This window comes from Actinia tenebrosa, unplaced genomic scaffold (assembly GCF_029948245.1).
Source record: "Actinia tenebrosa isolate PJP-AT-01 unplaced genomic scaffold, QUT_ActTen_1.0 PGA_scaffold10__47_contigs__length_13832649, whole genome shotgun sequence".
Taxonomy (NCBI): Eukaryota; Metazoa; Cnidaria; class Anthozoa; order Actiniaria; family Actiniidae; genus Actinia; species Actinia tenebrosa.
This window is the reverse complement of record NW_028292570.1, coordinates 3,662,193-3,893,827: the sequence shown is the minus strand read 5'-3', so window position 1 is coordinate 3,893,827 and position 231,635 is coordinate 3,662,193. Positions and strand designations below refer to the sequence as shown.

At 37.6% G+C, this 231,635-nt stretch overlaps 21 protein-coding genes and 1 pseudogene across 34 annotated transcripts; 13 read left to right on the top strand and 9 right to left on the bottom strand.

Annotated features, from left to right (window-relative positions):
• Positions 1–1,813: 1,813 nt before the first annotated feature.
• On the top strand, positions 1,814–10,030 carry LOC116307444 (tetraspanin-8). Its single transcript, XM_031717701.2, has 8 exons — positions 1,814–1,965; positions 2,701–2,779; positions 5,682–5,870; positions 6,040–6,114; positions 6,823–6,912; positions 7,526–7,663; positions 8,279–8,362; positions 8,776–10,030. Exons 2-8 carry the CDS (start codon positions 2,717–2,719, stop codon positions 8,824–8,826), a joined length of 690 nt encoding a protein of 229 aa, XP_031573561.1. The 5' UTR covers positions 1,814–1,965; positions 2,701–2,716; the 3' UTR covers positions 8,827–10,030.
• A 141-nt stretch (positions 10,031–10,171) lies between these two features.
• LOC116307442 (CD63 antigen) lies at positions 10,172–20,954 on the top strand. Its single transcript, XM_031717698.2, has 8 exons — positions 10,172–10,257; positions 12,404–12,491; positions 14,356–14,544; positions 15,599–15,673; positions 16,121–16,219; positions 16,938–17,099; positions 19,354–19,437; positions 20,452–20,954. Exons 2-8 carry the CDS (start codon positions 12,426–12,428, stop codon positions 20,512–20,514), a joined length of 738 nt encoding a protein of 245 aa, XP_031573558.2. The 5' UTR covers positions 10,172–10,257; positions 12,404–12,425; the 3' UTR covers positions 20,515–20,954.
• Positions 20,955–21,350: 396 nt separating this feature from the next.
• LOC116307443 (tetraspanin-9) lies at positions 21,351–33,306 on the top strand. Of its 2 annotated transcripts, none has more exons than XM_031717700.2 (8): positions 21,351–21,527; positions 24,440–24,520; positions 25,557–25,745; positions 26,168–26,242; positions 26,976–27,074; positions 29,607–29,756; positions 30,461–30,544; positions 31,380–33,306. In XM_031717700.2, the coding sequence occupies exons 2-8, from the start codon at positions 24,455–24,457 to the stop codon at positions 31,446–31,448; spliced, it is 732 nt and encodes a 243-aa protein (XP_031573560.1). In that variant the 5' UTR covers positions 21,351–21,527; positions 24,440–24,454; the 3' UTR covers positions 31,449–33,306. The 2 variants fall into 2 exon arrangements, with proteins under 2 accessions (XP_031573560.1, XP_031573559.1); XM_031717699.2 differs by lacking the exon at positions 21,351–21,527 and adding an exon at positions 21,550–21,666.
• Positions 33,307–35,836: 2,530 nt separating this feature from the next.
• Positions 35,837–46,710, top strand: LOC116307441 (CD63 antigen). Its single transcript, XM_089026297.1, has 8 exons — positions 35,837–35,988; positions 38,506–38,602; positions 39,347–39,535; positions 40,220–40,294; positions 40,551–40,652; positions 42,899–43,057; positions 43,716–43,799; positions 44,353–46,710. Exons 2-8 carry the CDS (start codon positions 38,537–38,539, stop codon positions 44,440–44,442), a joined length of 765 nt encoding a protein of 254 aa, XP_088882423.1. The 5' UTR covers positions 35,837–35,988; positions 38,506–38,536; the 3' UTR covers positions 44,443–46,710.
• A 2,162-nt stretch (positions 46,711–48,872) lies between these two features.
• LOC116307440 (circadian locomoter output cycles protein kaput-like) lies at positions 48,873–51,273 on the bottom strand. Its single transcript, XM_031717695.2, has one exon. The coding sequence runs from the start codon at positions 51,144–51,146 to the stop codon at positions 49,146–49,148; it is 2,001 nt and encodes a 666-aa protein (XP_031573555.2). The 5' UTR covers positions 51,147–51,273; the 3' UTR covers positions 48,873–49,145.
• An 8-nt stretch (positions 51,274–51,281) lies between these two features.
• Positions 51,282–53,826, top strand: LOC148912796 (uncharacterized). The gene is made up of 3 exons (XM_089026543.1): positions 51,282–51,737; positions 51,998–52,212; positions 52,503–53,826. Exons 1-3 carry the CDS (start codon positions 51,449–51,451, stop codon positions 53,670–53,672), a joined length of 1,674 nt encoding a protein of 557 aa, XP_088882669.1. The 5' UTR covers positions 51,282–51,448; the 3' UTR covers positions 53,673–53,826.
• Positions 53,241–56,053, bottom strand: LOC148912795 (uncharacterized). Its single transcript, XM_089026541.1, has one exon. It carries the CDS (start codon positions 55,850–55,852, stop codon positions 53,969–53,971), a length of 1,884 nt encoding a protein of 627 aa, XP_088882667.1. The 5' UTR covers positions 55,853–56,053; the 3' UTR covers positions 53,241–53,968.
• A 4,665-nt stretch (positions 56,054–60,718) lies between these two features.
• On the top strand, positions 60,719–66,950 carry LOC116307447 (uncharacterized). The gene is made up of 2 exons (XM_031717704.1): positions 60,719–60,845; positions 64,093–66,950. The coding sequence occupies exon 2, from the start codon at positions 64,167–64,169 to the stop codon at positions 65,805–65,807; it is 1,641 nt and encodes a 546-aa protein (XP_031573564.1). The 5' UTR covers positions 60,719–60,845; positions 64,093–64,166; the 3' UTR covers positions 65,808–66,950.
• Positions 66,951–73,797: 6,847 nt separating this feature from the next.
• On the top strand, positions 73,798–75,611 carry LOC116307446 (uncharacterized). The gene is made up of 2 exons (XM_089026735.1): positions 73,798–74,515; positions 75,191–75,611. Exons 1-2 carry the CDS (start codon positions 73,798–73,800, stop codon positions 75,394–75,396), a joined length of 924 nt encoding a protein of 307 aa, XP_088882861.1. The 3' UTR covers positions 75,397–75,611.
• Positions 75,612–76,777: 1,166 nt separating this feature from the next.
• Positions 76,778–82,035, bottom strand: LOC148912794 (uncharacterized; annotated as a pseudogene). Its single transcript, XR_016119160.1, has 7 exons — positions 81,821–82,035; positions 81,477–81,722; positions 80,646–80,964; positions 80,452–80,525; positions 79,156–79,526; positions 78,179–78,653; positions 76,778–77,719 (listed from the first exon to the last, which is right to left on the bottom strand). The product of XR_016119160.1 is annotated as an uncharacterized LOC148912794 (transcript).
• Positions 82,036–92,897: 10,862 nt separating this feature from the next.
• LOC116305417 (uncharacterized) lies at positions 92,898–132,915 on the top strand. 3 transcript variants are annotated; one of them, XR_016119133.1, is made up of 3 exons: positions 92,898–93,126; positions 94,660–94,774; positions 132,780–132,915. XR_016119133.1 is itself a non-coding variant. In XM_089026540.1 (3 exons), exon 3 carries the CDS (start codon positions 106,636–106,638, stop codon positions 107,884–107,886), a length of 1,251 nt encoding a protein of 416 aa, XP_088882666.1. In that variant the 5' UTR covers positions 92,914–93,126; positions 94,660–94,774; positions 106,631–106,635; the 3' UTR covers positions 107,887–108,415. The 3 variants fall into 3 exon arrangements, 2 of the variants coding, with proteins under 2 accessions (XP_088882666.1, XP_031571176.1); XM_089026540.1 differs by lacking the exon at positions 132,780–132,915 and adding an exon at positions 106,631–108,415 and having other exon boundaries at positions 92,914–93,126; XM_031715316.2 differs by lacking the exons at positions 92,898–93,126; positions 94,660–94,774; positions 132,780–132,915 and adding exons at positions 105,950–106,187; positions 106,631–108,415.
• LOC116293838 (protein fuzzy homolog) lies at positions 117,634–126,418 on the bottom strand. Of its 2 annotated transcripts, none has more exons than XM_031701321.2 (15): positions 126,228–126,418; positions 125,513–125,641; positions 125,305–125,426; positions 124,501–124,585; positions 123,618–123,686; positions 123,091–123,195; positions 122,360–122,448; positions 121,919–122,027; positions 121,731–121,757; positions 121,360–121,428; positions 120,587–120,693; positions 120,300–120,379; positions 119,831–119,935; positions 118,898–119,054; positions 117,634–118,106 (listed from the first exon to the last, which is right to left on the bottom strand). In XM_031701321.2, the coding sequence occupies exons 1-15, from the start codon at positions 126,234–126,236 to the stop codon at positions 118,055–118,057; spliced, it is 1,314 nt and encodes a 437-aa protein (XP_031557181.1). In that variant the 5' UTR covers positions 126,237–126,418; the 3' UTR covers positions 117,634–118,054. The 2 variants fall into 2 exon arrangements, with proteins under 2 accessions (XP_031557181.1, XP_031557182.1); XM_031701322.2 differs by having other exon boundaries at positions 119,831–119,932.
• Positions 125,609–131,351, top strand: LOC116293841 (mitochondrial inner membrane protease subunit 1). Its single transcript, XM_031701325.2, has 6 exons — positions 125,609–125,828; positions 127,234–127,331; positions 127,718–127,787; positions 128,129–128,176; positions 129,188–129,298; positions 129,563–131,351. Exons 1-6 carry the CDS (start codon positions 125,742–125,744, stop codon positions 129,629–129,631), a joined length of 483 nt encoding a protein of 160 aa, XP_031557185.1. The 5' UTR covers positions 125,609–125,741; the 3' UTR covers positions 129,632–131,351.
• LOC116293840 (protein lin-7 homolog C) lies at positions 130,178–139,332 on the bottom strand. 2 transcript variants are annotated; one of them, XM_031701324.2, is made up of 11 exons: positions 138,682–139,332; positions 138,214–138,255; positions 137,956–138,032; positions 137,234–137,305; positions 136,383–136,448; positions 135,290–135,384; positions 134,541–134,589; positions 133,982–134,036; positions 133,622–133,657; positions 132,977–133,039; positions 130,178–131,808 (listed from the first exon to the last, which is right to left on the bottom strand). In XM_031701324.2, the coding sequence occupies exons 1-11, from the start codon at positions 138,812–138,814 to the stop codon at positions 131,750–131,752; spliced, it is 747 nt and encodes a 248-aa protein (XP_031557184.2). In that variant the 5' UTR covers positions 138,815–139,332; the 3' UTR covers positions 130,178–131,749. The 2 variants fall into 2 exon arrangements, with proteins under 2 accessions (XP_031557184.2, XP_031557183.2); XM_031701323.2 differs by having other exon boundaries at positions 132,968–133,039; positions 138,682–139,319.
• A 169-nt stretch (positions 139,333–139,501) lies between these two features.
• On the bottom strand, positions 139,502–143,108 carry LOC148912793 (52 kDa repressor of the inhibitor of the protein kinase-like). 3 transcript variants are annotated; one of them, XM_089026536.1, is made up of 3 exons: positions 142,687–143,108; positions 140,267–142,014; positions 139,502–140,063 (listed from the first exon to the last, which is right to left on the bottom strand). In XM_089026536.1, the coding sequence occupies exons 1-2, from the start codon at positions 142,811–142,813 to the stop codon at positions 140,537–140,539; spliced, it is 1,605 nt and encodes a 534-aa protein (XP_088882662.1). In that variant the 5' UTR covers positions 142,814–143,108; the 3' UTR covers positions 139,502–140,063; positions 140,267–140,536. The 3 variants fall into 3 exon arrangements, with proteins under 3 accessions (XP_088882662.1, XP_088882663.1, XP_088882661.1); XM_089026537.1 differs by having other exon boundaries at positions 140,267–141,916; positions 142,687–142,827; XM_089026535.1 differs by having other exon boundaries at positions 140,267–143,108.
• Positions 143,109–143,247: 139 nt separating this feature from the next.
• LOC116293842 (uncharacterized) lies at positions 143,248–164,369 on the bottom strand. 2 transcript variants are annotated; one of them, XM_031701326.2, is made up of 23 exons: positions 164,344–164,369; positions 163,505–163,575; positions 162,099–162,140; positions 161,367–161,484; positions 156,252–156,323; positions 155,994–156,065; positions 155,612–155,683; positions 155,018–155,161; positions 154,335–154,406; positions 154,168–154,239; positions 153,955–154,026; positions 153,451–153,606; positions 152,859–153,028; positions 151,680–151,820; positions 151,133–151,298; positions 150,268–150,466; positions 149,591–149,800; positions 148,886–149,155; positions 148,293–148,454; positions 147,354–147,574; positions 145,928–146,271; positions 145,130–145,311; positions 143,248–144,324 (listed from the first exon to the last, which is right to left on the bottom strand). In XM_031701326.2, coding segments are annotated over exons 1-23 (3,456 nt in total). In that variant the 5' UTR covers positions 164,346–164,369; the 3' UTR covers positions 143,248–143,898. The 2 variants fall into 2 exon arrangements, with proteins under 2 accessions (XP_031557186.1, XP_088882660.1); XM_089026534.1 differs by lacking the exons at positions 161,367–161,484; positions 163,505–163,575; positions 164,344–164,369 and having other exon boundaries at positions 162,099–162,141.
• On the top strand, positions 155,522–171,476 carry LOC116293843 (arginine kinase). 2 transcript variants are annotated; one of them, XM_031701330.2, is made up of 7 exons: positions 159,152–159,241; positions 159,344–159,409; positions 166,247–166,298; positions 166,983–167,176; positions 168,278–169,148; positions 169,754–170,183; positions 170,594–171,476. In XM_031701330.2, exons 3-7 carry the CDS (start codon positions 166,273–166,275, stop codon positions 171,218–171,220), a joined length of 2,148 nt encoding a protein of 715 aa, XP_031557190.1. In that variant the 5' UTR covers positions 159,152–159,241; positions 159,344–159,409; positions 166,247–166,272; the 3' UTR covers positions 171,221–171,476. The 2 variants fall into 2 exon arrangements, with proteins under 2 accessions (XP_031557191.1, XP_031557190.1); XM_031701331.2 differs by lacking the exons at positions 159,152–159,241; positions 159,344–159,409 and adding an exon at positions 155,522–155,617.
• A 1,473-nt stretch (positions 171,477–172,949) lies between these two features.
• On the top strand, positions 172,950–185,628 carry LOC116293853 (hexosaminidase D). Of its 2 annotated transcripts, XM_031701345.2 has the most exons (18): positions 172,950–173,010; positions 173,859–173,942; positions 174,341–174,399; positions 175,786–175,960; positions 176,273–176,342; positions 176,735–176,844; positions 177,238–177,325; positions 178,237–178,315; positions 178,927–179,012; positions 179,691–179,856; positions 180,195–180,263; positions 180,982–181,041; positions 181,319–181,451; positions 182,929–183,011; positions 183,433–183,523; positions 184,352–184,450; positions 185,001–185,087; positions 185,341–185,628. In XM_031701345.2, the coding sequence occupies exons 2-18, from the start codon at positions 173,884–173,886 to the stop codon at positions 185,507–185,509; spliced, it is 1,683 nt and encodes a 560-aa protein (XP_031557205.2). In that variant the 5' UTR covers positions 172,950–173,010; positions 173,859–173,883; the 3' UTR covers positions 185,510–185,628. The 2 variants fall into 2 exon arrangements, with proteins under 2 accessions (XP_031557205.2, XP_031557204.2); XM_031701344.2 differs by lacking the exons at positions 172,950–173,010; positions 173,859–173,942; positions 174,341–174,399 and adding an exon at positions 174,819–175,054.
• Positions 185,629–187,720: 2,092 nt separating this feature from the next.
• Positions 187,721–201,005, bottom strand: LOC116293837 (arginine kinase). Of its 3 annotated transcripts, none has more exons than XM_089026605.1 (8): positions 200,875–201,005; positions 194,713–194,748; positions 194,057–194,495; positions 192,833–193,458; positions 192,089–192,518; positions 191,162–191,279; positions 190,224–190,731; positions 187,721–189,766 (listed from the first exon to the last, which is right to left on the bottom strand). In XM_089026605.1, the coding sequence occupies exons 1-8, from the start codon at positions 200,919–200,921 to the stop codon at positions 188,716–188,718; spliced, it is 3,255 nt and encodes a 1,084-aa protein (XP_088882731.1). In that variant the 5' UTR covers positions 200,922–201,005; the 3' UTR covers positions 187,721–188,715. The 3 variants fall into 3 exon arrangements, with proteins under 3 accessions (XP_088882731.1, XP_088882732.1, XP_088882733.1); XM_089026606.1 differs by lacking the exon at positions 200,875–201,005 and adding an exon at positions 199,192–199,361; XM_089026607.1 differs by lacking the exon at positions 200,875–201,005 and adding an exon at positions 196,243–196,363.
• Positions 201,006–205,246: 4,241 nt separating this feature from the next.
• On the top strand, positions 205,247–211,262 carry LOC116293852 (uncharacterized). Its single transcript, XM_031701343.2, has 7 exons — positions 205,247–205,435; positions 205,610–205,731; positions 206,589–206,667; positions 206,997–207,119; positions 207,553–207,741; positions 208,878–208,988; positions 209,427–211,262. The coding sequence occupies exons 1-7, from the start codon at positions 205,265–205,267 to the stop codon at positions 209,610–209,612; spliced, it is 981 nt and encodes a 326-aa protein (XP_031557203.2). The 5' UTR covers positions 205,247–205,264; the 3' UTR covers positions 209,613–211,262.
• Positions 211,263–213,953: 2,691 nt separating this feature from the next.
• LOC116293835 (uncharacterized) lies at positions 213,954–219,658 on the bottom strand. The gene is made up of 6 exons (XM_031701318.2): positions 219,452–219,658; positions 217,703–217,956; positions 217,193–217,310; positions 216,773–216,898; positions 215,437–215,580; positions 213,954–215,229 (listed from the first exon to the last, which is right to left on the bottom strand). The coding sequence occupies exons 1-6, from the start codon at positions 219,552–219,554 to the stop codon at positions 214,640–214,642; spliced, it is 1,335 nt and encodes a 444-aa protein (XP_031557178.2). The 5' UTR covers positions 219,555–219,658; the 3' UTR covers positions 213,954–214,639.
• A 2,510-nt stretch (positions 219,659–222,168) lies between these two features.
• LOC148912792 (uncharacterized) lies at positions 222,169–227,513 on the top strand. The gene is made up of 3 exons (XM_089026778.1): positions 222,169–222,266; positions 227,008–227,078; positions 227,217–227,513. Exons 2-3 carry the CDS (start codon positions 227,030–227,032, stop codon positions 227,453–227,455), a joined length of 288 nt encoding a protein of 95 aa, XP_088882904.1. The 5' UTR covers positions 222,169–222,266; positions 227,008–227,029; the 3' UTR covers positions 227,456–227,513.
• Positions 227,514–231,635: the final 4,122 nt, after the last annotated feature.

Genomic DNA, 231,635 nt, shown 5'->3' with positions numbered 1-231,635 from the left:
TATATCACGTAAGGCACTTGCATCTGCTTTTGATGGTCTGCGTATGAAAGCTCTTTGTTGGTGGGCATCTGGATCCGTTGCGCCACTTCTTCGACTCCGCGGCAGATCTCATCGTGTTTCTTTAGGGCATTTAAGGATGTAAATGACAGCAAGCAGCAGTCGCAGAAGTACTTTTTGCCTTTGTGCTTAGTATGTCTGTAGAATAGTCTGCTAATGTGTTTAACCCATGAGTAGTGTCCGCCGTGGTAGAATAAATGTACGCGCTCTCCTTTACTTTTTGACAGAACTAACGGTACTATCGTCTGCTCTCTGACTCCGTAAACGTTAATTGCTAGATCGTTTATTTCCTCAAATATGGGGATGTCTATCAACTGCATGGGAAATTCCACACCATCCCACTCTAAATCGTCTGTGGGATACTTACTTGTCCTACAGGGATCCTTCTCTGCTGGATACAGTGCAGACCTGATTGCCCACATAAAGCATCGATTGTCTTCATTCTTCACGTTTACAATAGCCTTCTTCCTTTCTACCCACGTTGGTAGCGGTACGTAACTCCCCCCTCGTATGGGTACGTACCTGGCTATACTTATCTCTATTCCTTCAACCTCCTCTACTGTCCAACCCGATCCTTCTTTCGTGTAGTTAGACAGCGACTCCATTATTGCTTCTAAGGCTTCACTGAGTGACCTATCCAGATTCGTGGATTCTAATATCACTAACGACTTTGATCGCAACATTGCTGTCGTCATTACCTCGTCTTTTGACAAACTTACTTCTACCATTATGCTCGCTTTCAGGGCTCCTAATTCTTCTATACCTTTTCGGAGAGTCCTTTTAACCTTCCTTTCTGACTGACGCCAAAACTGTCTAACGTCAATCTCACCGTTACCGGGTATTGACACCGTGCTGAAGTTGCTTTGGGATTCCATCTATATAATAGGAAATATTTTATACCTAATACCAAGCACTTTTTAAGTCGTCGTAGTCGTACTCACAGTCCTGACAATGCCAAAACAATTTAACCTTAGTCTCAAACTTCTTACCACATCCACAATCATAACTGCTCATACACTTCGTCTTCATTTTCAAATGCTTTTTCAAATCCGCTTCTTTCTTAAAAGTTCTCTTACATTCTTCGCACTCCATATATAGACTAACATATTTGCGCTGTTGCCCCCAACCACACTTGGAGTGGGTTGTTTCCGTAGGTGGATTTTTGACACGGGTCTTGCCCGTGTTGAGATTGCGCTGGAACCCCCATTCCCTATACTACTCTTCTCGATACTTAGCGTGTAGACCTCAAGCATGATGACGTTTCATACCTACACTTCCACAATCAATCCCTTTCGTTAGCTTTTTTTGTGGAATCTCAAAGGAGTTTTAACATTTGAATATAAACGAATTAACAAAGTGCGCATGCAATTCCCCAACTGCAGCACAGAAACCTACGGAAAGAAGTCTATCCGACATGAGGGTTCAAAGGTTTGGAACAATCTCATGTAGTGATGATATCAGAGTTACCACCAGTGAATCTGCATTCAATATCAAATTAAAAACTAAATAAATTATGATCACTATTTTGTTTATTTCAACTTTAACTCGTTTTACAAGTATTGCTCTTAGTGAAATTGCGGATACATTATATACCTAAACAATTCCCCGGTTAAATCAAGTCTTCTCTTCTCTTCTCTTCTCTGCTCTGCTCTGCTCTGCTCTGCTCTGTTCTGCTCTGCTGATTATATCCTTTGAATCCGCTTCATTTTCTCTATATATTCAAATTTGCTGCTTCACAGCCATTGTGTGGGCTTCCTGTGGACCAATTAAAATACGACGACCATATGCATATTTATACCATATCTTTCATTTGCTGTTTTGAATCTGTTGTACAGCGCGCTCCCGTTCTAAGTAAAAAAAACCGGTTCGAAAATATTTCTTCACTATCTTAACGACTACAAGTTAAAGGTACGTTTTATTTCTTCCATATTTGGCTTCAACTTCAGCTAAATAGGGGCTCGAATTTATGGAAAATTCTGCACATTTTTAGCCTGAGCGATGATAATCCCTAGTCTTGTAAATGATTTATAAGTAACGTGGACTACCGACTCAGGGCCCGGTTGTACGAAGCCTTGATAGTGCTATCCAGCGGATAAATCCTTATCCAGTGGATAAGTCGATGCTGTTTTCCGATAAATTTATCCACTGGATAAGATTTATCCGTCGGCTGATAGCGCTATCCAGGCTTCGTACAACCGGGCCCAGAAGATCAGTCTATTTGGCTGGGAATATGTGAGCTCAAACTCGAAGCGGTTTGCGAGAAAGGGCGTCAGAACTGGAGTAAATATACTCATCTTATTTTGCTTGAACAGATGCGATTAAATAATTTCAAAACGCACCACAAAGCGAGGAAAAGCACCAAAGTCAGTCAATTCAAAACGAATCGTTTCTGAAGATGGCAAACGTTTTGCCGAAACACGTTAAGTCGTAGTAAAAAACCTTATAGTTTACGTAGCTTCGTCTCATATTTTCGAATCGTAAAAAGTAATTTTCTTTTTAGTTTTAACAGATTTAAGAAATGACGTCTCACAAATATATAACTACGTATTTGAACACGGACTGATTCACAATGGGAAGGAAATGACAGAGTATTAAATAAATGTCTTGTTTTATAGATGTTTCAAGTTTTTAATTCATTTTCAGGGGAGCATTTTTCATCATGGTCGACGGCGGTACGAAGTGTGTCAAGTACTTGGTCTTCTTCTTTAATTTTCTCTTCTTCGTGAGTAATGCTAAGAATTATTAGGATTTTTAAGATGAATATTCATATTTTAGCTTTAATCTTATGGCCCAATGAGTTTCATCATTGGTATTAAAAAACAATACATAGTGTTAACATGACAATACGGTTCGCTCTTCCAAACAATTGATTATAAACAAAACGAGCCAAACCTAACAACAGTGGTGCTTTACTGTGGCAATCAAAAAGCAGGTTCCCAACAGTGAAGCCGTATATCACGCTATACTTTGTCTTTGTAGTTGGTATTCACTACATTTTTAATGTTCTTCCTTGAATATTACATGTAAATATATCCATAATATCACTTAACTCAAATGCGCGAAACCGTGAAAAGATTAAGTATAAGCAAGAGAAAATATTCTGTCGGTATAAGTACATAGCTTATTTTTAGATGTACAAATTCTTAGATTACACGTTACGGCATCACGTCTTCTTAGGAGCGTTGGTGCAATTTAACGAAATATTTGTAATCATCATCCATTGCCATCAACACTGCCATGTTTCTGTCTTGCAATAAGTAATAGTTCTATCGTTGGATACACAATTCTATTTCCGTTATAAAATAATCGGATTTAAAGTATTTTTCGTGGCGACAGATATGTTTGGTTATGACCAGGTGGACACTTCGCTTGGCACATAAAGTGAAACCGAGAATAACTAAATCAATTTATTTGGCATAAGCCATTTTTGAGTTGGTATTCGAGCAGTTTTCGAATGATTGTGAAAAGCTCACGGCACAAGCTTGGTCGTGACACGGCAAGGCATACTCCGGCTTAATAGACCGTTTCGAATTCCAAATTACCGCTGTGTTCCTTGATTACAGACTCATTCACTCAAGCTTAGCCTCGAATCTGTGTTTAAATATTCACAAATACCAACAGAAAAGTAAAGAATGCACAACTTCAACAATACGAACATTTTGAAACTTGACGGACCTTGACTGGAACACGTGAATATTCTGCACAAAATCGAAGCTAACCCTGAGCAAATGAGTAATTTGCGGTAATTTGGAATTCGGAAGGGATCTATCACCTTATTACACAAGGATTTACTCTCCATTCAATCAAATATCGAAACATGGCAGGAACAGAGGGCGTGGACACAGTGATGGCATTACCAGGCCAATCACATTACGCTAAAAAAAAAAAATCGTTCAATCAAAATTCTAGAAAACATCCCGATCGCTGCAAGGCACGCATGCGCCACTCACTTTATCACAGCCGTATCCAGAGCCCACCTTCCTCTTGGTCAGCACCAAGAAACGAGATCCTCTTTTCGGTGCTGATCGAGAGGAACGTTGGCTTTGTTAACGAGATCTATAATAGTTAATTTTGCAAACCCATAAATCATTATCTCGATCTTATTTAAAAAAAGCAATTTACCACAAAAACAATTAACGTTGTCCACCAAAAAAAGACATTTACACATTTACACATTTACACATTTACACATTTACACATTTACACATTTACACATTTACACATTTACACATTTACACATTTACACATTTACACATTTACACATTTACACATTTACACATTTACACATTTACACATTTACACATTTACACATTTACACATTTACACATTTACACATTTACACATTTACACATTTACACATTACACATTTACACATTTACACATTTACACATTTACACATTTACACATTTACACATTTACACATTTACACATTTACACATTTACACATTTACACATTTACACATTTACACATTTACACATTTACACATTTACACATTTACACATTTACACATTTACACATTTACACTAAAAGAAATATCACTTGCTTCCTCGAACGTCCTGGCATAAAACAAACGCTGAAATACCATTCTCCTTCTTAAATCGTTACTAAATGGTCGGGGCATTCTGGATTTTCGATTCACGAGTTGAATATTACATTTAAAGTTCAGGCTGACGCACACGAGGCAAAGAATACATAATGAAACACGTGATATTTCTTTTAGTCTAAAGGTGTAAATGTGTATGTGTGTAAATGTCTTTTTTCGGTGGACAACGTTAATGATATGGACTGTATGTGAATGTGAATCGGTTTGAGGGTGTTCCGTGTTGTCGTATGTAAATTCCGTGCTAGCACTTCAGAATTTTAAGAGCCTCACACAAAAAAGCGCTGAAAGTTTTCAATTATTGTACAGCAGCTGATCTGAAATAGTGGCGTAGGAATACAAACGTCTGCAAAACTGAGGGGGAGATGGTAGGGGGACGACCGCTAGCACTAGCTCTATCTATTGTTTTGAAAACACAAATCAACAACTATAACAACAAAACAAAAAACAAAAACAGGGGCGGCGGAACCGGGGGGGCCGGGGGGTTCTTAGCCATTGTTTTATGGCGCATGCGTCTGCAATCAAACAAAACATTGTCATTATCACATAGCGTTAAATATAATCTTCAGTGCCCCCCAAAGATTTTTGCAGTGCCCCCCAAAGATTTTTGCAGTGCCCCCCAAAGATTTTTAGCTTCCGGCCCCCCTGAAAAACAAACAACAAATATATATATATATATAACTCTCGTTGTGCCCCTCAAAATAAGGAACATATGGTAAAAAAAGAAAGTGTTTGACCAACATATTTGGAGCAGATAATGAGATTCAAAGACTTTTATCAGCTGATTGAAACCCAGCATTCGACACCTTTTCTAAGCTCGACAAACATATTGCATTGTGGTCTAGGTTGGGAACAAACAACACCACACAACGCATGATGACGAACAAAAGACGTATGTACCCAAGCTAGACCACAATGCAATATGTTTGTCGAGCTTAGAAAAGGTCGTGAACGCAGCTAAATCTCAAATCTCATAATTATATGATAAAGCTTATCATTATTAAACTTAATCTATTTATGTAGGTGTTCGGGATCGTGCTCCTTGGATTCGGAGCATATGCAGAGATCAGGTTTGGTCCTTATGTGATCTTCACGTCTACTAACTACGCCACTGGCTCGCATCTATTGATAGCTGTTGGTGTGATCATATCAGTTATCTCATTCTTTGGTTGCTGTGGCGCATGGAAGGAAAACAGATTTATGCTGATAATTGTAAGTTGGACATGGAGGAGTTCTTAGAAGATTTTGCACCCATTTTCATAATTGCGTACGCGACTTAGACAGCTACCAAAATTAGTCGAGTTGTCTGGGTTTTATACACCCATCAACTGAATTCAAAGCAAATTCATCATCATCATCATCATCATTAATATTATTTCAGTTCTTCGTGCTACTCTTCGTCCTGCTTGGCCTGGAGATTGCCGCTGCTGTTCTGGGATACAAGGACAGGGATGAGGTACGTGATCAATAGATATGGACACAGACTGGGATGAGTCGAAGAAATTGGGGCTCGGAGGAGAAGGAGGGGGAGAGGGGGGGGAGGGGGCTCTAAAATATTTTTCCAAGGAAACATTCCGACTTCGGTGGTTTGTTGAATCTCCGTTGGTCCGGTAATTTGATACTGATATTATTTAATACTGATATTATTCATATTGCGCGCTCGCAAAAATCAAATACAATGGTTTTGCATAGTCGAGGTGAAAACCCAAGAAAAGGTCGTTTGCAAACTCAGGAAGTTATGCAATTTTTTCTGGGAAGCAAGGAGACCAGAGATATCTGAGTAAAGTTCTTGTTTCGACATGACGAAGGCGGTTTGGTTCAGTTATTTAGGGCGCAGTTTCCATGAAGTCGAACCGATCGATTCAGGCGGCCAATTCTCAAATGGTGCACGCGCGCGCGTAAGTTCTTAGAACTGGATTAATGCGGCGCGGAGCAGTTCTAAGAACTGATGCGTACCATTTCAGAACTGGCTACTCGGACCGATCGGTTCGACTTCATGGAAACTGCGCCCTAATTAAATCGAAGGGAATGAAATGTTCAGCATCGGACCCCAGATCATGCTTGTGAAGGCGTAAAGACCGCTTTCAACTTGCTTCTAAGGATGCAGTAGGCTAGAGCTTTGCAGAGTTCAATAAACGTAACACGATTTTTTTATTTTCAACAGATTGAAGCGGACATCAAGAAGGACATCGAAAACAAAATCAAGGAGTATCCTACGAAATACGAGAAAGAAATCGATGACCTGCAAAAAGAGGTGCTGTGACTATCAACAAATCAATAACAACGGCAACACTAACAACAATAACAAGAGCAACAACAACAACGACAATAGCAACAATGAATGACAACAACAACAATGACAAAAACAGAAGCAACAAGAGCAAAAACAACAGCAGCAGCGACAGCAAAAACGACAGCAACAGCAGCAACAACAACAAACAACAATGACAGCAACAACAACAGTGACAGCGACAGCAGCAACAGCAAACAAATATCACAAATTATGTCGAGAAAACTTGTTATTTCTTTTGTATTTTCATGTTAGCCTCGCGTCCAAGTTCTTTTTGAGAAGGTTCCATTTTGCAAGGAATTAATCAGGAGTTAAAACAAGCTTGTAGAAGAGGATCATGAATAAGAATCCTTGCTTGAGTTGCATCCATATTTAACTTGTCTTCTCATGGGCACCCTCTAAACAAAGGAATTATATTCAAGGGAATGACACGTGGGCTGAATGGGAAGAAACCTTTCACCCAAGCTAACAGGGATTCCTGTTTAACGTTGCACGCGTAATAGAAATTCCTCAATGAGGTCATATTTTAATGTGTTGCAAGCGTTAAACTTGATATTATCACATCTATACTCCACAGTTCAAGTGTTGTGGAGCATCAGGACCAGAGGACTGGATATCAATTAAAAAACTACGATTTCCACCAGATTCCTGCAATTGTGAGGGTGTTAGCAAAGACCAGTGCAGCACTTTTACTCTAAACTACTACTACAAAGCGGTAAGAAAATGGCGTGCTTGTATGAGTTCTGTAAACAGTTGCATTGTGGTCTAGCTTGGGTACAAACTACACCATATAAGACATAATGAACAAAAAGATGCTTTTACTCACGGTAGACTATAATGCACCATGTTATCTACCTCACCAACAACACTTTTATTATTGCTTTTTACCTCGTGCAGTGCAGCTGAGTTGACAGCATTCCCCGAAAGGAATTATGGGTCAACCATTTTTGACTAACATTTTCCTAGCAGGGGCTGAGTACACTATAGATTTCTCTTGTCGATTAAAACGAAAATCCAAGCTCGTCTAGAGCATTTACGGATGAATTCAAAGTATGAAGAATTCGTATTTCATGGGTTTTCTTGGCGGAACATCGAGACGGAAATTTTTATCAATATACAATTTTTTAAGAATCCTCACTCATTGGTTGACCTTGAGTTCGTTCTGAAGGTCAACTTGGCTAGTTTTAGCGTTTTAGCTGCTCTTACAGGAATTTGGATTCAGTAGCCTGTGTTGTTTGGTGCTCTGCGATATCTCCCTATCAAACAGCGCATGCGCACAGGTTGCAGATTCCGAAGGCTAGTAACATATTCTCACAATGTATTTTGACAGGGTTGTGCCCCGGCGTTAAAGACGTACTTCTACGACAAGCTTTTGGTTATTGCTGCATTGGCTATCACTTTAATCGTTATTCAGGTACGTATATATGTATGTATGTATGTATGTATGGATTCACTCGGTCGCGGTGATCGATCAGCTACGGTGTCGTTCGGTCGATCTCTCGGGTCAACCGGATTGAAGCCGATTGAGCTATGCATTTTTATCCGTCGATATGTGGTCTTCAATTCTTTCTGGGCTGCCTTTGCTTTATTTTTTCGATATTAGAAAAACATTTCTTGTAAAAGTTTTACTGTCACTGTATATCCATTCTTCCATCAATCTAACTATTTCTCTTTCCGTCTGTCTGTTTGTTAGTCTTTGTGTGCATGGCTGTGTGGCTGTCTGTGTGTCTGTCTGTCTGTGTGTGTGTCCATATGTTAAACAATGAGTCAGTAGTCCGTCTATCCGCGTCGCCGTACTAACAGCACCCAACATATCATTTCTTGCAGATTCTTGGTATGGTGTTTGCTATGTTCCTGATCTGTAGAATCTCCTCCTAAAGGCTATCAAGTGGTCTTAATTAAACAGTAATTAGATATATTAGGCTTTAAACTGCTATAATTGAAAAGAATAAACTCTTTTCTTAATGTTAGTAAAACACAGGCTACCGAAAGAAATAGATATAGTAATAAAACTGAAACAACTCACTGACATATATTAAGTCGAAACAGTTAGGATACTTATGAATGATGTTTTGAAATTTGACAAATTGTTTCAAAATGCTTTTTTTTTTCGTTTGTATAAGACAACCTTTAGAAAAAATGTGATAAAAATAAAAACCATTTCTCGGCATTCAATGGTGTGATATATCCGTAAAATCGCACTAATGAGCTCTAGACTTTTACTCGTGGGCATCTTGCAGCACCGGGAACGCAGCTCAATCTGGTTAGCCTGCGTGCAGCCGGACCTTTTAATTCGTGTGACAGTTAATTAGGCCCCGTTCACACGTGTCCGCAAATTTTTGTATCCGTATCCGCAAATTTTAAGAAAACGGATACGTGTGGACGGTGAAAACGATTCGAATACGCTGCGTATGGACGCAAACATTTTCGTATCCGCAAAAAATAATTTGCGGATACAAAAATTTCCGGATACGTGTGGACGGGGCCTTAGTTCGGTTGCACGCAGGCTAAATCTGAATTCTTCTGTTTTGTCCCCCAGATTGAGCTGCTTTGGCGTCACATGCAAGGGGTCTATAATCAGAAAGGGCTTATATTCGTGGGAAGGGAGAAACGGGGAAGGGAGAAGGAAGAAGGAAGCCGAAGGATGTTATAAACAGCAAGAATTAAGAGTTTAGGAGGATTAAGAGAAAACTTGTATTTCTTTTCATCGTTATCTTTTCAGCTGTCAATCTTTTATGTGCATCAACGATCGAAATTTCTAACCCATCCTTTCAGTCCTTCATCCCTTGTAAAATACTAACTTTGGTCAGAAACGCTTTTAATATTAATAATACATATTGGACTACTATAAGCCATGGCGAGGTTGGGGGAAACCAGGTCGAGTTGCAGGGCATTATGGGATTATTTTAGGCGCGTTAAAAGTCCCACAATGCAATGCAATATCAACTTGATCCAATTTTCCCTCAACCTTAGAATGGCTAATAAGTGACGCATTTATGTGATTTTTCGAGTCACTCGATCATTTTCCGCCATATTGAATAAATACGGAATAAATACTGAATAAATATATGTGGTTTGTAAAGACAGTCGTGTGGTTTTTTTTCGAGATGATATAACGGCGGGAAAATTATTTCATATTGGGTTCCCTGTGTCAAATGTTATTTGCATACTATTGATAAGGACCTCCATTCGACCAATCACGAGCGAATAATACATATTTAGAATGTTTATAATAGGTCATTTATATTGACTGCGTACTCTTCTACTTGGGTGGTGGTTCAGGTTTAACGAAGCTGTTAGAAATTGAAGGTACAGTTAATTTATGACCTTTTATGATCTTTTTGTGGTTTAAACTTATCTTTTATGTGGCATCAATTGTTTGATGTACAATTTACAATTCATTAGGCTTACTTTCTGCTCCAAATGTCGTAAGTCTTAGAAATTTTCGTGCACGATGTTAAGCTCAAAAGTAAGGACGCGTAAATAATCAAAACTTCGAATCCCTTTTTATTGTTTATCCTTTTTTGGGGTAAAAACCTTGTAAAATCTTACGAAAGATCACCAACATTTTGCATAATTTAATCGACCAGTTCAGACCACCTGTTGGCGAGAAAACATCTCGAAAAACTGAAAGTTGTCTTCAAAAAATTTGAATAACTTTTGACGCAGATTCACAGCGCCATAGCAAAGATTAATGCAGAGTTAAGCCCTTGCAGTATCCGATGATTTATTTGAAAATTTTTACTTAACTAAGCGACGATGCAGTTGAAAATTAAGCATTTGGAGTGTTTTTATTTTGTAATATTCATGGCCCCCTATAAATAAAGCGTTCCGTCGTACGTCTTTTTTGACGTCTCAACGGAAGGTGCTGCCAAAAACATCATTAAAGTGAAAATACTTACCTAGTCTTTTTGTCACGTCTTGAGTCTTTTCGCTTTATTATAATATACTATGACTGTTATTTTAGTTGTAGACAAGCTAAGTGCAAGACCTCTCTGCTAGTATAGCTGGAGGGTATATATAGTCATTATAACAGTACATAAAAGGTTAACCAATATTAAGACGACAATTTTTAAGCTAAAAATTTTTTTACCGGTTTTCCAACACTTCCAAATGAAGCTTAAATTCAAATGAAACCAATTTTGTTATAGAAGATTATTGACACTTGACAGTGTAATTCAACTGAAAAACTTGTGGTCCACTTCAAATGAACGTCTCTAATAGTCAATTACCTGAAGGTCTAACCATTATTGCCAATGTAATTTCATAAGGCAGTACCTTCTCCTCAGTCAATTTAAGATCCGTAATAAGCTTCTGAGTGTTGGCCCAGCTGAGGTTGCCTTGAACCATGACTCTCTTGAGACCTGACTGCTGGGCAGCAGTTGAAATGTTGTCTCAAATTCAAAAATCAGCAAAGAAAATACAAAAAGTACGTTATTCATAATCAGATCATCAATTGTTGCTATTTATATAAATTATATATTATACTATATGGTGTTATAGAGTTGTGAACTAATATAAAAGCAAATATTACATTCCAATTAAATCTAATTTTCATGGCAACAAGCCAGCGTAACCCACTCTTATTGTGTTAATGGATTAGCACCTTTTTTTACTAGTGCATGCATTGCAAGAGCTTAAAGAAGTAATTATATTATATCTAATGAAAGTTTTTACCTATATTGTATAGCTAGCTATATACATATATAGCTTAAACAAAATTAACTGTACTCTATATAAGCTTGTATGAAACTATTAAATTAAGTATATACATTATTATATATTTCTAGATAATTTTTCTACATTTTCCAAAAAGTGTCACATATAAGCTGTAAATAGCGACCATATGTTGGTGTATATTTGTGTACTTTTTTTAAAACAACTTTGTTTTATTATATATATATACACCCTAATTGAAAAAATGTAGTCGGGTTCGAAGAAGGTCATAATCATCGAAGCTAAGACCGAAAAGGATTTTGGGTACGTCTGAGATGTGTATTATATTTGCATATAGACATGTAAAAATGCACTAGTAGAGCAAAGTCGGTCGACCATATATATAGATTAACAACATGCCTAAGCCATGATGCATAAAATGTGCACAGGAAGGGAAAACTGCAATATGCATAAAATTAGCATAATTGTTTGTCTTTCCATGCTGCTCCTTCGGTCTTAGCTTTGATGTCATAACCTTTTTTTGAACCCGACAAGGTTTTTTCAATTAAGTGTATGCCAATGAAGCTCAGGATAGTGCATGCATGTCAAGTATATGCATGTATATATATTAATATCATGAATTATAGCTATATAAGGTGTCATCCACTAACTAGCATGCATTCATGCATGCCGGATGCACACTTTTCTATAATATGAAATATATATGCACACATTGAATTTTTCATTTGATCTACAAATCTTTGTTTCACAGTTTTTTGTATCTCCATGCATTTTTCAGGTCTGCTAGCTAACGTATCAACATGGCTGTCGAAGGAGGAGGGAGAATTATCAAGTTTCTTGTCTTGTTTTTCAACTTTTTGTTCTTTGTGAGTATATATTAAAGTATACTAAAAAATCATGATAACAATTTAAGGCTCATACGGTGACTTGGCACACATACGGTTGGCTGTCCATAAGGTGTATACAGGGTCCATGCTACTCCTTAAACTCCTTGAAAACTCCTTGAATTTAATTCACGTTTTCAAGGGCACTTGAAAAGCTCTTAAATTTTATGATTTTAGCTAAACTCCTTGAAAACTCCTTGAATTTTTGCTTTGATCATTACTTGCATGGTTCTGAAATAGATCTAGTCAGAAAGATTGGAAAATCTTAAAGTCGGCCATGTGCAACCACCGTGTAAAACCTTGGCATAGTTAGCTGAACATACTCCTTGAAATTTCATATTTGGGTCCTTGTATACTCACCTTTGAATAGTCCTTGAATTTTAAGTGGTTACCTCAGCACGAACCTTGTGTATATGTACCCGGGGGTACTCTTGCCCGTTTAGGGTAGGGATGTGCCGCTGAGCCCACTGAACTCTGACCCTGTTCCAGAGTAAAATCTCTGAAATTCATACCCTGTTCTGGTATTCTGAAAATAGATACCCTGTTCCAGAGAGGAGAGAGCGTGATTTCATATACCCTGTCCCAGAGCAAGCGCAATTTCATTTACCCTGTTCCAGAGTAGAATCGCTGAAAACCATACCCATATGACGGCACGTACCCATATAGCAAATATAGGAGAGTATCCCCCCCCCCCCCCCGGTATATGTACCACATGTATACACACACTACTGGCTGAGAACCTGTGAGAATCCCGTGAAAAACCTGTGAAATTTCAAAAATACAGACATTTTTCACAGGATTTTCACAGGTTCTCAGCCAGTAGTGAAAGCTTACAAATTGGCACTCCAGAATAAACTCTTTCTTTGAAATCTTCGGATTTAAAATGGCAGAACGAATTTAATACTCAAGGAAAATATAATGACATGTGATCTAAAACATTTCAAAAGCTTCACACACAAATTTAAAATTATTTTATTAATCTATTGTATATTTTTTTACAGTCTCTATATGTTATATAGAAATTGTCAACCTCATTAATAATTCATGAGGAAAACACATCAACAGAAATCACGACCTGTGAAGAGTGTTGTAAATCTGATACAAAACTGTGTTCATTTGCATAAACTTTAAGTTGGATTTTCTTGGCCAGATTCACTTTAATTTTGAAAATTTTAGTGAAACACAATTAAGGAACTCATAGTACACTCAACAAAATTACTCGACTCTGATTGGTCAAGAGGAGTACAATTATAGCAGTTAATTGTACTCCATAGGAGTACCGAATTAAGTCGCTATGGCAAAACGGCCAAAACAATGTCAAAACATTATTTTCTATCATTTTGTACATAAAAAACATAAATAAAATTTTAAAGCCGTAAGAACTAATCTTTTTTATGCATTTCAGTTGCACGATGGACTGGAAATCGTCTGCCAAATAGACAAAGATGAACGGCGTCGGTTCGCATTTTTTACTGAAATTTTGTTGACTGAACTATAAACAAAAAATCACACGATCTTCTCGTACAATTTGGAATTAATAGACACTCGTAATGTTTTGAAAGTTCTTTAATTGTACTCGCCTAAAGGCTCATGCAATTACATGAACTTTCAAAACATTACTCGTGTCTATTAATTTCCAAATTGTACTCGAGATCGTGCGATTTCCTATACTAATTAACCTAGAGGTTTGACATAAGCAATCTACAGTATTCGTGTCGACTCCGTGTTGTATCAGATATACAAACTCTTAGCTAACGCCTCAAGTTTGTATTTCTGATACAACACGGCCACTCATACTGTATGTATTATGAATTTAAATTTTGAACAAGTTAATAATATTTCATAGGTATTTGGCATAGTGCTTCTTGGAGTTGGTGCATATGCTGAAGCAAAGTATGGCTCCTATTCCGGCATCTCTAGATCTGACTTTACATCTGGTTCACGCCTCGTTATTGCAGTTGGCGTAATCATTGCTGTCATTTCGTTTTTTGGATGTTGTGGGGCTTGGAAAGAGAACAAGTGCTTTCTGATCATTGTAAGTATATTCTAGTGCACCCACCTATTTTATAATTTCAAGAGTTATAATATAATATGGATGAAAAAGCCTCAATTTTTGAAGTTCCAAATAATTGTACGTATTCAAGGATAATATTAATAATATGACAAATTTATGATTACGAAAACCAGATTAGGGAATATTTTAGTCTGGAAGCCACTTGCAGTTGAGAAATTTTGGTTTACAAGTGGTTTGAACAATAGGGTTGAGTAAACGATGTCATTTACTCACAATTTAGATGCTGAATAAAATAGTCAATTTTTTCTGCCACTTTAGACTGTGAAGAAAATATGTTGCTTGGCTACTACTATACTGGGGCCATACAAAATTCAAAAAAAAAAGTTCAACTAAGTTTCAAATCATTTCCAATTTTCATTGATTTTCATCCAAGGGCCCCTCTAAGAAAAGCATAGCTAGGTGGCATAGTGCAGCTAATGTGTCCACCACCTCCTCGCCAACGTCTCCCCAGTTTGCACTTAGCTCTGTGTGTGAGCAGAGTTGTTTGTTAGTTAATTTTTTACCATAACAGGTACCAGGTACGCTCCAGAGTGCCTTTTGCTTTATTGAGAGATCTGCTTTACTCTGTCCCAGGGGTTCTAGAACAGTCAGACATTCAAGATCAAATGTATAAGAAACTGACTTTATGAACTCGATAATTGCTGCGGAAGATTTTGAATTTTAGGACTATTATTATCGTAATGTTTATACTCTATGTATTTTAGGGTTTTTTTTTATATGAATGTTATCTATTTAGTATCAATATTTGAAATTTTTTACAATTATAATCTACACTCTGATCAGTTCTTAACAAATTATGATCTTGTAAATATTTATTTCTTATTTTACTTCAATCACATATTTTAATATTATTATATATTATTATTATTATTATTACATTATTAATATAGTATCTAAGGAACAAAATTGAAATAATTTTTGGAGAAATAACCCCCCACCCCTTCACCTACCTGCCCCCCTCACTGTCTAAAGTATCCACCTGTTAATTATCTTGGTTGTATATTCCTTTTTTCAGTTCTTTGTTTTGTTGCTTGTTCTCCTGATCCTGGAGATTACTGCAGCTGCTCTTGCTTATCAGCATCGTGACGAGGTGAGTATTTAATCTTGACCAACAAGGGAGAGTATTGCATTTTTTGTTGCCATAATAGCAATGGGAAAGGGAATCGAGAGATCTAGAGAAAGGTAGAACTAGTAAACAATTAATGAAGGAAACCCTTCATTGATATAAAAACTGAAATAATTTTACAGCCAACATTCCTCATAACAAGCTCTTTTGTGAGGTTTGCTCCACACCTGGGATAAGGAACATGGTGAATTCTGGTCTAGCTGATACAAACTTCTTCTGTTCACAAGCCCTTATATGATGTTGATCATGCTAGACCTGGGATATATATAGGGAACAAGGTACATTGTGGTCTAGCTTGGGTACAAATATCTTTTGTTCATCATGCCTTATGCAGTGTTATTTACACCAAAGCTAGACCAGTATGCACCACCCTTTTTAACGCTGCTTGTATTTTGGTGGTATTTTTTCCAGATTGCCAACACTCTTGAGAAAGACATCAATGACACCATAGCTAACAAGTATGGCAAGGATGAAAGAACTACAGAACTTGTTGATATGCTGCAAGAAAAGGTAAAATGGACTTTTTCACTCCTGTAAGGTTATAGTTAGTGTAATCATATTCTTTTATCAGGAAAAGTGTTGTGGTGTACTGCTTTATTGTGATAGGATAGGCTGGGTCCCCTCTGGGTGTGTAGTCTTTGGGGGGCTGCATAGTGTAATCACAGGCATCCCAGACCTCCTATATATCCTATATTTCCTATCATTCGTATAGGATCCTATAAAGGGCCTATATTTAAAGAAAACCTCCTATATTTCCTTTTTTTTTTTTTTTTGGTTCTGTTTTTATTATGGCTTTTTAGTTCTGCAAATCATTGCCTGTGCACCCCAATACCTGGTTACGCCACCTGAAAAGCTATCTTAGCTACTATGAAGTGCATATATTTTTGGGAAAACATCCTATATTTTCCTATATTTAGAACTTGCACAGCCTATATTTCCTATCAAATTCGTCTAAAAAGTGGCTGGGATGCCTGTAATCAATCAATCAATAGTTTATTTAAACACGTGTCGTCCAAGAGGTTATAAAGCTCGTTCAAAATACGAACGTGTACATATTCATCCTCTTCTGTAAGGTCATAATATATAACCACATTCTTTTTAAAGAAAAAAGTGCATTGGTGTCATGTTGTAACATGATGGGATAGGCTGGTTCCCCTTTGGGTATTGCTTTTGGGTAGCCTATATAGAATACATTTGTTAGGTTATAATTACCACTTTCTGTTTACAGGAAAAGTGCTGCGGTGTCCTGTCCTACCGTGACTGGGTCCTTAACCCCAAGTACAACATCACCTCTGTACCCGACTCCTGCTGTGTGAAGAAAGAATCTGGTTGTGGAGCAACGTTTTATGATCCCAACAAGCCAAACGATTTGAGTAAAATACACCAGCAGGTACTATCATTATATTGTTAAGCCCCGTCCCCACACCCTTGACCCCCCCTACCCCCTACCTAGACACACATTGGATGAAAACATGAAAATCTGAAAAGAGTCTGGCTATGGAGCAAAGTTTTATGATCCCAAGAATCGAAAGGATTTGAGTAAAATACACAATAAGGTAATGATACAGCTTCAGGAAACGAAAATAACGCTCCCAAACTCGCCAACTTGGAAGGCCACAAGTTAATCAGTTAACAAAATTACTGTCACGTGTCACCCTCATTAATAATCTTCAATCAATCAATCAAAAATGCTGGTGAAATTTAGTGATAAGCGAGTGACAAAAAATTTAACTAGCTAAGTTTTTCGAGTATGACCACAGTCCAGAAATTGAAGGACTGAAAAGTTTAGAACCTGCATCAAGTGACGTTTGTTATTCACTGCGTCCGATCGCTAGTGACTTTGAAATTTTTGCTAAAGAGAACAAAACTTACTAGCAAGGTTTTGCTAGTGGGCTTAAATGTTAATTTCGTGCCTTACAGGTTTTTCATAAAGTTTCAAAATAATATAGTAGACGACTGTAGTAGTTTAAGCCGGAGAACCTTGCCCAGTTACATACTGGAGCATTCTTCGATCTTCGACCCTTAATGAAAATGGTATTGAGTAAAGTACTGTACCCTCTCCCTAGACCCTTGAACTACCACCTAGAAGACACCCCATAGGACAAACGCACGTAAAGGATGGGAATAAGATGAGATTATAGGCAAAAGATGTTCATTCGATTGATTCACTTCAGGTTCAGATTTCGCATGAATTTTTTTGTGTGCTTTCTATTCACTTTGGATTCATGTTTCATGTGAAATGTTCAAGTCTTTTTTGTGGAATGCACCTTTCGGAAAATTGTTTGTGAGGGCTTACATGAAAGTAGATAGAAAAGAAATGCAGAAAAAGTGTGATTTCTTGTGCATGGGTTTTTTTCTGTTAGCCACACATCCCACGTATCCATGATACAGTAATGATGAAAAGGTAAATTATACACCGTGAAAAGATGAAAAAACTTACTGACGTTTCGGACGCTAGTCCTTCGTCGGAGTAAAAGAGAAAGAAGTGATCCATGATACTTTTGAAAAGGTTTCATTGCAGGGGCGTATCCAGGATTTGTAATTCGGGGGGGCTTACATACCATTGTCACTATGACGTCATATGACGTCGATATGACGTCATAGCAATCTATTGTTTTGTGAGGTTTCGCGGGCTTTTTGCTTTTGGTAATGTGCATCGCCACATATAGAACGTCTTGATCAGGAAGCCCAATGGATAATTTCGATTTTATACGATTTTTATTTGAAACAAAACGAAAAGACGGCTCCGAGTAGCGAGAAAACTGATTTTCTTGACTGCTTAAGTTAAGTCTAAACAAATCTTCACACACTGCATCAACGTCCGGTTAGGTTTTTTTGGCTTTGAAAGGGGGAGTCACGGGCACCCTGTGACCCCCCTGAATACGCCCCTGCATTGGTAGAACATGTTGCAAGTGTTAGCCTAAGGAGAACCACGAGAAATAGCAGACTAGACCAATCCCAAGTGCTTTATAACTGCACACTACCTACACACCAAACAAGTATTTTATTCAAATAGTTCCTTGTTGGTTGTTGTTACATTCATGATAATTTGTCTTATCAACCATAGATTTAATACATATGTTCCGAGCTTTCGAAAGCTTTCCGAAAGCTCGGAACATATGTATTAAATCTATGGTTGATAAGACAAATTATCATGAAGTATTTTATTTCTTTTAAATAATAAGAATTAGAATACAAAAGCCATTATTCTAGACACAAACAAAGAAAATTAGAAAGTGTGCAAGTGCGAAGTATGTGTATACCCAGCCTATGGCCACAAAGGATTATTACAATTACTCGTTCTACCCAAGAACATTTTCTGAATGGAACCAACTCCCAAAGAAAGTAACACTAGCAACCTCACTTGTAGCATTTAAAAATGCAGTTGCAGACATTTATTAGCATGTTGGACAATTATTATTTATTACTATTTATTCTATTATCAATATGTTATTATTTAATTATTTTAATAACTATTACGCGTGGTCTAAATTGCTCAGTATTGAGCGAATGACCTAACTGGTAAATGTAAATGTAAATGACATGGTGTTTGCCGTCATAAATCACTTGCCACCAACCAATTAAAAAGAATGTTATTAATAGTTTTTTATAATAAATTTTGTTTCATGTTGTTTTGGTTTCAGGGGTGTTATAATACTCTCAAAGACACGATCATGAAAAACCTGAAATCTGTGGCTGGGGTAGCAGTGGCTATTCTCGTCATTCAGGTTAGTTGCTATGGAAACCCTTGCTGTTACTTTTCTTGAGTAGATCAGAATTGTCAAGGCGCGTTAGCAGAACTTGTATGTGGCTTGGTTGGTTAGTGCACTGCCTGCTAAGCAAGAGGTCCATAGTTTGATCCTCAGTGACCTCGCACACTTGTTTTAAGGAGCAAGTGTGGCTTGGTTGGTTAGTGTGCTGCCTGCTAAGCATGAGGTCCATAGTTTGATCCTCAGTGACCTCACACACTTGTTTTAAGAAGCAAGTGTGGCTTGGTTGGTTAGTGTGCTGCCTGTTAAGCAAGGGCTCTATCAAGTTTTTATTGGCGACGTAAAATTTAATCAGTTGCACAGTATGACCCCAAAATAATAACCTTTTTTCATGAAGAATCGATCGGCATGATACATGATTTTTCTTCCTAAATTAAAACTATTCACTCTTAGTTGCTTTTTACGACTTTTGTTTTTCTTTTCGTTTCCCTTTTTCTCTTCTTTCTTCTTCCTTTTTGAATTTTTCAAATTCTTTCTCTCGTTCTTTTTTCTTCTCTTCTTTTTTCACTTCCTTAGTCCTTCTCGCTTTCTTTTACTCTTTCTGTTATCTTTTCACATCAGCTTCATCTATTTTATCGTGATCTGCTGAATAGAGTGGTTTTCAAAAACCCGTGAAATACCCTTTAGCGTATTACACTTTAATAGACTTTATTGTCCGCATTTTCTTTTGATTTTCTTTTGTGTTTTTGGTGTATTACAATTTATTACACCTTAGTTATTACACTTTGTTTTGCGGGTTTTTGAAAACCAATATGATAGAACCCCTGCACTAATACGAAAATAGAACGTTAGTGATTTAGTGGGATAGGAATTATATTAAAAAACAAAAGAAGATCACTGAAGCTGAACGTTTTCTTTTGTCTTTTAATGTATTCCTTTCTCACTAAATTACGAATGTTCTATTTTCGTACTAGTGCAGGGGTTCTATCAAAGTGGTGTACATTCAATTTATGTATTCCTATTTTCCCCCAGATCCTTGGTATGATCTTTGCGATATGTCTAGTCCGGAGGATCGGAAAGGAAACTGCAGCGTAGACAGCATGGTCTGGCTGAAACCACTTCTCTTGCACTCACCAGTCACTCATCCACATCTAGTTTTCTAGACGTATTATAAACTAATATTCGATCCAATATCCCTTAGCGATGATAATTATTACATAAGCGTGTCAAGGGGGAAAGAGATTCAAACTTTCGTCCCAGTCCCCACGCACCCCTACCCCAGAGTAGCACAAAACCTAGACTTGATATAGCAAGCCCCCTCCCATCCCAATGCCCCCATGGATTTATCCACAAAGAAAAATTTGCGGGTTGAAAAAATATCTGCTTCACGTAAGCAAGGGACTTAACATGTACCTATCCCTCCCTCCCTCCCTCCCTCCCTCCCCCCCAGCCCTCTTAAACTATAAACCTTGCGTTGCTAAAACACTATACAGGTAAAACCTTGCGTTGCTAAATAAAATTGCATTTTATAGACATCAGTTGAGTTTTTCTGTAGTGATAGACGATGCAACACGAACAAACATGAATTAATTTTTTTTCATTAACATTTATTTTGGTTTCTATAATAACAAGGTTTTGTCTTTTTATCTTGATCCTTTTCGCCGAAATTCTATAGAGAGCATAAATATTGAGCGTTAAGACTCCACAAAGACAATTCTTTAAATTTATAAAGGCTGATAGACGATCAGGAGCCAAACAAATCCAGTGAGTTTCAATTGTTTTGAAGCAAACTCATAACGACTTCCAAAAGTAAAGAGTATTATTTTGCCTCATTTAAATTTGAAAAGGTTCGTCGCTCAAGCCGACTGTTTTTCATTGTAAACACAACACTTGCACTATCAATATTCATTATGATGACCTCATACTTTACTTCGACGTTAAAAAGTCTTGTCTGAGAGGTAACCTTGGTCGAAGACGGAAGGATTACGTCGTATCTAGCTCCCTTTATTGAATCTCCGTTGGATTTTTACCCCCAATTTGTTCGCATCATCTAGCGTGATATCTGTTTGGTTTATGGTTGACTGAACTGGAAAGGGAATTTCAAAAAGGTGACGTAGATATAGATAGATATATATATATGCATATCATGAGATATTAAAGCTCTTGGTGCGTATAGCTTAGCTGTCTGTCATTCAGTACATCCGTTATTGAGGACTTCAGAAGGGATATTTTAAGAGACGGATCCGGGTAAGGAACTAAAGTAATGTGTACTTTAAATTGCTAGAAAGAATGCATGGGCTCTGCCTCACTACTTGTAAACTTCCTTCAATCATTATGCGTCGAAGATCACTCAGCCATTCGCATAGTTTACCACATGAATTATTGACATCCTTATTATCAAACGCCTGTTCGCGTCTGTTCAATTCCCTTAGAAAACTTGAGCATCGATTTTAATTAGAGGCAGGTTCATTATTCAAACCATTTTCAAGTATGATTTCTCCCAGGTTTCAGTGTTCAAAATAGCGAGAAAAATTGATAACTGACTTTCGCATTTTCACAACTAATGTAAAATACTATAAATATAAATATATAATATTGTATCATTGAATTTAGCTTTCTGGATAAAACCATGGCAAGTTTTTAATGTCTATTTATTTCCTTTCAAAGTTTTAAGAAACTTGCGGTCTTTCGACAATGTCTTTTATTATATATTTATTAATTTTCATTTTGTCCAAAGCTAATCAAAAATAAGGGATGTATACTAATACATACATACAATCACTAGAATACAGAATTGCTCTTGAAAAGTGCGGAAATATTGTGAAGCACTCTTGAAATGATATGTTGATCTTCTTAAGTACTATTGAATTTGTATATTTTAAAAATCCATAGTGAAAATGTTTGGGCGATAAAACCAGAAAATAGCTTCAAATTTGCATTTTGAAACTGCACTCTTATCATGAAAAAACCCCTCGGGGTAATGGACTAAGATTTTTCATATTTCATTACGACGCACTTGACGAAAGCTTTCGAAACTTCCTTTTTGAGCGCGATGATGGATCATTTATTGTTGTTCGGACTATCAACACCATCATTTTAAAAAATCTTATTAAATCTGGGTGCAAAACCCTTCATCTTATTCCATAGAAATGTTTAGGAGTCAATCTTAGTGAACGCAACATGAGTTTGGAGTCTCGCATTTTTAATTTCATAAAATACAATTAACACACAGTTGTACTTCTTTTTTCAATCTGAGTACTATATATAAAATGTTAGATGGAATAAAGCCTAAAAAAATGCTGGCTTCGCCATTTATTATTATTATATTTTTGGATAACAATTTAGATGGATCAAAATATTAATTATGAAGATGGAATTATTTAATTGTAGTTCTAGAAGTATGCCAACTCGATAAAATGCATAGTTTCTAAACGTGAATCAGTTGACGTGAACGTATAGCGAAGCGAAACCAAAAAAGCCAAACTAAGTAGAACTTGGCAGGTGACGGGCTATGAAACTAGTTCCCTTTTTCATTCGTGTTGTTTGATAATTTGTTAGATGTTTATTAACTTTTTTTTTATTGCTAATAGCAGAATAAAAGGACTGATCGACTAATTTCAAGCTTCAACGACGAGCAAATCACGAATCTAGTTCTTTCTATAAAGAGCGAAGCGAACACTTTTCGCTAACAATCTTTCGCTTTTTAAGAAGTTATACATACAATATGCATGGCCGTGTTCAATATGAAATATAAACTCTGTCGTATTGGCCGGGATAAAAGGTTTTACATCGCATGTAGTTATTTCGTGTTTCACTATACTTTGCTTGCTAGCAGAGTCTCCATGGTTGACGATTCTTGAAAGAGCCTGGGAGACTCCTCTCCTATCTTCTCCTTGCCAAGAATCGCCAAAGAACGAGTGAGATTCTGTTAGCAGGGAGATTTTCAAAACTAAAGTGAATCTGACCAAGAAAGTAAAAGTTAAATCTTATAAAAATAAACATGATTTTTTATCAGAATTCTAAAACTCTTAATGGCCGCCAATTATTTCTATTGTGTTTTCCTCATCAAATTCTCAATAGTTTAATTTTCTTAATCCACTTTTTTGTTTCAGTAAAAGACTCTTAAGTTCCAAATGATATACTACTGACAAATTAAAGGTCTCAATAGCCTGTTATTCGTTGTACGTATTGATAGACAAAAGAATATTATGTTCCGCTAGAGATGCTAAAGAACAAAAAGGTCTCAGCGTACCATAACATACTTGAATAACATTTCTAATATATTAGGACAACCGGTTGCCGTTGGCAATGAAGTCGTTTCCGTTGTCGCTGGAAATTTTCTGAACATGTTGCAAATTTTCAGTAGATAAGAATCGAAGTGTACTTGGATGGTTGAATGTGGAAGGAAGTGTTTATATAATTTACGTGTCTAGTTGACGTGTTCGTGTACCGTTAACCAAATATTTCTCGTTAGCTTCTCTTGTTATGTACACCAACATGGCTGCCATGCCTCTATTCTTGGTTAGTATGTGACATCATCACCGTCATGTTGGTGTACCGTTAACCAAAGATTTCTCGTTATCTTCTCTTGTTATGTACACCAACATGGCTGCCATGCCTCTATTCTTGGTTAGCATGTGACATCATCACCACCATGTTGGTGTACCGTTCACCAAAGATTTCTCGTTAGCTTCTCTTGTTATGTACACCAACATGGCTGCCATGCCTCTATTCATTGTAAGCATGTGACATCATCACCGCCATGTTGGTGTACCGTTAACCAAAGATTTCTCGTTAGCTTCTCTTGTTATGTACACCAACATGGCTGCCATGCCTCTATTCTTGGTTAGCATGTGACATCATCACTGCCATGTTGGTGTACCGTTAACTAGAGATTTCTCGATAGCTTCTCTTGTTATGTACACCAACATGCCGGCTGCCATGCCTCTATTCTTGGTTAGCATGTTTTAAAGAATCATCTAAGCTAAAGACTAAAGATTATTTTGTGTTGTTTTAACAGGCATAAAAACTCAAAATGTCGCTGGAAGGCTCATCAAGAGCTCTCAAATACCTGGTCGTTTTCTTCAACTTTCTTTTCTTCGTGAGTATGATATTGAAAAGTTATTTTATATTTCTTTATTTGAAAAAAAACAAAAAACAACAACAACAACTTTAAAGCCAACTAAGATATCTAGAAAAAGAAACGAACTGTTGAATTTTATGTCGTAGAGATATTATGCAAGCATACACACGAAAATATATACTATGTAACGTTGCACATCACCACGCTATAAACCGTTTACTCAAGGTTGCGTGCGCATCCAACTTGACGGGCTACATAACTTGGAAAACGCAAATTCAGTAAAATTGAAAAGCCAGTTTTATATTTAAAGAGGAGAATAATCGGTCTTATGAATTCTTATAGAAAAATCTTATGGAAATGTTTGATATTTTTCAATATAAAGCTCCTGTTCTGGTATCGTGGCCCGTCAAGTTTTTCTTCAATTTTGATGGGCGCGCAACCTTGAGGAAAAGGTCCATTATATAGACCCTTGTTGCATCGTTTGTTTCCCTCGTTCGGTAGCAGGCTAGTAACGCGCAACGAGGTTTACAGTTTGAACACCCGAGCAACGTCTCTGTCTGGTAATGACGTCTTCTCAGCAATCTAATTTTTTTTCCTAATGATTGGCCGAAAAGACCTCTTAAGCTTGGGAGTAATTATGGTTCGACTCAGACACGATAACGTGTCAATCATGACCGTTGCAGTAGTTTCCTAATTGAATACCACTGCACCAAATGTCGGTGTCTTTTTATATAACACACGCCTAAAAAGCAATATAATTTGCTGATCAAAATATGCAAATCACCAAGACTTCAAATTATTTGAAAATGCAAACCCGCCGCATACCATAAATTGAAGATGTCGGCCATATCAGTAAGAAAGTCTATTGAACTGTGTGTCGATTTGCTACGACCTCGTTCTCAGGGTCCTCTCGGCCAACTCCAATTCAATATGGCGGTCGTCAAGGAGAAGACCGTCTCCTCCCCGGTGACCGCCATGATTTGAAGTCAGCCGAGAGGACCCTGGGGACTATGTTGATCTGCTAACCTTAAACTTGGTTTCCTTTCTCCAACAGGCAATAGGCATTATACTTATAGGAGTCGGTTCATGGGCAGAGGTCAGATATGGTGACTTTGTCGATATAACCAGCCTCAACTATGTGACCGCTTCACGGATAATCATCGCTGTTGGCGTCATCGTGGCAGTCGTATCGTTCCTTGGCTGTTGTGGGGCCTGGAAAGAGAGTAAGAACGTGCTGTATGTGGTGAGTTTTCAGGGATAGAATGGGATAGAGTATAGAATAAAACAAAGTAAAATTGTCTTTGAATCGTGGGTGATTTTAAATTTAAACATAACGACTACACCGACAAAGACTACCCAGATAAATTTTCATGCAATTAAATTAGCCAATCACGATTAAGCATTTAAACTCATTTTTCCCTTTAAAAGGCATATATTTTACGAGTGTGTATGATCAGGAGTGACAAGAATCAGTTTAAACTCCAAAATTCGACACCGTATTAAGCTTCAAAAACGTGATTTTTAAATTTGATTTAAAATTCTGTAGTCACACTGTAAGTATTCTTACTCATAATACTACCATTGATAATCGATTCATGTGATCGACGGATCTGAATCTTTATAAATAACCACCAATTAGATTTATGTAATATTCTTATTCCTTAGTTCTTCGCTATTCTTTTGATCCTGTTGATCTTGGAGATCGCAGGGGCTGTTCTGGGCTACGTTTATTCGGATAAGGTATAAGTCTATTATCACAATAATTCCCATGCACTCGCGAAATCTTACAGTTTGCCACCACAGGGGAAAGAAATAGGGTTTTGGTGTACGTCAATCAAAGCGTTTCCATGACATTGTCGGAAGACACAAAGCTTTCAAGGGCACGTGCCTATGGAATATTACCTAGTTGCTATGACGATTCCACGTGTGCTATTAGCCATATCAATGTTAAAGGGAGGGGGGGGGTGTTAGCATTGCAGTGCAATGAGGGACTGTTTTGGGGGACATATTTTCAAGATGGCGTCTATTTCGTTTCGTCCTTAAAATGCACAACGCACAATGCACTGCAATGAAACAGACCTCCTCGGCTCGGGCGTAATGTTTTCCCATTTCAGACCACCTGTCATTCCATAGAGTATCATTTCTTTGTTTAACTGATTGCGCATGAGAAGACACATGAATATGATACAACTCAAGCAAAGAATCTTATTCTCAAGACCATGTGTCATTACCTAGAGTATCATTTCTTTATTTAACGGTTGTGCATGAAAAAACACATGAATATGAATACAACTCAAACAAAGAATCTTACTCTCAAGGGAATGACAAAGTGCCTTAATTTAAACGGGAAAACCTTACGTCCAAGCTGAGGAGTGTCTATTTTTCTCTCCCAAGATAAAGCTTCAACTGTTTCTGGACCCGTTCAGTCTGCGTGACTCGAAATATGTCGAAATTTGTTTTCCTTTTTTCGTAGGTCAAGGAACAACTCAATAAAGATCTCAATAACGCTCTGCTTAATGATTATGGGAGTCAGGAAGGAACAACAAAAGCCATAGATGCTTTACAGGAAAAGGTATGTACAAATCCAAGTATACTAGATTCACATATTTAAATCCACTAAAATACGATTAATCTAGGAGAAGCCTTAAAGAGGAATGCTTAGTATAGCCAACCAAGATGGCGGCTATGACGTAACACGCACCCCCAAGAATTAACAGAGAAGATCTATAGACTTCATTCGTGATGTGACAATGTTTTCCCCATTCAGCGTGACAAACTTCCAGCGGATTCATGTTTACATTCGAGAGTATTCCAAAGGATACGAAAGGAATAACGATGATATCCCGACGAGTTTCAAAACAATAGCTCTTCATTCCCCTAGAGGTTTGTCATGTTCAATTGGGAAAACATCAGGAATAGGGTCGGTGTCCACTGGTAGAACGAAGCTTGGGATTGGACAAAATAACAAAAAACAAAGAAAGTATGGATTATGGTGGACAATGTGTATTGTTCTACATATGAGCTGCGTTCTTTGTTTCATCTCACCATTCATTGTTTGTTCATCCACTCCCAGGCTTCTAAGGTCTATTATCAACGAAGCTTGTTACTGGGTTGCCTGTGGAAGGCCAGTCTAAAAATGTGTTGCGTTTCTCCGTATTTTCCTGCGTCAGAAAATGCCAAAATTGTGCAATAGTACCCAGGGGTCTTCACGGCACTACCCAAGAGTCCTTTGCGGACATATGATACAGAGATCCCGTGTGAAGTCTGATTTATCAAAGTGATTGATTGGGGGTGGGGCTGTGAATCACTCGTCGGAATTTAATGTCTACGCCTTGCTACGCATATTCTTTTTTCGTCGTTGCTGAAATTCAAGGCCCAGTGCAGGATTAGGGATTACTCGTGTGTATAAACTGAACAAGAAAGTTCAAGATGCCGTGAAAAGATCTTTTAATTGTCTACTCAAATGTTTAATCTTAGCTTCTCAAAGCAATATCCTATACAGAAAGGGTTTAAGATTAATAGCTCTAACTTAAACTAGGAAAAATAAGGCTTCAAATCTTCCCGTGGGTGAAAAAATGTTTTATTAATAAAGTCGGCGACCTTCAATTCCCCGTTGTAGATCGTCTTCACCTTTGTTTTAAGTCATTTTTACTTGCCAGAATTTTTACTTGAAATTTATTTTTGCAGTTTCATTTATTTCCTTCGGGGACTTTCCTCTGCTAGATTTCGATTTGACCCATTTGGGCTTTACAGGAATAGGTTGCTCAAAAATAGAAAAGTTTCTATATTAGTAAATTCTATTGCTTCAAAAATCAAAAAAGAAAAAAGACAAAAAGAGGCAAAAGCGTGAGTAGGTATGATGTTTAGTTCACCCATCCAAGTGCTAACCCTCCCCAGACGAGCTTGACTAAGTATCTTGAACGACAACGATTTATCCACTGGACCACGGTTCCAGGTGAATCAGCATAACAATGGCCGTGAAAACAATGGACCAAATAGACTAGACTTTTTAACATATTTTCAACCGATTCCGTGCGTGGCAGAGATGCAAGGGATTAGCCGATATGGTCTGGGGGCCGGCTGGTCTCTCCCCTGATGCTTCGGCTAGAACATTTTCTTGCGTAATTCGTACACCCAAGGGCAGAAGGATTTAATCGCCGTCATGTCCGAAGTCCATACGACGCCTCAGCTCTGCGGATGTCTCGGGGGTATGGCACAGTGGAGTCGTATTTTTTGGATTCCACATAAGATTTTTCTTTTCTTAATTTTATTTTTTATTATATTAAATCTTCAGCAATAAGGCAATCGTTTAGTTAAAAAAAGATTCCTTCCTAGTTGGTTGCTTATAGGCCTGTATAAGTTCGATCAGATGGCATATAAGCAATATCGATCCGCGAAAAGATCTATGCTTCCTATCTTTTCCTGGCAAAGTTTGCTGACAAGAATATCTACTGCACTTGGATCTCTATATCATATGTCCCGCAAAGGACTAGTGGGGTGGGGTGGGGTGGGGTGCGGGGGGGGGGGGGGGGGTGCCGTGAAGACTTGTGAGTACCACTAAGCAATTTCTGCATTTTCTGTCAAGAAAAATAAACAGCCACCTCAGTAAATGATATGTTAATGAAGGATGGTAAAAAAAAAAAAAAAAAAAAAAAAAAAGAGAGAGAAAGAAAAGAAATTGGTGATTCTGACATTGGGATATTTGATCTTGTTGCGTCATGGCGCAAGAGAAATTCACAAGTAGTGTGATATGCATAACGCAAAACTGTTTATTTTATTGCCTAAAGAAGGGCAGCTGAACCTGCAATTATTTTAATGTAATGTAGAGAACTCCTTAAGGAAGAAGATCGTCTTAGACGAGTTAAACGAAATCATTCTTTTCCGTGAAACATTTCATTATCTTTTGGCTAACATTGCAAACTTTTTAAGCTGTACTAGGCCTCTGTGTGTGACACAGGCAACCCAGTGAACGCCTATAGGGCGTCTTGTTTGAATGAAACTGAAGCTGATCCTTCTCGCTTCTGATTGGTTCCAGTTCATACCTGTCTATGATTGGTCATTTACGTAAAAACATGTAAATAACGCATGTTTTATGTGTTTGCAGGAGAAGTGTTGCGGTGTTGCGAACTACACCAACTGGTTTCGCTCGAAGTACAGTGAAGGCAACCATACCAAGCTACCTGACAGTTGTTGTAAGACCAAAAAACCAAACTGCGCAAATCCCATGAAGAGCGTTGAAGATGTCTATCCAAAGGTACTTATTCTAAGGGTGTAACCACTTGACTAAAATCCCTTGAGATATATAAATAACGATGAAACAGTCTCCATGTTGGTTGATCTAACCATAATTAATAGAGGGGAATGGTTAGGAAGGCTGGCAAACTTCAAAGGACCAGCCTATTGTTTTGCATTTGATGTTGACCTTGCACACAATATATCAAAACAAATATGGTGGATGACACTGAAGAATTCGTATTTGGAGACGAGTTGGAAGTAATATTTGATATTTTAGAAAAATACCAGGAGAGCGGACGGGAATTTTTAGAAACTGTAGATAAGGAAAGCGCAAACATTCAATGATTCCGTTATTTTTTCAGAAACCGCTCGCAAATTTTTTTGCTCAAGTTCTACATTGTCTCCTACTATTAACTATGATCTAACAAGAGAAGTTAACGAGGAATTCTTTGTTATCGTCGACCAACATGGCGGCTATGACGTAACATGCACCATAGGTGGAATACACCTATTCAAAAAACGTTGTTACTCGGAGTTCTGAAATCTGAGACTGAGTAGCAAATTCAGTAATATATTCACAGCCGAAGAAAGTAGTTTCCTTTTCTTCCTTTTTATATAATGAAAGAAACAATTTCCCTTTGACGAAATGAATGCTATATGTTCTCATAATGCACGCACACGATGGCTATAGGTAATGCGTTGTTTATTCTCTTTATTTGATAGGGTTGCTATGAAAAACTGATGGAAAGTATTTATGATAAGCTATACCTGATTGGCTCCGTCTGTATCGCTATCATAATAGCCCAGGTACGTTATTGTATACATGCATACATGTGCTTTCTGTCAACACTATACCTGTACCTATCCTCCTTGCGCCTAAATGGCACATAGGCCACACTATACACCGAACGGCGAAATATGGCTAACAATATTGTAATAACTATTGTGAATGATGCTATAGGGAATGACACGTGATCATGATATGAAGTGGAAAAATATGATGCCTATATATAAAGTAGATTTGTTCCATTTAGCGCCAATATTGAAGAATCCTAGTCAACTACAATACATAACGCGCCGGAATCAAAACAGTTAGACATTTTCTGTGCCATGCAAAATGGCGGTTTCGTAGGTGAAGTTTGAAAATCCAGTTCCATCGGTCTTGTTATTCCTGCTAGACGTTTTAAGATAAAATAAAATAATGATACTTAGTCATTTTAAGCTTTCCATGAGATTTGTTAAATTTTGGCAACGAATCTAAGGTAAATTTCTAAATGTCTAATAGTTGGACGACCGAAAAGTCCTGTCTCAAAGAGAATCTCTCTAAAACCTTCCTCCCAGTTAAGCTGTGGAAAGGAAGGAAGGAAACTTTGGGAAATTGAAAACCTTGAAGCATAGCGAATTTGCAGAAATTTTGCTCCACCAGTGCATGGAAGAGCTTTGAAAACGATGTAGGCGAACGATGTAAACAGTAATATAGGGGTGCAATGCATTCTAGTTGACTAGGATTCTTTAACGCGCGGACTCGCACCTTTCCAATTCCAGAGATGCTCATTACATCACTGTCCTAATGCTAAATTTGGAAGGTTTTTCTTGTGAAAAATTTAACTCATGATTATGTTTTCTCGTAATTGTATTGTAGATTCTTGGGATGATCTTCGCTGCTGTTCTGATTCGAGGGATAACGAGGGATAAAGCAAATTTTGCTTAGAACATACTATCGTAGATACACTACAACTCTTATAACCATCTGGTTCACCTATAGTAGCTAGCTTACCTTCCGATCATACACCTAGGCTGTCCTAGACAAAGCAAAGCACCCAGTTTATATAGAACAATCAGTAGCATATCCAGGGGGATCGTGGGTTCCTTAGGTTCCTTTGTGAGTTTCGTGTAGCCCATATTGTGTTCTTTAGAGCAGTTTTCGTATGACTGTGAAAACCTCACGCCACGAACACAGTCCTGACAAGGCAAGGGATACACCAATCAAACTGCTCGAAAATTTACTCTTCATCCAATCAAATACCCGGAACACGGCATAAAACCGACGCAGACACGGTCACGCCAAGGTCTCAGAACTGCCATTGCGAACATTGCGAACATTGCGAACATTGCGAACATTGCGAACATTGCGAACATTGCGAACATTGCGAACATTGCGAACATTGCGCGAGAATTTACTCTCCATCCAATCAAATACCCGGAACACGGCATAAAACCGATGCAGACACGGTAACGCCAAGGTCTCAGAACTGCCATTGCGAACATTGCGAACATTGCGCGAGAATTTACTCTCCATCCAATCAAATACCAGGAACACGGCATAAAACCTGCGCAGATACGGTAACACCAATGTCACGGCACTGTCTGACCAATCACATTGCGCGAGAAAAATATCAGCCAATCAAAACTCTAGAAACCATCACGGTCACGGCAAGGCACGCATACGGCACAGAGCTTTTCACATTCATACGAAAACTGCTCTACGCTCAAAAACATTGAAATTGGAACCCCTCTTTGTGAAGCCGATCGCGCCAAAATTCCCTGTGTAGCGGCCATTTTGGAACCCCGCCCCCTTTAAAATCTTGGATCCACTGGCAATCAAGCAATCATTCGCATAACTGTCTAAGTCCAGTGAATGAAATATAAGTGTATAATCGATCCTATGGAGGCAGAAGCCTATAATGGTTTATGCATGCAGAACGATTTCTATCGAAGCTTCTATGACAAAAGGACAAAAATATTGAAGCTTAAATAGACATTTTAAATAAAATATATCCCCACACGTAATCAATTGGGAACAAATTTCGTGTGAACGCGAATGGCTATATGTACGGTGCCGTGTCGTGACAATTAGGCAGATTCGAGATTCCCGTTTTTCCTTCCCGCAAACGGCAAACGTGACCACGTTTTCATCGTTTCTCTACATTTCACTTTTAAAACTGTTTTAAAACTGTTAAAACCTTTTGCAAACCTTCTCGACAAAGAAAAGTATTCTTTTGTTTATCTACTACTTGGAGATGTTTGCGATTCCTATTCAATATTGTAAAGAACTTTTTAATTGTCAACTGACGTTTCACGTTTGCCGTAAACGGGAATCTTAAACTCTCTAGTGAGCGTGAGCGTGAACGTGAACGTGCCGTGTCGTGTCGTGTCGTGACCTTGAGAGTGCCGTTTTATGACAGTGACCGTGACAGTGAGTGTGCCCTGTCGTGACAGTGACCGTGACCGTGAGAGTGCCGTTCTGTGACCGTGACCGTAACAACTGCTAATGACCGTTTTTAAAGTCTTGGATCTTGTAATTTATAGAAAGCTTTATCTTATATTACAGTAATTCGATATTTCGGGCAAAATGGTCAGAAATACAAAGTAGACCAAAGTAAAATTTACACAATTCACTGGAAGCAGGAAAATTTGATTTTTTTAATTCTGTAAAGTTAATTGAAGCCACTCTGTCTTTTGTTAGTAAGACATGAGAGGAGAGAAGACAAAATAAATATAGTAAGCGGTCGCAGAGGTACTTAACTAAAGGCGCGAAAGAAAAAAACAAGCTAATATCTTGCACTTAATACTTGCTTGAATTTCTCCTTGACTCGTACTGTTTGGCACGCTAAAAATGAATGATAATACATATTTGATAGATATCCGATACTTCGGGTCTTTCTTGGTGTTGCAAGATAAGTTGTATTCTGTTCTGGGTGGCCGTTCTTTGTATTGCAGTTGTTTAGTTCCGAACTCGTAACGCAAGCGCAAACGCAAACGCAAGAAAACTACGTGTGAACTACAGTAACGCAAACGCAAACGCAAACGCAAACGCAAACGCAAACGCAAACGCAAACGCAAACGCAAACGCAAACGCAAACGCAAACGCAAACGCAAACGCAAACGCAAACGCAAACGCAAGGAATGGAAAATTTTCCATTTTCTTGTGCTTGCGTTTGCGTTTGCGTTTTTAACGTGTGAACCGGAGAAAACGCAGACGCAAGCACAAACGCAAGACGTGGTTCACACGAGCAACGCAAACGCAAACGCAAGGAAAATACGTGTGAACTATAAACAATCACTACTGCGCATGCGTATCTTAATTTACTTGCATTTGCGTTGTAGGTGTGAACATTGCTTGCGTTTGCGTTTGCGTTGCTCGTGTGAACCAGGCTTTACTACTTATTGGTACATGAAATGGCCCCGGGAGGGGGGGGGGGGGGGGGGATACTCCCCTATATTTGCTATACGGGCAATTAAATGTCCTCTATACTCCAAACTTAGAGAAGAATTTTTGATGCAAAATAACATAAGTAACTCCTTTACGGAGGACCAATTGTTCCTGAAGTTGATAGATCCTCCCCATATTTTACATTCAGCTGCAGCAAAATACGTTTACAATTGTTTTGCTCTGCGTAGTGAAAAAAAGCAACAACAACAAAACAAATAAAAATCAATACTTTTATAATATTGCATAAAGATGATTAGGATTATCGAAATAATCATATGAACATTTATATATACAGAATATATATGTACGTATGACGTGTATGTGTGGAATAGTTGAATATAGATATTATGCACATACATAAACATACGTATATATTCGTAACTTATTTGGATCTAAGTTGATGTGCAATTATGTACAAAACGCCAAATAAAATATGTCTGTATGTCTGTCTGTCTATGTGCCGCCCTATAGGGTATGATTTTAGTTCGGCTTTTGGGTCTGGGGTAGGGTATCATTTTTTGACATTTTGTATGGGATAGGGTATCATTTTAGTCTGGGATGGGGTTAACGATTTGGTCATTTTTGTCTGGCGAATAGGCTACGCTTTCTGCCGGCAAAAGCAATAAAAACGTTAGTAAATATTGATTGCAATCGATTGAATAACCGTATTTTCCCTCTATTAGTCTGGGATAGGGTGTACAATTCTTAGTTTTAGTCTGGGGTAGGGTATGTAAAATCAAAATTTTAGGTCTGGGATAGGGTCAGTGTTTTGAGGTCCTGGCGGCACGCCTCTACCCAAGTTGGGGTGGTAGTATCCTCCCCCCCCCCTCCCACTATTCCATAATTCTTGGTTTTCACCTACGTCATCATGAATTTCAAAAGCGTAAATTCGCATCATAATGAAATAAAAGTTTAATAATCTTGTAAAGCGGTCAAAACTACATATTCTGGCCAAATTTCGAGGCTGTAAAGCATTTCGTTGCGGAACTATAGGCGAGTAAATATGACGCAAGTTGGTACACCATCATGGCGGACGAAATTTCAAAGGCTTAAGATGATAGAATTTTAATATTTTTGACTATATTTCACTTAAATATACTTTAAATAGATATTTTAAACGTGTCTAAGGGGAAATCTTTTAACTTGAGTAAATTATTTACTAGGGGTCCATTACTAGGGGTGCAAGGGGTCCATTCCTGCCTATGTATCATTGAGCCCCCTTACTTTTGCCCACTCCCCTCCATAAAGCTCCCTACTGCAAGGGGTCCGTTTCTACCCTTTATCAAGAATGGTTCCTTATCGCGAGGGGTCCAGATCATATAACCATGAATTCCCAAGGAATCAAATAAATGATTAGTAATCCCTACATAAATCGCATTATAATGCATATTACCATGAATTCCCAAGGAATCAAATAAATGATTAGTAATCCCTATATAAATAGCATTATGACGCATATTGCATGACGGTCACGACATCGTGACGTACGCCGGTCCATGACAAATCCACCGAATAAGAAAATGATGTAATCTTACTACGTTCGCTCTAAAAAACCCTCTAAATTTCTTGGTAACTCAAATATCTTTTCCAAGAAAAAATTGCTTAATACTTTCATTTTTTCTGTGTATTGTACGCAGTCCAAGCAGAATAAAGAGTAACGGCTTGGTAATTGGATATTTACTTAACATTTCTTGGAAGACAGTTCAATCATCTGTAACCAAAACTTTACTAACCCTCCCTATAATTTTTAAACTTTCGACTTTTCTCTGCTGCTTCTTGTTTGACATGATTTTTACTTCATAATATGTCTTACAATTCTAAATTTATAATTCAAATGGTTAGCTTTGTTTAAAAAAAAAGGATTTGTAGAGAATTTTACGGTCTATCGCCTTTCCCTCCCCTCCCCCGTAATTATTCATTGACGTCGTCTTTATATTAATAAGGCAGGTGTGGAGTTTATGCATGATTTGCATGATTTGAAGGCGCTGTGTTTTTCTCGTCAATAGGGAACCAAAACTACCAAGACTTCGACTTCGAGGTAACTCAATAGCATCCTTTATAACTCTTTCCTACTTTAAGAATTAAATTTCGACGGTAAAGCTTCGTTTTGAAGCGAAAAATGAGTTGTCAAGTTGAATGTTTTGTAACTCGAGGTCGATGGAGTTATTCGCTTTCTAGGAAATTGTGCATGGCCGTTTGTCTTGTTAAGCCTTTCAACTCCTAAAATAAGCTTTCTTTTTGCAACAAAGGTGAAACAGTAAAAGCCGTTTCTCTTTAGCTTAGGTCAAAATTCAACATAGAATAAGGACTTGGCAAAGTTTATCAGTCAATGCTGAAGCGAAAGCAAGATAACGTTTGTTTCCCTCACAGAATTGGCGCCCAAAAGCACACATTTGAAAAACAATTGTCCGTGAGACGCCAACTTTTGCGTACAGAAGTCTTCAAAATACGTCGATAGGAATATTTAAAACCCGTTTTCAGCGGTGACAGAGCAGGTTTTTTATTTCATTTTTTATTTGCAGTAGTAGATAGCACAAAGCAGCCCATCCTAAGTGACTCACGCCCATCAATGTACCTTCCTCAATATCCCTTCTTCACAACCACTTTATCAAATTAAAATAATTTAGCATCTGTCAAAAAAGTTCTGATCAAAAAAATACAAAGTGTTTGTGATAAAGTTGTAATTTTTTGTATAGTTTCACTGACACATTTCTATTCTGGGTCATTTGTTTTTCTCAGCTTGTGCGCATACCATAAATTTAATAAGCTATATGTTTACAAATAATATTTAGATATTTAAACTTCATACTAATGAAGTCATGTATTCAAGAAGCTAAGAAAGTAATTTGACTTTTAAATTTCTTAAAAAAGTAAAAATGTGTGCAGTTAAAAGTTTTATTTTAAATTTATTCATATTTTTTAACAGTTGGTTTCACATTACTATGTGCCTTCAGGTTCAGAACAGAAATTCCTACATTGGCAACCAACTTCGGAACTTGAAAACAAAGTTCGTTATGAACTTCGGGACTTCCTGACCAAGTTCAGGAATTGGTTGGCTTATTTTGCAGCAAACGAACTTCATTTTCAACCGGGAGCTTCCTGATTTCCTTTCGGATATTCATTCGGGAACATCAAATTCTATACACTAACCAAGTTCCAGATTTCAACAGGAAGTTCTAAATTTCAAAACGAACTTAGTTTTGAATTCTGAAGTTGTTCACCAACTTTCCGAACGATATAGTTTGGAAACTGAAGGTGTAAAGTAGCGCAAAACGGACTGTAAATGTAGAAAATACATTTCAGTATAGTGGGAGGGGATGAGACAGCAACAGCACAAAGAAAATTGCAAAAAATTGTATTTTTTAAAGCTTAGAAAAGCAATTACATCCACCAAATATTGAGCTACATATTGTAGGATAGGCATGAGTTTACATAATGTTTTGAAAACAGACATATTAGAGTTATCAATCCAGATGCAGAGTAAAACTAGTCTAAATTCTTATCTCAGGTATATTTTGAGCAACAACTGTTCATTAACGAACAGAGACAGTGGTAGGAGTTTACCATCAAGTTATTTACCGCCACTAGAGTATGACCAAATTTTTTCTTTAATTATTTAGTAACATTGCACAGGCTGGGAAAAGATTCAAAGTCCACGCGAGCTCAGCCTGAGACAAGATACATGTACATATAAACTATATTTAAACAAAAATACATTAAAATATAAAATGAAAGTAAAGCTAAAATAATAAATATATACTAGAGGCGTCAGCGACAGCAAACAGCAGAGATATTAGTGGATCGGCATTTGGAACAAACCATTTTATAAGATCTGATACGATCAGGGTCAAAAGCAGAGAGCAAGAGAGAAGAATAGTGAGATCGCAGAAGTGTTTTAAAAGAGGAAACTAAATTAGAAGACTTAATCGTGGAGGGCAGCGAGTTCCACAAGAAAACAGTGAAATACAATTTTTGGTGGTCATGTTCGTCAAACTATAAATTTGACAGTCACATCAAAGTATCAAGAAATTAAGAATGCTAAACTCTATTTCATTATGCACATCCCCCAGTCCTCCCCCCATGAAATTAAACATACTTAACTCCTCCACTCCCCCCCGCCCCCCCCAATACATTAGACTAAGCAACTATTCCAGTGCAACTATTATAACTGGGGTCAATTCAACTGCAAGAACCAATCAAATTGTAGAATAAAAACAATACATTCCAACTTTGGGTAGTGGAGCCAATCAGAAACCTAGGTTGCACGAGGATTGTAATTTGACCCTGATGATACTTGTAAACAATGTAAACAAAATATGTGTCGAAAGGTTATTATTTTCTGCTGATTTCTGATTGGCTCCACTACCCAAACATGGAATGTATTGCTTTTATTCTACAATTTGATTGGTTCTCACCATCAAAATGGCCCCAGTTATAGTAGTTACACTGTAATAGTTGCATAGTCTTATGTACTGTTTCAGGATTTACCTTGATCGGGATAGATCTCTTAAACTCTAGTTAATTGGCTTATTAATATTTCTTTTTATATTTCCAGTAAATAGTAGCTAAATTATCAATCGCTGAAAATGGGTGTTGAAGGCGCAGCTCGGTGTATCAAGTTCCTTGTCTTCATCTTCAACTTTCTCTTCTTCGTAAGTAGACCAGTCTGGAACTTCTTTAAACTAAGGGGTTAGTGTTGAGATTATCATGGTCAGTATTTGTTAGTATAATGGTGGTGGTTGTGTTAGTATAATGGTGGTGGTTGTGTTAGTATAATGGTGGTGGTTGTGTTAGTATAATGGTGGTGGTTGTGTTAGTATAATGGTGGTGGTTGTGTTAGTATAATGGTGGTGGTTGTGTTAGTATAATGGTGGTGGTTGTGATAATGATGATGATTATTAATAATCATCTGTGCATGAGTGAGTGGTTGGTAAGGTGTCAGTGAGTGGTTGGTAAGGGGTCTGTGAGTGGTTGGTGAGGTGTCAGTGAGTGGTTGGTGAGGTGTCAGTGAGTGGTTGGTAAGGTGTCAGTGAGTGGTTGGTAAGGTGTCTAAGGGGTTGGGTAGGCGTCAGTGAGGGGTTGGTGAAGTGTCAGTGAGTGGTTGGTGAGGTGTCTAAGGGGCTGGGTAGGTGTCAGTGAGTGGTTAATGAGATGTCAGTGAGGGGTTGGTAAAGTGTCAGTGAATGGTTGGTGAGGTGTATAAGGGGTTGGGTAGGTGTCAGTGAGGGGTTGATGAGGTGTCAGCACTTGAGTGGTTAATGAGATGTCAATGAGTGGTTTGTAAGGTGTCAGTGAGTGGTTGGTGAGGTGTCTGAGGGGTTGGGTAGGTGTCAATGAGTAATTGTTGTTGCATGAAATTCACACATTATATATCATTGTACGTATCTTATTATCAGGCGTGTGGTATTGGTTTGATGGGCGTTGGAATCTTTGTCCAGCTCAAGATAGGAGACTTTGCAGAGCTCTCCACTGTCAAGTATGTCACTGGTTCCATTCTGATCATTATTGTTGGAGCTTTTATTGCCTTGGTCGCTTTCTTTGGTTGCTGTGGAGCTGTTAAGGAAAACACCTGTTTCCTGGGAATTGTGAGTATTGAAGAAATAAAAATCATGTGCGCAAGTGCTGTATGCAGTTATAAAGCATGCAGCGGTTTTCAGAATATGAGAGAAGCATAGCAGACACAGCAGAGTGCTTCTCAACACTTCTCGAGTGTTCTGTCAATCCTCAAGTGCTGCACACAGCACAGCAAGCACGTTTTTTTATTTCTTTTATGAAATACAAATTACAGTAACTGTAATTTTCAATAGGAACTATGCAACTGACAGTGCACATGCGTGCTCTGTGTCTTCATAAAGCACACACTCCCAACCAATCAGAGCGCAATATTTATAACAGTTATTTTATAAAGTACTTTATTTGACATTCTGCAATTACTGGAGAGTCCAAAAATGGCTCATTTGCAAAACATAGCCCAGAGATACATGTAGCACCTTGGTTGTGGTTGAAAATATATAAATATCAAAGTTTTTCTAGAAATTATGGGATACCATCTCTGATATTTTTTTCTGAAAGCCCTAGTGATAGGCAACCCGAAAAAAATATCAGCAATGATAATCTATAATTTCTGATATACTTTTGATATGCTTGTATATATGTACAAAAGGGTCGGAATTTCTGCATATCGCTGTGTATATATATAGTATAATTATATGAAATATATTACTGTTTAATTATCAAATAATAATGAAATTTTTGTGGTTTGATTTCAGTTCTTTGGCATTCTTCTACTCATTCTCTGTGCTGAAATTGCTGGAACAGTCCTCGGGTATATTTACCGTGGTAAGGTACGTATGTGTATCCTCGCTGTTAGTTTATTAAGATTGCATTGATCGTGCACACATAAGAGATTCACTGAGAAATAAAGATAAAGAAATAACCATTTCATTTTTGGCCTAAACTTTTTTCCATCTGGTTATAAGCTTAATCACCCTTATCCTAAATACAACCCCCTGTCCCCAGTTGTATACCAACCATCTAGATGACATGGGCTGGCATTTTTTGTACCCATTAATGATTTGCCCGGTTCATTGTTTGTTTTAGGTTGAAAAAAATCTGCGAACTGATCTCAATAATTCTATTGCGATGTATGGTGAGAAAGGACAGGACGGCATCACAAAGGCCTTCGATTCCCTCCAGCAAAAGGTGGATACTCTTGTGTTGTACTTGGTACTTCACTGAGTTTAATTGCTGTATTTGAATGCCAGTCATTTCGAGACACAGTCGTTTCGAGACAGGTCGTTTCGAGACACTAAGATACAAGTTCGAGACAGGCATATATCCGTTTCGATACACCTCATACACCGTTCAATATATATCATATGTGTAGGATATTACAGGTTCAAAACGATCTTATAAAGATAAGCATTTATTGCTATGTTGAGATACAAGGATACCAGACCAAACGTTACCAAGTTTTCCGTAAATTATTGACTTGAAAACTCGTCAATCGACAACAAGAATGATCGACTCGTCAAACTACCAGATCTTAGTCAGAAAACTATGATTTTTTCCAAAATCTTTATCAGAAATTTACATCTTCTAAACTTAATGAAGAATTTTTAGATAAACATGAAGGGGGATTCAAGTTTAGAGAGAAAGACGCAAACGACTAGCTCAAAAACTTTAGACGCGGACGAGATATTTTGACTCGACAACAAGAATGTTCGACTCGTCAAAACTCCCAGATCTTAGTCAGAACTCTGATCTTTTTCAAAATCATTATCAGAAACACTAATTAAAGTTAGAGAATATACTAGCATAACCTTTATTTTTATCAAGGTGAAAGCATATGAATTCGATCCACGTCAAAAAAAACTCCAATCACAGTAGATTCATCGAGCTTTGAGCTCCAAGCGGATCAAAATCTACCTATCACAGCACTTTATTGGCTTTTTTTAACTCCTAACCAGCAAAGACGCATAACCGACCAAATGCTTCAAAAGTCAATAATTCATATGCTTTTACCTTGATAATAATAATAAAGATTTTAGATGCACTATACACCAACGAAACCACACCAACATAAAGATTTTGGAAAAAATCAAAGAGTTCTGACTAAGATCTGGGAGTTTTGACGAATCGAACATTCTTGTTGTCGAGTCAAAATATCTCGTCCGCGTCTAAAGTTTTGAGCTAGTCGTTTGCGTGTTTCTCTCTAAACTTGAATCCCCTTTCATATTTATCTAAAAATTCTTCATAAAGTTTAGAAGATGTGAGTTTCTGATAAAGATTTTGGAAAAAATCATAGTTTTCTGACTAAGATCTGGTAGTTTGACGAGTCGATCATTCTTGTTGTCAATTGACGAGTTTTCAAGTCAATAATTTACGGAAAACTTGGTAACGTTTGGTCTGGTATCCTTGTATCTCAACATAGCAATAAATACTTATCTTTATAAGATCGTTTTGAACCTGTAATATCCTATATATATGACATATATTGAACGGTGTATGAGGTGTATCGAAACGGATATATGCCTGTCTCGAACTTGTATCTTAGTGTCTCGAAACGACCTGTCTCGAAATGACTGTGTCTCGAAATGACCGGATACCCTGTATTTACATGCATAAAAAAATCCCGGGCATTTGTATCGAACACTCTGTCTTGTGGACCCTGGTTGTATTTAATATTTGAACCAGTTTTACTTGACCTTTTGCAAAGCCCAACAACTGTCACCCAGTTGGCTCAGTTGAGCAGCAGACTTTGGTTTGGGACTAGCACGCAGGCAAAATCTCACAAAGATATATTACATAATGTTATGCCTATTTTGAGTTAGCTGCGCGGTGCCATGTCTAAGATCAGCCCTGAAGTGGCTTCATGGCTCAAAAAAAAAATGAAAACCTAAGTTGTTGATATAATTGCCATATTTCGCTATGACGTCACATCAAAACAATTTATTGTTTAAACACAAAGGATCATGGTTGTCGGAAGGGGGTTATATCAACGCAAATTCACCAGGAATTTGTTCTAAAACCCTGTATCAATCCACAAAGAGAAGTAGAATAGCCAGCAAATTTTCAGTTTATTTTTTAGTTCATATTAACACATATTATATCTGAAAACCAGGCCATTTTAGATTAAACTGTTTCGCAACTAGCAAATTTTGTTGAATTTTCTATTGGATTCGGCAATTTTATTCCCCATATAACAAGCAGTGATGTCATAGTGAAATAGGGCAATTGTTATAGTTGTTGTTATCATTTTTCATTGTTGTTGTTGTTGTTTGGGGGGACTAAATGCGTACCTATTAAACATCAATCAATGCTCAGGAGTTATCATACCTCTGATCAACTATTACTGAGAAACAAAAAATTGCATCATCATTTTTTCAAAACAAACAACTGTCAGCATTTTTTATTTATTTTATTGTTATTTAATAATTATTCTAAAGGAAAAGTGTTGTGGTGTCAACAACTATACAGACTGGCAAAGGAGTCCATTTTCCAATGGCAGCCATGATAAGGTGCCTGACAGTTGTTGTCATGATAAAAAACCTGGTTGTGGAGAAAAATGGAAAACAATTCCCCCAGAATCAGAGATTTATAAAGAGGTAAAGCTAAAGCTAATTTATTTCTATTTCATACTGTATGTTATAATCAACAGGAGGTAATTTTGTTGCACACATGTACCATGTTATGTGCCAGTATACAATGAAGCTTCGACTCATTCAAGTTCACTGAAGTTCTTAAAACTGTTTTATTGCTATGCACTTTCAAGGCTGACATTGGACTTATCTGCCACCAAAACTCATGTTACAACCATTACTCACCCTGAGGGGCTCCTCCATGTGAGGTTCGCTCCACACACACTAACACCACAAAATTCACTATTTAAGACACACAACACAGGTCAACTCCAGGGGGGGCGGGGGGACTCCAGGGGGGCAGGGAAACTGGAGTACCCAGAGAAAAAACTTGTGACAAGAAGAGAACATCACATGAGGTTGGCATGAGGTTGAGTTAAATATCTAACCTTGAGACCCAAGGCTTGAAATACTTAGCACTCAGAGACAGTGCGCCATTTCACTCACATGCCATTCAAGAAGCTGAGTACATGTTGGTTACTCCCCTGTGAAAAATTGCCTGTGTCATCTAGGTTTGTCTAAGTCTTACTGAGACAGGCTGCAAGCTGCAAGTGGAAAGACTTGCTATAAATTGATTGAGGATTTATTAACTGATATAATGATTTATTCTTTCATGACTTGTTAGGGATGCTATGGCAAGGTCGAGACCCTGGTAAAGGACAATTTGATGTTGATTTTTGGATTGGGGATTGGAGTGGCTGTTATACAGGTATGAATCCTTGTGTGTGTAATGGTTATGCAATGATGATGATGATGGTGATGATGGAAATGTTGATGGTGAAATGTTGATGGTAAATGGTGATGATGGTATGGTGAGGATGATGGTGATGATGATAATGATGGTGGTGATGATGATGGTGATGATGATAATGATGGTGGTGATGATGATGGTAATGGTGATAATGATAATGGTAATGGTAATGGTGATAATGATGGTGGTAATGGTGATGGTGATGGTGATAATAATGGTAGTGGTAATAGTGATGATGTTGGTGAAATGTTGATAGTGATGATGAAAATGATCATAGAAATGTTGATGATGAAATGTGTCAGGTTCCATACCCCACCATGGAGGAACATAGAAAAAAGGTCCCCCCACCCATCCTCTGGAATTTCCAATTTCCTCCATGGTGAGGTGGGGATATTTTCTGGAACCACACAATGTTGACGGTGATAATGATGATTTGGTGGTAGATGGTGATGATTTATTATTATTTATTAGACATACAGCTATCTTAAAGGCCTGATAATATCAATTATTTTATTATTTATTTATTCTTTTCAGATCACTTGCCATGATTTTTGCTATAATATTGATTTGCAAGATTCGAGAGCAAGGAAGCTATGCTTGATTCAACCTTTCACACCTTTAGTATCCTCGTATTACATACTGTTCCTTCACACTCAGCTCAAACTGATTGTCCTGTCCTATCTATATGGATACTACAGTACATGTACCAGTGTGTCGTTAAGCCTGAGTAAACGAGAAAACATGTTTTGTTATTTGTTCCCAAAGGTGGCTAAACTGTAAGGAAACATTCGCAAACAAGCGAACATTGTTCCCATTAAGCATGGAGTAAAATCAATCTGTTGTTTCCATTCAGATACTACATGTATATCCTCTGTTCTTAGTTTTGTATGCAGCATTCATATAGATAGGACTGTACAAATGCTTGGGCTGCCTGTGCTTTTTACTTCACCATTTGCCAGACTGCTTTTGAAAGGCTTTTATTGAGTTCAATAAACTGGATGCATCATGGTCTAGCTTTGGTACGAACAACACCATATAAGGCATCAATGATGAAAAAAGATGTTTGTACCCAAGCTAGCCCACAATGCACCATTTTTGCTATTCCAGAAAAGGTCAATCCAAGATGTATTCACACGTTATAATATATGATTGTATATCAATTTCACTTCATGTGTATTATGTCGTTTATAGAATTTGAGTTTCCATCTTATGTGTTAATGTCATATAATAAACACCAGCTAAAAACTACTCAGAATGATGTTAAATACCATTAACAACACAGTAGCAATATATGTTCAAATTTATTTGGAAACATTTCCATATTTTTTCCATGTCATTTATAGAATTTGAGTTGCCATCTTATAAGTTAATGTCATATACATAATCACCAGCTAAAAACTACTCAGAATGATATTAAATACCATTAACAACACAGTAGCAATATATGTTCAAATTTATTTGGAAACATTTCCATATTTTTTCGTCCCATTCACTGTCAATGCTATCATACACAGCACAAATACATTGGTTGGGCTGCCTATGGCAGGACTTGATTTTTTTCAGCATTATATAAGCTGATGTTGTAATTCTAGACTGAGTATTCCTACTCCACTCTGTATGTGGTTTGCTTTCATTTTTTGGAATGAGATTCATTTAGCTGATTGATATTAAACCAGCAGTAGAAATAACAATACTCTTTAGTTGGTACACAGGTAGCCCAAGCTTGGTTTCTGTGGTGTCCTGCTATAAGGAAATGTATGGAGATTCATCAAAAATTTCAATAGAATCATTGAAACGTGAAATAAGGCCTCGACATTTTACCCGATCATTGAGAAATAGCACCTCTTTTAAACTGCGTGGTTATTTTTTGAATTTAGCCCGTTTTTTGAATTTTTCCCCTCACCAGTCTTAGTGGTGGGAGGAAAAATCTTAAAACAGGCTAAATTCAAAATATAGCCACGCAGAGTGAAAGAAGTGCTATTTCTCAATGATGGGTAAAATTTCAAGGCTTTATTTCACGTTTCAATGATTTTATTGAAATTTTTGATGAATCTCCATACATTTCCTTATAACAGGACCCCACAGAAACCAAGCTTGGGCTACCTGTGGTTGGTAGCATATTATAGCCAGTGGGTTTGCCTGTTATTGTAGGCAGGTAATTCATTCTGCTGATTGAATTAGCATAATTTATTAGTGTGTGTACATTGTATTCGATATAAACTCGCAATGGATCTTTCTTGAAAGTATAGTGGAATGCAAAGCTAACATGAAAATATAAAATTTAATTTTTAATTTTTCATAATTCTTAACTACTTAAATTGTTGTATATTCAAACTAACATCATACTGAAGATGACTTTCACAGTCAAAAACGTTTTATTTTGAAAACCTTTTTTAGAGACATCTTTCTATTCCTTGTAAATACATATAAAATTTAAAGAAATCACACTTTTCACAATGAAATTTCTTTTGCACTACAAGCCAGCTCATCGTTTAAGAATCACTGCGCATGTGATTTTATCCCGAATTTCTCACCTTATTTTGTTTAACTAAGAACAAAAGAAGGTTAAAACAAAACAAGGTGTGAAATGCAGGATGAAATTGCATGCACACTGAAAACAATTCTTAAACCATGAACTGGCTTATTTCCATGCTAGCTTCACATTCAAGGTTATTTTAAGAAGGGTGCATATAAATAACAATACTCTTAAGTTCACAGCACACAACAGCCAGTGTTAGCCTGGTGAATCATTGCTGATTGGATTACCATAATCTTAGTATCAGTAGCAGTATTGGTGTGTTTACATTGTATACAAATCTTTTATGCCAATTTACAAAAACAACTTAATAAATGTATATGCCTAGTCTCATTATTGCTTACCATTTTTCACATTCTAGCTGGTCAATCACCAAGGACACGATCACGGCTACTGCTAAGAAGTTTCAAAGGATTTAGAAAAGTTGTACTTAGCAGCCTGATTTGATTACTTCTTTTATGACAAGTGAACTGATTTATGGAAAGTAGTGAGGTAGCTTTTGAGACATCCTGTTTGAAACAAAATCTTGAATAAAGCTTTCAATATTGACAAAGTAGTTTACTGGGATTTTCTGGAATATAAAGAATTTCTTTTCCTAAATACCACTGTTTTCATTGGTACATGCTGATCAATTAATAATAGTTTAATTTCCAGACAAAAACAATTACAGGGCTGTCAACTCTCCCGGATATACCAGGAGTTTCCAGATTTTGGACCGTGTCTCCCGGTCTCCAGATTAGAGTCTCAAATTTCCAGGATAATCCCGAAGCTGACCATTTCTTGTGAGACTTGACTTTCATTATAACCATAACATTACATAATATTTTGTGTTGTTTGTGTTTTTTTTACATCGCTAACAAAATCAAAACATTCCTCATAAACTGTTCTTGCAAACAGGCCATTGTAATATGAGCGATAGTCTGATTGGTCAGAAATAAACCAATCACATCAAATGTTACAAAGTGAATGACGCCTCACGCACGCTTTTTTCCGCTGTGACGTCATGTCCCTTCTCTTTCAATTCTCCAGATTTGAATATCTTGGGGGTTGACAGCCCTGCAATTAAGAAAAACTATCATATGCCTAGCCAAACAAAATAATTAACTAACCCTATTTTAGAGCACATGTAGTAAAACCATGGAATAAAAACAAAGTTTATAGTGACAAATGGTAGCTATAGACCAAATGCAAAACTTGCACTGATGTGAACCTTAAGTTGTGAACAAAGGGATCTGGCATGGTTCGTGACTTTTGAATCACGCCAGATTCCTTTGTTCACAACTTAAGCCTCACATCGGTGCGAGTTTTGCATTTGGTCTATTTAGGGACTAATTGATAGTTTTCAACCATTCCCAAGAGAATTAAATAACAAAAGACACAGCAGCCATGTTGGAGGATATAACAAAAGAATTCATTGACAACTCTTTTGTTAAGTTCCTCCAACATGGCCGCCGTGAAAACCATCAATAGTTGATACCACTCAAAAGACACAAATGGTCTCTTATGTATTTGTCTTCATGTGATGAATGTTTTGGTTAGAGTGATAGCAACTATTAGTCACTAATTAACTACTGTTTGTCAGTATCAACTTTGTTATTATTTCATGGTTTTACTGGATGCGCTCTAATGCGAACTTCACTGAAATCAATGCTATAAGCAGCAAACATTCCCCGCAAAGCCGTCCTAATCACATTTCATACCTAAACTACCCCAATCCTTTTCAAAGTATCTTTTCATATTCAAATGTTAAAACTCCTTTGAGAATACCGAGACAATAATTGTGAAAATTAGCTTAACAAAAAAAGTCAAGTGTAGGCATAAAACGTAATTACTTGATGTCTATGACACACACTGTGGAAAGATTAAAATTAATGTAAGATTGCTCTGGTAGCGGATGGCTTTCTAAACATTTCATTTCTGGTCCCATAATTTTTTACAGGAAATTATTTTGAAGGATCAGGTTCAGAAGTATCTACAGCACACCAATGATTTTATAGTCATAATTTTGATTAATTTATTTCTATTTTTTTGTTAATTTATTACATTTTATTGCTACTGTCTAATGAATGAATAGAATGATTGGTGAAAGAGAAAGAACTCAGAAAAAAACTGAGTTTCAAATGGGATTTGAACTCACGACCTTCTTGTAATCTACTAATTTTTAAAAAGCTAAATTAATTTGTTAGCTTAGCTAGGTTCGTTCAACTTATTCAATGTATATCATGTTCTAATGTGTAGTTCCAGAAATTATCCATACCCCCCTCCCCCCATGGAGGAATTTGGAATTTCCGAAGGGGTAGGGGGTAAGAGAAAAGAAAATCAAAATTTCTAGGGGTAGATGGGGGTCTGGAAATAATTCTTTGTGGGTGGGTGGTGGGGGGGGGGGGGGGGTATGGATAATTTTCGGAACTATTAAATATTGAAAAATGGTAATTTTATTGAAATATTTCAACATGGATTTTGCAGAAAAATATCACCTGCTTGTAATTTGGATGTTTTAACATCCGCTTTGATTTTCATTACTTTATGCATTTAGAATGAGGTCATACACGCAATCCTTGAACATTGAATTATAGTATAGTATATGCTATCCTAGGTCACGACTACTAGCCCAATGAATTTGCTATCGAAATTTGAATCTACTCCCAAAATTTGATCAAAATAAATCGATAAAAGCTGTTTAATCCCCCACCTCCCATGAAATAGACTATAAAATAATGGTTTGTTTTTAATCTGAGAAATAGCATTCCTAAAATAATGGATCTGCATTATCTACCTTGAGGCTGAAAGGGAAAATAAGAATAAGAAGCTTGGGTACTATTAGAAGGCATACTGTTAGAGAAAGGGGTAAAGGCATTAGTGTCGATTGCTGATGGGTCCATTTGTTCCATATCACAGAAATCGGGTGGATTACCAAGGTTAATCGGTGGTATATCTACATAGTAACTGACTGGAATTTCCACTGGGCAATATGGCATACTACTTGTCTGTACGAGGGATCTCTTGACAGATTCGTTGATATTATCCATACCTGATAAGCCCTCGCTTTCCAGCCCTCTTTTTGCTGGAGATGTAAGCAATCCCTCTACCCCTTTATCTATTTCTCCACTTTTCTTTTCTTGCAATTGTTTATTAAACTCCCAAAGTTGTTTGTTGATCTCGATTTGTTTCTTAATTCTCTCCAACTCATCAATCTGATGTTTGATGGATTTTTCTAGTAACCTGTGTTTCCCTCGGAGTTGAACATGGAGCTTCGACTGGGCTGGTGTAAGCCCTTCTGGGGCTTTCATTGTACTCAAGCTAAGATCACTGGATTCACTGGCAATAGACTCTATATCCATGCTTAAATCTTCATCAATTGGTTCCGCAACTAACTCTTTGGACTGCATTCTTGTGACAATATTAGGCTTTAAAATATTTATTTCTGGCAGGTTTTCAGCTGTTTTGGACCTGTCATTATCTAACTTAGCATTTCCCAAGGAGTTAGAACATGGTAGGTTATTGGAACTTTGCTCTTGGGAAAATTTCTGAGGCTTTGTAGATGTTGAAGTGATTCCTTGACTTGAAGAAGTTTTCGTGGAATTATTGATATTTCTGCTCTTCTTGAAAACATTTTGGAATTTTAATTTGTCTTCCTTCAAGAGGTTTTCCTGATTGGCACAAACCTCTTCATAGCTAACGGCAGTCGTGGTCGATGTGACATATTCTGGTTTAGAATTCCACTGATTGTAAGACACATAGCAACAACTTTGCAGCCACACCCAAGTTTGGCCCTTCGTCAGGAATCGATAGTAGCATGTAGTAACCCTACCCTTGCGAACCAACATTTCATGATATGATGTTATGTTGGATATGTCTTCTTCATGAATGAATAAATATGCAGACTTGTCAATAAATTCTGTTGGCAAATACCCAACTATAAGTAAGGCTTTGGGGTCTACCTGGGTATATTTCCAACCTAATGTCAACTTAGATGTGAATTCTTTAGCTTTGATATCTGCTAACGGCACCATCATATTTGGCTGGGGAAGTCGTAACGTACCAACTATGACAAGCTGGAGTTTGGCGTTTTGAGAGCTTCCATGGGGTAGCGTGACAGGTTGAAAGCTGGTGGTGTGTGACATAGCAAAAGCTTGGCAACGACAGTTCACTGTAACATAACCTTTCTTATCGATGTGTGGACCGTACAGCAAGTGCATTTGGAAGGCGAGCGCTTTGCCGAATGCTTTCGATTTAGATGTAAAATTCAATGCTGGAGGTGGGAAGGCTTCACCTTCGCGTTGAAGCAAACTTAAATGAACAAATATAGAAGACCGGTCGCTTTGGTCCAAAAATTCAGCAATAGAATTATCAATCATTTCGGTGGACCGATGACCAACGGCTGATAGAATTGAATCAGATACAAAAGTTATGATTCCTGAAGAGTCTAGGCTTAAAACAAATCCGTTCATGGCTTCTACGATTAGCTGGCTTAGTTCAGAACCACCAACCAGTGAAGTTTGCCAGTTGCTTTGAGTGATGCTCGGATGACTAGATTGGGACGTCTTTTGACTTCTCAAACAATCAATCGCTTCTTTCAAGACAGTGACTTTCTCAAATTTACCATTTCGGTTTCCAGGTGAAATAACAGCAGCAAGCTCGTTGATCAAGAGATTGAAGCGGTCTCTCCGTTTCTTTTCGTTCATGTTCCGACTGACTCTCTTAGTTTCGGTCAGCTGGGAGTCTTCGTTTTTCTTGTCACTCGCCATCTCTTCTTCTTGACCGTCCATTTTTGATTTCCTTTACGAGAATTAAGATTTTAACCTAGTTTTCTAACAGTACCGACGGTTAATAACCTGATAATATTGATAAATGAAGTCTCCCATTCTTGCTGCAAACATTCTTTCAGCCGGTATTGACAATACTCCCTTTGCTAGATCGCGTAAGACCGCTGGAAAAAGATATTGGGGCGCGCTTCGATAACTTGGAATCGAGGCTATCCCTGTATACGAACTCATCTCTCTGTGACAGATATAAGAGGTTTTTAGTATTAGTTGCTGTTAAGAAAGCTTTTTGATCGTTTCAACGACTTATGGAGGTAAATAATACTAACAAGAAAAGGCAAAGAAGCCGAGGAAAGCAATGTGCAGCAGCAGCTTGCAATAGCTTTGAATACTTGAACGATGGAAGCCGTTCAAACATTCGGTTTTTCCAGTTCCCAGCGAAGGTATCTTTGCGAACTCGCTGGTGCAACTTGATCAAGAGGCAGCATGGGAGAGATGGATTTTATGTTAAGCCATCTACAGTGGTCTGCGATAAACATTTTCAGCAAGAAGACATTTACAAACCTCCAGGAGGAACGCGACATAGGTTACGGCCAGGTACGTGAGCTAAGTGATTATCGATCAAGCTGGATTTACTTTGTTTGATTGTTTCATTCAAAATGCTTACTGCATGCATGGAGCCTATGTAATGGCTTATAACATGTTCTTTCAGTCAAATGATAAGTAAAAAGTCAGATACATTAAATTCTACTTTCCTTGTGCCCATTATAGACTAGCTCGAACCTAGTAGCTTACTCAAAACTCGTTTCACTGTTTAAAATTACCTATTTATCACTATCGTTTCACTGTTGTTGCAGGTGCAGAGCCATCGATTTTCGAGTGGTCACCTCAACCCAAGAAAAAGACAAGAAGAGTTTTGACAAGAAGAGTGTTAAAAAGTAAAGAAAATGTGTCACCAAAGCCTCAAGAACAAAGCGTTTACATTGACATTGAAGAGAAAAAGGACCTTGAAGAGAGCCCCAGTGAACCTGCAGTAAATGTATGCGAGACTGACGAAACTGATATGCCTCAGGTAGTTACATACAAACTATTATGAATGTTTTTTTTCTTTTGCCCAAAAAATATACCCTTGGTATTATGGGTTTACCTTGCGAGTATAAAACTAATAAGTCTCATTTTATGTTGCACTGATAGCAGCACAGAATGCCATCCAAGTGCTCAAATATAAATGTTTGTAAAACTTATAAATGTGTTGTGCTGTTTTAAATAACTACCCATAATGTTATTGTTGTTCATTGCTATATTTATTATTATATATTTATGAGAGTAAACTTGACAAAAAACTTTCTTGTTGTATTGCAGGTACAAGAAAAATCCACACAGACTGACTGGTCATTTGATTTTCCATCATCTTCAAAGAATAATGACCATGATTATGCCTTCACCTTTACTCAAACACCTAAGTACCCTTGCGAATACCAACAGACTATGCAGGAAAGGCTAGAAGTCAAGTCAGAGATGTTGAACAGTCTTAGGGTTAAAGTGGGAAATTTACAGAAAGAACTTGATGACTACAAAGAAAGGGAATTCAGCCTTCAGAAATTTAAAGATGATGACTCTGCCATTCAGTTTTACACTGGATTCCCCAACTATGATACACTTGTGCACTTTTTTAATTACATTGAACCAAAACTTGAAAAAATGCAGTATTGGGGCAGTGGTGATGTAAAAGATTCCCAGACATATCAAGAACAAGGCAAAAAGAAACCAGGTCCCAAAAGGAACATAACATTTATAAATGAGTTTTTTATGGTATTAGTTAGACTTAAAGTTGGTCTTTTTGTCAGGGATTTAGCTGATAGGTTTAACATCTCTATGGGTCATTTTTCCAAGATTTTTTGTACCTGGATAAATTTTTTATATTTTGAATTAGACCAGTTATTTCCATTTCCTTCTCAAAGTGCAGTGAGAAGAAATATGCCAGAGCAGTTTGCTCTGTATCCAACAACAAGGGTAATAATTGATTGTACAGAGATATTTGTGGAGGTTCCCTCTTCTATGACAGCGCAATCATTAACATGGTCGAATTACAAACACCACAACACTTTTAAAGCTTTAATTGGTATTTCTCCAAATGGTCAAGTAACCTTTGTTTCTAAACTGTGGGGTGGAAGGGTTTCAGATAAGTTTATAACTCAGCAATCAGGCTTAATCCAATTTCTTAATACTGGGGATAATGTCATGGCTGACAGGGGGTTTGATATTGGAGACATCTTACCTCAGGGAGTACATTTAAACATTCCTCCTTACAAAGGTAGTAGAAATCAGCTTACTGCTGAAGAAGTTCAAGAGACAGTGCATATTGCATCTGTACGCATTCATGTGGAGCGAGCAATAGGGAGAATAAAGGGATATCATATTCTTGATGGGACCCTGCCTTTAAGTCTATCTCATGTAGCTAATCAGATATTTACTGTTTGCTCCTATCTAACTAATTTTTTGCCACCTTTACTCCCACCAAAATGTATCTGATTAATAATGAGATTATTATTAAGATAATTACAAAAGTATTTTTCTACTATAAAAGTCTTCGAATGACTATTTAGCTATCAAGTAACCAAGAACTTTTTGTACATTTCATACAAATCATGTATGTAAGATTTAGTAATAAAAATACAGTGACTTGTTTTGTCCAAAAACGTTTTTCTTAAAAACAAACCATATGTTGATAAAAATTTGTGCAAAATTGTTAATAGCCTGCAGTCAGTATACCCACAAAATACATGTACATGTAACTACTGACTGCACTTTAACTATATTTTACAAGGCTAAACACTTCTTTTGGCCTTTTGTGTCTTCTTGAAACTTTTCCAACCACCATGCTTATAAAGTGGGATGCCATGCTGAACTCTTCTTGTAAACACTTCGGGGAGAAATGCCCTTCGATAGAAGTATTCGATCCTTGGTAGAACAAAACTAAACCACCACTGTCTATCAAAGTATACTCTTTCAATGTTCAAGTTTGCTGGACCAAACCAAACTACAAAATCAATCCATTGTAGCTCACAGACAAACATTTGTCCCTGGACTTGATAGTAGTATTGATGACCATGTTTTAGTTTAGGAACTTGACCGTCTCGTATTGATAAACAGAAGTTTTTGTCCTGGCATGCTTCTTCAACAGACATTCCTTTCTTCGAAAAAGGACATTTCACTTCTAATCCACCCTGCTTCTGCCCATTAGCATTCTGGTCGAAAACCATTCTGTCAAGGCTTGCCCCATATCCTGGCCTGACTTTTGAAATAATTGTTCCTACTTCCCAGACTTTCAAATTTGCATTCCCCTCTCTAGCTTTCACTGCAATGTAGTCTTCAACTGCAACAGATTCATGCAACTGTCCATATTCAAGTGCTGGAACAGGCTTTCTGACATCAGGGATATACATCATCCTCTTTAGCAGCTTATCAGGTTCTGACGTCCTGACTGCTGCAGATTTGAAATTTGAAGCAGTCAGTTTAATCCTCTTTAATTCCCGCCAAGATGCATTTGCACTCTGTCCTCTTGTCATCCTCTCAATTGTTTCTATTTCATTGTCATCAGCTTTCTCAGTATAAATGTCAATCATTGACTTAAAATTCATAGTTGAAATGTCATAAAAATCATTGAATGGCAACTCAATATCTTGTTCTATTTCAATATCTGGTGCACTTTCAGGAACTGACTCACAAACATTGTCAATAATCAAATTCTCATCATCAACTTGCAGAGGCTTGATATCATGAAACAAGAAAAATGAAGAGCTTTGCATAGATTGAGCAAGATTGGAACACAGTGTTTCAAGTCTTCCTGTGTTTATTTGTCTGTCATCTGGAGCCCTTGGATCATACAGGCTGTTTTTTGCTTTTTTTCTTGCTTCTTTTCCAAAGCTATACTTTGTAATTACGATGTCATCCACTGGCTTAGGCTGTATCCGAACATTTCGAGGTACATTCCAACTACATAGCCTTGATGTGCATGACACTGGCTCACAGCTTTCCTTCAAACCTCTATGGGAGAAGTCTTCCATGGCAAATAAGACCCCACCAACATGATTACAATGGCCACGACCATGTACACCCCTCCCTGCTGGGCACATACAAGCAGCTTTTAAAACATCTCCAAGATGAGTGAAAGAGATAATGGCCTTGTATTTCTCTTGCTTCATGGAAGCCAACACTTCTGCTTCGACATACGTAACTCTCGTAGAACAACCGACTCGAATGTCTTTGATATGTCCCTCTTTAAAAAACTGATACGCTTTGAGTTTTTTGTAAGCTGATGTCTGAATAGATGTGTGGTTATACTTGGATGTCTTGGTTACAAGGTAATCGTAAAGCTGCACAAGGTTAAACGTGGGTAGGTTTCGTAAGTCCTTGCTCCACTGGCAGTGTGAACATTCACGCGATAGCTTTTCGTAGGTTGTTTCTTCGTTGCTTTTAGTGTTTGATACGATATTTACTAATGCTTGCTCTCTGGCTTGCGGTTTTACATAATGATCCTTGGTCTCAGCATCTCCTTGTAATCTTAAATCTTTCCTTTGGAAAGTTGTGTGACATCGAATCACAAGGTCAGACTTGTTTCCACTCGACGTCTGATTTTCACGACGTAAAATCTCGCGTAATTCCTTGACAGTAAACTTTTTTAGCTCATCAAGCGATGGAATGGTTTCCATTGAATTAGTTCACTTAAAAATTTCAAATAAAATCACCGTATTACTGACTTTTGCTACTACTTGGAATAAAAAACACACTCGTTGATAAGGGATTGTTGTTGTTGTCACGCCAGCAATACAGGGATAGCCTCGTTTTCGCGTTAGAAGCGAACACGCGGCTTAGAGTCCAGCGGTCGCTAACCGAGAACTCGAAACTGGAGTATTATTTCAGAGGTTCACGTGAAGTACTAGTCACGTTGCCGGATATGGCTATTTGTTATATAACACGTTTCTCCAAGGCACGTTTTTGGGTCAAGTAAACACAAGAGGCCACTCATCTACTATTAATATATTCCATTAGCTATTAGTGGGATGGATCACTAGTCTTTTATTTCTCCTTCTTTTAAGACTATTTCCTGTGTAAGAAATATTATTAAGAAAACTATATTATTTGAGCTAGGGCGCATAGTTATAGTCTATCAAATTCTGCGCTCTGATTGGCTGAGTTTCTAATGTGGTCTATGAGATTCCCGTTTTTCCGACAAGAGTGAAAAACGTCTGTGCATGCGCGCTCTGAATCCTTTTGCAAAATAATCAAATCACATGTAAATTTGACTTTCAAACATGCCTGATAAATTGGACTTCACAAAATGCCAAAGCTTAGTATCCATGCTTGAAACTCAAGGTTAATTCTTTGATATTGTGTTTGTTAATACAGTATCTTGGTCTGACAAAAGTATACTCTCGAGCTTTTTTGTATACTTGGAGCCAAAAACAAACATTTATTTTCTCACTCGAACTCTTCAAGGGGGACTAGCACGAAAATCGTCCGAATTTACTGGGATAACCCTTAAAGGTTTAATAGTCATTGGTTAAAGTTTTTCTTGATATTTGGATAGCAAGTATTATATTTTTGCAAATTTCTAAAGGAGTATGTGACGTCATACACTCAATACTAAACATCGCTCCATACATTTCTTTGTATTTTGTAATCAAAATATCTTCTAGTTTTATACTCAGTATTGAATAAAAGGTACCATAAAATGATTCTAAACACAAGTTATGTACGTTAAGTCCCTCAGCGGATCTTTGGGCTTAATAGAAATGAAGTAAAACATGCGGGAGCTATTTACAAAGAAATCAATGGAGCGATGCATTAGTGTTGAGTATATAACTGCACAGACACCTATAGAAATTTGTAAAAATTTAATACTTCCCATTGGAATATAAAGGAAAAAAAATAACCAGTGATTATTAAATCCTTAAAGATTACTCCATTGAAGTTTCTTGCTACCTCCTGTTGTTAGTTATTTGATTCAAATGTGTCAATATATCTACTTAAATTATCTTTATGCACTAAGTTTCATTTAAGACATCATTTTGGGCCCGCAGTAATTGGCTTAAGGATACACGGAACACAATTTTCGCCAATTTTTTTTTTTGTTTTTTTTTTTTTTTTTTTTTTTTTTTGTTTTTGTTTTTTTTGTTTTTTTGTTTTTTTTTTGTTTTTGTTAAACCATGCTATATCAAATATAAAAGTAAAATCTTTAATTTTATATTTAAATTAAGTTAATTTTTTTAAATTAAATAAATAAATAAATTTATAATCCCATTAAACTAAACTTGTGTTTTTCTCAAAAGTAGTTTTTTGGTAAAATACACATTTTCAGAAGGTTTATTCTCCCTCGGTTTTTGATCAATTAATTACCGTGAAACTTGGCATGTGGATTCCTACTATGCTCGAGTTTAAAAATGTGTCTGCGTTTTTTCATTTTCCTTTTCTTTTGTCAGATATTTGCCATTTTCTCAAGAATGCCCTTAAAAACATGTAGTTATAACTTTGGAATTGAATAAAAGATTAAAGAAGCGCTAAAAGAAAAAACGCAGACACACTTTGGTAGAACAACATACGTGTAATAAGATGCAAAAAAAATTGATCCGTTTACGCTAACCAGAGGGAGAACAAACATCTCGCGTCGAACCATAGCGTTTGCAATCAATGCCCGATTTATCCAAAATGAATTATTTTTGTCCAAAAGTAAAATCGAATATGCAATATTTGAACTTTAAGCTGTTAGAAAATGTATACTTTATGGGGAAATTTATATAAACTAAACGCGCTATGAGCGTTCAAAAAACCCGACCCGATTGTGTTCCGTGTATCCTTAACGCTGTTGTGGTCACCCTGTCATATATATCACAGCATTTTTTTCAGTTATCATATTTCCAGTTTAATATATGGCAAAACAAATAAATAAAAAAATAAATAAATAACGTGCTGAAATGAACGCATGCGCAAACGTTTTTCTCTAGGGTCCGTTTTTCCTTTCCGCAAACGGCAAACGTGACCACGTTTTCATCGTTTCCCTACATTTCACTTAACCTTTTGCAAGAACCTTCTCGACACGAAGATTCTCGTTTACGGCAAACGTGAAACGTCAGTTGACCGCTGAAAAAATTCTTTTCTTTGTCGGGAAGGTTTTTGCAAAAGGTAAAGTGAAATGTAGGGAAACGATGAAAACGTGGTCACGTTTGCCGTTTGCGGGAAGAAAAAACGGGAATCTTAATCAGCCTATTGATAAATCACTCGTAGCGCGAAAAGTACTGATTACAACGCGAAAACAAACCCTATATTACACTCAACAAAATTACTCGATTTATATTGGATGAGAGGAGTACAATTTTCAAAATTGGACAGCCTAGTACGAGAGGATTGTGCGATTTTTTGTTTATAATACGCTCAAAAAAATTGAGCAGCTTAATTGAGAGTCCCAATTTTTAAATTCCAAATCCAATTAAGTTACTCAATTTTTTTTGAGTGTATTATTAAAAAAATCGCACAATCTTCTCGTACTAGGTTCGTCCATTTTGAAATCCAAAACACCACCACGTACCTGTAAATTCCGAATTGTACTCGAGATCGTGCGCCGATTTCCTATACGATCAGCTCAATTTGATAAATTTTAACATCCGGTTTGTATTCGTTCATTTGGCCTATCCGTAGGTTGGAGATAGGCTATTTGATCTCTTGGTTCTTTTGAGCTCTACTTGTTCGAACTAACCATTAATGGACTGGAGACTATCTAAAAAGCTCACGTCATTTTTTCCCCCGCACGAGCGATCGATTACATTGAATCCGAAATGAATAGCGAACTCACAAAAAAAAAAAAAAAAAAAGTGTCGGGAGCCACTCGGACCAATCGAACATTCGATTACATTCGATTGTAATTTAGGATCGATTCAGAAGTCAGTCGAACACAATCGAGCATTCGATTACTCCGGTGTAAAAGCATCGGGTTTTCTCGTCGTATCTCTTAGGGCTAAAAATCAGCGAATCTTTTAGGGTGTTAAAATTGAAATCTAGAATTTCGGAATTTCTTGTTATCTTTTAGGGTTTCTCTTAGGGGTAAAAAATCATCCAACGACGCCCTTAATTTTAAAAGGAATTTCGGTGTATCTTAGGTGTATGGGTATTTTGAAAGTTTTCGACTAGCATATAACCCAATACGTTTACCCCTGACTCCCCCACGGGCGCAGATAAAAATATAACGTAGCTAGGGGTGTACGTCGAAGAAAACGAGAAACTATATACATAATATATAGTAAACCGTAGGCCGAGTATTAAATGAGTAGAATCTTAAATTCGATCCGGGAATACGGTTTGTGGTAATTAGACGAGCAGCTGCATTTTGCGCAGTTTATTTGAGTTTGGAAATGAGATGATTTGGAAGACTTAAGGCAATTACATTGATCAATGGCTTGGACGTAACAAAAGCATGAGTCAGAGCTTCAGCAGTTTTAATTAACAGCACAGTAACTTCCTTATTTTAGCAGCATTGCGGAGATGGCCCGGTGGACAATGTTTTTTTGCATAAAGTGATCTACGTTTCTTTTGCCAGCTAAAGGTAACTGATAAGTATTTGTGAAAACTTATTTTCCTTTTGTAGTTTTTTCCTAGGTGATGACATTTTTTCTTTATTGACAACTTCGTTTCGTAAATTTTCGTATAAGAAATCGAATGAGCTTGAGTTCAGTTTTTAAGAAGATATTACGAGTGCAAAGTAGTACCTCTTTCTCCCTGTGTCAGGTTAGAGAGAGAATATCTTCATTCTTAACGATGGAGGAGAAATCCGGTTTAAAACTGACTGGCTTAATTCAAACTCTAACCACAGGGCGAATGATTTTTCGTATGATATGGTACGGTACCGTGACAGAAACCTAGCTTGGGCTACCTGTAATAATACGTGTGACTTGGAGTTGCCAAACGGCAGCCGGCAATGGAATAACGTACCTGATTAAGAGAGAAAGCTGTTGAATCGTATGGACAAATGATCAAGGGCCTTATTTGCATCAGTCAAGGATTATTCCAGAAGAGGAACAGGTTTAGCTTTCTCCGTAGGCTACCCCATATATTCCCCGTTGGGATCCCTGTGTTGAATGTTATAGCAGCTAGAGAAGAACTAGGAACGAGAAACGAGAGAGGAAGGAGGAGTGGGGACTAGGAAGTGAGAGAAAAAGCGTTAGGAGTAGCAACTCTTCTTCTTTCTCTCTCCCTTCCCCCTTCGAATTTTTTGTCCTCGCCACAGGAAGCCCAAGGAGCAAAAACAGCCGAAGGAGATGGCCGCGGAGTGGGCTAGGACAGGAGTTCACTAATTTAAAATTCAATATATTCACAATTTAAAATTGATTTCTACGTCTATGTGACTGATTAACCAAGCCGTGGAAACCCGAGGGGGGTACCTCGAGATCGTGCGATTTCCTATACTAATATGCATATTTAGCAGTGGTTCTAAAAATATCTCCTCGTCAGCCATGAAGTCACTATGGCAACCACCAACCAATCGTCCCGTTAATTTTTTCTTTCTTTTGAAGACAGATGTTAGTCAAGTTAACAAAAGAAGATCGTCATCAGACACAATACTAAAAGAATTTCTTCACTAACTTTGGCGTACTACACATCAGTGACTCTTAAATATTCTGTCTAACTTTGGTATATCAAGCAATTTAGTACGAGGTAAGCGAAGTTATGAAAATCATCATTTATACCATGCAAAAAATAGAACCAAAAAACATTATAGCAAAGTTTTTTTTAAGTAAATATATGACATACCTTAAAGCAAATCTAAGACTCAAACTTTCTTTGACACAGTTTTATAAAACGCTTTTTTAGCTTGAATATATTTTTTTTGCGATTAGTTTTAATTTCGTTCGAATTCACTGTCATTAAGAAAAGAAAAAATGTTGGTATATTTTTTTACAAGAATATGAAGGAATTTCTGTATATGGTTAACTGATTATAGGGCTTGAGTTATGTTTATCAGGGATATAAGATAGCTTATATGATTCGCCACTAGAGCCGTTAAACGTACCCCAATTTTTACCATCGGAGAATTATTCCTAGGTACCGAATAGTCGAATCGACTTAAACACCTTTATTGCTCTAATTCAGCCATTCCTAAGCCATAGCTTATAAAACTGTGCTAATGAATGATGAGCTGGTTGATGAAAGTTTAATTTTTAATGCCTTCAAAAGACGATGTAGATTTGCATACTTAGACAATTAGTGTACACCAATACTGTATGCGTTTACGAAATTTACTTAACGCTCTGAATTTTGACGAAAAATTTCGTATGATAAACATTCGTTTACTAGAAAGTACATCATATCCTGAAAACCATTTTAAAACCCAAATTCAGTTTTACTAAAAAGTTTTAAAAAGTGTTGTTTTTGCCGACGAATGTCAGTTTTTCCCCATTTCATTGTCAATGGGAACTCGACATTGTTTGCATGAAGTAACATAAATGATATCGCACGTATTTTCCTTTGCGAGCAGTTACAGGTGATGGTCTCACTTAATTGTAGAGTTTTTTTCTGCCTTCTTTTCGACTAACGCCCGACAGCCCGCCTCTCAGCACGGTATACTGAAAGGAGGGCCCGAAAACTAAACTTAGAGTGGTTTTTGTACTATGAATGAGAAATATTCGATTCATTTTCTCTAATTGGTATACTGACTTACAGCACGTTGTTTACGTTACGACGTGTCTTTACATTGAAATGGCTTGACATTGAATTGTACTCTTCCAGTTGCTCATTCAACTGATTTTCAATATTACTGGACTAAAACAGGAGACTTTAGTATGGCGGTAGCTACGTTTTGATAATAATGAAAATTAGAAAATTCTAGCACAAACTGGTACATGTTTTAAGTATCTGTATCCTAAGTCAGTTTCTTCTTCTTCTCCTCCTTCTTCTTCCTCCTCTTCTTCTTCTTCTTCTTCTTCTTCTTCTTCTTCTTCTTCTTCTTCTTCTTCTTCTTCTCCTCCTTCTTTTTCAAACGAACAAAACGTGACAAAAAAGTATAGAATGTAATAAATACGAAAAAAATATTATATTAATTTCTGTTGCGTTGAAAATTTCTCGTAGTACCACTCCGCGCACGGCAAATATTTTCATTGTTTCATTTGCATGTTGCGCAATATATAAAAAGTAGAAACTCCCCGAGTCATAGAAACCTCGATGATGAAACCGCCCTGAAATAACCTCTGGGCTGATCTAAGTCAGGGCATGAATAACATGCTCACAGATATTTGAACCCAGAAAAAAAATCTCTGGGCTGTTCTAAGTCAGCGCATGGCTAACTCACAGATCGAACCCTTAAACAACCTCTGGGCTGATCTAAGTCAGAGCATGACTAACTCACAGATAGAACCCTGAAACAACCTCTGGGCTGATCTAAGTCAGGGCATGGCTAACTCACAGATAGAACCCTGAAACAACCTCTGGGCTGATCTAAGTCAGGGCATGGCTAACTCACAGATTGAACCCTGAAACAACCTCTGGGCTGATCTAAGTCAGGGCATGGCTAACTCACAGATCGAACCCTGAAATAACCTCTGGGCTGATCTAAGTCAGGGCATGAATAACATGCTCACAGATATTTGAACCCAGAAAAAAAAATCTCTGGGCTGTTCTAAGTCAGCGCATGGCTAACTCACAGATCGAACCCTTAAACAACCTCTGGGCTGATCTAAGTCAGAGCATGACTAACTCACAGATAGAACCCTGAAACAACCTCTGGGCTGATCTAAGTCAGGGCATGGCTAACTCACAGATAGAACCCTGAAACAACCTCTGGGCTGATCTAAGTCAGGGCATGGCTAACTCACAGATTGAACCCTGAAACAACCTCTGGGCTGATCTAAGTCAGGGCATGGCTAACTCACAGATCGAACCCTGAAATAACCTCTGGGCTGATCTAAGTCAGGGCATGAATAACATGCTCACAGATATTTGAACCCAGAAAAAAAAATCTCTGGGCTGTTCTAAGTCAGCGCATGGCTAACTCACAGATCGAACCCTTAAACAACCTCTGGGCTGATCTAAGTCAGGGCATGACTAACTCACAGATAGAACCCTGAAACAACCTCTGGGCTGATCTAAGTCAGGGCATGGCTAACTCACAGATAGAACCCTGAAACAACCTCTGGGCTGATCTAAGTCAGGGCATGGCTAACTCACAGATTGAACCCTGAAACAACCTCTGGGCTGATCTAAGTCAGGGCATGGCTAACTCACAGATCGAACCCTGAGACAACCTCTGGGCTGATCTAAGTCAGGGCACGACTTTAACTCAATATAGAAATCGTTGATTGCATGCAAACGTGACAAATATTTGCATACAAAATTGAACGTAATTCATCTGATTGAAGCTGAGGTGATGACAATGTAGTTACTATTAAAGAGGTTAATAATCAATAATTAATAAGAAGTAATAAAGATTTTCAAGTGTACGTGCATGACGGGTGAACAGCAGTTAATTAACGTAACTCATTTCATTCCTCTGTCTTATGGATCTAAATGGATTAAAAGCTTAGTGATGTGATGCGGGTCACGTACAACCGAGACTCCGCTGGTACATCTAGTAGCAGTAGCAGCAGTAGTAGCAGCAGCAGTAGCAGCAGCAGTAGCAGCAGCAGCAGCAGCAGCAGCAGCAGCAGCAGCAGCAGTAGCAGCAGCAGTAGCAGCAGCAGTAGCAGTAGTGAGCAGCAGTAACAGCAGTAGCAGCATTAGCAGCATGAAGGAGTATACACCAGTAATAGGCTGGTACAACATCAGCTTCATTATATAGCATTCAATATTAAATTTCATCTAACTGAGCAAATTTACAATAATTGGGCCCAAAAATTAAGCATAATTGACAGCCCTATTAGCACACGTTAAAAATAGTCTCTGCTTAACTATTCCCTTATTGTTTTTTTAGAACGAACAAAGAGGCTATGCTAACTACAAGATAAGATCTCAGGAGTGTAATTAGCAGAAAGTTAAGCTCTCAGCATGGCGGAAAAACACGATGACCATAGCGGGCAGGTGAAAATTCATGAGAACGTAAACAGCGATTCTCCATCAGCTTCGAGCCCCACACAAACCAGCACGGACATAAGTGAGGACAGCAACCAAAATACAGACCTTGATATGAAAAGGGCTCTTTTATCGAGGGCATCAACGCTAGAATCGATCAAAGAAGAAGATAGTGAGCTAGAAGAGAGGTTACTGTTGGAGAGCTTTAAGAGCATTACTGATATTTTCGAGAATGGAGGTGAAGAAGAACAGGTGCCAATCGAAAAGTCTTCCCCTGCAGAAACGCCGCTAACCTCAAAGAGTGTAAGTTTGAGTATTTCGGAAGATACGGATAGCTTGGATGAAGAGGTGCGACAAATAATGTTGAAAAGCGAAGATAAACAGCGGCAAAGCCACGAGGCAACGAACCAAGTTGCCATTAACAGTTTGCGGGATAATGTCGCGGCTAATAACGCAACAAACTTTACAAAAGATGTGAAAGAAAACGATAAAGAAAAAGTAAAGGAAGTAGAAGAAGAAATAGAAGAAGTACCGGAAGAAGATTATAGTGATGCAGACGAAGAATCGGAGCCAGAGTCGTCGGTCGCGACGGATACCGAATCCTTATCGGAATCCGAGCCGGATTCGGAATTAGAATCACTGGACGACGACGACGTAAAAACTGGACATTGGTCTCCCCGCGATGATGGAAGCTCCGATGATGATGACTTTGATCTAGAAGAGCACATAAATAAGCTGTGCAGCCATACAATCGATTCTGGTTCGTCTTCCGAATCAGAATCGGAGGGTTCGGATTCCGAAGCTGAGAAGCAAAAAGCCGTTAATAAAGTTATGCGAAAGTATGCGAAAAAACATTCACAAGACGACGAGGCGGAATCTGAAGACGATAGTGACAACAGCGATGTTGAAGAAACAGATTTAGAAGACGAAGGTTCAGACGATGGGATTGAAGAGGTTGAAGTGAAAGACGACGATGACAGTGATTATTCTTCCACAGATGATGATGACACTGATAGCGATTTCCTAGACGAAGAATCAGCTTCAGTTTCAACCGCGTCATCAGGAGATTACGAGATAGAAGAGGGCGATGACGATAAGGAACCAGCACAAGGCGTCAACGAAGAAATCCCTTACTTATCTGACACAACTATGCCTTCACATGAAGTAGTCTACGATTATTACCTAGGTACTAGACCTGAAAGTTGTCCAGAAAAAATCGAAGTCCAAGATGGGGATTTAAACAACAACATCGCACTTGACAACACATTGGCAACCCGTAGCGTCATCAATCTTCGATGGCCTTTCACTAGTTATTATGTTAAGGAGTTCGACCTTGATAGTGAAGTTCCCACTTACGAGGAAGATGGCCTGCTACCTTGTTATAAGTCTATGAAGTCTTCGGCATCGTTTCCAGGGCGACGAAGAGATGTAATGCTTGGTAGAGTGTGGTGGGTTGAATGGTGGGCAAAGGATACCGTTAAAGACGACGACAAAGAAGAAGAAAGAAGAGACGGCGGTGGTAGCAATAATAAAGCAGTCGATAAGGAAGATAACTTTGAAGAAATTCCTGGAGAAATGGGACATTTTGAGAAAGAAAAGACTGATTCTCATTTGTAAAGACTTCTGAAGACTTGCATGAACTGAAGCACAAGGGAGGAGTGGGTAGGGGACAACTTGGTAAATATTGAACATTATTGGGACACTCAGGGGGGTAGGGTGGGGGAAGTTAATGCAAGATCTCATTCTCTACCTCGATAATTTTCTAACCCCTGGAACGTAGAAGGCAACTTTCTTTAACTTTTTGGATTTCCAGGCCATCGAATGAAAAGAAAAAAAATCAATAACCTTGCCGAATACGTGCTTTAAAACAATGACACCATAATTAATGATTTTGATATTTTTATTTCAATAGAGGGCAAGTTGTTTTTTTATTTTTCTGTGGTCAATTTTTGCTGGCTTCATGACCTCAGTTTTGCAGTGACGTCATTTAGACATCACTATTTCAGACCATCTGGCGGACTTCATATATATAAAACATGTATAACATGTGACTTCATAATATGTGTCATCATCTATTATTAGTCATTACTAGGCTTGATCGAATTGAATTTTACCGATCGTCGAGAAAATTAAAACGTACTTAAGGCGCTTAACTCCTTCTATTTATAAACACATACCACGCATAATTTTTAATATTTAAGGATACCAATGGGGGTGTACTCAATTGTTGGTTAGCTACTAATTTTTCCACTGAATGTCATTTAACTGTAATAATTTTACGAGCGTTGGCCATAATATTAACCACAATAATGAAATATCGATCAGTTAAACTACTAATGTTAGGTTATTTGTCAGTTAACTTCTGTTTTCTTTTTGGTCAAATGTCAGTTACCTAGTTACCCCATTCGGTGGCACCCTCATAATTGCTCGCTATATTTAATTCCACATTATTCTCTCAAGAATAATGAATACATTAAATAATTAAACAAACCACAAAAGTTAGGCGAGAAAGCTCGTACAATATCTTAATATACTATATGTCAAATTGAGCAATATACTATGCTGTAAACCAGCGCCAATTAATATTTTTTCAATGCTTTTTTCAGTATTTGTAAAGATGCATTGCTGGCACCAAATGATAAGCCAGTTTATAGTCGTTTTCAGTGCGCATGCGATTTTATCTCGAATTTCTTACCTTATTTTGTTTGAATTAAGAACGAAAGAAGGTTTATCTACAAAATAAAAAAATTGAAGAAAATACACTTAGTCGTGAGACAAACTGGTGAGAATATATAGATAGGACAGGGTATATGAGAGAACAGAGAACAGGTGGTATACATATAAAAGCACAGCATGGGGGGCATAATCATCAGTATAGGCATAGGTGTGGTAAATATATAAGAACAGACTCAAGCAAGGGTGCTATTCATCAGTATAGGCATTGGTATGGTATATGAGACAACAGATCACGGGTGCTATAACCATCAGTATAGGCATGGGTATGGTATATGAGACAACAGATCACGGGTGCTATAACCATCAGTATAGGCATGGGTATGGTATAAGAGACAACAGATCACGGGTGCTATAACCATCAGTATGGGCATGGGTATGGTATATGAGACAACAGATCACGGGTGCTATAACCATCAGTATAGGCATGGGTATGGTATATGAGACAACAGATCACGGATGCTATAACCATCAGTATAGGCATGGGTATGGTATATGAGACAACAGATCACGGGTGCTATAACCATCAGTATAGGCATGGGTATGGTATATGAGACAACAGAACACGGTTAGATATAACCATCATGGGTATGGTATATACAAGAGCAGAAGTCCTGTCATTGTACTGGTAACGACATTTATAAGATACATCCAGCTTATTTGCATACCAAGCAATGGAATACTCTCTGGTTGATAGCACATGACGGGCAATGTTTGCCTGGCATTGTAGGCTGGTAATGAGATTCATTCAGCTGATTGATACCAAGCAATAGAATACTCTCTGGTTGATAGCAGATGACGGGCAGTGCTTGCCTGTCACTTGTAGGCCGTTGTAATAATGATATTCATTCAGTCGCGGTCTGTTTGCCACGTGCCATAATAACACAGAATACAATATCACGCAGCTGAAATGTTATGTCTCTGATTATAATAATCAGCTCGCCAACTATCATTATCCAATATCTGCTTTGTGCGGTTTTTCTTTGAGGTACCTGCCACATTCAATCGGCTTGAACATTTCATTTTTTTCAAAACCACAGCAAAAAAGCCTCAGTTTTCTCAAATAAAAGTATATCTAAGCCGTGTTGATTTTTAAATTTTTCATGATCTCTGTCTGCAGTTTGAATGTCATGAGGAGTGATAATAACTCATTATGACGTCAACGATTCAATCATCGGCCACTATGAACTATTCACATCCCACACGTCATTTCTATTCAGAATCTAATAAGTACTAAAAATACTTCGAGACTGGAAATACGAAGCTATTTTTCTCATCATAATCTATCTTGTTAGCTTGATAGCTATGGATGGAAAATATTACAATTTTTTACGTTCCTCTCGCTCTATGTTACCCGTTGTCTAACGATGTAAAGAGATCACAAAAATGTGGTTAGTCTATCTCTAGATCTCGTGTATACTTTGACACTGGTACGTAGCAAGTGCTTTCTTCGTGACACAAGGAGTTAGATAAACAGAGGACAAATAAAACCTTAGTTTGTATTTCTTATCGTTATATTGCAGTTGTGATAACAGATAATCCCGTTTAATGTGTACGGTATAGCGTTGGATAGGCAACCTCTAGCTTGAATAGGCAGGTTGTTTTCGACACTTCCTCAGGCCGTACTGACGTACCAACATCTGTGGTCACAAAAACGTCATAATTAGGCCAGATGTCATCACACTGAGTAGGGAGTTTTGAGCGTAATTTCCGTAATATTCCAGTCCTACACAGGATATTAACCTTGTTACACCCAGTGACGTCATGAACATAAACGGTCATATAACTGTTTTAACCTTAAACTCTCACAATGCAAAGGCTTAGACAAGTATAGTTTATTCACGGCGTACTGCTCTGCGCTTGAGCGAGCTTGAAGTGGCTGTACAAAATTAATCAACCTTTTTTCAACCATGGAACACAGAGGAGAGAATGGTTTTTTTAATCTACGGAAAACATTTTTGCTATTTATAATAACTTTATTCGTGACGATCAATTGTGGAAATGCTTGTGACACTGATGGCGATCTTACGTCTCCTTGTCCTTCGGATCAGGCTTCACTTTGTAAAAATGGAAAATGTGACTCAAGACAACGACTTCCTCACACTCAAGCATCTTTGGCTGCAGTTATTTCTGTTTGTTCGATTCTAATGCTCTGTTTTTGGGGTCTTCTATGTTTTGCTTGTTATAAACAGTGTAAGGAATGTAATGGTGGCTATCCGAGCGAGTTTTCTAGCTCTTCAATCAATAGTATTACACTAGACTTCACATCGATTGATATCCCTGATGATTTCGTTCGTAACGCAAGGATACCTAGCGTAGAGGAATACGCCGGTCCCCCACCATATCTCTGCTTGTTTAACCCAATGCGTGACAAAAATAATGACTCTTACGAAAGATCTAAAACTCAAGAAAACAGAAACTGTGCTCAGAAGAAAAACAGCATTTCAGAAGACGTCCAACCACCAAATTATAAGGCTTTTCGCCAATGGACCACCAGATTACCACGAGGTTGCATGTATTCGTCAAACGACTGTTGCATAGCTCTGAGAGAGCCTTGGATACAACCTTATTAACTGTTCCTCGTGCGAAAATTAAGTAGAGCAATAGTTTCAAAATCGATCGCTTTTTGCTAAGTATTTCTTTTAATTTTAACTCAAGGTATTTATTAGTTATATTTATTTCCCTCGCAATGTTTGTTTGCATGGCAAAATTCATTTTATAGACATATTATTTATGATAACTAAAATTTATAGAATTCTAATTTTTATATTAATATGCGCTTGCTTACTTGACGTGACCCGTAAAGTAATAGAATTATAGATTATTTATAGAACGAGGGTTTGAAATAACATTAAAAATGATATAATAAGCCGTGCGATAGGAGATGCAGTTCGTTCGAAAATAAATTAAAGAAGAATTCAACTATAGTATTGTTTTTGTATTCGCTTATGAAACACGCATTTAGAAATCTTAGGTTTTTGTCTTATTTTATGCCTGGATGGGGAAAGGTAAAAAAGAAAGAACGAAGGAAGGAGAAAAGTAAATAAATAAAGAAAATAGAGACAAACGGAGAAACGAAAGAAGAAAGAGCCCAATGCGTTAGCAGGAATAGTTTCCTTATCACCAGGAGAATGATGGTAAGATGCTATGGTTAAGAAACGAGAAGAAAACGCCATGTAAGTTAAAAGCGGCTTTGATTTTGATCTATTGTAGACCAAAACAATGTCGATACTTTGTCAGCTTGCTTTGTCCACATTGTCCAATGATAGCCGTAACAAATAGAAAATTATCTTGACTGGCTATTGTTTCACCACTGGTGCAATTGAGGAAGGATGAAAAACGCCCCACTAAGGAACTCGGCGAAAAAACTCAAATCAGAGAACAAACATGACTCATCTCGCACACCACGTATGTAAAAGTATCACTGATATAAATAAAGAATTTAAGTCGTTTTAAGTCCGTTTTAAACCAAGTTGATATATCCAGATCACGTCCAATTTAAAAGGAAATGCTCAGCCAACGAACAGAATAAATGACAGTGATTCAACTTGGAAAAGATACTTGGAGGTAGCGATTGTACCTGGCGGCGGAAATGACCAATTTTATTGAATCAACAATGCATTCCTTTGGTATTCTCAGCCAGCTTATGGCAAACAAAGATAATAGAACCCCTAGATAGTTACGAAGAAATAATTCGACCTCAACTTCCGTTCTCAAATAATCAAGCAATCGAAAATCGAAAATTGCCTCGCCAATAGCAGTGAAAGCCATTTCAGTGTTCATGGTCGCATGCGAATCGGCGGTTCGGTTTTCATTCATAAACTCATAAAAGGTTTTTAGAAAAGAAAAAAGACAAAATAAACGCCTTCCTTTCCACGAGAACCAGTGTGAATTCTTTATTTTCCTCTTAGTATGATTTTCAGTTCAATTTTTTGAGGTCAGTTTTGCTGAGTTCCCAAACGGAAACGCCATGAGAGCCGCCCAAGCTTGACGGCTGTTGCCGTCTGTTGCACCATCTGTGAGAGATATTTGACTATCAAACACTTGACACTAACTGTTATCTTGATAGCAAAGTCTATGAGTGCTATACTGTTCCAATATTGCGAAAACAATTTTGCAGAATGGCTAGTGCAGCTGCTTGGACTTGGAATTTGCTCTAATTTAGGTTTTGTGGAGCAAGGACAACTGGAGAACCCGGGGAAAAATCCTGAAATCAAGAAAGAGGCCTAACAAACTCTGCTCACATCAAACTCGATACCCCAGAGGTGAGAGATGCAAGTGCCGCCTAAGCCACCGGAGCAAAGCATAGCTACACTAAACAGACTAAATCAGGCTGTTTTCTTGCGGTATTCTACCCTGGATACCATAGGTTCTATTTCGCTTCCTGTAAACGAAACAAAACAAAACAGCAAATGCCAGAGCGAGAATAAAGCTCTCAAGAAACGCGTTGTAACCAGATAGAGTAATTAATATATTGCCTTTGTCTGGAGCATCAGAAATCATTAGGGAACATACAAAAGACCAAGACCCATGAAGTTATGATCGACAGAGATGTCAGAGGACCAGGAACACAGAACAAAAGAAAGTGCTTATAAAATTATGCCTCGATATTGGTCGGGTATACGTACTTCCGTCATTTTGCTTGTAGACACGAGGGCATTTAATGGGGAATGAACGATTTAAGGGGGGTGGCTCTTACTTACATAGACATTGGTAGCTACTCAATATCCACGCTCAACGAACTCGAACTAGATCTAGACCACACGTGTCTGACACTGCAGGCCCGTAGCTAGGGGGGTGCAGGGGGTACGTTCGCACCCCCCCCCCCCCCCCCCCGCGCGAGCTAAAGGTCCGCTTTTTAAGCAAGTGAGATTTTGGCTGGTATGTTATTTTCACATAAAACTAAGTAAAAAAAATCAATTTTACTTTAATAATTTATCTATACCTATGCGTCCTATGGGACTTTAAAAAAATAAAGTATATGGTAGGTCCACTTTTTGTAAATTAGCACCCCCCCCCCCCCCCCCCAACAAAAATCCTAGCTACGGGCCTGCACTGCCAAAGCGGTATCTCCCCCAAGGGAACATTTTCCAGGTTTCGGGGCTTCCATATATCAGTTCTGCTGTTTCTAGGCTGTTGAGAATATCTTCATCTGACTCCTCGTTCAGCAAGGGGAAGGCATTCAATCCATGTTCCTTTAATTCGGTCACTTGGTCTTTCATGATGGACACGAGTGGAGTCACAACAATAACTGTGGCACGTTCGATCTGCCATGCTTCCTTCATAACGCGAGGAAGAAGCTGAAAGATTAAGCTCTTTCCAAATCCTGTCGGCAATATACCGAAGACATCTTTTTTATCCAGCACAGCTAAAATGCAATCCTCCTGTTCGGGTTTTAGTGCTGAAATATTTGGGAATGCTCTTAAATTTCGCTGCAAAATTTCTCTATATTTTTCTCTCTCACTCGCCATTTTGGTTTATCTAGTTTTATCTGATAGTATGCGTGTTGACATTTTATACCACGTGATGTAATCTGTCAATCAAATATCCGACTTGAGCGAATTGACCAATCAGAGCCTGATACTAGATTCTCGTATCATGGAACGGTTTTCTCCAGAGGATGCTTACAGGCTCTCCCCCTCCTTCCTCTCCCCAGGCCCCCTCCCCGGAGAGCCCCGTTCACAGGCTATAGTTGATCAAGAAAACGAGACAGATAAGTGATACGATGTTCGGAAGGTCGTGAATTGTAAGGTTTTCAGTCTGATTCGGACAAAAATAAGTCTTCGAGTGCGCGTAACTTGAATAAAAAGGCAAAGAAGGAATGTGATTATTGTTGTGCGGTGGCCGATTGGGACAAAACAATATTACAATGCATGTTACAAAAAAAAAAACACACATACATACAAGATTACATGTTTAAAGACAAAATTACAAATTTGAAAACAAAACTTCAAATCTCAAAACAAGTTTTCAAGTTGCAAAACAAGAATACAAGCTGCAAAACAGAAATCTACTTGTCTCAAAACAATATTACAAGTTTGAAAACGAAATAACAAATTTAAAAACAAAACTACGCGTCTCAAAACAAGATTACATGTTTCAAAACAAGATAACAATTCTCAAGACTACATAACAAGCTGCAAAACAAAACCTCAAGCTGCAAAACAAGATTACAAGTTTAAAAACAAAATCACAGATTTAAAAACAAAACTACACGTCTGAAAGCAAAATTACACTGTCACAGAACAAGATTACGAGTCTCAAAACAAGATAACGAGCAGGAAAACAAAATTTCAAGTTGCGAAACAAAACAAATATTAGGAGTTTCAAAACAGCGGGGTACACAAGAATGAAACCAACAAATCTTAAAACCGTTTTACAGAAGCTATAACAAAATAAACAATTCTATAATTTAGTGCTCGAAAACAAAATAAAAAGGATGGGAACTCGGCTACCAAGCTCCGAAACAGCAAGCGTCGCGTTGATCAGCAGAGTTTTGTTGTGCCGAGTGCTGTTTAATCCTGCCATCGTTTTCAGGAGGATGGTTTTCTTCCCTCATTGTTGCTTATTCCTTGTGGTCTTTTCAACGACCTGTTGTTCTCTGGACGCTTTACCGCCTTCTCCATTTTTAACCACCTTTACTCATCTTCAAGATTGTATTGTTTTTTTCTGGAACAGTGGCTACTCCTACGGAAGCATCATAAGGTTTCTTTCCGCTTGTTACGGAGTAAATATTACTCTCAGGCAAATCAAATATTTGATAAATCACAAGTACCACCTACGAAGAAGAGGAAATCGGAGCAATAGGAGGGATATAGAAAATGCGATAAACGCGGAACTTAATGGGCCTGGAAGGTTAATGGGTTATAGGGCGATGACTAGATGCCTTAGAACCAAATACAAACTTAGGGTTTCTCGAGACGCTGTCATGAATATTCTCAAAGAAATGGACCCTAGTGGAGTCAAAGAAAGAAAGAGAAGAAAACTTCGTAGGAGAGTTTACCGCTGCCCTGGCCCCAATAACACTTGGCATATAGATGGTTATGATAAGCTGTCTCCCTTTGGTTTTGGGATAAGTGGATGCATAGATGGTTATTCTAGAAGGATCATATTCTTGCGAGTGTCATATAGTAACCATGATCCCTCCATAATTGCTGGATATTATATGAGTGGAGTAAAGCAACTGAAAGGTTGTCCAAAAAGAGTGTGGTCAGACTGCGGTACTGAAAATGGCATTGTGGCAGCACTACAGCAAGTTTTTCATGAAAATTCGACTACCGGTGGCCAAAGTTATGGACACAGATATATTTCGTCTACTGCTAATCAAAGGATAGAGGCCTGGTGGTCTATTTTCAGGAAATCTCAGAGCAACTGGTGGTTGGAACTATTCAAAGATTTGAAAGAGTCTGGATCATTTTGCAATGGTAATATTATTCATGTTTACTGTTTGAGGTACTGCTTCATGAATATCATACAAAAGGAATTGGACTCTGTGGCAGCCAATTGGAACGAGCACAGAATTAGAAAAAATAGTACAGCTGAGTGTCCTAATGGTATTCCTGACGAACTATTTTTTCTTCCAGAAAACTCAGGTCAGTATATACGTATTGGGTATGAGGTATTGGGGCGAGGAACCCTGTTAGAGTCACTCCCCTTTTAAAACTTCTGGATAGATCCGCCCCTGATACAGATGAATTAATGAATGAATAAATATATAGATGTATGAATGAATTGAATGGTAGTAAATGAATGAATAAATACATAAGTACAGGTGAATGAATGAATAAATGAAGTGCAAAAATTGAATTGAAAGATTGCTAAATAAATAATATTAATAAGCACCCAACAGCAATTTATGAAACAATGGATTGAAAACATAGAAAATAATAAATAGCAAAGGTTGTTTGCAACACTCTAACTAGCTCTTGGGTTACCTGTGCATAATTAACATAACACATGATGGCGGACGAGTCGAGTGTTTACTGAATGTCGGAGGAAAATTTCAAAATTATAAAGAAAGTTTAGAAAGGTACAATTAACAATTTATCACTTTGAATTAGAAATATAATTTCATTAATCGTATTTAAAGCTGTCACTGCGAGTTTTTGCCAAGCCAAAAAGGCCTTTTCATCTGCGAAATGCCATCTTAATTGCATGTATTTTTAAAAGCTTAGAATAAAAAATAAGTTAAATAAGGTCAAACGTTTTAACTATTTCTGTGCATTTCATTTAAGTATTGTGCTTTCTCTGTTTGATATATTTTAAAGGTGGCACAGACATGTTAAATCAGCTATCCTCAGAACAGATTACCTGGGCAAAAACCAAGTGTATTCGTCCCTCCAGTCTGAGCGGTAACGATGATTTTGATAAATATGCTGATTACATTGTGCAAAGCCATGGATTTGCAGTACCAGTTTCTTGGCAGGGTGCTCTTAAACTTTACTTCTTTCTTAAGTCCGTTGCAGCACGATAAGAAAAGCAGGTATATATAGCTTAATTAAGTCGATGCAACTTAAATAAGGAACTTATGTGAGAGGATTCAAAACAAGGTGTTTGGCTTTGTTATTTATAGGCACAATATTGTGCCTTCAATAGGACATTATTTTACTATATAAAGAAATTTTTGTGTTTGTTTGAAGGTGTGTATTTTTTGTGCTGCTTGTTTAGAAAATAAACACTATGAAATCCCCCTTTGCTGTAATTTGTGTGTCTCTTTAACTCTAAAAGTTACATCTTTGACACTGCATCAAATAAGAACTTTTAATTTGTAAATTCAGGTTATACTGTAGCAGGGCTGTCAACTCTCCTGGATAAACCGGGAGTCTCCAGATTTTGGACCGTGTCTCCCGGTCTCCAGATTAGAGTATCAAATCTCCCGGATAATCCCCGAAGCTGGCCATTTTTTTGTCTTGTGAGACTAGACTTTCACAGCCATAAAATTCCAATTATTTCATGTTGTTTGTGTTATTTTACATCGCTAAAAAAATCAAAACGTTCCTCATAAACACTGTTCTTGCAAGTAGGCCATTGTAATATAAGCGATAATCTGATTGGTCAGAAATAAACCAATCACATCAAATGTTACAAAGCGAAAGACGCCTTTTCGCGCGCTTTTTGACGCGCTGTGACGTCATGTCCCTTCCCTATCAGTTGTCCAGATTTGAATATCTCGGGGGTTGACAGCCCTGCTGTAGGTATAAACATGTATACGTATTACATAATATATTTTTATCTTTGTACATGAAAAGTTGGAATAGAATAATAATTCACCACTTTCCAGGCCATAGTAGGCATATATTGGGTTCACTGGTCAAACACAAAGCAGGCAGGCATCCCTAGCATGCAAGGTAGTTTCAAAGGATTATTCAAATTTAAACCTTGCAACCTCGGATACATGTTTTGTGTTAAAACAATGTATTGTTTAAAATTTGTATCTAAAATCAGATTTTGTATAAACTCAAGATTGATTTTACTTGGCCTGTGAAAAAATAATAATAAACATAATATATTGTATAGTAGTACGAACACTAATTCCCTTGCTTTTGTTTTGTTTTACTTATGACTGTTATACTTGCTCATGAATAAAACACTTTGTTTTACAAGCCAAGTAAAATCACTACTATATCAATATAATTTAAATTGCAATAACGATTTGATGTAATACTAGCTCAAATAACAATACAATTTCAAACCATAGTAAAATCACTACTATATCAATATAATTTAAACTGCAATAATAATTTGATGTAATACTAGCTCAAATAACCATACAATTTCAAGGCATAGAAAAAAGAAGTGACTTCAAATTAACTCTAGAGTTCAAAGCTTAGTATTATATGCCTAGCTGTTATGTTGTTGAAAAATATTTTGAATACATAAGTTTTTTATATGAATCAAAAATGTGTCGGTAATAAAAGTTCATCAATGTTTTTATTGTAACTGTTTAGTGTTTATATAAACTTATTTTCTAAAAAAAGCACTTCCTTGTTTCAGTGATAGTGATGTCACAATGAAACATAATTATTAAGTAAAAATCCAAGCTCTCACATTCAACAAATGTATAACTTCACTAACACAATAAAAAATAAGTAGACCTGATGTTAATCAATTAGGTATCATAAAATCACTGTTATTAAGTTTTAGATGCAGCCAAATCCATAACTACCTTCTTTGATTGCTTGAACAATAAGATCATGAAATTCATCATATGACTGGATTCCTCTTGGCAAGTACAATGTCAAAGCACATGTAGATGCTGTTGGGAATCGCTTTACACCTGATTCATACTGGTAAAAGTAAATATCAATAGCCTTGTGAAAACCCAATATTGGGATTTTATCAGCTCCAGTGATAAAGATTAAGAGCTGAATCAAGAGACCCTCGGGATCAGAATTTTCAATATTGTCTAAAAACTCCTCCCACCACAACATAGTAGCTTCTTCTTCTTCTCTTGCTTTATTATCATCATTTGACCCTGGATTGGTCAAATGAGCATGAAGCAATGTCCTAAAAGCAGAAACCTTTAAAACATCAGAATTTGACACACAGAAAATTTCCTTAAGGGAATATGGATTTTCTTTGATGTATTTTAGAAAACCTGTTGATGCAAGACCTTCCAAAAACTGATCAATTGCAGCCTTAGCTTTGTATATGACATGACTTTTACACAAGAGAGTTGCTAGTTGATCCTTGTCTTCTAACTTCCAGTTTACTTTTGTGATCCCTGCCTCAAGAATAAAGTCTGCTTCTTCATTCAATGATTTTTGAAATGATTCCTCATCTCCTGCATAAATTATCTTTAAAAAAATGTAAAAAGTATAGTAATTGTTAAAACCCATAAGTCTATTTTAGAAAAGAGGGAAAAACATGCTTTGATCTTGTCTTATGACAAATAGTGCTTTGCAGCAGTTATCAGATTCAAGCGAATACTATACTGCAGCCTTCATGAGCTGGCCTTTTTATTCCATTAATATTAACAAAATTGATATAAAATACATGTTCATTACATTTCCATCTTACATTATTATCTGACCCAACAGTTTTTCTTGGTTTCTGTGTATGTATTTATTATGAAGTTCTATTTATCATTGATTGACTACAAATGTTTTCAGTTATTAATCAATTATGTATACAACTGTATTATGAATTAAGAAATAAAATAAAGGGATTTTAAAATAAAGTATGGGTTTTAACCTGAATTATCCACAATTCATCTTTCAGTCTTCAGCCTTAATTTGGTTGACTATATATGTTACCTTTCCTATCTTTGATCTGGCATCAACATCAGTGACGTCCAATATTGTTGGGATGCAACCACTAGTCCCACCATGGAAGTAATCATACACGGAGCCAGAAAGACAGCACATTGGTGGCCCCCCTTGTTGAAGGGAAGTTGACAAAATCACTCCAGCACAATAATAAGCTCTCTGTTGAATCAAAAGGGGATTGCTTGTGAAAACCTTCCTGTCATCTGCTCCCTCCAGAATACCTGAATGATCCACAATAGCCTTAAGTACCAGACGAAAAAACTCCCTAAGTGGTCCTCCCTCATCTTAAGCATCTTCGCCTATAAAGTGCACTTTCAGTTGTACATTTTTTCTAAAGGAATTTTTTGAAACAGCTCTCACACAATCTTCCCAAATATGCTTCCTTCTGACTCGTATTATTTGTTGATAGTCATCCCCCTCTTTTTCAGCCTGATATAGTCGCAACAGCGACTGGATTGACTCTCTAGAGAATAGAAAAGTGAATTGTTATTTAATAATTGATAACTTAAATTATTAATTAAAATGCATGCATGCATATATTCAAACTATAATTATGTGGTTCCAAATATTATATCCATACCCCTTCATGCATGGAGGAAATTGGAAATTCCTAAAGGGGAGGGGGGGGGGGGGTGGGTCAGAGGGGAAAAAATGAAGGCTCGTAGTGAAAAAAATTGGAAATTCAAGAGAGGTGGGAGGATATTTTTTCCACCACCATATGCTACATGGCTGGGTATATATACTGTTTGGATCACACATTTAAATCCACCCATAAAATAAACTATATAGTTTCTAGCAATATTGTAATTGCAAGCAATTTGACTTTTCTAAAAATTACCAAATTGAATAATAATATTTTATTAGAAGTGTAATCCTTTTTAAATGGGTTAATATTACCCTAATTGTGTAAATCACTGGAAATTCTAAACCATGCAATTAATAATTAGCTGTGAAAACTTACTTACCTTTCTTGGTTTTCATGAAACACTGACTGCATCAATACCTCTTCCAATAGTTCTGAATTATCATCTGCGTACATACTTTCTTCAAAGTCAGTCTCAGTGCTCAAATCAATCACATTACAGTACTGTGTGTATATACTGTTAGATGCACTAGGGTGTGTTGCAGCAGGTGTTTCATTCAGTACTTCACTTGTGGATTGTGGAGTCAACCTCGGTCCCAAGCCATCACAGGTATCATGTCTTGAACTTCTAGAACTATGAGAAACTTGGTTTGTGGTTTGCCTAACTCTACGGTGCACAGCTTTGTCATGATTATCAGACATTACAGCATTTTCTGGTATATTGAAAGAAATCTCACCCGAGGAAGACAGAAACTGAAAAAAAATAAAACATCATGAGTTTTTAATTTAAATATTAATGAAAATTAAAATAAGAAGAAAGTAATAAACTTCAAAAATAATAAACAAATTGCCGTGGCATTGCATTGACTGGCCCGAAAATTGCTGACTCCTGATGCTTCCCTTTGAATGATTTAATTCATTGTTATATGGAATTAAAAATCATGCAGCTTAACTAGACTTAATGTTAGTAAACTATAATGATGAAAAGGTAAATTATACACCGTGAAAAAGATGAAAAAACTTACTGACGTGTCGGACGCTAGTCCTTTGTCGGAGTAAAAGAGAAAGAGGTGGTAGAAAGGAGTGTATAGATAGATATAAGACAAAAGAAACCAATGAGAACAAGGTAGGCAAGGAAACAAAAACAAACAATTAAAAGACAAAAGAAAAGGTTAGTTGAAAGTAAAGCGTTCATTAATCCTGTTGGGACTAAGAGTGCCCAATAGGTGAATTAAGCCGCATTTCTTTGGTCTTGCAAAAATCATTGTTGCCGTTAATCAAAGAAAGACCGAAAACAATGAAGTCAGAAAGAGAATGGTTAGCTAGATTAAAATGGCGGGAAACTGGTTTGGTGGGATCGTTATTGCGAATATCATAAAGATGATTGCAAATGCGATCACCAAGACAGCGGCCAGTCTCGCCCACATACAAAAGATTACAGCGGGTACATTTAATACAATATACAACATTAGAAGTATGTACAAACAAATTGGTCAGTGATTTTAACAGTGGATTTAGGACCGACAACAGAAGTGTGAGAAGCTATGTGAGGACTAGTGTAACAACGTTTACGAGAACAGCGAAAAGTACCAGGTTCTTTGTTGATCTTTGGGTAATTATCATTATAACTTCATTAATAACTCAATTATCTGAGATCACAAAATTAATAAAGTTGTACCTCACTGGTTATTCCTTCACTAGAACCATCTTTTTCTTCTCCTTCTTGTTCTTGTTCATCAGAATTAAGAATTGCTGAATAAATTAACCATGAAAAATAAAGTTATCCAATGCATGTTATATAACTGTATATAGTGATGTAACATGTATCAGAAAACATAGGTGCCACAAAAGTACTGCAACTATTGCACTCACCATCATAGTGTTTTTGTTTGCATAAATACTGATTTATTCTGTTATATGGTTTACCAAGAGATTCCTTGTATTCTTCAACACAGAAAAGTTCTGTAGTTCCTGGAACATGTAAAACCACATCCATATCTGGGTATAACAGAATCCACTCAACATCTGGATTCCTTCTCAATGTTTGGTTATGAGCAAGTTGTTTCTCTACTGCAAGTTGTTTGGCTGTAAGAGCTGAATCTGATTTCTTGACTGAAACTGGTAGAGTTGATCCTCTTCTAATTTTAAGGTCCCTTGAGTTGTCCACAAGGTCAACAAGACCCACATTTATCTATTAAAATAATCATAATTAATATATATTAATAATAATAATAATTATTATTATTATTATAACAATATTTGGTTATATTACGAAATATATTTACCAAAGAAGAAATGTACTAGTCAGTTGTTTCCCCTGCCAACCCAAACCCCCACGCCACCCCCTCCATCATCCATCAACCGAGCGGGAGAATTTACTGGGCAATACCAAGTAACCATCACAAGCACCTTATTTTCACTCTAGCACCTTATTTTCACTTTGGCCCATGATGAGGATGGGGATCGGAGTTTACAGATGAGTTACCCATTGTCCCCTCGTGGGTGGTGGAAACGCGGGCCGTGGAAACAACTAACAACCAAGCGTAGCAAGTGCGGCGATATGCATAGGCCTTTTTATATAACCAGCTGGAGGAAAAGGAGAAGATTTATAGTGGTAACATAAGCTATGTTTCGGAATTCATCAAGTTTACGGAACCGTATGCAAAGTTAAACTGTCAAATGCAGACAACAAGTAGCCCTCACCTTAACTGGTTCTTTGCTTTTTTTATTTAGGTCGGCTTTTGTTTTAAAGTGGCCAGATCTTTCTTTTTCCTTTTCCTTCTTTGCTGCTTCAAATTGTCTTGATTTTAACTCCATGAATTGATCAAAGCTAGGCACAGCAGCAGCTTGACCGTCTACAGCTGACGATCCACATGAAGTGCAAAACTTATCATCGTTGCCTATTTTCTTGCCACACTTGCTACAAAACATTCTGCAGGTGTCATTAGGCTAAACATAAAAAGAAAAAGGATGAAAAAGATTAAAATATAACTTTTGTTGAGCCAAAAAATAACAAAAATTTGGAAATCGTTTCGAACGTTCCTTACCTTTCGCCGGGTTCTGCCAATGACTTATTAGTTCCTGGAATGTACGTGCTACACGTGAATATGTAGATTAGTAGAAGAGCCCGCGGTTCTCCTGCAGTATATACCAATATAATTTTTAATCGTTCAGAGTTTTTGTTTTAGTACTGGTATTATTTTGAAAATTGAGTTTTGTTTTTATAGTTTTGACTTTTGTAAATGCGTTTTCAGATCTGAGTATTTTTAGATTGTTTACTTATATTAGTGTTTTTTCATCGTTTAATTTTTGTATGTGTTTTTTGTTCTAAACTTTGTTAAAGTGTTTCGAAATTTACTGTTTTGCTTTGCTTTACTTGTTAACTTATTTTGATACTTGTTAACTTGTTTTGATACTTGTTAACTTGTTTTGATACTTGTTAACTTGTTTTGATACTTGCTAACTTGTTTTGATACTTGTTAACTTGTTTTGATACTTGTTAACTTGTTTTGATACTTGTTAACTTGTTTTGATACTTGCTAACTTGTTTTGATACATGCTAAATTGTTTTGAGACTTGTAATATCGTTTTGTCCTAATCGGCCACCGTAATTGTTGTCTTCATCCAAGTTTATTTCTAGTTTCTGAACTTAAAAAGCTGATTGATTCTCATGATAATCAAGTAAATATAGTTATGAATGCTGTAAATTTTTAAATTCATAATAAAAACTATAGATGAACATGCTTACCCCCGACGACACCAATCGATGAAAATCGATCATCGAAAACCAATCGATATGATCGATATTAATCGATAATCATCAGTTTATTAATATTGATTGTTGTTGATTATTATTCCCAGTTAAATTTCGTTAATTATATCGATTTTATCGATCTTATCAGTAATCGAATTAGTCGTGATTGATGGAACAACTTGTGTTTGTATAAACTTGAGGGGTACCGGCGGTACGATACACATGGTAGAATCACATTTCATCAAGGCAACAGTCACTGTCAGCTAGGTAAGAAAGCAGTCGTAAAGCACGATGTCAAAAGCAGATACAGAAGTTATGGTATGTTTAAAGATTAATTGTGTGGTGAAAGGTTACCACAAATGTCCTTTTGAAGTTTGGAGAAATGTAATAGGGAAGGTGAGTTTTTTTAACCCTCTTCAGCTGATAGTCTCATTGTGGCAATCCAATGATTAGAGACAACAAATGTAATTTTTTCGTTTTACTTATTCTATAAGGTATTTAGTAGAGGTGTATTTCCTTCTGCAATTCAAACCACATTGATCCGATACTTATATCTGAGAGATTGCTGTAGTAACTTAATCTAGCAGATATTGGCTCGATATATTTACGGTGTATCACATCACAAACCTTGTTCAAATAAACAATAAAGAGCATACAGTGATTTCCTGCGAGTCTGTCTGTGTATTTCATTAAAAAAATTACCGATAAAATCGATAGAATATTTCAATACAATCTATATAATCGATAGTCCCAGCTCAGTGGGTCATCTATTTTTATCGATTGTATCGATTAATCACTCAATTGATATCAATTTTATTGATTATTATAGATTTTTATCGATCTTCGGAATTATCGATTGGTGTCGTCGGGTTTACCCCGACTATGATGTAAAATATGTTCCGACAGTACGTGGCGCTATATAAATTCTGATACTTGCAAATTTGGATAACGTGACGTGAAACTGGCCTAAATAATCATTCTTCCTTTAGGGTTTTATGAGAGCGTAGGGAAAATTGAAATATATTCCTAATACGTATCATAAGTTGTTTCCTTGAAAAAATAACACCGAAATAACAAGCAATCAAACAAAAATGAAAAACAAAAAGCAAACAACGACAACAACTGTACAACCAGTTTCATGAATCCCAAGACATTTTTGAATTTTTTTATCATTATACTTTTATATCTGTGTCTACAAGAGAATCCCAGCAGTTATATTAGTTACTGCGATGTCATTTCAATACTGATTATTACTGATATCAATGGAAAAAATATATATTATTACAGTATTTGTCTGTAGTAAATGTAAATTCCTTTGATTTACTAAAATGCTGTCACTGTAAAGTAGTGGAAGTGAGGTTGTGTATAACTACTGGCTGTTGCACATGCAGTTTTCTTGAGATTTTCATTAAGACTTTTCCTCTTTAGTATTTTGAGATTTCAAAAGGATAATACCAAAATCAAAGTTTGTCATTTCAACAATGTCAAAAAAGATTTTTCTTCTGCACTTGTCAAGGCTCTGAGTTGTAACCCAAACCTGCCATAATAATGTACTCCTCTAGATCTAAGCACTTCCTACTGTATATATTAAAAAAAGAAAGGTCTTTAGTTTTCATTATTTTTGTAATAATTTAGGTTTTATTGTGACAGACAGTATAAAGAGTTTGCAAAAGCTAAGAACCAAATAAAATGGATTTTTCATCTATCAATCTTACAAAAATGTATAAATATATTCAAGGAGTGTACTTTAATTAATTAAATTGTTGAGATTAGTGCCTTAAATAGGAATTTGTTTGACCTTGGTTATGCAATTCTGAGGTTTTTCGTGAAAATTCTTACTTGAAATAATCCATTATATTCATGGTAGCAGATATTTATCCTTCACATTGCTTCATAAGTATACCCCATGTTCTAATTTTAGAATTTCATTGTTTTTATACACAAATTCAGTAGATGAGATTGTTGCTTAGTAGTTGAGTTTTATCCTAGTCACTCTGTTTTACTTATTTATAAGAATGAAAATCAGTGTGTGATATTCTAGGTCAATCTTTCTATTCAGCTCCAGGTTATATTTCTTGAAACAGCTCTAATAATATTATATTGGTAGCTCTTTTGTAAAATAATTCACAGTATCTGATTTGATTAAATACAGAAGGCAGATTTAACTGTTGTTGTTGTTTTTTTTTTTTTTGTTTGTTTTGTTGTTTTTTTTTTTTGTTTTTTTGTTTTCAATCATATTTTTATCAGAATTATGATATCATTTTGGATAAGAAGAAAAAAAGAGTTTCAGACCTTGTTTAGTCAGTTTTGTTTGCATATACTATAATTTCAGTTTACAATAGGCCAAGAAAAGTAGACTCTAATTTACTCAAAAAGTTTTAATCCCATTACAAAACAACAAAACACTAACCAAAAAAAGCAGAGAGCTTTAACTAGTCCTTGGCCTAAATAAAGCTAAAATGCTATTAATGAGTGATAAAATAAAGGAAGACAATTCCACTTTGTTTTAACTGAAATATTTTTAAAACATAAAAAGGAATTAGCGCGTTAGTTATGTCGTAAGTATTTATAAATGATAAACTTTTATCTGATGCTTGTTCTGATTTCTGTGATTTCATGACAGCATTGTAACCTTCCTTCTAGTGTAGTGGTCTTATTACACATTATGCAAAATAGATGATATTAAGCTATAGTAAATTCCCAAAACCCACTTGTAGCATGTTATAATTGATAATAATGTTAATAATTTTATTTATATAAGGCTTAAAAAACTCATTGATAATTCATGAAGGAAACACAATAGAAATCATGACCATATGACCATGAAGGAGGTTTTATATCTGATATAGATTCGTCTTCATTTGCATAAACTTTAACTTGGATTTTCTCTATCAAACTTGGTTCATTTCGTAAAGAATTCGGTACAGTATGAGAACATACATCAGAAGTTTCTTAAGCCGTTTAATAAACTCACAGATCGTGTTTTATCGGGTATAAAACCACTCGGCTGCGCCTCGTGTTTTATACCCGATAAAACACTCCTGCTCGTTTATTAAACAGTACTAAAAGTAAAAACTGTTTAATGATTGACCTGTTTTTAACTGAGTCCTATGATGAAAATAGGCAAGCTTAAAAGTTATTCACTAAATAAATAGGTTTTGGAAGCAAGCACTATATTTTTGGATGATTTACCATCTGACAATAAAAATCTATGTTGACTTTAATATATAAACTTTAACTTAAAAATAATGAGTTAGAATAAAGTCATTAACGAATATTTTCACAAAGCTTTTAAGAGGGGATGTCAGCAAAAATCGAACATTTTGTGGCAACGGTCGAAAAATCGATTTCGCTCATATTCTAACCTTAGAATGCGTGTACCTTATGGCCATTCGTCTTTTTAAAATAATTGAATTATCGATTTATTCAATTTGGCCCCAATTTTCGACATTTTTATCAATTAAAATTAAACTTTGAATTCCATTTTTTCAATTTTAGAGTTTTCGTTTAAATAGTTGAAAAAATTGACAGATACAGAGAGCAAAATCCCACACCTTATGGCCATTTAAGGTTTTAGCAAATTAAATTGTTAATTTTTTTGGTTTTTGAATTCATTTTTTCATTTTTTGCGTTAAAAAGACTATCGTTTCGATCATTCCCAATTTTAAAATCCCACATTTAAACAAAGTGAAATGAAGAGGAATGAAATACTATTTCCCACGTTAATCTTTGTTGGATGCAGACAATTGCCGATCATTAAAATGGCGCCAAGTAGAGTATACAGTTACTGTTTCATTTATTGACTTTCTAAAGGGGAGAATGCAAAAGGTTTGATGGAAATTCATCTTCTTTTCTTAGCACTTAGGGGAGTGCCACAGGGTACAATCTTAGGGCCTGTATTATTGTTCTCAGTAATGGTTAACGATATTAAGCCTATTGATCATCCTAGTTATTCTATACTTGCTAAGTATGCTGATGATTTGACCCTTAGTACTTTAGTTAACCAGGAGTATGATCATTCTTGTCAGGAAGTTAATACTATTTTGGAATGGGCAAATAATAATCACATGAAGATTAATCTGACTAAAACTAAAGAGATCATTGTTAAAGGCAAGGTAGACACACCTTTGCCTATTGCTATTTATGACATTGAACAAGTTAAATGTATTAAGTTGTTGGACCTTTATTTCCATGGTGATCCTACAAACTGGGATTCCCAATTTGATCATTTATTAACCAAGGCTGGTAAACGAATGTACATTTTGCGTATTTGCAAAAGTTACGTTTATTCTTCAGATCATCTTCATCATCTTTTTCATGTTTTGATCATCTGATTTCTGTGGCGGATTTAGGGGGGCTCATTGGGTGCAAATGAACCCCCCCACCGGCTGGTACCTTGGATTTTTTATATTTTTTTAAATAAATAAATAAAAGTATGGTAGGTCCGCTTTTTGATGGATAGGTTATCCTTATCAGGAACGCCCCTAGGCCAGTGATGTGCCTCATGGGAAAAATGATGATGCAAGAGAACGTTATTGTTGTGCCGAGATTTGTAAAAATGAACCCCTCCCCCCTCTTAAAGTCCTGGATCCGCCACTGGATTTATTTATTCTACCTCAATTTTTGATTTTGGTTATTTTGAAGTCGGTAAAATGGGAGGGGGATGATCGAAACGATAGTATTTTTAGCGCAAAAACTGTCAAATGAATTCAAAAACTAAAGATCAATTAATTTGCTAAAACCTTAAATGGCCATAAGGTGTGGGATTTTGATCTCTGTATCTGTCAATTTCTTCAACTATTTAAACGAAAATTCTAAAATTGAAAAAATGGAATCCAAGGTTTAATTTTAATTGATATAAATATCGAAAATTGGGGCCAAATTTAATAAATTGACAATTCAATTTTATCAAAAAGACAAATGGCCATTAGGTACACGCATTCTTAGGTAGGCCTTATTCTAACTAGAACCACTATGTAGTTTGTTTTTTAAAATATCGCTTATTTTACGAGAAAAACGAGAAAATTGATTTTTGCGGATTTCAGCCTTTTGAGGGCGGAAAGAAATCGACTACTTCAGAGCCTTCGCGTCGCAAAGAAAAGTAATTCAGACATATAAAACCATTATAATCTTATCAATTGGTATCTAAACTTGTTTTAGGAAAATGTTCAGCTATCTCAGTTTCCTTTTTCAAGACGAAAAATTTTTTTTTTTGACCCATACATTTTACAATACCAAGAGTATAGAAAGTTTAAAAAAATATTTTGGTATGTGCTATATAAAATAATGGGCTAAAATTTGGGCTAGTTAAAGTTAAGATGCTATATAATCTTATTCCACTGAAATTTGGTTGGGTAAATTATTTATCGCGTAAATAAAAAGCTTGAAATTCTTAAAAAATTCAGCGATTTCTCTGTCGGCAAAGATCAGTCGATTTCAATAGTTCTGCACAAACAACGCAATAAATCCGAGTTTGTTCGTTTTTCGAGCAATAATCTAAAGCAAAAATACTTTAAAAGGCCTAAGTTATTATTTTTAAGATAACGAAGAATCTTTTGAGGCTCAGATTCAAACACGCTTTGCTATTCGCGACTGAGAAGTGGACTGAGTATTGTAAGCAAACTTGAATAACTAACAAAGTGTCTAACGATTACAGTAGGGATTGCTCACCATATTTTCGGATTACTTCAGACTATTCTGCTTTAACCGTTGAATATTATTTATAGTTAGGTGAAGAATAAGTAGTCGTTCTATTTTTCTTGCTCCTACCATGATAAATTGGGAAAGGACGGTAATCTGAGATGTAAACATGTAATCCACAATGCATGCCGCTTAAAACAATACACGTCACCAGTGACACCAAACTGTTATGCATGTTGTTTTCCACTGCTAGATAAAATAGAAATACAATAAGAAAAATTCAGATGCGAGTTGGTGTTGTTGCTTAAGGTGCTTGTAAACATAAAATGGAAGCTAGTTGCTCTTTTAAATCTTTGGTTGGAGGAAGCTGTGGGTTCGATCCAAAGGACAGGAAACGAGATACTACCATAATCCCTTTATTGGCCTGCAGAAAGGAGATTTTCGACCACAAGACCGCCTTTGCGTTCTCTGGCCCCGAAAATGAAGTTGACTTGATCTTGAGTCGGGCAGCCATATTTGTTTGTCCAAATGATGTTGATACGTGGTCAATATGTCCATTTTCCATCGTTCAAAATTAGGATTGGGATGGACAAGAGGTTGCAATACAAGGTGCAGAGTACCTGTTGAAATATCTAAGCATCAAAAGACCAAAGGAAAATGGCCGAGATTTGAAAGAGGAATAGGAAAATCCGATTCGTCTATGATATTAAATAAGACTGGCGTATTCCTACAAGTAGGTTCAGGTCAGTAACAAGTTTGCATTCCTAATGATCCTCGAGGTTTGATTTGCGCATTTTTTCTTTCTATGAAATACTTTTATAGTAATAAAAATGTTTCTTTCATTTACTTGTAGGAATGTGCATAAATTGCAGAAAAACTCTTAAACAACTCGAAGACTCCGATCCACAGACTCCGGTCACCACCAGCGCCTCCCAAAAACAGGAACTGGATGAACAGAGGATTGTTGAGCAAATAAGTAATTTGTCGCTGGTAAATATCTTTTCTCCTTGAAAACTGAAGGAATGCTTTTATTACTAAAATAAATGATTTTTGTGCGTTAGTGCTGTTTTCAAAACCCTTGGTTATTTTATTTGTTGATTTGTTAGTCGGTTTGCTAATCAGATTAAATTAGTAAAGGCGGCGCGAGTGGCGGCGGATTGGTATAATATGAAAAAGTGTGGAGCGGGAAATGGGAAGGGAAGGGAGAGGAAGTGGGAAACTCTGAAAATCAACGAAACGTTAATGCGTATTTTACATGATTTTGTGGGTCGGGAATTTACGTATTCTACCGATAAATGAAATCAGAATTAGAAGTGCGTTCATTTTCTTATATTTTTTATAATTATTTTTTCTGTTAAATAATTTTAGGACGAAAAGGAGGAGGTGACGTTTAAAGTTCTCCACGCCTACAAGTCTGTATCAACCAAGCGAATCTTCTTACTTATCCGTCACTGTGGAAGAAACGGAGGTTGTTCCTTCCCCAAAAGAAAAATTGAATGCCTTCCTTTGTTCACGGGACATTAGCCCTATTCGTCATTCTCTTTCGTTGCCATGGGAACAAACATCAGAGCGCACAAAGCATTTTCATATCCAGAAAACGCAACAGGTTGTAGATGCATGCCTGAAGGAGATTGCTCCTGAAGATTCTGAAATGCTATTTTCTGCATTGAAAGAAACGAAGTCTAATAAATGTAGTGTTGATAACTCCCTTATGGAGGCTTTATCTGAATGCTACAATAACAGCAGTTCTTGGAGCACCCGCAGACAGATATAATCCATCATGGCGGACAAATTGAGTTTTAAAGAGCTTCGAGGTGGATACCTAGTTTGACAAGATATCGCTTCAATCTTGCAAGACACCACCTTTTACTCCACGGCAGAGGGGCAGTTTTACCTTCCACTAAGAACACGCGAATGTACGTTCAACCAGAAAAGCTTGAGCACTTCATTATATTCATTACCAGCTCACATATTGTACAAGATTTGCCATTTGGCGAGAAAACGCTTAAGTTATCGTCACAAACAGAAATCAGGATCCCAAATGTTATACGATCTTTGATACCTGAGCAAATTATTTGTCAGTACCAAAGCTATTGTCAAGAGACAGGTTTCAAACCAATGAGTCGTAGTTCGTTATGCAGAGTTCTCAGCGTATGTTCAGCTTCAATACGCAAATCTTTACAGGGCTTAGACAACTTTTCAGCATTTGGAGCAAAAGCCTTTGATGATCTTGAAGAGTTGGTTGAAAAGCTTGGAGACACTTACGGGAATGGGCTTACTTGGGCGAAGGAAATAAAGCAGAATCTCAAACTAGCAAAGCGTTACTTCAAAGGCGACTATAAGGTAAACTAAATGTTCACTTTCAGTTATTCTGCAACAATTCATTATTGAAAGCGCACGCTGCAGTAAAATCCCAAGCTCCAAACCAATGAGCATCATGAAATACATGCATAATATCGTTATAATGTTTTGTTGAAGGTTCACGTTACCAAAAGCTCAAAAGTTGCAGATCATTGCAGAACGCACGCCCTAAGTTATCCAAGTGAAGATGACCACATGGTTGACTGTGACCACGAGCATGACCTGAAATGCGATAGATGTAACTTATTTCCTGTAACTCTGAAAGAAATAAAATGCGTAGTAGAAAGCACTAGATGCACCTTGGAAGATAAAGGAGAAATGGAGTTCTTGATCTCCCAGTCCGCGCAGAACATCGAGGCCTGGAAGTCCCATCTTTTACGATCAATTAATCAAGATCAAGCAAGGCAAGAAATTATTAAAGATTTAAGAAAGGAGGCAGTGCTTTTAGTTTCCGACTGGGCAATGAAGTTTTTGCCAAGAAAGTTCCGAGAAAGCCAGCAAGACTGGTTTGGTAAGCGCGGGATCCCCTGGCACATAACTGTTGCCATGACCAAAACAGATGAAGGAGAAATGAAAATGTTGACGTTTGTACATATATTTGAAAGCTGCATTCAGGACAGTCCTGCTGTTCTGGCTATTTTTGACGACGTTCTACAGCAACTTAAGAGCATCACTTCTGACATTACCTCTCTTTACCTCAGACAAGATAATGCCGGATGTTATCATTCTGCATCGACAATCCTTGGCATTTATCAGGTTGCATCACAAAATGACTTTAATCTAGTGCGCATTGATTTCTCAGACCCGCAGGGCGGCAAAGGCGCACGCGATAGAAAGGCTGCAACTATCAAGAATCATATGAAGAAGTATTTAAACTCAGGACATGATATAGATACTGCTCAACAAATGAAGTGTGCTATGGAGTCATTTGGAGGAATCCCTGGGGTAAGAGTAACACTGTGCGGCGCTCAAGCTTCTCCAGACTTATCAGAAAAATGGGAAGGTGTGAGCTTTATTAACAACATCGCTTACAGCAATGAAGGAATTACAGTTTGGAGGGCTTATGAAATTGGTGCTGGCAAATTTATGCCTTGGAGTAGCTTTAACCTGCCCAACAAATTGCCAAAGCTCAACAAGATTCCAGATTATGAAGTATCAAAGGTTACCTTTCTTTCCATCAAAGCAAGAAAAATGCCGACAAAAAAACCCGCTCTTAAAGCTGAGTCACTGCAGAAGGTAAAAAAAGTTAAGGATAATGATGATGATGACGATGATGATGACGATGATGATAATGATGATGATGTCAACTTAACAGAAGATAACCAAGACGAAGATAGTGATGATGACGATGATGATAATGATGATGATGTCAACTTAACAGAAGATAACCAAGACGAAGATAGTGAGGGCGCGAAAATTGGTCGAGATGACGAAAATGCGTTATTCTTTTGCCCCGAAGAAGGCTGTATTATGTCTTTTCAGAGATATTCTTCTCTCGAAAAGCATATTGATTATGGAAGCCACAAATATGTTCTTGAGCATGAAACTCTGTATGACAGAGCTATGATTATGTACGCTACAAAGCTAGAGCATGGTGCTACTGACGTTCCTCAGATAGATGGGGACACTACCGTCAATCTAGATCATGATCAAGTGCTTCCTAAAGGATGGGCACTAAAATCAGCAGCAAAACGAAAAAGATTTAATGAAGCACAGAAAAACTATCTAACCGATATTTTTGAAAACGGAGAATCAACTGGAAGGAAGGCCAATCCTGCAGCTGTGGCCCAGACCATGAGAAGGGCCAAAAACAAAGATGGCTCAAGTATGTTCAATAAGAATGAATATCTTACGTCGCAACAAATTGCAGGCTTTTTCTCGCGTTTGGCAAGAAAAAAGAAGCTAGGCTCAGCTGATGACGAAGACAACGATGAAATGAAGAAAAATGAGGAAAACAAAGAAAAAGAATTGTTTCATGTAATGAATGAAGTAATGGAACTGGTTTCTGCACAACATCCAATCATGTTTGATCATTACAATATCTGCGAAATGGCATCCAAATCCAAGCTATCATCTTTTTCAATCCAAATGCTTCAGGAAATCTGTGCCTCCTTCGAGCTTGAGACGTCTCACATTAAGACAAGACGCAAGAAGCCATACTTACATCTCCTGCAAGAATTAGTCAACACCTGTATTTGCAGTGCGAGAACCTGAACATCTCTTATGGAAAATACAGCGATTTCCACGTTTATTTTGAAACGTTCGCTAATTAGCACGTTTGAAGTGTCAGACAGTCTGTCTCTCTTGAAGGTAAAGTTTGTTAGTTTATCCTCAGTTACCTAGGAAATCCATCTCAAAAATATGAAACACACGACGATATCTTATAATCAGATGTCACTGTCAGTTTGGTGTCACTGGTGACGTGTATTGTTTTAAGCGGCATGCATTGTGGATTACATGTTTACATCTCAGATTACCGTCCTTTCCCAATTTATCATGGTAGGAGCAAGAAAAATAGAACGACTACTTATTCTTCACCTAACTATAAATAATATTCAACGGTTAAAGCAGAATAGTCTGAAGTAATCCGAAAATATGGTGAGCAATCCCTACTGTAATCGTTAGACACTTTGTTAGTTATTCAAGTTTGCTTACAATACTCAGTCCACTTCTCAGTCGCGAATAGCAAAGCGTGTTTGAATCTGAGCCTCAAAAGATTCTTCGTTATCTTAAAAATAATAACTTAGGCCTTTTAAAGTATTTTTGCTTTAGATTATTGCTCGAAAAACGAACAAACTCGGATTTATTGCGTTGTTTGTGCAGAACTATTGAAATCGACTGATCTTTGCCGACAGAGAAATCGCTGAATTTTTTAAGAATTTCAAGCTTTTTATTTACGCGATAAATAATTTACCCAACCAAATTTCAGTGGAATAAGATTATATAGCATCTTAACTTTAACTAGCCCAAATTTTAGCCCATTATTTTATATAGCACATACCAAAATATTTTTTTAAACTTTCTATACTCTTGGTATTGTAAAATGTATGGGTCAAAAAAAAAAATTTTTCGTCTTGAAAAAGGAAACTGAGATAGCTGAACATTTTCCTAAAACAAGTTTAGATACCAATTGATAAGATTATAATGGTTTTATATGTCTGAATTACTTTTCTTTGCGACGCGAAGGCTCTGAAGTAGTCGATTTCTTTCCGCCCTCAAAAGGCTGAAATCCGCAAAAATCAATTTTCTCGTTTTTCTCGTAAAATAAGCGATATTTTAAAAAACAAACTACATAGTGGTTCTAGTTAGAATAAGGTCTACCTAAGGTTAGAATATGAGCGAAATCGATTTTTCGACCGTTGCCACAAAATTTCAAAATTGTTCGATTTTTGCTGACATCCCCTCTTAAAGTTCTTCGGTCTCACTTATATTCTAAGCAAAATATGGTAGAAAATATTATTAGGAGGCAATATGATAACAACTTGTTACTGCTGAAAACATTTTTTTTTGGAATAATTAAATTTGTATCATAAACCTGATCTAAATATAGTGAATCTTGTCACTTTTGAAAGGTCTGAACGGGCATATTGTTGTGAAGTGTAGTCGCTCCCCCACAGCCGCTTTCAGTGTCGTCACGCGAGATTGGAGAAAGCGTTGCGTGACGACACTGAAAGCGGCTGTGGCGAGACTATGTGGAGTGGTGATCGTAAAAACATTTTTCCCTCAAATGCCTCGGATACCTCGTTGGAAGATTTGCGTACAAGCTAAGAAAGCACGTTTAATGCAACTTAAACACCAAAATTCTTAAATGGCGCATATTCAGAAAAAAGAGCTCATTTGATATTTTATGTAATGACAAATAATGAACTCAAGCTTATATATGTTGTCCTGACCTTATTTAAATGCACAAAATACAAAGTTCATTTGTATCGATTTTACTACGACTATCAATATTGTTGCCCCAAAATAGCATCGTTTATCATGATGATTAATGAGTCAATTTTCTTCCAAAGGCCATGGACATTTAATAGATAGTGTTCTGAAGCACAGAACATCGCGTCATCTTGTTGTTTTTCGGAATTTTCGCACATGCGCAGCGGTTTTTTAAGCCGTGTCTATTTTCTATTGGAGGAAAAGTCAGAACCATTCTGCTGCTATGCTACATAGAGTGCAGGTGTCAAGCTACTAAGAGACGAGCGCTAAAGACTAGATTGGTGACTTGGAAAGCTAGTTTGTCTCTGTGCTGGTAAGTAAGAACTTTTCTACTATTATTTTCGGTTGTTATTTCGGTCATTGACATTTACCTTTAACTTCCAGTTTACGCCTTCGATTTTCTTTATATTTGCGTGACGTTTCGAGGATGATCCGCCATTTCTATTTCCGAAAAATAAGAGCGTAAAGAATTATTAACCCAGACTAGAAGGTTTGAAACGATTACGTTTTGTTGAGACGTATAAGTTTTCTACCTAAATCGATCTTGGAGTCAATTTATTTCAAAACAGTTATTTCAAGTGTGACCAAGTAAACAACACGTACGATTAGTATAGGGGATGGGGGTGCCAAAACTCTGACTACTGGAGGATTACCCGTCTAAAGTAACCTCCTCGATTCGTGCCGCGATTACCCGCATCCCGCCTAGATAGGCTTAAATATGTTAGTCTATATATGGAGTGCGAAGAATGTAAAGAGTTTGCTTATGACTTTTGTGTAAAGTGCTTGAAACCCAAGTTTGTACCTAGTAAACCAAATAAGTATATTTGTTGTGGTAAAAAAATGCAAATAGAAGATGACACGTCAGCACAGTGTTACGAGTGTGGTAAGAACATTCGCAATGCCGTACCAAATGCCACCAGGGAACAATATTACTCTAACGGAGGTCGTAAGTAGACCCCATACAAGAGAATAAAATACTTTAGAGACTGGATGAGTCACATCCAAGGTTTACGACCGGTATATCTTGACGAGCAAGTAAAGAAGAAATCATAGACCACTTAGAAGAGCCAACCCCGCAAAGTTTAAGGAAGACATTGAAAAAATTAAAGCTAGGGAAATATTACAAAGGTATTCCCTATCTTTTGTCTGAAATTACCGACAACTCTATTCCCGAGGGGGAGGCTTTTTTTCACTCACAGCTACCTGCTGTGAGCGAGGCTCGACCTCTGGGCCTCCCCAGATCCAAAGTCCAAGAACACAAGCGAACGCCAGACACACAGGACGCTTACGTATGTGAAAATTATTATATTTAATTTGCATATGACCCAGACAGCCGGCGTTCAATATGCAAATAAAATCCTGTCACGCTTTTTTCAAAGCAGATGTTTTCTGAGCGAGCTTTCTTTGAAGCTCCTCTTTTGCTTCGTGGTAGATCTTTTTGCGAGATTCCTCGGAAAGATCTTTTACGACTGTATTTTTATTCCTGATGTCCGTCTTTAGTTTCTCGTATTTGTCTTCTTCGGCTAAGATAAGCGAGAATTCTACGTCGTCTATCTTTCTGTCACGCAATGCCTTTGAAACAAGGTCGGTAATAGTATTTACTTTAGCCCTAGACAGAGCTATTGTCGTGTCGTGTTTTGATATTTTGCTAGACAACTGTTTCATAATGCCCGTAGCAACAGCCGAAATGATACCACAGGCTGCCCCAACGCCGGCTAAAGGAACCCCAACGATTACTCCGGGTCCAGTAAGCGAAATAGCAACGCCGGAGCCTGTTAACACTACGGATATGGATCCTGAAGTTATCGCAATCTTATGTAGCGCGCTACGGGCTCTAACGTATTTCTTCCTAACTTTTTCGTAGTGTTTTGTCTGCCCTTCCAAGTAAGCCAGGATTAAATTTGCTTTATTAAGCCTGAAGTTTTCAGCGTTTAATTCGTTAGGACCCTCCTTAGGTAGATCAGGATACAAATTAGGTGCCGATGGTATAACATCCATTATATATACTAATGTATGACGCTCTTGGGAATGATATTGAGGAGCGGCCACATCACGACAACAGGGACTACTGGAATTGGAGGGCCTTTAGGAAGATGTTTCCACATGCGGACCCTAGTAAGTTCGAAAGAAGGTCTGATGGGATTTATTACCAAGGCTCTAGGATGTACAGCAATGCGGACTTGGAGCCAAAACATCCTAAGATTGTACCGCCACCAATACATAAAAGAAAAGCTAGCGTGGTTGTAGGCAGAGTTATCGCAGCTTTAGCATTCACTGGAGCTAATTACGGTGGTCAGTATTTGGATAGGTTAGTCAGAGGCGATCAAAGCGGCGCTGCTGAAAGGAAGAGACACGACACGACAGGGACGTGGCAGCTTGGAATGAAAAAAGATAAGCTTACAGGGATTGGTTGGACAAGAACTACCAAGACAAGATGCAGGCAGACAAGAACTTTGAAAATACAAACTACGCCTTCAAGCTCTATGCGCAGGCGCATCCCGACTTTAGGATGAGAAAGCCTCAGTTTAAGAATTACTACCAGCCTTCTAAGAAACAAAAAGACAATGAGCTGGTATTCGTGGGAGTTGCAGGGCTGGCAGGAGGCGTAGCTTTGGCGTATTTAGTCTAAGCTTCGCTTAGCCTCCAGTGGCGCCTTTGGCGCCTAGAATATAATGATCGTCTTTTTGGAAAGCGACAAGAATAACTTTACCACTTAAATATTTGAATCCCCCCATTAAAGCCTATAAGGTTCGGCTCATAAGTTGCTCTTTGTACAATTCTTGGTATAATTTGATCAAAGGCTATGTCGTGACTACCGAAAGGAAATACTTACCAGATTCCCATTACACCCCTATAACACTGGCTAAGGAGCTAGCAAAGCATGGATATACTCTTACCACAGGATTACCCCATGAAATGACATTCAAGAAAAATAGTGGGAGTGCCAATCTAAAGGGCAGTCCATTGGTAGAACTCCTGGGTCTTACTAGTACCACGATAAATAGCGGCAATACATATGATGTGAAATGGAAAGTTCCCGCTAACTACGAAGTTTACTGCAGCCTAGTAAGCTCGTACTTTAATGAAGGACCCAGTAATCTAATGTCCAAGTTTCCGCCTAAGGGTAATCCATTTGACCTGGTAGAATACACCCCCATTTCTTTGAGCTATGACTTGCCTTGCGAATTGGTAGAAAGCATAAACATCACCATTAGAGTGGACGGAGAGACAGTGGACTTCAACGGGCGAAAGATCAATCTTGTTTTGGAATTCATATAATGGGTCGAACTGAGGACAAATTTAAGAGGATTTACTACGGGCCCGAAGGCTATTGGAGAGGAGCGTCAGCTATCAAGAAACTTGCAGCCGTGGCCGGGGTATCAGAAGAAACGGCCAAGAATTGGCTAAAAAGACAAGCCCTCTGGCAGGTCTATCTTCCCGTGCCCAAATACATTCCCAGGCCCAGCTTTACCGTAAATGCCCCCAATGAAGTTCATCAGGCGGATTTGCTTTTCTTACCGCACGACAAGGTGAGAAGAAAGACCTATAGATACGCTTTGACCGTAGTCGATATCGCAAGCAGATACAAGGACGCCGAACCCATAACCAGCAAGGATTCTGGGGAAGTCGCAGAAGCCCTAGGTAGGATTTATAAGCGCGTTTTGAAATGGCCCAAGCTGCTGCAAGTGGATGCGGGGACGGAGTTCATGGGCGTGGTTACCAAGACCCTGAAAGACCACAGCACCAAGATTAGAAGAGCCGAAGCTGAGTACCACAGGGGTCAGAGCATCGTCGAAAGATTCAATAAGACCCTGGCCGAGCGTCTCTTTGGGTACCAGTATTGGAAAGAGCTGGAAGATCCCTCCAAACGCAACAGGGAATGGACTCAGAGGCTCCCCCAGGTCATCGCGGCTTTGAACAACGAGGTGGCCAGGGCTGCGGGAATGAGACCTAAGGATGCCATAAAAAAGAAACACGTGGAACACAAGTCCTACGTCAGAAGCTCAAGGGTGGTCTTCCCTCAGGAAAAGAGAATAGGCGATGTCACGGTTCGATATCTCTATGAGCCAGGTGAATTAGAAGGAGGATCCAAAAGAGCTTCGGATCCTAATTGGTCTTTGGAAACTTACCAGATCCAAAGTGCAATAGCTAAGAAGGGTCGGTCCATCTTGTATTATCTTCATGATGGTCCCACGCGTGGGTTCGTCAAAGAAAAACTGCTTATGGTGTGATGTCCGAATGCTATTGTATGGATACCATCGTCACACATCCACCTCTTACCATCAAATGCAGACAGGGACACCTTCTCTTGCGTAACGTTGTGTATTTGATGACCGTAGCTGCGCAGGCTGTTCATCTTGTGACGCTACTCCTTACGCGTGCGCAGGACCTTCAAGTAGGACTCGTGGGTTATGTCCTTCTTAACCACGTATTTTTTTACGCCTTTAGCTTTCTTTTCTAAACCGTCCAGCTTCAGCACGCTGTACATTTTTGGTTTTAGCCCCACGTATTCCACAATGGGCTTCCCCAACATCTCGTCTTTCATCTTACCGATTACTTTCTTGTTTTTCGCGGAGTAAAGGAAGTGCTCTTTTGGGTAACCGCTGGTGTCGTACTCGTCTAAGTCAGGCAGGCAGTCTTCGTAAATGTCTTCCGTCTGCACCTCCAGGATTAGAGAGTCGGTGTCCGTGTAGAGAAGATGGCAGCGGTCTCCGTACTTTGGTTTCAGTTTGTCGTAGTAAAATTCGTACATTAGAAGCTTCGATAGGTCTAACACGGTAAACCCTGTGTAGACGGGTTTGTTCAGGAAGAGGTTCGCCTTCTTCATGTGAATCACGTAGAAGTTTAGCATCTTGATGTAGCGCACGAACCCCGGCTGCGACACGTACGCCTCGGCTTCCTCTTTGGTGCTGGCTATCTTTATGCTGACCCTCTTACGGATGTTCTCCATTGTCTTACCAAATACGCTATTGTTCATCAGCTTGAATAAATTCTTCTCGAAGTCGTTCTTAGCTGCGGTACGCTTTTGCGTGTTAAAGTCAATGTAACTACGCACCCAGGGTTCCTGCGTAAACTTCAAAACGCGGTGTATGTGCGTTACTCTCATTCCATGTCGCACGTAAAACTGCAGGTTTCGGTAATGCACCACGTACTTCTTTTTGTCCATTAGGTTCATAGTTAGCTTCCTGTAGGGTTTGTATCCGGGACACATTTCTTTCTGTAGGGGACTTAGCTGGGTAAAGGGTATCTCTATTGCCTCCGGTGCTAACGGGAACTCGTCATGTGCGTTGTGTAGGTGCGCTGGGTATTCCAAATCCACTTCTAAGACGTAACCTTTGTCGTCTTCTTTGCCTACCTGCATGTAGAAGTCTATCGGTTTCACTTTGTCCCATTCAAAGTCGCGTACGGGTAAGTATTGTGACATTGCCCAACCGTAGAGGTTGTTTGCGTCCAGATAGAAGATGTAAGTGGTTGGCTTCTCCGGGTCGTGCTCTATTAAGGGGTTGTTTGCGCGGGCGTAACGTCGGCTGGGTCCGCAGACGCCGCCACGAATACCGTCTTCCATGAACCGGTACATATCGTATTCCGTTAGGAGATCCAGTTGCGCGTTCGTCTTCTTTAACAGCGCACTCCAACTAAGCCCGGGAGCTGTGTAAAAGTTTGCTGGATCCAACCCGTAGTATTCCATTGCCATCTTTCGAAAGCTTTGGAAAACATCTGCGAGCAGCACTACGTCAGACCTTAAGTAAATGTCGTGGTAATCCCCCATCGTTTGGCAATCGTGCTTCTTCCACACGTCTAACGCATGCTGGTACTCCTCGTCCTTTATGCTGGACTCGTTTAGGGTGCTGTAGAATCTCTCTTTGGGTGGTAGGGGTTCTTTGAATCGATCCCGGGAGTCCATGTACTCGTATGGGTACACTCCTTTCCTTTCCGCGCCATATTGTTGGGAAATGGGAAACTCCGTGTCGTATTTAACCAAGTTTGCTAAGGAGTCCGCCATAAACTGCTGGGAATCTAAGAACTTTAGCTTACCCACGGTTACGGACATGTAACGCTCTTTGTTGTTTGGTATGCACTTTACCTCCGACCCGTCTGTTCCCTGTAGGAGCAGGTGGCTGTCATACCCGCGGAGGTTGTGAAAAAACACGGGAATCTCCATGTCGGGGTCCACGCGCGTGTTACATCTCCAGTGGGTGGCTCCTACGTATTTGCCTGTTACGTGGCAGTAGTTCAGCACTTTATCCATGTAGAAGTCTTCCACGAATTCTTTGTAACAATGAATGCAGTGCGTGGATGGCTTTCCCGCTTTCTCGCCCTTGCGGGCGTACCTGCCGCACTTGAAGTGGGCTTCTCCCAAATACTTACCATCCTCATCCCACGCTTTCTTTGCTTGTCGACCGTATTGTAGGAGGTTTTGCTGGCATACGTGGCATTTCTTAGCCTTTGCGTACGCTGCTTGGTTTTCTTCGTTGAACGCCATCTTCTTTGCGTGTCTTAGCTGCTTCCTTATCTCTTCTTCCTCTTCCCGCAGGGCTTCTAAGAATCTCTTAGATGCATTCTTACCTCTGTAGATGACTGGTCCGTCCGTTTGTCCGTCTAAGCGCACTACAATGTACCCGTAGGAGCAAATCTCATGCATTCCTAACTTCTTTGTTGCTCCGTTCTTTTGGTCTTCCTTGGTAATTATCGCTTCGAAGTCTGCATAAATCACGTACGGCACTCGGGCTTGCTTCTTGTGGTCTGCATATGAGAGGTCTTTGTCTGTTGGCATCTGTATTCTTTGTGCGACCTCTTCGACTCCTCGGCAAATCCGTCGTGATCCTTTAGAGCTTTAACGCTGGTAAAGGATAACAAGCAGCAATCGCAAAAGTACTTCTTACCTTTGTGCTTGGTGTGTCTGTAAAACAACCTGCCAACATGTTTAACCCACGAATAATGCCCACCATAGTAGAATAGGTGTATGCGCTCTCCTTTGCTCTTTGACAACACTAGCGGTACTATGGTTTGGTCTCTAGCTCCGTAAACGTTAATTGCTAAGTCGTTCTCCTCCTCGAATATGGGTATGTCTATCAATTGCATGGGGAATTCCACACCATCCCACTCCAAATCGTCTGTTGGATACTTACCTTGTTCGACATGGATTCTCCTTTACTGGGTACAGCGCGGATCGAATTGCCCACATGAAGCATTTGTTGTCTTCGTTCTTTACGTTTACGATTGCTTTTTTCCTCTCTATCCACGTGGGCAGCGGCACGTAACTTCCCCCTCGTATTGGTACATACCTGGCCATGCTAACATCCATTCCTATGACCTCTTCTACTATCCAACCAGATCCTTCTCTCGTGTAGTTGGCAAGCGTCTCCATGATTGCTTCTAAGGCTTCGCTAAGCGACTTGGACAAGTCCGTGGACTCTAGTATGACCAACGACTTTGACCGCAGCATTGCTGTCGTCGTTATCTCATCTTTTGATAGGGCTACTTCTACCATTATGCTAGCTTTTAGCGCCCCTAGGTCGTCTAGTCCTCTTGACAGGATCCTTTTTACCTTCCCTCTCGACTTTGACCAAAACTGTCTAACGTCAATCTCACCGTTACCGGGTATCGAAGTCGTTTTGAAGTTGGTTTGGGATTCCATATATAATAGGAAATATTATAAACCTAGTTCCAGGCACTTTTCAGGTCGTCGTAGTCATACTTACAATCCTGACAATGCCAAAATAACTTTACCTTAGTCACAAACGACTTACCACATTTACAATTATAGCTGCTCATACATTTTGTTTTCATCTTAAAATGCTTCTTTAAATCCGCTGTTCTCTTAAAAGTTCTTTTACATTCTTCGCACTCCATATATAGACTAACATATTTAAGCCTATCTAGGCGGGATGCGGGTAATCGCGGCACGAATCGAGGAGGTTACTTTAGACGGGTAATCCTCGGGTGGTCAGTGTTTTAGAACCCCCATCCCCTATACTACTCGTACGAATTTCGTCTTTAACTCAGTTTATTTCCACAACGAAACGGCGAGAACTACGATAAGTAATCAATGATAATAATAATAATAATAATAATAATGATGATAATAATGATAATAATAAATAATAATAATAATAATAATAATAATAATAAATAATAATAATAATAATAATAATATTAATAATATTAATAATAATAAATAATAATAATAATAATAATAAAAAATAATAATAATAAATTTATTACTGTCTCTATATCTTCTAGCCGGGTACAAGTGCCCTACGAATCGGGGGGACAAAAAATAAATAAATAAATAAATGATTAAATAAATAAATAAAATAAAATAAAATGAAATAAAATAAATAAAAAATAAAATGAATTAAAATAAAATAAAAATACTATATGACTATATATATAATTATAATTTATGACTATCTGAATATAATGTAACGTTATTATCGGAATGAAATATGACTATATATATAAATATAATATAAATATAATATACTAAAATTTATTTGTCAGCTCGGTCAGATAATCCAGCTTCCTAATACCTTTTTTGAAAGCCTTAAGGGATGATGATGACCTTAGTGATGTATTGAGCTTAGACCACAAGTATGGTCCAAAATAGCCTAGACTATTCCTCCCACGCTTAACTGTATTATAACTAGTAATAGAAAAATCTGAGTTCCTTAGATTATACTTATATGAGAGGGAGAATTCAATAAGCCTTTTCATAGTTTAAGAATCGATTCCACTGCGCATGCGATTTTATCCCGAATTTATTTTATTTACATTCATATTTTAACAGGAAACTTCTTCACTTATAAATGTGATTTTCAAGAAGGTCCTGATAAGTAAGATATTTTTACAATAATATGCAAAAAGAGAATTTGGAGGTTGAATATCGAAACCAAATTTCTCACCTTCCTTTGTCTAAACCTTCTTTTGTTCTTAATTAAACAAAAGAAGGTGAGAAATTCGGGATAAAATCGCATGCGCAGTGGAATCGATTCTTAAACTATGAAAAAGCTTATAGATAATAATAGAAATTAATAGAAATATTGATTAATTACACATCTACAATGTTGTTTTTCAAATGACTATAAGTATTTCTGCAATCTTACACTAAATACACTGCAACTAGGATTAGCTTAGACTGGTGTTTGGCCATCCTAAATTACCTATTTACAAACATAGCGACTTCGGCTATCTGGCAACTTACGATATAACTTATAAGACATTACTATTGAAGTCATTTTATATTTGAAACAACAACTAAACAATCTTGAAAACGGTTGCTTAAGGCAAACCTGAGATCAATTGTTTTTCTTACACTCTCTAGTTTTGCGTAAAGGAAATAGATGTTATGAGAGAGAAAATTAATGTTTTTACAGACTAAGCTAGACATCAGTTTTCTAATTACTATTTCTTATCGTATGAAAATAAGATAAAGAACGATCAATTAGTTATTGAAAATATCGATATAAGATTTCAGTAAGGCTGCCATCACGCACGAGTTTAGATGATGGTATGCTTTGAATTTACAAGTAAACCTCTTAGCTCCTCCCATTAGCATGTACACCTATGGTTACACCCTAAACACTCTTTACCCCTTTGCTTAGTTATTTTACCACTATTCTTTTAAATCTTATGATATAATTATTCCTCGTAGACCTTTCTATACATTTACCATATATTCACATATTATCTTTGGTTTAAGTTATGTTTACTTCTATGATTTTCACTCGTATTATTCTTAATAAGATATCACACTTAGGAATTTACTATTTCCATTAGCCAATCAAGGCACAGCGATAATATCATATTGATTGTAGAATGACACATGTCATGAAGTTATTATAAATAGAACTCATGTAATTAGTTTTAGTCAGAAGAAGAGTAGAGATAGAGTATAGAAGAAAAGAGAAGTAGAATAAAGATCCCGAGTAGCTCTACCGAGAGCGGTCCATCCCATAACATAGGCTTCTGTGCCTAAGTAATATATAATAATAATGTTTTACTTACCAGTTTCGATGATTTCTAGTCTTTTAACTAACTTAATTAACACAACTTTCCTTGACTCTCTTTGAATGAACGTTAAACACAACTGATGTGACAAAATGAAAAACTAACGACAAAAACCTCATCATACTTTTGGTTTTTTCATGCGCACTCTAAATTTCTAACGATGAGTGCGCGCGCTAAAAACGTTATGAAAACAACTGTAAATATTCAACTTGCCACACAAGTATCCTTTATGGGGTGGTTGTCTGGGCTTCTGGCTCAAACTTCAAGGAATTGGAGTTAATTCACGTTAGAGCTGCTAGACTAATACATAAGCTGCCAAAAGGCATGAAGGATGGGGATATCCTCACTAAGGTAAAGTGGATGCCACTTGAATATTTTTATACATTCCGCCTCTTTACTATCACTTGTATGGCATTTCATAACCTAAGTTTAGAGGAAATAAATTCCTTAGTTGTTAGAAGTTCCAATAGCTATAATTTTAGGAAATCTTGAAATATTAATGTAAATAAGCCCAGAACTGAATTAGGCCGTAGTTCCTTTTTACATAGAGCTGCAGTTACATGGAATTCCTTATCGGATAAAATTCGAAGCTTTTCCGATGCAACAGCTTTTAAAAACCAACTCAAACATTCAAAAAATGAAATTAGAAATATTAAGTTTAAGAAAGGTAGCTGTGTGTGTGTGTGTACAGTCCTTTGACTAAACGTTGTCGTTTTGATCGGCTTCATCCCTACGCGCCTAGACCGAAAAGGATTTGGTAATTAATCGCACTCCCTCGAACCAATCAGATTGCAGGGTTTGGCAGTGATTACAAAAAGGATATGATTAAGTTTTAAATTGCACGAGAAAACCATATCATTTCCTTTTAACAATAAACATGAAAAAAATAAAGAGGAAATTGGAGTAATTTTTAGAAGACAGAGCGAAAATCTCAAGAAAAACACTATGAGCATGTGCTCGGTGACGTGGCGTCAGTAGTGTGTGTTCTTCAACCAAAAATTTATGCAATTAAAAAACACAACAAAATCCTCATTTTTTGTTGTTGACATTTTGTTCATCATCACTGTTCTAGTTTTACCATCGAAAAATACAAAGTTTTGATACTTAGTAATGTTAACAAAAGCAAAATTAGCTATGGGAAAAGTTTTTACAAAAACCGCTTTTGACACGCTCACGCGCACTACCACTACATTTAATATTCTATGCACACAACGCTCAACTCACATGTTGATTTTTACGGAGGAAAGAAACAGGAGAACCCGGAGAAAACCCTTGTAGCATAGGAAATAACAACACATCAAACAAAGTCAATAGACCATTTCACGGATCCCGTTACTCAACCTCAGCCTCGTCAGCGTGTAATATATTTTTTAGACATTGCCTACAACCTGTGAAATGTTTAAGTGCTTCAATTGTTAGTTGATGTGTAAATTCTTTTCATTACTGTGTACTGTAGTCAAATTCTAGAAAAATAATTACACGCTGACGAGGCTGAGGTTGAGTAACGGTATCCGTGAAATGGTCTATTCACATGTGGCGACTGCAGAGCTCGAACCAGCGACCCGACCCGTTGGACTCGCAGCGGTGAAAGACGACGCGTTAGCCGAACGCCACCCATGCTACCCATAAGTTACAGTCAGAACGGCTGAAGCTTACAGTCAAACCAGTTCATGCGCACGGGGAAAATGTGATAACACGAATCAAGAGAATATGAAGTAAGCTTATATATGAAATACCGCCAAAATACCATATTTTTTCTCTTCTTAGCTAGTTATTTACAAACACCTACTTTAGATATCTACTAAGAATATATTTCTTGCAAGAAAAAGGGATTTTTATCGTTATTTAGTGCGCTAACTTACCTTTTATCACCGACAAAACTACCCGAATCCGCCATCTTTTTTTACATTCTCGCATAGCTAAAATTCTGTAGAATGCCAGCCACAATGGCCGATTTGATCACGTGACCTTTTAGTGCAAGTCGCCTATTCGTAGCTAATAATCAGTTTTCAAAACGGTTCTTTATATATGAGGCATTAAAACTAACACTCTATTACGGTTCTATAATGTCTTATATTGTTTGCACTCTACTATCTCATGTTTGCACACTAATTATTGACATGAATGTAATGGTATATTAACGTTTTGCTTTTTGTAGGAATCATGGCTGGATTTTTTGATGAAGATTCTCCTCATGGAAAAGTCAAACGAGTCATGTGGTTCAAATACCTTCAGGCTTTTATCGCAAAGACGCAACAATCGACAAGCGTAGACAAGACCATTATATGTGATGTGTTTGCAGGGACTGGAGTTTACGAGAATAATTGGAGCACAACCTTTACAGATTATGGTTCCCCACTGATTGCACTGCGAGCAGCAATTGGGTATTTTGTACACAGAAATAACTTGCCAAATACCTTCAAGCCAATTCTTGATGCCAATCCAGATTACACCGAAGACGAAACCTTAATCCTGAAGGAGTATAAAATCGATTTATATTTTGTGGAAAAAGATGGAAACAAATACGAATCTCTCGTCAATAACATAATATTATTTTTCAATTTTCATGGCATTAATGTCATTAAATTACCAGCCCCTAACCGAGCGTGTGTTTCAAGCATGGATGAGGATTTTCCTATTCGTTGTTACATATTTAACTGCGAGTTTGTAGAGTTTACTGCACCAGATGTACCCGACAACGCACGCATGGTAACCTTCATCGACCCGTTTGGATTTGCAATGATTCCATGGCAAAAAGTCTCTGATTTCGTTGGAGAACACAAGGAACTTTACATCACCCTAATGACATCCTTCATGCACAGGTTTTTCACCCAGAATCGCGATAGAATAGGCGAGGTTTTTGGGATGGAACCCGAGGTTCTAGAGATCTTAAGAATTGAAGACGAAAGTCATTTTGTGGATACATTGGCCGACTTGTACGTTGAAAAGCTCGGCGAAAGTAGCGACCATGCACTTACATTTGAAATGAGGGACATAAGGAATAGGAGACTGTACCATTTGATTTTTGCTACAAGCCACATCGAAGGGTTAAAGTCAATGAAAAAATCGTTCAACCGAGGTACCCAAGAGCAAAATACATTCTCTCTCTCTGACTTCAAGATCTTAAGGAAAAACATTCCTTTAAATCTTGGAAATCAACAAACTCCCGAAGAAGTTGCAAAAGTCATTTTTGATAAATTCAAAGGTGAACAGGTTAGAATCAGCAAGGTTGAAAGGTTTGTATGGCTTGATACACCATATGTGTACTTAAAGGAACCACTGGCCAACTTGGAGACGGAAGGAAAAATTGTGAAAGTCGTTGGCAAAAACTCTGAAAAACGAAATAGGCGAAATACATTTCCTGATCATACTGAATGGTTAATAACTTTTGCTTCCGTCCAACCTCGGGAATAGTTTAGAGCAATTTAGTGACAGGTGATTTTATTTTCATCTTTCACATTTATCTAAATTGAGCTCCCTCCGTGGCACCAGTAATAGTTTACGCATGCACACCCGGAGAGGTGGGGCACTCATTTACGAGCCAGAGGCATTCAACTCTAAAGTCCAAAGAAAATTAGAAAGATGTCCACGTTCTCGTATGAATCCATTAAGAGTTTCTCTGCACTGTCAGTAAATCAAATATTGCCAAGAATTTGTGAAAAACAGTCATTTGCACTGTTTTAGCCTCGTATAAAAGGAAAACGTTTACAAAACTCAACTCCAATGTAAAGAATGTGCATGCAAGTTGAACAATAGGACGTTTGCATGATGACGTCATTTTAAAAACTACTACTACCAAAATGCATTGCGAATTTTCTTTCTTATTCTAATTTTTATTTCCTAGCTCACGAGAATAATTAGTATGACTAACTATATAGTTGTAAAATAGTTTAGTTTTGAAATAAATGGAATAAAAATGTTGATAAATCTGTTATATAGAAGCTTTAGTTTTGGTGGTGAGAAAAACAAGTGACAATTTTGAAATTGTGGGATGGCAAGATTTACCCAATTATCATTTGCCCATGCACATTACTAGACAGCCGTGAGACCCAGAAGGTCCAGGAGAACGTTATTGTCACGAAATATCTCTCCTCACACACTATACCCCCAAGCGCTTCATTCTCACTCAATTAGTAAACTACATGTGACGTAATACCACCACCAGTAATTACGCTTTAAACGTCACTAGTTCTCACATCAGGGCTCACATAACCATCAACTAACTCCACATCATTATCTTCAAGCAACAGACCAGTGTTCTTTACCATGTACGTGTGTCCTGTGCATCGATAAGAGCTCGAGTCGTCTTCAACGCTTCAAACGTCACTAGTTCTCACATCAGGGCTCGCATAACCATCAACTAACTCCACATCAATATCTTCAAGCAACAGACCAGTGCTCTTAACAACGTACGTGTGTCCTGTGCATCGATAAGAGCTTGAATTGTCTTCAATGATTTCAATAGAGCTATTAGTGTCAAGTGTGATAGCAACGTCAGTCCTCAAGCTTGTGTTCCTGTTATCAGTCCGACTGAATTGGTCGTTGTCTTCTCTCTTTGGCCATAGCTTCACGCAAACGTGACCAACCAAAATAAATAGCAATAGCAGTAGAAATAACACGAAGCTTAATACAGCGTATTCTGCTGTTTCATTTACGGACTTCCACGTCGGTTCTACTGTATGGCTGCGTTGTACCACTGCTGTGAAGTTCCCAATGCTTCGAGTCATGATTTCTGCAGCAAAGTTATCAATTTATTTCTCTCGCTTTCGCGTGTCTTGACATTAAAACAGCGTGAAAACTTCGTAAGCCATCAAAAAATGGCAAGAAAATATACTCTATTTCTTGCACAAGACTTTTAAGCTCGGCTTCTGTGTTAGCACCTCCAAGACGTACACAGATACTAACAAATTATAGAATCTTCTTGTCTCCTTTAATCGTACTTTTTTTGGTTCTTTTTGAGTCTACACGTGTCTACATGTATATAATATCTCATTATCATTTACGTCATTTTCACCACGTGACACTCTCCCCTGCTTTGAAAGGTCACCATTTTTTAAAAGCTTAGTGAGTCCTAGCGATACCTCCTTGATAAATACCGGGGTGATCAGTCCCAGCGCCATATCACTCCTCGCTCTTTCCACTCACTTTCTTGCTCCTGTGTCTAATTATCATACATAATTAATTTTCTGGTGGTTACAACACCCTAACATTTGCTATCTTATGATGCGTTACAAGAGAATTCATGATTTTTTTTATTTTTATTTTTTTGATACTAAGTGTTCATAAGTGTTCCTATGTTTTTGTATATGACATGAGTATGTGAATATCTCTGCCGGCTATCCATAAGCCAAAGGTACAGTGTTCAACAGGTGCCAAGGAGGATTCACTGGGTGCCAAGGTAATCCGCAGTACTGCATCTGGTAAATGCCGTGGTTATACTGGAGTGGCAGGCTTGGGGGATATACCATTTGTTGGTATGGTGGTATTTGCACACTGTGAACCTGGTTGAACCCATACCGTTCAGGTGGAGCACGTGCTCTTCGTGGGTACTGGTTACCTGTTCTTCCTATTCCATGCTCTGGTTCAGGTGGCGCCGTGGTCTCTACCTGATTTGCTGAGTTCTCTTGAACTGCATCGTGTTCCCCTGCAGGACGTTCCACTTCAGATCTCTCCCCCTCCAGTTGTAGAGAATCACCTTGTTCATCATGAATATCCTCAATGTCACTATCTGACATGTTAGAAGAGTCATCAGGTGATTCTGGTTCCTGTTGTATGGGGCTTTGTCGTGCTGGCTGTTGTTGGACGTGCTGTGCGGGTTCTAGGTAGTCGCAGGGAAAGAGCAGGTTTCGATGCAGGAGTCTCGAGTTACCCTCGCGGTCTTCTCGCTTCACTTCATACACCGGGCCCGTCCCCTTTCGGTTTACTACCACGTATACAGTATCTTCCCAGTACGAACGAAGCTTGGCTGGTCCCCCTCGAGGCGTGAGGTTTCGAACCAGGACACGGTCTCCTGCTTGAAGCTCCGTGTAGTTAAGTCGACGATCATAGTAATCTTTGCTCCTCTCGTTACACTTTGCTACATGCTTCCGGGCTATGTCGTATGCTGATTGCATCGTTGACTTCCATTGTTTAACGAATTCTCTTTGGGGGAGAGATGCACCTTCAACCTCTCTACCGATGATTAGGTCGATAGGTAATCTTGGCGTTCGGCCATAGAGCAAATAGAACGGCGAAAAACCTGTACTAGCATGTGGGGTACAATTATAGGCGTGGACAACTTTGTTAACGGAATCCTTCCACTTGCTTTTCTTGTCCTCTGGCAAGGTCCGCAGCATTCCCAGCAACGTTTGGTTGAAACGCTCTGTTTGTCCATTTCCTTGTGGATGGTATGGTGTAGTCCTGGCGTGTTTGATACCGCTTAACTTTTCCAGTTGCGAGAAGAGGTGGTTTTCGAATTCTTTCCCCTGGTCATGAAGAATTTTCGCTGGAAACCCAAAGCGTGGGATGAGATCGTTAAAGATTTTGTCAGCGACAGTCCTGGCAGACTTATTCTTTGTGGAGTACGCTTGAGCAAATCTTGTAAAGTGGTCAACGACGACTAATATGTACTCGAAGCCGCCGGCGCTCTTCTCCAGGTGAACAAAGTCAACAGAAATAAGTTCGAAGGGCGACGATGACGTCAGGTGTTGCATCGGGGCACGAGTCGGAAGTTGAGGACGACGCTGTTTGAGGCAGTGACATACCTTAGTGACGAAATGAGTTATGTCATCTTGCATCCCGGGCCAAAAGAACCGTTCCCTTGCCAGGCAAATCACTCGGTCTGCACCCAGATGACCCATTTCTTGGTGGAGTTCTTTGTAGACTAAAGAGCGCTTACAGTGAGGCAGGACCAGTTGATTATAATTTGTTGTTCGTCGACGTAACAGACCGTCGTCGCTCACCTCCAGCTTCGTCCATTCTCTCAGTAAAGCTCTTGTCGACCGCGATTCAGTCATTAACTTACGACGTGATGGGCGTCGTCCCACACGTTTCAGCTCCAAGACTCTGCTAATGGAGAGATCACTTTGTTGTGCCATCTTCAAGTCGCTAATTGTTATTCGGCTGCCATCAACATCTATCAATGATGGCTGATCCATGACATCAACCCGGTTTGTAACTGAAGCTATCCACGTGGTGTCTCCAGTTCCTAATGCTGTTACTCCAACAAGAGTTGCGTTGACTTCGTCACGTGATGTGGTGTTATTATAGCACGTGTCGAGTTGTCCCATGTCCATTGGCATTCGGCTTAAGGTATCAGCGACGGTGTTCGAACTTCCAGGGTGGTATTTTATGGTGAAATTAAAGTCCGTAAGCTCCCCGATCCAGCGGTGACCTGTAGCATTCAGTTTTGCAGTAGTCTGGACATAGGTCAGAGGGTTGTTATCTGTGTATACAGTAAACTTGGGTGCGTAATATAAGTAATCTCGAAAATGTTCACACACCGCCCACTTTAACGCCAAAAATTCGAGTTTTCCTGAGTGCATGTGATAGTTGGATTCCGCGGGTGTTAGAGTACGTGATGCGAAACCAATCGGTTTCAATTTACCGTCCTGCTCCTGGTATAATGCAGCTCCCAGACCATCTTTGGACGCATCTGTAAACAAGACGAAAGGGATGTTCCAGTATGGGTAACTAAGGACCTGTGGTGACGTTAAAGAGTCAATAAGGCTGTTGAGAGCCTGTTGGTGTCGTTCTTCCCATTTAACTACAGTCGATGAGGCTGTACGGTCCTTTGTCTGTTTTGGCCCCTGCAAAAGCTCAAATAAACATTTCGCAGTTTGTGAGAAGTTAGGTATGTATTGCCGGTGATAACCTAACAGTCCTAACAGTTTTCTCACATCGGACACGGATGTTGGTTGACTCTTCTTTAGTGCGAGTACGGCTTTGATGTGAGTAGGATCAGGTCGATGCCCGTCCGCCGACACGATTCGACCGAGACACGTCACCTCTCTTTTGAACATTCTACACTTCCTAGGCTTTAGTTTCACGCCATGTTCGCGGAGACGGCGCAAAACGAGGCGAATATGCTCCACATGTTCCTCAAATGAGCTGCTAAAAACGATAACATCGTCAATATAGGGGATACAGATTTCATCCCTGAGTCCCGTTAAACAATGTTCCATAAATCTTTGATACTCGGCTGGGGCGTTTTTCAGGCCAAATGGGATTCGAACCCATTCGTACAAGCCCCAGGGGCTAACAAAAGCCGTAAGATGTCTTGACTCTTCTGAAATAAAGCCCTGGTGGTAAGCTTTTCCTTGGTCTAGCATGCTGAACCACTGGTTACCACCTAAGCTTTCCAGGATTTCTTGTACGCGTGGAAGTGGATGTCGATCTGAAAAAGTTTTCTTATTAAGCTCACGAAAGTCTACGCATAAGCGAAGATCACCGTCCTTCTTTCTGACGCAAACTACTGGCGAAGAAAATGATGACCTGGATTGACGAATCCATCCCTTATTTAACAAATCCTCAATATAGTTTTTGACTTCTGCGTACAATGGTCTTGGGATCCTAGAATATCCTCGATTCACTGGGTCGTTAGCCGTCAGGTGAAGATTCATTTGCAACTCTGGTATGCAGCCGATGTCTGCATCTTCTTTGGAAAATGATTCCTCCTCTTCAATTAGCATTTTTGTAGCTAACGTTTTTTGTTCTTCCGTGAGATCTCCGAGATCAATCTCCGATAGTGGGCCAGTTAAGATAGCTTGCTCGTCACAATTTGATTTCAAGATGTCCGACACTGAACTAGATTTAGCTGAACTGTTGTCCGCTCTAATACCATTAACACCGGACCGACGTACATTTTTCTCTTCTGCGAGTTTAACTTCAACGGGCGTTACCGAGCGTACAAGGTGTAGTTTGCCTAGTACAGTTCTGCTTTTCAGGAAGATATCATGTTTAGAGTTATTCTTTACTTCAACTTCTACTCGACAAGACTTCCCGCGTTTTAAGCTCACGATAGTCTCATTAATTTCAAGACCGGAATGGATTGTCCCGTCCACTTCCGGTTCAAACAAAGCTGGTGCATTGACATCAAGACTTCCGGTATTTGCACGACAGGTTACAAGTACTGTTTGATTCATCGGAATAATAATATCTTGTTTAACAGTTTTCAGGTTACACAGTTCCGTTTGGCTAGTAGATTGTATAAAGTCAATAAGTCCCGCAACATTTTTACTTGCATTTCCAATGAATGAAGAAGATAACACAGAATTCAAGATATTTACATCAGTTCCATTTTGACTAACAAAGTTATTAACGACTTCTTCGATTATATTAAATCCAATGATAGGCAAATCAAGAGGTTTTTGTGATACCAGAAATGGTGTAGCTACATGGCAGGAATCGTTCGAATCATTCAGTTCAAAATCAATCTCTACCCATCCCACAAATGGAAATTGGGTTCCGTTAGCGGCTTTTAAGTCTAGTTTTGAATCACCAATAAGTTCTGACAATGGACGTATTTCTGCTGTCGGATAATTGGTTATCACAAAATCTTTTGACACTACAGACACTTGGGCACCAGTATCCCACAGTGCGTTACAAGGTACATTATTCAAAGAGCAAGAAATTGTGCACTTACTTCCAACCAGTTTAATCAGTGATGTCCGTTGCTTTGGTGTTAGATGACTGACGAATATTCCACTTTCCCACTCGGCGTCTTCTTCATTACTCGCTATCGTAGAATATTGGGACACGTCAATATCTGCTACTCCCTGTCCCTCGGTGGCAGCAGATGTCCGTTTCCCTGGTTACGCTGTTTACATCCACGAGCCAAATGGTCGCTCGAACCACATTTGAAGCAATGGTTACATTGGCTGATGTTTCTTTGTTCGCAATCCTTACATGTTTTTCTTCTTCTTTGATGTTCTTTCGCTGGCTTATCATTGTTAGGCGACGCACTAGATTTTGACTGTTCTTGGACCTTGGCATTTAACTCGGCTATTTGCGCCTGCAACGCTTCAAGAGTTGACATAACCTTTGACATTTCTCTGGCTGATTTTTGGCTGTTGTCATTTATTGAAGACACAGTTACTTTGTTTCCCGTGCGACTTGTGTTGAACTTTAGTTGCCTCTCTCCCTCCACGGAAACTATTTTATTGAGTGTCTCCATGAGTTCCTCGTCGCTGGATTCGCCAGTTTTAAGAACAAATCTGAATTTGTTGCGAACAGTCTCGTCACGCAAGCCAATTTCAAGTGCATGAGTAAACAGAGATTGTACCAAAGTTGCATCGTATTTCAGTGAGTCGTCAGCTTTAGATGCGAAGATTATTCTTTCCCTCAGTGAAAGCGCTCGTAGCAGAAAGTCTTGTGGGCTTTCTTTTGTGTCTTGTACTAGATTTGTTAACTCCTGGTATAGTTCCGTTGACGATTTCTCCCGGTAGTGTACCCTGATGATCTGACGAAGCTTTTGTAATGTGATCTCTGTCATCATTTCTAAATAGTCTTTCAGCTTCGAATTCGGGCTTATTGCTCGAATGACTGCATCGACTATCTCGTTTTCCTTATGTCCCCTCATTAAAGCATTGTCTATTTGTCGCATTAGTCCAACAAACGATACTCTGTCCTTACTGTCCCCTCCAATCGTTCCGGCTATTTTAAAATCTCTCCTCAGGTTTAAATTGAGTAATTCTCTCATGGCATTGTTTACACTATCCTGAGTCATTGGCGTTGACGCATTAGCAACGTTGGAATTGGTGATTTCCTTCGCGCTGTCTCCAGCTGCTAGTGGCGTTTCTTTAGATACAGAATTGGTGTTTTCCTTCACGCTGTCTTCAGCTGCTAGTGGTGTTTCTTTAGATACAGACTGCTCATTTTGAATCTCAGCATGTGTATTTGATTCCTGAGTACTGCTCGCTGCAACATCCACGTTACTCACGTTTTCGGACACGATCCCCCACACATCGTTTAGGAATTTTTGCAGGTCGTCCCCTTCAAATTCCTCGGTGCCCAACTCGAATCGTTCCCTCAGCTTCTTAACTTTATATCGGCGACTCGGTTGGCCGCTGATATCCACTTTAAGAAACTCCCCAAGCGTTGCGAGTTGATCCGCGTTCAGTGTGTATAGCTTCTCCTCGATCTTAAGCTCTAATTCCTCCATAGTGAATGTGTCCGATGATCAATCCTTATATAAATGGTTTCCAATACGTCTGAGCCCCCAAAAATATGTTAGCACCTCCAAGACGTACACAGATACTAACAAATTATAGAATCTTCTTGTCTCCTTTAATCGTACTTTTTTTGGTTCTTTTTGAGTCTACACGTGTCTACATGTATATAATATCTCATTACCATTTACGTCATTTTCACCACGTGACATCTGCAAGCAGCGATCGATATCATCAGCAACTTCTTCAGATTTTTAGTTTCCAATCTCATTTTTGCCAACGCCTGGAGTTACAGACGGTGAAGAAGGAGGAAAATATGGTTTCTGTCTTTAATCTCAGCCACTCTAAGTCGTGGGGCATTCAATACTTCTTAAGATAGCTTTTAGATATCTAGAGTTTATGACCAAGCCGATGAGGAACAGTCTGCGTGCGAAGAATATACTATAGATCGTTTCTTTCTTCGGTTGGAAACCGCTAAATCAAAGAACGTGTTTTATAATACCAGGACGACTTTTGACATCCAGTATAATTGTGATAATGAGCTGTAGATAGCGAAGTATAATATAAGAAAATAATGAAAATCTAGCTATTTAGACCTCTCGTGTCAATCATTATCAATTCATCAAAGCGAAAAATCCGTACGACTTCATGGAAATATGAGTAATGAATCTTTGGCATGTCAAATAAATGTTTGGCCTTCAGCCGAAAAATTATATTTGAAGCTTATCAAGATATTGAGCAGATAAGAAGGCCGCAAGATGCTTCAGTGATTGTCTTTTTACTAGTGTCACTGAATCTGGTGAGGTCACTATACAGCTATCATTCTACAACAGATCGGATATGTCTCTCTTCGTATAATCCAGTACAAAGTGTATCTCATTATCCCAGATTGAGTAGAATACGCCTCAAGGTATTAGCCGTTAGAGAGAACTAAACTATACGTCAAGTTAGCATTGTAGTGCACGATGCGGCTGTTTTAGGGGGCATATTTCCAAGTGTATCTCATTATCCCAGATTGAGTAGAATACGCCTCAAGGTATTAGCCGTTGGAGGAAACTAAACTACCTCAAGTTAGCATTGTAGTGCACGATGCGGCTGTTTTAGGGGGCATATTTCCAAGTGTATCTCATTATCCCAGATTGAGTAGAATACGCCTAAAGGTATTTCTAGATATGAATGTCTGTGAAAATGTCTTGGAAAAGGTTCATCATTCTTCGGGCACTCGTTGCCGTAAACATCCTGATCGGGAACCCTGGTGTCACGGTAATGATGTCTCTCGTTTCCTGCTTTTTCTGGAAGCGACAGACGAGCGACATAATCTTACCTCTGGGTTCCCAAGGATGCGTACTAGTTTTCGAAATCGATGAAATTTGATGACAAATATTCGGCAACTGAACCTGCTCGTAAAGTGTTCATCTTTAACATCTTTCATCGGCGGCATTAGTGTATAATATTCAGAGCATCATTATCAACCAGTTTTATCATCAATGTATCATTACCATTATTATTAATATATTATCATAATCACATAATCATTAATATATCATCGTTTTCATCATCTTTGCATCAATCATCATCACCATTAGTCATTATCACCATCATCATCACCATCATCATCACCATCACCATCATCACCATCACCGTCATCACCATCATTACCATCATCACCATCATTACCATCATCACCATCATCATCATCATCATCATCATCACCATCATCATTATCATCATCATCACCATCATCATCGTTATCATCACCATCATCATCATCATCATTATCATCACCATCATCATCATCACCATCATCATTATCATTATCATCATCACCATCATCACCATCATCATTATCATCATCATCATCGTTATCATCACCATCATCATCATCACTAGCACCAGTCATCAACCAACATTATCTCCATCGATGATCAACATAACGTATCACTGTATTAATTAACTACTTATTAATGGCCACAATTAAGCGAAGGGTTCAGCCCAGACAACACGTATGAATATCTTCGATTCCGATAATTTATTTACATAATAAATACTTATGTACAATTTTAAAAGGAGAAATGTCTTCTTCGAGTCTTAGTTCGAATTGGCCAACCTCGTTCCCAGGGCCTTCTTAAAGATGGCGGCGCTCGAAGAGCAGGCCCTGGGAACGAGGGTTTAATTGCTGTCACAAGAGTCATGTGAGGCAACAGTCGAGTACTAACAATTTAAGTATAGATGTCATTTCCTTAACTTTCTCGTGCAGAATGTCGTCGAACAGCTGAATCACAAGTTTTCACTAGAATTCTTTGTGGCTGACAGCACATGGCGGGCGGTGTTTAATCACCGTTTATAGAATATCCGTTCTTGCTTTATTCGCTGCTGCATATTTCACTGGAGACCAAGACCCCGTCTACACCAGGCAGAGGTGCACAGGTACTCCGTTACACCAAGTGATCTTTCGTTAGAAGTTTTAACGTGGACGACGTGACGGGACTAACGGGAGACAAATTTTCCATATTATCGTTGCGCTTTGTAAATTACAATATAAATGGCTACAGAATACTGACTTGTGAATAATGCAGCTCGATTCCTCACGGTAAATTATAACAAGAGTCTTTTATTAGAAGCCCAAACCAGGCTAAACCAACATGTTTTACCTATTGTAGTCAATACAACTCTTTTTGTTGAAATAAAGAATACGTTTCTTTCATTTTAAGGTGATGCACTAGCGTTATAGAGGTTTGCACCATCACGTGCCCACGCCAATGATACAGATTGGGCTGCCTGTGGTTTAATGGCAGAACAATAAAATCCCTTTGCTCTTGGGAATTGAATTCTTTCTTATGTAAAACGATTGTATTGCTCTTGCTATCTAACTTGGCTGCCGTCAAGTGGTGGTGCAAAACGACATTTTTCCACGAAAAAGGGAGGAAAGAGAAAGGAGGTGGTTCATTGGTGCATATGCGTGGCTTTCAAGATTTCTTTATAGTATACTAATAGACCGTTTTCTCAAGGTTGCGTGCGCATCCAAATTTAAGGAACTTGGCGGGCCATGATACCAGAACACGAGCTTTATGACGAGTACTATCCTACATTACTATGAATTTTTTTTTCGATGAGAATTCATAAAATTGATTATTCTCCTATTTAAATATAAAATTTGCTTCTCAATTTTACTGAATTTGCTTTTTTCAGTTTTTTGGCCCGTCAAGTTGGATGCGCACGCAGTCTTGAGAAAACGGTCTATTACTTGAAGTGATAGAAATAGTAGAAAGTGTACATACCCCATGGCGTACATAGGTACGTCTTTCGAAAAGAGGGCAAACAATTGGTGCGTAGCGGTCCTGACAGCGTAACATTTGTACTCGTCTGTACAGGTATATGTTTCCATGGCTTCATGTGGCACGTTGGTATGTGGGTCACGTGATACTGGAGTATCATCTGCCAATCAAATCAAAGCTAGATGAACATGGTGCTAACAAGAGGTAATAACAGCAACAAAATCGTGGGGATTGTCACGCAATATTGTTGCGTTACGCAGTAATGTTGTTCGCATGATTCAGACAGTTGATTGTTGTTGTGAGTAAATTTCCCATGACTGCGAAAACAGCACGGTCATGGTACGGAATTGATTACATCTTTAAACCAATCACAGAGCACGAGATTACTCCTCATTTAATCGATCCTCACACGACAGGAGTCACGGTTATGGTCCGTGCGCCGTGAACGCGTTGGAGCTTTCTTATTGGCTAAACAGTGATCTCGCATATTATGATTGGTTCAACGGATGTCGTTACCAGACATCATGTCACGTAAGCAAAATCTCTATATAAAATACATGATTGAATTTAATTGCCCTATTTCACTATGACGTCACTGCTTGTTTATGTGGGGGATAGAATCGACAAATCCAATAGAAAATTCAACAAAATTTGCTCCTAGCGAAACAGTTTCATCTAAAATGGCCTGGTTTTCAGATATAATATGTGTTAATACGTACTAAGATAATATCCTGAGCGTATGCTGGCTATTCTACTTCTCTTCGTGGTCTTAGAACAATTTTCGGTGAATTTGCGTTGATTTGACCCCCTCCGACGACCATGATCCTTTGCGTTTAAACAATAGATTGTTTTGTTGTGACGTCATGATGAAATAGGGCAATGGCATTGAATCTATTTCGCCATACAGATTTGCAAGTCATGACCTGAATACAATACCTTTTTCATCGGTTAATTCTGTTACGGGAGGAAACAACGTCTCCACGATAGATTTGTAGAATGAGATCAATGCTGATTTTCGCTTGGCAGGAGTAACACCTTCTGCTGAGAAAAGTAACAAAGATCCTGTCATAGAATGCAAACATAGAAACACAAGATGTCTTGAGTTTTATCTCAAGGTTGTTCAAGCCGCGTGAATGGAGTTTTATTGATCTGTAGATTGCTCTCTTGCCACGAGGATTTTTCTCCTTGTTCTCAGGAAGGAAGGAAGGAAGGAAGGAAGGAAGAAAGGAAGAAAGGAAGGGAGGGAGGGAGGAAGGAAGGAAGGAAAGAAGAAAGGAAGGGAGGAAGGAAGGAAGGAAGGGAGGAAGGAGAAAAGCAAACAATCAATCAATCAATCAATTAATCAAGCAACCAAGCAAGTATAGGAAGGTTTACATATAACTATACAATAGCTACGACATCTTACCAGATTCAGAACCCGTCATTACCCCTGACGGGAAAACACTGGTCAAGCATTTTCTCTCCTCTGTATTCACCAAGATAAATCTAGAAAAGAAAAAGAAATGCAAAAACGAATAAAAAAGATTTAAAAACAAAAATATCCTGATTTTTTTAAGACTATGAAAATGGTTAGAATGAAATCTGTACCGTAAAATAACATGTGTTTACCCTTGTAAACTCATCCCAATTACTTGAATACGATGCTTTAAGGGCAAAAAAAATGATTGTTTCAGGCCAATGCTGAATACTCACGCTAGTATACCGCTGTCTATAGTAATCGCGGGTGGTAGATTACGTGGATGGGATCGCAAGCATGACTTGAGTATATCAATAACTGGTCTCCAGTACTGGTCTAGAAACTACAATCAAACATGAAATAATAAAATTAAAAGAAATCGCTGCACCAGGTAGTAGACCTATTTGCCTTGGGCGTAATGCTTTTCCATTTCATTTAGACCACGTGTCGTTCCCTTGAGAATAAGATTTGTTTGAGTTGTATCCATATTCTTATGTCTTCTCGTGCACAACCGTTAAACAAAGAAATGATACTCTAGGTAATGACACATATGGTTTTGAGAATAAGATTCTTTGTTTGAGTTGTATCCATATTCATATGTCTTTTCATGCACAACTGTTAAACAAAGAAGTGATACTCAAGAGAATGCAACGTGGTCTGAAATGAAAAAACTTTATGCCCAAAATAAATTATAATTGTTATGATAAGGTGAAATATATATATGGTGAGGTCAATAGCTGTAGTACAGTGTAACTGACGTGTTTAAGACACTAGGTCGTTTATGAATGATGCAGTAAGGTGCTGTTGTAAGGTAGATAGGTGTTGTTATACGTGAGTATCAGGTGGTGTAGTAAGGTATCATTGCTGTAGTAAGGTGCAATTGATGTGTTAAGGCACTATGTCACATGTAATTGATGCAGTAAGGTGCTGCTTTAAGCTGGATGAGTGTTGATGTATGTGAGTTTCAGATGGTGTAGAAAGGTATACAGGTTGTAGTAAGGTGTAATACCTTGTATTCAATGTCCTGTAGAGTTGGTGTTGGACCACATATAACACAGACCTCAATTCCCTCAAGAATCTGTCAGAAAAATTGAATTCTTTGATGTTTTGATGTCTAGGGAAAGATATTAACATGTTGTATAGTATTCAATTCAGTCTCTCCCCCATACAGGGCTCTTCCGTGAGGTTCCCTCCACACGCACCACCACTACATTCTATATTTACAACATATGACACTCAACTCACACGTTGCTTTTTACGGAGGGAGGAAACTGGAGATCCCGGAGAAAACCCTCATAGCAAAGGAGAGAACAACACATCAAACAAACTCAACCCACATATGATCCAGTCTGAGCGTTTTTTGTGTGAGCTTTTTTTTACCTGAAATGTGACCAATCTGTGAGGAACCTGCATAATAGAACAGTCACTACCGTTAGAGAGAAACCTTTGCTAAGAAAAAATCATGGGCAAAAGACCCAATTATGTAGTTTTAGTGCTTATAGGATTTGAAGAAGTGAAAAACGTTTTGCTTATAACCAGGATTTTATCCACTGTATAGAAAGCCTTACCTTGGGGCTGCCATATGGGAGGTAGACAGGAAGATCACGGGAAGAACAAGGAAGTTGAGTATGGATTAACATTGACAGTAAGACTGTCTCTATTCCTGTTAACTCCCACCTGAAAAAATAAAAAAGATTGCAAGAGAAATCCTTAAAATTAGAAATATTTATATTAAATAAATAAAAAATTAAACAAGGTCATCGAAAATTGAGGACTCAATCACTTCGCTTGTGTAGACAAGGGCTTGAAATAATTTTGATTTCTACCCACAACACAAAAGATTTTAAAAATCCTAGCAGTCCCAGGATATTTGTTAGATGATAAATTTATATATTTAGAAAATAATTATTACAAATTGCATAGGGACCCTGGGTCTTTTAAAGAATATTATTTCGTGGGGGTATTTTAGCTTTATTGGAAATGATATATTTTATGTTAAGCATTCTTACCATCTAACAGTAGCAACAGCTACTTTCCCCATCACCAGAAGGCACCCAAACTCACTTTCCAAAGCTGAGACAAAAGCATCTAGAGTTTCCTGAATTATGTTATTAAACATTAAAAGAAATTTTAGATAGTAGAAAATTTTAAATTTTTAAATTTTAATGGTAGAATCTGAAGTTGTTGAGAAGAGATTTTCATAAAAACGATTATTAAAAGGGGGTCTCCATAAGTCCTCAATATAGGTTTCTAGTTTCTCAATCTAAAGATATTTTTGACAAGAAAAATCAGGTCCTTGGACTAGGACTTTAAACTTTATTCAAAACTTCATGAATAATTAATGAAAATTTGGTCCAACAAAATAAAAAAAAATTCCTTCACATACATGCTATTTTATACCTCATAATAGCTCAACATGGATATCTTTATATTTATAAAGATTTTGAAATCTTTATAAAGGACCAAAAGAGTACGAGAGCATGTCATGAATAAGGCCCCTAAATGCTCTATAATTATTCATGAAGCTTTGAAGCCGTTCAATAAACTTGCAGATCGTGCTTTATCAGGTCTACATGTAAAACCTGATAAAACACTCCTGCTTATTTATTAAACTATACTTAAAACACTCCCCTCAGGGCTTTTCAGAGTCCATACTTGCTACAAGACATTTTCATAGAATCATGATGTCAAAAAATGAGGCATAAATTACATAGAGAGGTTCATGAAAAAAAAAACTTACTTGAAGGACTGAAACATCAGGGCAGAGGATAACATCAACAGCTTGTGTGATATCACCTACTAAATCTGTGCCTTCCAGGATATTGTCTATCAGACTATAACAACACTGAAGCAAGACAGACATAACAGATATATTAGTAAACTAGTGGTATGACCATGATACACATCATCCACTAAATCAGTGCCTTCCAGGATATTGTCTATCAGACTATAACAACACTGAAGCAAGACAGACATAACGGATATATTAGTAAACTAGTGGTATGGCTGTGATATACATCACCCACTAAATCAGCGCCCTCCAGGATATTGTTAATCAGACTATGACGACAGTCAGTCAGTCAGTATACAAGACCAGGGGCAGAAGTAGGAAATACTTCCCCCTCCTGCAGCCAATCAGAACGCATGATTTTCTAGGATACCAGTCAGACTGGAAAAAATAAAAACCCATCTTTCCAACGTCCTGGCAACAGGCCTGTTTATTGACATAATATTTTGAGTTTACATCATGTGAACTAAATGACTTACCCTCATTTCTCGTTTTATCAATTCAATATTTCTGGTGTTCGTTAGTTCATCTATTCCAAGCAACATCACCTAAACAAGAATGATAAAAAATGGGAATTCCTTAAACATGGACCCCCCTACTGTCACCATTGCACATCCTGACGTGTGGTGCCTCATCATGCGAGACATCTTGGTCAAGGCAGCAAGATGATGATAATGATCTTAAATTTTCCAAATTTTGTTTATGACTCATAACATATCTTTCACTTCTCCGAAGAGGAAGTTGTATTTTCCACTGGCTGAGGAACGAAATAAGTGGAAAATGATTTCTCACACCACTGGAGCCTGGGCCGAGGGATATTAGTCACGTGGTCAGTGTTTTCATCAGTTGCTTTTTCCCTGTCCGCCATGACTGTTAGTTAGCCCCACAGTGCCCCCCCCCCCCAACCCTAGGCCAGCATTGCTGGAAGGACTTTAGAGTAGTTTTTCATGGAAACCACGTTGTGATGATAAGAATGATGTATTACAGTAATGCATGTGTTGAGTTATTCAGAAGTCAGTTGGCGGCGGTCAGCTCAGTGGACAATAGCTCCCAGTGGTGTGTGAGAAATATGCCTTTATTTTTATTCAGTGGAAAATGATATGGCAAATTTGTAAACGTACTCCAACCACTGATTTAAATGTTGCCTTTGTTATACCATAAACTGATACCATATTTAATTTGAGAATTTGATATTTATTTACAAGCCCATAAATTAAACACACTAGGCATGTCTTGTGATTTGCTTCCTGGGCTACCTATGGTAAATTACCACAGGTAACCCAACAGGAGTGCAACCAAAAAGAGGGCAAATAGAGAGATACATTCAGAAGGTGTTGACTCAAGATGAACCAATTATTTTACCATAGCATTGAAGACAAGATTCAGGACTCTGTTCAAATGTGCATCACTGGAGTTGTCATCTGATGCCACTATTATCAGCGTTATACTAAAAGTAAAATGAATTAGTAAATATTCCGCGTAAGATCCATACTCCTTTATGCAATTCCCTTCAGTGACCAAGAATAATAGTTGAACATGTTAAGGTTAGAGTTGCTGAGTACAGCAAAACTATAGTTTATCATGCATGGCAACTCCAACCTCAACTTGGAGCTATTATTAGTGGTCACTGAATGGAACTATAAAAAGAAGTATTTCCTTTTCTCCCTAAGGGGAGGGGTATGGGTGAAGCGCATTTTGCATGAGTAGAAGATGATAGGGCAGAATCATAACGTAACTATGTTTTGTGATTGAATTTGCATCACTTGAAAACAATAAGAATTACAACACAATGTGCAAAAGTATGACCATAATAATTTGCATACTTTTATGCACTGGATTTTGTATGTTTGACCAACAAATTTCGATGCAAAGGTGAACAAAATTAAAGACATAGAAAAAGCAATATGCTTGTGTGCTGTACGTGCATGCAGATATGCAGCACTTGGAGATTGGCAGAACACATTAAATAATAAGAGTTAATTCAGAAGCACTAGCTCTTGAATGTGCTACTCCTAACACCTCTATTGTTCTTTGCCAAACACTGCATGTTTTATGACTGTACAAAGAATGAGTGAGTCTTTTAAGATAACTTTTTTATAGTTAAAACTATACGTCTTCATTAAAACATATTTAGCCATAATCTTGAACTCAGTTCAGCTTTAATACCTGTCATGAAAGACTTTCCACACCACTGTAGCATCATTTGTCATGGTCTTCAGTAAAGAGACATCCTGATTCTTCGCAAACATATGAACACCATTCAAAGAACCAACTACTGGGAATGGCAACTGTGTGATTACAAGAACAGAATAAAATTTGTGAAAACACTCCAACAAAGGATACGTGATATTTGTAGATATCTTTAGTGTTTTACCTGAGGTAAATCTCCTTTAGTTCGAGTAAAAAGAGGAATCCCTCCATCTGTTGTCAAACACAACAAGTAGGCCGCCATCTTGGATTGGCGCCACGCGCATGCGTCCAGGGACTTGATGAAACTTGACAACTAAAGTGAAGAATACAAAATGTCGACGAAAAACGGGCAAAAAATCATTGGAAAAATCCACCGTAGATTATTCTAATGGTCTGTAGAGGAGCCTTATGCAATGCTTATCCGTAGGGTGGCTTATGCTATCATTGCTGGAGCTAGTTGTGTCCATATTGTGCATGAATATTTGGGTGAACTAATTTTGGTAAGCTTAAAAAAGAGCAAAATAATGACCAAAATAATACTCTTTGAAGCTTATTAAACAAACTGCTGTTATCCTTATTACATAAGAATTAATTAATTTTGCTTGTGTTTAGAGATTTAAGATTTTCAATAGGCAAAAAATCTAAAGAGAAACACTTTGGATTCACAATAGACGCAGGAAATTTTACGCTTCCTGCGACTCGAGTGTACTTTTGTTTTGCAGGGGGGAAAAGGCAGTTTTTTCTTCGTTATTTCTCTTCCACCAGTATTATCATATCATGAATTATGTGGGAATTGAGGTATCTGAATTTGTATTTTCTTTCCATAGAGAAAGCATGTTTAAATGTTGGAAAAAACTCGCAGTAAAATGAAGCGCGCAAACTAAAAGTTTACTCCTTACCGCGTCCATTCTTCGTTGTCCTCGAAGATTTCTTTTCTTTCCTCACCCAAACTGAACTTCATTAAATCTTTACGGTAGAATTCAATATCATAAGGAACTAGATCAAATATTTTGACATTTCTGGCTTTCTAAATTGCGTGGCTAAACGTAGAAACTGCCAGCGCCTAGACATGAAAACCGAAATATGATCATGACGCTTCAAAGAGATAACAATCGTCTAGAAATTAGATCAGACTCTCAAGTTACGTTATTAATAAGTAGTGGAAAACCCGCCAGGATACCATTAAATGTCTGCCGGCTTATTGTGGTTATTTGTGATATTGAATTCTGAGTGAATTGAATATAGGACAATGCCCTCAGGGTGTGTTTTATTGGTAGACTTTTTCTTCTCCTATCGATTTATTCCTCCATTCATTCATTCATTTGTTTGCTCATTCATTATAATCCATACCATTCATTAATCATTTCTTTTATTTGTCCATTCATCCATTTATCAATCCATACATTCATTGGTTCATTTATCCATTTATCCATCTACCAATTCATTGATTTATCCATCCATCGATCCGTTAATATTAATCCATTCAATCGTTTATCCATCAATCCATTCATTTATCTATCTATCTATCCATCCATCTATCTATTCCTCCATCCATCCATCGGTCTATCTATTCCTACATCCATCCATCCATCTATCTATTCCTCCATCCACCCATCCATCCATCTATTCATCCATCCATCCATCCATCTATCTATTCCTCCATCCATCCATCCATCCATCTATTCATCCATTCATCCATCCATCTATTTATTTCTCCATCCATCCATCCATCTATCTATCTATTCCTCCATTTATCCATCCATTCGTACATGTTTTCACTCATGTCTAATCAACACATATAAAACAACATTACTGTTAGTATTTATAAACAATTTAGTTTGTGAAAAACCATTTTTACTTTTAGATTAACACTTTGATGTTACATTTTATACGATTGCCTCTCAGCTTGTAGGGCCATCAATGCTGCCAACTTTGAACAGCAATTCATCAGGTGATGTTGTAGTGATGGAGCGCATAACTAGACACCTTGGAACACTTCAGAGGTAATGATTTTGAACAAGTCTGTAATTCTTCATAATTTGAGTAACGAATAACAAAGCACTTTATGGCAGGCATGGCTTTAAATCGCTTGCCTTTAACCAATACGTGACTTGAAGTTGTGAAAGGCCCATTGGCATTCTTCTTCAGTGGTTTCATACAAGGCTCATGATTTACCTATTACACTTGTTCTCACCAATAAGATATCAACCAGGATGGATTTCCAAATTTGGTGTTGTATTTGAGTCTATTTGTTAAGACTACTAAGTCCTGATTAGCCTTATAAGAGTCATAGATAGATCTCTTATTCACATCATCTTAAATCCAAATAGTTTTGTTTTTCCTTTTAATTCCAAGTTGTTTTGACCATTCCTTTTCTCTTTTCTCAAAGAGGTGATATTACAATTGCAAGATCTCCACAAGATCCCAATTCTCTGATTTGTAAGAGGATAGCAGCCATGGTAAGTGAATAAGTTTCTAATTAGTCAACAAAATCTGAGATGAATCTGAAACTGAAATGGTACATGGGAAATATGTCAATTAGGGGGCTGTTCACTTTTTATAGGTACAACGACAAAACACCCAAGAATATCCACACATGCATACTTCTTTCATCTTTGTATCAATTATTCATAGTTTTCTAAAATTATAATTTGTAATTCTTCTATAATAGTTCTATATTTTTGTAAATTAATGAATGTGTGTAACTAAGTACTGTAAGTCTAAAGTCTTACTCTTCCATGTTTTATCCATCATAGCAGTGATTACTTTATTCCCTTTTGGTACACTACATTTTTCTTAGGCTGGTGATATTGTTGAAACTGGACCAGAAGAAGAAGACTATATCAAAGTTAGTAAGTTATTTTATTTTCATCATGACGGCATCATTAATTTTTTCTACCATTACCAGAATGATTTTTTCAAAATCAAATTTCATTTTACTTCAATTGTATCGTCAAACTCTTTTTCCATGTTTTTTAGTAAAAAAAGCATTTCTGATGGTTTAGCTTGGTATGGTATTATTTACTATTAAATTATACAGCTTCTCATTAATCCCATATACTAGGTAACTGTCCAATTATTTTCTAAATTGGACAGGTCTTGTTGATATGGGATTTATTAGGCAGCTATATAATTATAGGTAATGGGATTTTATGCTTCCCAATCAAGACTCGAAAAATTCCTCTGACTGCCAAATTGGACTAGGGCTACGGCCTCATCCAATTTTGTCAGTCCTCAGAATTTTCCTCGTCCAATTATTTCTTAATTGGACAGCATGGAGTCCTATTACATATACTTATGACGTCAAAGGTTGGTCAAAATTAGTTCTGTACCGATGATTTTTACCGACGAACTTTAATCAGCCTCGAGGTTGTTTTGAGGTATAAATAAAATTTCAAACACATTGAAGGTTGCAAAATATGTTTACCTCTCTCAAGGGGGCGGATGTCAATTGACCGTTTTCTCAAGGTTGCGTGCGCATCCAAATTTAAGAAATTTAAGGGCCACCATACCAGAACACGATTATTATCATGCATTGCTATGAATTTTTTTACAGTAAGAATTTATAAAATAGATTATTCTCCTCTTTAAATATAAAACTGACTTCTCAATATTTACTGAATTTGCATTTTTTAGTTTTGTGGCCCGTCAAGATTGGATGCGCATGCAACCTTGAGAATGATCTATTGGGACTCTGTCCTGTTACCGCCAATGCTACTCTCTTTTTTTTTCGTTCTTGTGCTGGGTTGATTTTTAATTTTTATTAGGCGTAATGTGTGTATTCATTTCTTTTTCTATTTGTTTACTTAGTTTTCTGGTGACGAAATCAATAAAATGAAATAAATGTTTACCTCTGCAGGTTCCAAAGGGACACTTATGGTTGCTAGGCGACAATGCTGAAGATTCAACAGACTCTAGAGACTATGGTTCTGTACCATACGGCCTTGTAAAAGGAAGGGTTTGTTTTAAGGTACAGTACATGTAAATGTTAATATGTGCCGCACCATGCTTAGAGAAGCACAGGTTACGTGCTGCTAATGGTTGACTCCACCTTGGTAAAATTTAACGAAAGGCTTGTCAATGAATTATTTTGTTATATCGACCAACATGGCCACCATTCTTTTGTTATTTTACCAAGGCATAATTTATATCAAAAGACAGAGATTTGAGCAAAAATATATAAAAAAATTTAAAGCATAAATATCTTATTTTATATACTTTTATTCATTTTCAGCTTTGGCCACTCTCAGAATTTGGAAGAATTGAAAGCCCTAAAAAAACCTCAGGAGTTCAGAATGGCTAATGTTAATGGTCCATTGCTCTCAGTAAAGAAACAAAGAGGAAAAGCTTCAAATTTGTAGAATTTATTGGAAATCCATGAAAAGGACAATAATGGAAAGACAGTCATTACACTTACTAGTCTTGTGTATCTAGGGTTGACCTTCTCAGTCGTGGGACCAACACAAGATGTGTAGGGTGACATGTCTACTAACATCCTACTGACAACCCATCATTATGCTACCAACATTCTACCGATTATGGGACCACATACTATAACGATATAGAACTTTGGACATTCCCTTACAAAATAATGATCAAGCTAGTAATAGAAAATTAAAGTTATTTTACAGGGCCTGGTTGTATGAAGGGTGGATAGTACTATCTGACAGATAAATCCATATCCAGTGTATAAGTCCATTCTGTTATCCAATAAATTTATCAACTGGGTAAGATTTATCCATTGGATAGTGCTTTCCACCCTTCCTACAACCAGGCCCAGTACTATATTCTTCACAAAGAGGGCACAGGTTATTATTTGGTAGTGATAAACCCAGAAGAAAAGATCAAATTACAAGTTAAAAACCTTTATTAGAATAACAAAAGTTACACTACTTCATGCAAGAGTTGCATACTGTCTGTTATTATATTATAATTAAAACAATAATTTTATTTATGATTATTAATCATAACATTATTACTGTGCGAATACACCAACCAAGGCCACCCAGACAAGTTTTCATACAATTATTAGCCAATCATGATTGAGTATTCAAACAATAGAATCTGTACAAATGTTCATCTTTCCTTTCAAAAGCATATATTTTACTTTATACAAGTGTGTGTATGATCAGGAGTGAACAAGAAACAGTCTAAAATCCAGAATCATCAATTCATTGGATTATTCGATATCAAGAATGTGATTTGTGAATTTGATTCAAAATTTGTTTGGGTGGCCTTGGTTGATGTAGTCGCACTGAAATGATAGTATGTCATAACAGGATCATAAAGGAAATGAAAATACTAGATAATAATTACTGAGACAACCGAACTGGGATTACTCCAGATGTAAGCCAATCATAAGTAGGTAGCGTAAAAATAAAGCATTCTAACGTAAACCAATCAGAAGCTAGCAATGGAGAAATTCTTATTAAATATCTCACAAATATTTTAGAAGTTATCAAGCATGTGAGGTGAAATAATTAATGCTAGTAATACTTCAGTTTTGAATTTTCTGTTGTACAGGGTCAGTCTCAATTTCCTATGGAATTAGTATAGGTAATAGGACTACATGCTGTCCAATTTGGAAATAATTGGATGAAAAAAATTCAGAGGACTGACAAAATTGGAAGAGGCCGATAGGCCAAGTCAAATTTCATGGCAGTCAGAAAAATTTTGAATTCAATTTTTTGAATTCAATTATTTCCAAATTGGACAGACATGTAGTCCTATTGCAGATTAATTATATCATCCCAAACTATACTAGGTTGATTCCATAAGTCATAGTTTTCCCTTGAAAGAATGCGAATGGAAACGAAAGAGAATTTGAAAATAACAAAATAGTTGCTTATATGGGATTATAAAGTGATGATACAATTATTTTGAATGTTCGAGTCAAGATCCATGTAACTTTGAAATGTTTGTATGGTTGAAGTTGTGCATTCTTTACTTTACCATTGGTATTTGTGAACGTTTAGACACTGATACAAGGATAGCCCTGAGTAAATGAGTCTGTAATCAAGGAACACAGTGGTATTTTACTAATTTGAATTATTGTGCTCTCCCCTGATTGGCTCCAGTTAGTTTTACATCCTGATTTGAATAAAGAATAGTCTCAGTTAAGTGCTGGCAAAATGAAATAAAAAGGATATAAACTGAAAATCCTACAACTGTAAAAAATACAGAATTAAAATTAACATATTAAAGGATTAGATGAGTCAGTTTCTTGAGACAGATGCCGCATTTATTTAAAATTTTCTATTAAAAGTAACCTATACATGAATAGGCCTTTTCTTAGATTGATAAACAGGATGCATTGTGGTCTATCTTGGGTACAAACAACACCATATAAGGTATGATAAACAAAAGATGTTTGTACCCAAGCCAGACCACAATGCACCATGTTCTCTATCTCAGAAAATGACTATGAATTTACTACATTTACAATAGGTGATGTCTTGTCAGTAAAGATGATCTTGACACCTGAAAATGTACAAAAGATTAGGTTAATATAAAACATTTCAGGGTTTGATCTGTGAGTTAGCCGTGACCTGACTTAGATCAGCCCAGAGGTTGTTTCAGGGTTTGATCTGTGAGTTAGCCCTGCCCTGACGTAGATCAACCCAGAGGTTGATTCAGGGTTCGATCTGTGAGTTAGCCGTGCCCTGACTTAGATCAACCCAGAGGTTGTTTCAGGGTTCAAACTGTGAGTTAGCCGTGCCATGACTGATCAGCCCAGAGGTTGTTTCAGGGTTCGATCTGTGAGTTAGCTGTGACCTGATGTAGATCAACTGAGAGGTTGTTTCAGGGTTTGATCTGTGAGTTAGCCATGGCATGACTTAGATCAGCCCAGAGATTGTTTCAGTGTTTGATCTGTGAGTTAGCCATGGCATGACTTAGATCAGCCCAGAGGTTGTTTCAGGGTTTGATCTGTGAGTTAGCCATGCCATGACTTAGATCAGCCCAGAGGTTGTTTCAGGGTTTGATCTGTTAGTTAGCCATGCCATGACTTAGATCAGCCCAGAGGTTGTTTCAGGGTTTGATCTGTTAGTTAGCCATGCCATGACTTAGCTCAGATAAGAGTTTGTTTCAGGGTTTGATCCCTGAGTTAGCCTTGCCATAGATCAGCCAAGAGGTTGATTCAGAGTTCATTCTGTGAGTTAGCCATGTCATGACTTTGATCAGTGCAGAGGTAGTTTCAGGGTTCGATCTGTGAGTTAGCCATGTTCTGACTTTGATCAGCCCAGAGGTTGTTTTATGGTTTATCGACTGAATTTGAAGTTTAAAGGAACAATATTCTTGCTTCCAGGCCACAGTTTTGGAAGAAATGCCCCCTTTCCCTGAGAGGGAGTCATCGATCCTTGCCAAACTCAAAATAGCCGTAACTGATAGTGCTTTTAGTGTTTGCACTCTAACACGATTGTAATGGTATATTAACGTTTTGCTTTTTGTAGGAATCATGGCTGGATTTTTTGATGAAGATTCTCCTCATGGAAAAGTCAAACGAGTCATGTGGTTCAAATACCTTTTTTTTTTCTTTTTCCTTTTTTTTTTAAATCAGTGCAGAGTTTACATATTTCAGGGCTTGAGTAAATTAATCCTAAGGGATAGACATAATGAAAAGACAACACTATCAAGTTACCATTCCTACTTGTATTTATCGCTTTTTTTGATCCACGCTGACTGTTAAATCTAGCTTCCATTTCTTCCAGTACTACACAAGTAAAACACAACAATTATTAGAGATAAAACTAACTTGATTTTTGAAATAATACTGGATGAATATTTTTCAGAAGGATAAATTTCTCATACTCAGAGGACAAGGCAGATTTTTTATCTTTTTGGCTTGACGAAGAAGAAGACAATGATGAAAAAATGTTGCCAAAAATATAAAGTCATGGAATTTTGGAAATTGAAAGTTACAGTACTGATGGTGATCTTAGAATGTTTGTGTGATTAATTTCGGAAGATAACAGACAGGTGACTTTCTTAATAAAAGAGACTGAGAAGAAGTAGAAAAAAGAGAGAGAACAAAACAAAAGGAGAAGAAGGAGGAGGAGGAGGAGAGAGAATGAAACAATGATACACAAGAAGAAGAAGAAGAAGAGAGAACAAAACAAAAGAGGAAGAGAGAATGAAACAGAATGATACAGAAGAAGAAGAAGAAGAAAGAGAATGAAACAGAGTGAAACAAAAGAAGAAGAAAAAAGAGAGAGAATGAAACAGAACGAAACAGAAGGAGGAGGAGGAGGAGATGAAGGAGAAGAAGAGGAATCAAGATAAACACTGGACTTACATTTTGGAGTATACTTGACAACCAACCGTACTTGGCCTAAAAGAAAAATATTATTAAATGTATTACTTCATGTACTAAATTTCATTATTTTATTATCTACATGTATAAGTATAATATACATGTACATCTTTCATTTTCATATTTCCAGGAACTACTTGTATACAATCTCACATTGCCATTATTATAAACATACATTAAAACTATCATGATCTTGGACATAGGGTTCTTGCTACATCTTCAACACAACTTTGCTATTTTCAAGGGCTTTTCAAGTGCACTTAAAAAAGGTTTTGAATTCCAGGGCTTTTCAAGTATTTCAAGAACTAGCACAAACCCTGTCGACATAATCATTTGGTGTACCTTGGGCTGCCTTCAGCAAATCAACAGCTCGTTCGTGGTTCTCACCCTCTACGCTCTAAAATCAGGAAAAAAAATCATTTTTATTTGTATAAGAAATCGCACGAACTCAAGTACAATTCGGAATTTATAGGTATGAGTGATGTTTTGAAATTTTTCAAAATTGGACGAGCCTTTAGGCCACTTCAATTTAAGGACTTTCAAAACATCACGAGTATCTATAAAGTCTGAATTTTATGAGAAGATTGTGTGATTTTTTGTGTATAATACACTCAATAAAATTGAGCAACTTAATTGGAACTCAACAGAGTACAATTTGGGATTTAATTGTACTCCTCTTGTCCAATCAGAATTGAGTAATTTTGTTGAGTGTATTATAATCTATGACAATTGATTAATAGCAAGATAATGTTGAAGCACAGATTATTACCATATCATTAATTATCTTTACTTTGGGGAGGGGTAAATAAGCTTCATTTCAGTTTCCCAATACAAATGGTAGCCTTTTGAACCATAATGGAAAAATTGGACAAGAATTGAAAAAATAAAATTATCAACTTACAACACCATTTACAGACAAAAGCTGATCTCCTCTCTTCAGACCACCATGCCTAAGTGGTAGAAAAAGGTACAAATTAACTCAATGTAAAGTTACTGTAGCGAAAAAACCAGGTAAGATACCTCATAATAATAGGAGGTTTGAAAACTATATTATGTTATAATCAAAGATGAGAGTATGTGGGCCGCGTGGCACTAATGAATAGAATATTTCATTAGTGCCACGCGGCCCACATACTCTCATCTTTGCATCATAATTACCGCGACCTAACATCTATTTCGCCCCGGCCTGCTCTCAGTCTGACCTCTAGCTCAGCTGGTAGAGCATCGGTAGTACAATTCCGAAGGTCATGGGTTCGAATCCCAGCGAGGTCGGAAATTAATTTTTCCGAATTTAATTCCAAGGGCTTTCGCCCGGAATAACCTCGTTCCCAAGCACTACAACTTACCTATATTATCTTCTACTATTTCATTAGTGCCACGCGGCCCACATACTCTCATCTTTGCATCATAATTACCGCGACCTAACATCTATTTCGCCCCGGCCTGCTCTCAGTCTGACCTCTAGCTCAGCTGGTAGAGCATCGGTAGTACAATTCCGAAGGTCGTGGGTTCGAATCCCAGCGAGGTCGGAAATTAATTTTTCCGAATTTAATTCCAAGGGCTTTCGCCCGGAATAACCTCGTTCCCAAGCACTACAACTTACCTATATTATCTTCTACTATGTTATAATCAAGGTAGTATTCCACTAACCTATCGGCAACGCCTCCAGGAATGATACGTGATATGTAGATTGGAGAATTCTGTTCTTTTCCACCCATTACATTAAAACCAAGTCCTTCATCAGTCTACGAGGAAAACAGAAACAACAAACATGTCAAGCGATGTAATAAAAAACTCAACTTTTTTAGACCTGATTTCTACCAACAAGAATATTACAAGTACTTTGAACAACAATATTCCCATTTCAATAGTATTGCTGAGGCTTTCATGTCCAGTCATGATATTAAATGTAAGATTATGGATAAAATGTGTAGATTTTTTAAGAACCCAACGTTTCAGCTATAACTACTAGCTGTAGTGATAACCTTCATCATCATTTCAAGTTTGCCTTTGCTCAGGATCAGCCTTGATTGTCTACAGAAGTGTACTTTTCTTAACAAGACTTGCCACACGACCATACATTTCTTTGTAATTTACACGTACATGTATAGTCTTCAAAAAAATTTTACTCCCAAAATATTGAACATATCATTCTCAAATCTTCAGTAGTTACTAAATAAAACAATTTCTCTATAGATTTCTGGAGTCAGTTTGCTTGTAGCTAGAATTTTTTTAATGCTAATGAGGAAAAAACGTAAACAAAGATCGGCCTATAGTTAGAAATAGAAGAAAATTGGGAATTCCAGAGTGGTGGTGGGACCTTTTCTTCAGATTTCCTTTATGGTGGTGTATGCAAATTTTTTGGAACCACACATTTAATATGTGAGTAAGCTGTGCCCTGATCTGGATCAAGTCTGGAGGATGTTTAAGGGTATCAATGAAGTTTATTGGTTTGACTGTCTGGTTTATTGTATGTTTTTCACCAGTGAGTAAAAAACATTAAACTCAAATATTGTTTAATGTCAAATAAATAATAACAATTTATTTTGTTTTTAGTGCATTCCACATCCAAAACAATATGGGCTACATATAGAGCAAATCGCTGTATATTTACTTTTCATTTCAAATCAATGAGACCCACAATGCATTTCAGTCTTGGAATGTGCTATTCATTATGTGGCATTTGGTTTTCAACATTTTTTGAAATAGCTGTATGTAAAAGTACTGTATCTAGATAACATACTTTTGGTAATTCTACGACTCTGGGATGTGCATGACCTTCACTTGCGGCAAATGCAGCAATAGTAGCCTGGACAAATAAATAGATAATATTAATTAATTACAAATGCAATACAGCAACTCCATGATCTTTGCGTAGCCAATATAGGGACAGAGGACTTGGATTCAAATTGGTATCTTAACAATGAGATGAAATTCTCGTTGTTTATAAGTGTAGTTGGCTGGCAGTACAATAAAATCCCATTGCTCTTGGAATTGAATTCTTTCTTATGTAAAACGATTGTATTGTTCCTGACATCTAACAGAAGCTTTCACATGGCTGCAGTCACATGATGGTGTAAAACCTTAATGGAACCTTAAAAATGCACTGTAGGTATTATGTAAGACCAAGATTGAAATTTTCATTAATGCAAGTTTCAAACTAAGAATGAAATCAAACTTCAAAAATAAGCTGAACCTTTGAACCTCAATGTAATGCACATCAAATTAGTTTGATTGTTTAGTGAATTTTTACTCATCATTTGTCATAACTAGCAGTCTCTTGTCCAAAACAACAATATATATTTTTACTTATGATGAAAATTAAAGCTAAAATCTGACGTTTCGGAGTCATCTTGACTCCAGTATCAAGGTTTAATAACAAAGTTTCGTCTCACTATTTAAATGTTTAACAAACAATGGGTATTGCCACGAATTCACAAATTAACAAAGTCAAACAAGAAAGACTTGATCTAATTGAGTCAGATTGTGAATTAAGTGTTGGATGGCGCCGGTCACGGATGAACAGCATCTCGTAAATTTTCCAAATAAATTTCACTTTAAGTAACTTTGTATTCAGATTTCTTCTTCGCATACCTTAGCTGTAGCTTGAGCCCTGAGTTCTGGACTACCTTGAATATCCACTGTCTCATAGACATGTTCATATACCTGTAGAAAATCGTAAATTAGCAAGCTTGAAGGTTTGTTTGAGCTGCACAATTCATGTTTGAAGATTGCATACCAGAATGAATCTTTAATAATTGATATTTGAGTTTATAGGTAAAATCAGTGAATGGATATCTAATCAATAAATCTATTTCAATTAATGTATATTGATCAATTTTTGTTCATCAATCTATGAACAGTCAATAGTCACAAAAGAGGCTGGACAGGAAGAGATAACTAGCTAAAAACTAGTGTGAGCTGCGTCGGTGTTTCTAACAAAACAGTAATGATAATGATAAATTATACACCATTATTCCTTCGTCCTTCTTTACTCCGACAAAGGACTAGCATCCGAAACGTCAGAAACGTTCATCTTTTCATGGTGTATTATTTACCCTTTTATCATTACTGTTTCATTAGAAACACCGACACAACTCACACTAGTTTTTAGCTACTTATCTCTTCTCTTTACCTTTATGTATGCTAATTGCCCATTTCAGACCACATGACATTCCCCTGAGAATTGTTCTTTTATGATGAACATTTTAAAATATTTACATATGAAAGAATCAACTCCCAACAGTGGCATCACATGGTCTGAAATGTGGACAACAAACAACCAAGCTAAAGAGGTTGGTTTTATGCAGTTTTACCTCTCTAATGGCCTGGCAAAATTCACTTTCAAGAACTTTCTTCAGGGCCTGTAACTTCTTAGGAGGAATGTCTCCAGCTGCAATAAAAAATTAGAGAAAATTATGAAATATCTCATAGAGGGTCAAACTACTGTATTTTTTATTTCTAGACTCTATATATTGGGTATACAATACTTTATAATCATCATAGGATACAACCATAAGAAAAAGAAACTACAGTACGTGGGAAGAGTTTTTTACAACGTAAAAGCTACTTACAGGTTTGAAGTTTCTGAAGAAGCTCAATAGCTCTGTTAACATCTGCAAGCCAACCCAAATACCATTATTAATTCAATAACAATATTTGATTTTCAACCATAATATCACTATCTGTCACAACCCTTAATCAGCAGCTCAGTCTCAACCAAAAACACTTTGGTATTAAAAAACTTTGCGGTGATAAAAAAGCGGTTTTTACACCAAGAACGTTATTTATATTAGTTTATTCCTGTCTGCATGTATTATTAAAAGCTAAACAAAAAAATCCTTAAAAAGTATTGATTAAAGTCATGTCAAGACGAGTCAAGAGCTAGGACAATGCTGCAAAATTACCGTCGCTTTCTGCCGTTTTTATGCAATAATTTCTAAATATTTTTGGTCCCGTTTGAAGGCAATGTATCGTTTTATATGTAAAGGTATAGGAGTTGGGTTAACTAGTACTATTTGGAGTGATAATAGCTTGTTTACCTCGGGCTAGAGTCAGTGGTTCGGTGGACGCCATTGTGAATAATATAGACGCTGCTTCCAGAAGGCGGGTCACGTGATACTGGATCTGGCGAGGGGTTTGGGAACGAGCCGAGATGAATGGGAAAGATATCATTCATTTCCTTACGGCGCATTCGGGGCCAAAAATCGAACTTAACATTTTACATTGTACTTTCTGGTTTTGTGGTAATAATATGTATTTGACCTGCAGCTTTGAACATATTTAAGTTTCGTTTTCATGTTTTACTTTCAACATTTCTTATTCTACATGCTACTTTTGCTATTCGGATACCTTTTCGATTTGACATGCAAGATTCCGTATTCTACATCCAACCGCAATCCAAGAGATAAATGATATCGCAAATAATATGTCATAACGCCATATTTCTACAGCCTTTCGTTTTCCCACTTTCATTTCTTCATTATTTTATTTTCTTATTAACAATTATTATAGATCCTGTCTTTGATCAAGCTGGAGAAGGATAGTTCATGTGATCCTGAATCATGCACTTGCGCCTATAAGACCGATGCTAGCCGGCGAGTGATAAACTAAGAAACGCATTTCATTTCTGTCTTTCGTTTTCCCATATTAACTTTTTTCTTGAATATTGCTTATTTCGTGCTATTTTCTAAGGTGATAATAACATAATCCTCTCCTCTTCTCTTTCGTTAAGAGTTAGAGGCTAAGAAAATAGATGGTTAGGTAAGACACAGAGTTCATCCGCTCCCCAACCCCCCTTCCCCCCTAAAAATGTACCAATTTATTACCCATCCCCACAAACAGTCATGGAACACTACGAAATGATAGTGATCAATTATGGTTTATTTGAGTAAATACCAGAAAAGCGATTATATTATACAAATTAAAAGCGTATGTGTATATATGGTAGCACCCAAAGGTGTTGTGATCTAAAAGTTGCGTTGTTTTAGACAGTCTAAATGTTGCGCGCACGACTAGATCTCGCTTTTTCGAAGTTCAAAAGAAAAGTAACGCTCATCGACGTGGTGCATCGTGGGGTTTAATCAAGGGCCGCGAGAAAACTTTTATATTCTAGCTTCAGTAAATGATTATGCAGACTAACTTCGAAGCTTACACATAAAGAACGCACTTATCAGTTCTATAAAGAGTAATAGTGAAAACTAGCTAATGAAGCCACTACAATAGTATTGTTATACAGGAAACCCATACTTGGAGCGTCCAAGTACCAGGGGTGGATCCAGGGTTTGGACATGAGTAGTTTACTCTGAATTTATACCCAACCCACCATACCCCTATTAGTTATAAACTGCCTAAAAGGATACATCTACCATAGCATGCTGTCTGCAGTCAAGATCCTTGTACAGATTTATCTCAGTTGAAGAATCTAGCACATCAAAGGACATCATGTGAAAAAAATGACATCAAAAGTATTAGTATGTAAAAGTACAATGCAAAATATATGCTATTAAAGGAAAAGTGGCATTGCAGCAAATTGAATACTTTATGAAAAATAGAGAACATACAGTCACAATATCAGTGTACTAGAATTTACATGTACTAGCAAATTATACAAAATGAATACATTACCTTATTTAGATTGAGGTGTTCCACTATAGATGAATTCATTGCTGAGTTCAGTTGAGAATATGTAAAGACCATTCAAGCTTAATTAAAACCCAGTGAACAATATTATAGATTTCAGAAAAGAATAAGTTTTTAAAAATTCCACCTTGTTCCTGTACTGTTCCCCATCAGTTTAAGGATTAAAAATCAGATAATTATTAATCCAGATGGAACATAACTCACAAGTACTCTAAGAACACTGGAGTGGTGGTCCAAAAAATATTATATAAAATATTACTGTAAGATATTCTCCATTCTCATTCGTGTAGGATTTAAAGTAGCAAATAAATCTATTATTTCCTCAAGATCTAAGTCCATGTCTCTGTGGGAATGCATCAGTGCCAGTCCATTCATTCTGTCTTGAGCCATAGTATTTCTTAAGTAGTTCTTAAGATTACGGAGGGTTGAAATGGACCTTTCACAAGAAGCAGATGACATAGGGATAGTTATAAGGATTTGAAGTATGGTATGTATATTAGCATAAGCAACATTGTCAATGTGCTCAAGTGTCCCTTCTAAACTATCAGGGATTTCCTCTCCTAGATCATCTTTCCTCATCCACATTCTCTCCCACAGAATAAGTTCTGCTTGTAAACCTGCATAATTAGGTATATCCTGCCTATAATGTTCACAAAAGGCTAATACATTATCCTTCCAAACAATACCAGTGGCCAGCATAATTGATGGAATAACTGAAAGTGCTCTGTAGCAAACAAACACATCATCTTGAAATCTGTTGTTCAGTTGTTGGACTATATGGTCTAGAAAAACTACAGTTAAATTTGTCCTATAATATTCTTCAGGGTTTTGGGCTGCAGCATTGGCTCTGTGAACTTGTCTCTGAGCTACTCTAGGCATGGTTGGTTGAACTGAAACTTGACCTGCTAAAGTGACAGCTTCCTGGTAGAGTGCATTGTGCCTGGCATCAATGTCAGTTCTCATCTCTGTTAAGACTGACTTTAAAAGTGCAAGTTCATCCTTTGCCTTGAGAAGATCCATTGCTTTCTTTTGTAATTTGACAGTGAGAGGTCGGGTTAAATCTAACATGTGTCTAACAATAACAATAGCAACAATAAATGAAAAAGTTATTGCATTCAGTAAGGTCTGTGCATCATTTCTACTAGGTCGATTCCAGTCCCCAGTTCCAAGATCATTGTTGTTCATTGATATGTCTTCAAGCGTAGCAACAACAGGACGAAGAAGTTCTACAACTCTGTCCATTCCTTCTATTCTTTCGATCCATCTTGTTTGGCATACATTTATCAGAACAGTATGGTTAGCTTGAGGCATTATCTCTTTAACCTTCATGACCAAATACTGCTGTCTCTTTGGTGAATTGTTAAAAAAATCAGAAATTCTTTTAACAGTATCCATCATGTTTCTAACAAGTGGTTGTTGGCATGTGTCAGCAACACACAAATTCAGCCTGTGGTTCATACAGTGAACATAAATTGCTTTGTCAAATTCATTTCTTATAAGTGTTGAAACTCCATTCAAGCAACCTGCCATATTTCCTGCCCCATCATAACACTGGCCTCTGCAGTCGTCCATAGAAAGTCCTAATTCTGCTACTGCTGTAAGTATTTTATCTTTGATGGCAGCTCCAGTTGTTCCCTCATCACAAAGAGAAAACCCAATAAATTCTTCTCTAATTATATTTCTTGAATCAAGAAATGAAAGATTTTCTTTGTTAGAAATGTCTGCAGCTTCATCTGCCATAACAGAGAAAAACTTACTGTCTCTGATTTCCTTTGACAAACTAGTTAAAATGTAAGAACCTACTGTTTCTATCATCTGATTCTGGATGGTTTTAGAAATGTAAGTTGCATTTCTGGGTGCAGTTTCCAGGTGATTCTGCAGTATTTGATCACCACTCTGCACTCGAAATTCTAGCAGAGCCTGAAAGTTTCCTGATAGACTAGCATTTGTTGGGTCATCATCGCGTTGACCCCGGAGAGCTATGTTGTTTCGCCCACAGAAAATTATCGTTTCAAACAAAGACTTAAGGACCGTCCTATTTCTATCGATTTGCTGTTGAATAATATTATTCAACTGCTGATCTACTGGGACCGCTTCTTGCTGCCTCATTGTTTTCAAAAAGTTATCCATGGCAATTACAGCAAAATTGTGCATCTCACATTTACCGCTGGCGTGTTTTGTAAGTCTCGAAGCCGCTGAAGTCCAACATGTGAGTGGGGACTTCAACAACTTGTCTAATTTATGAGCATTTCTACCAGATTCTACTCCAAACAAAACGCAGGGAAAACAAAATGCTCCATCGAGATATTTAGAGTATGCAAGCCAGGGATATCTTCTAAGCCATTCAAAGACAAACTTACGAGGCTTTCTATTTTCTATTGACAGTGGGAAATCAAAAATCTCACCTGGTTTCCACACACTCTCAATGAACCCCAGCTTATCTTGTGGTGATGAAGAGCCAATTTCTTTAAAATTCAAGCCAATGTCGAAAGGAGAACAGTCCTCCCTCCTGCAAATCGGGTCGCCACGCATTGTAGAATATTCCTTCGTTCAAAGCAAGTCTATGACTCTAATCATAAGAACGAAAGAGACCCAACGGGGGTAGGTCTAGCTTTTTATAGTTTTGCTGGTAGTTTATGAGGTAGTTTGCAAAGTAGATAGCCAATCAGAAAAGGGTTTGAGTGGTTTCCAAAACAATCAATGTGTTTCCAGCCAATCAGAGAATTCTTTGAGTAGTTTACGATCGTCACACCGGCCTAGCTCTACAACTACGCACGCTCACCCCCTGAGGTTCTATTTGACAAAGGCTGTTTTCCGATCGTTTTCCGATAGCATTCCGATGCGTACCGACGGAGATATCCGAAACCCGAAAATTTTTGCGGGAATCGGTAATAAATCGGCAGAAATGACGAGATTACTCATTTTTGTTTGACTTTTCCTTAATAATTAACTGAAAAACAACCAAGTGAGTTGTTTCTAGAAGTTTCTAGAATAATGTAATACACATATTTTGACATTATTTAGAAAGAAATGTGTAGCTTTGAAAAAAATTGAGTAGTTTACGGAAATCACGTAAACTACCCTGGATCCACCCTTGCAGTACTGTAGCAAGATAGTTTCTTTATCAAGTGACTCGGAAATCGTCTATTGACATGTACATATAGCCAAGGGGCAGCTAGGTCTGAGCTACACTTGTTCAACCCTACTGATTAAAATTCTTATAATACACGCACGACAAAATTACTCGATTCTGATTGGACAAGACGAGTACGATTAAATCGTTTATAATACACTCGCCAAATTACTCTGATTGGACAAGAGGAGTACAATTAAACCCAAAATTGTACTCTGTAGAGTCCAGTTGCTCAATTTTGTTGAGCGTATTATAAACAAAAAATCGCACAATCTTCTCGTACAATTCGGATTTTATAGATACTCGTGATGTTTTCAAAGTTCTCAAATTGGACTCCCATAAAGGCTCGTCCAATTTTGAAAACTTTCAAAACACCACTCGTACCTATAAATTACGAATTGTGCTCGAGATCGTGCGATTTCCTATACTACTTAAAATCCTTAAAGTTTTAAAAGATTATATATACCCGAATCCGTTAGATTAATTAAAATTTAGTTTCTTCGACACTCTCGTCTTCGATGGCGATGTTGACATGAGCCTGTTGTTCATCCCCTGCCATTTTCAACTCCACATCGTAAGGATCCAGCGTCTCTGGCCTCTCTCCTTCCATTCCTTCATTCACTATTCCTTCGTTAGGACTCTTTCTATCCCGGTCCCCCATATCCTGAGCTAGTGGGACGGATGGCTCCTTAAGCTGTTCTTCGCCTATAGGTTCTTGTCTCTCGCCAGGATTTTCTTCATACGAATCTTTGTCACTCTCGGCTCCTTCGGGAGACTTCTTGCCTCCCTCAGAGCTAGTGTAGGATTCGTTGTCGTAGATATTTTCTTTGGCTTTGACTTCTTCTTCTTCTTCTGCTCCCTTGTTGTCGATACCCATCTCCAATACGTCGACATCTTCAACACCATTACCCTAAAAGTATCATTAAAGAACACTTAGTATTTGTAGAGCAGAATCAGTGGCGTGGCGAGGAGGGGGGGAATTTTTGTTAATTAATTGTTAAACTAATATAAAAAACGCAAAATATTTGAAATTAGGTTGAACGGATAAAAATGTTTTTTTCTTTTCGGGATTGCTTTGTTGTCCTTTTTCTGGGTTTGCAGTATTGCAAAACCATAACTGAACCGGTTGGCTCAGTTGGTTGAGCATCGGACTTTCGTGCGGGAGGTCAGGGTCTTAAAATAGAAGATAGTGCTGCCTTTGTAATTACATCTGAAAATGGTTAGACTTTCAAGTGGCTCGGATGACCACTTTAAATGGCGGTCCCATCTCTCCACACTCATCATTACTAACCAACATAGGAGGGACGTAAAAGAACCACTGAGGACGTAAAGAAACCCTGGCATTGACCACCCTCAGTGCCTACACTTCATATTAACCATCTCTCATGCTTGTAAATTAAATAAAAGCAATTTTGTCATTCACAACTCAATGTAAAGCGCCTTTGATTATATTCTTATAGAAAGGGCGCTATATAAATAATAAATCATTATCATCATACCAGACTCCCTTGCACACTTTCTTTCGTTCCGTTAAATAGCACCAATTGTTTTACTATTCTCATGAGGAAATACAAATTTGAATAAGAAAGAAAATTCGCGAAGCATCTTGGTAATGGAAGTATAATGACGCCATCATGCAAACGTCATACTGAAAAAATTCAATTTACTAGAGAATATATTCACCCTAGTAGAAAATGACGTCAACCTACACTTACCATTGTGTCGGTGTGTTGCAAATCAACCTTGTAGTCATTGGTGGCAGCGGTTTCACCAATCTCACTTAGATCAGTGCCAGTCTCCTGGACAGAGAGAACGACTCCAATACAGCATTCCCACGTGCACTGGGGATTCTTAATGACTGATATTATGCTCTGACTAAGTGAGAACATATAGCGGGCTACACAAAAAATAATGTTTTAACTGATAAGTGATCCAATCTAAAATAGTTTATCATGTTATGTTGTGTTACTGACAAGATCAAGCCTTAGCTAGAGTTAACTATGAAATACAGGTAATTTACCATCGATAGTCTACCTTCCTCAGTAATGGTCTGAAACTCGATCTATCATTCTATCATTCCTATCGTTCGCTCACTTGTTAACTAACTAGGTTCGTTCGTTCGTTCGTTCTATCATTGGTTCCTTCCTTCCTTCCCTCCCTCCTTCCTTCCTTCCCTCCCTCCCTCCCACCCTCCCTCCTTCCTTCCTTCCTTCTTTCCTTCCTTCTTTCCTTCCTTCCTTTATTCTTCCTTCCTTCCTTCCTTCCTTCCTTCCTTCCTTCCTTTCTTCCTTCCTACCTTCCTTCCTGCATTCCTCTCTTTCTTACTCGTTCTCACCTTTCTTTCCTTCATCTCTCCCTTCTTTCTTTCGTCCATTTATTTTCTGGTTGCTTTCACCATTCTTTTTACCTCGCGTTTTTATTTCTATTTCGCCTTTCTTTCATTCACTTGTTCTTCCATTCGGTGTTTTGTTTAGTCGTCGCTTTTTAATAATATAAACAGCTGTATTTCTCACCAACAAGTAGTCCAGTGACCGTCACGTTCGCCATGACCAGGATCACAGTCACACCAACAGAATCCCTGTCCTCTTGAATAGAATAGTTCTCCATCACTTTTGGTATCCTCAGAAGAACTCCGACACTCAGATTAAAGAAGGTTGCGACCAACGACGCCAGCTGCAGAAGATGTTCAAAGTTATCAGGGATTGGACGAGCCTGGGCATGCGCAACAGCGTAGAACCCAGACCCCATGGCCGCCATCCCGATGTAGGTACGTCCTTCAGATCCAATGAGTGACAGACCAGAAGTGAGGATCAACTTGCGCAGCATCTCAACGATTTCCCAATACCAGCACTTTGGACTGAAGGAGAAGAATATAAAGCACTGAGTAACAACACCAGCTTTGTGAAATTTTCTTCGCGAGAAAATCTCAAGAAAAGTAGAACTGCGCTCTACTCTTGCAACAAAAACTTGTGTCGTGAAAGTTTCAGGACCGTGCGCCGTGTAATATTTCTCTCTTGAAACTTTCTTCGACATGTCCCAGTGACTTAACAATCAAAATTGTGTGCCAACATTACCAGCGAGCAGGCGACATCTACATGGCGGATGATAGTGTGTTGAAGAAAACATTACGCCATGTAACATTATATTATGTAATTTTATAGCGATTTTGTAAAGTGCCATTGAGCTTCTGGAAATGGCGCTATATAAATGTTTATTTTTATCATTATAATTATTATTATCATTATTATTATTATTATTATTATTATTATTATTGTTAACACCCCCGTAAACTTATTTCTTAATGCCGTTGCACACAATTTTTAGCTTAAAGTTTCGACGTGAAACAGGCCTTTAGTCTTAAGTGTATGCGGTGTATATATTTTGATACAGATATATATTTAGGGAATGGTCAATCTAGTTTGTTGAGTGCTTAAGCAGCTTCCCAAGTGCACCCAGAACTGGATATATGCACAACTAAGCACTGACCATTGCTTTTATAACATAGCATAACCGTGAAAAACATGCATTTGTTGATCAAAAAATTCAAATTCTCATTACTTAGCGCGCACTGCTCAATCGCGTCAGCGAGCACCATCCATTTCTGGATGCACGCTCTTAAGCAATCAAAGCGCGCGTTACATCGTGGCTATGTTATGATTAGGAATGGTCAATGCTTAGCGTGCGTATATGCAGTTTTGGATGCATGCGGAAGGCTGCTAAGCATGAAAGAAGCGTAAGAGTCGCACGAGGCGTTACCGAGTGCAACTCTAGCTACTTGATTCTTATTTCATACATGTTGGAACAGTTAAAAACGGTTTCAAGCAAGCGTTGTGAGCGAGGGAAGCATCACTCTTTGCGTCTATCCTCTTACTGCTCAAAGCTGTCAGCCAATCAGATTGCACGAATATACGCTCTGTCATTGTAAAATCTCTACTTTACCTGTAGTTCTCATAGACAAACTTCATGCCATCGACAATTGCCAAGTGTTTTTGTTCCTGCTGGGGAGGAGGAGCGCCTGGCTTGATGTATTTCCGGTAGTAAAACAGATAGAGAATCAAGATGGTAAACAACGGGAACAGGATTGGGTAGACGGATCCGAAGTACGCGTACTTTACGTATTTGTTGTATTGATCATCGAAGCAGTTTAGATTGTAGTCAGCCTGTAACGCAATAGGAATAGTCCTTTGAACAAAATATGTAAAAGCGGGGATTCTAGTAAAGTAATGTAACATGACGCCATAAACGCGTGAGTTTTATCAGGGCTTTATCAGGGGCGTAACGAGGGGCCGGGCGACGGAGGACGAACGCTGCCCCAAAAGTTTGACTAAGAAGACTACAGAATCGTACACTTTCTTTTTTTTCTTTCTTTTTCTTCTTTTTCTTTCTTTCTTTTCTTTCCCTTTTTTCTTATTTGTTTATTTATTTTCTTCTTCTTCTTTTGTGTAAAAGATAATAAATCTAAAGTCTGTTCATTTGGTAGTTTTTGCATTTTGCATTGAATAGGAATACAAGTTACAGCTCTGCACCTCCTATCTATACACCAGATTTCGTCAATTCATTCGGGATTCCTGTGGATGTGGCGGGAAATTCTTAACATGATACGCGCACGCGTGTGTTTTGGCGGGAAAATGGTACATTGTCCCCAGCCACCCCCTCCCCCTCCCCCTGTGGTCAGACCTTACAACATCACTGTGGCTTATTAATGGTTTTCACAGCCGCCATGTTGGATGAATTTAACAAAAGATTCTCCCTTAATCTCTTTAGTTATATCATCCAACATGGCAGCCATGTCTTTTGTTATTTTATTTTTTTGGGAATGTTTGAAAACCAGGGATCGATAAAGTAAACAGAGGTAAGCAGATGTAAGGCAGTGGCTACCTTAAGATAGGAAGTGCAGTTTTGCTCATTTCTGTCTTGGCAAAGCCTCATGCAGGCTGGTGGTAGAATGGCCAGGATTCGTGAACAAGTCTCGGGGAATGTCACAAACAGAAGAAGGAACGCGCTTCTGTAGCAGTTGGACTTGGAGTAGTGAATATCGTCCTATTTGTACATGAAAGAAAAAATTAAAATATCTAACAAGAGCCTTTGCACCATTACGTGGCGGCAGCCATGACAGGAGGCAGGAACAATTGAATGTGGTCTAATATAGTTTACATAAAAGCGAATTCAGTTTTCAGGGGTAAACGACTTTATTATTATGCCTCCTGTCACGTGATGCCGCAAAGCCTTTGAAATAGCGCAAAAGCAATCAAATGAACCTCGCATAATCCTTATGCCTCAAGACGGACTGTTCAAAAGCATCGTCGACCTTTAGCTTGGGGATACTGTTTTACCATTTCAGTTCACGAGTCATTCCCTAGATTATGATTTCTTTGTTTAACGGTTGAACATGTCGTTTGTTTGTTCGTTTGTTTGTTTGTTTGTTTGTTTGTTTGTTTGTTTGTTGTCCGAAGTGGTTATCCTTCACTTACCATTTTTTCCTCTTCACTCTTCTTACTTAAGAAAATGATACACAGCCGTTTGAGGTGGAAGTAGATGAAACAAATCAACACCACACCCACGTTCGTGCCGACAGACAAGGTGAGAGCACTGTAAGCATTCATTTTCAGGCTGTCAGTGAAGCAGTGCAAGGGAGCGATTTGAACCAAGTTGAGCTGAAGAAACTTGGCGTAATTACTGAGCTGGAGCATGGCGTCAGGCCACTCGACGTAAGAGAATGCATCCAGTGTTCCTGACGTTACCTTGGAAACGAAAACACGTCAAACCGGTTTGATTAGTATTGCCATTCCTAGGTTGTGGGGGAAAACGGGGTTGAGTTGGCTTTGCAGTGCATTGTGGGGCTGTTTTAGGGAATGAAATAGAAGCTATAAAAAAAAATAATAATAAAGTCCTTTTTTTATCTTGGAAATATCTAAATGTATCACGATCTTTTTTCTTGAAATATGGCTATGATGACTTCAAGCTTGCATATTTCGAAATTCGATCCTAACATGTTACCATGGCGATTTCGATCCAATGCCGTTGCCATAATGATTTCTATCATACCGATGAAACTTTATCTCGCTATTTTTTTAATTGCCATGGAGATTTTTTCCTACATACTGTCATGATAATTTCTGTTCTAACCTGTTGTCATGGTGATAATTATTCTATGGTGTTACCATGGTAACACATACCTGGTAGAAACCGATGACGATTTTAAGTCTGGCCAGCACCACATCAGTCAGCGTTCTCCTTTTGTTCTTCTCTTTTCGTTCATCTCTCAGTAGAATAAGGATGATGACGAGAATGATGACAGCAACGAACGATACTTGTACAATGAGCCACTTGAGGGTCGGACATTTGACGCACCGAGACATTGACTTATGAAACCCTCTCTCACAAACCTGGATAAATATTTTAAAAAAATATTGCTCTATTACGAATATCAGAAAGTAATAATAATAGATCTATTTAGCGTGGGCAAAATATTTTTCCATTTCAGACCACTTGTCATTCCCGAGAAGTATTATTTCTTTGTTTAACAGTTGTGCATGAGAAGACACATGAATATGGATACAAATCAAACAAGGAATCTTATTCTCAAGACCATGTGTCATTACCTAGAGTATCATTTCTTTGTTTAACAGTTGCGCACGATAAGACACATGAATATGTATACAACTCAAACAAGGAATCATATTCTCAAGAGAATAACAAAAGGATTTGTATCATCACGTGCCCATGCCCATAATATAGCTTGGGCCTGTGGTTCGACGGCAGAACACTACTTTCACGCTGTACTTCCCCTAATCTGCCACTCGAGACTCCCACTCGTCTTACCTCCCACCCCCCCTTCCCCCCCAAATCTTACCTCACACAGTGGTCCTCCATATCCAGACTCGCAAGGCTTTCGTACGGACTGCAGCAAACCAAGGCATGAAGCTGCCCTTGGACATGGGTAGGCTTTAGGGAAATCTCCTTCAAATCCAAGGTATCGATGATCGTAGTTCTCATACGGTTCCATGAGGGTGTCAAGAAAGAACTGGTATCGCCAGCTCTCGTTGTAAGATCTATTAAAATAGATTAACAAATAAAACGTGCAGCTTTTTATTTCTGAATACAGGAAGTGACGTAATACAAAAAGTGACGTAAGCGAGTGTTTTCGGCAATAGAACCTTGCAGCACGTCGGAATGCAGCTCAAGTTGAAGAACATATCAATTGATGGTTTTCACGGCGGCCATGTTGAAGGAACTTAACAAAAGAATTGTCAATGAATTCTTTTGCTATATCCTCCAACATGGCCGCCGTATCTTTTGTTATTAAATTCTCTTGGGAATGGTTGAAAACCATCAATAGCTTTCCAATTATCATGAGATTAGTGAATTCCTCTTATTTTGTCCTTCAAATGCTTTCACTTCTTTAAAAAGTTTGCTGCGCGCGCGGATTGCGTCATAAGCCGTGTTTGTTTCACTAATATAGCACAGCTATTAACCAATGGGAGAGCCTACGTAGTAAGCAGTAATGTATTGAAATAATAAAATAATAAAATACAATGAATCAAACCCAATATAACAGAACGACAATAAAATGCAATTGATTTGATGAATACATTACATCAACTGAGTGTATGTAGGTTATACCATTATAAAAACAATCAATTACTGATAAACAATCAAAAGATTCAGAAGTGTCAATAGCCTCTAGATTAGTTATGCCACATTTTTGGCTGACTCACTTGAACTGCCACCAATAGCCTTCTTTCACCATCTGGGTTTCATTGCACAGAACACCACGAATACCACCTTTCTTGCACGCTTCACATTCACCGAACCGATGCTTGCGATAGAAGTTTTGAATGCAAAAACATCCTCTGTAGTTAGACCAGTCGTCTGTCTTCGTGCCTTAAAATATAACCCCCAAAAAATTCAAATGTTTGGTCGGTTCTGTTGACTCCACTGCACTGCACTGCACTGCACTGCACTGCACTGCACTGCACTGCACTGCACTGCACTGCACTGCACTCCACTGCACTGCACTCCACTGCACTGCACTGCACTGCACTCCACTGCACTCCACTGCACTGCACTCCACTACACTCCACTGCACTGCACTCCACTGCACTCCACTGCACTCCACTGCACTCCACTGCACTCCACTGCACTCCACTGCATTCCACTGCACTCCACTACACTCCACTACACTCCACTGCACTTCACTCCAATGCACTGCGCTGCACTGCACTGCACTGCACTGCATTGCACTCTACTCCACTTTTTTCATACCTGCAGGACAGACTTTGCATGTAAACCGGATCAAAGCAGGAGCACTTGTAACATTGACGTAGGTTCCTCTTGCACAGTATTTACATCCTGTCAGTCCGGCAATCTTGCCATAATGACCTACTGCATTCTGGAAAAATCCACCTAAATAAAATAGAAATGAAGAGAAAACATACAGTTTTTTGGTGCATGCAGTCTTTAGATCTTTATAGTTGGTGTAGCAAGCTTTATTGTATCCTGGGTTAGCGGATTGCTTAGATTTATATTTATTATCCTTGGCTATTGCTTTATCATCTTCTTGCCTAAGGTGCCCTGCAACATCATACCGGTTTGATTCCATGTAATCCTTTAGGTGCATATGATGCTATGGCGGCCATATTACATATTACTTTGCAAAAATATTAGCTAAAGGTTTCTTAGTTATATCAACCAACTTGCGGCACGCCATGTCTATTGTCCATGGAACGCATGGAACCATATATAGCAACTGCATTTTGGATGATTTGAATGACAATTTTCTTTAGCTATATTTCAACTTAACCTAAATGACGGTCATTTTTTCCTTTTGCGTGCAGTGACGTAACAACCGTCATGTTGGTTGGCTTTAAGGAAATATTTTGGTCTTGGTTTCTTTTGTCATGTCAACCAACATGGCAGCCATGTCTTCTGTCCTTGTGCATGTGACGTCATAGCCGCCATGTTGGTTGACTTAAACAAATGATTTGGTCTTGGTTTCTTTTGTTATGTCAACCAACATGGCGGCCATGTCTTTTGTCCTTGTGCATGTGAGGTCATAGCCACCATGTTGTTTGACTTGAACAAAAGATTTGGTCTTGTTGTTTTTTGTAATGTCAACCAACATGGAGGCCATGTCTTTTTTCCTTGTGAATGTGACGTCATAGCCGCCATGTTGTTTGACTTGAACAAAAGTTTTGGTCTTGTTGTCTTTTGTTATGTCAACCAACAATTGCGGCCGTGTCTTTTGTCCTTGTGCATGTGACAACAAAGCTACCATATTGTATAACATGCTTTTGAACAACAAATTTTGTCAGGTTGGCAATTTCTTAGTCCTTTGACAAACTCATTGGAACAGCGGCCGCGGAGCAACCTAAAAAGTGGGGAGGGGTATGATTGAGACTTGCCCCCCAGCCGCGGCCCATGGGGAAGAGATGCACGCTTTACCTGGAGGGCACTTCCTGCAGATGTAAGACTCATTCACACGGTCCTGATACTCGCCAAAGTGACAAGGGCTGCAGATGGAGCCATTACAGATGAACCCATCTCGACCAAGACCGTACTGCAACCTCGTATCGTTCTGAGCAATCACCGGGAACGTGTCTTGTGTGGGCGCGCTGGTAAAAGAGAAAAACCATAGGTTGTGTTTGGTATTACTTTTTAACACCTTTCATTACTTATGGTTTGAGAATGGTATGTGAATTGCAAGGACCCTCCCGTCCCCCGCCTTGCCCTAACATTTTCGGGATCCCATGAAATTTTTAACAATATAAAATTAGACTTCTAGTAAAGGAAACGAGTATCTAAAAATTCAGAATTGTATGAGAAGATTGTGCAATTTTTTGTTTATAACACTCTCAAAAAAGTTGAGCAACTTAATTGGGACTCTACAGAGTACAATTTAAAATTAATTGTACTCCTCTTGTCCAATCAGAATCGAGTAAATTGATAAATTATTATGAAATAAAATGTCCTCCTCCCGCCTTCTCGCCCACCTCTCCCCATCTCCTACCTCTTCCACCTATAACTTATTACTTACATTACGACACCAACTTTAGAGTGTCCTTCAAATGTTTCCATCTTAATCTGCACCATCTGAGTGTTGAGCACGTACACCAATCGGAGTCGAGGAAAGTTTATATAGCCAAAAGTGCCCTTCGAAACTTCTCCGAATTTTTCGTTGTTTGACAATGAGCTGTTATTATAAAACAGAAAGAAATACAATGAAATCCGCATCAAGGGGAGATTATGAAATTACAGTTAAGCCCTAAGCACTTCATGTAAGTATATTTACATGAAAATATTATTTATTTGATATAAGTACTTTAAAAGGTGTCTAAAAAACAGACGTTTTGAGACGTATGTCTCTTCATCAGTCAAGGGGAGATATACGGAGGAAAGAAAACCAGAGAACCCGCCTACCAAAACGGGCTCGGCTCATCCCCCCTCACCACCACCCCCCCCCCCCCCCCCCAAACAATTCCAAAAATACTCGCTGCTCTCGCCACTCCCCACCCCCTCCCTCTCAGTGGCAAATACGTACATGATTTCCAGCGCTGATGCTCCTTTTAGCGTATATTGATTCATGCTGGTCAGTTTATTGTCGTCCAAAAACCTGTAAATATTAAACAAAATCAAAACATTCTGGAGGCTGGGATATCGATCGTGTATTTTAATTTATCGGCCCACTCATTAGATCACTCTATACCTTTTCCGTCTGATCGAACGTTCAACCTTTGAAACCTTAAGTACTTACAAATATCGAAGATGGCTGACGTTTGCAAAGGAGTTGTTTGCGATGGTTGTTAGCAAATTGTACTGGAATAGTCTGAGAGAGAAAGGTTGCAAAATATTGCAAAAATGTCAAAACCATGGAATTTCGGTGAAAAGAAAAGAAGAAGAATGTACGAGGAGTAAACTTACAAATATTCGAGAGAAACGGCGTCACGAAAAAGGAATTGGTCGATTTTCGTTACGTTGTTAGAGTTCAGTCCCCTGGAGTCAAAGTGAGAAAAATACTGTATTGATATTGAACCCCTGTGTGTAGTTTTAGAAAGACTGAATACCGTTGCGGCGTCAAATGACTATTTGGGTGAATGTAACGTTATAGTCGCCAGGTTGGTTGAAGTTATATATATCAAACGTTTTGATCTGGATTCCTTTTGTTTTGTCAAATATCCTGTATGTGACGCCATAGCCGCCATGTTGGGTGACTTTAATAAGGTATTTGGTTTTTATTCTCTGGTTCACTCATCCAACATGGCTTCTATATCTTTTGTTAGGTCAGCCAACATGGCGGCCATGTTTTCGTCCTTGTTCATGTGATGCCATAGCCGCTATGTTGGATGAATTTAATAAAATATGTTTCTTTCCTTTGTTCAGTCATCCAACATGGCGGCCATGTTTTTTGATCTTTTACATGTGACGTCATAGCTGCCATGTAGATTGTGGACTCACTCGAAAAAAGAATTAGGTTTTGGTTTCTTTCGTTATGTCAATCTGCACCTATCGATGTGTTTTGCAGCGTTTTTGACACAAATCCTCGCCGATATCGATGAATGACATATGGTCAGTCTCTAAATGGAAAACAAGAAATTTTGACTTACAGCACTTTGAGTTTTGTCATTCCCCACAGGAGCTTGCGAGGAAGATCGAGAATCTTATTAATATGAAGCCAAAGGTGCTGTAAATTCTTCAAGTCCTGGAAACTTCCACTCTCAATTTTTGTGATATTGTTCTCGTTGAGGTAACTATGAATAGATATTTATAGTGGATTATTAGTGGATTATTAGTGGTGTGTTTTCAAAGATGGGTTGAAGTGAAAGTATTGGTTCTGTGGATTGTTTGAAAATCTCTCTGTTCGCCCGCAGCCAGGCATTGTTGTTCGTGTGACCTTCAACTCTTTATCCCCCATATTTGATTACCTTAAGATTACCTTATTTGGAAGTTAACATATTTCTTTTTGGTGATTTTACCGCCATTTAAAGCTTTAAATGTCGAAAATATAAATCAAAACTTGCAGTTATTACAGCAAAGAAACACTTAAATTTGTCCACCATCTTGGATTTAGTTTATTGACCTGGCCTTTGACAAAGGAAGCCCAATTATAATACTGGATAAATAAGAGCTCAAAGCAGAGGCCATGAGCAACAGCTGCTCCATCTTCGAGAAATGGGATTGATTGAACAGTCTACACGTACAGGGAGGTGAGTTTGAAAAGTCCATCGAACGCTCCATTGTGTAGTGAGGTTATTTGATTTTCCGAGATATCCCTAAAAAAAAAAAAAAAGGATTAGAAGTTGATTATCGACAATTATTCAGGATGAAAAAACCTTTTAGTATTACTTCCGATTTGGAAAACTTTGGCAAACCGTCTTATGTTCAGAATCATCGGTCGCTCGACTCTGAATCACAGATTCAAGTCTTCAATTATACTAATCTTAACATTCAGTTTCCCTTTGGTGATTTTACTTTCGCTCGGAAAGTATCGCCTCTTAATCACTGGTCGCTTGACCAATCACAGCGAGTTAAACTCTGTATTCAAGTCTAAAATTATACTAATACATATTGCTATGTACTCACAAAATTTCAAGCTCATTCAAATCTTTGAAGGTTCCAGGTTCTATATAATCCATTTTGTTTCTTGCCAGATTCCTTTAATGAGATATACATTGTTTTATTTAGGGTTCAATAGGTTATTGTTTGGAAGATCGTTTACTTTCGCTCTATGACACGAGAGAAAGATTTCGGACTCAGAGTAAAAAAAGAAACTTTTATCAATGAATAATTTCTTCAAAAAAGAAAGAGAGAAAGAAAGAAAGAAACCGAGTATTGACTTACAGTTTGTACAAGTCTTTGAATGGAGAAAGGTACTTCCGTGTTATCGACACGATTCTGTTTCCCTGGAAGTCCCTAAAAATGCAGCAAATTAGACGAGTTGCTGCTAATAAGAAACGAGTTGCTGCATTTTAGGTAGCAAGTTATATTGATGCATGATAGATGATAAGCACTGCGCGCGCAACATGTTTGTCTTTCTTCAGCACTGACGAAGGACTCTTGTAATTTCGTAGTACATGGAAAAAATGCTCATGATTACAGATGGCTCGGGTATATGGCACAGTGGAGTCGCGGATTTTTTAAAATTTCTGTCGTTGGGTTCGAATCCCACCTTATCCAGATATTATTTTCTTTTTCATACATATCATCTCGAATTTAGCACTAATATTTTTGTTAGAAACAGTGACTACTTGATTCCTTTTTGCTTATAACTTTTGCATTATCAGTTAAGACTCTTTGTAAGAAAAATAAGAGTGCATTGTAGCCGATATTGTATATACAATCATTTTAAGTGGATATTTGATTAATTTCTGTAGAGAGATCCCTCTTTTTGTAGATTTTCCAATTTTTTAAATCTTTTTTTGTGCTTTGGGTATTACCAAGAGAATATTAAGTAAGAGAGCACATCTCCCATACATGGGTCTGTAACCATGAAAGTTTCTTGAAAATCTATTTTTAGCTGCGCGCGCAAGCCTGAGCTATTTTTAACATGCGATCCCTTATTATTGCTGCTCAGAGTTGTAGTGACTTCCATGCGAGCGAAATATGTTTAGTGACGAGAAGAATGCCTTCAAAATTAGTAAAAAGTTGAAATGATTAAAGTATCATGTGTTCTTCATGGACGAATTAAACATTAACTTAACAATTGATGTAAAAGAACATCGAAAAAGATCAAATCAGGATGGTTTTCAGTCACATACGAACAAGCGCTAAAAACAGCGAAGACGCCATGGGGAAAGAAACCGCAATAAAAAATACGATGAAAATAGCGAAAAACCTACAGTGAAGACAGCCAAAAAAGCATTTACCGTGGTGTTTTCTATAGTAAATAAAGTTTAAGTTAAAGTAATTAAGAAGACGATGAACAAGACCAGTATTTTGTTTCACACACGAATCAGAAAAACTATTCGCACCGAAATGTGCCGAAGAAAATTTTCTGTTCTCACAGAGGAAAAAACTACAAGAGGCACTGAAGTGATTTTTCACAATTATTAAATATGTTTAGCTTGCCAAAATACGGTGTGTCAGTTTATGCAAAAGACATTGGCCATTGAGAAAAGGCGAATTAATGAAAAAGTTTGACTATTAAAACTAGAACTTTCTTTCAAATTTTGCATCTTGAATTTTCGCTCCGCCTCAATGTTCAGGTATTTTTTTCATAACTTTTCAACTTTTAAAGTCCCAAACAGACAATAGAAATACAATCACAATATCGGCGAAGTACAAAAAGTGAATCAAACTTAGTATTTGAGGATTAAACTAATAAAAAAGAGATTATTTTTACCTGATTGAAGGGCGTTTTACTTGCGATTTTTTCTGCCAGATGCTCTCAGTTCGGCGTATTTGTGCATTTATGTTTAATTCTTCTATTCCGAGCAGCTTGACTGTTTTCAGCTATCTTAAAACCTCTTCTTTTTACTGGTAAACAACTGATTCCAACAGTAAATGCTAAATTTTCTCTCAAGTTTAAAGTTTTTTAAACTCTTGACTCAGTGAATTCAACAAGTTTGTTCATCGAAAATCCGGCTCTTTCGTAAACGAGTCCAATCTACCTTCATTTTAGATGTCCATTAGAATACTTGTCATTTTGAAAACACTGAAGTTCAGGTCAGAAGTACGTGTTCTTGGGATGCAGCAATATTAACTGTATTTCAGTTTAGGTGGAGAATTGTGGAATAACTTACAGTTTCATCTATAACTGCATGCAATCAACTCCAAAATGATTGAGTCTCAATCGAGCGACCATTGTTTTGATTTAAAAACAAGTTTGAATGATGTTGTCTTAGCTGAGTATTTTTTACATATGCTGCCAATGGATTCCTTCAAAATCCTTTACAACTCTGACCAATCAAGAATCGCATGCTAAAATAGCTCAGGCTTGCGCGCGGAGCTAAAAATAGATTTTCAAGAAACTTTCATGGGTCACAGGGATATGCTCTCTTACTTCATATTCTCTTGGTATTACCATATAGTGAAAATTAGTACCATCTTTTGGTATATCAAATTACTTGATTCCAAATCTGTTCTACTATCCCAGCAAACTGCTCAACAAAACCTTTATTTCCTAACTCTAACAGATAAAATAATCCTCAAGACCCAAGAAAACCCAGGAAAAAGCTATTATCATTATTATTAACATATATATATATATATTTTTTTTTTGATATACGTTTTTATCGAAGTAATGTTTTTTGCTGCAGAAATAGCCATCACGCGTCACGCAATTCTTTGTTTAGATCCCACGGAGTTCGTCTGTTTTCTATTCACTTACAATAGAAAGTGTAAACGGTGGTAGTTTAATAGTGGAGAGTGGTACTCAGGGCAAAAGAACTGTTTTAATCTCTTAATTCTTGGGATTTTCCTGCACACTTTAATAGCATGAAGATCAGAAAGAGAGGAACTATCATAATCGTGAAGATTAGGCAAGGATAAACTACTAGGATTTAACTCTATTAAACCTCTACACACATTTGTTTCCGAACTGTGCTATTTCTTCAAAACGAAAAGGAAAACTCTCTAGAAGGAAGAAAAATATCTTCATTTTTTGTGTCAAAATCTAAAAAAGAAATTTTTCTTAAGCTTGTTGATTCATGATTTGGAAAGCTTTTTTTTTCGATCAAGGTTCGCGCCAATCATCATCCCATATTTGGTCAAAGTGACGTATTTGAGACGAGAATTAAAATTCCTGGAAGTTCGACAACCTACTTCACTTTTACTTGACCCTTCGTTGTAGCCAGAAAGTATAAGTTTATGCTCTTCTTTGGGTGTGAAGTGTAAGTATAATTTTTGATAATATTCTTATATATTATATTACCATATCTAGCCTTGATTTATTGGGCGATAGAAGTAGGCAAAGGTTTGGATTTTTTTTCCAGAAGAAAAAGAGCTATCTAGAGACTGTGCAGCATTTTTCCAGCTCAGCTAATCTTTAAACAAAAAAGGTATGTAGAATTTTCTCTTTCCAACTCGATGACAACAGCTTGCATATATATCAATGCTCTTGGATTCATGCTGACTTGAACATCTTCTTGGTTATTGAATCTTAAACTTTAAACAAGCTTAAAACTCTTACAAAAAAGAACGACTTAATTAGTTTCCTTCAAGATCGAAACACAGCTGGGACTCATTTTCCAAGAATGCTAACTTAATTCGACAAAAAGAAAATAGAAATACTTAGTTTGATGCCTATTAACTGCAAAGTTGCCTTTTTGAGACCGATTTTTCGTTAACCAAAGCATAGTTTTTCAAGTACACTAGACTAACACTCTTTTAATTTTATTACATTCATAACACCACAGGCAATCCATTTTCACATCTGACATCTGCAGAATTCATCATTTCTGGCTTTACCCTTTATTAGCCTTATATATTAAGGTTATAAAAGTTTTAATGAATGCAAATACTCATCTTTGTATCGTTGTCTTGGACAATGTTTATTTTACGATGTAATTATTAGTGAAAAAATATTTTTTGGTTTGCTTGGACGAAAATCAGGCAAGTTAAATTTTACTAAGAAACGAACTGAAATAGTTGAAGAGCAAAAATAGCATCGAAATCAGTAAGTCGTCTTTTATTAAATTTATATATTGAGGTCATAGTAATCTTCTTATTGCTAAGTAATATTGTTGAACATATTAAACAGAATATTCAAGTTGAAAAGTTGTCGCGCGCCTTGGTTTTCTAGTATTTTTTTGTTTGTTTGTTTAGTCCTTTGCTCGTTCTAGACTCTAAAACAGGAATACTTTAAAACGGAAGTCGAAAAATCCAAGATATTTAATTGCCGAGCTTAATTACCATGCATTCGCTCCGCAAACCCCGTAAAAAAACATGATCTTTGAAACAAGAGGTGGTTATTCAGTTCGAAAATATCGCGTAAGGGCATAACTTGCAGTCATTGCAGAACTGCTGAGACATGTTATACGCGCTCACCACTCTCATTACCACTATGTACATACAGTCATTGAGAATTTAAAAACAGCACACATTTATTCTCTTTTGCAAGAGTTTATTCCACACTGCAACCCTATTGTCTGTCTATTTGTTGTCGGCGAAAAAAACCGAAATCTACTTAACTCTAGATTTTAAAATCTACTATGATTGACAAGTTTATTTTTCAAGTCAGACTTGATAATTTCTTTCTCGTCATGTTAGTAAATTCCTTTCTTTATTTAGATAGACATGTTAGCTCAGAGAGTGTTTTAAGCTGTCGCTGGTGAAAACAAAGCAAAATATTCTGATAATCGATCCCGACATGAACTTATATTTTATATGGTTGAAATTTTGAAGTCGACCAATTTTACTTGAATAATGTACGAATAATTTTTTGTAAAGTGAAGTAAAGTTGCAGAAATAAAGATTACACTACAAGCAGAGGTAACTTCAAGTTTCCCCTCTGTATTGGGCTGAGAGAGACAGGAAAGCCAATTGTAAAACGGAGGGCAGAAACTGAAAGACATCTGCAATTAGGCTAAAAAAAGACCTGGCAGTCGTAATGATTACTGGGAAAATGTAAAGTTATTTTATAAACGCCTCTATGAACAGGACAACGCGAGACGGCAGTGAGATGCATGGTAGCCACAGGCATTTAAACTGAAAAAGGTTGAGGTTCTTAGGAAAAATGAAGTATTGACTCCCACATGGTGTGGAAGGTGAAGCTTAAAGTACCTCTCTAGAGGTCGATATTATCGAGACTATACTACACTATGCTCGCTCATGCATGAGTTTTAACAGAGAAGAAGCAGCTGTCCACGGTTGCCTTACACTGTCGTAGTTTGTTGCGCATGCTTGGACGTTATGAATACCGACTGTTGTCTAGTATGTGCAGAACAGTGTTATAATCAATAGTTTTTTAATAATCCAACGGTAGTTTGTTGAAGCTACATTTATACACTTGCTTACAGATGTGTGGTTTGATGCGAGATTCCCTTAGGCGCCAGCCAGTAACCAATATTTCTACATTGTGTCTTGTACCACATTTTTACGGGGTCTTTAAAACACAGACATGCAGAAGGACATCCTACAACAGAAGTCGAGAGCTGTAACGGATGTGACATCAAGCGGACCAGACCATTTTTTAAAGATATTTTTGCTTTACTTTCTTCCGCAGAGTAAGATTCATAATTTATTTTTGAGATGTGATCCATTGAGATTAAAATTAATTTACTTCGGGTTTGAAGAAAATTTTGTGACTGTGGAAAACGTATCGTAGGTAGGGATGTTCTGTCCCAAGACTGCAACGGTGCTATGTCCGAGAATTTTGATTTGATAAGCAGTATTATATCGTGCAGACAACAGATAGAAAAACAAACGACAAATAAGCAAGAAAGCAAGCAAGCAAACAATCTTATAACGCACGCACGCACGCACACACGCACGAACTAACACTTGAACGAACGAACGAAGTGACGCGCGCACGAGGCACTCACGAACGAACGAAAGAGCAAAACATGAATAAAGCAAGTGAACGAACGAAGAATAAAACAAATAAACAAATAAACAACGACAAAAAGCAAACACACTAACAAACAGACAGGTAAGTAGGCAGGCATGCAGACAAGGGTATGGAGCGAGCGAGCGATCGATTAAGCAAACAAACATAGAACTTCGATTTTTAGACGTGTTTTGAATTACCTTTTGGATCTCCAGCTGCATCAAGCCACTGACCGCTATTTTCTGAAATTAATAACCATCCGATTTCATTAACGAAAACATCCATCTTGCATACGCAATTTTGGGTTTATTACAATTGACCCCTTGCAGTACACGTCGGATTATATGCACCTCAATTTGGAGGACATAACAATAGGTTTCCAATTCTCAGGAGATTGAAATTCTTTTGTTTTGTCCTCCAGATTGAGCTGCTTAGACGTCACATGCAAGGGATCTATAGTTCCTAAAGATTCATTTGTACAGGTTACCTCGTTTGAGAGCAAATCATTTGCAAAAGAAAACTGTATTGTAAAGAATGTGCAGCTTGCTTGAACAATACCAATGTTTTGAAATCCCACGAACATTCAATTACGGTATCTGTAAATAGCTGACTTATTAACAAAGTTTAACCTGCAGAACTTTGTTTGTGAATTATCTACTCAAGAAAACACGAAGTTTTTGCCAAATCTAAGGTATTGTATGAGGGTATTAGGAAGATACGTTTTTATTGTGGAAGGGGTGGCTTCGAGTATGGGGTCAAGAAATTCGTTTTGATACCGTCATACCATTCTCTTAAAGAAAAGACAACGAAGAAAAAACAAATAAAGAATTGAAAGAAAAGAGATTTATAAATAGTTTTTTTTTTCATGGAATGTTATAGTTTTTTGCTGATTTGCCTCCCCCACCACCCCACTAGATTGAAAAGTTTACATTAGGGTCATGTGACCTTACCCCACCTAAAGTTGGCAGTCATGATGAACACCAGAAATATGAAAAAGAAGTCATTATTTAATATTATCTATTTATATTAGTTAGAATTAGGGCGAAGTGTCATGTGAGTGACACATGACACATAACACAGGTCACATGACATAGGTCGCATGACACAGGTCACATGACACATGTCACAGGACACATGTCACAGGACAAATGACACATGTCACAGGACACAGGTCACATGACACAGGTCACATATCACAGGTCGCATGACACAGGTCACATGACACAGGTCACATGAAATACCACTTTTAAAAATAAAAACGATGCGAGCAGATGAACACCATAATTGAAAAGAGCAATTTGATATTAACTTGTAAGAAGATGAAACGTTTCAGCTTATACCAAGTGATTTTTAGTTCGTGCGAAGCAAAATGAATTAAACTGATCAAGATAATTTTTTCCTAAGAGAGAAAGCATCCTGAAATAAGTTTTCTCTTCCACTACAATCCAATTCCACTCAAACTTTAGATTGATTTTTTTGATAACTTGGTATAATTCTTTATTATATTTGATTACTTTGGACTGCTATATCAGTCATCCAATCAAGATCGACTACGTGTCGTCTTGAGCTTAATTTCAACTGCGCATGCGTACAATTGAACACTTACCAGATGGCAAGGTGATTGCGATGAAAAACAAGAAAACTGCCAACACTTGCATATTCGAGCCGCAAAACGACCTAAAAATAAATAAATAAATAAATCATATAATGCTCTCTTGATATAGCGACGAAACATACCCCACACGAGAAAAGGACTGACTTTCGGTTTTAATTTTTAACGGATTGCATGAGATCGTGACAAAGAACCTCGCCAGATGGCAGCAGTTATTTCTTCACAAACCATTCAATTTTATTCTTTTCCGTTTTCTAAAGATAGAAACAATGGTTGCCTTTATCATTATTATAAACAAGCAAAAAACCTCTTGCAAAAATTTGAAAAGAATATTTTAATTCGTCGGATCGAGCCGCAATGCAACCACGTACCAAGTATAAAAAAGATATAAGCAAAGCAAAAACCGAAAACTTTGATGATATTTTCTGAAAATCATACGTTTTATATTTTCTCAAAGTTAAAAATAAAAAGCTCCTATAGTGAGCTTTTTATAAGTAAAGTTAGGTAGATTTATAGATAAAGAAGATATATGCATTCATCATCTGTCACTTGATTTGAAGGATTTGTTTTTCCGCTCGACATTTTTTTCTGGTTTTTATTTATCTTATCTTGAGTTTTAAAAACACCTTTGGGAGATTTTAATATGAAACGTAATGAAGTTTGAGTTAAAATTACAAATAACAGAATCTGTGCTTTTAAGATGACAATGCTTGAACGTATAGAATCTTATTTCGAAACAAAAGTAAGTTTTATTCCTCGAAGAAAAATCAGAAAACTTCGAATTTAAAAAAAAAAAAAAAAAAAAAAAGAACAAATTCAGCAAAAATACTCACATAAGCTATAGATGTCCTTTGCTGACATGAATCTCTTGACAAATGCTGAAGCTCGCTTTTTTATTAAAAGAAAAACGTTTGGCGAATAACAGGAGAGCAGCTCTCTCATTGGCTTGTAAGTATATTAATATTTAAATGTCGAAAAGCAGATGTTAGCAGAAAATTGTTCGAGAAGCTATCAAGGTTGTGAAGTCACCTAATTTTTGAAGTTAATTGAAAAAATTTGAAGAGACTTTAGGTTGTTATTGGAAGGTTTGGTTTAAGTATCAAAGCATTTTTTTTTATTCATGTCAGGCTCATAAACATATTAAATTGCAGATTGGTTTTATTCTGGGTAAATAAGACGTTGTGCCTGAAAAACAAAATGTAGTCTTTCAAAGAGTTCATATTTTCGAAATTGGGGTATTTAATGAGTTTTTGTTCGCCATTAAATTATCTTATTACTAAGCAGGAAATATGAATTCGTAGCGAATATATTTGAAGTGTATTTCAAAATCACTTATATGTGAATAATGTAGTAGTATGTTTGCAGTATCTTTGTATGTAACATTTTCTTTTAGGAGATATAAACATTTGAAATATCAATATGCAAATGAGATGACGTAAATTCAAGACTAATTTATTATACAAAAATGCTGCTGTGGAAAGTACTGCTGTTTTTCCATTCGCAAATCATCCTTATAACTGAAATATATGGCTTTGTACACTTTTAGGTTATTTCACTTCAGAACACTTGTCGTAAATTACACTGTAAAATGTAACCTATTCTTGAATTTATGTCCTCTCATTTGCATATCGATATTTCAAATGTTTGTATCTCTGAAAAGAGAAGGCCACATACAAAAATACTGCAACCATAATACTGCACTGTTCACATATGAGTTAACATATGAAAATAAATTTTTTTCCTCGATATACAATTTAACCACATCAGTGAGTTTGGTCCATCTTGATTGCCTTGTCATCGGTTCTACAGATGTTTTTTTGTAGATAGATAAAAAAAGAAAAACGTCGATTTGCAGTTCCATTTGCAAAATCTACGACGGAAACGTCAACCGGAAGTATAAATAACTTAACTTTTGAGTATCACACTTTCAAAGTCTGTCTTCCCTGTGGAATAGTTGACTTTAGGGACCGGTCATTATTTACAAGGAGGGAGAGGGGGGGTTGGCTGGTGGAAATGAGGGGAAGACCAAATATTTTTGTGCACTAAAAAAGATGGGGACCAAAAAAAATTGTGTAATAGATACTTGTAACCTTGTGTTAGACACTAGTCAATTAATCTTTTTTTATTAATTGGGAGGGGACGGGGGATCATTAAAATTTGAGGGGGGACAAAACAAAATTAAGCATCACATTTCTCATTTCCACCAGCCTCTCTCTCCTCCCCCCCTCCACCCTCCCCCCTCCCTCCCCCCTCCCCCCTCCCCCCTCCCCCCTCCCCCCTCCCCCCTCCCCCCCTCCCCCCCTCCCCCCTCCCCCCCTCCCCCCTCCCCCTTCCTGTAAATAATGACCGGTCCGTTACTAAAAAAAAAACTAACCCCAAAGACCATTTTTTACCCGTTACGCGTCGTGACTTCGCCGTTGTAGATTTTTCAAGCCTAAAGTCCCTAATACCAATACCAACGGCATAGCACACTGACTGAGAAGAATAAAAGACTGTGAAATTATAGTCAGAGACCAAACATTTCAAGTAGAGTGCATACCATATATCAGTGAATAAGTTAACTAACAAAATTGTACAAATTATAGTTCAAAGTTTTATAGGTCTACGGTCTACTAAGGTCTTGTGAACTTACAAATTTGTGCAATTTCTTGCCAAGTTTTTGACGGATATATGGTATACACTCAAATAAATAGCAATGAGTTTGAATAATTAGTCATTTCTCTTCTGTTTTACAAGGTGCGGTACTCGTGAAGATCAAAGTCATGGCGAATCCAGAAGCAGCTGCAAAGTAAGGTCCCGTCCACATGCATCCGAATATTTTTGAACCGCAATTTTTCGTCGTGGATTCGAAAAACATAGTGTCCACAAGAAGCGTAATGGAATCGTATTAGCCCGTCCATACATATACTGATATCTTTGAATTACATATATACTTTTTCGTCTTTACCTCTCTTCCAAACATATCCGGTGAATTTGTTTGAAAGCGCCCTCGTGTGGAAAGGTCGCAATCGTATATTTTTGTAAACGAAGATGACGGCGTATTGAAAAAGCACTGATTCAGCATGCAAACGCAACTCAACGCGAAAGAAGACGGCGCGCACCAGGACAAATGGCTTTCAATACGTCCGTTGACGTCGCGACGTTCTGAACAGGACTTGAAACCAGGCGAAATGGGGTCCTGAATGTGGCGTCGCGACGTGGCGTCAACGGCCGTCCAACCGAGGCCTTACTCACTGCGCATTCAAAAACGAAATCCCGTCTGGAAAACGTATGTGAAATAAAAATTGCGAATTCATGAATCGCATTCATCGGCCCATGTAGCTGAATGGGAATCCAATCACGCAAAGAAAAAGTTGGGAATCCAAAAATATCAGAATACTTGTGGACGGGGCCTAAGACTTCATTTATGATTCCTCAGCCTACAGAGACACAACATTCTCCATCATTTTATTTACTTTCTTTATCATTCAAGACTGAAAGCAAAGAATACCTTCCCTACTCTCCTCAACGATCCCAAATGCAACCCCAAAAGTCTGCTCAAGAAGTACTTGACTCCCAAAGTCTTCGACTCACTCAAGAACAAGAAGACCAAGCTTGGTATTACCTTGTGGGATTGCATCAATTCAGGAGTGGCCAATCTCGACTCTGGAGTCGGTGTCTATGCAGGTATCGTTCCGTTTTGATATAATCTTCAATTCAATAATTCCAATTGTCAAATTAAAAAATGTTTTAACATCCTTAGCTCGTATTCTTTTTTTTTTTTTTTTTTTTTTTTTTTTTTTTTTATTACTCATCCTACTCGAATTACTAAGCATTCTGCTGCCTTGTAAATATATCCCTTAATTTTTTTTCGAAGACTTCTAAACGCCAGCTAAGCCACTGAACCGATTCAATAGTTCCCTTCACAGTTCCAGGCGCCATCTTGAAAGGTATACCCGTGCCTTTGCATCGAAGCGAGACGAACGGTGAGCTTTCAATGATAGAGACGTGTGAATAATTGTCCAAGGTGTTAAAAAAAGGTCTCTATCGTTGCAAGTTTACCATTCGTCTCGCTTCGATGCAAAGGCACGGCTACCTTTCAAGATGGCGCAGGGAACTGTGAAGGGGACTATTACAATGTAGGCTACACCTTCGTAGAAGTACTCTTGATCGATCTTTTAGCTGATATGGTCCTTGACAGCTCAGAAATGCCTTTTATTGCATTACAACTTCCTTAGAACGAATAAATGAGTGAGCACCCCACAGTCGAAAAGCGAAAGCACGACATCATAGCTGGTCATCAATAATGGCTAGAAAAAGCCAGGGCCCGAGCTTAGTCTCCTGTGGAACTCCGGCAGGCACAATTTGCATTTGCATCTTTGCAAACGATTACTTATTAAGAAATCGCCAATTCACCTGATTATATAAGGAATGATATCGTAAATTAAAAGCTAGTTTATAAATAAAGATTGGCAGTGATCTATTAGATCAAAAGATTACAAGCCTTCCTCTAATCCCCCTAGGTCCTTAGGTCACTGTTTGTGACAATTTAAGCTTTCCCTTTAGAGCAGTTTTCGTGTGACTGTAAAAAAAGTCGGTCCCGTGCACGTGCCATGCCGCGAACGTGATGTCTTCTAGAATTTTGATAAGGGGATTTTTTCTCGCGCAATGTGACTGGTCTGGCGTATGTCTTGCTATGCCACGACAGCGTTCATGCCGTGAGCTTTTCACAGTCCTACGGAAATTGTTCTAGTCCTACACTCCTAATGCTTGATATTTTTGTTCCAGGTGATGGGGAGTCATACACACTCTTTGCTCCCTTGTTCGACGCCATCATTGAAGACTACCATAGTCCTTACAAACTTGCAAATGGCCACAACTCAGATATGAACCCAGAGCGTGTCGAGGCCCCAGATCTGGACCCTGCCAACAGGTACATCCGATCAACAAGAATTCGCGTGGCTCGAAGCCTTAAAGGCTATGGCTTAGCTCCAGGCGTTACCAAGGCTCACCGCCTAGAAATCGAAAAGAAGGTTGTTGGAGTACTGACATCTTTGACTGAAGATTTGGCAGGGAAATACCACCCACTGTCTGGCATGGATGAGAAGACGAGGCAACAACTGGTAGACGACCATTTCTTGTTTAAGAAAGGTGATCGATTTTTAGAAGCTGCTGGAGTCAACAAGGAGTGGCCTGAAGGAAGAGGAATCTTCCACAACAATGACAAGACCTTCCTCGTATGGGTCAATGAAGAAGATCATTTGCGTATCATCAGCATGGAGAAAGGAAGCGATATTGGGTCAGTGTTCAGCAGACTTTGCCGTGCTGTCAATGAGATTGATAAAAAGTTGGGCTTCCAACATACCAAGAAGCATGGTTACCTGACATCATGCCCATCAAACCTTGGAACAGGAATGCGGGCTAGTGTCCATGTCAAGATTCCCCATGCTAAAGAGCACCCTGACTTCGAAAATATCCTAACAAAGTACCACATACAGGCCCGTGGTATTCATGGCGAGCACTCAGAGTCAACTGGCGAGGATGCTGGTGTTTATGACATTAGTAACCGTCGACGCTTGGGTCTTTCTGAGGTTCAGTGTGTTCAAGATATGTACGATGGTGTCAAGGCCTTAATGGAGTTGGAGAAGGAAGCAATTGAGTAAGTTGAGCCAAGGCATTTTTTTTCCTTTTTTTTGGAAATCGATCCTTCCTTCAGCCTAGCTAGGAAACAAAAACGTACCCTAGTTCCAGTTTTTATTTTGACTTTCATTGTTGTTCTTGCTGCGCCTCAAGGGCATAGCGAGGTCTCGGTCATAAGGAGGAAGGGGCAATGCGGCTGCAGCATTGTTTTTGATGCATCTATACAGTCAGTTTTTAAGCTGATAAAATGGTAATTGTTATTTGTTACTACGTACTGCACATACTACTCGGATAGCTGCTGCACTCGTATTTCAGTTCTGCTATTGATCCATACATTTGATGTTGTTGATGGCTGTTGCTTTTCATTGTGTTGCTGCTTCTATTTCTGTTGCTGTTGTGCTACTGCTGTTGCTTTTGTAGCTGATGCTGTTCATGTTGCTGTTGCTGCTTCTATGGCTGTTGTTGTCGATGCTGCTGCTGTTGTTTTTGATGCATTGTCGTTGCTACTACTGCTTGTGTTGTGGTCAATGAATACACTGTTTCTACTTTACTGAATCTGCGGAGCAGAGTTGATGTCATAGTTTTTTGCCCATCTAACAGGGAATTTCCTCAATTATTTTACAGAAAGAAACGTTCAGTGTTTCCTGAAGTTCTCAAGAACCCTGAGGTTAAATCGCTACTACGAAAGTACCTCACCCCTGAATTGTTCGATTCCTTGAAAGACAAGAAAACAGCCAAAGGAATTTCCATTTACGACTGCATCAACTCAGGCGTCGAGAACCTGGACTCATCCTGTGGTGTGTATGCTGGAGACGAAGAATGCTACACTCTCTTTGCTCCACTGTTCGACAAGATTGTCGAGGATTACCACTCGCCGTACAAACTTGCCAACAAACATACCTCTGATATGAATCCTGAGAAAGTGGACGCGCCAAATCTGGACCCCGAAGGAACGTATATTAGATCCACAAGGATCCGTGTTGCTCGTAACCTGAAAGGATATGCTCTAACACCAGGTCTCACAAGGAACGAAAGATTGGACATCGAGCGTAAGGTACGAAAATTTAAACAGCCTCAATAAGTAACATCAACTCCAAACTTTCCATCCCCTTTATAGAACGGTTTCATGGCAAACATGTTGAAGGACAGGAAAAAACAATTGTTTCTTATATCAGCGCTCTTTTTTATATAATTGTTTTTTAAATAAGTGACCTATTGACCCTGGAAGGTCTTTTATTCAGATTAAACATAAACAACATTTCCAATAGCTCTTGAACATGACTTGCTTTTGTCAAAGCTTTGCAATTTTCAGATAAAAACCTGTCTCATTTGACATTTGATTCTCAGCTGGTACATCCGGTTCTCATTGTCTAAATTTCAGCCTGGGGCGAGGTTCTTATTCCATTCGTTCTTTTATGCGTGTTTTTACTCTAGCTAAATAAACAATTTTTTGTCGATTTTTAGGTGGTTGGTGTGCTTTCCTCTTTGACTGGTGACTTGGGAGGCCACTACTACCCACTGACAGGAATGGATGAGGTTACCAGGCAGAAATTGGTGAACGACCATTTCCTGTTCAAGAAAGGCGATCGCTTCTTGGAAGCTGCTGGAGTAAATAAACTCTGGCCTGAAGGCAGAGGAATCTTCCACAACAATGACAAGACCTTCCTCGTATGGGTTAATGAAGAAGATCATTTGCGTATCATCAGCATGGAGAAAGGAAGCGATATTGGATCAGTATTTAGCAGACTCTGCCGTGCTGTCAACGAACTAGACAAACAATTAGGCTTTCAACACACTGATGCTCATGGCTATTTGTCTGGTTGTCCCACCAACCTTGGAACTGGAATGAGAGCAAGTGTTCACATCAAGATCCCTAAAGCCAGTGCCCACCCTGATTTCCAGAAGATCTGTAACGAATACCACATCCAAGCCCGTGGTATCCATGGTGAACACTCGGTATCTACTGGAGAAGATGCTGGTGTATTTGACATCAGTAACCGTCGACGTCTTGGTCTGTCTGAAGTACAATGTGTACAAGACATGTACAATGGAGTCAAGAAACTTTTGGAGATTGAGAAGTCATCCGAATAGAAACATTTTACATTTACAAACAAACTTCGACAAAAAGTATGACATGTTCTTTTTGAAATGAGTAAGAAGATGTAATTTTTTTGGCTTCTAGCAGGAGTGTGTTGACATGTGTGTGTGTGTGTGTGCTCTGGCGTGTTTTTTGATATATTTTTAAGACCGGAATTTGAAGAAGAGGAAAATATGGAGATTCGTTTAATTTGGAGCATCAGTAATTTGAAATTTTATGAATGCATTAAATATAAAACCATCTCTGATATTTCAGTTTTCTGTCTGAAAACTGTCGTATTGATTACAAGGTTCCTCACGCGGGCTGCTCTTTTCGCCGCCCTACTACACGGAGAACTTCAATTTTCTCGCAACTTATCACGCAATGACGTTGCGACACACCGTCATCATTATCCCCCATTTTCAAGAAGTCTGGGGTTTTGGTAGTCTCCTACTCCCCTAAGTAGGTACTTGGCTTCGGCCGCTAATCAAAATTTCAAAACGGGGAATCAATTCACTTCTGGGTCCTCGTGTTCGGTTCCTAGACTCGCCATTAATTATTAAGTAGAGTTTGTTAGGTTTCTTCCTTATGATTCGAAGGCTTTTCAATGGGTAGGTTCCTTCCCTTACAAGATTAAGCGAAATTGCTAAGCTATTGTTGTTGATTGTAGTTTCTTGTGATTGGCTCTAGTCCTCATTCTTCGTTATGATTGGTTAAGGGTTTAAGTGGTGATCACTAGCGATGCCGGGAATCGGAGTAGGAAGCAGCTGATGACAAATTAAATATCAGACACATTTTTAATTCCTCTTGCACCCAAGGTATACGTAGTGCTTTTTTACGCTTGTGGCGAGTGATTTTCACTTTCAATTTCATGTGAACTGCTGCTTCCGACTTTCCACACAACTAACAAGCCTTAACTGTGTAAATATGAGAGTTTTCTCCAATATACATGTAAGATCTCATAAAGCCTAACTTAGAACAAGGCGATTAGGGCCATTTCCCCGTTAATTGATTGTTATAACATGTTTTTTTGTTAGTTCTGCAGTGGTTGTTGACCAACACAAGACCAATGAACGTCTCTTGAATTGCTGGTGGTAACACCCAAAACAAATTATCCCCGTTTCAAGAAATTTCAAAATATAGCCTACTACTAAAACAGGGCCAGATAACTTGTTGATAATAAAATAAAGGCAAAAACGTCTTCAGAAGTTCTCGCTTTTCAACCAGTGTAAATCTGAATTGAAACCACTAGATTGAAAATCTATCCAGTTATTCCAGCGGTTCACTAGTACAAGATCAAAACTCATATATTTGGTCAGTAGTGTACATGCCACATGCTTCACTAGGTCTGACTATACAAATGTCAAACTCATCTTCGATCTTTTTTACTCCGACGAAGGACTAGCGTCCGAAACATCAGTAAGTTTTTTTCATCTTTTCACGGTGTAAAATTTACCCTTTTATCATTGCAGTTTCATTGGAAACACCGACGCACCTCACATTAGTTTTTTGCTAGTTATCTCTTGGATCTTTTTTAGTTTAGTTTTCGAATTCTTGTTCATTTTTCAAACCAGATACTCTGTGACCTGGCTTGTCGACAATAAGTAATGCCAGGATATTATTGGAATTCATCACGACTTCCCAACATTATTTTTTTGCATATGTGGATGCTTCACAGAACATTGTTATTTATTTATTAACACACCAACAGGTAACCAACTTATGAAATAACGATATAACATTTCCCGTTCCATGGATTTGTAAAAAAGCACAATACTATGAAATATCGCCATTGAAGTTCAAGGTAAGTCTTACATTATATTTCGTACCAGAGTCTTGGAAAAAGAACTAAAATTCATTGACGGTCAGCTTTGTTTAAACCAGTCCTATCATGAAGCGAGTCACATTCATCCAAACGATCTTTCCTTATTCAGATTTAACTACGTTGCCAATTAATTCCGTAATTTTCTAAAATAAATTACCATCTCTCAAGACACTATCACCTTCTCTCGTGCTAGTACGTACCTTCAAATTTTATCGCTCAGTACCCTCTGGGCTGATCGAAATCAGGGCGGGGTGCGGTTGACTCACAGATTAGATCTTAAATCAGATCAAATTGTAATTTAGACTTCTTAAGTTGGAGGGAGGAAAAACGGAGAATCAACTGAGAGAAACCGACTTAAATCATGGGAGAAACCTAATAAATTCTACTAAAATCTGATGCTAAGCCCAGAAATCAATCTCGAGACCCTAGAGGATCCAATACCCCAATCAAATACAATATTCTCTTTTCTCTTCCCAAGTCTTGATACCCCTACTATCAAACTCCTCTACTATGTTACTTACTCCAATTCAACTTCTTTGGGAGTCTCAAGTTTAATTGTGTTAATTAGGCTGAGCTAGAATGAGAACTACACGATAAGGATTTTGGTATCAAGATATGAAAATTAAGCCTCTTAACTCGCATTTATGAATCTGCAGCAACCAAATTAAACTGCATCAAACGATCTGAGCCGGTGACTTTTCCTAATACTAGGGCTGAAAGGACGTGCGCATATAATTCACCTGTAAAGCCGGTTGAATTTATTGAATTTGTAACGAGTTAAAACTACGTTTGGAAGTTAACTCGCTGCCTTACTCTCTTTATTTCAGCGGGGTTATGGAGTAAAATAACTGAATGATGAAGTCGACATGTTGGGCTTTTATAGTTGGTCTGGCTTGTCTTCATGTCGCCAGGTAAGAATTAATATTAACAAAACATGGGTTGGTCGATTATAAAAGAAAAAGAAATTAAAAAGGAAAGGAAAATAAAAGAATATAAATATGAAAAAAAAGACATACAGAGTTAACAAGAAAGAAAAAGGGTTAACTAGGATTTTCCTACAATATCATAACTGTTTAATCAGGGTAGTCCATGTTCGCAGCGAGGGTATGAGGGCATGCGCTTTGACTAAAAACCATAAATTTCCCTAATTTTTCCTGTTTTGTTGGGCTACCTGTGAATTTTTGGCGGGAATTTTCGCGCCAAAACGCGCGTGCTCTCCCCTCTTCTCCTCTCCTCCTCTCCTCCTCTCGCTACGTCATTAGTTTAGTGATCTATAAAACTCTTGTTCGACCTTGCTCTGTTTCAACAGAGGGTTGCTGGTGCATCAGGATAAGAAAATAGCCAGAAGGAAGGAGAAAAATGTCAAAGGTGAATATGATGTAGTCTGCGTGCGGCCGGACTTTTCTAGAGGCCGGCTGCACGCATGCTAATATCATGCAGCTTTTCCTCTTATGACTTTAAAAAGAGGGTCCTGAAAGGATCGGGGGGAGGGGGGGGGGTTCCTAATCCCATTTCCCAGCTCCCATTTTGACAAAATCATATAGTCCCAGCCTATGTTTAACTCAAATCTCAATCCCATTCCCAAGTTTTTTACTAGTGTTTTTTCTTTATTCGTAACTGAATCACCCAGCCCAAAAATTGGCGAATCCCAATCTTCAAAACCCTCTAAAGAGATCCTAGCAAATTTTTCTCGATTCTGATTGGCTAACGCTTTTTCTCAGATTAGCTCGCCTGTCATCTCTTCTCTGATATTTTGAGCTTTGAATTGGGCTTCCTGTGTTAGAAATGAAAAGCCCGCTGGTCGATGTCCCGCAGGCCAACAAATTGTTACTGTACAAGGACAACAATTGGGAACAATTTGAAAGCCTTAAAAAATTCCCGTTTCATTTCTGAATCCAAATGCGTGCAAACTGGAATAACATTGCTATTACAATTCTCTTCGTGTTAGTCGTCGTAGTTTTTTATAAATTAGCGAGTTATCCTCGAGTAAGTCCACTGAATAAGATGACTTCCAAGATGAAAGGTGAGCTCATAGGACACTAGCTCCACGTTCAGCTTATAAGCTTAATAGGCCCTTTTATCTGGCTTAACGTGTAAGGTAATAAGACCGTTCTAGGCCCGGGTGCTAAGATAACATTTAGCTTTTAAGCGGAAGGACGTGGCGATGTAGGATGATTGTATAGCTCTGAAGTGTTTAGCTACAGTACACAGTAGGCAGGTGTTTTGATAATACTTATATTGTTCAAATTTAAGGTTATTACATTTGTATGCAATGCATACGTGGAATTAGAACGAACATGAAGAATTGGATAGAGAAATGTGTATAGATCTATGATCTCATGATGGCATTCATGGTTTGCGAGCATTCCCAAGAGAGTCAAAATGACTTGTGGATGGACATGTAATTGGTGCTAAAAATAAAACAAAATAAAATAAAACACCACCAATGTATGTTACAATTATGTGACATGCAAACGAAGAATGGAAACAAATTTCAAGGGTGATTGTATTACAAAAAAAAAAAAAAAGGGAAAATATTTTTTTAAACTTTTGTTTAAAAAATTGCTTTCACAATGAACTATGCATTTATTTATTTTTCCAAACTTCAACTTTTTTTATCTATTTTTCTTAAACTCAATTTTATCAAACTCATAACAACATCTGGGCCAATTTAAGTCAGGGTTTAATGCCTGTTATATGCAGTACTTACTGTACATACTTTTGCCATTTACAAACAATGTCCTGTTTTAATAGAAACAGCAACAGCAACAGATGTTTCTTCGGAAAAGATGGATACTTCCAGTGATGAATCTTCAGTATTTAAAGCCAAGCTTATTCAGGCAGAGGCTAAGATCAAAGAACTTAAAACATTGTTATATCGGAATGACCGAAGCACACAAGAAAGGGAGATGAAACAGGCTATCAAAGGGTAGGTCTGAACATACTGTATAACATGATTTCATTTCTATTTCACTATTTCAGATCAGCTGGATGTTTTACAAAAGGTTTGAACCCAACAATCAATTTACAATAGATGATTTATTTAGATGCAAGACTGCTTTCATAAATATTGCAAGCACAGACATTAAAATGAGGCATTTTCAGGAGAAATACCAAACAAAAAACAAAAGAAAAACAATATCATGCAGCTTTACAATCTACATAACTAGTCCCAATAGATGTAACAAAAGACCAGCATCAGTTAATAAATATAACCTGAAATTGCTTATATAAATTTTAGATTTTCGGGTCACAAGCTGGTCCATCTGGATCTCAAGGGAGCTCCTCCAAAAATGTCTTATCTTCTTAAGGTATGTGATTATAGTTGATATTAGATTCTCAAAAAAGCCAATAAGGCAATACGCCATACTGCAGTAGGAGATAGGTCATTAAATACATTCAAGATCCAAGAATAGCTGGAATGACTTGTGTTTTTGCTAGTTCTTATTCTCGTCAAGAACATGGACCTTAGTGCTGAGACTGATTCGATCTTCTTTCTATCAACAAAAACATTTCCATGTGGAATGACCAATTGCCTGTCGCCTTAATGTTTGACAATGACAACGTTTATTGAAATACTTTAGGCGTAGTATATCTCTACTGTATTTGGCTGCACTTTTATTTGTTCTTAATAATAATAATAATTATTATTATTATTTATTACTATTATTTGTTATATTCTTTGCCTGTTGATTTTCTACAGTTGCTGCCATCTTTTAAAAAATGGGGAGCAACTGGCCTTCTGGTTGAATATGAAAACATGTTTCCTTACCATGGGGAACTAGAGATTATCAAGACATCTATTGCTTACAGGTGAACCACAGCTCCACCAATATACCTCTCCTTTGTAACATCTTCTCACTTCAGTTTATGTGTCATTTCCTTGAGCATAAGATTCTTTGTTTGAGTTGTATGCATTCCATATTGACATGTATCTTCTCATGTGCAATAGTTAAACAAAAAAATGACAAGTAGTCTGAAATCTAAAACATTAGACCCAAGGTAAAGAGGTCACAGGCCAGTCTTTTAATTTTTCCTGGGAGAAAGAGGAACATACAGTATGAAAGTATATATTTTCAGTCGTCTTTGTTTTGTTTTGCCCCCTGGCAAGATTTGCCACCTTATCATCAAAGTACTTAGTTAGTCCATTGCATACATTAAACATTACTGTATATAACAAAGTTTACTATATTTACTTTGATATAGTTCCCAAGAAGTAACCCATTTCTTGGAAGAATGTGAGCGTCTTGAATTGATGGTTGTTCCTCTGATTCAAACATTTGGTCATTTAGAGGTAATATTAGTATGATATTATTAAGGTGGCTTGCAATTATTTGCCAGGATCATACCATGTTTTTGCCAGGAACATTAACCAGAACACCCCAAAAACTGGATAAGATCCTGGCAATGTCCTCCAAAAATTCTTAAAGATTCTTAAAGATCCTTAACGATCCTAAAGGATCTCGTGCAAAAGCTTGCAGGATCTTTCAGTGTTTCCCAGGGAAAATCTTGGCAAAACCTTGCCTGATCCTGCCAGTTATTACCAGATCTTGCCAAAGGGAAAAGCTACCATAATTACTGCATGAGACAATTGACAAAATGAATTTAAAATAATTAAGTCGCATCTACACAAGCAAGTTTTCCTTGACAAGTATCCTTGACAATTTTCATTGCTGGTGTAGATGATCAGCAAGTTTTCTTTGACAATTTTTCCTTGACAAGGTTTTCACCTGACAAGTTTTTTGCAATGCCTTTTAATCAGCCGAGAATTAACAAAAAATTGGTTCCAGTCTCTTGTGCCACAAAAATCAAAAACAGCTTTTATTTATCACAATGTCCTTTATCACTGATTTATCACTTGAACTTACTTTTGCTTTAGCCGTCATTTTCTATTTTCATTTTTTATCTTACAGGAGCACACGGAAAGACTAGAACTAAACTCATTAATTTTCTTTGGCACATTTTCCTTGTTGTCCATCTATATACACAAGCTAATTTCAGCCTTGACAATTTTTCCTTAACAAGGAAAAGCTAGCATGACAGCTTTTCCTTTTCAAGTAAAAATTGTTCATTTTAGTCCATCAATCTACATGAGCAAGTTTTCCTTAACGAAAATTTGTCAAGGAAAACTTGCTCGTGTAGATGCAGCTTCAGCAATATTATTATCAAAATAACTAAAATTCATTTGTTTGTTTTTCTTATCAGTTTGTTTTGAAGCACAAAGCATTTGCTCATCTTAGAGAGACCAAGAAAGCACAAAATTCAATTTGTCCAAATAAAAACGGTAATAAGTTACAAAAACTTACTTTATTATTTTTGTTGTGTTTGTTTCTTTTCTTCATTTTCCATCTGCCATTCGTTCACTCATTTCTGTTTTCATCTTTTTCTGCATAACTATTTTTCCATTCATTGAACCCTAAAATCTAAAAACACCAATAAAAAATAGAGTGATGTTTTTCACTGTTGTCCAATTTCCTGATGCCACATGTCATTCCAGCAACAACTATAAGACCAACTTCGCAAGTAAATAATTATTGGTACTCTTCCAATGTTTATTTGTATAGGAAATCACATGATCTTGAGTACAATTCAGAATTTATAGGTGCGAGTGATGTTTTGAAAGCTTTCAAAATTGGACAAGCCTTTAGGCGAGATCAATTTGAGAACTTTCAAAACATCAGTCAAGTATCTATAAATTCCGAATTGTATGAAAAGATTGTGCAATTTTTTGTTTATGATACACTCAAAAAAAAAAAAAGAGCAAAAATTAGGGTTCTACAGAGTACAATTTGGGATTTAATTGGACTCCTCTTATCCAATCAGAATCGAGTAATTTTGTAGAGTGTATTATAAATAAAATAATTGATGAACATTTTCCATTATTAATTTTTCTAGGTTCAATACCCCTGCTAAAGAAAATAATTGATCAAGTCCTTGACCTTCATCCAAACATCAAATATTTCCATGTAGGTGGAGATGAGGTAAGCAGCCATGCACGCTACGTATACAACCTTTTTTCTACAAATCAAGCCAATGGAGCTTTTTTTTTTTAAATCATGCTGTACGGGCAGGCAGTTGTTTCAGCTGTACAAACTGACTGGAAAAACGGTAGACTTAGAAAATCAAGAATTCAAGAGCTGCTCAACAAGTTATGTATAATGCCTCCCAGTTTTCTCAATTGGTTGGCACCTGACTATACATGTATTCTTACTACAAATCTAGCCAAAGGAGTTTTTTTACTCATAATAGTTGTGCAGATAGTCATTTCAGCACAAAATGACTGTATAAACTAAAGGGAGGCTTGGAAAAACTTTCTGCTCATTAGTTCTAACTGCTTCTCAGTTGGTTCAGGTAGTTGGGCACTTGACCATCACGTAGGAAGTCATTCATTAAAGCCTTAGTCCGCGGACCGAAAAACAAAGGGTCTTAACTAAATAAAGATAACTGATTAGAAGGTGCTGCCTTTGCTCCAAAAATGCTAATGGTTGTTATAGACCTTTGCTGTGGCCTGCCATGAGATCATTACCACATAAAGTGCCACTTTGGTCTTGATCACTCAAAGATGTTGAACATAGAGGGCCAAAAGTTTTTCAGTAGCAAGTGTCACATGTAACCCTCTATTAATTAATACTATCAATTATTAATTTCCCTATATTTAGGTGTTCAACTTGAAGACTTGTCCAGTTTGTATGGCAGACTCAAGGAATAAGTCCCAACTTTTTGTTCATCACATGAAACCAGTATTGGAATATGTCAAAAGCAAAAAGCTTACTCCATTGATGTGGGACGATATGATGAGAGAATGGACTGTTGATGACATGAAGGGTAAGGAGGGGGGGTGTAAGGGTCAATGGTGATGTGGTATTCTTAACTTTGCCTTACTCCATTGATGTGGGATGATATGATGAGAGAATGGACCGTTGGTGACATGAATGGGTAAGGAGGCAGGTGAAGGGTTGATGCATGGTGATGCAGTATTTCCTTACCTTTGGGGAAGTTTTGAGTAGCTGACTTATTATTTTAACCTACAGTATCGTGGTTTTACATGTCTCGACTAAATGTATGCTGTTTGCTGTCATCAATCATCATCACACTTGCCATAACAAGTTCCTATATTAGTTGTTTACCAACTGAGTGCTCACTTTTAATGTTGTTTTCTATAGAGTTGAGTGAAGTCATGGAGCCTGTCGTCTGGGCTTATGGAGATAACCTGGAGAATCAGTTCCCTCCAGGTATAAAAGATGCATTGAACAGCACATAAATTATTTCCATCTGTTGTCCATCTATTTAACAAATCACTCATAGATTATCATTGACATCTTAGAATTTCAAAAAACAAGTGGAACCATGAGTGCAGCCAGTGGTTTCACTATGAGGTTTTGATCCTTTCTCAGACTAGTCCATCCCATCCCATCCCATCCCATCCCATCCCATCCCATCCATCCATCCCATTCATCCATCCATCCATCCATTCATCCCATCCATCCCATCCATCCATCCCATCCATCCATGCATCCATCCATTCATCCATCTCATCCATCCATTCATCCATCCATTCATTCATCCATCCATCCTATCCATCCATCCATCTATCCCATCCATCCATCCCATCCATCCATCCAACAATCCCATCCATCCATCCATCTATCCCATCCATCCATCCATCCATTCATCCCATCCATCCATCTATTCCATCCATCCATCTATCCCATCCATCCATCCCATCCATCCATCCAACAATCCCATCACTCCCATCACTTCCACCCAACCAATCCCATTAATCATATATTTATCAACCACTTAATTGTCAATACAGGTGTAGATCTCTTGTTTTAGCTATAGTAGTGCTGTTGTGAAGAGGTCAATCAATCAGTTAACATATATTAAAATCCACCTATATATTATACATATATCATAATATTAGCTAATATAATTTATTACTAATATTAGACATGTGGATCAGATATTCAGCTGCTTTTCCCAAGATCTGGGCTGCCAGTGCTTTTAAGGGTAAGTCTCTTGGTGCGTCTCATGCCCTTAACTTAGATCAGCCAAGAGGTTGTTTCAGGGTTTGATCTGTGAGTTAGCCATGCCCTGACTTAGATCAGTCCAGAGGTTGTTTCAGGGTTCAATCTGTGAGTTAGTCATGCCCTGACTTAGATCAGCCCAGAGGTTGTTTCAGGGTTCAATCTGTGAGTTAACCATGCATGCCCTGACTTTGAAATTACAGTAACATCACTGTTGCTAAAGATGCTTTTGATAGCTTTATTTATATCAACTCCCACAGGTGCTACCAAACCAAACAGTAACTTTGTGCCGATCCACTTCCACGTCAAGAATAACTTACAGTGGCTCAAGATTATATCGAACATCCCTGAGAGTAGTACTATTGAAGGCATTGCATTGACTGGATGGAGCAGGTATTGAATGAATGGAACTTACTCTGAATAAGTACTCAATAGAGGTTTGTCACCATCACCTGATGACAGCCATGTCAAATGGCAGGAGCAATGCAATCGTTTTACATAAGAAAGAATTCAATTCCCAAAAGCAAAGATTTTTTTATTATTCTGCTATCTAACCACAGGCACCCCAAGCTGTATTATAGTAGATGGCACGTGATGGTGCAAAACCTCTATAATTGCAAAATCTTTGCTGGGTTCAAAAGAAGTACAGGACATAGCACAGGGCTTGCACTGTTCCTGGTATTCCTGGAAAACTCCTGGAATTTCAAAAAAATTCTTCCAGGGTCCTGGAAAACCCCTTGAAAATATTGTTTGTAATACCAACTCCAGTATGTCTCTCGTTCTAAAGGAAAACTGTGTCACTATTTCTGACAGGAAATTTTGAAGTTAAGAGTCCTGGAATTCGTATATCTATACTCTGGAAAACTGCTGGAATTTTATGATCTCCTATTCGTACGAACCCTGATAGGAGCTGAGACCAAAATGGTACATGAGAAGTACTTTGATTAATTGTGTCTAGCGATACAACTCGTGGAATATTCATAGATTATTGCACTGTTTATATTGACTGTGTATCTCAAATGAATACATCAGAGGATGATTATGTCATTTCCCAGAATACCTTTCGGTCTCGTCTTCTTTGTTCTCTGTTTTGAATCCCACAATGATTTTGCAATTAAGTGTATAAATAGAGGCTATCAGTTAGCTAAGCATCTGGTACGGCTGTGTATTTCTACGAGTCATGGAGTATTTTGGCGAGCCTTTAGGCGACATAAGTTGTTAGACTGATAAGTTGTTTATCATTTCATTCTACAAAGAAATGCTCAAACTCCCTCTAAACTCTATCGTACTCGATCGCGAGCAGATGAGAAGTGCTGATACGGTCTCATATCAGGCATGGTCTTTTCCCATATCACGCACGTTCTTTGCAGGATTGAATAATAATGGTATTATGCTTTAGTAATGTTTGCTTGTTTGTTTATTTGTTGTTGTTGTTGTTTTTGCTTGCTTGTTTGTTCGTTTGTTTGTTTTTGTATTGTATGTAAATTCAAATGTTTGTTTGCTTTGCAATGGTCAGTAAGTATCATGACAACTTGTTTGTGTTTGTAGGTTTGATCACTATGCTGCTTGTTTGATTGTTTGTTTGTTTTGCAACGGATAAGTATCATGACAACTTGTTTGTGTTTGTAGGTTTGATCACTATGCTGCTTGTTTGTTGTTTGTTTGTTTTGCAACGGATAAGTATCATGACAACTTGTTTGTGTTTGTAGGTTTGATCACTATGCTGCTTGTTTGTTGTTTGTTTGTTTTGCAACGGATAAGTATCATGACAACTTGTTTGTGTTTGTAGGTTTGATCACTATGCTGCTTGTTTGATTGTTTGTTTGTTTTGCAACAGATAAGTATCATGTCAACTTGTTTGTGTTTGTAGGTTTGATCACTATGCTGCTTTGTGTGAGTTACTTCCAGCTGGTCTGCCATCTCTAGCTTTCTGTCTTGGAGCATTAAATAAAGGTAAGTGTGGATTTGCTTTGTGTGTGAAAGTCACGGCACGGAAATGACGACGACAACCGTTAACCAATCACAGTGCACGAGACCACTGGTCAGGCAATCATACAGTAATGCTTGTCATGTTTGGTAAAATTTTCATATCATACAAAACTTCTTGAAATAATTCCATAGACTTCATTTCCGATTTGATTTGATTCTCAAAATAAACCACTGAATGTCCAGGGGTGGGAAGGGTCAAACGGATATCCTGACAGGGGTAGGGGTCGGAAAGAAAAATGAACATCTTCATTCCTGAGGGGAGGGGGATGGGGAAAAAGATGTTAATTCCAGTGCCACAATGCAATCATATCCATGTTGGTTCCACCGATCTAATCAAGGGGAAATGTATAATTATATATTAGAAAGAATGGTTTTTTTTTTCAAGGTTATATGAATGAAGCAGCACAGCTTCCAATCAAGAGGGAACTTGGCCTTCGTGATAATTTTGAGATTGAAGTAACACGTTTCCCGAAGCGGTAAGCATCTGTCACGTGATTTTTTGGTTCGTTCCTTTGAACCCAGACCTGTCACACAACCGTACATTTCTTTGTAATTTATAGTGTTTTCAAAAAAAATGTACCCCCAAAATATCAAACATATTACTCTCAAATTTTCAGTAGTTACTAAATAAGACATTCTCTTTCGATTTCTGGAGTCGGGTTGCTTGTAGCTTGAAATTTTTTATGCTAATGGGGAAAAAACGTACGTACATAAGGATCGGCCTGTAACGCTCTGCCGCCACGCTACCCTTTCTACCAACCATCAGAAACGACCATCCTTATTATCATAACTGGTGCTAGAATTTTCCATTTCAAGTCCTTAGTACGCATTACAGTCAAAACTGCTCAAGCGTACCCTCCTAGATTCCATTAATGGTTTCATTATTCGAATATGTAAACCTATTAATTCTTATCGAGAATACGAAGACTCGGAATTAAAAAAAATAACCAATTCAAAACTCGAATTCTGATTGGAAGTGTTCTATTCTTGTTCAGGATAACAGGATAAGGGATATTTATCAAGTCATAATGGCGAGGATGTCTGATGTAAAAACCATGGGGCTTATCTGTAGAATCAGACTTCCTCCATTTCTAATACAAGGGCGGATACAGGGGGGGGGGGGGGGCAAAGGGGGGCTGAAGCCCCCCCTTCAGCAGAAAAAAACGATGCTTTTTTATATTGTTTTCAGTTGTGTTGACGGAAGAAACTCAATTAGCCCCCCCCCCCCCTTAACTCAATTAGCCCCCCCCCCCCCCTAAAATTTTGGCTAGATCCGCCCTTGTAATAATCATATTGTTCCACAGATACACGCCTCCCACAGCAGAGTTTCCTGGTCACATGATATTCACACTGGTCTTCAAACTGAAGAAAGCACTCTATCGATTGACAGGAATTGAGCACCTGTAAGTGAGCAAATCCCATGGAGTTTACTTCTGTTTGTCAGTGGTGCAGATAAAGCGGAGGAGGAGGGCGATAGAGGTGGATTTTGATTGGTGGGGTTGCACTTCGTACTAAAACTGAGGTGATAATTATTTGCTTTATTTTTGGCACAAAATGAAGTCGAACATTTGTCCATGGAGACGTAACAGTAGTAAAATAGTCTAAAATATTGAGTGTGGACCTTTTGGGAAAAAACATGGCTCAGTATTGTTCCAGCCTTGGCTAATGTCGACCAAGAAAGGTCTATATTTGTCAGAATAATACTTCATTGCTCATACTGGGAAAGGGGTTTTGGCGGGAACTTTCGCGCCTCGTGTCATTCGTAAGATGGTTTCGTTTATCCCTTCGTATGATATTATAAGGATAAAAGACGTGACCGCTATGTTGGATGACATAACAAAAGACACCAAGAGTAAAGGTTTTGTCAAAGTCAACCAATGCTATGACGTCACAATCACCCCACTAATGGGACTTCATGAATTTCTTCACACTTCGTTTTGACTCTTTTTTCAGAGAGGATGGCTGGCTTCTTAGTCGTCAGTTGAAGACACGTTTCTTGAGCTATCAGCATGTTAACACTGCATTTAACTATTCAGAACAGTAAGTATCGTCCTTTTTATTTCTGCGTCTGTCCATCTGTCTGTCTGTCCATCTGTCTGTCTGTCCATCTGTCTGTCTGTCCATCTGTCTGACTGTCTGTCTGTCTGTATGACTGTCTGTCTGTCTGTATGACTGTCTGTCTGTCTGTATGACTGTCTGTCTGTCTGTCTGACCGACTGACAGACTGACATTCCGAATGACGTCCATTATAGTAATGCAAACGGTTTGAAATTATCTCTCTTCGTGATCACAGGGCTTTGGATATTTTGAAAGAACTAAAGAACGAGGTAGTGGAGCCTCTAAGCGAAGTGTTCGACAAAACTGTCGTAGACGAGTGGGTGGAAGATAAAATTGACAGTAACATTCGTAGAGCTAAAAGACGGTATGACGAACTCAAAAAACTCGAAGCATCGTTTGGCTGAAACTTGGGTATTCCTCGGGGGCTGAATTAGAGGGTCGTGAAGCACCCCTTTTAAAGGACGGGTCCTGAATCATGTAACATAAGGGTAACAGGGGGGTCGAGGTATTTAATCAATGTGAAAAAGGGGAGGGAGGGGGGGGGGGGCAGATACTAAATTAAGGTGACTGGTTACCTTTAAGGAAGAATTGAAATGTTTTTCACTAACTGCGATTTTTTAAAGTGAAGGTTAATGCAGATTCTAAATATGAAAAGAAAAAAGGGGTTTCCCGAGATCGTTTTCGAGATAGTCAGCATTTAATGGGCGCCTACTCTCGAGTTTTTTAAGCAAAAATCATGAAAATTAACATAACTTGATTTTTTAAAAAGAGATAACTAGCTAAAAACTATGAAGATATAGAAATATAGATAAGTTATAGTGCTTGGGAACGAGGTTATTCCGCCCGGAATAACCTCGTTCCCAAGCACTATAAACTATCTATATTTCTATATCTTCATGTATTTCATTAGTGCCATGCGGTCCACATATTCTCATCTAGCTAAAAACTAGTGTGAGCTGCGTCGGTGTTTCTAATGAAACAGTAATGATAAAAGGGTAAATCATACACCGTGAAAAGTAAAGTGCTTAGTAAAGCTTTTTTTAAACGGGATGTAGAATCTATCATTCTATCAATGAATCCTAAGTCAAAACATATACTAGATAAGCCTTGTATACCTGGGAAGGTAACAATCGAGACTGCAAGGCTCCTAGAAATGGAATAGCATGTGTAGCGGTGCAATATTCCTGGGTTGGTTGTACGGAGGGTGGAGAGTGAATAAACTTATTGGACATCATCATCGAGTTATCCACTGGATAAGAATTTATCCGTCGGATAGCGCTATTCAACCTTCGTACAAAGGGACCCTGATGTATAAGCATTAATACTGAAGTCAATTCAAACGTACAGCACTTGGACTGTCTAAAAGTCCTCAGCACCACTATTTAATAATTGCAGCCGAGATGCAGATCTTAATCACTGTTTCGCGTCAGACTCTACGGACGAGTTTTTCAGTTGAATAAATTAATGCAACAAATCAATCAATTGAAATTAACAGAAACTGGCGCGAGTCATCCACTCGCAACTCAGTTGCTTGCAAAAATAAGCCGTACATTAAGTTTTTGGGGAAAAGTCGAGTAGTCGATTAGTGGCAAGTCTAACCAGCACTGGACAGCACTGGTAGAGTGCATGGGGCATATATCCGTGAAAAAGTAAAATTTTGAAAACAAAATTGTACAAATTAGTGCAAAGTTTTGTAGGTCGACGGTCTACTGAGGTCTACTGAGCTTACTAATCCGTGCAAATTTGTGAATTTTCTTACAATGCTTTTCACGAACATATGGTACGCACTCTAAGCATTAAGCTTAGCTTTTATAGCACGATCTGTAGAGACTGCGGAAGCCCATACATCGGGCAAAAGTATGACAACATTTATTGTATTCGCATATCTCTATGCATTGGCTTTTTGCTGCCAAACGAAACTTTACACGCCTTTTTTGGTAAAACCAGCCAGCTTCACATCGAAATGCGTCGGTTTATCGAACATAGAATATTCGAATGCATTATAAATGTGGTCATTCTTTTGAGCGTTGCACTGTAATATAAATAAAATTAGATTGATGTTTTAATAGTATATAGCATATAGTATATAAAATGTAGTATATAGTATATAATATTTTTAGCATTCTAATTTAGATTAGTATTTTAGAAAATTATAGGATAATTTTATGGATGTATAGTTTTGTTTGCATAAGAGGCATTTGCTAATAAAAGCTCTTAATTAATTACTGGGATACCTGTGGTATTTAGCAAAATTGAATTGAGGACCATAGTTTAGCTGATGCGCGCGTTTGCCATCATGCGACAGGCTTTGGTTGACCGCTTTGAATAACGGGGATGGGATAAAAGCGATGACAGTTCACTCAGGTTGAACTAACAATGGCAAGAGATAACCTGCATGCCACCATTCACCTGGCACTTTAAACAGTACATAACCAAATAACTTTTTTCGTAGTTTTAAGGAATAGAAAGTTTTCACCATCACATGGCAACCAACGCAAAGCTTCTATTCTTTTTCTCTCCATTTTTTCTTTCCTTTTTTTATTCTGTTCCTTACACCAAAGACAAAACTTATTGAGAAACTTTCCTTCAGTTTTGGACAAATACAAAACACAAAATTGTTTTCTTTAATATTTTTTTATTCACACATTTTCACACCAGTATAGCACTTGAACTAGACGAAAGTTTCGGACTCATTTCGGCAATGTATATGCGAGATATTCCATAACTTGGCCCAGTTTAATGATCTAGCAGTTGCAAAACTGAAAATTCTTTTATATATAGATGTGGATACCGCTCTTAATATACCATTTCAAACTTCAAACCATGTTTGTTACTATTAAAGTGCCTATAAACCCTAACTCAATAAGTTCAATATTGATTTTACATGAAGAAGAAGATTTATTTGTCGTCTTGGCGTACGTAGAAAAGATCATTCATGTTAGGGATTTATACCTAACGAAAACAACTTACTATGATTTTACATGAAGTGAATAGTTGAATGGCAAATTATTTTTTATATCATTTGAGTGATGTATCTTGGAGATTTCAAGGTTTATACTTGCAATATGTTAATGAGTGTGATGGCATAGGAAGCATTTGAGTTTATTTAGCATCATTTGTAAATAGAAACACTGATTACCATGAGAAAAAATTTTCAATAACCTAAAGTGAGACAATTATGTTTTATACAGGAAGTTTTACTGACCCAGAAAAGTTTTGTATATTTTAATGAATGCCTCCTATGACATCACATGCATTAATATTTTGAAAAAAATTAAATCTTGAGGTTTGATGCATCACTAAAATCATTTTTTTTAAAAACATTTTACCATTCAACTATTAACTTCAAGTAGAATCAATACTGAAAATATTGAGTTAGGCGTAAGGGGCACTTGATTTCAGCATAATTCAAATATGTTTACAAATTCCCTTGGAAAGCATTCCCTGCAAAAATCCTTTCAGTCCAATTCTACCTTCAAAACTATAGAATAAAACTTTGTTAACTAGGAAGTAAAAGCTCTATTTCGAACCTTAGTCCAACAGCCAACTATCCTTACTTTCCTACATGTCAGCTAAGATAGCTCAGAATTGACTTTCTTTATTAATTGTACTAAGCCTGTTCAATCTCCATCAGTTTCTTGACTCCATTGTACATGTCTTGTACACATTGTACTTCAGACAGACCAAGACGTCGACGGTTACTGATGTCAAATACACCAGCATCTTCTCCAGTGGACACTGAGTGTTCACCATGGATACCACGGGCTTGGATGTGGTATTCGTCACAGATCTTCTGGAAATCAGGATGGGCACTGGCTTTAGGGATCTTGATGTGGACACTTGCTCTCATTCCAGTTCCAAGGTTGGTAGGACAGGATGAAAGATAGCCATGAGCATCAGTGTGTTGGAAGCCAAGTTGTTTATCAATCTCGTTGACAGCACGGCAAAGTCTGCTAAACACTGATCCAATATCGCTTCCTTTCTCCATGCTGATGATACGAAGCTGATCTTCTTCATTGACCCATACGAGGAAGGTCTTGTCATTGTTGTGGAAGATTCCTCTTCCTTCAGGCCACTGCTTATTGATTCCAGCAGCTTCCAAGAAGCGATCCCCTTTCTTGAACAAGAAATGATCGTCAACCAGTTGTTTCCTCGTCTTCTCATCCATGCCAGACAGTGGGTAATATTTCCCTGCCAAATCACCAGTCAAAGATGCCAGCACCTTTACAATCTTCTCTTCAAGTTCCACCCTCTCCTTACTCGCCAGTCCAGGTGCGAGTGCAAATCCCTTCACATTCCTGGCCACTCGAATACGAGTTGATCGGATGAATTTTCCTTCCGAGTCCAAATTAGGGGCGTCAACTTTTTCTGGACTCATATCGGAGACGTGCTTGTCTGCGAGTTTGTAGGGCCCGTGGTAGTCCTCTATAACAGCATTGAAGAGATCACTGAACATTTCGTAACATTCTTCGTCACATGCGTAGACACCACAGCTTGAATCCAGGTTCTCAACGCCCGAGTTGATGCAGTCGTACAGGGTCGAGCCACGGGAGGTTTTCTTGTCTTTCAAGGCGGTGAACATTTCTTCGGTTAAATATTTCTTTAGGAGAGACTTCACTGATTCGTCTTTGAGGCCTGCAGGAAATTTGGATCGTTTTTCCCTAGAGCGTAAAAGAAATTTAGTCAATAATTTGCCAACTAGTACTAAAAAGGCACTTTTAAAAATTTGAGGAATCTCATGTTGACAATGCTATTCCACATTTATCGTGAGTTATACAAATTAATTCCCAGTCCAAATGTTAACCTTGGAGAAACCTATGCTGCCAATGCTATTTCCCAATCCCAGGGACAATTCAAATTTCAATGATCAAAAACATTTGATCCAGAGCAAAAATGTAGGCAATTTCTAGTCATCATTAACATATCTATTCAACGTGGGCGTATTGTTTTCTCGTTTTAGATCGCGTGTCCTTGTTTTAAGTAGTTTTCATTATTTACCGACAACGCCTGTTAAAACTAAATGATAGGATTGTGACTCAAACAAATAACCCTAATTCCACTCGAATGACACGGCTTAAAATGGGAAAAAAGTACGCCCAGGCTTAAAGTGTTGCTTACTGTATTGCTGCCTGCTCAATCTCCAATAGTTTCTTGACTCCATTGTACATGTCTTGTACACACTGTACTTCAGACAGACCAAGACGTCGACGGTTACTGATGTCAAATACACCAGCATCTTCTCCAGTAGACACTGAGTGTTCACCATGGATACCACGGGCTTGGATGTGGTATTCGTCACAGATCTTCTGGAAATCAGGATGGGCACTGGCGTGTGGGATCTTGACGTGAACACTTGCTCTCATTCCAGTTCCAAGGTTGGTAGGACAGGATGAAAGATAGCCATGAGTATCGGTGTGTTGAAAGCCTAATTGTTTGTCTAGTTCGTTGACAGCACGGCAAAGTCTGCTAAACACTGATCCAATATCGCTTCCTTTCTCCATGCTGATGATACGAAGCTGATCTTCTTCATTGACCCATACGAGGAAGGTCTTGTCATTGTTGTGGAAGATTCCTCTTCCTTCAGGCCACTCCTTGTTGACTCCAGCAGCTTCTAAAAATCTATCACCTTTAAGTGATAAAGTAGGGGAAAATAATCAGAGGAATGGCATTTTGTGACATTGTTTGAGAAAAAATATACCCAATTATGTCTTACATTAAGCCACGAGGTACTGGGGCCATTTTATAGGATCGACAAAAGCAAGGGATAACTGCCACACTGAAACGTTCTCTTCAGATCAAAGGACAGTAATTACTTTTTCAATCAGGTCGCGAAAGTTATTACGGTCATTTCTTTATCAGTGCGTACGCTATTTTGGCCAGGGATTTTCTCTCCGTCCACGATAGCGAGGTGTTTGTATTGTCGGAGTGTCCTCAAGGTGAATGTTGGATATACTATCTCACTGGCTTAGCAACTAGGCCAGTGAGATAGTTGTCTCGGTAGCTCTTGGTATCATGCACTGAAATAGGTGTATACAGATTGAATATCTATGTTTTACCTTTCTTAAAGAGGAAATGATCCTGGACGAGTTGTTCTCGAACATCTTCACTCATTCCTTGTAATGGGTAATACGTCCCAGACAGATCACCGGTCAAGCTGTTTAATACACCAGTAACCTATAGGAATATACAAAGTTAAGGTTGTGTCAGTATTCAATACCATGAAAGTGTTGTGACGACCATACAACAGAGAGGTGACTCTTTTTGTAAAGTTTGGTTTTATAATAAGGGCCACAAATCCAAAGGGTCCAAATCGATAAGATATCGTAATACAAATTTTGACTTGCGCATGTGCCATGAGCTAAGTTGTCATCCACTTTTAGAATAGCCCACTTCCGAGATACGCTTCGCTTGTCAAGTACAAAGGTTTCAGTTGGAGGCTCAGTGCTAAATTCAAGTTATTCTTTTCTCTTGTCACGAATGACTGAGCATTTAGCATGGAGCCTCATACTGAAACCTTTGTACTTGACAAGCGAAGCGTATCTCTGAAGTGGGCTATTGACCGGTCATCGATAATTTGTAAATATATATATTTTAGACTTTTGGATCCACAAATAATTAGCAGAAGATAGGATGGGCCCTGATGAGAAGTACATATAAAATAAAGGTTCTACAACACCAATCCGTGAGGTACTCAGGTATCGAGAGGTACCAGCCTTATTTTGTGCGTAGAGGTACATGCCATAAAGGCTGAGGTACCGAATTATTCTATGTTTTGAAGTGAAAGGTACGAAGTGTGTTGAAGTAGGAAGGTACTGACTATAGATGACGTGGCGCATAGCATGATATGAGATATAGATTTAATAGAATGGAATGCAATAACCGGCGATAAGATAAAATATCACACTTTGCAATAAAGTGGGTAATATCTTTGTGCCATCATTGGTAGTTTACGTGTGAGTTAGCTGAGTTAGCAGGAACTATACCTTTTTTTCGATTTCAATTCGAGCTTCCTTTGATACGGCCGGTGTCAGTGCGTATCCTTTAAGGTTACGAGCAACACGTATTCTCGTTGATCTAATGAAAAAGCCATCGGCATCAAGATCAGGCGCTTCTACCTTCTCCGGGTTCATATCAGAAGTATGTTTGTTGGCAAGTTTGTACGGCGAGTGGTAATCCTCGATGATCTTGTCGAACATCGGAGCAAAGAGAGTGTAGCTTTCCTCGTCTCCTGCATAGACGCCTGTGGATGAGTCCAAATTTTGAAGACCAGAATTGATGCATTGAAGTAGAGTTACTCCATTGGAAGTCTTTTTATCTTTCAGTTCATTAAAGATCTCTTGACTGAGATGCTTTTTCAGGAGGGACTTCACTTCTGGATTGTTGAGAACTTCGGGAAACTTGTCAGGGTCAAATCTACGGAACAACATAAAGTTAGGATCTGATAAAACACGAGAATGCTCGATTTCAATTTCAGCGTTGAAAATCTCGCGAGCTTTCCTCGCTTGTTTGTGATGAAGGATGTCATTGTCAAAATAAGAAAGCTCCAATGCATTAAGGTGAATTTCAATAAAGGTTATGTGTCCCAAGTTCTAGGGATAAGTTTTTTGGTCAAGCTTTCGTCTCTTAGAAAGCCAAAATTCAACGTTTTTAGCTCTGTAGTAGTGCTATCCGTTGCCTTTATGCAGACGGACACTGTTACTAAATTTCTTTTCAGTATTGATACTTACTGTTTTTCAGCGTTTTCGATCTCCAACAATTTCTTGACTCCATTGTACATGTCTTGTACACATTGTACTTCAGACAGACCAAGACGTCGACGGTTACTGATGTCAAATACACCAGCATCTTCTCCAGTAGACACTGAGTGTTCACCATGGATACCACGGGCTTGGATGTGGTATTCGTCACAGATCTTCTGGAAATCAGGGTGGGCACTGGCTTTAGGGATCTTGATGTGAACACTTGCTCTCATTCCAGTTCCAAGGTTGGTAGGACAGGATGAAAGATAGCCATGAGCATCAGTGTGTTGGAAGCCCAACTTTTTATCAATCTCATTGACAGCACGGCAAAGTCTGCTAAACACTGATCCAATATCGCTTCCTTTCTCCATGCTGATGATACGAAGCTGATCTTCTTCATTGACCCATACAAGGAAGGTCTTGTCATTGTTGTGGTAGATTCCTCTTCCTTCAGGCCATTCCTTGTTAATGCCAGCAGCTTCCAAGAAGCGATCCCCTTTCTTGAACAAGAAATGGTCATCTACAAGTTGTTGCCTTGTCTTCTCATCCATGCCAGAAAGTGGGTAATATGTCCCAGCCAAGTCACCAGTCAAGGAGTTCAGAACGTCTACCACCTTGAAAAACAGAGATAAAATTAAGCTTTTGAAGAATGCAAATTTAAATTGACTCATCGCGGAAGACATGAAGCATCAGTAAAATCAACATGCTACCACTTGTGCGTTGCCGATTGCCACCAATTGCCTTTCAAACTTAAAGAAGGAATAACTGCACTGAGCAGGTACATGCGGTTCATGGTTGGTTACATACTCGGGAACCCAGAATTTTAGTGGTGCAAAGTGAAACCAGGTAAAGCTGTTCTTGAGAGAGAGCAAATAATAAACCTTTTGTGACTCCAATAATGTACCCTTTTCAAAAAGAACATGCATGCAAGGGTAACATGAAAATGCAAACGAAATCTTCCTTTTTTCGATTGTGACATTTCTTTTGTCAGTGTTTTCATGTTAGCCTCGCATTCAAAACATTTTTTTAAAAATCCATTTGGATACATCCTAGTCTAGCTTCTACTGTACAAACAACACTTGCACTGCTTATTTATGTGGTGTTGTTTGTACAGTTTTCATAAATAAGACATGATGATCATGAACAAAAGTTTGTTCCCAAGCTAAACCACAATGCACCATCTTCGTTAGAACATTCATGCGGATACTTCACCTTTTTCTCCAATTCTTTCCGTTCTTCTTTTCCAAGAGTGGGTGTCAGGCCATACCCCTTGAGATTCCTCGCAACACGAATACGTGTAGATCGTATAAACTTATTCTCAGGATCCACGTTTGGTGCATCAATTTTCTCTGGGTTCATGTCAGAAACATGACCATCTGCAAGCTTGTACGGAGAATGGTAATCCTCGATGATTTTATCAAAAAGTTCTGCAAACTCTTTGTAGCTCTCTTCGTCCCCAGCATAGACACCAGTGCCAGAGTCCAGGTTTTCGACTCCGGAGTTAATGCAGTCCCATAGTGTCACCCCTCGAGGCGTCTTCTTGTCCTTTAGGGACTCGAACAATTCCCGAGTAAGGTATTTGCGCACGAGACTTTTTGGGTTGGCTTTGTCGCTTAGGAGTGGTTCAGGAAACTTGTTCTCGTCTCTCAGTCTTGAATGATAAAACAGATATGAACATCAGTGAGGTAAGTGACAATGGTCAATCTTGGGGAAAGACAAAATGACACGTGTTCTGAATTGGGAAAGCATTAATTAGACGAAGCTGAAAAGTTATTTTACTAACGAAATTTGCTGAGATACTTCAGAATAAACGTAATGCAACCCCTGATCCATCCTGGATCCGCTCCTAAATTTTATCCATATCTTACCGTTTGCATTCTTTCGCCATCGGGGTATCCCCACCACTGTAGTATATGAAAAGAAAATAAATTAAAATTAATACCTTAACATTTCGAAAGCTAACATTGTTCGTTTTAGAATATCAACTGAAAATATATTATATTCCCCACATTTATTGCAGCGTGCCTCTCATCAGACACGTGTCATAGGCGGGTTGTTAGTCCGTCAGTCGTAAGACACTGGTCGATTGTAAGAATGCACTGTGGCTTCCCCCATATTACTATATTATTTGTAAGGGTGATTTTCAATTCCACTCGTTCAAATCAGGGTATGGATCAGTTTTCTATTGATTTAGTAAGTGGGTGCCCTTTTTACTAATGAAATGAATATCCATTAAGCCAGCACAGTGGCGTATCCGGGGGGGGTGGGGGTGGGGGGGTCGAAGGGGTCCACGGAGGCCCCCTTGAGGGTTTGATCTTTTAGGTAATAGAAATATGTCTTATCTATAAATTTTGCTTAAAAGTTTCCACAAAGATAATGTTGAACACGAAATGATAGATATTTGCTGTTATAATGTTTAATTTACCTTTAAGTTCCTTTTAGAGCCTTTTTTTTGTCAAACATCGATTAAACAAAAGAGTTATATACACTTTAAGAAACGGAACCCCCCTTTGAAAAATCCTGGATCCGCCACTGCAGCACCAAGTCCTGTTAAGCACCAAGTCCTGTTCGCTTACACATTCATGGAAACAAATACTTTTTTCAATCAAATATAAATCATTTTTATGTGTTTTGGCATCTGAGGATCGGAGGAGACCGATTAAAACTGTTCAAATGAAATAAAAGTCACACTGACATTTGTAAAAACATTTAAACTACAGATTCATATGACGTTAATTATTATAAAAATGAACTAAAGAGCATAAGCACGAAACGAAGTAATCCGATCAGAAAATTAGCATACTTGAAATTGAGTGACTTTTTAATAAATCTCTTACACAAACACTTAATCCTCACTTTGTCATGACAAACATTTAAGTGTTTGTGTTTTAATGTTTATGTCTATCAATATTTCGTTTCTAAGCAACAAGAAAAATTATCACAATAATATCGTGTAACTTTTTCGGTTCCAGTTGAGTTTAAAAGACCTTAAAATGATCAAAAAGCGTGAATATAAAACTGGAAGGCTATCTTTCATGGAAAATTCTCCGAGTTTGGGATTTTAATGCAAAAGTTTGAAATAAAAATTAATTGATTTGCGAACAACACCTTATTATATTTTTCATACAAATGTAAAAATTAGCGAGTTTACAGTTTTATTTAATGAATTTGTTATTTTTTTGAAAAGATATACTTAGATTTACGACATTTTTTTACGTACCACAGTGAAACCAATGAGAAACGGGTTAATATTCGTAGTCACTAGACAACCCCGACTCAAACCATACAGGGCTAGCTAATCATGGAGTATTTTTAAGATGCCATATTATCTCAATGCACAGATGCACTGATGCCTAATTATAAGAAAACTAGTCTACACAAGCCATAAACGATCATACCTTTTCTTTTTTTTGGATGGAAAAAGACCCATAATTCAGGAAAGAGGATTGGACGTTAAGTGCAAAGGAAGTGTAGAGTTCGGCGGGCCAAGACTCGATGGAGTAAGAAATGATGAAACGGCTACTCGTCGTACGGAAGACTGGACACATTTGCATGATTTATATCATTGCATTGTTAACCAGATTAAATTCACATACAAAAAATTCCGATAAAAGTCAACCAATGGCAAGAATTACGAAGATATACAAGGAAATAACATCTAAAATAAATTGGTAAGAAAAAAGAGAATGGCCCTTATTTAACTGCAAGACCATAAATACTTTTTTCGACGTTTTTTCGCGGCGTTAATAAGAAATTCTTTTGTGGTAGTGGCTTTTCACTTCAACCGAGAGTGCAAAATTTTACATGATGCAATTAAAAGGTTTCCATAGAGAGGGCCATGAAATATGAAGATAATTTTTCTGGGCTAAATCTATTGATAATTAGGAGTTTGGTTGGCCGGCATTTATAAAGGAATCCTCACATGTAATGGGAAATGGTAATTCATTTCTAGGACCAATTAGCTTAGAGCAGCTTAAAGCATAGGCCAACAATTTGTCAGTGATTGACCAAAATTTCAAGCTTTTTGGGGAATGATTACCTGGCTTGTATGTAATCAAGAAACAAACGTTTGTGGATAATTTATTCGATGGGGGAGAGAGAGGAAATGGGGATTGTGTCGGGTACCGGTCCGGTAATGATTAAGAAGGGCAAACGAACTTGGTTTAAAACCAAAGACTAAAATAATATAGTAATTTATTTATTTACTTACTCTATTTATTTAAAAATATGTAATGTTCGAGCGGGGTCCAACACAAACATTATTTTAAAATTAAAAATCCCCATAGCCCCATATCCCATAAACTTTGAACGTTTCTAATCCATCGCTCAGTGTCCCAGCTAATTTGGTCGTTACACAAATATTTTTGATGAACCTCTGAAAACTAAATGTTCATTATATATGAAAAACTCTGGAACTTAAAAATCTCGATGAAAATTGTAGATCGAAGACGGCAAACAGGAAATGATACGCTTTTTGCTGACCCGCCGTCTGAAGCTCCGCGGTACGTGTTGAAAAAGAGAAAAATCCTCGGCCAATGAGCTTTTTAACTATAAGGTATTTTTTTAGATTCACGGTCGACAACAACAGAAAAATGATTTCCAATGCAGGAATATTAAAATTAGTTGAAGTTTGAATGAAATAACTGAGTTCAAAACTCGCGAAGATGCGATATTTTTTTTCAAATCAGTTTTGTCAACAACTGAGTGTTATCATACAAAATTTCGATTTTCGAAATTAATATCTTCCGGCGAGTTTTGAGCCGACTTCCTCCAAACCCCACATTTTTTAATATTAATTTTTACAGCTATGATATTCTTCTGTCCTGTAAGTTTTAGAGACCCTTGAAATGGCGATGATAAAAGCTTATTGCAATGTTGATAAAGTCTTTTCTTTCTACGCATTGTAAAGCTTTCAAGGACGCTTTTTTATGGATCGATTAAGCAATCTTTGATTGACCCTGGCCGGCCCTGTTAAAGTCAGATAGAGTTGTAAAAAGACACTTGAGAGACCGAAGCGAAAAGTCCCGTAATCCAATGATTTGTTTTCTGTTGTCATGACAACTCTTACAGCAATAAACTTAAAGATTAAATAACTCACAGAGGTAATGATAACCTTAAAATACTTCTCGTACGACGATAAAAATACATTCTACCTTTGAAAGAAGGCAATATTTGAGTCGGCCAACTTTTTAAGAATTTTCTGTCAAGATTAAAAAATGAAAATATTGCCCCAAATCGAACTAAACTTTGCATTATCGAAAACAAAAGCTCCTTGGAATCTTCACCGAGCGCCAAGAGCAATTGTTTGCTAACGTGGGTTAGATATGACTCTGATATTTTTATTTTTCCATCCTGAAATTCTCTTGAATGTTGCTCCAGAAATATTGGAGGAGAAGTATAGCTTTCTAAAAGTGTACAAGACTCTTCATTCAAGCTATTTAGAGGACCACTTTTAATGAAAACCCAGAAACTATATGACCGAGTCACGAACGACAAACAAACAAAGTTTTTAAAGCAAACACACAGTAGAAATTTGTACTTTCAAGAGCATTTCACTGGTGCCAGAGCTTTCAGAAAATTAAATATCCTCAAATTTGAATTCCCACTGCTGGAGCCGTTAAAATGTATATTGACTGTACTATTTATCTCATTTTGGGATTTGATAGAATGGTATTCAAGGCCTTATAATACACGTGAACGTAGTCTCTTGATGTTACGATGACAGTGAAGGAAATACGTGGCTTCTAGAGCTACAGCCTAATTAGTATCGGTTCTACCTAGTTAGTTTTACTATAAAATAGCCTAAGGAAAAGTATACCGAAAATAAAAGCAAGCGAAACGATTTTTGATTGAATATTCGCCGACCACAAACGGGCTCAACCTAAGCATGATAACTTGACCTGACAATTTGAGCCGATAATTTTAAATTTCCAAAAGTCCATTTAAGGCCTACTATGTCAAATATCACTGACAATATTTTGCCCTTGAGAGGCAATTGAAGCCTTTTTTTTTTTTTTCTTTTTTTCTCTCAAACGGTATTCAAGTTAACCTGGACATTCGATAATGCAGGTTATGAGTTTGAGCAACCTGAAACCGAGCGGTATTAAAATAAAGTGGTGTGGTGGGTTCGTGCCGGCCAGTTCACCCGCGAATGGAAGGACTTTGCCAGGACACCATTGTAAAAAGCTATGGTTTTGTTTAGTTTACGACTCAGCTGGTTTAACCAAGTGAAAGTGGTATCTCACGGCTTGAGCAATACACATATCGAGAGCTTAGTCGAGCAAGCTTTGGCTTCTCACAAAGATTCAAAAATTCATGCGGGGAAAAAACCTTTTAAAATTTGGTACCTGATTTGAGCTTTCGCCTTGTTTCTACTCGGAAATAAACCCATCTTTTGACGTCTGTGGAGGCACAAAGTATTAACTGGTACGACGCTTTTATCGTACGAAGAATAGTCCGGCCGCCTAGTCAAGAAAACCTTTACCAGCTCGGTTGACCTAGTGTGGGCTATGGTAATTTTGTCACCCCCATCTAGCGTGACAAGTCTTGGGGCACTCCGGTACAAACTAATTTGTATGCAGGTTTTGTCTCGAAACTGACAGCTTTGGTCGTCAATATAAGTGAAAAGGATTATAGAAGCAAGCCAGGGTTTGTTTTAATTTTCTCATAATGAATCTTGTTGAGAAACATCAGCTTTCTGTTTGGTAATGGTTTGGACGAGAAAAGGTTACCAGGAAAAATGCAAGCTATGATGCTATCATGGGGAATCTCAGCAGCACAAAATAAATCATTAATCGAAACGATTATTTTTCAATAATATAGTAATGGTTTTGAACAAAAACACTTGAACATAGGGTCCAAATAATAGAAAAGAAGTGGCTTGATACCAAATGTCCCAAGACCTGACGTCTGTGCTGGACAAATCATTCGCGTTTCCTCTCAGAGGTACTGATTTACCTCAAAATGCATGATGACCTTCAAAGACATCCTATTTGAATATTGAAAGCAGTCTCAAAATTCTTACGTCCACAAGTATGAACGTCAGAAATTTCATTAGGTCATAAAAACCAGATATCCTATCAGCAAATGGGAAAAGGAACGCTGAATTTAATTTGAATAATTCACGAGCGACTAACATAAACATATGGCATGATAAGATGATAATATCAAAAGAGATTTGGACATTTTTGGTTTCATCTTGCAATAAAATAATGTGAAATAAATGGCATTTTGCTTGGTTTCTCTTTTGCTAGCAGTAACTTAAGAGTTGTAAATGAAAATGAGAGATTTCTTTAAGCAGACAAATCGAGGTCAACCGAATGAAACACAAATTGATTATACGTTTAATATTAATATTTTATGACATTTTTCAAACCTGGAAAACCTTCAGTTGTTGCATGCTCTGCTAATAAAACTGCTGCATTATCCTGCCTATTTTCTTGAAACATGTGCAACTTCGAAGACGGTCGGTCAGGGGAGTGACCTTGTTCAAACCGCCTGGCAGTGCTCAAATCAAAGATCTCCCTTGTTTGATACTGGATTAAAAAACATGTTTCTAGCTAAGATACCCATAAGATTCCAGGTAATTCTCAAAAATCCAAATGGAAGACTACCAATTCAAAACTTGCCGAAAATTAAACTCTTGGGTGAACTTGAAAGAGGAATCTACAGATACCTAATGCTGCGGCTGAAGTAAACTGTTCTATTGATATATTCACCTCAATCCGGCTTTTAGTCTCAACGTTTTGTCTCACCGAGTCGTTGTCAAAATCTCTCGAAGTAGACATGTATTTACTTGCAATTAATGTTTATGAATGATCCTCTCATATAATATACTATGCGAATCATAACGAGAGTAATCGTAAACTTGAGCTAAACAATTAGGCAATACTTTAACTGATCAACACTGTACAACATTAACCCTCACAATCACCATATATTGGTAACTACGAGATGCAAGTGTGAGTTGCTATGGTATAAAGGGTGATATTCTTTGGTTATTTCAAACTCGAGTTCAACTGACAACACACCTGAGATATTTCGCAGTTTCAGTGAGGAGGTAGAGTGAGGTTTGCATTTTGCTTTTCAGATTCTTGATCACACCGGCTGGGAGTATTTTAGCGATCACCACAAAGGGACGCCTGGCTTAGTTGAACGTGAAATAACGCATGTTTATGTTAATCAGCAGCCGTTAAGTGAACCATGGAGACACTAGAGAAAAACGTTTGCGCATGCGTGCATTTCAGCACGTTTTCTAAGAACTTTGAAGAGTTTGAGTGAGAAAATAAATGTTTGTTTTCTCCAAGTATACAAAAAATTTCGCGAGTATACTACTACTTTTGTCAGACCAAGATACTGTATTAACAAACACAATATGAAAGAATTACCCTTACGTTTCATGCATGCATACTAAGTTTTGGCATTCATGAAGTCCAATTTATAAGGCATGCCTTGAAAGTCAAATTTACATATGTTTTGAGTAATTTGCATACGGATTTAGAGCAGTGTCAATCATGGTACCAATCTCGTATCGAGAGCCTGCGTCTCTTTTCAAGGATTTATATACAAAGAAATGTATGGAGCGAAGTTCGATGTTGAGTCTATGACGTCACAGACTCCAAAAATAATCGTAAAAATATCATACTTTCGTCCTGAATATCGAGAAAACACTTCATACAGTGATTATTGGACCTTTCAAGAGCATTCTTAGGAAGTTTCAGCTGAATCCAAATTTGAGCGATTTTCGTCAGAGTAGCACTTTAAAGTTTAATTCTATTCTATTTTATTTTATTCGTATTTGTTTATTTTGCGAATCCTAAGGATACATAGTCAGTTCCCCTGAAAGGTTTTTGCTCCTTCGGATTCTTCGGTTTTCATCTATCCGTAAATCGATGAATGATCGATGCTTTTTACAGCCGCCATGTTGGATAAATTTAACAAAAGACTCGTCGTTGGTCTCTTTTGACATGGTTGCAGTGTCTTTCGTTTTTTCTTTCTACGTTTAAACATTAAAAATTAAAGCCCATGCTAAAAAAGTCTCTCTCGAGATCTTGTTTTTCTTTATTGCAGTTTAATTTTAGATTGAATTCTCACGGGTTGCACTTCCTGCACTTCGGCAATAATGGTAGCAAAACTAATAGATTTACAAAACAGTCAGTTGCAAAATTCTTTATGCGTCCTTTATGTTAGTAATGTCGAAGAAGTTTTTAAAAAATTGCTTTGACCAATCAAATGATTTTTTTGAGGTGTATATTAGACTTTGATTTATTGTAATCATTCTACTTATATATTTTATACTATTTTTGAGGGGGAGGGCCTTTATTCTAAAAGACTAGTTGTTTACACTCGTCAACCTCTTGCGCGTGCACAACAAAACAAAACATCAGTCTCAATAGGCCCTTTGCAGTTAACGGTCACGTGTCTGTACTGGAATGCAAAATTTTTGTTTTTATATTAAATTGGTGATTCTTTTTAGCTACTTGTAAAGAACTGAATGAAAACATGTGTATCCAGTGTGTTACGAAATGCACTTTTATTACGATCTCTCGAAACCGGTTGTAGAAAGTTTGTTTGCAGTCCAGTAAATTTCACCCATGGGAATCAAGATGTTCATTCATTTGCTCTCAGTGAATTAATCAGCATGTGATTGCTTAAGGTGACTGCCTACTTTTGGAAATTGATTTAAACTTTTTTTTAATCTTCGATTTTCCGAATTGAAATTTAATGCTGATTCCAACTCTGGAAAGAAAAATAGGGTGTTCAGAGCTCGTTTTCGAGATAATCAGCATTTAATGAAGCCTACGCATGAGCTTTTGGAGTAAAAATTGCGCCACCGGAAGTGATTAGAAAAAAAAAAAGATTAATAAGATAATAGTTATTTGCAGACTATATGATTGCACGAATAAAGGCTAGTCAATCATTCTACAATAATACATGGATATTTTCGACAAAAATACAAAAAAAATACATTGATTTGTCATATTTTGTAGTTTCGGTGCTCTTAAAAAATCTCATAAAGACGAACAAAATCCCTACAAAAATCTAATTTTTCATGTGTTACTGATTTAAACTTTTTTTAAATGTTGATATAACCTAGATTTTTAGGAGTTTTTTCGAATGAGCTATTAAAAAATAGAGAGTCCCGAGCAAAATTTGAGGGTTTTGCCCTGTTGAAGCTCAAAACACGTATGGTTCTTCAATAAAATCTTGTAGATTTTTCAGCGGTTTTTGAGCGCGCGCTCATCGTGGGCTCAATTCGAACGTTCAAAAGTAGGCAGACCTTAACTGCAAAGGGCCTATTCCATCCTCGCGCTCTAGGTGAGGTGAAGTGTAAAAATTGAAGTGAAGGAAAATACGTTGGGGAGACGGCAAGGAGCGCCTACACGCGTGGTAAAGAGCATTTGAAAGACATAGATAAGAATGATGGACAATCTGTGTTAGCCGAGACATGCTAGAGAGGATCATGAAGGAATAATCCCAAATTTCGTTATGAACGTAACTGGCGTTTACCATAATGATGCAATGTTGAGACAGATTGCTGAGTCTGTACGGATCAGAAAGGAAGGATACATCAATAACAAGACTGAGTGGAACTCTTTTCAATTGCCGCAGGCTGTATTTGAAAAATAGGTCGAGCGTGGTGTGTAGAGCGCGAGGATGGAATAATTGAGATGTTTTGTTTTGTTGTGCACGACGCGCAAGAGGTTGACGAATGTAAACAACGAATCGTTACTGTTCTAGCCAAACTGAAAAGGTTGTAACAGCGAAACTAGTTTTTAAGAGCGACTGTCCAGAAATATCGAGCAAAATCGAAAATTTGTGCCCACAATCAAAAAAATAAAAGTCCTTCATTTTTGGTCTGTAGACACTATTTGATGAACTAAATCCAATAAGTGTTTGTAAGCCGAGTTAAGATTCATGATAGTTTTGATTCATCAGCTTTTTAATTATAAATCAAGCCAAGATTTCGAGCATCTTGCTCTTCATCAGAGCTAACGGTTGTGACAGTTTTACAAGAAACACGCAACATAACAATATAACAAAACTATCATGAACTGTTTTGATGAGTTTATAAACGTACTGGGGTCGGTTTTTCGATCTACGTAAAAAATCCGGATTGCTCAAGAAACGGCTGTGAATTACGCTTTCAAAAACATTCTCGCTTCAAGTGAAAACCCAAGTTACAATCAAATTTGCAACTGAATTCAAGAAAAGGGGTGTTTAACAATTGTTCCAGGTGAATTTAGACGTTTTAATCTAAACTTTAGATAGAAAAAATTGCATTCTTCCAGCACAGTAATTCACAGTTTCGTAAAACACTGATTTTACCTCACATTTATAAAAGCGATTTTTTGCATGTGGCCATTCTCTAATTTTTACAAAACTCAAGCTGTACAATGTTTAAATGATAGAATAACACGAACTACAAAAATTAGTTTGGGTTTTTCCACAGGCCTTATGAAAACTTCATACGAAGTTGGAAAAATTTGCCATGTAAATATGAAACACACAACAGGAAGACCAATCAATTAATTTTTTTTTTCAGTAACGCATTGCACAGACTAAGAAAAGACTTAAGTCCACGCGAGCTCAGCCTGAGACAAGATACATGTACATATAAACTACATTTAGACAAAAATACATTAGAATATAAAATGAAAGTAAAGCTAAAACAATAAAATATACTAGAGGCGTCAGCGACAGCAAACAGCAGAGATATTAGTGGATCGGCATTTGGAACAAACGGTTTTATAAGATCTGACGATCAAGGCCAAAAGCGGAAAGCAAGAGAGAAGAATAGTGAAATCGCAGCATTGTTTTAAAAGATGAAACTGAAATAGAAGACTTAATCTTAGAGGGCAGCGAGTTCCACAAGAAAACAACGCGATTGAAAAAGGAATCCGCCTGAAGGTAGATGTTTTGCAAGAGTTAACCCTATAGTCTGTACTGAAAGTGCTTCTAGTAGATCTGAATGAAAGCGAGCATGGGCTAACATAATTAGATAGATCAATATTATTATTATTATTATTATTATTATTATTATTATTATTATTATTATTATTATTATTATTATTTAAGCGACACTTAAAATAATATAGTTTAGCCTGTCTTATGTACCACAGGAAGACCAATCAACAAATGTATTTTTATGAAGTGTGTTTTTGTCACTCGGTAAAGATCTATATGTTAAGTGTATGCTACATCGATTGTATAAGCAGATTTTTTAATCTGATTATACACTCGATGTAGCATACACTTAACACTGATATAAATGTATTCTTGTTCGAGCGCCGCCATCTTAAAAAAGGCGAGAAGAGAAGGCAACGGGAACGAGGCTGCGCTCGACATTAACATTGAGCTTGGGATGCCTGTGGTTTGTAAGGTTTCTTGTATAAACACAAATCTGTAACAAAAGTCAAGATGGTGGATGTCTGCATTCCTGTCGTGGACTTTAGTCCTCTCTCTTTAGACAAAGATGACTTACTTTTTGATACAGATCAAAAAATACAAGAAGTAGCCAGTCAGATTTGTGAAGCGTTCAGCAGTATTGGGTTTGTTTACCTGAAAAATCATGGCATTTCAAACGAAGAGGTATATAAAATTGGAGTTAATTATTAAAGCTAAATAATTTTTTTTTCATCCACTACTCGGTATTGCTGTGGTTGTGATGAATATTCCTGTGATTAATGTTAATTTGAAAGCTATTAACTTATCTGGTTGCGAAAAACCTTTTTTTAAACATGTCTTTTCTAATAAATCCGCTAGATAGCTAAAGTGAGAGAAGTAGTTGACAAGTTCTTTGGACTACCCGTAGAGGAAAAACAAAAGTGTGCCAGACCTACTGATGGTAGTGGTAATCATGGATGGGTTGCTTTAGAAAGAGAAAGGCATGTATAAAATTAAACCTTCTAATGGGCGTACTGTATATCACAAATGCTGCAAATCCTGGTTGAGCTTCTGGTGGACTATTACTGATAGACTATTAGCAACGAGACTGTTTTGAAAAGCAAAAAAAAAAAAAACAACCAGATTCCAAATTATATTGTTTGTATTCATCAATTTGACTGTTTAGTATCGGTTTATTCTAAGACCTCTCTAACCCTCACAACCTACTAATAGGCTCATGGCCTATTTAGTTAATATTGTAAATCAATCATGTCCTGAATATAAAGCTGCATTCCTAAGCATACTTTGTCATTACTACGAAACACGATGCTGTCTTCATCAACATCTCCCAGCCATAGGTTTTGCTTCAAGAAACAACCAGTAAAAAAATAGGGAACAATATGAATATTTCCATTAGACTAGATTTGTAGAAAAGGTCGGTTTATTTTGCCTAGTAAATGAATATTTTCTGAGTGAAAATTTATCTTGTTGCTCTGTAATAAGGTCAAGTTGAAAAGTTGTATGACGTGCATTATGCAATGCAAAATTTCTTATTTCAAATTAATCACCCCTTTCTATTTCTAGAAAACAGGGTCTGCAGTTTTGACAGTCAGATCCCCTCCCTCCCCTCCCACTTTCACGATTCTAGGTCACTAGTTGGAGTTGGAAGCATCTAGGGGTGCAAAAACATATTTAGGTTAAACTGGAACTGGGAATAAGCTGATCCCCTATTTGTGAAATATAAGGAAACTTGGGAAAGGTTATATATTATAAAGATAAAATTAAATTTTGAAAAATAAATTAGTTTTGCAGAAATAATTAAACTTAAGTTTACTTTTTAATATTTTCCAATTAACAGCTTGAATCCAGAAAGACCAGCAGATTTAAAAGAAGCTTTTAATGTTGATAACACTGAATTTAAGAGTGAAAGTGGGCATGTGGGTACTGATTATATTTTATTTGTATTCATTCATCCATTCATTCATTCATCCATTCTTTCATTCATTTATCCATCCATCCATCCACCTACTCATCCATCTATCCCATCCATTCATCCATCCACTCATCCATTCATCCATCGACCAATGGCATCCATCCATTCATCCATCCATCCATCCATCCATCCATCCATCCATCCATCCATCCATCCATCCATCCATCCATTCATCTATCCACTCATCCATTGACAATGCACCATGTTCACTATCTCAGAAAACACAAACTTTTATAATCCTATTTAGACAAACAAATTTATTTCTCTCAATAGAATTCAAAATGGCCAACAACTGCTGTTCCAGAGATGGAGTGTACTGTGAAAAACTTGTACGACCAATGTGCAAAACTTTCTTTCAGAATTCTTCAGGCCATTGGTATTGCTCTAAAAATAAAGGTAAAAATAAAAATAAAAATTCAAAACCATTCAAGATTACTGACGTATCTCATATGGCCATGGTGCGGGGGCCATGTGGATTGTGAGTTTAAAAGCAACACCTAGGGGGAACTCCTCTTTAAAAACCTATTACTCAAAATACTACAATACTAACTTCTTATATATTGTATTTCATTAGCTGTATTATTAGTAATTAGGGTTTATGGATATATTTCTTGATTTGTCTTTTTGTTTTATTAACAGGGCTTTCTTTAAACTAGTTCTGATAAATGAGACATCCCTGTATAAATATTGTTGAAATAAATAAATAAATTTTGAGTTTGCCTTTGCCTTTGCTCAGTCTCTTTGTTTGTTTGTTTGTTTGGTTTGTTGGTTGGTTGGTTTATTTGTTTGATTGTTTATTTTTTTGTTTTATTTTTTTGTCATTAAACAGAATCCAAACTTGATTGCTGAATCCCATAGCCGTTTGGGAAAGGCTGGTAACTCCACTGCCATGCGCATCTTGTACTATCCCCCCATTCCTGACAGTTCAACAGTAAAGAAAGATCAAGTTCGTTGTGGCGAACACAGTGATTATGGATCTATTACTCTGCTTTTCCAGGATGACCTGGGTGGATTACAGGTACTATTTTTAGAGGCTTTGTACCATCACATGATGGCAGCCATGACACAAGGCAGGAACAATTGAATCTGGTCTCATCTGATTTACATGAAAAATATTCTATTGTTGTTCCCCCTGTCATGGCTGCCATGCATCATGGTGCAAAGCTTCTATAAATTACCTTTATAAATTAGGGAATTTGATAGGCAGTGACTGCAGAGAAAGAAGGGCTAGTGGTGGCATGGTGGGGTCAGGGGGGGGGAGAGTAGGAGAGAATTTGCCTCATCTTCACAATTGTTTCGCTAATGTCCACCAAATTTCAAGTTTTACCCCCCTAACATTCAGTCTTTACTACTAGTTTGTCTCAGCCCCCTAATTGCCTAATTTCAGACTTTACTTCAAATAAATCCTCCATTCTTTTAGTTGTTCTGTTAGGCTTCGGGAGAGAGGCTTCCCTTTGGCATCAAAGTATAAAACTTTCAGGGGGATATCTCAATGGGGTCAGAAACTCATAAGTTTCTGGGGGATGTTTTGAAGTCCTAACCAAATCCTGTAAAACTTCATCATGCTATGGAAATCAGTAGAGTGGTAAAACTGAGCCCACAAATCTGTACCGTGTGAAAGATTTTTCTCTATTGAACAAAATAATTGGGCAGGAAGGATTGGTACAAATAAAATTCCAGTGAGAGAGAATTTTTAACAGAGATTTTACCACTCTAGTAATTTCTATAGCATTAAGCTATTAATTATACAGCTTCTCATTAATCCCATATAGGGAACTGTCCAATTATTTTCTTAATTGGACAGGTCTTGTTGATATGGGATTAATTAGGCAGCTATATAAATAATAGGTAATGGGATTTCATGCTCCCCAATCAAGAAATAATTAGACTCAAAAAATTCCTCTGACTGCCAAATTGGACTCGGCCTACAGCCTCATCCAATTTTGTCAGTCCTCAGAATTTTCCTCATCCAATTATTTCTTAATTGGACAGCATGGAGTCCTATTACATATGCTAACAGGAAAGGAATCTGGATCTGTGAATTCTGTAAATTCTGTGAGATCTGACTTATAGTGGGGGAGTCTAACTTATTAAATTAAATGAGATAAAAGTTAAATGAGATATCCCAGTTTTATTTTTGATTCATTCTCACAGGTCCTACCAGTTGATGGAGAATATATTAATGCTCTGTCTATACCTGGCTGTGTCATAGTCAATATTGGTGATCTGATGCAGAGATGGACTTCTGACAAGCTACGATCAACAGTATGATCTTTATTAGCTATTCCAGTGCATTGTGGGGCTGTTTGAGGGGACATATTTCCAATGTGTTGTGGGCCAAATTGGAAACCAGTTCATTAATTATGTACTGAATTTGTAAGGGATTTACAAAACGTATACCAATTATACCAAATGTACTTCAAACCGGTGGTAAAACTAAATTTTAAAATGAAACAATCAATACAACAACCTTTTCAAGTTCCAACTTACCGCTGTGTTCCTTGATTACATACTCACTTACACAGGGTTAGCCTCACATCAGTGTCTAATTATTCACAAATACCAACAGTAAAATAAAGAATGCGCAGCTTCAACAATAAAAAAACACACGGACCTTCGCTGGAAATATAAATAGAGAGAACTTGAAACTGGAGCATTAAACCTCAGGTGCTGACTCTTTTTTTCTCTCGTTTCTCTCAATAGAAACATCGTGTTCTGATCCCTTCGGATGAAGTAGTTCGCAACAAGCCTCGCAGATCTCTGGCATTCTTTGTTCATCCCGATGATGATGTGTTGGTCGAGTGCCTGGATGGGTCGAACAAGTATCCTGGTATAACTGGTGAAGACTATCTTAAAGAGAGGTTTGCCGCCACATACAAAAGCGATTAACCAACTTGCAGGATTTTGGAATACACGCCATATAGAGTGATCTTTTAAATTTGAAATAGAGTCAAAACAAACTCCATCGTTTTCATTTGTTTTACTTGTCTGTAAGTCACTAATTATACAACATTGCTTCAAGGGCAAAGTAAAAAACCCATGAACCAATTGTCCTATTTCACTATGACGTCACTGCTTGTTTATGTGGGGGATAGAATCGCCAAATCCAATAGAAAATTCAACAAAATTTGCTCCTAGCGAAACAGTTTAATCTAAATTGGTCTGGTTTTCAGATATAATATGTGTTAATATGTACTCAAAAATATTCTGAGCGTTTGCTGGCTATTCTACTTCTCTTCGTGGATTGATACTGGTTTTAGAACAATTTTCGGTGAATATTTGCGTTGATTTGACCCCCTCCGACGACCATGATCCTTTGCGTTTAAACAATAGATTGTTTTGATGTGATGTCATAGTGAAATAGGGCAATTACTACCCTCGTAGCGCTTGGAGTGATTTTACTTTCGCCCGTGAAATAGAGTTGTATAGTTTAGTGACTGACAGTCAAAGCAAAATAAAAAAATCAATGGTCCTAAAATCTATAAGTTCTATTAAAGCTTTGACTGCTGTATCAGAGCGTAGGACAATCAGGCTCCAAACTAGGTGAAACCCCAAGATTGAATAGCGCAGCGCACTGATTCTAAAAATATCTTAAAGATTCGGATAAACATTGCATTCTGTTTAACCGCTACGAGGATTATACGAACCGATTTTATTATTTTTACTTAAAGTTACAATAATAACGCATGTAAACTAAGATCAAATGCGATCGGCTGTGAAAATTATCTGTTGAAAGTAAACTTGTAAGTTTGTTTGTCCGAATTTCGCCTTTGTCTTCGTTTTTATGACGTCACGGTTGCGCTGCGCTATTAGAATTTAGAAGTTGACTTTTGAAGACGGAGGAAAACTGGAGAACCCCAAAAAATTTCATTTTGACAAGAGATAAGAAAACAGCACCTCAGTACCATGAGTTGCACCATAGTTATTAGTCATGCGCAATTTAAGAATGAATTGAATAGTTTATATTATTCATTATATATTTTTATACCACTTATGTAACTGTTCTAAATCTTGCGTTCTGATAAGTTGGGAGCGTGTGCTTTATGAGAGCACACAGCACGTTCGCGTACTTTCAGATTCGTCATTCCTGTAATTTGTATTTTATAAAAGATATAAAAATCTTGCTTGCTGTGCTGTTTTAAAGCATGCGGGGATTGGCAGAACACGAGAGAAGTGTCGAAAAGCACTCCGCTATGCGTCGTACTTCTCCTGACACTTCTCTCGTGTTCTGCCAATCCCCGCGTGCTTTATAAGCGCACTCAGCACGCTTGCACTTTACGCGCGTAATTACAATACCGGCTCGCTAAGTAAATATAGATAATTGTATCTATCTATCTTTCTTTCTTTTTTAAACATATTTTATATAGTTAGATTATATGTTTATAAAGCAAATTTCAGTATTTGTCATTATCTTAATTATAAGAGATATAATAATTAATAAAATAAAGATAAAGTTACATTATCGGGGGGAAAAGTACAATAATAGGAAAAGGAAAAAGTTAAGTGAATAAAATGAAAGTAACTAAAGGTGGCAACATATCTGGTTTTTTTTTGTTTTTGTTTTTGTTTTTTAATCTTTTCAAAAGCGTAGGAAAAATTGTTCAGTTTATAATTTATACACTGCTGGTTGTGTATTACACCCGGGAGGGGGGGGTTCTCCCCTATATTTGCTATACGGGTATGTGCCGCCCTATAGGGTATTGTTTTTTGGCTTTTGGGTCTGGGGTAGGGTATCATTTTTGGACATTTTGTCTGGGATAGGGTATCATTTTTGTCTGGCGAATAGGCTACGCTTTCTGCCGGCACAAAAACAATAAAAATGTTAGTAAATATTGATTGCAATCGATTGTAAAACCGTATTTTCTGGGGTAGGGTATGTAAAATCAAAATTTTAGGTCTGGGATAGGGTCAGGGTTTTGAGGTGCTGGCGGCACACCCCCACCCAAGTTGGGGTGGTAGTACAGCCGGATAATTTTACTCGTGAAGCTGAGCCCGGTTGTACGAAACCTGGATAGCGCTATCCAACGGATAAGTCTTATCCAGTGAATAAACTTATGGGATAACAGCATCAACTTATCCACTGGATAAGGATTTATCCGCCGGATAGGGCTATCCAGGCTTCGTACAACAGGGCTCATCTTCACGAGTAAAATTATCCGGCTGTATAACCACCCCAACTTTTCTATACGGTAGCCCATGCCATAGGGGACTAGTCTCTTCCCTAGCCGTCATTAGTTACGGTCCCAGTCCCAAATATATATCCTCAATAGCCCTGGGACCGAAACTAATGCGGAGGAGATTAATAAGGGACATGGTACCTTTTTTCTTAATGGATTTACTTCTAGCTAATTATTGAAAAATGGTTAAAAGGAAGGGTTTGTCAAATAATCTGGTAAAAAAAAAAAACAGCCCACGCAAATTCATTGTCTTTCACAGTCGAGCTTCTCTTTCAAATGACGTTTGAGACTAGGCTAACGAATCACACTGAACTGATTGAGTCTGATCTTGGAATTCACACTAGATGCCTATAAATATAGTCAAATTAAAATTTCGTAGAAACTCAAATTGTTGTTTCAGGGTTCGATCTGTGAGTTAGCCGTGCCCTGACTTAGATCAGCCCAGTAGGTTGTTCGTTCAAATCGTTACCGGCGTATCAGTCTTTTGGACTATCATTGTTAAAGTGGCAGCCTGCTTAAACATCCTATTAATGGAGAACACTTACTAAAAACAATCTCTTGTTAATGTTCTGAAAGTTGGAGAAAAACATGCATCATTAGGCCCCGTCCACACCTATCCGGAAATTTTTGTATCCGCAATTTTTTTTTGCGGATACGAAAATGTTCGCTTTCACAAGCAGCGTATTCGAATCGTTTTCACCGTCCACACGTAACCGTTTTCGTAAAATTTGCGGATACGGATACAAAAATTTGCGGACACGCGTGGACGCGACCCGTATCCGCAAAAAAAATTTGAGGATACGTGTGGACGGGGCCTACGTCAAACTCGTAGTGTAATCTTTATTTTGAGAGCGATTTCCGTTTCATTAAGCGAACAAAACGCTGAATCTTGTTCTTATTCTCATAACTACTTCATTTGAATGAATTTATTTAAAAGCTTTTTTGGTTTTACTAGTGTGCATGTAAGGCTTAGTTTCCGCCCTGAAATAAAAGATGGGAAATTTGGGCAAGAGAAAGGCCGGACGACTGTGTTTTGTGTACCTAAAGAGCTCACCCCGCTAGAAATAATTAATTCAATATTGGTCGACAACAACGCTCTCGTACATTCCACAATGTTAACTTCGGGACAGGTTCAGCCAAATATCTGCATAAACACAATGACATTGAAGATGTTGTTATGTAAATATTCTCCCGAACTTAACCGTGTGGAACGACCGAGAGCGTTGTTGTCGACCGACGAGGTGAGCTCTTTAGGTACAGCTCACTTTAAAAAATGTTTTCTCCAAAATTTGGATAGGACGAGCTGTAGAAATTTCACTACCATCTAGATAAAGCCCTGGTCTATCGATGTGGGAAGTTTGAAGAAAAAACGTGTAGCCATTTTGAAGAAAACGGCGAAAATGTGATTTTTAGCAAAACTCTTATTTTTGAGGTTTATAACGACAATTAGTAAAAAAACATTTATTCAATGAGTTTTTAAGATTTGATGCTGATTTTTCGCAAGGCTCATCCGCAATACTTGAAAGTAGGTATGTGAAAACTTTAAGGCAATCCGTTTCATGGTAATGTTTCTGCAGCGCGATGTTTCATATGCTTCGAATTTTGGATCGAATTTTCAAGCGGCGTCATAACTTTTTTTCTGCCCAAGACTTTACACCCAAACTTATACACAGGCTGCAATAGCACTAGATGATAAGATTCTGAAAACTTCAGAAAAATCGTACTTGAGGATGAGGAGAAAAAGGCCAAAAACTAAAAATAGCACTGTTTGATTTTCGGCCGTAATAGGCTAAATATTTCAAAAATCTTAAAATAAAATACACTGTTAGAATCTAGGATAATCCAAGCACAGTATATGAAAAACACAGTTAAATTGACGTAATAGTTTTGCGAAGGGAGCGAGAATAAAATTGTCCAAAATTCGCTCTGAATTAGTTTGGTTCCACCTTAAAACATGCAATCTATGAGAAGCTTCAACAATATTTAGGAAACATAAACTTAAAACATTGCACGCCACTTTCTATCTTTATCTTTTAATTCCCATAAACAACAGATAAAAAACAATATTTTGTCAAAGTTTGAATGAAACATGATTACTTTTACTTAACGCGAAAAGGGACTTGTCATTATCTTTTATTTGGAGAACAATCCGTTTCACCGCTAGCGAACAATTTAAAAACGCTGGACTTTGGCCTTACTCTCTTGCCAAACTAACTTTGAATGCATTTAGTTCAAACACATTTTTTTGGACTATGAATTTATTATTTTTTGAATTATTTTGTGCGAAGCCTGATTTTTGCCATTTTTCTTTAAAAGGGAAACGACCATGTGAGGAGCGAGCGAAAGGACTTTCTAGATCACGACAAACTAAGTTGAACTTGGCCTTGTATAGTGCAGTTTTGTTGTTGAATCCATATATTTTCTATGACTGAGAAGCTTCATTTTTTAGTAAAATTGTAAAAGTTCTTTAGTAAAAATTTTTAAAAAAGCCAGAATTCACTGACTAAAGTGGTCGCCGAAGAAAGCATTATGATGTCACACCCACCAACCAATCAGCACGGGAGTTAGTTTTAGCCTAATCTAGCAATCCGATAGGACAAAAGATGGACTTCTCTAGTAATTTTCTACTAATTGTCCTGCATAAATAATGGCCGGTGCATGTTTTTCTTTAAATCAGATTTGTTCAAAATGTCCATATTTGAGAGATCTCTTCTACTTGTGATGACAGAAACATGATGGCTAACGAACAGCTATCTGCCATGTATCATTGACAGTAAGTGAACTACTTGATTCATTATCACACGAACCGTATCCAACTGGACTACCACTATTCGAAAAGTGATAGCAACGAAAGCCATAATTTTCGGCACCCATGATTGCAAATGGACAAGTGGAAATGCGCAAACCCCCGTGCCACTTAAATGAACCCCATTTGTTCACCGTAGTAGCTTCTGTTTTATCTTTCCCCCACAATTCACAGTTCTTTGCCAGAATAGAAGTGTCCTCAGGCAACTTATCAAACGAATCACAAGCTTCCGGGAAGTCAACTGTTGCTTCTGGACTGGTAAAGTAACGCACTACATCTTGTCCAGCAGTGTTGTTTTTGGTCATGATACTCACTACTTCACCTACGGATTTCTTGTGACAATAGAAATGAATCTGGTGGAATCCCATCACTTGAAGAATCTCTAGCATGGCTTGTCCAGTTGGGATGTTGTTTTCGCTAATGTTTTGGCCTCCTGCAATAGCTGCGTCAAAGCTGTTCAACGGGTTGTTAAATGGTATTGAAGGAGTCTGTAGATACAACCTTTTCAACTTTGTCCATCCTCCTGTGGAAAAACACCCGAGCATTCTGATATACCCGCAACAACTTAATCATTTTAAGAACAAGTTCAAAGGAATGGCTCTAGTACGTGGGATATAGCTTTACGTGGCGTGGCGTGGCGTGGCGTGGCGTGGCGTGGCGTGGCGTGGCGTGGCGTGGCGTGGCGTAATGTGTGTGCATACATGTGCGAGTACGGTATCGCTCTACTTGCCTCCATCAGTGGTCATGTCACAGAATGCCTTAATCGGATCCCCTGTGTTATTTGGGTCCAACCAATATTCACCCGTGCCATGTGAGTAACCAGTGTTCAAAATGCTCAAACACGATTTGCCCGGTAAATCCTTTGTGCCTTTCCCTGAATAGAGAACAAAACTGAGACGTGACAATAAATAAGGCTGCGCGCGTTCATAATGTATGGCAGAGGGAGGGGGGAAGGCGAAATTTAGGGGAGATCGGAATACCATCCCCCCCCCCCCCTCCCCCTTATCCCTCTGCCGTACATTATGCCATACATTATGAACGCAGCATAATAGAACCTATTTATATTATAGTGGCATTTCTATTTGCATATAATCAATAGTGTTTAATATTGAAGAGTGAATTTCACTGGACTGGCGCACGTTTATACAATTTACAAACATAAGAGATGGTTATCGTAAAGTGTAGAAACTGAGAGTGGTCATTACCAGGACTTTTTTCATTTCTCATTGGTTCTTTTACGTCCGTCCGATATCGGTTAGTATAATGATAAAGTGTGGAGAAACGGAACCGCCATGTGAGCCCGACTTGAAATTCGAACCATCTTTACATGTACTTTCGAAGACAGCAATTTCCCCTCAGTTATTTAAAAACCCTGTGTGTCAGGCCGGGGACTGAACCAACGATCGCGACCTCCCGCATAACTATCCGATCGGCCCCCAAATGACTGAGCTAATATTCTGAGCTAACCGGGGGTGGGTTGAAAAAGGAGCAAAGATGATACGACGGGTTCTGACGACCTAAGTACAATAAGTCAGTAGTATTCTCGTACGTAGGATCATATACATCTATTTCAAAAAAGGTTGAACACTGAAAACTGCATACTGAAAAGTGCATTCCAAGACCGAAGAGCATTGTGGGTCATAGTGACATTGTCTGAAGTAGGATTAATAATGATTATTTATTCTATTTTTAGTGTATTCCATCTGAAGCAATATACTAACTACGTGTACAGTGTTAATTGCTGGTGTATATTGACTTTGTATTTCAAATTAACGAGACTCACAATGCCCTTTGGAATGCAGTATGCAGTATTCAGTATTCAACCTTTTTTGAAATAGCTGTATATTGAAATGAAAAACCGTATCCACTACATTTTTTAGTTTATGTGGCCGTCTTCAGGGCCCAGTTGTACGAAGGGTGGATAGCGCTACCCGACGGACGGATAAATATTATCCGACCGGTCCTTGCACGAAGATCGCTAACATGGCAGAAAGCTTGGTAATAAATTTTAACTTATGAAGCGTGGTGGGTACGGCTTTTCATTTCGAATGTACAGTAATTCATACTTGGAAGACAATCTTGACCACTTCGCTTGTATCCAGCATGACAGCGACATTTATAGGATCCTACTGTGTTCATACATGTACTGTGTACGGGGCAACTGTCGTGTGCAGTCGTACACTCATCCATATCTGAAACAACAGCAACAAACCAACTTTATAATACTTTAAATAGGCAATGTGCATAAAAGCTCACAAAGCACTCTGAGAAGCCACGTACTGCAAAAATGAAACAGGGAATTCAGAAAGATATCAAAATATGTTCGTCTGTTGAAATACTTTTATTTTAACCGCCACCCGGTTGGCTCAGTTGGTTGAGCATCGGGACTCTATATCCCATAGAACACTCGCGTTCATTATCTAGCCCCTTATATATTAGGTACTTCGTGTACATCAGTTTGAAGCTGGAAGAGCATAAATCCTTACCAATTTCACAGCTTGCACCAGTAAAGCCACTTGGACACAGACAGTTGAATCCTCCCTCGTGTGTAAATTTAGCTTGACAGGTCGCATTGGCAGTACACGGCTTGCTTTGACAACCATTCTGTAACAAATAAATGCGATAAAGGAAGATTGTTCTTTACATTGCAACCTTGTCTGCAAGCTTTTTTTTTTTTTTTTTTTCCACTTCTTTTCTTCCGTTCCTTCTTCTCGAGGAGGAAGGGGGAGGAGGGAGGAGGAAGGGAAGGGGAGGAGGAAGGGCAGGAAGGAGGAAGGAGGAGGAAGGCAGGAAGGAGACGGAAGGGGTCAGTGATGCTGGCAGTCCGGAAGGGGTGACAGGATTCCTAAGGAAGTTGCCTCCTTCCTAAGGACTGACTTTTGTCTGTGCTGTTTCTTTCTTCTTTTCTTTCTTTCTTTCTTTCTTTCTTTCTTTCTTTCTTTCTTTCTTTCTTTCTTTCTTCATCTTTCTTTCTATCTATATTATCCCATATTCACCTTGGTTCCACTGTAACTATACCCATGCATGTTGACCAAGTCTTCAGGATACTGGAATTCATCAGAATCATTGATCTCACACGTTTCACTACTCTGATGGAAGTTATAAGATAAGCACTGCTTGTCGCTGAGGTAACACATGATTTTACACATGGACTGTGAAGAGACAGTCAGCTTCTGGATGGTGTGATTACGGAGATAGCTGTCAGACTTCTCTGGGAGCCAAATCGCGTTTTTACATTCATCAGCTTTTCCTTTTGTAGAAAAGAGAAAATAATTAATTGGTGGTTTATCATCAATGCTGTGTTCTGATTGGATGAGCTACTACTAGGCTAAAAGTCATATCCTACTAATTGCAAAAAGGTGCTGGCTTTGAAAACCAAAACTTATTTGCATCTTTATATTTGGCCAACTAGTTGGACCAACAATTAGTCCTATAGCCCTACTTGCCTATGAGTCAATAGCCCATTCGTGCTCGAGGACTAATAGACCCTTTTCGAGTTCCAAATTACCGCTGTGTTTTTTGATAACAGACTCATTTGCACAGGCTAAGCCTCGATTTTGTGCAGAATATTCACGTGTTCCATTCAAGGTCCATCAAGTTTCAAAGTGTTCGTATTGTTGAAGTTGTGCATTCTTTACTTTACCGTTGGTATTTGCGAGTAATTAGACACTGATTCGAGGCTAACACTCTGCAAATGAGTCTGTAATCAAGAAACACAGCGGTAATTTGGAACTCGAGAAGGGTCTATTTCTAATTATAAACTTTACCAGGACTTTCGACAATTCTGACACCAACTACGCATGCGCATCAGCATGAGTAATAAATCGACCTTTTGTGATGAACATTCTTATCACGCGTGAACCAATTAAAAAACTAGGGTTCCTTTTTTAAAGTAAAGCTCGAAATTAAGGTATTGACAGTTGGACGCCAAAATCCTCACTTAGAGAGACGGACCGGGAGTGAAAAACGTCTACGCATGCTTTAAATCCGTATGCAATTAGTAGACTAAAGTCCGCGTGCTATTGTAAAAATATCTAAATTTGACTTTCAAAAGGCCAAAACGTTTTGTATACTCGGAGAAAATAAACATTTCTTTTATGGCTCAAACTCTTGTAAATTCTTAAAAAAGGGCTGAATTGCACGCATGCGCAAACGTTTTCCTCTAGTGTCAGAGACGACTTTACTCGGTGTGATAAAAAAAGGTAACATTGAAAAAACAATTCCTTTTACATATTGAAATATTAAAAAATGGTGCCGGTAAGTCAACGCCACCTGCTCATCGAAGCGGTTTGACAATACGACAATTCATCTTGATTCATATCGTAATGTTTTTCTGACTAATATAGATGGAAAGAATAATTCAGAAAATTCAAATAAATAATCTTAGAAATATTAAAAGCTCACTGGCTTATTTCCTAATCGTATAAAGCTTGATTATCACAAAATAAATCATAAAATAAATGAATAAATAAATACTGAAATAAGAAGAAAAAAATAGCTAACGCGGTGTTTGGAACCTCTGATCCAACACTCGCTCTCGTTTAAGAAATACTACTTCTCTCATTTATCTTGTAGCTATATATATGTATATATTTGTTATTATGATTTAAGTTTTTGTCAGGTGCACTTAATCTGGAGCCAAGCTCTGTTGTGCTTACCCCTTCCATGATAGCTTAGAAACTTAGATAATTATCATGGATAAAGTTATGTAAATAAATAAATGAATATGTTGTCTACGGACTTACCTCGAAAACATGGCCATGTTATTAGAAAAAGGAACAAAAGCTGGCCAAAACATACAGTAAATTTGAACCACTTTGGACCACTTTGGACTACTTTGGAACACATTTTAACTTGTCTCTCCAGAGTAAAACTCAACCGATCTGAAGTAACAACCGTCAAGTCTACGCAAGAAAGAAAAATGCTTCAGCTGGCCAATAAATACCGTTTCTTCGGTTATTTAAATATTCAATGCATTTATACATGTCAGTGCGTGCAGTTAGTTCTGTCAATCGCAATAATATAAGACACAAAAAACTATTGTTCCAGTGGACTGTACCACGATATGATTGGCTTTGCCAGTACCTCACCTCTCCATGGTTTCCAGCCCTACGACTCGAAAGGTATATATAAAGTTATATAAATGCCAACATATTTGCGAATGCGTGCGTTTCCGCATGTTTTCCAAGATTCAAGAGCATTTTACGGAGCAGCTTTCGCGGTATTGAGAAAAGAAATGCTCGTTCCTCTGAATATATGTACAAATAGATTTACTTTTAATTTTATTTTAATTTTATACTCAGAATTTTTATAAATTTCAAAGATAGCTTTTGAGCCATTAAAAGTCAATGCAATCTTTTTCAAGGGAATATTAAATCACAGACGAGTCCACGTCCGCCATGTTGGTGATACATACAACATAATGCTGACAAATCTTTTATCTAGTTGGATTTAACAAAGATGGCGGCCAGATATCAGTTTTAGTTTGTGGCAGGCCGATCTAAAATGCATTAAAAATTGTCCATTATCAAACGAAAACAACTTAGTCAGATGGAAAATTTTTAGTGTTCAAAAATGCTCTGTATGTAAAAACAACATTGTGTGTGTGTGTGTGTGTGTGTGTGTGTGTGTGTGTGTGTGTGTGTGTGTGTGTGTGTGTGTGTGTGTGTGTGTTAAATTATTCATTTAGGGTTTTTTTAAATAAACCAAGAGATTCTAAATGCATTAGTTCGGATGGTCCCTCACCCGGCACCAGCTTAACTCCCTAACAGCATGACCAAGTCAAACATAATCTTCTATACCGTTCGGAGTTTTTTTCAGGGTTTTTTTTGCCTTGAACTTGATCAGTTCTACTGTTCCAAACCGTCTAAAATGAAGCATTGATTTCAATACACACAGATCGAAATAAATATTATTTTCAATCGATTGACTCAAGGATAATTTATAGTATGTATTTAGAAAGAAAAGTGAGAAAAACTCGAAGTGTTCACGGTCGCGATAGTGTCCTCGCTTAACAAATATTATAAAATAACTCAGTTGTTTAATGAAGCATAGCCACTAGGGCACTGATTTGCCTTTAGGGTTTCTAAATATTAGGGCTTTTTCTACATTAGTTTATTGGCATGTTTTACTTAATAAAAAACGTGAAGAATCTAAATCTATTTTTTATGAATATTCAACTCCATATTTCATCACTAGGGTGAAATTATAGCATCATAACGCTGAAAAAAAAAAAGAAATATATCCCGAAGATTGCCAAAAAACACTTGAATATGATAAAGGATGCTTGGAAGTTCACGGCTCTTGAAGCTAGACTCATTTTATTTGAGTTCTGTATTTCATCATTATCATTAAGGACTTCAATAACACGTCCTAGTTGTTCAAGGGTTTCTCTACGTCAACAGAGTTTTTAAAATCATGTTTGGGCTATAAAGCATATTTCTAGTGTTGGTGTTTAAATAATACTGATTAAACTTACTGGTTCCTGCTTCGGTTTTTGTCCGGAAATTCAACACAACGCATTCAGTGGTTTAAACGAAGCAAACAAAGCATTTTTTACATTAGCCAGTCTATTAAGGATGTCAAAACATATTCTTGGCACGGTTTTGTTGGCTGCATTGTTGGATTTCACGGGATTGAAGTTAATACTACGAAACCTGCCTTTTTGCACGCTCGGCCAAAAATTTTTTTGTTTTTCTAGAACTTTATTCAAATCATTTTTCAGTCCTTTTTCCTTTGCTTTGCTGAATTTTTTTTTTTTTTTTTTTTTTTTGAATTTCCTATCATTTTACAGAATCCAAGTTATTGTTTACGTTCATTACTCTTTTTTGCCTTTAATAGAATAAGATTATATGAGGAACGCCTCGATTTCAAAGATCAATTCGTTTTCTTTCATAACATCACGTATAAGAGACTTCATCTATCTTTCCCAGCAAGAGATGCTTCAAGTTAACAAAATGGTAGCATCTAGTTTGAAAAAGAACATAGATTTAGTTTAAAAGATTTTTTTTAAAAAACAATTGAAATTTATGATATCAAAGGTACCGCACTAAATAGGAAATGGTCGGTCATCGTCAGCAAATTACGAAGACTAACATTTTCATTAAGATAACAAAACTGAAAAGAGCTTAGAAATTGGAGAAATAGCTTAGGTGAGCGGAATGTCCTTTGACAGTGAAATGCGTCGTATTTATGAGTTCAAAATGTCGACTAAGATGTTTCTTTCTTGACAGACTGTGTGATGCCTCTCTGAGAGACAATAGATAATGCATCTTGCATACCGTGTCGAAGAGTGACTGTTTTTAGAAAATTCATAATAATTGACCAAATGCCGGATGCAAAGAGAATAAACTTTGTGTCACGTCCCACGCAGTTCATTTTGCATTGTTTGTTTTGGTCGTTTGTGATTGGTTCGCTGTGAAAAAATGATAATTGTGATGGGTCGTTGTTAATTTGTTAAAAGGTCGAGTTCAGGTAAATATAACAGGACTGAGTTGAGAGTTTGATCCATTCGGAAGCTACCTTGGAAGACCACCACAGCGTGTATCAGCCGTACTCAAGGTTAGTTGAAAACAGAAAAAAAAATTCTTTATGCATTTAGTTTTATCGTCGCTTTTTACTTTCAGTTTCTAATTCACTCTTTTTTTTTTTTCTTTTTTTTTTCTTTCTTTTTTCTTTTTTTTTCATATCTTCGCACTTTTACAATGATTTATAATTATAACATAAAAAAATAAGATGAAATAATGAAATATATAATTGTATATTTCTTAAGAAACTTATCGTAGTATAGTAAAAATTGTTATATATTTTTGAAATATTTTTCAGTTGTAAAACTTAAAATATCGTAAGGCTTCAGCAACAGGGTGTCAGCGCATGATCGACATTTTCCACAACGTTTATAGTTTCTAACTATCGCATACCTCGCTTCCCTTTTGCGTTACTGCTGATTAAAAAAAATTGTTAGAAACGTTTTAAGAGAGAATTCTTTTCGTATTCAAGCAGTGAGCGCCAAAGACTATTTTCTTGAAGAAAGGCTGTTGTACAAGGCTAAAATCTTGTTATTCAGAAAGTTTAACTTGATTGAAAGTGAAGATAACTGATGAAAGTGGAATCAAAGTGTTAACCCAAAGCAAAAATTTTATTCGAAAATGAGGTTTAGGCTTTCATTTGCTTATTTCCCATATATTTTCTATAAAAAGAGCCTGACAAAGCAACATTCTAACACAAATGCAACAAAACATCTTTGTACAATTGAAAATACTGCTTCAAACAGGCATTTTATCATAGTACATCAGTTTCTAACTGTAAGAAAGGTTTTGAGTGTTAACCCAAAACGAAAATTGGGATCAAAACTCATATGAAAGTCTAATTTTTGGCGCTTTTTGCCATTATTGCTCGTTATTGAAAAAAAATTTCCTCTTAATACATTACCGAAGGATATTTACTAATCCGTACATTCGCTTTAAGTTCGGATAATTAATCAATTCGTAATTGTCTGTCATGAAGTTCTTTTCAGTATCGTCCACATATCTCGTACCACTAATCTCGTTGCAATAGCTTTAATAAATCTAAATTGAAACTTCAATGTATAGAACAATTCTTCAATGTATTTTCCACTGATTGCTATCAATTCATTTTTAAAAGCGAATTCAGTCAAACCTGACGATCTTTTACATTATTTGTGTGTTCACAATTGAAAACACCGTTTTCCATTTATCGTAATCATAATCACAAAATGTTACTGACAAAAAAATATCCAACAACAGAGACTGCATGTCTTTAACTGTTGAAATCTTTATTTGTTTGATATTTTAAAAAATTTAAGAAACAATTTAAGTCGGAAATACATTTTTTTATCGGATATTGAAGCAATTTGCTCCAGATTTCATGGACGTATAATCTGTACACTAGATATCAAAGATATGAGGTTTTCTTCGCGGTTATTACTGGTAATTCTTAAGATGCTATGATTACTAATTCATGAGGTTCTTTTTTTCTTCTCTTTTCTGGTTTTTTTTTTTTTTTTTTTTCTTCTTCAATTCATGAGTTTATTTTTTTCTCTTATAGTTTACCTCAAAACTGACAAACAAACAAAAGCAACACGACACAACACAACACAACACAACACAACACAACACAACACAACACAACACAACACAACACAACACAACACAACCCAACCCAACACAGCACAACACAACACAACACAACACAACACAACACAACACAACACAACACAACACAACACAAAAAACCAACAAAAACAAAAACTTTTCTGCTCGCCGCAAAGTGTGTTCACTGAATTTTTTTCTGAAAGAACTCAGCCATCATTTTTAACGTACTGTGTAGTTTTCATTTGGTTTTGTTTATCTTTGGTTTAACATGGTTTATTTACCCAATACTTCGCTTTGTAAATTTAATTCCTTGATAACCTAGAATTCAGGAAAGTTTGTATTTTCTTCATTTAAATTGAACTGCTTTCTTTCTGGTTTATTTACATTTAGTAGTTAATTTTCCTTCGATTTTAACACTTAACTTTTGGAAATCTTTTTGTTCGGTGACTCCAAATTCCGGCCAAATTTATCTCCAAATTAATTGTAAAGAAAGCTTTTTTAAATAAGGAGTCGCGAATGATATAGTCTCCCTCACATCCACTAAAAACGGATGCGAGGGAGACTACGAAAGATAAGGCTTTAAAAGAAAAACGCTAAAAAACGACACAAGCTGTGAGCTAAAATGGAGAATCGTCCTTATCACGATATCGGCCACTAATTTTCTATCCGTTGCTTTTCAAAACTTACCGAAATCTCAACAGTGAAAACACTGTTAATTAAGCAAACAAAGGCAAAAAAAACTACTGGATCCCGGATCAGTAAACAACCATCGAAAGGGTTTAAAGCAGCAGGAAAACCTAAGAAAAGCCGAAGACTAAAAAGGCTGTTTATATTACGAAACGGTAAAAATAGACTTTTTTTCTATGAAAACTAGGCGGCCAAAAGACATGAAAACGTCTATTCAAGCCATGCAACAACAAATAAAGATCCCCACAATAGAGGATGTCTTTATTATCGACTGAGAGATTTATACGATTACCAGTTAGGCAAGTACTGCAGTATATTATAATTCAAATATCTGAACCTTTTCAAAAGTAATCCCACTCTGACGTAATACTCTCAAAACTGCAAGTAGATAGCGAGTTAAGATCTAGAATTGTCTTATATTTAATTTGAAGCGCATCTAAAGCAGATTGTCTTCAGACTTAAATCATGTTTTATAACACTGCTTAGCGAATTTCAGCTCGAGTCGTTGTGGTAAATTCAAAGGAGTCTGCTCTTCTAGCAGCCAAAACCAGAATAAATTAATAAACATCTTTTTTTAAAGTAATTCGTTACTATTTCATAGGTAAAAATTGACCTAGTTTTTTAGCTTTTCACATTAGTTTTTAGCTAGTTATCTCTTCTAGTTTTTTAGAATTATTATCCGTTTTAGAAGCAGCTCCGAGGCCAAATTAAATTGGTTGCATGCAGCACCTGGAAGGGCTTCGGGGAAAAACTTTTTTTAAGATGATTATTAAAGTATGAACAATCACTAGATAACCCCGCCAACCACTAAATGCTTAATTTTAATCTTGGCTCAGCCGGCTATTTTTGCTTCCAAGACTTTACGGTAGAAACATTTCATGTTTCCAAGACGTATGGAAACAATGTTTCCCGATGTTTCCTCGTTTAGCCAGGGCCTTACTATTGTTAGTCACTTCAACAAAAATTTAAATTCTCATCGATACAAGACAACTATTTGCAGTTAAATAATCCATATAGGAAGTAAACTGTCACATTGGTCGGTGAAACTTAAGCTAACAGATAGCGAATATCTTAATAAAGACTATTCGTTCTTTCGAAGAGTCAACTTTCGTTTTAATTGTTCAAATAACCATTAAAATAGAATAAAAAGAAATTAGAGAAAATCTAATAGATTCTTTCTCACAAAAAACCTAGATCGGCGCCTTCCTGCTTAATACGTTTTTCTTTGAATGAAAAAAAAAAAAGAAATCGAATTTTGGATAAGTTGAATGATAATTAAAATTTTACACTAAATAAGCGCATTAAGGAAGTTGCCTTGGTTATGTTAAATCTCTTTTGTTTTTCCAGTGTGAAAAAGTTCAAGTATTTTCGAATATAAAAAACCAGCTGAGCGGTGAACGCTGCGCGCAAAGCATGAGTGGACAAAAAGACTGCCCTTAAGCATTTATTTAATCTTTAAGAGGAATTTTTTTTCAATAATGAGCAATAATGGCAAAAAGCGCCAAAAATTAGACTTTCGTATGAGTTTTGATCCTAATTTTCGTTGTGGGTTAACACTCAAAACCTTTCTTACAGTTAGAAACTGATGTACTATGATAAAATGCCTGTTTGAAGCGGTATTTTCAATTGTACAAAGATGTTTTGTTGCATTTGTGTAAGAAAGCTGCTTTGTCAGGCTTTTTTATAGAAAATGTATGGGAAATAAGCAAATGAAGGCCTAAACCTCATTTTCGAATAAATTTTTTGCTTTGGGTTAACACTTTGATTCCACTTTCATCGGTCATCTCCACTTCCAAACAAGTTAAACTTTCTGAATAACAAGATTTTAGCCTTGTACAACAGCTTTTTTTCAAGAAAATAGTCTTTAGCGCTCACTGCTTGAATACCAAAAGAATTCTCTCTTAATAGATTAGCCGAGAGTTAGCCGTGCCCTGACTTAGAAAAGCCCATACGTCGTTTCAGGGTTCGATGTGTGAGTTATCTGTGGCCTGACATTGATCAGCCAAGAGGTTGTTTCATGGTTCAATAAGCAATATGAATGTATATAAAGTCAACAGCCAGGGCTTACGGAGAAGAACAGTTATACCTAGTGTTGCATACCTCTTAACCTTGGGAGTAATGTTTTCCCATTTCAGAACACGCCATAGTTCTCTTGAGAATAAGAATATTCGTTTGAGTTGTTTCCCATCAACCGTTAAAGAAAGAACTTATACTCAAGGGAATGACACGTGGTGTGAAATGGGAAACATTTTGCCCAAGCTAGAGGGGTCTATTCGTCTTTTGCACATGACGTCATTGCCGCCATCTTGGTCGAATTTAACAAAATAATAATAATTGTCAAATATTTCTTTGGTTATATCAACCAACATGGACGCCGTGTCTTTTGCTATTTCACTCCCTTGGGAATGATTTAAAAACAGCAGTAGATGATGTTTTGCACATTCGAAACCATGTGCAAGAAAATCATTTCATTTAAGTTTTTTTTTTTTTTTAATTTGCAGCACTGCAACCATCTTACAAATCATGAAGCTTCAAATCATCACCGTTGCTTTACTAGTCATCATCCTCCAAGGTACGCGAAATAACCTAAAATAGCAAGTAATTAACTGTCGCACTCACTCCTACGCCCCCCACCCCTATATTGATCCGCTACGCAGTGAGGGCATATAAATCATGTCGTGATTGACTATTCATTGAATTTGTTTTCCAGCTGATGCTCTGGTCTGCCCAGAATGCTTTAGCAAGGTATCAGAGGATGACTGTAACTCTAGTGCCGAACAGCAAACGTGTACCGGACAGTCAAATGTCTGCACTTATTATCGCATCAATCAGAAACACATGCGATACTGTATGTCTACTGTCTTGTACGAGAACCTTGACTATGGGTGCGCCAATTCCGGTTCAGATTGTGAATTAAGAGCTTGTGAAACAGACAACTGCTTTGCCTAACTCTCAGTTCAGTATTAATGTGAATATCTGGTAATAAATAATAATGATTAACAAGAGAGTTTACGTAGTTACGTTTTTCTTGGACCATAGAGAGCCCAGACGTTATTAGAGAGTTTTAGATTGACTTTTTTTCTCTCCGCAAACGGCAAACGTGACCACGTTTTCATCGTTTTCCTGTATTTTACTTTACCTTTTACAAACTTTCTCACGAAAGACCAATATTCTTTTGTTTTTCTACTACAGTACTTGGATTTTTTTGCGATTCTTTTTAAGCTATTTAAAATAATTTTTAAATGGTCAACTGACGGTTAACGTTTGCCGTGAACGTAAATCTAAAACTCTCTATTGTTGAGTTTCATATAAAGTGAAAGGACTGAGTCAAAACTGGACAGCCGTGAAAATGATTTCGATGCCATTAACATCTCCATTATTTCCTAGTAATTTTTTGTTCATTCGGTCACAGTCGGGCGGCATTTCTCTAGCTCATTGGTATTATGTACGATAATATACGACTACATCATATATTATACACTTGTCGGTCGGAAAACAAAACCAGTCAGTAATTTCCCCGCGAGTGACCAGACAATATTGAGAAGTCAGTTTACGGAATAAGAACTTTATTTAGCAGGCTAAATACAAAGTCTTATTTCTTCTCTAGAAAGAAAGGAAAATGTGTTTGTTGGTGTGTGTGTGTGTGTGTGTGTGTGTGTGTGTGTGTGTGTGTGTGTGTGTGTGTGTGTGTGTGGGTGTGTGTGTTTGCTTTTTTTTCGGCTTCGGGCTCCATTACTGGAAATTCCACTGAGCAAAACACCTGTTCCCGCTTTTTTATTTGTGATTGGTGCAAAATATCACGCCCCCAGCGATTTTCACGTTATGATCACGTGCACTGGTTTATTTTCGCCATTCTTGTCACGTGCAACTTATTTTCTCGACTGAACTTATTCCCGGTCGGGATACAATTAGGTTTAGCTAGTGTCACGTGCTCATCTTTCAACCAATGAGAGTGTTTGTTATATCGGCATTTCGTAGCTATTTAACAAAGTGGTTTATTTTATTCAGCTTGGTCAACATTTTTCCGGTCTCCCCTAGTCCTCCCACTCAATATGAAACTTGCCAATGACTCTGATCAATCAATCAATCAATCAATCAATCAATCAATCAATCAATTTTAATGACTTGTACCCTAATTACAATTTTAGATTAAATATATATATATATATATATATACACCGAATCGCTAAAACTTTGACACTGTAACGATATATATAGATATATGTGTATCCCCCTTTTTTCTATTGTCTTACCTGGATTTTCAAGGAAAGACAATAGGAAAAAGGGGATACACATATATGTATATATATCACTAAATTGTCAAAGTTTTAGCGATTTGGTGTATATATTATATATATATATATATATATATATATATATATACATACATATATAACAAAGTATGTAATGTGGTCTATACTGTTGAAACAGTGCTCGATGCGTAGGGATGCAGAGCAATAGATATATAATAAAGATTGGATTAAAGACGAGACATGTTCACTGTAACTCCGAGTTTCGTGCTTACGCACTCATCAGACAGACTTTAATTAAAGTCTGTCTGATGACTGCGTAAGCACGAAACTCGGAGTTACAGTGAACATGTCTCGTCTTTAATCCAATCTTTACTATATATATATATATATATAATTACAGATTTTGGGTACGAGCTGTCTATAATAACCGAAATGGTTACCCGAGATAGACAGCCTCTATGATAATTAAAGGAGTATAAATAGGGTCATTATAACAAAGAGTCAAAAAAAGACTAAAGAAAGAAGAAAAAAACATTACATGTATACATTACAATATATGTGACAAAAATGTTTTTTGGGAATAAAGGATCAGGGGGATGTATGAGCTAAGCAGAACACCTCTCAGCTTCTTTTGAAAAGATGATTTAGTCTTTTAGTCTTAAAAGCACCTTTATTGAGTCATGATGTGCTAAAACTGGGTTCTAGTTAGGATCAGGAAACAGAAGCAGCAAGGCAGATGGCATAAAAGAAATACTTAAATACGGTCACTGCAATATACTCACACACACTCACAAAAACAGATTGGACTTTGGATAATCTCTGTCATCGGAGTTGATTTTGGGAAAGTCACTCTCTTATCACAGATCAACTGTTTTCAAGTGCTCGCGAATTTGGCAGCAAAATATTCCCTTGAGACCACAGGATACCCAATCTTAGAGCTAGGAGTACAAGTAAAAGCCAAATCTTCTTTATGCTGATGTTGGGTTTGCTTAGAAGGGATACCTCTAGAAAAATAAAGGAGAAATTCAGAAATACGAAATAGGAAATGCATGATGATTCTAGGCCCCACTAGCTGGATGATCCATCAATCATATTATGAAATTGTGTTAAGGTAATCTTTTTACAACAACAAGATCTTAAGAATAAAGTTTGAAAATGTTAGAATTTTCTTATTAGTTCCCATTATGGGGATGTTTCATGGAGTCACCACAGACCTGGATACGCCATCTTTCTTGATGGATGTGTGACAATAGCGGCAGCCCACTTACTGCCACGGTTGGTATAACCATTTTCAGTATCCACTGAGACTCTAGTCTCTCCAGCTTCTTATCAACAGCCTGGTTTCGCGTCAAAATGATAGGTCTTATCTTCAAAGCCTACCAAACTCACCACCTCTAGTAGTCGATGGCGAGTTACAACTGAATTTGAATATTTTTGTTCACAGGCAGAAAATAACTATTTTCTATTGTTGTTTATCTACCTGAATATTTAACATCAGCCTCGTTTTCAAGTAGATTTTCAAAATGGCGGCAAGAACTGTGGCATGTGAATATTGGACTTTTTAAGATAAGGTTTGAAATGATCTAGAATTGACATATTTCAAGCTACTAGATTTCTAAATAGATTTTCTTTTCAACTGTCGCAGCCTGTAGCGAGAGTCATTGGAAGCCAAAACTAATCTGACCCGGCAGGTGAAAACTGATAACTTAAGCCGACGTAAGACAAAAGCCAGACGATAAACAAGCCATTGAAGATCAAACAGCAGGTGTCCTACAGTGAACAAAGACTTATTTACATCGTTTATGAAAAGCAAGGATGACGTAGCGGGTTGTATGAGTACACTTGCATGTTGGTTCTGTACTGGCTTCAAGAGATTTTCTCCTGCGGTTCTCCACCTTCCACATAAATCAACTTCTAAATTCCAATTCGAGGAACGAATTTCGAAAAGCACAGTTTGTTAGTCACAGTCAAGTGCTACCCTCATAAAACAAGAACGATGTTATGGTGTGGTGGGAAGGTAAAGGCATGCAACACAGGTACTATCCATTCATGGTACACTTCTTATGTTATACGTGGAATTAAACACCAGTTCAGTCCTTAAGTATTTCTTTGTTTTTAAACGGCCAAACAATGAATGTATTGGCACAGGAGCAGCGACGAGGTGGAATGAAATAAAAATTGTAGTTTTTTTGACTTGAGATTTATAGGACTATGACGCGTCTTTCGTTATTATGACGTCACAATACGTCATTATGAGGTCACAATGGCGTATTGCGTGACGAAAGAGGCGTCATAGCCCTATAAACCTCAAGTCAAAAACTACATTTTTGATTTTATTCCACCTCGTCGCTGCTCCTGTGCGAATACATTCATTGCCTGGCTGTTTAAATACCCCTAAAGTTTGACCACATATGGTAATTTGGCGGGAAATTTGAATTTCTTTCATTAGCTGTAACTTTACGCCGTTGTATCCGAATGAAATGGGGTTTTCACTGAAAATATGCTCTTTGTGTACCAAAATTATCTATAATACTTTTAACACTGCTTTACAAATTTTAAACGTTGTTACTAAAAATAGGTGTTACTTATGACATCATATTTCAAGAAAAGTCAAAAATACCGTTACTATTGTAAAATTTTAGAATTTATTTTCTTCTAAATAACATGTTTCAATGTCTTGCTTTATTTGGAATAGAAACTACACCTCTGTAAGCCAAAATGTTAATTTTGCGGGAGAAAAAGCCATAGCAACCGGCCGTCGTGATATTTTACAAATTTGCAGCAAGACGATACAGTATCCTACGAGTCATGACGCTTCAAATCATCATCGCCGTGGCTTCACTAGTCATCGTCCTGCATGGTAATGTTAAAACACC

What these genes read in the sequence shown, in the direction of transcription:
- LOC116307441 (XM_089026297.1), top strand. Translation starts at nt 38,537, where the DNA reads ATGGGTGTTGAAGGCGCAGCTCGGTGTATCAAGTTCCTTGTCTTCATC. An exon ending in TCTTCAACTTTCTCTTCTTC is followed by an intron (nt 38,603 to 39,346) that starts GTAAGTAGACCA and finishes TCTTATTATCAG; the next exon opens with GCGTGTGGTATTGGTTTGAT. An exon ending in TCGATTCCCTCCAGCAAAAG is followed by an intron (nt 40,653 to 42,898) that starts GTGGATACTCTT and finishes ATTATTCTAAAG; the next exon opens with GAAAAGTGTTGTGGTGTCAA.
- LOC116307442 (XM_031717698.2), top strand. Translation starts at nt 12,426, where the DNA reads ATGGCTGTCGAAGGAGGAGGGAGAATTATCAAGTTTCTTGTCTTGTTT. An exon ending in ACAAGTGCTTTCTGATCATT is followed by an intron (nt 14,545 to 15,598) that starts GTAAGTATATTC and finishes TCCTTTTTTCAG; the next exon opens with TTCTTTGTTTTGTTGCTTGT. An exon ending in TGGCTATTCTCGTCATTCAG is followed by an intron (nt 19,438 to 20,451) that starts GTTAGTTGCTAT and finishes ATTTTCCCCCAG; the next exon opens with ATCCTTGGTATGATCTTTGC.
- LOC116293835 (XM_031701318.2), bottom strand. Translation starts at nt 219,554, where the DNA reads ATGTGTTCCAAAGTAGTCCAAAGTGGTCCAAAGTGGTTCAAATTTACT. An exon ending in AACATGGCCATGTTTTCGAG is followed by an intron (nt 217,957 to 219,451) that starts GTAAGTCCGTAG and finishes TTTCTACAAAAG; the next exon opens with GAAAAGCTGATGAATGTAAA. An exon ending in ATAGTTACAGTGGAACCAAG is followed by an intron (nt 217,311 to 217,702) that starts GTGAATATGGGA and finishes TATTTGTTACAG; the next exon opens with AATGGTTGTCAAAGCAAGCC.
- LOC116307440 (XM_031717695.2), bottom strand. Translation starts at nt 51,146, where the DNA reads ATGGACGGTCAAGAAGAAGAGATGGCGAGTGACAAGAAAAACGAAGAC.
- LOC116293841 (XM_031701325.2), top strand. Translation starts at nt 125,742, where the DNA reads ATGCTTATCCGTAGGGTGGCTTATGCTATCATTGCTGGAGCTAGTTGT. An exon ending in ATTTGGGTGAACTAATTTTG is followed by an intron (nt 125,829 to 127,233) that starts GTAAGCTTAAAA and finishes ATTGCCTCTCAG; the next exon opens with CTTGTAGGGCCATCAATGCT. An exon ending in GTAAGAGGATAGCAGCCATG is followed by an intron (nt 127,788 to 128,128) that starts GTAAGTGAATAA and finishes CATTTTTCTTAG; the next exon opens with GCTGGTGATATTGTTGAAAC.
- LOC116293837 (XM_089026605.1), bottom strand. Translation starts at nt 200,921, where the DNA reads ATGCAAACCTCACTCTACCTCCTCACTGAAACTGCGAAATATCTCAG. An exon ending in GGAAAGAATTGGAGAAAAAG is followed by an intron (nt 193,459 to 194,056) that starts GTGAAGTATCCG and finishes CTGTTTTTCAAG; the next exon opens with GTGGTAGACGTTCTGAACTC. An exon ending in GAATTGAAATCGAAAAAAAG is followed by an intron (nt 191,280 to 192,088) that starts GTATAGTTCCTG and finishes ATATTCCTATAG; the next exon opens with GTTACTGGTGTATTAAACAG.
- LOC116293853 (XM_031701344.2), top strand. Translation starts at nt 174,931, where the DNA reads ATGCGTGCAAACTGGAATAACATTGCTATTACAATTCTCTTCGTGTTA. An exon ending in TCCATGTAGGTGGAGATGAG is followed by an intron (nt 179,013 to 179,690) that starts GTAAGCAGCCAT and finishes CCCTATATTTAG; the next exon opens with GTGTTCAACTTGAAGACTTG. An exon ending in GGAGAATCAGTTCCCTCCAG is followed by an intron (nt 180,264 to 180,981) that starts GTATAAAAGATG and finishes TACTAATATTAG; the next exon opens with ACATGTGGATCAGATATTCA.
- LOC116293840 (XM_031701323.2), bottom strand. Translation starts at nt 138,814, where the DNA reads ATGATATCTTTCCCATTCATCTCGGCTCGTTCCCAAACCCCTCGCCAG. An exon ending in TTTTGTCTGTAAATGGTGTT is followed by an intron (nt 134,037 to 134,540) that starts GTAAGTTGATAA and finishes TCCTGATTTTAG; the next exon opens with AGCGTAGAGGGTGAGAACCA. An exon ending in TTTGCTGAAGGCAGCCCAAG is followed by an intron (nt 133,658 to 133,981) that starts GTACACCAAATG and finishes TTTTTCTTTTAG; the next exon opens with GCCAAGTACGGTTGGTTGTC.
- LOC148912796 (XM_089026543.1), top strand. Translation starts at nt 51,449, where the DNA reads ATGGAGGTAAATAATACTAACAAGAAAAGGCAAAGAAGCCGAGGAAAG. An exon ending in GCGACATAGGTTACGGCCAG is followed by an intron (nt 51,738 to 51,997) that starts GTACGTGAGCTA and finishes CTGTTGTTGCAG; the next exon opens with GTGCAGAGCCATCGATTTTC. An exon ending in ACGAAACTGATATGCCTCAG is followed by an intron (nt 52,213 to 52,502) that starts GTAGTTACATAC and finishes GTTGTATTGCAG; the next exon opens with GTACAAGAAAAATCCACACA.
- LOC116293838 (XM_031701321.2), bottom strand. An exon ending in ACAGATTGGTCACATTTCAG is followed by an intron (nt 121,429 to 121,730) that starts GTAAAAAAAAGC and finishes TTTTTCTGACAG; the next exon opens with ATTCTTGAGGGAATTGAGGT. An exon ending in AATGACGGGTTCTGAATCTG is followed by an intron (nt 119,936 to 120,299) that starts GTAAGATGTCGT and finishes TACTTTTCTCAG; the next exon opens with CAGAAGGTGTTACTCCTGCC.
- LOC116293843 (XM_031701331.2), top strand. Translation starts at nt 166,273, where the DNA reads ATGGCGAATCCAGAAGCAGCTGCAAA. An exon ending in TGGAGTCGGTGTCTATGCAG is followed by an intron (nt 167,177 to 168,277) that starts GTATCGTTCCGT and finishes TTTTTGTTCCAG; the next exon opens with GTGATGGGGAGTCATACACA. An exon ending in GATTGGACATCGAGCGTAAG is followed by an intron (nt 170,184 to 170,593) that starts GTACGAAAATTT and finishes GTCGATTTTTAG; the next exon opens with GTGGTTGGTGTGCTTTCCTC.
- LOC116293852 (XM_031701343.2), top strand. Translation starts at nt 205,265, where the DNA reads ATGGTGGATGTCTGCATTCCTGTCGTGGACTTTAGTCCTCTCTCTTTA. An exon ending in TTAAGAGTGAAAGTGGGCAT is followed by an intron (nt 206,668 to 206,996) that starts GTGGGTACTGAT and finishes TTCTCTCAATAG; the next exon opens with AATTCAAAATGGCCAACAAC. An exon ending in ATGACCTGGGTGGATTACAG is followed by an intron (nt 207,742 to 208,877) that starts GTACTATTTTTA and finishes TCATTCTCACAG; the next exon opens with GTCCTACCAGTTGATGGAGA.
- LOC116307444 (XM_031717701.2), top strand. Translation starts at nt 2,717, where the DNA reads ATGGTCGACGGCGGTACGAAGTGTGTCAAGTACTTGGTCTTCTTCTTT. An exon ending in ACAGATTTATGCTGATAATT is followed by an intron (nt 5,871 to 6,039) that starts GTAAGTTGGACA and finishes ATATTATTTCAG; the next exon opens with TTCTTCGTGCTACTCTTCGT. An exon ending in TCACTTTAATCGTTATTCAG is followed by an intron (nt 8,363 to 8,775) that starts GTACGTATATAT and finishes CATTTCTTGCAG; the next exon opens with ATTCTTGGTATGGTGTTTGC.
- LOC148912793 (XM_089026535.1), bottom strand. Translation starts at nt 142,813, where the DNA reads ATGCGTGGCGACCCGATTTGCAGGAGGGAGGACTGTTCTCCTTTCGAC.
- LOC148912795 (XM_089026541.1), bottom strand. Translation starts at nt 55,852, where the DNA reads ATGGAAACCATTCCATCGCTTGATGAGCTAAAAAAGTTTACTGTCAAG.
- LOC116305417 (XM_089026540.1), top strand. Translation starts at nt 106,636, where the DNA reads ATGGCTGGATTTTTTGATGAAGATTCTCCTCATGGAAAAGTCAAACGA.
- LOC116307447 (XM_031717704.1), top strand. Translation starts at nt 64,167, where the DNA reads ATGGCGGAAAAACACGATGACCATAGCGGGCAGGTGAAAATTCATGAG.
- LOC116307446 (XM_089026735.1), top strand. Translation starts at nt 73,798, where the DNA reads ATGACTAGATGCCTTAGAACCAAATACAAACTTAGGGTTTCTCGAGAC. An exon ending in TTTTCTTCCAGAAAACTCAG is followed by an intron (nt 74,516 to 75,190) that starts GTCAGTATATAC and finishes TATATTTTAAAG; the next exon opens with GTGGCACAGACATGTTAAAT.
- LOC116293842 (XM_031701326.2), bottom strand. An exon ending in TTCAAAGACTTGTACAAACT is followed by an intron (nt 156,066 to 156,251) that starts GTAAGTCAATAC and finishes ATCTCATTAAAG; the next exon opens with GAATCTGGCAAGAAACAAAA. An exon ending in TTTGTCTATGAGAACTACAG is followed by an intron (nt 146,272 to 147,353) that starts GTAAAGTAGAGA and finishes CTTCTCCTTCAG; the next exon opens with TCCAAAGTGCTGGTATTGGG.
- LOC116307443 (XM_031717700.2), top strand. Translation starts at nt 24,455, where the DNA reads ATGTCGCTGGAAGGCTCATCAAGAGCTCTCAAATACCTGGTCGTTTTC. An exon ending in GCTACGTTTATTCGGATAAG is followed by an intron (nt 26,243 to 26,975) that starts GTATAAGTCTAT and finishes CTTTTTTCGTAG; the next exon opens with GTCAAGGAACAACTCAATAA. An exon ending in TAGATGCTTTACAGGAAAAG is followed by an intron (nt 27,075 to 29,606) that starts GTATGTACAAAT and finishes ATGTGTTTGCAG; the next exon opens with GAGAAGTGTTGCGGTGTTGC.
- LOC148912792 (XM_089026778.1), top strand. Translation starts at nt 227,030, where the DNA reads ATGAAGCTTCAAATCATCACCGTTGCTTTACTAGTCATCATCCTCCAA. An exon ending in ACTAGTCATCATCCTCCAAG is followed by an intron (nt 227,079 to 227,216) that starts GTACGCGAAATA and finishes TTTGTTTTCCAG; the next exon opens with CTGATGCTCTGGTCTGCCCA.